At 52.5% G+C, this 268,122-nt stretch overlaps 3 protein-coding genes and 2 long non-coding RNA genes across 16 annotated transcripts in view; 3 read left to right on the forward strand and 2 right to left on the reverse strand.

Moving 5' to 3' along the window:
- The first annotated feature begins 53,564 nt into the window (after positions 1 to 53,564).
- On the forward strand, positions 53,565 to 64,596 carry LOC148003200 (uncharacterized). Its single transcript, XR_015632314.1, has 4 exons — positions 53,565 to 53,741; positions 56,228 to 56,365; positions 60,449 to 60,568; positions 63,448 to 64,596. It is a non-coding gene; the product is annotated as an uncharacterized LOC148003200 (long non-coding RNA).
- A 2,954-nt stretch (positions 64,597 to 67,550) lies between these two features.
- Positions 67,551 to 70,679, reverse strand: Socs3 (suppressor of cytokine signaling 3). Its single transcript, NM_053565.2, is given in 2 exon segments — positions 67,551 to 69,811; positions 70,373 to 70,679. A coding segment is annotated over 1 exon segment (678 nt). The 5' UTR covers positions 69,724 to 69,811; positions 70,373 to 70,679; the 3' UTR covers positions 67,551 to 69,045.
- A 17,646-nt stretch (positions 70,680 to 88,325) lies between these two features.
- Positions 88,326 to 124,093, forward strand: Pgs1 (phosphatidylglycerophosphate synthase 1). 7 transcript variants are annotated; one of them, XR_015630697.1, is made up of 10 exons: positions 88,326 to 88,476; positions 99,126 to 99,315; positions 101,893 to 101,970; positions 103,607 to 103,706; positions 104,350 to 104,539; positions 104,935 to 105,113; positions 106,601 to 107,122; positions 115,587 to 115,735; positions 117,173 to 119,819; positions 123,506 to 124,093. XR_015630697.1 is itself a non-coding variant. In XM_087572544.1 (10 exons), exons 1-9 carry the CDS (start codon positions 88,343 to 88,345, stop codon positions 119,811 to 119,813), a joined length of 1,662 nt encoding a protein of 553 aa, XP_087428670.1. In that variant the 5' UTR covers positions 88,326 to 88,342; the 3' UTR covers positions 119,814 to 119,819; positions 123,731 to 124,093.
- Dnah17 (dynein, axonemal, heavy chain 17) lies at positions 123,202 to 237,761 on the reverse strand. 2 transcript variants are annotated; one of them, NM_001447228.1, is given in 81 exon segments: positions 123,202 to 123,598; positions 124,617 to 124,842; positions 125,125 to 125,268; positions 125,529 to 125,711; positions 126,516 to 126,698; positions 127,175 to 127,354; positions 133,511 to 133,702; positions 135,895 to 136,122; positions 136,515 to 136,642; positions 138,320 to 138,468; positions 140,823 to 141,016; positions 142,576 to 142,698; positions 143,775 to 143,945; positions 144,163 to 144,303; positions 144,867 to 145,031; positions 146,305 to 146,509; positions 148,720 to 148,842; positions 149,622 to 149,857; positions 150,874 to 151,066; positions 153,193 to 153,308; positions 153,532 to 153,739; positions 155,169 to 155,386; positions 155,470 to 155,565; positions 158,001 to 158,165; positions 159,298 to 159,531; positions 160,838 to 160,999; positions 162,722 to 162,988; positions 168,508 to 168,699; positions 169,012 to 169,176; positions 169,567 to 169,728; positions 170,705 to 170,796; positions 171,178 to 171,325; positions 172,321 to 172,423; positions 174,956 to 175,121; positions 175,295 to 175,502; positions 175,664 to 175,837; positions 175,937 to 176,219; positions 180,460 to 180,608; positions 181,282 to 181,409; positions 182,522 to 182,654; positions 183,281 to 183,418; positions 183,881 to 184,108; positions 184,262 to 184,400; positions 184,785 to 184,942; positions 188,293 to 188,397; positions 189,199 to 189,355; positions 190,329 to 190,489; positions 191,088 to 191,219; positions 192,668 to 192,775; positions 193,347 to 193,472; positions 194,467 to 194,619; positions 195,114 to 195,240; positions 195,532 to 195,623; positions 195,715 to 196,062; positions 196,799 to 196,921; positions 198,595 to 198,843; positions 200,938 to 201,090; positions 203,268 to 203,354; positions 203,486 to 203,602; positions 205,281 to 205,503; positions 205,975 to 206,144; positions 206,986 to 207,240; positions 211,514 to 211,696; positions 214,851 to 214,994; positions 216,457 to 216,597; positions 218,359 to 218,462; positions 219,347 to 219,455; positions 222,292 to 222,438; positions 224,187 to 224,382; positions 225,015 to 225,280; positions 227,782 to 227,898; positions 228,219 to 228,386; positions 230,838 to 230,924; positions 231,065 to 231,217; positions 231,753 to 231,878; positions 232,094 to 232,179; positions 232,370 to 232,469; positions 232,647 to 232,839; positions 234,295 to 234,488; positions 235,883 to 236,248; positions 237,711 to 237,761. In NM_001447228.1, coding segments are annotated over 80 exon segments (13,380 nt in total). In that variant the 5' UTR covers positions 236,219 to 236,248; positions 237,711 to 237,761; the 3' UTR covers positions 123,202 to 123,350.
- Positions 237,762 to 249,482: 11,721 nt separating this feature from the next.
- LOC148003201 (uncharacterized) overlaps positions 249,483 to 268,122 on the forward strand; it is an 18,895-nt gene continuing 255 nt past the window's right edge. Inside the window, exons 1-6 of one of the 5 annotated variants that reach the window (XR_015632301.1) lie at positions 249,576 to 249,646; positions 258,991 to 259,127; positions 262,635 to 262,692; positions 264,616 to 265,083; positions 266,370 to 266,552; positions 266,983 to 268,122. The exon at positions 266,983 to 268,122 is cut by the window's right edge and continues 249 nt beyond it. This is a non-coding gene — a long non-coding RNA (uncharacterized LOC148003201). Of the gene's footprint in view, positions 249,647 to 258,990; positions 260,395 to 262,634; positions 263,117 to 264,615; positions 265,084 to 266,369; positions 266,553 to 266,982 lie in introns of those variants that run through there. The other 4 variants (XR_015632303.1, XR_015632304.1, XR_015632302.1 and 1 more) reach the window with 4 other exon arrangements.

Consider the following 268,122-nt stretch of genomic DNA (forward strand, 5'->3'; position numbering starts at 1 on the left):
CTCAGCCCCTGCTTGATGCCACTGGAAGAGAGAGGAACCCTTAGGAGATAGAAGCTGGCCTGTCTTCTGGTCACTGTGGGTGTGTCCTCAAAGGGAACCACGGGACCCCAGCTTCTTCCTCCTCTTCTCTCTCTGGCATTCTGGCCATAATGCGAAAGGTCTCTGGCTGTTGGTCAATTGGTTGTTTTTGAAATGGAGTTTTACAGAGTCCAGGCTGGCCTATAACTTGGTCGGTGGCTGAGGATAACTCTGAACTTCGGGTCCTCCTGACTCCCTGCCAAACGCCGGAGTTCCAGGTGTGTACCTGGGTTTTAATGGACGGCTGCGACTTGCAACAGATAACCCCGCACCACCCTGTGGTGTCTCACGAATGCTATGTGTCTGCACCACATTCCCAGTTCCAGAAAGGACATGGCCCAGATGGCCCAGGCTGGCCTCACCCACATCTCCCCCTCTTCAACACATCCTAACCAGCTTCAGACGAATACCCAACCAACTGCCATACATACACCTCTAGCCCCTGTTAAGAGATTCCTTTAGTTGGATGCGGTGGCACGTTCTTTAATCTCAGGCTTGGAGGGCAGAGGCAGGTGGGTCTGTATGAATTTCAGACCATCCGTAGCTACGCGGTGAGAGCCTGCCTCAAAACGGCAACAAGACTTGTTTGTGTGTGACTGCTTCTGTTGACACGCGAGCGGGCACAGACAACAGAAGGGTACTGGGTGTCTCCACGGCTGCCCAACTGTTCCTTTGAGGCAGGATTATTCCCGGAACCTGAGGCTGGTAGTGGAAGCCTACAGGTCCCAGCGATCTCCACCGCTGTCTTCCTCAGAGCTGGAATTCAGCTCTGTGCGGGATGCCCTGTTTGGTATGTGGGCTCTGACTTCCGGGCTCCCTGATTGCGTGGCAAATGCTGTGAACCGTTAAACATCTCTCTGGCATCCCACCTTGGATTTTGTGAGGCTCCTTGGCTTTTCGGTTCAGGCATTGGTGTGGTTGTTTTGAGACAGAGGCGCACCGGGCAGTCCTGGCTGGACTGGAGTTTATCATTTTCCTATCACCTGCTTTCGCACAGGGTAGTGTGAGCAGTTACTCGGCCATGTGCTCCTGCCTCCAAGTTCCACCTGTGCATAGAACCGAAAACAGCAGGACTGAAGATTCTGAGTCCAGGAACCAAAAGAAACCTTTTCCAAAGTGAGTCTTTGTCAGTCTGACATAAGCCAGAGGTGTTCAGGAAAAGAGAACCTCCACTGAGAAAAAGCCTGTGACAGATTGCATCCAAGCCTGGGGTGCACTTCCTTGATTGATGGTTGATGTGGGAGGGTCCAGCCCACTGTGACCGGTGTGACCCCTGGGCTGGTGCTTCTGGGCTATGTGCAAAAGCAGGCCGAGCAAGCCACGGGGAGCAAGCCAGTGAGGAGCACCCCTCCATGGCCTCTGCATCAGTTCCTGCCTCCAGGTTCCTGCCCTGTTTAAGTTCCTGTCAATGCTTCCTTCAGTGCTGAACCTGGAGTGTAAGATAAACCCTTCAGGCTGTGGTGTTGGAGCACAACAGAAGAAACTCTAAGCCCCCTTTCCTCTCAGTACTTGACTGTCTCAGATGTTTGTCACAGGAAGGCAAACTGATGAACTCACCTAGGGACACCTAAGCTAGACCCTGTCTTGTCTCCTAAGCTTGTGGATATTCCTAGGGACCTAGCAGGGCGGCTGTAAGAGTTCCCAAGAGGTTCAGCCTTCCTCCTTAGGCCTTAACTCACCAACCCTAAAAAGACAAGCAGACCAAACCCAGAACTCCGGGTAGAATTTGAATTTCAGACACACTGTCGTTACCATCAAACCTTATTCACTGCCCAAAGTTTCTGTGTAACTGAGCACCCTGGGTTCTCTGTTGGACTCTTCTTCCCACCCACCCTGGTTCCCAGCCTGACTCTCAGGCATGATGGTCTGGGGGTCTATCTCAGGGGTAGTGTGCTTAGCTCACATGCAGGAAGCCCTGGGTTCCATTCCCAGTATGGCTAAAGACAGACAAGACAGACAGAAGAGCCAGGCACAGTGTATGGCTCATTCCTAGCATTAGGAAGTTAAAGCAGAAAGATAGGTAGGAGGAGTTACAGGCCAGCCTAGGCTATCTAATGAGTCCAGGGTAGCCTGGGCTACAGCATAAAAACTTATCTCAACAAGAGCAGCAAGATGCTAGGCACAAGCATTAGTCCCAGAGCTTAGGAGAGGGAGGCAAGAAGGTCAGGAGATAAAAGCCAGCCTTAGATCTATAGTCAGTTTGTGGCTAGCCTGAGCTACATGATATCCTGTCCAAACAAAACAAAACAGCACTGGGGAGATGATCAGTGCTTGTCTGGCAAGCAGAAGGACCAGAGTTCGAGTCTCGGGACCCATATAAAAAGAGCCAGGCTTGGTGGGTGCATGCTTGCAATCTCAGTCGGGGAAAGGGTGGGAAGAGGCAGGAGATGGAGGCAGGAGGATTGCTGGGGTTCATTGGCCAACTTCACTGTCTTACTTGGTAAGTTTCCAAAACCAGAATAGAGAGTCCATCTAAGGGGGAAAAAATGTGGTTGTTGCCTGAGCACCAAGGTTGTGTTTTGCCCTGACACATAGGTGCATATATGTGCGTGCATACACACACACACACCTCATACACACATCACACACACACCTCACACACCACACACACACACACACCACACACCACACACACACATCACATACATTACACACCTCACACATAAATCACACATATCACACACATCACACACTTCACACACACACATCACACACCTCACACACACAACACACACACATCACACACCTCACACACACATCACACACCTCACACACACATCACACACACATCACACACACATACACACACACATGCACACACACACACACACACACACACACACACACACATGCACACACCCTAAAGCACAGAGAAAGCAGCAATGACCGAATAACTGGAGAAGGAATCATTCAGTGGAAAGTGCACGGGCTTCTTGTCATCTCTGCTCTCCTGTCACTCACAGGGCCCATCCATGCTCACCAGCCTCAGGCCCCTTTGCAGCTGTGAAGGGAACAGTCATTTGTTCTTTGGGCCCAGCAGTCACTTTCCAGCGATCTTGCTGCAACAGGTTCTTGGTATTTCACAGTTGTTATTACAGGGAAATTTACACTCTACAGAATTACGACAGCGTTCGGCTGCTAATGGAATTATTATTCTTGTTTTGTGTGTGTGTTTTAAAGCATGGAAATAAAATTTACTTCCAACAATACGGCTGCAATTTCATGTTCCTAAAACTGACCATAAATAATAAACGTAATCACGGAGTGCCTGTAAGCACATTAAACCCCCTTCTCGGAAAAAGCGGCCTCTCTTTCCATCCTGCCGGGATGGTGGCTGGCAAGCTGGACAATTGGGGTTCCTGGGATGGCTTCAAAGGGGTGAAGCAACTTCACAGGCTCCAGCAGGAGCATCTCACTTAACCCTGCAGAGCCCAGCAGCTGGGACTGGTCAGAAGAATCCCACTTGGAGAGCTCGTCCTAAGCACTGGAGAGCTCTCTTAGGTGGGGGCTCTCCTTGCTCTGGGGTGAGCCCAGTGTCCGGCCTCTGGGGATCCTGTAACAAAGCCCCTGAGCCCCATGACCTGGCAGAAAGGGGTTATGTGACAGTCCTAGAGACCGTAGGCCTGAAGCCCAGGCCTATTGAATACTCCTTCCTCCAAAGGCTCCCGGAGTCTTCCTGCTCTGCCAAAAGCTGATGGGCCCTACCGTGTCTGGCCTGTGCTCACTCACACCATGGTAATTTTTGCTTTTGTGGACTTCCTGTGCACTGCTCTGGGCCTGTCGGCTATCTCTTCTGCTTCTCTATTGAAAAACATTTATTTTTTTTATGTATATGTGCATGTGTCTGTGCGTGCATTCGTCCGTGTGTGTCTGTGTGTCAGCATATGTTCGTGTGACTGCGTATGTCTGTAAATACCACACAAGGGAGTCGCGGTTCCAGGAGCTGGTGTTTCAGGCAGACGTGAGCAGCCTGATACGTGTGCTTATGACTGAACTCCGGTCCTTTGGAAAAGTTGCAAACACTTTTATTTATTCATTCGTTTGTTTATTTATTATTTTTGTTGGTTTGTTTGTTTTAGGACAGAGATTCTCTGTGTAGCCCTCAATATCCTAGACCTCACTCTGTAGACCAGGCTAGCCACATACTAACAGAAATCCACCTGCCTCTGCTTCCCACATGCTGGGACTAACAAGCCCTTTTAAAAGAACACTTACCCTTCGGTTTAGGGCTCTCCTCTAATCCTTCAGGCCTTGTCTCAGTGGTAGCTAAAGGCCCTGGGTTCGGTCCCCAGCTCCGAAAAAAAGAAAAAAGAAAAAAAATCCTTAATCTGGGCTGGGCATGGTGGCACACACCTTTGATCCCAGCACTTGGGAGGCAGAAGCAGGAGAATCTGAGTTCAAGACCAGCCTGGTCTACAGATTGAGTTCCAAGACAGCTAGAGCTGTTATACAAATAAACGCTGTCTTGAAAGACAAACAAAACAAAGAAAAAGAGGTTCACTATCTAACTATATTAGCAAAGAGCTTTTTGCCAAATAAGATTACCTTCACTATTCAAGGTAACAAATCTTCTGGTCAGTTTCACGCATTCTAATGCTGTCATGGCCACCATCACCACCATCATCACCACCATCACCATCACCACCACCACCACCACCGCCACCATCACCACTACTATCACCACCACCACCATCACCACCATCACCACCATTACCACCACCACCATCACTACCACCACCATCACTACCATCACCATCACCACCACCACCACTATCACCACCATCACCACCATCACCACCATTACCACCACCACCATCACTACCACCACCATCACTACCACCACCATCACCATCACCACCATCACCACCACCACCACCACTATCACCACCACCACCATCACCACCACCACCATAACCACCACTATCACCACCACCACCACCACCACCATCACCACCATCACCACCATTACCACCACCACCATCACTACCACCACCATCACTACCATCACCATCACCACCATCATCACTATCACCACCACCATCACCACCATCACCACCATTACCACCACCACCATCACTACCACCACCATCATTACCAAAACCATCACCACCACCACCATCACCACCACCACCATCACCACCACTATCACCACCATCACCATCACCACCACCACCACCATTATCACCATCACCATCACCACCATCACCACCACCATCACCACCACCACCACCACCATCATCACCATCACCACCACCATCACCACCATCACCAGCACCACCACCATCACCAGCACCACCAACATTACCATCACCACCATCACCATCACAATCAGCACCACCATCACCATTCTCACCAGGGAGGAAAGATGGAGAAGCTAAAAAGCAGGAGCATGGTCAGCTCTAAGAGACACACATGGACACACATGTGTGTGCTCCCTTAGTTTGCTATGGCATATTGTGACAGGACCCTAGCAGTCTGAGATCCATGGAGATGACTCTCACCACACGGCCCCTGGCCTGCAAGGTGTTGGACTGGAAGAGCAACTTGAGAGGAGCCTCCTAAAAAAACAAGGGTACAGAAAAAGGGAGGTGGACAGAGCGGGGACCCGAGTCAGTTGGACTTGCAGAAAACAGGCTCATACAACCTGCGGCAGATGCAGGGCTGAACAGAGCACTTCTGGAAACTTCCATAGACAGAGAGCAGGCTGGTGGTTGCTGGGGCTGGGATGCGGAGGTCGGGAGTGGTAGGTAAAGGTGCTTTTCTTTCTGAGGTGACAAGGGTGTTTTACCCTGGACTACAGTGACAGTTGCCCAACTCTGTAGACGTATGAGAAGCCCTCAGACCACGCACAAGGGATTGTGAGCCGGATCCCAACAAAACCACAAACAACAGAAAGGGAAATAAGCGAGCCCTTGGGTCTGTCCTCAGTTTGGGGGGTTCAGCTGCCGCTTCCTGGCAGTGTGCAGAGTTGATGACTGGGGAGCCCTGACACAATCCCATGCCGCCTCTTCCTTGGGTGTCCGTCTGTGCTGCCTCCCATCCGAGGAGAAAAGTGACAGGGGCCAAGGGACTCCTGGGAGAGGCATGAGGCAATCTCATGGCAGCTGCTGCCAGTCATGCAAGGCAAGAGACTGAAAGGCAGGAGGTGGTGACTTAACTCCGAAGGCTGAGAAGGACCCAGAGCTGGCTTGGGTCTGTCTGCACACAGCTCTGCCATTGTCTCTTGGAAAGTCTGTCCTCTGAGTCCACAGCATCTCTTTGGGCTTTCGGCTGTGCGGGCTTGTAAAGGCCATCCTGGCTGGGCTTGCTGGCCATTCACGATCCTCACAGAGAGTCGGGGAGGGTCAGGAGACCCTTGCCTGAGCAAATAGTCTCTCAACACCCAAGAGGGGTTAGGGTATGTAGGCTAGGGGGAGACTAGGGAGGAGGGCTCTATCCAGCCGTTGGTGGGAAAGTTTTCCCTGCTGGGTAGGGATTTTCTGGTGTGACCCTTGGAGAGGGTTGTGGACAACAATCACTTCTATAATCAATCAATCAATCATCAATCAATCACCTATGCTTTGTAAGAAAGTCTGATAAAGCCAATGGTTCCCCCGGGTGAACATTAGTGGAATTGTGCCTGGGTTTGTCATTTAGGGCCTTAGGAGGAAGGAGAGGCATTGTTTATGTTTTCCCCCAAACTGCAGAATAGAATTTTAATGACATTGTGTCCCCCTCAGACTCATGTGCTGAGGTTCTAGCCTCCAGTGGGATGGTATTAAAAGACAAACCCAAAGACAGAAACGAGGTTTAGACAAGGTCCTGGGAAGGGATCAAAGCCCTCACAAGACAGCATTACTGGGGTGTAGCGCAGCTGTGGAGTGCTAGGTTAGACCCCCATACTCCGAAAGCTGCATGAGAGCGCACAGCTATAATCCCAGCACATGGAAAGTCCAGGCAAGAGGAGTACAAGACCAGCCTGGGCTACATGAGACCTTGTCTGAACACAAACAGCTGCAGTATTCAAAAGGCTGGCCCAGCTGATTCATGAGTTTGAGGCCAGCCTGGGCTACAAAGTGAGCGATTATCTCGAAACAGGAGCTGGAATATAACTCAGGGAAGGAGTGGCTACCTGACATGGATTCCGCCCCTGGAGTAGCTGCCTACTATGTGCAGGAAAATGTGGTGTAGGCTTCCAGGCCCGGCAGATTTATACATTCCCCCAAGTTCACAGACACAGCAGTCACACCAGGATGGCCACAACTTCGTGTCTGTCGGCTAGACCATTGTTCCTGTCATAGAACGACATATTACTCAGGAAAAAGAGGACGCTACAGCACATACTGTAGTGTAGGTGAAGCCCGAGGACATTGAGGACATTGCTCAGTGACGGGAGCCGGATGCAAGGATTCATTCATCCTTATGAGTCTACAGACGGCTCCCTGTCACTGAATTCACACAGGGCGGGGCTTCCGGAGCCTGGGCAGGGGGACCTGGGAAGGTAGCGTTGAACCAAGGCAGGGTTTCTGTTGAGGGGCTGACCGGTGCCCAGCGTTGATGAGACATAAACACTCACTGAAGCCTTTGAGTGTTTAGGGTTTTTTGTTTGTTTTAATTTATTTAATGTATGATATATCTTCAGGCCAGAGAGGCGTCAGATCCCCTTACAGATGGTTGTGAGCCACCATGTCGTTGCTGGGAATTGAACTCAGGACCTCTGGAAGAGCAACCACTGCTTTAACCACTGAACCATCTCTCCAGCCCCGTGTTTAGGTTATTATTATTATTATTTTTAAAAGCCATGCTGGTTAGTTTCTGTCAGCTTGACACAAACTGGATTGGACTCAACTGGGAAGAGGGAGCTTCAACTGAAGAATTACCTCCATCAGATCGGCTTGCAAGCATGTCTGAGGACATTTTGTTGATTAACAATTGATCTGGGCTGTGCCAACACTAGGTAGGTGGTGCTGGGTCGTATGAAAAGGCAAACTGAGCAAGTCAGTAAGCAGCATTCCTCTGTGGCCTGCCAGCTTCTGCCCTGGCTTCTCCGATGAAGGACTGTGCCATGGAGGTGAATGGGATGCACGGGTACACAGCTGCTATTGGAGGAGAGTGGGCTGCATGCATGCACAGTTGCTATTGGAGGAGAGTGGGCTGCATGCACAGTTGCTATCGGAGGAGATAAGTGGGCTGCATCATACACAGTTGCTGAAGGAGATGAGTGGCTGCATGGGTGCATAGCAACTAGAGGTGAGTGGGCTGCATGCATGCACAGCTGCTGGGGAGGTGACAGTAAGTGCCATCCACACTTTGCTCAGAGCTGGAGTGTCCTGAGTTTGGTTGAGGTCACCAGGGTCCGTGCCTGTTCCTTGCTTGCACCATTGATCCTGGGCCTCCTCCTTCCCAATGCTACACCCTTCTGCCTCAGGATCTCAGCTGTGTTTTATATAAACGGGGATAACCCTGACCTCATAACTCAAGCTCTAGGCCCTGGGGCCAAGCTCATTCTTCCTTAGGTGACAGTGGCTGCCACAGGGAGCCAAGGAGGCTTTTGCTCATCAGCCTCACTCACTGTCTGTGAGGATGCAGGTGCCTGGGCTCCCCTCCAGCTGAGCCCAAGCAGCAGGATGCAAAGGGCCCCTGTGAGTTCCTCCTCAAGCATTTGGGAGCTGGGTGGTGGATGGCACATGACTTTAATCCCAACAGTCAGGAGGAAGGTGCATCTCTGAGTTCAAGGCCAGCCTGGTCTATAGAGTGAGGGAGCTCCAGGACAGCCAGGGCTGCACAGGAAAAACATGTCTGAAACCTGCTCACTCGAAAACGAGGGCTGGGGAGTTCAGTTGGTAGAGTGTTTGGCGAGCATGCCCGAAGCCCTGGGTCCCACCCCTAGGACCACATAAATGTGGTAGCAATGATGGCTTAAGCCTGAGAACCTGCCATTCAGGAAGTGGAAGTCAGGGGGTCAGAAGTTCAAGGTCATTCTCAGTTATATACAGGGTGCAGGGGGACATGGGCTGCGCAGGGAGACCAGGGAGTGGGTTGCAAACAACAAAGAAAAAGGAAAACATGCCGGGGGGCCAGGTGTGGTATATGCCTGGAATCCCAGCACCCAGGAGGTCGAGGCTGCAGTGTTACTATGAGTTTGAGGCTAGCCTGGTCTACCTAGAAAGTTCCAGGCTAACTTCTGCAGAGTGAGTTCGCATGTCAATCAAGTGCCTGGGTAGAGCGGAGGAGAACAGAGGGTATATCTGTTATTTAAGTACTCGAGGATTGCATGGAGTTCCAGGCCACGCAGGGTGAAACAAGGCATTGTCTCAAAAACGCCAAAGACTTAAACTGTTACAGTATTCTCTAGAAACTGACACACCCACCCATAGCACCTGCCCCTGCACCCTCCCAGGTACCCTCTTCCCTCTGCCTGTAAGTCAAGGCTGTAGATTTCCATCCCCCTCCTCCTTTCTGTGAGCTATGGGTGGTCTGTCTGTGTTGCAGGCCTGGGACCACCCACAGACAGCCAGGGACTGGCAGCTTTTCTACTTGGAGCCTCTGCTTTTGCTGTTGCACTGGTCCAGGTCCACTGCTCGAAAGGATTGATGAGACAAAGGCAGGTCTGCAGGTGTCTCCACACACGGGGCAGAGGCTGAGATCCTTAGGACCCTGCCACCACCCAGGGGAGAAAGAACCGGATTCCAGTTGCTTCCCATTTCCTCCCCAGGGCCAGCTAGGGCCCAGGGGAGCAGTTTCACACCAGGCCACTAGAGGGAGCCCTTTGCAGCGCAGTGGCCCTCAGCAAAAGCCAGAGCTGTAGGCTGTGTGTTTCCACTTGAAAGCCTGGGTGAGGAAGGCAGCCCCAGATCTCTACTCTCTGCCTCTCTGCTGGGTGGCTTGGTTTTCTGTAGTTGGAGGTTCATCAATGCAAAAGGTAACCCCGTGAGAGCTCCAGACCATGGTGGGGATTGGGGGGAATCACCTAGGCCTTTATATGGCTGGGCTATTCTAGGTGTAGAATATGTGTCACAAGAAATAACTCAGTGGTAAATAGAGACAAGGACGCATCCATCTCACAGATAGGGAAATGGGGGCCCAGAGAATGACTTGACAGAACCAGACTTCAAACCTGGGAGTAGGGTCTTGGGTACCACAGTGTCAAGAAGCCCTGACTCTTAGGAAGGGGAGATTCCTCAGACAGTCAGGTCTAATGAGCCTGCCCTTCAGGGAAGATCTGACAGGTCTGGCTTTAGATCTCAACTCTTCCACATGAGTGCCAGGTGGCCACAGGGCCTTTGCATGTATTGTGTGTTTACATATGGCTAGAAAGTACTTAGCAACTCTTTCTGTGTGCTTTTTCTTTACTGCAGGATGAGTTTCTGGTACTGGTGACCCAAGAATGCACGAGTCCATGAGCTAAGACGCACTCCATGTCCCATTTAATGTTCTGTCAATGTCTTGAGATTCTTACCTTTTTTTTTTTTTTTAATGAGGGACTCGATGTTTGCACAGTCCACTCAGCCACACACACAGCAGTCCTGTGAGCTTCTGTCTTTGCCTCAGGCCCTGTATCATTACCCACAACTGGCTGCCTTTAGGAAGGAAGGAACACGGATCTGGAGGCCCAGTGGCCTGACATGCCTCTAGTATCCAGCCTAAGCCTCTAAGCTGCCCCCTCAGAAGGGACACACATGGCCCTCCTTTCACAGAGATGCTCATCTGGCCTCTGGGCTGGCTGCTTCCATTCGAGGTCACAGGAGTGGTGTCTTCTTCCTTAGGCTAGTCAGCCCAGGGTCTGTTTAGCAATCAGGGCCTCTCAACCAAGTCTCCCCGAAATGGGGGCTTGGGGCCTCCTACCTGGCCTTTGGATTGAACATGGACAGAAAACCACAGGACTCTGAGGAGAAGTGACCTCCAACCCCTGCCCCATCACCAGGTCTCCCTGGCAGCGGCTGATGCCACCATCAAAGGGATAGCTCAGGTGACATCTTTTATCCTCGGTCCCTACCCAGGGTGAATGACCTCTGGGGCAGGGAGTGTTCTGGGAACAGGCAGTGTCCTGGCCAGCCGGGAAACTGAAGCCAGAGCCTAGCCATGGCCCCTCGAGGTCCACTTGGGTCCATTGAAGCTTCCCTCAGATGAGGACACCGATGCCAGTGACAGGAGGCTGGAGAAAGTACGTGGACGTGAGCCTCCTGCCTACACCCTGGTTGGGCTGTGCCCCCTTATCTAACTCAGTCTGGAGAACGCATGTCCAGATGAACTTCAAAGGGTCATGATTACAGTGGCTGCCAGCTCAACTTCCCTCGCTCAGACTCCTCCCTAACCCTCACGTGCTCCTCCACCTTCACCTGGAACTTAGCCACTTCCTGATGAGGCTTCTTCCAACTTGAGCTTGGCCTGACTGACACCCTCAGAGGAACCTTTGCCCTGTGACTGGGAACCTCTACTCTTTTTTTTTACAACAATAACAAAAGCCAAGGTTTAGTCCCTGTGCTCAGTAACAGGCAAACTGAGCTCGAGGCTGCTTGATTTACAGGGCAAGTTACAGGACAGGCAGGGCTCCACAGACAAACCCTGTCTCAAAAAAAACCCAAACAAACAAACAAACAATGGCCCAAAGACTTGTTTTTACTCATGTGTGTGCCCACAGAAACCAGAAGGCATCTGATTCCCTGAAGCTGGAGTTACAGACACTTGGGAACGGCCTGATGTGGGTGCTGGGAGCTGACCCAGGTCCTCTGCAAGAGTAGGAAGCGCTCTTAACTGCTGAGCCATCCACCACCCCTGTCTAGGAATTCTCAAGTATGTAGGCATGTATGTGTGCGTGCGTACGTGCGTGCATGCATGTATGTATGTATATATGTAAGTATGTTTGTATGTGAGTGCCTTGTATTTGTGTGCAACCATGAGTGTTTGTCATGTATGTGTGCGTGTCTTGGGGGCCAAATGGAGTTGGAGTTATAGGCTGCATGTGTCCTGGGAACCTTGAGTGGCATGTAGTCCAGGCTAGCCTCTGACTCACTACATAGTTTGACCTTCTGATCCTCCTACCTCTGCCTTCAAGGTACTGAGATTGCCAGCGCATGACACCACGTCCTATTTGCATGGTGCTGGGAACCGAACCCAGGGATCCTTGCACATTGGGCGGTCTCCCGACTGAGCATGCCTCCAGCCCTGCCCTCGGCTCTGGCCAACCTACCCCACATGTGGAGAAGGCTGCTGAGTGCTTGATATAGATGAAAGCCTACACTGTTTTCTTTGTCCCATCTCCACTCACAGCCAGACATAGAGCTCACCTGCAAACCCTGTCTCTCCACTACTCCCTCTAACTCTCCTTAGGAACTGCTCTCCTCAGGCTTGAGATCCCAAACACAGGTCCTGCTTGTCCTTGTCCTTGTCCTCAAGCAATCCAGGGAGGACACACACACACACACACACACACACACACACACACACGATGGTGTTTTAAGGGAGGACTCACTGGGTTGGAGACTGGTGGACTGGTGTGTGTGTGGTGTGTGCATGTATATGTACAGTATGTGTGTGGTATATGGTATGTGTACATGTGTACTCATGTGTGATGTGTATGTGTCTGGTGTGTATGTGTATGTGATGTGTTTATGGGGTGTGTGTGTGTATGTGAGGTGCAGAGGACCAGGGGTAGTATGTATGTGCATGTATATGTGTGGTATGTATGTGTGGTATATGTGTGGTATATAGCATGTGCACACATGTGCTCATGTGTGAGTGCCTTGTATGTGTGGTGTGTTTATGTTATGTGTGTGTGTGTGTGGTGTATTTACGGTATGTGTGTGTCTGTGTGTCTATGTGTCTATGTGGTGTGAAGAATCAGGGGTCATGTGTGTATGTGTGTGTGTGTGGTATATATGAAGTATGTGGTATGTGCACACATGTGCTCATGTGTGGTGTGTGTGTGTCTGGTATGTGTTCTGTGCTCATGGTATGTGTGTGTGTCTGGGTGTATGTGTGGTGTAAAAGATCAAGGTGTGTGTGTGTGTGTGTGTGTGTGTGTGTGTGTGTGTGTAGATGGTTCGTATACTTAGACAAAGAAGGAACCTAACCACAGAAGGAGGTGGCCTCTCTGCAGGATGAGACACATTTATTGTTGTCCCTACCTCTGCCCTGTGTTGGTTGCATTCAGCTGAGGATCCCTGGACCCTGTGGTGATGCCTGGGCACATGGTAGGAATAATATGTCTGCTACCTGGTCCCTTTAGTAAGCCCAAGCTCCTGTGACTCCCACAGCTATGTCTCTGGAAATTTAATTCCTAGAATTCATACCTTCATAGAATTTGAAGATGGCTTTCTGAACACAACTGGAATTTGAAGAGGTTACAAGGGTCCCTAGAATAAGACTGGTGACTACAGAGGCTAGAGACCTGACCTGGTTCTGTTTCTCTAGGTGATGTCTGTCCCCACCCACATATGTGTGTGATATGTTTTGTATGGGTGTGTGTATGTGTGTGTGTGGTATGTATATGCAGTGTGTGGTATGTTTGTAGTATGTGATGTGTGGCATACATGTGCATGTATGAGTAGTGTATATATATGTGTGTGGTATATGCATGTGGTGTGTAGTATGTTTGTGGTATGTGATATGTGTGGGCATGCACATGTGTGTGTATGTGTGTGTGTGTTTGTGTGGTGTGTGGTATGTGCATGTGTGCATATATGTGTGTGGTGTGTGCTGTGTTTGTGGTATGTGATATGTGTGGGCATGCACATGTGTGTGTATGTGTGTGTTTGTATGATGTGTGGTATGTGCATGTGTGCATGCTCACATGTGCATGCATGTGTGTGTTCTGGGGTGGGATGGAGGTCAGAAGACACCTTGCAGGAATCATCTCTCTATCATGTGTGGTCCAGGAATCAAAGTCTGGTTGTTGGCCTTGGAGGCCAGTGTCGTAACCCACTGAGTCGTCTTACTGGGTCTCACTATGTAGGCTTGGATGACCTGGAAGTCATTAGGTAGACCAGGCTCACCTTTAACTCTCAGGGCTCAGGCTCCTCTGCCTCTGGGGTGAGAGCTGAGGTTAAAGGTGTGCCGAGGCATACCTGTCCCCTCCACACTTCCTGACTCAGGGCGTCTCACTGGACCTAGAGCTCATGAGTTGGACTGGGCTGCAGCAAGCCTACCTCCACAGACATGTCTCTCTGCCTGTACAGTGTCAGGATCACAGATGACATCATGCCTTTTATGTGGAATCTGAACTCAGGACCTCATGTTTCTGGTAAGAATTTTACTGACTGAACCACCAGAGGTTTTTTGTTTGTCTGTTTTTTGGTTTTTGGTTTTTGTATTTTTGAGATAGGGTTTCCCTGTGTACTCCTAGAACTCTGGAACTCGCTCTGTAGCCCAAGCTGGCTTTGGACTCACAGAGATCCACCTGCCTCTGCCTCTCAAGTGCTGGGGCTAAAGGCGTGAACCGCCACCACCCAGCTCATTTCTTCATTTTAAAAATAATTTTACCTGAGTGGGTGTTTTGCCTGCATGAGCACCACATGCACGCAGTACCGGCACAGGCCAGAAGAGGGCGCCAGATCCCCTGGGACGAAGTTAGAGGTGGTTGTGAGCCGCACTAGGTGGGTGCTAGGAATGGAACCTGAGTCCTCTGGAGGAGCAGCCAGTGCTCCTAACCACCGAGCCGCCTCCTCAGCCCTTTGCTCAACATAAACTTTACAGATACGGGCAATGTGGAAAGTAGAACCTTCTCCCCTAACCTCCACCCTCCAAGCTCCTGTACCCTGTGCAAGGTAACATGTGACCATTCTCCTGCCTTCCAGAGAGTTCTCCTGTGGTGAGGTACACACACACACACAGCACAGTACATACACACAGTACACACATACATGTGTGTGTACATATACATACATATATGTATACATATATACACACATACATACAAATATTCATATAAACACATACACATATATACACATATGTGCATATACACACATATACACGTACACACATACACACACATACACACATACACATGCACATATGTATACACTGTATTCGTTACTTCCTACCACTCTGACCAAAGACCCATTAGAAGCATCTTACAGAAAGAAGGATCTGCTGGCTCACGGTTTGAGAGTTCAGTCCAGCCTGGGATGGCACGGTGGCTGAAGTAGCTCTTGCCTGTGGTCTTTGAGGAACAGAGAGAAAGAAAACACTCTCGTGTCACAAGAGAATGGGAATAAGCGAGTGTTGAGAGCCCGTTTCTTGCGGCCCACAGAGGCCTCTCTGAGCCTGTGACCTTGGAGCAGAGTCTTAAGTGAGCCTGGTTCTTAATCAGCCTGGTGCAAAATGGGTTCGTGCGGGAAAAGGCACCCTCAGCTGCGGAGCGCCTCCATCGGACTGAGCATTCTCTTGATAACTAATATGGGAGGACCCAGCCCACTGAGGGCAATGCCACAGCTGGACAGGTAGTCCTGGAGCTATAATTCCTTACACAAGCAAAACAAGGAAGCCAGTACACAGCATTCCTCCATAGCCTCTGCTCCTGTTCCTGCCTCTAGCTTCCCTTCTAAGAGTTTCTGCCCTGGCTTCCCTCAGTGAAAGACTGCGAGGCCAGAAAGACAAAATAAACCCTTCCCCCACCAGTTGTTAGAATGTCTGTTATTATTTCAATAACCAAGCTGTTGTGGTAAAAATTAAAAAAAAAAAATAGGCACGACCGGTTCTGGCGCGTCACCGCTCCAAGCTGGCCCCCTGGTACTCTCGGACCTGGGCAGTTGCTCCCTAGTGTTAGTTCTGACACCATAGGGCCATAGAGAACTAACATTAATTTATCTCAGTGCCCGCTGGCACCACATCACATTAGTCTAGCTATTTTCTGGCCCCAGCGGTCTCTCCACTCCCACTGCTAATTACCCTGGCTAGCCCTGGCCAGCCAGGAACTCTGGTCCCAGCTACCCGGTAATATCAAGACTCAACAAACTGTAACCTAGCAATCAGATTTATATGTTAAATTCTCAATCCACAATACATCCATACAACAAACTTACAACCAAGTGATAAGGATGTAAACCAACCGCCCACCTAGATAAGATAAATTTGCCTACAGAAATCCATCCCGGCTACCTTGGCAATTCAAGACCACCGGGATCTGGGTCATCCTTCTCTGTCTCCATCTTTTTTTTTTAATTATTTACTTATTTATTTTATATATATGAGTGTATCTTCAGAGGGCATCAGACCCCATTACAGATGGTTGTGAGCCACCATGTGGTTGCTGGGATTTGAACTCAGGACCTCTGGAAGAGCAGTCAGTGCTCTTAACCACTGAGCCATCTCTCCAGTCCCCTCTGTCTCCATCTTGATTCTCCTTCCTTCTCCTTCTCTCCTGCTTTACAAAAACTTTGTCCCCGCCTTATTGTCTTTTACTGTCCAATCATGGTCTTGACCTAACTGGTGCCAGCCCTCACCTGCATATCCACATCAACCTACAGCAAGCAAATAGGACATAAGGGGGACAGTCAGGTTTGGTGGCACAGGATTGTCTGAGAGAGGGCAGGGCTGGCAAGTTGGTACTGATGCCAAAGGGAAGGGAGCCAGCCTCTCTGAGTCTACCAAGGGCAGGAGGGACTGACGCAGTCTCAGAACCCTGCTGGCAAGAAACTATGCAGCTATAGGCCACGGAGGGTGGTGGTGGCATGGGGTTGTGTGATGTCCATACAGAAGCTGTCTGTCCAGCACTGCTTGACTGGGGTTATGCGTAATGTGCCTGCCCTGGTTTTGTTCCTGGGCTTTGAGGATGGTTATATTCTGCCCCAGTAGCCTGACTAGCTCTGGGAAATGGAGCCTCTCCCTGGGCTAGAATGAGCTGGATGCTCAGGAAATCTCTGCTCCTTATAGAATTCTGTGACAAAACCACCCTGGGATACTGACAGTGCTGGTTCCAGGGCTGAGTGCTGGGACCCCAACTTTCCTCGGGACACAGCCCACTCTGGCGCTCTGGCTTGGCTGTGCCTCTAGGACTTTTGTAGACTTCCCATAAGGCACTTGCAAAGCAGCTCTCCAAGGAAGTGGGCCTGTCCCACCCATGTGCCCCGCAGGTGGGCTGCTTTAGACAGGATGTCCTTGGAGAAGCGGGTGGATATTTATAAGTGGTGCCCAAGATCCTTGAGTCATCCTGTGGCCACAGCTGCTGGGCACTGAGAAAAGGACAGGCCACCAAGAGGAGAGCAGGGCAGGATGACCAGAGCCGGAACATGGGAAGGAGTCCTAAACAGTGGCCAAATGAGATCCCAAAGAAAAGGGCCAGAGACGGTGGAGAGCAGCTCGGCGAGTGTAACACTTGCCTTACAAGCAGAGGATCTAAGTTCGATCCCCAGAACCAACAACAAAACCAAAACCAAATACAATGGCTATGCTGGGCTGGAGAGATAGCTCTGGGGCTAAGAGGCTTCCTGCAGTGGAAGTTCACCTGTGCCTTTAATAGTTCTGGGCCAGTCGGGTACAGAGTGAACCTTTTGTTCTTGCAAAAGCACCAACTTTTTTCTGCTTGTTTTTTTTTTTTTTTTTTTTTTTGGTTCTTTTTTTTCGGGGCTGGGGACCGAACCCAGGGCCTTGCGCTTCCTAGGTAAGCACTCTACCACTGAGCTAAATTCCCAGCCCCTTTCTGCTTGTTTTTAAGATTTAATTTATATGAGTACACTGTAGCTGTCTTCAGACACACCAGAAGAGGGCATCAGATCCCATTACAGATGGTTGTGAGCCACCATGTGGTTGCTGGGAATTGAACTCAGGACCTCTGGAAGTGCTCTTAACCACTGAGCCATCTCTCCAGCCTTATCTGTCTGTTTTTGTTGGTCTAATCACATACATCTCGTGGTTCACAAGTCGCCTGTAACTCCAGTTTCTGAGGGTCTAACTCCTCTTCTGGCCTCCCTTGGGCGTCCATATTCATGTGAGCAAGCTCCCCCCATACATACTTTAAAATAAAATAAATCTCGACAATAAAGGAACGGACATGGTGGTGCGTCCCAGTGCTTGGGAAGGTGGTGAGAAGACCTTAGGCTCCCTGACCATCCAGCCTAGCCTGTTTGGTGAGCTCCAGGCCAGTGAGAGACCCAAGGTGAAAGAAGAGAAACAAGGTCAAGCCAGGGAGGTGACTCAGCAGGTCAAGGCCTTACCTGGAAAGGATAGAGACCTAGGTTTGATCCTGGGGACCGACATGATAGAAGGAAAGTCCTCACTCCAGAGAGTTATCCTGTGACCTCCACGCTCACCATGGAGGGTGAGTGTCCCTCCTACACAAGCTGAGATAGACCAGACCATGACTGAGGAACAGGAACTGAAGTTGACCTCTGGTCTACACACACACACACCTAACGCACACAGAAGCAAGAGGTGGGCAGAAGTCCTGAATGGGCACTTTGCAAAAGACCACACAGCCAATGGCTATAAGAGTCCTCGGACAGGGCGCTGGGCTGCACGCAGGGTTCAGCAGTTAGGAGTCCCTGCTGGGAAGGGTCCCTTGCATGCCTTTCTCACAGCACTGCGTGCCTAGACACAGAAGGGTCTCTGAGGTCGCTGGTTGTCAGGCTATGGGAAAAATGGAGAGCTCTAGGTTTAGAGGGGGACCAGGAGCTCCAGGAGAAGATGGGGACAGATGAAGGGACATCTATGCAGACCCCAAATCTTTCTCTTATTCTCGACTCTTTCTTCCCAGGAGAACCCGAAGTCAGCAGCTCATGCCCTCCCCCTAACCCCACCCCCACCCCCACCCCCGACACCCGCTCTGGTTTCCTTTCTCCTCCGTGCTGGTCAGTGAGAGCCTCTCACAGTTTAGCCTAGCCGGTCTTGGGACTCACAGTGGGGCCTGAGCTGGTAGTGAACTCCGATGCTCCTGCCTCAGGCTCTGGAGAGCTGGGATTGCAAGTGTGTTACCTAACTCTGCCAAGAGAATCTTCTAACACGCCAAGAGCTCCGGCAGTTGGTTGGCCTCCAGTTTATTTCCCGGCTTCTGGTTGGGAGTGGCGCTAACCCGTGCTTCCCCCAGTCCTGGTCTGTACAGAATCTCTTGCCTACTGCCGCTGCTCCAACTACACCCACCTCCTAGGCTGGTCCTCGGGTCAGGACTCCCATGTATCTGCTGGCACCCCCTCCTCTTCCATAGCTCTCTAGCACCCACACTCCTCAGACTGTGACTCCTGAGACCTCCGCCCGGGCTCTGCTCTGTTTGCCCTCTTTTCCTGCTCATCCTGAGACTCCCAGCTCTGTCTTTCAGGGAGTGCTGGGATAAAGCCCCGTGCCCTTTATTTACTAAGGTGCTTGTGTTAAGAAGTGGTCCCTCACTTGTACATAATATATCTTATTTACCGGCCCTTGCTATTGCTCTGAGTCAGAATCTCACAGGCTAGCCTCAAGCTCCCTGTGGATAACTGTGGCCTCGACAGGCCCCCGCCTCGGCCCCCCATGCACAGAGCCTACAGGCACACATCCCCCCACATTCGTGTGATATTGGGGTTGGAACTCGGGGCTTCATACATGATAACCACACACTACATCCACACTGCTTTCCCAGCTCCCAACTTCATCTTGTTACTCCTGAAGAATTATTTTTCTTCCTCTACATTTCTGTTTATTTCTGTTTAACGTGCATTAGTGTTTTGCCTTCATGTATGACTGTGCTGTGCGAGGGTGTCAGATCTTGGAGTCACTACGTGGTTGCTGGGTGTTGAACCTGGGTCCTCTGGCAGAGCAGTCAGTGTTCTTTTTTTTTTTTTAAGTTTTTATTTATTTATTTATTTTATGTATATGAGCACACTGTAGCTGTCTTCAGACACACCAGAAGAGACATCTAATATCATTACAAATGATTGTGAGCCACCATGTGGTTGCTGGGAGTTGAACCTGGGTCCTCTGGGAGAGCAGTCAGTGCCCTTAACCGCTGAGCCATCTCTCCCTAGGATGCTGTGAACCTTTAATGTAGTTCCTCATGTTTGCAGTGACACGGCCACCAACCATAAAATTACTTTTGTTGCTACTTCCTAACTATAATTTTGCTACTGTCATGAATCATAACGTAAAATCCGGTATACAGGATATTTGATATGCAGCCCCCGCGAAAGGCCATTTGACCCCCCAAAGGGGTTGAGAAGCTCCCACAGGTTGAGAACCACAGGTTTACAGGACCATTTCTTTAGGATCTCCTTCAGAGCGGCAAATATTAGACAAAGAGGAGCAGTGAGCGCCTTTAATCCTGGCATTCAGGAGGCAGAGACAGGTGGATGTCTGTGAGCTCCAGGCCAGCCTGGTCTACATATCGAGTTCCAGGCCAAGCTGGAGTGTACCAGGTCTCAGAACACAAGAAAAGAGCAGCAAATAAAAATGTAAATGACTGAAACTGCTCTTTCCAGCGTCGGGGTCTGGAAGTGAGCAGAAAGGATGCCATGCAAGACTGAAGACCAATCAATGGTGGAAGGGAGGATTTCTTTGGTATTTGCCTCACTGTGGGGCGGTGGACCGTGAGGATAGCCTGGTCCTTGTGTTGAGCTAAGGCCAGAAGCCTAGAGACCCTGAAGGGATGATAGGAGCTTTGCCTGCTCCCAGACACCAGGCCTGTCACTACTGTAGCCTCCACCATAGATTTGTGGCCCTCAGTCACTAAGGACAAGGCCCCAAGCCCCTCCACATGTAGGCCTAACATCTCAGACCAAGACAATAGGAAAAGAGAAGTGACCACAGGCCACGTAGACTCAAGACAGATCTCCATTTTTTCAAGGTACCTAAAGGCCTGGAGGCTTAGCCAATACGCCTCTCTCCCAAGATATTCCTCCCTGCAAAAGGTATTTAATCTCAGGTCCACACTGAGAAAAGGGGGTACGGTTTTACACATCCACTTTCTGCCATGACATTAAATGCTTTAAAACCATAGATTGTCTCTCATTCGCCATGGGGAGCCATGGAGAAGGCCTTCACTGATAGAGCCACCGTCTAGTCTCCTGTAGAAGGCCTCTCTGCACTCCCAGCCAGGACCAACCACCAAGCCTACAGCCATCAAGTCAAGGACTCATCCCGGGTCCCTTCCCCAGGCCCCAACCCCACTCCAACCCACTCCACCCTGGCCTTGGGCCTGATCCAGCCTGTGGGCCCAGAGTCCATCCTCAGCTCTTCCATGACTTCGAACGGTGCCTGGATGCCCAACAGCCTGGGAACCCCACAGCCTGGGAACCCCACAGCCTGGGAACCCCACAGCTCCAGCCTCTTCATAGGCCTGGGGGCCCCCACGCCATCTCCAGCTGTCCCACACCTCAGATTGCACTTTCCCAGCCCCAGAGCAGTGTCCCGGGGCTTCCCTACACCCAACAACTGCCTGGTGACACATGGGGCAAGCACGGTTAGACTTCCTGGGTTTTGCCTCCCTGAGTGGCTATGCCCTGTGGCAGAACAGACGTGAGACCCACAACCCTACACCATATCTTTGTGACTTTCAACGAATCCTTGGTCCTTGTCACCAATCTTTCTGGTAAGAAAAACATCTGCTGAGTGACTGGTGGGATGGAGGTGAAAGCTGCCCTATGAGGGTCCTCTCCACCAGCTGCCATGTTGGCTGCTCATGATGTGGCCAGAGGTGCAAGGAGCTGGGAATCACTCCCTGCATATCAAATTCTGGTCCATAGGAGGAAACAGGACCAAGAACTCTGCACCAGGAATCCAGTGAGTGCTTGGTGGAGTTTTTGCTCTCCCAGGTGCTGTCACCCCAGTGCGCTCTGATGGCACCCACAGGAACTGGTGTCTCTGTGGTCACAGTGTGAACTGGGGGGGTCCCTCTGTGGTCATGGTGTGAACTGGTATCTCTGTGGTCAGGGTATGAACTGGGGGGGTCCTCTGTGGTCACGGTATGAACCGGGGGGTCCTCTGTGGTCATGGTGTGAACTGGTGTCTCTGTGGTCACGGTGTGAACTGGGGGTCCCTCTGTGGTCATGGTGTGAACTGGTATCTCTGTGGTCAGGGTATGAACTGGGGGGGTCCTCTGTGGTCACGGTATGAACCGGGGGGTCCTCTGTGGTCATGGTGTGAACTGGGGTCTCTGTGGTTGCGGTGTGAACTGGGATCTTTGGTGGTCGTGATGTGAACTGGGGGGTCTCCGTGGTCACAGTGTGAACTGGGGTCTCTGTGGTCACAGGGTAAAATTGGGGTCTCTGCGTGGTCACGGTGTGAACCGGACCACACGTATTATTCTCTGTTAGGGATGAGATTTAACACACAGACATACACATGCATATTGCTCTACAACCCTGTGTAGAAACAACAGGGCGACACCAGCAGCTTCCCACCCCAGCAGAGGTTAGCGCTTTCAGAGTCTCTTCTCGTCTCTGCCTTTAGGATGCTTTGTCGGGTGGACCACAGACTTTCTGACAGGGCCTCACTCCTGGTCGGCCTGGAAGGCTCCCAGGTCACCCACTCTGCCTCCCTCATACTGGGATTTATAGGTATGAGTTAACCGCCTTAGCCTCATGGGCTTGTTTAATGAGTAAGGACAAGCCAAACCCCTCCTCGCAGGCAGGAAATGAAGTAGGGCCCAGCCCCAAATCACTGCAGCCTGTGGCTCCTCTACTCCTCACATTAGCTGCTTCTGGATTTGCTCCCTACTAAGGCCATGGCTACCCCCAGCTCCAGATGCCCCTTCCCCTCCTTCCTGCAACTGACTCTGTCTGTCTCCACTACCCCGGCTCCACTTCACACCCCCACTTCCCACCGTAGCCCCGCAGATGGGTGATGTCTCTCTTGCCCCAAGACTTTTCTGGCCCCAGGGCTTCCGAGCCCATCCGTCTCGGGTCTGACCCGACCTGTTTATAGGCCCTTGTGCTGCAACTGTTGGCTTTGTCCCCTCTGGCAAGCAGAGACCCATCTTGAAACTCCTTCAGTTAGAGTGGCATGGGGGCAAGGCACACAAAGGCCATGGCTCATGGACATCTCCGTGAGGAACCCCACCTCCACCTCAGTGGGCAGGGAAGGGAGAGGAGGAGGCCTCGGGTCCAGGTCAGCCATGGAGTCAGGGTCAGGTGAGCCCAGCAGAGAGGCTTCCAGGGGAATCGGTCTTGGCGGAAGGCGGGCTGGGCCACTCAAGCCAGTGGGTTTCCAGGAAGGGATGCCATAGATACCCCTTCCCGGCATGTCCCTGAGAGGACAGGGATCTAGTTCCCTGTCCTACCCACTAGGGACGAGGGCGGTGACCTGAGGGCCTGCGGCAGCTGTGTTCGTAGTTCAGCCAGGCACTTCTGGGGGCTGGAGCCCAGGGCCAGTATCTATTGGCCAAGGCTAGGGCCGGTGGGCGAGGTCAGGCAGGGCGGGCAAGTTACTGGAAGCCAGACAGCTCCGACTGTGTCTCTGCCAAGCTACCCACTGCATTCTTCGGTCTCCTGTTTCCATGCACTTTCTGGGACAGGTCCCAGCCTGGCCTGCCCAGAGCCTGGGTGCCCATGTTTGGGTCACTCAAGCTGAGTGGGCAGGGCTGAAAAGGACAGCTAGGAAGGGATCAAGGCTCTTGGGGGTCAGGATGACCCCTGTGCTATGCTGTGCTGTGCCATTAGTGTAGTATGTATGTGCGTGCACATGTCTATACACGGGTAGGTGTTTATACACGGGCCCGGTCTAGTATGTTGGTAGCCTGTGTAGAGGAGCACAGAGGTGTGGGTACACCCTGCCTTCTCTGCGGCTAGCCTGGGGCTGCAATGTCCTCTGTGTGGCTGTGACAGGTGCCCCAAGGACCTGTCAGGGACTAAAATCAGGGTTCCTGTGTGTTGGCGTCTAGTGTCCTAACATCCATCCCCATTGGAACCACACTGCCCAGGTCAGGGACTATGGCGACATCAGGAGATAAGACCGAGCCTCGGTAACCACAGGTCGCATCCTGGGCAGTGTTTGCTTAGCAGGCACAAAGCACTGGGTTTGGTCCCCTGCGCTGCATGAGCCTGGTGACGCAGAACGCGCTTATAATCCGCCCCAGAGAGGTGGATCTGAAATTCCAGTCAACCTCAGCTACATAGACAGTTCTCAGTCCTCACTCCCCACCCCCAGAGGAAGTACAGGTACCTCCCCAGCCTGCGGTGTGGATCGAACCACCTCAGAAGCAAGTCCTGGGGTTCCGGTCGGGTCTTCTGATGAATTCATCCTAGTGGACATCAGCTGCCCACAGAACCCTACCTGATGACCCACAGAAACCTCACCGGGTAACACGTAGCGGTGCCCACTTGAAGCTGCTGAGCGGGAGGTGCTCTGAAATCAGCATGCGTCTTGACCTTGTGAGACCCTCCGAGCCTCAGTTCCCTCTGGCATCCCTGAGTGGCCGCTCTAGATCTTCCAACAGGGGGTGGAGGGGGGAGTGTGCTTCCACACCCACCTTGTTGAGGGCCCATCTCCAGCCATTTCCTCAAAGCCTTGTGTTCCCTCCTCACTGTGCGGTGCGGACCCAGCACAGCAGTCACACCGCCACCGCCAATGGCTGCAATTCTCAGTCAGCCAATCTGGAGTCGTGGGGGGGGGGGGCATGGCATATTTGGGGAGGGGCCTGCACTACACCCCCAAGGCAGCGTCTTGTGACTAGGCAGCTGGCTCTGTGCTCGGCCCACGCTCACAGAGGTGCCTCAGATGTGTCCGAGGGAGTGGATGGTGGTTCTCCCTACACAGCCCAAGACCATCTCTGTTCTCTGAAATGCTCTGGGCCCGTCTGTTTTTCTCCACCGGGCCAGCCGAGGTTGGACTTAGAACATCCCTTGATGACATACACAGAATTAGTGAGTCTACATGTGTGGGGCCACCCCCACTCTAACCCAACTCCCACAAAACACTCACTGCAACAACAGCCAAGCTCACCCAACCAAGCTCACCCAACTAAGCTCCCTGCGCCAGACTCTAATTAGCACCTTAATTCATTAAGTTATTAAGTATTGCAGGCTTCCTGTGTGCAGGTACCAATCCTGCTGCCTATACCTTCTGAGGCCCAGCCCGGGTGAGTTGCCCAAGACCGGCTCCTAGCTTTCTCTCTCAGCACTGTAAACGCCAATTAAAACTGGATTAAGCAATTAAAGGGGTTGTTCTAGCAGTCCACGTGACAAAAACACAGGATTATCCCCGAGCCTCAGGCACGGTTGGGTCCAAGTCTGCCAAGGATGAGCTGGAAATCTAAGTCTCCCCACTCCCCTGACCCCCGGCCTCTACCATGCATGCCTCTTCTGTCCGGCAGGCTTTGCACAGCGGTGACAAGATGCCCCACACGCCAACTCTAGGAATGGCCCCAGGATTGGAGCTGCTTGGGTTTTGATCCCAGACCTGGACCAACAAAAGGTGCCTGTTCTGCCAGCCTGTTCTGCTGGCCTAGTTCTGGCCATGTGCCCATTGCTGAGCTATGTGGAGAGAGAGCGGCAGAAGAGAAACTGAGGTACCGAGCAGGCAAGGGTGGCCAGTCTGGAGGGAGAGCTGGGCACAGTGGTACCAAGAGGTCTTAGAGGAAAACTCAGTCATGAGGGTGCCTCTCTTGGCCAGTTTTTTTTGATCCTGGACTTCAAAGCCTCCAGCTTGGTGTGAGATAATACGTTTGTAGTTTATCAACTTCCGTGTCACTGTCAGGCCAGGGAGGCAGCTCAGCAGGTAAAGGCACTTGCCAACAAGTCTGATGTCCCACACAAGCCTGATGTCCCCACAACCTACATGGCAGAAGGAGAGAACTGACTCCTTCGAGGTGATCATCGACCTACATGTGAGTGTATGAATCTACATGTCCTCACAGTAAATGTAAAAAAAAAAAAAAAATCTAATAAACTTCCAAGTCTCAGATATAACCGCACAGAAAGGCTCCAAGCATCCTAACAGTCAATGTTGTTGCTGGCCAGCAAGAAAGCCAACCAGCCAATGCAGTATTTGATTCCCCCAGCTTAAAGCAGCAACGCCCAAAGCATACGTGCGTGCGCTCACACACACACACACACACACACACACACACACACACACACACACAATCGCTCTTGCCATAAAACCTGGTGCTAAACAGGCATGGTCCCACCAGACTGATGAGGTCACCCATCTTCAATGTACCCAAGGGTCTCTGAAGGCTCAAAGGTTTGCTAAGGCCCACTGTGAGACCGCCAATTGTACCCTCGGAGTTCAACAGCGTGTGTCAGCTCCACACGACAAGATGGTCCCAAGTCTACTTTTCATAGAAGAGCAAAGAGAAGAGAGAAAGGGCCTGGGGAGACTCAGGAGCAAAGACCATATTGTTCTGTTGGATCGTTGGCTTTGGACTGCTTGGAATGCTGATCTGACTGCACAGCCCTGTGGCCCCAGGGCTTCTCAACCTGTTTGTGATCACACGCCCGAAGCACGGCCATCTTTCAGAAGGGCATTCTGGGAAGCACACGGGTGGTGGTTTCTCTTAACCCTTGCTATTCCCTAGTTTGGGAATTGCTTGAGAGTTCCTCGACCTTCCCTTGGTGGGAGGGGTTAGAAGTCAGACATCTCTGGTGTAAGCTCGGCCTATAGCTGGACACCGGCATGAGATACTGTACAGACAGAAGCACCCCAGGAGTGGGAAAGATATTACCAGGCAAGGCACAGGCCAAGGTTGGCGGGACTATGGACAGCAGAGGGTGGAATCCCCAATACTAACCGCCATATATATCATCCTTGATATGTTCAATTTACCTTTTTATTTTGTTACATATGCTGGTTAGATATAGGTCAAAAACTACCGTGGTCAGAAAAGGGAGAACTTCAACTGAGAAAATGCCTCCGTAAGACCTAGCTGTAGGCCATTTTCTTTTTCTTTCTTTCTTTTTCTTTTTTTTTTAAAGATTTATTTATTTACGTTATGTATGTGAGTACACTGTTGCTCTCTTCAGACTCACCAGAAGGGAGCATCAGATCCCAAAACAGATGGTTGTGAGCCACCATGTGGTTGCTGGGAATTGAACTCAGGACCTCTGGAAGAGCAGTCAGCGCTTTTAACCACTGAGCCATCTCTCTAGCCCTGGGCATTTTCTTTTTTTTTTTTCTTTCTTTTCTTCTCCCCCCCCCCCCCAGCTGGGGGCGGAACCCAGGGCCTTGCACTTGCTAGGCAAGTGCTCTACTGCTGAGCTAAATCCCCAACCCCCCTAGGCATTTTCTTTTTTTTTTTTTTCTTTTTTTCGGAGCTGGGGACCGAACCCAGGGCCTTGCGTTTGCTAGGCAAGTGCTCTACCACTGAGCTAAATCCCCAGCCCCCCCTGGGCATTTTCTTAATTAGTGACTGAGGGGGAGGGCCCAGCCTATGGTGGGCGCCTAGTTCTGGCCATGTGCCCATTGCTGAGCTTCGTGGAGAGAGAGCGGTAGAAGAGAAACTGAGGGCTGGCCAGTCCAGGGGCTGGCAGTCCTGGGTTCTACAGAAAGCAGACAAATCAAGTACATCATGGGGAGCAAACCAGTAAGCAGCACCCCTCCATGGCTTCTGCATCAGCTCCTGCCTCCAGGTTCCCACCTTGTTTGAATTTCTGGATGAATAGCAATGTGGAAAAAAACAACCCTTTCTTCCCTAAGTCTTTTTTTTTTTTTTTTTTTTTTTTGGTTCTTTTTTTCGGAGCTGGGGACCAAACCCAGGGCCTTGCGCTTCCTAGGCAAGCGCTCTACCACTGAGCTAAATCCCCAACCCCTTCCCTAAGTCTTTTTTGGTCACAGTATTTCATCACAGCAATAATAGCCCTGATAAGGCATTGCTGCTGCTATCTTGAGACGGTTTGAGGGTCCGTTTTTGTCAATTTGACACAGCCTAAAATCACCTGGGAAGCAAGGCTTGATGAGGAATGGTCTACATCGGGTTGGCCTGTGGGATTGCTTCAATTAAGTTAACTAATGAAGGGGCTGGAGAGATGGCTCAGCGGTTAAGAGCACTGACTGCTCTTCCAGAGGTCCTGAGTTCAGTTCCCAGCAACCACATGGTGGCTCACAACCATCTGTAATGGGATCTGATGCTCTCTTCTGGTGTGTCTGAAGACAGCTACAGTGTACTTATATGTAATAAATAAATAAATCTTTTTAAAACAAAAAAAAAGTTAACTAATGTGAGACAACTCAGTCCACTGGGGGCAGCACCATTCCATATGCAAGGGGTCCTGACTGGTATGAGATTCTTCAAGCTGAACAAAAGCAGGCAAGCATACATGTATCCATCTCTCTCTGCTCTCTGTGGAGGAGGGGTGACCAGCTGTCTGACTATCCTGCTGCTTTATCTTCCTCGAAGCTACACACTGTAACACACTGTCACCTGGAGCCCTGAGCTAAGATAAACCTTCCCCTGCCTAAGTTCTGTTGTCAGACCCTTTTACTGCAGTCATAGAAATGAAACCGGATCGCTTCTCGGCCTTTTGGCTAAGATCAAGTGTAGAAATGAAACCGGGACAGACAGGGACCCGTGCTATAACACAGGCTGGCCTTGAACTAATGGAAATCCTCCTGCTTCAGTCTCTGTAATGCTACAAATACAGGCATGTGTTACTATGTCTGGATGTTTTTCTTTCTCTTTCTTTCCTTTCTTTCTTTCTTTTTCTTTCTTTCTTTCTTTTTTTTTTTTTTTTACCAGTGCTGGAAATCAACACTCCCTAGCTTACTCATCCAATCTAAGAAATCTGACCAAGGTTTAGCAGGTGGCATCAAGGACAGTAGAGCAGCTGTGAGTGTAACACAGTGGATGAAAACTACTGTGGAGACAGTAAATGACGTAAGTCTTGATATTTCTCCTCTCTTTCGTGAAGGATGGGGATTACACTGGTGTCTTTTTTTTTTTTTTGTTTTTTTTGTTCTTTTTTTCGGAGCTGGGGATCGAACCCAGGGCCTTGCACTTCCTAGGCAAGCGCTCTACCACTGAGTTAAATCCCCAACCCCTACACTGGTGTCTTTATAGCCTAAGCTGCCCTGAACACACTATGTATCTGAGACTGGATTCCTGCTTCTCCTGATTACTGCCCACGTGCTGAGCTCACACATACATACACCACCAGACAGGGTCTTCTAGACTGGAGATAGTGCCCAGGGCCTCAAACACAGTGTGCACTCTACCACGGAGCAGCGCCACAAACCTTCTCTGTGTGCCCTAGGAGCCTGGAAATCAGCAAGTTGCAGAACCAATATTTTTTTTTTTTTGGTTCTTTTTTTTTTTCGGAGCTGGGGACCGAACCCAGGGCCTTGCGCTTGCTAGGCAAGCGCTCTACCACTGAGCTAAATCCCCAACCCCTGCAGAACTAATTTTTTTTTTTAAAGATTTATTTATTCATTATATATAAGTACACTGTAGCTGTCTTCAGACACACCAGAAGAGGGCATCAGATCTCATTACAGATGGTTGTGAGCCACCATGTGGTTGCTGGGATTTGAACTCAGGATCTCTGGAAGAGCAGTCAGTGCTCTTAACCACTGAGCCATCTCTCCAGCCCCCTGCAGAACTAATTTTAATGGCTGTTTTATTTCTAGGGCCCGAGCCTTGCTTAGTGGCACCTCTCTTAGGCTTCTGGCTGCTCAGAACTATGGCAGGCCCATCCAGAAGTCCCCAGACCTCCCAGTCCAGTGACTGGGGTCCTCCATAAAGGCAAAACAGGGACGTGAGGAGGCATGAACAGCCATCTTAACGAAAGGTCCTCAGTGGATGTGGTCCCCAGGGCAGGGGCAGGCAGGAAGGCAGCCCTGGCCTTACTTTGTAGAGAGAAGCCTGTGAGGAAGCCAGACCACAGGCCTGGTCAGAGAGGCGGGTCTCCCTGACTGATAGATGCCAGCCGTCCAGCAGGACCCCACGAGGCGTTTGCAGACCCTGTCTACCCCTCACCCCCAGGTGAGCCTTAGGAGGCCCAGCTTACATTCTTTTTTTTTTTGGAGCTGGGGACCGAACCCAGGGCCTTGCGCTTCCTAGGCAAGCGCTCTACCACTGAGCTAAATCCCCAACCCCCCAGCTTACATTCTTATCTTTAAACATCTCCCTCCAGCTTCTGACGCTTAACGTGCCCCCCCCCATATCTACCACTGGCCACAGCAGATCTTCAAGGAAAGGTGGGGACCTCAGAAACTGAGTACCAGGAAGGTCTGCTCTGCAGGCTGCCTTGCGGGATCTGGGCCCTTCTGGATAAATAGGGTTTCTAGCCTGGGCCACATCCTCCCAGACTGCAGAGCACCCTAGGATGCTGGTATCACCTTCCCTAGGTCTCCAGCCTTTTACTGAGAATCAGAAGAACCCCACGTTCCGTGGGCCTGAGGTCATTGGAAGGGGGGGACTTAAGGTCCATGTTTTCTCACAGAGCACTTGACATCCACAACCCCTGGGGACAGGAAGAGAAGGAAACCACCACATTTAACCTCTTTTTTAGCCGTCACAGAGGAGCAGAAAAAAAAAAAAAAAAAAACCCTGACCCAGGCCTGCTCCTTGCCCTGGTCTCTGCTGCTTATAAGAAGGTGCTGTTCTGGGGTTGGGGATTTAGCTCAGTGGTAGAGCGCTTGCCTAGGAAGCTCAAGGCCCTGGGTTCGATCCCCAGCTCCGAAAAAAAAAAAAAAAACCAAAAAAAAAAAAAAAAAAAAAAAAAAGAAGGTGCTGTTCTGAGCACTGCCTCCCTCTGTCTTCAGTCTGGTTGCTGTCCCTGCCTTCCCCTCTCCTCTCTCCTCATTTGCTGAAGATCATTATGGAGACCGGGAGGCAGCAGGCGGGCCTGTGAAACAGTGAGTCCTCCGGACTCAGCCAGCCATCCCAGAATCCTTAGGATTTGTACTGGGCAGGGGGAGGGGTGGCACAGCCAGGAGCCCCACTTCTGACTGAGCACTTCCTTGGGCATCTTTTTTCTGTTTTGTTTTGTCTTTGTAGCTTGGCTGGCCTCATAGTATCCACATCCCTCCTGCTTCAGCCTCCCAAGTGGTAGGGATTCCAGGCACGCACCAAGGAGCCAGTTCTGAGTAAATATTTACTCAAAAAACAAGAATGGGGATGTGGCCTCCGGATAGAATGTTCTAGTAAAGTGATGTTAGCTTCCAGGCATCGCTTTCTGCAAGTGAGGGAGATTCTCTCTGCTTGCCAGGGAGGGCTGCTGTCTCGTGAGATCAGGACTAGGGACACCCCGACGTGATGGTGTCTTGCAGATCGGTGGTCTTAGACCATGAGGACCCGAGCAAGCCTGCCCGGCAGGCCTGGGCCGGGGCGGGAGTCGGGGATGCTTGCATTGATCGCTGGCGAAGACGCGGCGGCGGCCCGGGCATCTGTGTGCGCCCGCACCGGGCCGAACTGTCGGGAACAGCTGCGCTGGCTCGCTAGCGCTTACTGGAAACACGCTCCCGAGCGCGCAGAGGCCCGGCGGCTGCAGCCGGGGCCGCCCTTGGCGGAGGGCAGAGCCGGGGCTGGGCACCCGGGCGCCGACTGGCCGCCCCATTGTGCAGGGCAGCGCTGGGCGCATGCCACCCCCGGGGGATCCGGCAAAGGAGCACGGGGCGGGCTGGGGAAGCCTGGATCGTGTTGTGTGCAGCTGCACAGCAGCCAGCTGCCTCCCTTCCCGGTATGCGCGTGGGCAGCCACGGGTGGGGTGGGTGGAGCCCTGCGCCCTGGGAGGGATCAGGTGGCTCTGTGGAGGAGGCACCAGGATGGGCCCCTCCAGCGTGGGATAGCCCTCTCCAGTCATAGCATCTAGACAGCTGCGGGGCTCAGGATGGAGATGTTTATTGAGCATCTACTGACTGGGAGGCGCTTGGGTGCAATGGTCCAGAGGATGGGAAGCAATTTCTCCCTTTCAGGAAAACCCTTCAGAGACACATACATTCATTCATTTGCCATAGGAGCTTTATTACTGGACTATATTTCATGTGTCCATGGAAACTTAAAGAGGGTGTATAGAATATAGGAAAAGGGCTGTGTTTCTTCCCACGTGAATTGTACACATGTCCCACCTTGGAGACTCGGGGTCGACACTACATCTTGGCTGGGCCCGCGCTACAGAATATCCATACCTCTCTGTGTGTACTGGGTCTTGGGAGTCCTGGCCCCACAGCTCTTGGCACAGGATACCAAAGGGCAGAAGGGCTTCATAGAGATGGGTTTGGAGTTCACATATTATACCAGTTACCTGGTCTTTTTTTTTTTTTTTAAGGATTTATTTATTTTATGCATGTGAGTACACTGTTGCTGTCTTCAGACACACCAGAAGAGGGCATCAGATTCCATTACAGACGGTTGTGAGCCACCATGTGGTTGCTGGGAATTGAACTCAGGAGCTCTCAAAGAGTAGTCAGTGCTCTTAACCGCTGAGCCACCACTCCAGCCCCAGTTACCTGATCTTTTACCTTATACAGTTGTTACCTGGTCTCTCTGGGCCTCCGTCTCTTCCCCTATCCCCTCCACTTCCTCTTCTCTTCAGTCTTCCCCTTCCCCTTCTCCTTCCGTCCCTCCTTCCTTCCCTCCTCCCCTCCCTCGGGTAGAAGTGGAGCCCTGACTCTTAACAGGCAGGTAGAAAAATAATCTCTTCAGTGAGTGTACCTGGAACACACATCAAAGGACCAGGCAACTTCTGCTAGTGGTCCTGCAGTCTAAGAAAGACCCACTTATTGTGACAGATGACAGGGTTCCCAGAAAGGGCAGTGGTTAGTAAAGTCTTTCCTGCCGCCAAGAGGCTTTTGGAGACAAAGTAACCCAGGAGGCTTTATCCAGAGAAATATAAAGAAACAAAAAGACCAGTCAGTCAGTCAGTCAGTCAGTCAGTCAGTCAGTCAGTCAACAAACACTAACTGACAGCCCACTCTGTGCCAAATACTCTTCCAGGCTTTAGACAGACAAGAAGCTCACTCAACAGCCTGGGAGCCCTCAAAGCCCTGTGTGTCACCTTCAGGAGTAGGCACTCAACATCTGTGGAGCACTGGGGTCACCTTCAGGCCAAGGATAAGGGGCCTCTTGGGGTGAGGGAGGCCCAGCCTAGGACAAGGCTCAGGCCCAGAGCCAGGGGGCCACCCTGAGGTGTGGTGGCCCCTGGGCAGAGAGTGACTCAGGCCCCGCCCAGCCTTCCTAACTGCCTGGGTTTGGTTTGTTTAAGAACAAATTAGTCACAGCAGGCAACTTTCCCCGAAAATAAAACGAGAGTCCCCAGGAAGCAGGGAAAAACTGAAGGCAGGCGAGTGAGTCAGCACGTGCTCCCGCAAGGGCTCCACTATCCAAATGCTAGCCCTCCTCCCTCCTGCTCCTCCTCCTCCCTCCTGCTCTTCCTGCTCTTCCTCCTCTTCCTCCTCCTCCCCAGCCTGTTCCTCTGCAGCCTCCATCTCTCTTTTTCCTCCTTCTCTTCTGTCTTCCTCCCAGCCCCCTTCCCACCAGTTGGGCTCAGTCTTCTGGAGCACTTCTTGTCCTGGTCTCCCCTTTTTCTCTGTGCAGCCCAATCCCATCTCTTCCATTAACCTTGCTTTGTTCCCAGCAGGTCCAGGTACTGCCTGGCCCTCCTCTTACGACCCCTCCACCTCTGGGACACCAGTGTCAAGAGAGTGACAGTCATTACCTGGGCCCCAACAGAAAGAGGGACCCTTAAGGACTTGGTGGTGCCACAGGCTCCCTTCCTGGGCCTCCGGTGTCCTGTGAAATCAATCTTCTCTCGACTCTTGGATTTCTGCTGCCCAGGGATGTCTTAAGGGAACTGGGGCTGGGGCCCAGTTTGGATTCAAAGAATGGGCTCTGGCCTTTTCTCTCTCCCTGCTTCTCCGCTGGCCTGTGGGAGAAGGTTTCACCCCATGGGAGGAAGCCAGCTCCCAGCTTGGAGAAGACTTCGGTCACATACCTTCACAGCCTTGTCACAGAGGGTCAGCAGCAATGGTTCCTGACTGTGGGAAAGAGTCAGGCCATTGATAAGTCACTGAGGACCTAGGACATCTTTCCTACAGTGTTCTAGAGTCTTCCTCCAGCCCCCCTTTAGCAGATGGGAGCAGTGCTCTCCCATTTCCCCTGGGACCCCACCCCTGGGGACCTTCATGTCTAAGACTACCCCCAGGAGTCAGAGCAGGAAGCTCCAGGCCTGGGTCACTGGAATGGACTGGGCCAGGGTCCCCTGCCTCTCCCGTTGCTGTTCAGCTTCTGCCTGCATTTCTCAATGAATAATTTAGCTGTTTGAGTTACAGTAAAGAGTAGTACAGCTTCCCTCCCCAAATCGTTAAGAACTGATACGTTCGGCGTCTTGATTCCTTCTGAGGAAAGTGACTTTCTTAGCAAAACTGCCTGCAGATGGGGACCCTCTCCTTGACCAATATCTGTGACTGTAATAGGCAATTGATAGGTATATATCATTTATATCATACATATATGCTCTAAATCAAAGGACTCTACCCTAAAACAGTAGCACCAGCCAGCTGGTTCTTGGGAACAGAAAAGTAATAACAGACTTGAGTGTAGGTGTGGGCGCTGCCATGGAGAGGGAAGGAGTCATGGTGACCCCAAGTCACAACTGAAAGTCCCCGAAGAGGTTGGAGAGATTGTAGGATCCTGGGGGGAAGGAACATGGGGTGTGAAATGAAGTGGATGGTATGCGTGCATTGCGTGTGCACATGTGTATGCACGTGTGTTCATGAGTGTGCACATGTGTGCACATATGTGCACGTGTATATGCATGTGTGTGCACATGTATGTGCATTTGTGTGTGCATATGTATGTGTACCTGAGTGTTCATGCCCTATATAGATGTGTAAATTCATGGGGGGGTGTATATGCATGTATGCCTGTGGAGGGGGTGTGTGCATACCTAGGCCTGCAGTGCATGAAGCTACAGGCATGTGTACATCATGCTTGTGCCTGAACTGTGCAGCTGGAACACTGGGAGCCCCACAGTGCAGAGGGACAGTCCTTTCATGTCTTCAGAGCAGGAAAAGTTGGGGTGTGGAATCTGGGTGAGGCTGGGCTTGGGCCTCCCAGTCAGGTGACTTGCAGTCAGGGAGGGGAGAGGCTCTGGGAAGTTCAGAGAGAGGGAGGGACTGAGGTGAAGGGCCAGGGTGGGGACCTGGGCTGGGAGCCTCTCTGAAGAATGAGGCAACATCCAAGGTCTGGAGTTGTGGAGCTGAGAGCCAAGGAGACTGGGAGGTGTGGCTCAGCGGGTGGGTGGAGTCTGGTGGGTGTGTGAAGGCCGGGGTGGGGCTTCCCAGCACCGCTGTGGCAGGTGCTACCCTTGTGACTGTGGTAAAGAGAGGGACAGAGCTCTAGATTGGAAACCACTGGCACTTGGCTTCCTGAAAGCTCCTTTGAATGCCTGGAGCAGACATTTCCCTGGCTGGGAGTGGGTTGGGTCTGAGTGTCCTGACTATCCTGGCCCAGTGCCACGGAACCTGTCCATCCCTGAGCAAGACAACCAGCCTGAAAAGGGGCTTCCTGATCCCTGCCCATCCCCCCAACAGGACCCACCCGGCACCTTGAACTCATACTCCAGCCTGTAGGGTGGGCCTGAGACCTCTCCCCCTGCTCCCATCACTACTCTATCCTGCCTGTGTTTTCAGGCTGAGGCAGCCGTCAGGCCCATCAGGTGCCTGTGCAGAATGCCCCGTCCCTGTGTAAGCTACCAGGCACCAGTCAGTTGCAGGATCTTTCCTTCTCCGGAAGACTTCTTCCAACCTCCATCCCAGTGGAGAATCTTCTGACTCTCTCAGTGTGTTGAGTGCCTAGGCTCCTAAGGGGTATTTACGCCTCCATCTCTGGATGGCTACCAGCATGGTCCAGCTTCCTACAGATGCTCTGCGAATCATCTCCCTCTCCTTGGGATGATGTGGCAACCAGCTATGACCCCAGCACCCTGCAAGCAGATGCGGGTCTGCTGCAGCTCCCTGGGAATCCCATCGCACCTCATGTGCCAGTGAGAGGGGAAGAAGGGTCTGGGTCTGAGGCAGCTGGGGCAGGGGCTTTGGAATTAGGACATAAGCCCTCAGGAGACCTTCCGCAGTGGTGTCTTGGCTCCTAAGGAGACAGGAAAGACTCGGGAGAGAGGAGAGCGCTCCCAGTTTCCCTGGCCAGGATGGGAAATAGCCTGGTTTCCAAGCTTGGAGCCTCCCAGGGCTCCTTGCTTCCTGGGAAATGTACTCAGGGACTTCTCTGTCTCTCCCCTTTCTTGCTGTCCTTCCCTCTGGCCCAGAGAGGCTTGTGCAGGGACACTTGGCTGGTGGCAACCCTCAACATATATTTCCTCGGTGGGAATGACGAGGCCGTCCTATGCCATCCTCCCCAACTCCTAAGATCTCTCCTCCCCCTGCTCAGTCCCATGGCAGTGGGCTTTGGGCAAGGAAGTGGCTTTTCTGCTCTTGGCCCAGGACCTTTGACTATGCTTCCTCTAGGCCAGGGGCCAGCAGGCTTTTCCTGAAAAGGGCCATGTGGTGAATATTTTAGCCTCTGGTCCTGGAGTGAGAGACAGCTCAGATCCTGAGGAACTATGCCAGTAAACTCTGGACACTGAACCTCACGCAATAGTGGTCGCGTGTTGTGAAACAGCCTTCTTTTGATTTTGCTTTTCAGCCACTTAAAAATGAAAAAAAAAACACAGACTGGGGAATGGAACTCAGCAGGTAGTGAACAAAGGCCTGTTTTTCAGTTCCTAACACTGCCATGAACCAGACAGGAGGACATCCTCAGCCACACAACGGGTTCAAAGTTGCCTGAGCTACTTAAGACCCTGCCCCCACCCCCCTCTCTTACACACACACACACACACACACACACACACACACACACACACGTGCACTAAAAAGGTAAAAATCCAGTCAGGTATGTGGAAGCACATGTCTATAGCAACAGTACTTGCCCCGGGGAGGGGTGGAGCCAACACCACTCAGCTACCCTTTCCTAAGTATTGCCTGGAGTTTGAGGCCATAGTGAGATCCAGTCTCCAAAATAAAACAACTCCAGCCACAAATTCGTTTGGCCCAAGGCTGCAGCACACGAAACACCAGTGGCTGCCGCTCCTCAGAGATGTCTCCTCCCCTGCAGGTACGCCTGAGCATAGAAGTCTGGCGTGGTGCCCTGGCTTCTTTCCCAGGAGGTAGCCTAGCACAGAGCCCAGCACACAGGGGTACGCACGCACGCACGCACTCACAGAGGAACCATCAGTTAAACTCTCTCTGTCCGCGTTATCTCCTGCTCTCCACAGCTGACTGCTGCTCCTGTCCCCGCCTAACAGTCATCCCAGCAGAGGTCCCAGAGCTGCCAAGGTTGCTCAGCCAGCAGAGACCTGAGACAGGAATCAGCCCTGGGAGCTATTGCCTTGGTGGCTGAGCAACCAGGACCACAGCTGGAATGCTAACACTTCAGGGAATGTGGCTAGGGTCACAAAAGCCTGGCCTGCCCAAATCCTCAGTTATAGTTGGTCTTTGCTGCTTTTCTTTTTCTCACCCTTTATCCCCTCTCCCCCTGTTTCGCCCTCTGCCACTAGATAGGAGAAAAATAAGGATGCGGTTGTAGGGGGAGATCCCTGCATTTCTTTCCCTTTGTTTCTTCTTGGAGGACAACTACTAACAGATTGCAAACAAACTCCCTGAATGAATGACCAACCACCGACCCTGTCTGTTGAGGCCCTAGCATTGATAAACCTTTTGTAAAGTTCCCAGAATTCGGAAAGTCACACCATTGCAGAAACTATCAACAGCTGGCAAAACCACACCTCTGCCAGTGCACGAGGCAAATCATAGCCAGCTGCTACAGACAGTCTGAAGCAGCCCCACATCCCGACAAATGAAGGCACATTGGAGTATTTCTGTGTTTTTCAAAAGAAACTAAGGGGTTGGGGATTTAGCTCAGTGGTAGAGCGCTTGCCTAGCAAGCGCAAGGCCCTGGGTTCGGTCCCCAGCTCCGAAAAAAAGAAAAAAGAAAAAAGAAAAAAAAAAAAAAGAGGGGCTGGGGATTTAGCTCAGTGGTAGAGCGCTTACCTAGGAAGCGCAAGGCCCTGGGTTCGGTCCCCAGCTCCGAAAAAAAGAACCAAAAAAAAAAAAAAAAAAGAAACTAAAATTCCAGAATTACACCTTGTCCCCTGGCTCACGGCCCCTGGGTCCTCTACATGCAACATTTTTTTAGAGCCAGGTTTAGGGCTCTGGGTTGGGGTTCCATCTTCTCATCTTCTCAGTACCCCAAGGTGCAGGGTGAGACCCAGTATGTCCCAAGCTCAATCTGTACGTCCTTCCTCCAGCCTTCTGTAGGATGAGCTTCCCTCGACATAGCCTGAGCCAGAACCAATGGCCTCCAGCAACATGTGCTCCTACTGTAGACTCTACTGTGACAGGTCACTCCTCTCTCTGCTCAGCCCTGAGCCATAGCCTTCAGTCTGCAAGCTTTACCCTCTCTGTAGGTGGACACTGAGTTTGCTACCTTCCTTCTTCCAGTTTGGGAATTGGGGCTCACTCACTCTGGGAAGGCCTCGCTAGAGCCAGATAACCATACACTAGAGCAGTTGTCTGCCTTTCTGCCCTGGGGTCTCTCCAAGGGCTTCGGTGGCTATGGGTGAATGTTACCTAGTCCTCTGAATTTGCAGGCGTTGGCCATGGCCTAGCAAGGTCCAGGGCTTCTCAGCCCCGTTCCCTTCTAGCTTATTCCCATAAAACATCCTAGTTTCAGGAATTCACAACACCTCAGCCAGAGTTCACTGAAAGTTTTCCTCTGCCCCCTTTCCCATCCCTGGGGGAGGGCAGGAGTTGAGAGACCAGGATCCTTACTGAGCTGGAGGAGAAGAAGAATTTGGACTCTGCTGTTAGGGGATGGTGAAGAAGCTGGGGCTGGCAGGGGTTTGGTCTCAGGGGTAGCCACAAGGGCAGAATCCACGTGTGGATACTGCAGTTCTAGAGGCCAGGGGTGACAGCTGACCAACTGCAGTCATAAGGGCCTCTCCTCTGTGGGTGAGAAAGTGCGGCCCAGTGACGGGATCCTGGGGCTCCAATAGGTGAAGAGGCAGGAGTCTGGTGCAGGAAGGCGGGCAGAGGGCGGGACAGGGGGTGGGGGTGGGGCAGAGCCCCTCCTCTGCACCTGGCTCTTTCCCTGAAGTTACAGCTCTGTCTCCAGATCAAAGAGCTGGGCCTCTCAGTGGGCAGGAGCAGCTTTCAATGTCAGCTATGCCCAGGGCCACTCACTGACTGTCCCCAGGAAGACTAGGGCGGGGGCGGGGGGGGGGGGAGTAGGATTTCCAGACCAGGCCCAGGGACAATATGGAACCCTTGAGAAAAAGGAAGGGAGGGGAGGAGGAGGGGGAAGAAAGAAAAGACGGAATAAAAGAGAAAGCATGAAGATGACGGACAGATAGACGGGGTCGTATGTGGGAAGATGGGAAGAGAAGATAGGATGAAGGAAAGAGGAAGGGATGGGAGGGAGAGAAGAAATGAGGAAGGCTCACACCCTTTCATCTCAGCACTTGGGCCAGGCAGTCGTACTGCACACCTTTAATCCCAGCTCTCAGGAGGCAGAGGCAGGCAGATCTCTGAGTTCGAGGCTAGCCTGGTCTACAGAGTGGGTTCCAGGACAGCCAGGGCTAGGCAGAGAAACCCTATCTTGAGGAAATAATAATTAATTAATTGATTGATTGAATTAATCCTAGCACTTGGGATATAGACAGAGGCAGCCAATTCTCTGTCAGTTTCACAACTGTCTGGTCTACCTAGTGAGTTCCAGGACAGCCAAAACTACATAATGAAAGCCTGGCTCAAATAAAAAAAAAAAAAGAAAGAAAGAAAGAAAGAAAGAAAGAAAGAAAGAAAGAGAGAGAGAAGAAAAGACAACCCCACACATGTCCGGAATAAGGAGAGAGGTGAGAGGAAGGAAATGGGTTTCAAGTAACTCTGCCTATCAGGGAGAGTATTATTTACCCACATACAAAGTATCATTTATCTCTGGGCCATCTCCCTGGCTCTGGCCCCAGTTCCCGCTGGGATTGGCAGCTCTGTGCTGGCAGGTCGGTTGCCTTGACTACACCCCTTTGTTAGGCACCAGCATCAGCAAATGTCAAAGGGTTTGGAGTGGGTCAGCCCCATCCCTTTTCCCCTTCTCCTTTTCACTCCCAGTTGCTGCTGCCTGAGCTGCAAACTTCCTCCGTCTCCATGGGGACGGAGAAGGCTGTCTCTCTTTTTCCATCCCAAACATCTGTCTCTATAAACACTTGTGCACTTGTGGCTCCCCCTCCCCCAGGACTCCAACTCTGGAAGGAAATACTTTGTTTATCTGGAGGGTGGGTTTCCTCAGCGCTCCACTGTATTTGGGAGATTGCTGCCCCTCCCCCCCTCCCAATCCCCCGTTCTGGGTGGCTGCAGTCCTGGACGAAGGAGCCTTGGGCAGGAGGCCAGAGCTGGCTGATCCTGTAACAGGCTCTCTGCCATCCAGCAGATTGTGTCTCTGCTTTCTAGCTGGGTTGCCTTATACAGGTTGCTTAACTTCTCAGAACCTCCATTTCCCCTCAGCCGAGGGAAGGGTTCGAATACTGCTTTCCCTCACCTACTGTCTGCCTCGCAGAAGAGCTGCACAGATGTGTGGTCTTGGGCACTTGCTTGTAATTTGTGCTTTGGTGAGTCTTTGGGCTAGTAGGTGCTAGCATGATCAGCCCACATGGGAGAATGCTTAAAGCATCTCCAAGGTACTTGGGGAAGGGAGTGGGACAAACTGAAGTTAGTGGGTTTGCCTGGAGTTAGGGACAGGAGTACGTTCTTTGAGGCAAGACCTTCATGCCTTATCCTTATGTCCCAAGCCATGAGAAGATGCCAGCCAACCTCGGCTTCCCTGGCAGCCTGCTCTAGACCACGGACCCAAGCGTTACTCCCCAGAGCTTTATGATACGTGCCCCCAAGCCCAGGTTAGCATCCTTTCTGAGTCCCTAGTCCCTGCTACACTTCAGGATGACATCCTTTAGAGTGTGGTCCTGGGGCAGGCAGAGCTGGGATGGGACCTGGCCCCATCAACTCCTGGCTTACAGCTCCAAAATGTGCTTCAACCTCCTGCAAAACTGGTAAAGCCTCACAGGTCTACTGTGCAGTCCACACAGGGCTTGGCAACTTGCCTGGTAAGAGACTGAGGAACAGAGACACCGGTGCTTGAGACCTTTTCTTACCTCCTACACCAGCCTAGGATACATAGGACCCTGTCTCTAAAGGGAAAGCAGTTGAGGTTGTCACTAAGTTAGAAGAGTGTTTGCCCAACATACACAAAGCCGGGGCACCGTCCTCGGTACTTCGTAAGCTGGGTGTGGGGACACACACCTGCGACATCAGTACAGGGCACATGCAGGCAGGAGGGTCGGATGTTTGAGGCTGTGCTCTGAGTTTGACACTATGTACCTGGAGATGACCTTGAACTCCTGATCCTCCTGTATCCACCTCCCAAGTGCTAGGATGGCAGATGTGGCCACCAGGCTCCCTTCTTCATCCTGAGGGAGAGAACAGCCAAGATCAGTCCTGATGGGGGTTAGTGGGTAGCCCATGGGGGCTCCAGGTCCTACAAGGAATAGGGTGTCCCTGGGATAGGGAGGCACATTGGGCCAATATCACCTCATGCTACCCCAGGCTCCAGCGTTCCAGCTCCATGCCTAGTCTTTCCCTTTGGGGGGCTGGTGACTCAGCCACAGGTTCCATGTGGCAGGAAATGGGCACAGTGACTCATGGGATGGCTCAGCACCCTCCCTTTGGAAACTGGGATATCTATGTGCAGAGGCCCCAGGCCAAAGAAGGACCTTAAGAAAGGACGCTTTGCACCCAGTAGGAGATGAGATGCTTCACTCTGGAGAGTGAGGGCCTTGGGGCGCTCTGTCTGTAGCCCCTCCTCTCTCTCTCTCTCTCTCTCTCTCTCTCTCTCTCTCTCTCTCTCTCTCATCTTGAGGTCTAGTGGAATCCAGCCTTTGCCAATAGGTTCTGCCCACAGCCCATGGTATCCCCTGGCTCCTTGTGAGTCTGTGTGTGGTGCGGGACACTCCTAAAGAATTCTGAGCTGTCTGCATAGCCAGCAAGCACTGGAAAGGTCCCTGACCTCGCTGACAGCCCCCTGTCGGGTGCCTTTGCTGAGCTGTGTTAGCACTCAGCAGCCACAGATGTCCTCTTGGCCTGTCTCCTGGGGCCTGGCCCGCCAGCCTGGTTAAGCTTCAGCCCAGGGACCTTTCCCGCTTTGCTGTGGGAACTTGCCTCCTGACTCATCACTTTGACACCAACGCCTTCAGAATGTTAGTGTACAAGGGACACTCTGGTGCTCCAGGGAGCAGAGTGCCCTTTTCTGAGTGTCCCAACCCTGCAGCTGTTCTTCTTAGGGCTGAGAATACTCTTAAAGTAAAAATACGCAACTGGACAATATGCTCGTGATCCCAGCATGAGAGGTAGGAGACGAGATGGGGTCATGCTGGGCTACATGTCAAGCTCAAGGCCAGCTTGGGCTACATGACACCTTGACACACACTCGAGCGTGCACACACGCACACACACACACACACACACACAAACGTACACACATATGCATGCACACATAGACAACAAATACCAAGGGACTGGGGTGATGGCTTGTGAGTAAAGTGCTTGCTGATCAAGCACAAGGACCTGAGTTCGAATCCCAGCACCCACGGTCCCATGTGCTTATAATCCCAGTGTTCAGGAGGAGGGGCAGGAGGATCCCTGGAGCTTGCTGGCAGGCCGATCTAGCCTGATCAGTAAACTCCAGGTTTAGTAAGAAACCCTATCTCAGAAAAACAAGGTGGAAGGACCAGAGAGATAGAGATAGCTCCGTGGTGGAGATCTGCACTCTTCTTGCAGAAGACCGAGTTCGGATCCCAGCACCATGTTTGTTAGCTCACGATTGCCTAAGCCACACCTCCGGGAAGAGTCTGAAGGCTTCCCGGGGAACGTCATATATGTGCAACCTTCCCCATACGCATAAAAATTAAACATACACACATATGCAAAACGGTAATAATAAAAGTAAGAAATACAGAGACATGGTGGCGCCTACCTGTAATATCAGTATTTAAGAGGCTGAAGCAGGAGGATTGCCGCAAGTTAGAGGCAAGCCTGTGCCATATAGTAGAAATTTGGATCAAAATGAACAAACAAAAGCTTAAGATATTCCTGCCCGGGGCTCAGAGAAATAGCTCAGTGGTTAAGAACTTGGGCTGGCTTTCCAAAGGACCTGGGTTCAATTCCCAGCACCCACATGGCTGCTCACAACAGTCTGCAACTCCAGCCCCAGAGAATCCCATACTCTCTGTGACCTCTGCAGGAACCAGGTATGTGCGTGGTTTGCAGACCTAGATGCAGGGAGAAGACCCACACACATAAATTTATTTAAAATTTATTTTAAAAGATGCTCGCACATGGGCGGGGCTGACCCAACATCTGGACACCCTTTCTTTAATCATCTAGAAACAGACTCCAGAGGTGAAGAACATGCTGGAGGCCTCTCTGGCTGGAATCTACGGTGTGCCCATGGTGTACTGGCCTTTCTCCTACAGCCTGTGTCCTCAGCGAGTCCAGAGGGTCAAACAGGAGGTGGGCCCCTCCTTTCTAGATGTTCTAGAGCTCCCTAAGTCCTAAAACATCAGAGCTGTGCAGATGTGGCTTGCAGTGGACCGGGTGCCTGGGGTGACACTTGGCCTTGTGACAATGCTACCCCCTCCTTCCCAGTTTCCTATCTTCCCTCTTCCCCTCAGGGATGCCCAGCAGATCGTGTTACCAGATCCCAACTTCCAGGTTCTGCGAGACCACTTCAGTGAGTCTCTGACCTCAGTTTCCCTTTCTGACCCTCTTGTCCTCTTCTTGGCCTTGCTCTTTGCCAGAGTTGTCATGAAGGACTGTAGGATGAGCCTCCCCTGAGGGTGCTTCTTCTCCACCTCCACACAAGCTAGGGAAAAGGTGGCTGTGCCCTGGAGCTACTTCCTGCTCGGGGCAAGCAAGGTGCTTCAAGTGTGCAGGCCTTTTAACCCCAGCATCTGCGAGGCTGAGGCAGGTGGATCTCTGTGAGGTCACCGCCAGCCCAATCTGCAGAGACCATTCTAGGACAGTCACGGCTACACTGAGAAACCCTGTCTCAAAACAATCACCACCACCACCACACACACACACACACACACACACACACACACACACACACACACACACGCGCGCGCGCGCGCGCGCGCACACACACGGAGGAACACGGCTCCATCTTGCTCATCTTGCTGTCCTTCCTGCAGACTATTGCCCGGGCTGTTTCCTCTGCGCAAGGGTGTGGATCTCAAACCCTTCCCTGCCTCTGCTTCCTTTCCTGATGCCTACCTCAGGCCACTGCAGACTGGAGACCGCCCTATGGCTCTGTTTTGATGAGAATGAGGAACACAACGGCTGTCTGGTAACCCATGGCATCCAAGCAGGGACAGACGTGCTTGGCATTACCTAACAGTTCCTCATGTTCCTTCCACACGGGTTCTGAGCCACTGGGCTATCCCACTGCTAAGTTCTATGCCACTGGGCTATCTCACAGCTAAGCTCTATACCACTGGGCTATCTCACAGCTGTACTCTACATTCAGTCTTGACTGCTTTGCCCTGCGCACCCTTGGCTGGCCTGAAACTTGCTGTGTAGACCAGGGTGTCCTTGAGCTCACAGAGATCCTCTTCCCCACCTGTCCCAGGTGGGTCCATCCAGCCCAGCCCCTAGTGGGTGCAGAGCCTTGAGATTCAGTGTCCGCTCAGTCTCCCCTGCCCTTCTTCCTTCTGAGTATGCCTGCCATGCAGAAAGAAGCTAAGGTGGGTGACACTGAAGTCACTTCCCTTGTAGAAAGATGCCATAGCCTCTACCAGGCAGACCCTCTCTGTGCGTGTTCAGAGCGTGCTCACTGAGGGTTCTCTCTGTTCTTGACTCTTCTGCCATCTGAAGCAACTTAGTCTTCTCATCCCACACGGGACCTGTCTGGGGCTCCTTGTGCCAGCCCTTAGTCTTTCTTGTTGCTTTTGTCTTCCTAGAAGCTTAATCACACCCTCCCCCTGCAGCACCCTCCCCCTGCCACACCCTCTCCCCTGCAGCATCCTCCCCCTGCAGCACCCTTCCCCTGCAGCATCCCCCCTGCTGCACCCTCCCCCTGCAGCACCCTCTGCTCTTCATTCACTTTTAGTTCATTCTTTCTCTCCTTTCCCCTTTCTTACTTTCCCTCTTTCCTTCCTTTGTTCCTTCCTCCCTTTCTTCCCTCTCCCTTCTCTTTGTTCCTTCCTCCCCCCCCTCCATTTTTGCCCCCTCCCTGACCCTCATCTCTTCCCATCACTCTGAAGCTTGCTCTCTCAGTCCCTGACTATCAGTGTTTTGTTCAGTACTTCATACAGACTCTTTCTTCTCAAAGACATTTTCTGATTGGCTGGGTTGTGGAACCCCCCCCTCCCCTGGAACTCCCGTTTTCTCGTCTCCCACTTTCCCTTTTAAGATCTATAGTTTTTGTTCTGTTCTGTGTGCACGCCTGCACGCACGCGCTCCCCCCCCCAACACACACACTTCAGGCTTCCATGGACTTTTGGGGGGGAAATTCCCTCTAAAAGTTTTTCAGCTTCCAGTCTCTCTTTCCTGAGCTGTCGCCCAGAGGGACTCGCCGCGGATGGAAGGGGACCCCTCAGTGGGATTCCTGCCATGGTTTCAGGGAACACCACAGAATGTCCGAGTCCTCTGGAAGATCTTGGGCCCAGTGGTGCTAAAGCAGAGGCCAATCAGGTATCAGCTAGGACGGTGCGATGACTAGCCTTCTGTGAGCAGACTGGATACACCTCTGTAGGGTTTTGGGTCCTGCGTCTGCTCCGCCACAGGGCTTGGCCCCTCGGGAAGGCAGGACGCGGGAAGTTAAACCACGCTTACCCTACCCTCCGCCGCCACTGCTGGGTGGGTGTTCCCGCCCTAGGACAACCCTAGGACAACGCTTCAGGAGTGGGGAAGCACAGTCTGAGGTGCAGCTGGAACTGGCTCAGGGGTCCCCGGGCCTGCAAGGAGGCTGGGGGCATCTGGTTCTCAGGCTGTTGGGCATCCAGGTGCCACTGGGAGCTTCGGAGGAGCTGAGAATGGAGTGGGGGCCTGCAGGGCTGGATCTAGCCCGGGCCCAGGGGGAAAAGAGGGGGACGCTCTGGCTATAGATAGTCCTTGGCTTGAAGTAGCACGGGCTTGGTGGCAGTCACTATTGGGGGCGCAGGGAAGCCTTCTGCGGGAGATTAGATGGTGGCTCTGTAGACAAAAGGCTTCGCTAAGGCTCTCCACAGAGGATCCCGATGAAAAGAGACAGTCCATGTTTTTTTTGTTTTTGTTTTTGTTTTTTTTTTTTTCCAGAGCTGGGGACTGAACCCAGGGCCTTGCACTTGCTAGGCAAGCGCTCTACCACTGAGCTAAATCCCCAACCCTGCAGTCCATGGTTTTAAGGCATTTATTGTCATGGTGGAAAGTGGATAAGTAAAACCATACCCCACTTCTCAGGGTGGGCCTGAGATTAAATACCTTTTGCAGGAAGTGTCTGGGAAGAAGAGTTAATTGGCTAAGCCTCCAGGCCTTTAGGTACCTCATTATAATGGAGCCTACATGACCTGTGGAGGGGCTTGGCATGTTGCCTGATGGTCACAAACCTATAGAAGGCTGCGACTAGATGGGCCCTGGGTCACTGGGGTTTCAAGCCTTTGCTCAACCGGGAACCAGGGTTGCCTTTCATGGTCCCACACACCTCTGGGAAGATTGGAGACCAAGAAGAGCCAGGAAGATGAAGGCTTTGTCACACTGGAAGAAGCCCCCTGACCGTTTGGCCTAAGAGCATTCAGATCTGGTGCTGAAGACCGTGCTCTGCAGTGAAGGAGAGGCAGAAACCTCACAGCTCACACGATAGAGAGCTTACCCACCATCAGAGAGTCCCGAGTTCCAGCCTCAGTGCAGGATAAACGGGGTGGAGGGGGCACAATTGTAATTCCTGCACTCCAGAGAGAAAAGGCAGGAGCTCAGGCTCACACAGTTACACAGCCTGTTTGAGGCCAGCCTGGGCTATAGACCATGCCTATAATACACAAAGAGGAAGGAAGGGAGAGAGGGAGGGAGGGAGGGAGGGAGGGAGGGAGGGAGAGAGGGAGGGAGGGAAGGAAACCAGCTATTGGGGCTCAGTCAATGATGCTAGCATGAGGTAGGCAGATGCAGGCCGATGTCTTCGAGGTCAAGACCAATTGGGTCTGTGTAGAGTTTCAGGCCAGTGAGGGTTACATAGAGAGAGACCATCTTTGTTCAAAACAGAACAAAGTGAGGGAAAAGCCTCTTTGAAAGACTCACACTTGCAGTCCCACATCAGGAGACTAAGTAGGACCAGGATGGCACAAGTCAGCCTCCTCTACTTAGCCAGTTCCAGGCCATCTGAGCTACAGGAGGAAACTCTTTCTCAAAAAACGAAAAAGAGGGGCTGGGGATTTAGCTCAGTGGTAGAGCGCTTACCTAGGAAGCGCAAGGCCCTGGGTTCGATCCCCAGCTCCGAAAAAAAGAACCAAAAAAAAAAAAAACGAAAAAGAGGGGCTGGGGATTTAGCTCAGTGGTAGAGCGCTTACCTAGGAAGCTCAAGGCCCTGGGTTTGGTCCCCAGCTCCGAAAAAAAGAACCAAAAAAAAAAAAAAAAAATGAAAAAGAAAAAAAAATCAAAAAGAAAAGCACCCCCCCCCAACGAACACGAAGGTCGGAGGGGTGTCTCTGGACGGTTTTCTTTTTCACTGAGGAACATAAAACTCCCGTCTTCCTGTTTCTTCATAACGGCTCAGTAATTTCCAGCCATCTGTCATTAAACAAAGTCAAAGCAAGGGGGCAAAATCACAGGACAAGAGCTGAGGGTGTGTGAAGCGGGGTACACAGTAGGTCTACTCCCAGGAGGCTGAGCTCTGTGCTTATGGGGAAACACATGGACTGGGTGTCAAGTTCATAGGGCAAGTACCCAGACTTAACAGTGGGGGAGGTCACCCCGAGTTCCACGTGAGGGGGCTCAGGGTTGGGAAATCAAGGGTGGAAATCTCTGGGAAAACCCTAATACCCCTGTCGCAACATTCTAGGAAAACGGCCTGGTTGAATGGTCTGTTGAATAAGAGTGAATCACTCTGGGGAAGGCTGTGGCGGTTGACGCTGTCATATACTGCCCATCTCCGCCCTTTGGTTCCCCAGTGATGTTCTGAGGTCCTTTGGGGGCCTCAGGAGGAGTGGGGGAAAGGTACCATCCGGAATTTCAGTGAGACACATGCAAATGGCTCTTTGGAGGAAGTTATGAGGCCAGAGAGATGTGGGCAGTCAGTGTTTATGACCCGAAAAACAGAAGTGAGACCGGGTGAGATTTCCCAGTCCCCCTTCTTCCCCCCGCCCTGGACCTCCCATTCTTTCCCTCTTGGAAATAAGACCAGAACTCTACTCATTGTACACGTCTTTGAAAAATGCCCATCTTGAAATGAAACCAGCGGTTTATGTACCAGCCCAGGGAGTGAATGGGAGCCAAGCTCCAGCCACAGAGATAGGGACCAACCAGCTTCTCATGTTGCGTTCCTTTCCTGGTCTGTTACCTGCCCCCCCCAATCCCCAGATAGGGCAGACAGACAGACAGACAGACAGACAGACAGACAGACAGACACACACACACACACACACACACACACACACACACACACACACACACTCCACACACTCTCTAGCTTTGAAGGCAGCTGGGACGCGCTGCACCTGCGCAGTTCCGCCCGCGGCAGGACCTTGCCCATCCCTGGTAACTTCCGCTGTAATTAATGGCCCATTGATTCCCCCTATCGTGGAGAGTGAGGGCTCTGACTAGTCCGTGAGAAAGCTAATTCCTTATTGATGAGGGAGCCAAAAGTCAAAGTGCATGTTGATTATTCAGAAGGAGGGTGCTGGGCCCTGTGCGTTTCCAGACACCTGTTCAGGCTCACCCAGAGACAGAGAAAGGGCCCTCCCTGGGGAGAAAGTGGTTTCCACTCTTTCTGGGCCCTCAAAACTCTCTCTCTCTCTCTCTCTCTCTCTCTCTCTCTCTCTCTCTCTCTCTCTCTCCTTCTCTTCCCCTCCCCTCCCCCTCCCCCTCCCCTCCCCTCCCCCTCCCCTCTCCCTCCCCCCCCCCCGAGATCAGATCTTTAGCCAGTTTTTTTTTAAAACCTATATACTACAACATTAAATGTTTTATTTTAAGATAGGTTTTAAGCATCCCAGGCAAACCTCAAATTCTTCGCGTAGTCTAGGCTAACCTTGAACTCTGATTCCCCTTCTGCTGCCACCGATGCCACCTCCTCCTCTGGCACAGAGTTGATATTAGCATAGTATCGTAGATCAAACCCAGGGTTTCCTGCATACCGGGTAAGTGCTCTACCAACTGAGCCACTGCCCTAAGGGTCTTCCTTTTAGCTCTTCTAGAACTTCCTTAGCTCATCTAGAACTTCCTTTTGTCCCCGGGCAGAGTAACAATGTTAGTTTAGCACACGTTCATTTTCTGATTCCCAGCACCCACATGGCACGCAGGATTGTCTGTAACTCCAGTTCCAGAGGCTCTGACGGCGCCCCCTTCTGGGCTGAGTGGGCACTGCATTCAGGTGGGCGCACATACGTACCGCAAAGACAAAAGGAGAAGGATGGAAACTTCCAGGCCAGGGGAGGGGCTCCCATGCCCTGGTTACTGCGGACTCTCTCTGAGGACCAACGGTCACTCTGCTTTTGCAATGGCCATATCATCCCTCTTGAGTTTAGGACTTTCGGCTGAAGACCAGTTGATGTGCTCACAGGACCGCCTTGGGGACTCCAGCCAGCTCTAGAGAAGAAGAGTACATGCCTAACATGTGTGAAGTCCAGTGTGCCGTCCTAGGCACCGACGGGAGGGGCACACCAGGACCGGTTGCTGATGTAGCATGACTGCCTGGAGCTGATGGATCAGAGCCTCCATTCTAACAAGAGTCAGGTGACTGAGGTTGCCGTCCAAGTGCACGGGGCAAAATACTTTGTTTGACTATGGAAAGCACTTGCCAGAGGGCAGGGGCTAGCCTCGTGAGTAGGGCTTGCCTACTAAGCACAAGGCCCTGGGCTCCATTTCTAGCTCTGCATGAAACAAGTGTGATTGCACATGCGTGTGATCCCAGTACTGGGGAGGTAGAGGCAGGAAGATCAGAAGTTACCTAGTGAGTTTAAGGTTAGCCTAGGTTAGACTGTGTCTCTTAATAAACTAAAATAGTTGAAATGGTGAATTTCATTTGTGTTGTTTGTTTAAGACAGGGTTTCTCTGCATAACAGCCCTGGCTATCCTGGAGCTGTTCTTGTAGATCAGGCTGGCCTCAAACACACAGAGATCTGCCTGAGTGGATCCACCTGAGTCCCTGTCTCCCGAGTGCTGGGACCGTGTGGGTAACTGACCTCTAATACTCTGGAATGCATTTGGCTTAGTCTTGGGTAGCCATTTTGCTTTCCAGTGATGTGGCAGATGGTATAATCTCCTCAGAACCCCCAGAGAATCCCTGGAATCCTGACTGGCCAGGGAATCCAGGATTACTTATATGGGAGCCATACATGGAAGTGGACCCTGGTCACTGAGTGTCAAACTCTACTGACACGCGGAGGGGACGACCGGTACAGTTAGGAAGAGCAAGTATTTGGCACGTACAAAGATTAGACCACAGATAGCACAGAGAGGCCCAGCATGCAGCAGACCTGGAGGACAGAACCCGGTGACCGAAGGCTCTGGACACCTGATGTTCAGTTCACGACCAGAGAATGTTCTAACTTAGGAAAGGTCCTGGGTCTAGCCAAAAAAAAAAAAAAAAAAAAAGGAGGGGGGTGTAGGCGCGGCCCTAGAGGAAGGTGGGGTGGTGGCGAGGGAGGGGAGCCCTGCCCTAGCGTGCCCTCTGTCCCCAGCACGCACCCTGCCGGGAAGCCCTGGGGTCGCAGCTACTCTGGCGGCCCTGCCCAGAATAGCTTTCCTTCCGGGCAGGGTTGCCCGGCCCGCAGTGCCAGCTCCCGAAATAGGGCCCGGCGGGTCGGGCGGCGAGGGCGGGAGGGGCTGTCCCAGCTCGCAGGCACACTAAGCCGCTGCGACCCTGGCACCCGATAGGGGCCTGGCTGCAGGGACCAAGAAGGGGCTGCAGGCAGAAGCCAGGAGCGAGGCTCGGAGTTGGCGAGATGCGAGCTAGGATGGGGGAGCAAGGGCTGGCTGGCGTCGCACGCTGGGGGTGGCGAAGGCGGGGACCCGGGTGCAGAGACCACGGAGAAGGGGATTGCAATAGAGACCCGGGATCGGGATTCCCGGCGCAGGGCCAGCCTCCAGGCGGGTGGGGCGGGCGCTGACCTCACAGCCTGCGAGGAAGCCCGTCGGGGCTGGTCTGGCTGATGGAAGGCTTGAGGAATTCGCAGCTGGCGGCCTGGTCGGGTGTGAACGCGTTCCCTTCAGCTCCCAACGTGGCGAGGCTATGAAGCAACAGCTAAGCAGTTACCATGGCCACGGACCATGGCTGGGGGACCAGCGCCCGCCTAGGCAGGCATTGGGAGATACCCTGGGTCCTGTGGGTATCCATGCATGTGCCTTGTGTTAAAGGGTTGTAATCCCAGCCTTTGGGAGGTGGAGAAACCTGGATCAGGAACCGGAATTCGAGGTCATCACTTAGTAGTGAGTTCGAGGCCAGCCAGCCACAGGAGACCTATCTCAAAATAGGGATGGGCAAAGTGGTGCATATCTTTAATCCCAGCTCTTCAGAAGCAGATGGACTTCTATATGAGTTTGAGACTCGCCAGGCCTACATAGTGAGTTCCAGGACAGCCAGACTTACACAGGGAGGCCCTCCTTGTCTAAACCAAACTGACCACAGAGCGAGCTTAGTGGGTAAACTTACTTGGAACTTAAGCCTGCCAACCTGAGTTCAACCCCTGGGAGCCACTCAACAGAGAACTGACGTCACAGTGTCATTCTCTGAACTTCCAGACGCAGGAGACAGTGCTGGCTCCCACAAGCATCCCTCACAGACACAGGCATACATAATAACAATTACAAGATTTAAAAAAACAATCCAGTCCAGGTCCTTTTAGTCCCAGCACTCTTGAGGCAAAAGCAGGACGATCTCTGTGAGTTCAAGGCCAGCCTGGTCTACATAGAGAGACCCTGTCTCAAGAAAAAAAGAAGGTCAAGTTAGCAGCACCCACGTGGTGTTTCCCAACCATCTAGGACTCCAGTTCCTGGAGATCTCATGCTCTCTTCTGAACTCCAAGGCACCAGATGCAAGCTTGGTGTGCACGCATACATGCGGGCAAACAAACAAACACAAAAAGCCTGTGTTCCTCTCCCTCCTGTAGAGATGCTGATCTCTCATGTTGGTCAGTGCAAGCCCCTTGTGACCAACCCATCAGGATCAGAGTGGGATTTGCAGAGACATCCACCTCACTCCGCACTCACGCCCCTCCCCTGCCCTCCACCAACTGCTAACCTCTTCAAACCTCCCAGCTTCTTCAACAACTAGCCAGGAATCAGTCAGATCTGCCTTCAGGGGACTGTGATGAAAATAGCTTGCTGGTGTCATATGCTCTGCACTCCCATGAATGTGACTCTCTTTTCCTGGTGCCCCACCTACTTCTCCTCCATCTCGCTCAGGGATGAATCGGCCCCACCCTTTGTCAGTGTGAGTGTGCTTGTATGCGAGTGTGTGCACGTGTGTGCATATGTGCACTCGTGGGGGGGCATGAAGACATGAACACAGACGCCTTTGACAGAACCTCCCTCCAGGTTTACCTTGAACCCCACATTTCTCCAGAGGAAAATCTAACTTGCTGTCAGGGACCCTCGGGGATCCCGGGATGAGGTCCAGGTCTGTGAAGGGCAGGTCACCTGGCTGGAGTAGGGCAGCTCGCCCTTGGAAGGTAGCTGCAGCTTCAGCTGTCCTATGCAGCCTGGGCTGCCAGGATGACACAGCCCCCTGGAAATGACTTCAAAGACCATTGTGTCCCGGGAGTGCAGGATTAATGACCCTGGGCTGAGAAGGGGCTCTGAATGTCAGCCTCCTCTGTGAGAGCCAAGACTTGGGAAAGCAGCAGTCCCTGGTAAAGCAGGGCGGGCCTGATTTACTGCAATTCCCTGGCAGCAAACCTGAGATTGGGCAGGCCTGGGGGAGAGGCCCCTTGTGAATCAAGGCCTTACATCCCTTTGCCAGGGTCCGGTATGGTGTTGCAGAGTAGAGGGAGGCGTTTCAGTGCCTGGCTGTGGGAATCTACTGGGGGCGGGGAAGGAGGAGCAGGGGCGCTTCCAACCTTAGCAGGAGGGCTTTGGAGCCATTCTCTGTGACATTGTGACACTGGCCTCACCACCTGTCACTATCATGCCTGGCCGTAGGAGTTATTATCCCCAGGATCAACGCAGGGAACAGATCTGAGATCTGGATCTCAGAGGTGTGAAGAGACAAAACGGGTAGAAGTCTAGGCTCTAACCCCCCACTCTATCTGGCCTTCTGAGTGTGGGAAACAACAAAGCCAGGAACAGCAGCGGGTGGCCCAGCTGACCGCCAGGTGCCACCTCCCACTTCAGTCACTAACACCTGCTTGCTTGGTACTCAGCTGACTTCCTGTCCCTGGAAGGGTAGAGTGGCTGTGGGTACCGTGGGGGCAGGGCGGTCCCCTTCCTGTGCTTCAGGGAGGGCATAACCCTGTATCTTTTGGGTATTGTCACTTCCTATTTTCCCAGGCCCTGGAAGCCAAACCTGGATTCCCTCAGAGAGTCTGTCCAGGCCAGGGGTTTGTCAGCATCCTGACCTACAGGTGAGGGACAGACTGAGCGGAAACAGGGCTACCGGGCGGGTGTAGGCTGGTTAGGAGAAGCTTGTGGGGAATTTCTGTCAGCTCTCCAAGGTCACATAGAGGTCCTGTGCCTCTCTGCCAAGCTCAAGGATGCAGATGTAAATGATGCTCCTGTAGGCACGTGTGCTTGTGTGTGTGTGTGTGTGTGTGTGTGCATCCATGTGTGTGTGTGCATCTATGTGTGTGTGCATCCATGTGTGTGTGCATCTGTGTGTGTGTGCATCCATGCGTGTGTGTGCATCTATGTGTGTGTGCATCCATGTGTGTGTGTGCATCTATGTGTGTGCATCCATGTGTGCATGTGTGTGAGTGTGCAGCATCTCTGTGTGAGTGTGTGAGTGAGTGTGTATGAGTGTGTGTATGTGTAAGTGTGTGTCTGTGTGCATCCATGTGTGTGTATGCATCCATGTGTGTGTGCATCTGTGTGTGTGCATGTGTGTGCGTGTGTGTGCATCTCTGTGTGTGTGCATCTGTGTGTGCATGTGTGTGAGTGTGCAGCATCTTTGTGTGAGTGTGAGTGAGTGTGTATGAGTGTGTGTATGTGTAAGTGTGTGTCTGTGTGTGTGCACACACAAGTGTGTATGTGCATTCATCTGTGTGTGCAAGTGTGTGAGTGTGCATCTGTGTGTGCACTCACAAATGTGTGTGTTCATCTGTATGTGTGTATATTCCTGTGTGTGAGTGTGCATCTGTGTGTGTGCAAGTGTTTGTGTGCATCCATGTGTGTGTTTGTGTGTGTGTGCGTATGTGTGTGTGTGTGCTTGCGCACATGTGAATGTACCTGTGGGTGCCAGAGGACCACCTTGGTGTCATTACTCAGTTGCTAGTCACTCACCCTTTATTATTTTTTTTAGAGATTCATTTATTTATTATGCATATAGGTACTTTTCCTGAATGTATGTCTCTGTATTGTGTGAATGGCTGGTACCAGGAAGGCCAGAAATGGCCACTGGATCCCTGGAAGTGGAGTTACAGATGGTTGTGAGCAGCCATGTTGGGGCTGGGATTTAAACCTGGGTCCTCTGGAAGAACAGCCAGTGTTCTAAACTACTAAGCCATCTCTCAACCTTTGCTTACTTTTATTTGTGACAGAGTCTTGCCCCAGCCCTGGGACATACAAGTCCACCACACCCGGTTTTTTTGTTTGGTGGGTTTTTTGTTTGTTTGTTTGTTTGTTTTTTGTTTTTGTTTTTGTTTTTTTTTTTTGTTGTTGTTGTTCTTTTTTTCGGAGCTGGGGACCGAACCCAGGGCCTTGTGCTTGCTAGGCAAGCGCTCTACCACTGAGCTAAATCCCCAATCCTTGGTTGTTTGTTTTTGAGACAGGTCTGATAGTAGTGTAGCCTCAGTGGGGTCCACCCACCCATATCCTCAGATTCAGCATTGAATATCTGGAGAGAGTCTCATGCCTGGCCTTTTGTAAGGGGATCCTGGGACTAGAACTCAGATTTTCGTGCTTGCAAAGAAACTATCTCTCCAACTCCAAAGTTGCTTTGTTAGAAAGAAAGAAAGAAAGAAAGAAAGAAAGAAAGAAAGAAAGAAAGAAAGAAAGAGAGAGAGAGAGGTGGGGAGGGAGGGAGGAAGGAAGGAAGAAAGAAAGAAAGAAAGAAAGAAAGAAAGAAAGAAAGAAAGAAAGAAAGAGACCTTTTTTAAAATGTGTATTGACTTCTTTTTCCTGCATGCATGTCTGCGTGAGAGTGCCAGAACCTTTGGAACTAGAGTCACTAACGGTTGTGAGCTGTGGTATTGGGATAGAACCTGGGTCCTCTGGAAGAATAGCCAGTGTTCTTAACAACAGCCATCTCTCTAGTCCCCTAAAAGATGCTTTAAAATAATAAATTTAGCCAAGAGTAGTAACACATGCTTTTAATCACTTGGGAGGCAGAGGGAGGCAGATTTCTGTGAGTTTAAGGCCTGCCTGGTCTATATAATGAGTTCCAGGACAGCCAGGAACTCGTAGAGAGACTGTGTCTCAAAAACAAACGAACAAACAAACAAACAAACAAAAAACCCCAAAAAACAAAAAAAAAAAAACCAACCAGGTTTACATTTATTTATTTTATTTTGTTTGTGTATGAGACTGCTCTGTGCACCAGGTATGACCCAGACTCAGAAGAGGGCCTTGGATCCCCTGGAAATGGAATTAGACCTTTGCATACCCAACTGTTGTGAGCCACCTTGTGGGTGCTAGGAAATGAGCCCCTGAAAGAGCAGCAATTTTTCCATCTCTCCAGCCTGCTCCCCCAATGATGCTCTCGAACCCCCTGAGCCTCCTGGGCCCCGCTCTACCCAGCCTGGCCAACTGGATTCAACGGGAGCCCCTGAGGGATAAGAGCCCCACAACACATCAGACAGGCTTTTGGAGAGGTCTGGCTGGCTCTGATGGTCACCTTGACTTTTCTCTCAGTGACATTGTCACAGAAGTGTGGCTTTGTCTGTTTCCTGTTTAGTGCTCCTGGGTTCCTCCTCCCTCCCTCTTGCCTGAAGAGCTCTGCTTTTGGAGGCTGATGTTCCTGTGAAGGGTCATCTGAGGCTGCCAAGACTGGAGCTCCTCACCAGAACAACACAGGAAGCACCCCTGTGGCGAGGTGAGGCAATGTCTGGGCAGGGCCAGCCATGCCAGGCAGGCTGCAGATGTGTGTATGCCTGCGTTCTCCCTGATGCCAGCCGAGCTACCTGCCTGCGCCATCCCTTGACATCATTTCAGCCTGTCCTGGGTACCCGAGGCTTGTCTAGAACTAGAACTAGAAAGAGTGTAACTTTCAGACATATAAAGATGTAAAAAGAAGACTTTGTCCCTCCATAGAATATACAGGCAGGAAGCAGGCTTAGAGACAATAGCTGAGGCTGGCCTTGAACTCACAATCTCCTCCTAAGTGTAGATGTTTATGGCTGTCCCCCTGTAAAGCATCTCTGTGCCTGCCTCTCTGTGTTTCTCTCCTACCTTCATAAGCATTAGATTCTCACTATATGGTCTTGAGCTCCCCTTTGGTTGTCTCCGCCTTGTTGGTTACTGGGACTGTAGGTGTATATTACTGAGCCGGACTTGAGAGAGAGAGAGAGAGAGAGAGAGAGAGAGAGAGAGAGAGAGAGAGAGAGACCGAGAGACCAGAATAGGGTTTGTTTTTATTTTTTAAAAGATTTATTTATTTATTTATTTATTTATTTATTTATTTATATGAATACACCATAGCTGTCTTCAGACACACCAGAAGAGGGCGTCAGATTCCATTACAGATGGTTGTGACCCACCATGTGGTTGCTGGGAATTGAACTCAGGATCTCTGCTCTAGAAGATCAGTCAGTGCTCTTAACCACTGAGCCATCTCTCCAGCCCTCAGAATAGGGTTTATAATCCACTAAAACTGGGATTAAAGGTGGTTCACACCAGTATGAGTACTGGAAACTGAACGTGGGTCCTCCAAAAGATCGCCAGCTTTGCTTAACTGCTGCGCTGTCTCTGTATCCCTGATAGGAAATCTTGACCAAAGATCCTACAGGACGGTTCTTCTGGGTTGGTGCTGTCCCTGTGCCTACATGGGCAGTCATGTGCAGCCTGTAGGGTCTTTACAGATAGGTTGCGTTGGGCTGACTTTGTCCTAAGCCAATGGCTAGTATCTTTCTAATCATAGAATGCAGTGCTGGAGAAATGGGTATCGTGCTTACTGCACAAGCATGAGGACCCAAGTTCAGATCCCCAGCTCTCATGTAAACGGTGAGGCATGGTGGTACACACCTGTGACCCTGGCACTGGGAGGTAGAGACAGGAGAAGCTCAGGGGTCTGTGGGCTACATATTCTAGCCAACTGGTAAACCTCAGGTTCAGTAAAAGAGCCTGTCTCAAACATATAGGATGGCTATCAGGGGCCGACAAGATGGCTCAGCAGAGAAAGGCGCTTGCCACCAAGCTTGATGACCTGAATTTGAACCCCAGAGTTTATACAGTGGAAGGGGACTCCCAAAGTCCTCTGATCCCCTCAAGAGCATCACGACAAATGTCTACTCTCCCCCATACACAAAAGGAAGAAGGTTGATGGATAGAGAAAAATGCTTGGCCTAGATCTCTGGCTGACCTCTGCCCTCACACTCACACAGACAGTCGTACATGGAAGGAACCAGTGAGACAGGAGTGGTTGGCATCCGAAAGCCAGGGTACACCAGGGCTCCCAACGGCTGCCAAAAGCTGGGCAAGACAGTCAGATGGTCCTGCCCAGCACCACACCGGGTTTTGAACTTCTGACCTTGAAAGGGAAGAAGGAGTTTCTGTTGTCTTACGTCCCCACAGCTGGTGCTAGTCTACAAGGGCAGCCCCTGGATACTGGTACTGTAACAATAGGTCACACAGGTCCAGGAAGGCAAACAAGAAGGAAATGCATCAGGCCATGATGCAGACTTGGAAGGGATCAAGAAGGATGTTCTGCTGCTTTCTTCTCTCCTTGCAGACAGGAAGCTGCCTCAGAAGAAGCAGAACTTCCTTCCAAGAGGATGGGCGTTTGAATACCATGTGGACAGGGATGCAGGGGTTGTCTGGATCTGGCTGGGCCCCTAGGAAATGCTGTTACTGGTCATAAATATCCACCGTTGTCCCATCCAAACCACAGCCAGAAAGGCAGGTTTTGCTGACAACCCCAAAGGCCTGCTGAAGGTCATGAGCCATCACGGGTGTGGGACACTTCCAGAACCCATGTGCCTTTGTGCTCTCTGGACTTACCGCCTGCCAATTTGGGTCTCCTGTGCCTATCACCAGGCCCAGGGTGGGCTGGGCCCCGTGACACAGTAAATACTCTGGTGGAAAACGCTGAAGCTATACTATCCTGGTTTGGGTCCCTCTGTGTGCTTAAGTGACCTTAGGCTGGATATCCGGTCTCTCCATCCCCCATTTACTCCACTGAAAGCATGAGCAGAAGATGAGCAGGGTGCCTCACATCTGTAATCTCAGTACTCCAGAGGCTGAGGCAGGAGGATAGTCATCAGCTCAGCGAGGCCTTCATGGTTGACATATGGAGTCCCAGGCCAGCCAGGGGTACAAATACAGACTCAGTCTCCAAAACAAAGGCAACAAGAACCGTATGGTGGTTCACACTACGATCCCAGCACTTGGCAGGTGGAGGAGGATCTTGAGTTCAAGACTAGCCTTGGCTCCCATAGTAAGTTCCTGTCCAGTGTGTGCTACGTGACTCTGGCAAAAATAAATAAATAAAAGAATAAAAATAAAACGAGGACAGATACTGGGCTTGACGACCTGTGCCTTTAACCCCAGGATACTGAAGGCAGAAGCAGGAGGACATCTGTGAGTTCTAGGCTAGCTCAGTCTACAGAGTAAGTTCCAGGAAGGCCAGGGCTATGCAGTAAGACTCTGTCTCAGAGAGAGAGGGAGGGAGGGAGGAAAGGAGGAAAGAGAGAAGAGAGAGAGAGAGAGAGAGAGAGAGAGAGAGAGAGAGAGAGAGAGAGAGAGAGAACTAGCTCATAAGGTGATTGGAGAGTTGAGTTACATGTTTCAAGTACTGAGAAAAGAGCTGGCTCCATTAGAAGCACAGTTGCAAGACTGTTTGGAGAATAAACAACACGCGCTGGATGAGCAGGGTTAGGCCAAGGAGGGCTGTGGCATGGTGACCTATCTTCTCCCTCCATCCGCCAAGAGGAGACCAGGGCCAGCGACATTCTCCCACAGGTCTCATCTGTTTCCAATGGAATCTTCCAGAGATGTAAACAGCACACCCAAGACTGAGCGGCCTGGTTCAGGTCCTTAATTCTTGCTGCCTAAACTGAGATGTGTGTGTGTGCATGCGTGTGTGCGTGCGTACATGCATGCCTGGGTGCCTACGTACATATACAAGTATGGAGGGCAGAGAACAACACCACTGCCCTTCTTCAATTCATCATCGTCATCATCATCACCACCACCACCACTACTACTATTTTCTCATTATGTAGCCCTGGCTGACCCGTAACTTGCTATGTAAAACAGGCTAGCCCCTGCCTGCCCAGTGCTGAGATTAAAGGTGTACACCAACATAGCTGACTTCCTTTTTTTTTTTTGGTTCTTTTTTTCGGAGCTGGGGACCGAACCCAGGGCCTTGCGCTTCCTAGGCAAGCGCTCTACCACTGAGCTACTACCCCAGCCCCCCCCCCTTTTTAAAATTTATTTATTTATTTATTTTTTTTGGTTCTTTTTTTTCCGGAGCTGGGGACCGAACCCAGGGCCTTGCACTTCCTAGGTAAGCGCTCTACCACTGAGCTAAATCCCCAGCCCCTTTAATTTATTTTTTGACAGTGTCTCACTGTGTAACTCTTGCTATCCTGAGACTCACCGTGTAGACCGGGCTGTCGGGGGATTCGTAGAGATCTGCCGAATCACAAGCGTTGGAATTAAAGACATGGCTTCCACCTTTTGGCGGGGGGCAGGGGAACTGTGTGTCTCACTGACTCTGGAGTTTACTGATTTGACCCAACTCTCTGGCCAATGACCCCAGGGGTCCCACTGTGTCTGCCCTCCCAGTTCTGGGATTCTATGTGAAGAGTGCTGTGCCTGCTTGGCTGTTTACACATGAGCTGGGGACGGTGACACAGTTCTTGGGCTTGCACGGTAAGCCCACTACCAACTGGGCCATCTCCCCGGAATTCCTGAGGTCCTTTTTGATCCTGGTCTGAGCCAGCTTTCTCCTCCCCAGAGCCAAGCTTGGATCCCCACCGGAGCCTCCATCTTGAATGCTGGCTGGTGTCTCAGGTTGGCTGTCCTGCACACAGAGTGTGATTCACAACCACTTTTGCCCATGGAGAGGCCCCATACAGTGAGTGCATTGTCTGCCTGTCATCTTGACACAGGATCTCAGAATGTGCTGAGCAACGGTTGTGCGTGCAGCAACGTGAACACCTCTATGCCTTGCCTGGCCTCCGGGAACTTCTGTCATTCCTGGCTACTTCCCCATCTCTCTGCCAGAGGCTTGCAACCTCTGCCTGGCATCTGGCTCTCTGAATTGGCTGCTGTCCAGGCAGCTCTCCTACCAGCCACAGAGTCTGGCCTGGTAACCCCAGGGCCTTGCTTTTTTTTTTTTTTTTCTTCACTGAGGATTGACAGCATGGGTCTCATACTGTATATAGGCATAGGGTCTCTTCCTGTGAATGGCCCCTCAGCTGAACTTCTGGCTCCTTCTCTTATGCTGGAGAGGCCTAGAAGAAGACCCAGGGGAAGGTCTCATCTGGGCCTTTGCCCCAACCCTTGCACTGTAGGGCTCTGGTTCAAGGCTGTTCAGGGTCCTTGCTGAGCTATGAGTCAAACCTTGGCCCTGCGGTGGCCACTGAGGAAACCCAGACCCCATGGCCACTCACAGCCCTCCCTGTCCCTGGGTTATGCTAACTGGGGGGCTGTCTTGCCAGACCCCTTTTCAGCAGATGCCAAGAGATTCTGAAAGCACAGTGAATGATTGGGGGTACCATACTTGGAGGCCAGCCCACCTCCTGCAGGACCAGCCAGCGCCTCTCCCCCTCCAACCATTTTCTGGGATTCTAGAACAGAGAGGAATTTAGAGGTCATTTTCCAAGCCTTAGTCTTGAGAAAGAATAACTCGGAGGGGTTTGGGGTTCCCTGGGGCTTTGGGCTGAGTCCCAGATAATGAGTGGCTAGAGCCCTTGCTGGGGGTGGGTGGGGAGTGTAGATTCTTTGCTTGTTGAAAGCAGCTGAGTCCCCCCACCCCTCTTACACCCATGAGCCCTCCTGAGAGTTCTTCGGCCTTCATCTAAGGTCCAGGAGGGCAGGGCTTGCCCCCTGAGGCTGACCAAGGCATCAGGGACATGGACCCAGCCATGGCCTGGCTTGCTGAGTGGAGCCCCCTGGGTAGTGTGAATGGAGGTGCTCCACACAGATGCAAGCTACTGCGGGGAGGGTCTGGATTCTCAGTCAATTCATGAACTTGACTGTGACGGGAGGTAGGTCCAAACCTCTACAGATGCTCATCTGAAAAAATGTGGTATTCTGAACTCACCTGGGCACGAGATATCCTATTAATATCTGTTTGTCTCTCTGTCTCCTCCCCCACCCCCTAATAATGAAGGGTGAACCCAGGGTTTCGCAAATGCTCGGCAGACGCCCTACCACTGGAGCCCTACCTCTTTGGTTTATTTGTTCTTTTGAGACAGGGTCTTGCTATGTGGCTCTGACGGGCCTGCAACATGCAATCCTCCTGCCTCAGCCTCCCAAGGGCTAGGATGTATAGCCCTGTAAATCTCACCCTTTCGGTGCCTGGCTTGTTTTTTTTGTTTGTTTGTTTTGATTTGTCTTTCTTTAAACCACTGTGCTGTGCTCTTGGCACTTAGAATGCCTGCGCTTTGGTAAGGCGTCAATGCTGCAGTTTGTACACTTGGGAGTCCTGAGAGATCTCCAGGGCTGTGGCTGTCGGGGGAAGTGACCAGAAGGACAGGTCACAGCTTTAGGAAGGGAAGGCTGGACAGGAAAGGATGCACACTCGGGTGGTCCCCAGGTGAGGAGGTCACCTTGTTGGGAGAACCTGTCTCGAGGTGCAGAATGGAGTAGGGGAGCCGGGGAGGCAAAAGCAAGCTTTCTGCTGTACTTCCAGCCCCGGAGGGTTTGGAAATTTGGTAGAGAGTGCCAAGAGGAACCAGCTCCGTGGACTCCATGGGCTGGGCTGTGTGTGTGCCATGACAGAAACAGTATTTTTAGAAGATGAACCATGATGTAGAGGCGTAGATGTGCCCGATTGGGACATACCAAGGTTCTCCAAGCTCTCCCGGGTTTCCCCTTTCCTGATCTTCTCCCTGCTCTGTGTTTTCGGGTGCCGGTTCTCTCGCCTCCCGCCCCGTGCACGTGGAAAGAGCACCTGCTGACTGCCTCAGCTCGGTGTCTGCTTCTGGGAAGCCACAGTAGGTCACTTCCTCCTGGACACCCCAAGCTGTACTCTGTAAACTTTTATTTTTAAACCCATTCCCTTTCAGGGTACTTCTCGGCTCTCATTCTGCTTCCCCTTTCAGACCATGAGCCTGAAGTCAGGAAAATGTCCTGTTGTCACAGGGAAGGAAGTATACATTTAGTTACTTTGTGTGTGTGTGTGGGGGGGGAGTGCATGGGGTCAATTTGAGGCTGCCTCTGCAGAGGCAAGCAGATCTCTGAGTTCAAGGCCACCCTGGTTCTACAGAGTGAGTTCCAAGATAGCCAGAGATACAAGAGAAACCCTCTCAAGAAACAAAACAAAAAACAAACAAAACCATGTAGGTAAGAGACCCAACTTTGTGTGAGCCTCTAGCCCCTGGATACATATACCATATACATAAACAGTAAAAACATTTTGAAATGTAACTGTCTATCAATCTACCTATCTATCTACTTATGGTTCTTGGAGAAGAGGTCTCAGTGTATAGCTTTGGCTGGCCTGGAACTCACCTTGTAGGCCTTCTTTGAACTCACAGAGATCCTCCTGCCTCTATTTCCTGAGTGCTGGGATTAAAAGGCCTACACCACCACAGCTGGCAGATGATAGATAGATAGATAGATAGATAAATAGATAGATAGATAGATATGACTTTTTTTTCCCTTTGGTTCTTTTTTTTCGGAGCTGGGGACCGAACCTAGGGCCTTGCGCTTCTTAGGCAAGCGCTCTACCACTGAGCTAAATCCCCAACCCCTAGATATGACTTTTTAAAATCTGGTTATTTCTAGGGCCAATGAAATGGCTCAGCCATTGAAAGTGTCACTGCCAAGCCTGACATTCAAGCCTGAGTTCTATCCGAACCCACACGATTGGAGGAGAAAATGGATTTCTGCAAGGTGTCCTCTGACCTCTTCAGGGGTCACCGTGATGCAAATAGCGTAAGTTGTACAGATGACTGTGCTTACTGAAGGTGCTTACAGCTGGCTGGCCCACACTGTCTGCATTCAGATCCCCGGCTTCGTTCTGGAAAAGCCTGGGGTCTCCGCTTCTTTCTCTGCAAGCTGCCTTCCAGGCTGTAACAATTGCTTAAGCCTGTGCTGCAATCCAGAGAGCTCAGGAGTGGGAAGTCCAGAGTTCTCCCTGCTTCTGGGAACAGCCCCCCATCCCCCACCCAGCTCAGCTTCCACAGGCCGTCCTCATGAGAGTGGGTCAGGCTCACCCAAGGATTTCACAAACGCCTGGCCTGTTCCCAGCATAGCACAGCTGGGAGGGCTCAGGGCTGAGGAGGATGGAACATCCTCCTCCACAACCCCTGGCTGTCCTTGGGCTCAGGGCCCTCTGGGTCTGGGGCCTGGGGTGTGCACGCGAGCGCTCTAGATGGGTCCAGACTTGCCGCAGCTGTGGTGCACTCCAGGACTTCCCTCTGCACTTCACTTCCCAGCTTGGGCTTAGTCAAGGTGCTAGGAGGAAATCCCCTTTCCAGGAAGAGCTGAAACACAGGCTTGCCTTCCCCAAAGTGAGCAGCAGGTGGGTCATCCAGGAGGGCCTGGGATTCTCGGACTGCGGATCTTGTATCTGATTCACGGAGCTGTGTGGCTGGAGTCCAGGAATCCAGCAATTTTGTCTACACACCCGGTGACCAGTCATGATTCTCTGCCTTCAGGGGGCCCGGGAGGCACTGGAAGGCTAAGCAGACTGGAAAGGGTTTCCGATAGTCTGCGGAATCTCTTCCATGATCCTGGAAGGGTTGTCCTGGAATTCAGCGCCTTAGTTTATCAGATCACGTGTTCTGACTGAAGATGGTTCTGTCCCTTTTGTCAGACTTTGGGGGTGAACCCGAAAACAAGCCAGTGGTTTTCCATGGCCAAGTTGCGGTTATGTGGCTATGTAGCGAACACTTGATTTGACAACACAAAATAGTAGTCACTATTTAATTTATGCGCCTACTAGTTTATTGTTGGCTTTCTTTCACTCAAACTTAACTCCCTGGGAAGCACTGGGGAGCCTAACTTCAGCAGGCCTCATCTTGCTGAACTCTAAATCCCCCGGACCTAGAAGATTCCCTGAAACACAGGATGTGTTGGATAGATATTTGCTGAGTGGACTATTGGGTGAATGGCAAAGGAAGGGAGCAAGGAGCTCCCTGAATGGCCCTGAGGAAGGGGGTGGGGGTGGGGTGCTCCACTAGCTTAGTGAGTGTTCTCGGCTCCTGCGGGGCCAGAAAACAACGAACCATCTTTTGCTGGGAGGGAAGTCGGAGCTTTCTGTGTAGTCTCCCGGAGGGGTCAGTGACCCTTGTGACCAATGACGGGCTCCCTCCCGCCCCCACCCAGGGAGGTGCGCCTGGCCGCCTCCCGGCTGAGTTTCCTGGCACTGGGCTGAGAATAAACAGCGCTCTGCGCCTGTAATCCCGTTGCCGTGGCGACGGCGCTCCGCGGGAGTGGGCGTGTCGGAGGCGTGTCTTTGTGGAGTGGGCGTGTTGGGAGCGGGGTCTGAAGGGACCGCCCTCCCTGCGCTCAGCGCGGACATTCTTCGCATAGCTGCTCCCGGGCTCCCGCGGTGGCCGGGAAGTGACTCTTCCTGGCAGAGGGCGGCTCGAAGCGCAGAGACCGAAACATGAGGAGGACCGGCGGGGTGCAGCACGGGGCTCTACCCACCTGAGCCTCGCTCGGTCCCCGCGCATGTTGCCCCCTACCACTACCCAGCCAGCGTTTCTGGGGGCCAAGTCCTCCAGTTCGCTGCCCTGACTACCTTGCGGTGCCCCCTCCCTGACTGACATCCTTACTCATTTTGTACGCTAGGACACTTCGTGAGGGCTTATTTTCCACCGCTAGCTCCCCGTCTGTGGCCTCTCTTCCTCCCTATCCTAAAAGCAGGCCTTGAATTTACCATTTCTGGCTCAAGTCTTCAGGAGGCCAGTCCAAAGCAGCACCAGCAGGGAAAATGAGGGCCTCTTGGGTGGATTCTAGTCCTAGAGGCAGGGTAATAGAATTCAGAGGTAGAGGGCAGCCTCCTCACTGACTGCTGCTCAAATTACACGGGCCTGCCCTACTCTCCCTGCAATCCCTTTAGGAAGCATTTTGGAGTCAGGAGCAACCGGTACCCAGGTTCCCCATTAGGAGAAGAAAAGACTGAGCCACAGATAGCCTGTGTAACAGAGATGAGAGGAAGGGGGACAAAAAGAAACACTGGCCAGAGGAAGATGGAGAGAGCTTCTCACTGTGGCCACTAGCTCACTGTGAGGTTAAGTTGCTCTATTCTTGTGAAGGTTACTGTTTTATTTTTCCCGGTGTGTGCCTGGCCCCAGGCTGTGATCTGAGCTGGAGACACAGAAGGCTGGGGTAGGCTAGGAGCTGCAGGCAGAGAAAACAAACCCTTTTCTTCCCTGTTCTGAGTCTCATCTCCCCAAACCAAATCTTGCCTTCCAGGAGGTAGGCAAGAGAGAGGACCTGTGTCTAAGACACGTGGCTAAATGGCCACTTTCTGGGTCAAGGACAGGGGCCAACTGCACGGCTAGGTTCCCTGATTCTGTGGAGGCTGCAATTGCCACAAGAGTGGCCCTCTGCAGCAAGTGGCAGGTGGATGCCATTGGGCGGACCTCGGGACAGAAAGGTTTCCAGAGACGCTTGGGACTCTGGGAGAGATGGGAACGTGCCTTAGTCTGCAGTCCTGGTTTCCAAGTTGGCAGTCCATCTAGTGTGGGTCTGGCCTGCTGTCTGGTCTCATACCTGTTCCAACCCCTTATCTCTGGATCACACCCCCCTATTCCAACCCCTCCCTCAGCCCTGAGGCCCAGGAAATGGGAAAGCCAACGGTTTGTGTATTCTTCCAGTGGCCTTTTAAACACTTGACTCTAGGAGCAGCTGTTTATCAGGGGCTGAGGGCCCAAAGGAGGCTCAGGCACCTTCAGGCACTTGAGTATCAGACAGGTAAACTGAGGCGTCTCCAGGCTGGAGATCACACTCATCTCAGAGCTCCTCAGGTCTGTACGGAGGGAAAGACAGCACTTCAACAGTTACCACTAACCCCGAGTGTATGAAGGAGACTAGGCACTTGCCTCACTAGGAGACAGCGTGAGAGATCCAGTGCCCCCAAGCACCAGCCTTTTGTTTGTTCCCACATTCCTGGTGCTGTCCTCAGCAGGTTGCTTAACTTCCCTGAACCCTCATCTGCCCCAAACTCAATAAATATTTACAGATCACCTCTCTAGGCACCAGAAATGACGAACCCAAGTCATGCTGAGTCCTGCTCACATTGAAACATAGCTGTGTCTCATGCCTGAGAGACTCAGCCTCTTTAGTGCCCAGATATAGGATGAATAGTTAAGTGTTTTCCCTGGAGGAGCCTGGCTGGTGGTACGTGACCCAGGTAGGATCTTTTAAGAAGACAAGATGTGTGGCCAGAAAGCCATTAACACTTGTCCCAGGACCCCATCTGCCTTCCTGCTCTGTATGGGGATCACCCCTCCCCCCTCATGCTGTGACGTCTGTGACGCTGAGCTGACGTCACCAGTCACCCTCAGGACCCCGAGTCTAGACTTTCTCGGAACACCTCCCTGCCAAGCAGCCCAGCCAGAGTGTACGCTAATAGCTTGGAGCCTCTAACAGCTCCTGACCACAGCACAGCCCGCTCTCTGTTAAGCCCTTTGAAGCCGGCATTTCCTTCGAAAACTTGCTTTGCATATTCTGGTCAGAGCTGAATCAGATTGGCAGGAATTGCCCATCGGTAACAACCTAGGTGGCTGTCATGGCTTGCCGGTGACATGGGAGGGCTGCAGGTGACGGTGGGGACTCATCTGATTCTATCTCAGAGCTGAGAGGCACGGCTTCTCCCCCTCCCCCCAACTGAGTGCGAGCGAAAGAGAAAGCGGTGAAAGAAGGCTCAGAGTCTTTTTTTTTTTTCATTAAAAAATAGTGCTCTTTATTATAAATTACTGAAATGTTTCTTTTCTGAGTATAAATATAAATATTATGTGCAAAGTCTGAGTTGAACTGGGATTTGGTTGAGTTTTTTCAAGCATCTTCAGACAGCCTCGAAGGCCTGAGTGGGAAGAGGGGCGGGCTGGAGGTGGATCTTTTTATAAAAGTGATTGAGGCAAATTGTAAACATTATCCAAAACAACAGAGAGAAAAAAGCCACCCCAACACACAGCTGCCCCACCCAGCCCCATACCTGACTCAGAAAACTGTTGTTTCTCCCCAACACAGGACCAGTTCCAGGTAATTCCATGGCTGCTACCTTCCTGTGAGGCCGAGGTGAGCGGCATGTGAAGGCTTCTCCATCGCTCCCCACCTCCCCCCAGGTGAGAGGGGGAGGGCTGTGCAGGGCCTGGAGGCCCTCGGAACTACTGACCAAGAGGTGCCTAGGACTGACCAATGTCTTCCCCAGCGCTAACTCAGAAGTCTCCTGAGTGACTGGGTCTCCTCCCTGCAACCACTTCCCCTGGCCTGCAGCCACCTGGGTGAATCCCTCAACTCTCTGCCTATTGGCTGTGTTTGGCTCCTTGTGTGCCAATCCCCATCCATGGGACAGAGGGCATTTAAGGCAAGTCTCCTAGCCCGACATAGGAGAAACAAAGTAGAACCCTCCATCTGCTCCAAGGAAAGCTGGGCTCCGAGATGGTTCATCTGTTGACCTGCCTCCCTTTGGCGTTGGAAAAGGTGACCAACCAGCCCTATCCATCTCCCCTTCTCAATGCTACTGCCTCTTCACAATGGGGAGGAGGCGTCTGGGGTGCCAGAGGACTTTGGGATCTGGGAGGTTTCATTAGCTGCCCCGTGGGAGAGGAGCCTGGCACCAGTATGGCTCTCTTCAGGTCACCCCTTGCCTCTCCCCAGAGCCGGGAGCCACCACTCCTCACCTAGGCTGGGCAGTAGGAGTGGCTATTTCTTTGGCCAAGCCTGAAACCCTTCACACACCCTTTTTCCTCCTCCATCTTTCCCCCAGGCCTGGCGCCTGCTGATCAAAACCAAATCAAAGCGCAAACAAGTTCCGGTGGGAAAGTTTGAAGATTCCCCTGCAGTTCTCATTAAGTTCAACACTTGGAGGTGTCCCCACCTCCCTTGGGAAGCAGGAGGGGTGTGGAGGAAGGGGAGGGGAGAGGAGAGTCCGCTTGTCAATGCTATTGTCCCACCAGGCCGGCTGGCTCCACTTGAGAGAAGCTGGAGCTGGGGGAGGGGAAGCAGGTGGCAACTCCCCCCTCCCCTCAGACGCGTTCCAGGTCCTGCCTGCCCCACTCTGCGGAGTGGAGGGCCTGAGGAAGAAGCCTATCTTCTGCTGGGCTAACTGGGAGCTACCGACCATTGGGGCTGGATTTTTGTGCTTGTGCCATGTGCCTCGGAGGAGAGGCGACCGATCCAGGCCCCCTCTGACCCTTTCTTTGCTCTTTAAAGTGGAGCATCATACTGGTCCAGGAACTCCCGAATGGGTCCAGGCAGCTGGGTCACTTTCTCATAGGAGTCCAGGTGACCGTTGACAGTCTTCCGACAAAGATGCTGGAGGGTAGCCACGTTGGAGGAGAGAGGTCGGCTCAGTACCAGCGGGATCTTCTCGCCCCCAGAATAGATGTAGTAAGCTCTCTTGGGGGTACCCCCGGGGAGTGCCTGGGCAGGTGGCTGCTCCTGAACCTCAGAGGAGGGTTCCGTCGGTGGTAAAGAGAAGGAGGGGGCCCCTGGGGGCGGCATGTAGTGGTGCACCAACTTGAGTACACAGTCAAAGCGGGGCACTGGCTGCGTGCTCCGGGGGTCACTCTGCAGCGAAAAGCTGCCCCCCTCGCACTGGATGCGTAGGTTCTTGGTCCCCGACTGGGTCTTGACGCTCAGTGTGAAGAAGTGGCGCTGGTCCGAGCTGTCGCGGATAAGAAAGGTGCCCGCGGGCTCGGCGCTGAGCAGCAGGTTCGCCTCGCCGCCGGTTACGGCACTCCAGTAGAATCCGCTCTCCTGCAGCTTGCGCACGGCGTTCACCACCAGCTGGTACTCGCTCTTGGAGCTGAAGGTCTTGAGGCGCAGGCTGGTGTCCAGGGGGCGGCTCATCCCGGCGGCGGGAAACTTGCTGTGGGTGACCATGGCGCACGGAGCCAGCGTGGATCTGCGCGGCGGTGGCTGCAGCTGCTTCGCGGCCTCCGCACAGCGGCCGCTACCGCATCCCGGGGGGCTGCAGAAAGCAAAGCGCGAGGCGCGTGAGTACCCGGAACCCTCCAGCGTGCCCGGCCCTCCAGCCACCGCCTAGCGCCTGGGGCACCCCTTTGACCCGCTGAAGACTGTGTCTCAGACCCGGCCACCTCGCTGGGCTCTCCTGGCCTCGGTCTTTGCCGACCAACCCCAGACAGTCCCTTCCCCAGCTCTCCCTAGGAGGACGCCCAGAGAAACTCGCGCGTGGAAGTTGGATCTCCAGGAGCGCGGCCAGGATAGGGAGAGATACAAGAGCCCTAGGGACGCTCAGGGCGCCGCTCAGTCCGGTGCCCTCAGTGGCGAGGACGAAAAAAAAAAAGGGGGGGTGCCAAACCCGAGATATGCGGGAGAGGGGACAGGAGAAGCCCGAGGGCCCCAGTCTGAGTATTACGGGAACCCGGGATCTTCGGTTCTCATCCGCTCTACCCCCTACCTCGTCCCCTCCCTACCGGGAATGACCCGGGAAGGGGAGGAGAAACCGGGAAAAGCTCCCGAGCTGGACCGAGGCCCCCACCCTTCCCCACACCGCGCCCCTCCTTCCTACCTAGTCCCGAAGCAAAGTCTCCGGCCTTGGGGCTGCGCCTCCTATGGTCCCCGAGACGAGGCGGCGGCCAGCAGTGGCTCGCGCTGCGCCCAGATGTTGGCAGCCGTGAAGTCTACAAAGGGGCTCCCCGTGCGTGCGCCCCCTCTGGCTTCGCTGCTTCCAGGACCGACCAGGAGCGCTCCTGGGTGGATCATGCAAAGGACCTGGGCGAGGGACCTCAGCGGAGAACTGGACCGGGCAGGGGGCGTCCGGGAGCCCGGAGAGACAGCGGTGGCAAGAGCAGGCGAGAGTAGAGTCGGAGTTAAGCCGCCGCGGAGGCCGCGCGCGCGGGTATTTACCCGGCCAGCACGCCCCGCCCCCCCGATTCCTGGAACTGCGCGGCCGGTCTTCTTGTAATGTTTAGTCACTACTCTGCACTGAAAGGCTGTGCGCGGAGGGCGAGGGAGGGGCCGCGGGCGGCCGAGGGCGGGCCTGGAGCTGGGGCCTCCAGGACCCGCCGAGACTCACCGAGAGGGAGACAAAGCGCGGCGCGAGGCTGCCCGACCGGCGGGCGCGGCGCCAGCCGTGGCCGAGCGTTCCTGGCAGCGGCCCCTCCCCCGCGCGCTCCGCCCCCAACTTCTCATTCACACTTTCCCCCCCACCCCCTCCCTTCTAAGAAGGCTGGTTTCTGGCAGAGGCGGGGGCGCCGCGATGGGAGCGCGCGGGCAGTTCTAGGAGGCCGGCCGGGAGAGGCTCCTGGCACCCCTTCCCTTTTTCTTGGACCCCGCGGGGACGCTCCCCTAGCTCCCACCCAGGCCACTCCGAGGTCCGCGTGTACAGTTCCAAGCATCCAGTGCCAGCCAAAAGGGACGTATGACCATTCAGCACCAGCTCACTGGGGACCTAGGAGGTGGCGGTGGGGGATGCGAGACATTTACCTGTGGACAGGTCCAAAAGATGAAGCTGGGAGATCCAGAAGTAGAGGAGACCATTGACTTCGAGGCAACTGCTAGGCTTCGGCTTATCCGATCATTGCCTGGTTCTTTGGTGACAGACCTGGGTGCTGATGTCCTTTTGGGGGATGGGGTGGGAGGAGCAGCTAATTACTACCTTATCACTCATCTGGGCCTCCCAACCTTCGTGGTGAACTGTGGGTCCGCCCAGGTGCTCTCGACGTGGTGGGGGAGCTTGAGGAAAGAAACCGTGACCCCATGCTCACTCCGGAGTCCACTAGAGGGCGCCCTGGAGTTTCGTAGGCGAGCAGAGCTTTGCAGTTTGCCAGGCCGCGGCTAGAGGAGAGGGAGAGGGAGAGGGAGAGGGAGAGGGAGAGGGAGAGGGAGAGGGAGAGGGAGAGGGAGAGGGATTGATTATGGTGCTCCTTATTCAAGAACAGGAGTGGGGAATCCAGAAGAGAGGAGCTTCACCTCCTAGGCCAGGGTCAAACCTGGGAATGAATGTCGACTAGGAGGACTGTCCAGAGAGCCGTTGTTAGGGGTTCAGCCCACTGCCTGACAGTCACTGAGGTGTTAGAATGGACCCTCCCTTGCCTCTATATTTTAGAGTGTCTGAACTTTCCCGATGGTGGGTTGGAGAGGGAGTATTGATAAGAGCAGGTGATTGAGGTGAAAGGTTGCTTACTCCTGGTCACGTGGGTCCCTATAAAGGCCTAGTGGCAAGTTTTGCAACAGGCATCAGGAAGCTGGAGCCACCTGGGAAGCAGCTAAGTGACACACAGCGTCTGCACTCAGTGGGCTTTCAGACCTGCCCTCTTGGATACCACAGGCTTCGTGTAACACCAGTGGGAGGGCAAACTGTTGCCCACTGACTACAGACAGTAGCTTGGATTTGGAGGGAGGGCTGCCTGCTTCCCTTTTGGGGAAAGGATAGGTGCCTCAGTATCTTGGCCCACTGTGTCCAATCTGCTCCACTGATGCTGGGGGATTAAGAGAGTCTCGGGCAGGTGCACAGCCTCTCTGGACTCAGTCTTGTTACCTGTTAAATAGGAATGGGTGCGCATCCCCACACCCACACCCCCACCCCCGCTTTATCCCCCTCCTGCAATCTCAGTATTCAGGAGGCTTAGGGGCCTTATTTAAAATATCTCCCGTTGGCCTATGAGCAGACGGATGTATCTTAGGTGAGATCCAGTCTTTGCCTTCCAGTCACTTGCAGGCTCCCGTAATGGATTCTCCCTTTCTCTGTGAACAAACCCTCCTTGATCTCATTCAGGGAGTGTCCCCAGCCGCTAGCTGCCTTGAGCGTCTGCTTCTGAGCCGAGGGCAGTGGAGGACATGGAGAACTCTTAGAAAATGGATGGCAAAGTGCTTTGTAAATTACAATGCTCTGACACGAGTCGAGTTCATTCATCCGTTCCACAAACCCTGACTCCTTGCCTGGTTCTGCCAGGCCTCCCGTGGAGGGCTGGGCTGGCTGAGCCGCCGGGCAAGACCTACAGTGAGGCTGTGAGCCATGAGAAAGGACTAGTCATGGCCGTGACCCAGTGAGACACTGTGATAGCTTCTGAGGTCAGAGGGGGAAGTAGAGAGGCTGGAGAGCTGGCTCAGCAGTTAAGATCATCTGCACTTCTGGAAGACTGGGGTTTGGTGCCAGGACCAACTGCTGTGACCCCAGTTCTAAGCTACCCTGGGTCTCCAAGGGAACCTGAACTCATGTGCAACCCCCCCCTCCCCCGCACATGTACATAAATCTTAGTCTCTGTGATGGTAGCACACACCTTTAGTTCTCCGGAAGCAGAAGCACGCAGATCTTTGTGAATTCAAGAACAACCTGGTCCACATAGAGTTCCAGGCCAGCCAGAGCAACATACGCCCGATATACATTAAATACGTGAATGAATTTGAGAGAGGAGAAGGGGAAGAAATGGTGGTGGAGCTAGCCTGGCTGGGGAGTCTCAGGTTTTCGAAGAAGTTCTGACAGGAGATGTTACTCAAGAGAGCCTTGGCTCTGCAGATCCAGCAGCTAACTCCATTCAGAGTAGAACTGGAGAGTTCAGGGCTGTTGGAAGAGGAGAGGGGAAGGCGGCGGAAGGAAGGCGGGGACAGGACCAGCAGGTATGCTTCTGCTCTCTTAGGCTGCTATGGGTGCCTGAGATAGGAGGGTAAGGTGGGTGTTGTGCATGCTTTTAGGGACCTAAGCGTCTCATTGTCTCCACTGCACAGTGGCTGTGTGATGTCACCGCCACCGATCTGTGTGTTAGCTGGCCAGAGGAGAATGCCTCCCCTGAGTTGCTGTGGGGACTAAGATGCTTGGCACAGTACCTCCCAGGCTTCAGATGTTGCCCAGTTTCTACAGTGCTTGCCTTTCATACAGGAAATCCTAGGCTCCATCCTCCTCAGTTGCCCCCTCCCATTTCCCAAGTAGGATTTCTCTGTGCGGTCCTAACTGACGTGGAACTGGCTTTGTAGACAAGGCTAGGTTGAAGCTCCAGCCTCCACCAGCCTCTGCCCCCTGTGTCCCATTAAAGGTGTGCGGCCTCCCACCGGGCTCGACTGCTTTAGATACTGAGGATTCTTTCTAAGTTCTGTAGAGAGGCCTTGAGGTAGATTGTAGGTGACCAGGCCTTTTAATAAGGGCTGCAAGCCCTGGGGAAAGCCGAGATAAGATCCAGCAGCAAAAACCCCAGGACAAAGGAAATTCCTTCCATGTAGAGGCTTTGAAGACAAACAGCTCTGAGCTCAAAGAGGGGAAGGGGTGAGTTCAGTAGCCTAGTGAAGATCCTAGATAGGGCCAAGAATCATAATTTAGGAAGCTAATCCTATCACCCCGCCCTACCTTTTGAAGGATAGAAGTTAGGACGTCAGAAGCTTAAGGAAGATGTTTAAATAGGGTATTAGGCCTGGCTGATCTCTCTACAAGATCAGCCTCCCAGATCTAACCCGCTTAGAACTCAGAATGCCTCAAGTCTCTAATCCCAGAGATCAAAAGGTAGAGAGGCAGAAGGACCAGAAGTTCAAGGTCATCCGAACCTACCTATGGAATTTGAGGCCAGCTAAGCTTGGAGAGGCTCTTTCTCATGCAAGACAAACAGCCAAAAAACACCCCCCCCCCCCAGGGGCTGGGAAGATAGCTCCGTGGTTAAGCGCACTGACTGCTCTTCCAGAGGACCTGAGTTCAATTCCCAGCACCCACATAACGGCTAGCAAATGTCTGTAGCCCCAGCTCCAGGCGATTTCGATACCAAAGGTACCAGGTGTGTATGTGTTGCATGCAAGCAAATTTCATGTAAACATGAAAAAACAAAAAACCCACAGGCCTATGTCAGGATGAAAAGCGAAATATCTCCTTTCCAGCCACCAACTTGCAGAAAGTGGTCTCCTTGAAGCACAGGCCGAGTGCCAGATCTGTACCTTCTCTGAGAAGTGCGTGGCCAGGGATGTGGCCGCTGCGCTTGGTGAAGAGTGGAAGGGGGGTCTTGTCTGAAGGACGAGGTTTTCCTGTTGGAGTAAGTTTGGTGACACAGGACAGAGTGTGTCTGCTGTGGAGTTGGGGGCATCCCTGTTAGAGACCGGGGAGAAGGCACAAATATGTCAGGGATGCATTGTGGACGCCAAGCTGAGTGTTCTCAAGTGTTCTCAACCTGGTTATTGTAAAAAGAAAAAAATAAAATAAAACAAGAGAAGAAAGGAGGTTTCTGAATGGACAGACACTACTGTGCCTCCATAGTCGGAGCCCAAAAGAGCTCGAAGAGTCTGCAAACCTTTCAGTCTCTCTAAAGATAGTGCACCAACCAGACCTGTAAACAATCAGCCTGGAAACAAAGCTAGGAAGCCCCCGGCCCAAGCACCAGAGGTTCTATGTCCTGTTACTCCCGGTGTCCTCCCGGTACCAGTGTACAAACGCTGATGTAGTTCTCTGCAGACAAGACGACCACACTGAGAGTAAGGAGGAGGCTGTGAAACCTTTGGCCAAGAGAATGAAGGGAGCCAAAGAAAAACACCAGGAAGCGATTGCCAAGAGGAAAAGGTAGGCTGTCCTCGCTGAGAGATTCTACTGCGGGAGTCTCAGTCCAGTCAAAAATAAATCACTAATGGTAACAAATGAATAGCCAGGACTTGACAAGAAAAACAAAGCCCGAGACAGGTAAATAACAAAAGCTTAACAAAAGCCCGAGACAGGTAAATAACAAAAGCCAATAACAAACGACTGGGAGTGGAGTGAGAGGTTCATCAGCTTTGCTTGTCAGTGTCCCACCTGCACCAGACTCATGTGTGGGGGCCCTGGCTGCCTTTGACACTACCTCTCCAGGTTGGTTGATTAGTACTTTCTCTTTACGATTAGGCATTGAGGCTGCCACGCTTATCAAAGTGCTCTGAGGAGCTTGGATTTGTTGTACCCTTTTTTCCTGTATATTTTGGAAACTTGGTTGTTTTAAAACTACGGGAATATATGCGTAATTACGTGTGGGTATGTGCACAGAGGCGCCTGGTCTCCTGGATCTGGGGTCCTCAGGTCACTGTGAGCGGCCATGGCTCTTAACCACACAGCCCTGGGTTTATTTCCTTTGTAAGCCTGGAGCCCGCTGCATAGGAAGTCCTCCGAGGCCAGCTTCTGCCGACTTCTGTTTTCTACCAGTGTTGGATGCACAGCCAGCTTTCTTCTCACACTATTGGTTTCTAGAGCTTCTGTGCGGGTAGCCTAGACAGTGTGGGTTCTGGGAAGCCCCAGGGATGGTTTACTGGAGATTATTACACTGCTAATCTGAGGACAAACAGCCTGGAAAAGTAGGAGGAGACTCTGGTTCATGCCGGGCTCCAGGGACTCACTTTAAGACAAGGACTTGAACTGAGAGATGACAGACCCAAGGACAGTGCTTAAACCCTGTTTGCATGCCCTCTTATCTGCTGGGTTGTCGAGGCGGAGAAAGGTCCCGCTATCTAGGTCTGGACCCTCAACTCCACCTAACCTTTTCCCGTCCAAGGGATTGGGAGGCTACCACCTTCTGCTAATCTCTGGGTGGCAGAACTTGGACGCTTTCAGAATCCCATTTCCAGGCAAAGGTGCGGGGTCATAAACATAATAAAGATAAAACTTCCCAACAGAGAGGAAGAGCCCTGTGGTTTCAGATGCCAGCCCGTGGCTGTAACATCTGCTGAGCTCATCCTCTGGGCCCAGACAGGAAAAAATGCTGGTGCCCAGGCGGGCAGGCAGGCAAGCAGGCAGCAATGGTGTGGCTTGCTGACCCCGGGTGCCATAGTTACACTGAGCACAAATGCTAAGATTGCTGTTCTTGGTGACCAGATCTTCAGCGTCTGGGTCAGGAACCTTGCCTCTGCCCATGACCTTGGGAAGGACCAAGTTCAGGGCCTCTCTGTCTTCAAAGCTATTGGAGGTTGTTTATGTGTGACTGTTGGCTATTGTTTTTCTAACTCTGTGCTAGCTTGTCACCTAAACCTGGGAAAGGGAGCTGGGAATCCAGATGTCCTGAAACTTAGGCCAGCGTGGGGCCTCTGTGGGGCCGGGACCTGAATATCCCTCTTTCTCTGTGTCAACTTAGTGTGCAGGGAGCCTTTCTCTCTTTTGCCCCCTGAAGTTACAGAGAGCCTCCCTCCAGTCTCTCTCTCTCTCTCTCTCCCCTCCTCTCCTCTCCTCTCCCCTCCCCTCCCCTCCCCTCCCCTCCCCTCCCCTCCCCTCTCCTCTCCTCTCCTCTCCTCTGCCCTCTTGGACTAGGAACAGGGTGGGAAGCAGGATGAGTCTGTCACAGATAACCTCTCTCAGTCCAGGAGGAGGACTCAGGGGTCATATATCAAGTTGACCCCGATTTCTTCTTTTCCGGTTGCTAACAATCTCGTGGGGTGGAGGAGCCTAGGACAATGGCTTGCGGCCGGGAAGCAGCATTCCCGTTGGCAGGCCTTTGTTGCAAGCAGGAGGGGCCTCAAGCTAATGAAAAGGTTTGAGGGTCGGATGTCTCTGAGGCGGCAGCTAAAGAGTCTTTTCAAGTTTGACATTCCAGGCCCGGCCAGCCTCTGGCGTTTCCCAGAAAACTCAGAGGAGGGGAAGAAAAAGAAAACACTTCCCCAACCCACCGCCCACTCGCTCAAGCCTCACGTCTCAGATTCCTGGTGCCCTCCAGGGACTGGGTTGGCCTGAGAGCTAGGACCCCTGCCCTGGGGGCCATTCCTCTGCCCACAGAGCCCAGCCCCGGGGTGTGAGTGGGGGTGGGTAATGGGTTCTGTGTGGGTGGGTGCTAGAGGAGGGGTCAGAGAGAAAGTAATGGGCCGAGAAGAGTTTCTTCCTGCATATTGAAGTTCACAAATTCTGAGTTGGGGGTAGAGGGTGGGGAAAGTCAGCTCCTAGCATTCTTCCAGCCGTCCCACCCTCCAAACAACACACCCCACTCTGTCAAGGGCTGTGGTGGGAAGCACCCACAAGGCCAAGCTGGCGCTGGGTTGGGGAACAGACAGCAGGGCAGCTGGGCAGTTCTGGGAAGCCAGGCTGCGGTGAGCCATCTGGGTTGCAATGCAAATGAGGCCTGGCCACGTGCCGAGAGCCCGAAGCCGCTGTACCCAGGGAGGAGAGCCCAGCCCAGAGGGAGCACTCCCTGAGAGGCCAGGGATGGAGAAGGGCCAGGTGAGTGCTGCTTCTCAGCTCTGTGAACCACACAGTTGGGGACCCTGGCCTCCTCATCCGAGTGCACCTGTAGCATCTGTCCCCGCTTCTGTAGGAGAATAGTAGCTATCTTCAGGAGCCCCAGTGCTCTGAGAAGGTAGTATGCAGTTGGTCTCCCACTGAACCTTAGCCAAGTTCAAAGTGAAAGGATAGACCCAGCTGCCTCCCAAGTTTCACCGTGGGCGAGTGGGTCAGGAGTGAGGGTGGGGCTCTTCATGGAGGATAGGGGTGGGGGAGTCTAATTGATCTGGAGGTAGCTTCCCCACGCCCCCTCATGTGGGTATTGATGAGGAGTGTTAGTTTATTTTTTATTTGTATGCACAGGTGTCTATTGCATTTGCATATGACAGTAAAAGAAGGGGGTTGGGGATTTAGCTCCTTGGTAGAGCACTTGCCTAGAAAGCACAAGGCCCTGGGTTCGGCCCTGGATCTCCGGAACTGGAGTTTGTGTAGTGAGGTGCCTAACTTTGGTGCTGGGAATTGAACTCAGGTCCTCTGGAAGAGCAAATATGAACTCAACCCCCGAGTAATCTTTCTAGCCTCCATGAGTATTTTTGAGTTTTAAAACAATTTTCCAGGCTGGCCTTAAACTCAGAGGTCACAGCAGACCTCTGCCTCCTGAGTGCTGTGATTAAAGGCGTGGCCACCACCACGCCTGGTTTACAGTCTTTGCTTCTTTTTTTTTTTTTTTTTTTTTTTTTGGTTCTTTTTTTTTCTGGAGCTGGGGACCGAACCCAGGGCCTTGCGCTTCCTAGGTAAGCGCTCTACCACTGAGCTAAATCCCCAGCCCCCAGTCTTTGCTTCTTGTTTATCACTTACTTTACAAAAAAATTCATTTATTCCTTAAGTGGGTATGTGGGTCAGGGATTAAGATGGGGCTGGAAATTTATCAGTCTGGGCTTAGGTTTTTTTTCCTGGCAGGACAGGATTCCTGTACAGTTGTTACCCGAACTGATTAATTTGACTTTTTTTTTTTTAAGATTTATTTATTTTATGTATGTTAGTACACCTTCGCTGTCCTCAGACACACCAGAAGAGGGCATCGGATCCCATTACAGATGGTTGTGAGCCACCATGTGGTTGCTGGGAACTGAACTCAGGACCTCTGGAAGAGCAGTCAGTGCTCTTAATTTCCAGCCCTAATTTGACTTTTCTTAGTGCCATGAAGATGTCATAAACCTGGCTTAGTGACCGAGGTCGGTCATCTATGCTACTGTGGAGGCCGAGGCAGGAGGATTGAAAGTTTAAGGGCAGTTTGAGACCCTGTCTTAAAATGGAAAGTAAAAACAAAGAACTCTCTCCCCGCTCTTGCGGGATTTCTGTCTCTCATCTCCCCCGCCCCCTCTGTGTGTGTGTCTGAGTGTGTGTGTTTGTATATGTGAGTGGTGTGTGTGAGTATATGTGTGTGAATGTGACTATGTGTTGGTGTGGGAATGAGTGTGTGTGTTTGTGTATGTGAGTGGTGTAGCGTGTGACTCGGTGTGTGACTGTGTTTGTGTGTTAGAGAACTTGCTTAGCATGTGGGAGGCTTAAGAATCTAGAGTCTAGATTCAATGCCTCGTGGAAAAAGTCCACAAAAGAGTTGCTCCCATTATGAGAAACCATCCAAAGGGGTTTCCCTGAGGAAGTGACAGAGATAGACAAGATAGGAAGCTGGGGCCTAGAGAAGTGTCCCCACTTGGGTCACACTGTGGCCCAGACTGTTGACCAAACTCCTGGGTTTTCCCTGGAGGCTGGCTCCACTGTCCTGACTGATCTTCTGCACACCTAGACCAGGGGAAGACTCAAGGACATAGGGGTCTGGCTGCTTACCAGCTCAGGGTGCCCAGAGTGCTGTCATCCAGCATCTTCCAGTCTCACATCTGCTTACACACCCTCCTGCTTCTGGGCAGCTGTCCACTTGGATGAGAAGTTTCAATTTCATAGTACCCTGGGGAGGTGAGTCAGGACCACCCTCTGCCATTCCATCGTGGGACTGCCTTTGAAAGGCACAAACTAGTGGCTGCCTGAGTTCTTCCGTCCTGTCCTTTGCTTCCCAAATGCCGGCAACACTTAGGGTTTGGTTGACAGGAACACAGGAAGTGAGACCCACCAGGGCACAGCACCACGGACTGCTTGGCTCATACGGGGTTAAAAACTAATTTTTTGAGGCAACATTTAAAATCTGGAAAGGAGCCATCGAGGAGGCTCAGCAGGTCAAGGACCTTGCTACCTAATGATTTGAACCTGGCAACCCGGTTTTGCTCCCTGAACCCAGGTAAAAGTGGAAAGAGAGAACCAGTTTCACAAAATTGTCCTCTGACCTCTCTATTGTGTTGTGGCACTCGGGTACACCACACACATACACACACACACACACACACACACATACATACACACACACACACAGAGCAAGCTGGGAGTGGTGCCACATATCTGTAATCCCGGGAGTTCAGAGTCATCCTTGACCACACAGTGAGTGTGAACCAGCCTGGACTACATACACACATAAAATAGAACTAAATAAAATCCTTAGGAAATGAAGCAACAGCAAAAATCTGGAAACCTCACGTCCATGTTCTGGGGCTTGGCTTCTGATGGCAGACTTACTCCAGCATGGCCCCTTGGTCCTTTAATGGGACACTGTGCTCTCCAGCCCTGGCCCTTCCCAACCCAACTGTCTTATCCTTGCCCTCCTTCTGGTCTGGAACTACAGGGAGCCAGACAACCAGTCAACCTGGCCCTGTGTTCCAGGCTGAAAGGCTCTCATCCCTCCTGCCTCAGCCTGGCCTGCTCTGCTTCTCTCTCAGGCCAGACAGGTGCTGAGAGGACCCACCTGCCAGCCTCTGTTTGGCTTCACCTCGTGGGCCAGGTAGTTGAAGCTGGGGAAGGCGGTGGCAGGGTGGGCTTCTGAGGGGACCCCCTCAGAGATCCCCCTGGCTACTGAGTGAGTACAAGGCCTTGGGACAGCTGGCCACAGAAGACTGTTTCCCCCTGCAATGGGTTGCCGGATCATGAGGTACTATGGTGCTGGCTGCTTGCCACACCGCAAGAGGCCAAGATTCCCCTGAAACCAATGGTTGAAGTTATCCTCACACTGACACCGAAACAAGCAGGATGCTCTGCCCCGGAGGCATTTCCAGAAATTTGGGTCTGACTTCTTGTGTTGATTAAATGCCAGAAAGCCCACGGCTGCTCTGTGGTGAAGCAGGCATTGAGCAATAGATGTTTTGTTTTGCTGATGACAAGATTTTTCATCGTTCAAAGGCTGGGATGATAAGTGGACAGCGCCTGACCAGCCAGCCTTCTCTTCTCCAACCAGGGAGGTGGCTGATTTAAACCTCCATGCTGGGAAAGAATTCTTCACGGTTGGTCGGTCGGTCAGTCGGTCGGGCTCCTCCAGGCATTTCCACAGCTCCAGAGGACATGGGTCCTGGTCCCAGAATTCTAGAAGGCCTCTAATTTCTCTATTCTGGAATGGCAGGTCAGAAGGACCCTTGAGAAGAACGTGGTTATATATGTGGGAGAGCACTTCTGCGTGTGTGCACCACCCCACCTCTGTGCACACACGTGCGGGTGTGACACAAGCCAGAAGACAATTGTGGAGTCTGTTCCCTTCAACCCTTAGAGTCCTGGCTTAGTAGCTGGGTTGATATGTTCCTTTACCTGATGATCTATCAACAGCCCCAAGAGACAGTTTATTCCGGCACCAAATATCAACAACCAAATAAATAAAGAGGATTGGGGGCCGGAGAGATGGCTCAGTGGTTAAGAGCACTGGCTGCTCTTCCAGAGGTCCTGAGTTCAATTCCCAGCAACCACATGGTGGCTCACAACCATCTGTAAAGGGATCTGATGCCCTCTTCTGGTGTGATTCAGGCTACCCTGAATATCACTTTCTGATGAAAACTTTTGGTTCATCAGTCATAGGAGCTTCCTGCTCAAGCCGGTGACTGATTTTGAGCCCCAGAGCCCACATAAAGGTGGAAAGAGAGATCTGACTCTGAGACAGTCCTCTGACCTCCACACAAGCCGCGCGACCTGTGCGTGTCGTCCCACGTACATCCAACAATGATAATTAAAATAAAATGAAGAAAAAGGTTGGTTTTTGAGACTTTCTCACCCCGGCACCTCCTGTTTGGGAAGGAGTGAGGGGACTAACAAGAAGGCAGTGGGTGGAGGCAGGGGGCTGGACAGCACTTGGTGGATGGGTCTCCATGGTGTGAGGGGCTATCCCAGGACAGATACCGGTTCTCATAGAGCCCAGGCTGTCCTCAAACTCCCCAGGCAGTCGAAGATGCCCTGAGATTTCTAATCCTCTTGAGTGTACACTCCTACTGTGGGAGGGAGTGTTTCCTTTTCTGCTGGAGGTGGGATGCATGGCTTTACGCTGCCCACTAGCACTCTATCAGGACCTATAGATTCCCCAGCCCATTTCTTTTTATTTATTTTTAAAAAGATTTATTTATTTCTCCCCCTCCCCCTTTCTCCCCCTCCCCCTTTCTCCCCCTCCCCCTTTCTCCCCCTCCCCCTTTCTCCCCCTCCCCCTTTCCTTCCCTCCCTCTTTTCTTCCCTCCCCTCCCTCCCCCCTCCTTTTCTCAGGCTGACTTCAAACTTGTGGAATCTTCCTGACAGGTATTTCTCTGTGTGCTGGGAATATAGGCGTGGGTAGCCATGCCTGGCTTTGGCAAGCTACTTTTTTGTTTTTGTTTTTCAAGACCCGGAGGGTTTCGATTAAAGGCGTGTGTCACCATGCCCAGCTTGGCAAAGCTGACAATTTCTAATGTGGACAGTAGCATACTTTTTTAAGGATTTTATTTATTTGTTTGTTTGTTTTTTAATTCATTTCTAGACAAGGTCTCACTGAGTAGCCAGACTGGCCTGGAATTTGGTATGTACGTAGACCAGGGTGGCCCTAACCTACCTTACTTAGGGTCTCAAGATCTGGTGTCACAGGTGCAACCCTGGTTTGTGTAGGGCTGGGTATTGGCTCCAAGGCCCCATGCATGCAGGGCAATGGCTGAGCTGCCTTCCCAGTGCCTTGTCCTTGACTTTGCTGGTCTGGGAGAAGTCTTTCTCAGGTTGGGAGGTAGTGGCTTTCCTCTGGCTTTGGTGTGGATGGTGGAGCAGGGAGTGAATCAGAGGAGGCATGGGCCCTTGGCTCAGGATTTCCTGGCGCTTCCTGCCTGGGAGAGCAGCCTGCTCTGGGGGCATCATCCAATGCTCCCTGACGTCAACTCTGCTTCCAGTGAATGGCTTTCCTCTTCCTTTTGGGAAGACGTGCTATCTGTCATCAAGCCTGTTACTGTCTTTCTCACCCTGGCACCTCCTGTTTGGGAAGGAATGAGAGGAATAACAAGGAGGCAGCGGGTGGAGGCAGGGGGCTGGACAGCACTTGGTGGATGGGTCTCCATGGTGTGAGGGCTATCCCAGGACAGATACCTTCATGTCTGGGCCCTTACGATGTGTATCAAGAAACCCCATGTACAGTAGTAGATTCCGCCCCAGGTCTCGAGCCTCCTAGCAGCTGTGGGTTACAGAGACCCTCCTGGGCAGCTCATCTTGGCCCTGCTGTCATCTGAGGGTGTCTCATCTTCCCTGGTTATTCTCACCAATCAACTTAGACAAGGTCTCTGGGCACAGAGAATGCACTTTCTGTCACCAGGCAAATTTAAGCAGCTAAAAATTGTGCCAGCAACAGAGGTTAGGGACACTTCCTATTGGTGCAGAAGAACCTATTCTAATTCCCAGCACTCACGGGGTGGCTCCCAACAGCCTGTAACTGCAGTTCTAGGGGACCCGAACCCTTTTCTGGCCTCTATGGACCCCAGACTTCATATATATGAAGACATACATAAAATAAATAAGTAAATAATATTTTTGAGGGCTAGAGAGATGGCTCAGCGGTTAAGAGCACTGACTGCTCTTCCAGAGGTCCTGAGTTCAGTTCCCAGCAACCTCATAGTGGCTCACAACCATCTGTTATGGGATTCAACGCCCTCTTCCGGTGTGTCTGACAGCTGCAGTGTACTCGTATAAATAAAAATAAATAAATAGTAAAAAGTATTTTTGAGGGGGGGTTTCAAGACTGAGTGTCCGAGTGTTGGGGTTAAAGGCATGCCATCAGGCCTGAGCTTCAAAAATACAATTTAAAAATTAATTCTGGGGGCTGGGGATTTAGCTCAGTGGTAGAGCGCTTACCTAGGAAGCGCAAGGCCCTGGGTTCGGTCCCCAGCTCCGAAAAAAAGAACCAAAAAAAAAAAAAATTAATTCTGGAGTACTGACTGATCATAGCTGCAGAGGAAGGAGGTGTCACTGTCTTTAGTGATGTAGCCACTAACAAGTTGCCTCCTATGCTTATGCAGGTAACGCTGCTAGAACTTAGTGGGTCACAGACAGGAAAGTCAGAAAAGTAGGAAGGGCCATGTTGGGGAGAAGGCTTTCAGTGGGAGAAGAAAGAGGGGGATACAACAAGGTGATAGGGAAGAAGAACTAAAATTCTCCATGCGCACGAAACTGTCAAAGAATAAAAAAAAAACAGATTAATTTTAAAAATAAAGGGTGGTGGCTCACACCTTTAATCCCAGCACTCTGGAGGCAGAGGCAGGCGGATCTCTGAGTTTGAGGCCAGCCTGGTCTACGGAGCGAGTTCCAGGCCAGCCAGGGCTACACAGAGAACCCCTATCTGGGAAAAACCAAAAATAAATAAACAAACAAAAAGTAAATTGGCTGGAGAGATGACTTAGCAGTTAGAAGCACATGTTGCGGGGCTGGGGATTTAGCTCAGTGGTAGAGCGCTTACCTAGGAAGCGCAAGGCCCTGGGTTCGGTCCCCAGCTCCGGAAAAAAAAGAACCAAAAAAAAAAAAAAAAAAAAAAAGAAGCACATGTTGCTCTTGCAAAGGACCAGGGCTTAGTTCCCAGTACCCACAGTGATGGCTCAAAACCATCTATAATTCCAGCGCCCGGAAATCTGATGCTCTCCTCTGATTTACACAGGCATGAGGCATGGGTGTGCTGTTCATACAAATAGGCAGCGAAACACTCTACACGTTAAAGAGATAAATCTAAAGAAGAAAGAAGGAAATAAAATGTCTCATCTCTGAAAGTCAGTATGCAAAAGTTTGGAACCTCTAAGGTATACGTCCCCTGAAAGAGTCACGGCTGCCTCCCTCTGCTTATGGCTGTGTTTCAGGGTAGCCGTGAAGCTAGAGGCTCTAGGTTTGTGGTGTTAGAAGGGGCTGGGCCATCTCCTGGGTTTACTAGGAATGGATGTATTTATCAGTTTCACTAGCCACACATTCAATGCCACTGACTGTCTAACTGCAATTTGTGTTAGAAGAGAAATTCCCACTGAGCCAGCCCTGTCTTTCAGGTACTGCCTCACACAGCAAAGAACCACAGGGGCCATGGAACTTCTCTCTCCAGGATGGTGAGGACGCTCTGTGGTCCTGGTGGTGATCCCCGCTGGGGATGAGGGTGATAGTATGGCAGGGTGGTTCAGAGTCTGTTTACTCAGCACCTCCTGTGATAGGCTAAAGGCACCAGGAGCCCATCCTGGTTACTGGAAGTTAGGAAATCTGATGAGTCACCATTTTTAATGTGGAAGAAGCTAAATCTGCCTCGTGTTTGTGAAACTGTGCACGCTTAAAAATTAAAGGCGATTTGAAGTACTCACTGCCTGTGAGTGATCTGGAAGTTCTAAACACTACTGGCCGCTTCAGGAGAGCACCCCAGGTGGGACTGATGTGTTCTCCTTGCCTTTCACAAAATGTGGTAGGTTTTATTTTTTTGGTTTTTTTTTTTTGGCATTTGTTTGTTCGTTTGTTTCTTGAGACAAAGTCTTAGTTATACAGCTCTAGCTGTCTGGAATTGTTTTTAGATCAGGCTGCCTCAAGCTCAGAGATCTGCCCACTTCTGCCTCCCGAGGGCTAGGACTAAAGGCATGTGCCACCACTGCCCTGTGACACTTATTATTATTTATTTATTTATAACTATTTGTTTTTAGGCAGAGGCTCATGCAGTGCTAGTTGGTCTTGAACTCACTTTGTTGCAACAGATGATGCTTAATGCCTTATCTTTTTGTCCCTGTCTCCCAAGTTCTAGGACCTGCCTCATTTTTCTCTTTCTTCCTTTTTTTCCTCCTTCCTTCCATTCTTCCTTCCTTCCTTCTTTCCTTTTCTTACATACTAATGCTTTTGCCTCCTGAGGGCTGGTGAGGTCTGGGATTACAACGTGGCCTACCATGCCTGCATGAAATTGTCTTTTTTTTTTCTTCTTTTCTTTTTTTCGGAGCTGGGGACCGAACCCAGGGCCTTGCGCTTGCTAGGCAAGCGCTCTACCACTGAGCTAAATCCCCAACCCTGTCTTTTTTTTTTTTTTTTTTTTTTTTTTTGGTTCTTTTTTTCCGGAGCTGGGGACCGAACCCGGGGCCTTGCACTTCCTAGGTAAGCGCTCTACACTGAGCTAAATCCCCAGCCCCCCCCCCTTTTTAAACCACTCTTTGATAATATTTTTTCATTGTTTTAAAAATTAGTATACCGTTTATTGTTATTGATGTGTGTATGCTCTGGAGGGGGCACAAGTGTGAGGGTCGGAGGACATTTTTTTCTCAGCAAGCACCTTTATCTATTGAACCATCTTGCTGGACTTTCCTTTTAATTTTTTTTCTTTTCTTTTCTTTGAAGCTGGGGACCGAACCCAGGGCCTTGTGCTTGCTAGGCAAGCGCTCTACCACTGAGCTAAATCCCCAACCCCTTAATTTTATTTAGATTTCTGCATGTTGATTTATTCTGTGGGAGCAGCAGGCTCACCGATGCTATGGAGTGCATGCGGAGGTCAGGGAACAAGTTGAGTCAGGTCTCTTTTTCTACCACATGTTGTCCCGAGGCTCAAACTCAGGTTGTCAGCCTTGGCAGTAAGCACCTTTATCTACTGAGCCGTTTCGCCTGCCCCTGGTAAATTTTGTAAGTGATGCCACTAAATATTCTTCTAGTATGTCATTTTTCATGGAGATATGGCCAACCACTGTACTGATACACCACAGTGAACCTAGTCAACCCCTTCACTGAGATTTTGGTTGTTTTGTTTGTTTGATTTTGGTTTTAAATTTTTTTTTTTTTTCGGAGCTGGGGACCGAACTCAGGGCCTTGCCCATGCTAGGCAAGCGCTCTACCACTGAGCTAAATCCCCAACCCTTGATTTTGGTTTTTTGAGACAGGGTTTCACTGTGTAGTCCTGGCTATGGAACGTGCTCCGTAGAGCAGGCTGGTCTTGTACTCACAGAGATTTGTCTGCTTAACTTTACAGTGCTGGGATTAAAGGCATGCACCAGCAACAGCAGCAGCTGCAAGGGCTGCAGCAGTGGCGGTGAAAGCTGTTTCCACACTTTTCAATAATGGGAGAAAGGCTGAGATAAATATTCTTTTGGGAATGTGTCACTAACTTTCCTGGAATAGTTTGGTGGAGGTGAAATTCAGAATGTTAGTTTAAGTGTTACAGCTTTAACTCCACATCATCTCTTGGGTAAATAGAATGATGACTGTTTTACAATGTTTCTAGCTTCTAAGTTCCGGCCTATGTGAGCCAGGGAAGGAATCAATGGCATGTAAATCTGACAGGGGCAGAGGTGGGTCAGGCCTCAGGGCGTTGAGCTGGCACCATCCTGTATTGATGCAGTTGAGTGCAGGCACAAAGCAGGCGCTGGCAATCCGACAGGTGTTGGGCGCTGAGCTGTCACTAGTATCCTTCCTCTTGGAGCCAGGCAAGTGTGTGCAGGGTTCAGGGCTCAGGAGGCAATCAATCTGACAGGTGTCAGGACTCTTGAGTTGTCGCTAGCTTCCTCTTTCCTGGAGCACGAGAGGTGAGTGCTGTGCCTATGGCGGCAGCAGTCAGTGTGACTGGTGCTAAGATGCTACTAACATCCTCCCTCCTGAACCCTCATGTGAGCGTGGGGCAGCAGCTGTGAATCTGACAGGATTCGGGGCGCTGAGCAGTTACTAGTGTTCTCCCTCCTGGACCCTCATGTGAGTGCAGAGTAGCAGCTGAAAATATGGCAGGTGTCAGGGCGCTGAGCATCCTTCCTCTTACAGCAAGGCAGGTGAGCATAGGGCGCAGAGCTGCAGCTCTCAGTCTGACAGGATTCGGGGGGAAGCGCTGTCACCAGCATTCTCCCTCCTGGACCATCAGGTGAACTTAGGACCGTAGTCCACGCCGCCCGCCCTCGAGCTCCCTGTCTGGAGTGACTCTGTGCCCTAGAAGGGACACTGAGGCAAGATCAGGCAGTACAAATCTGTGCCGTCGCTGCCGCGCCTGCGCGCTGGCTCCGTGTCCGCGCTCGCGCTGTCAATAAAGTTCTCGCGCGCCGGAAGCGGAAGCGGCGGGTCTCCATGGCGGCGCCGGCAGCGGGCCCGGTGTTCTGGAGGCGGCTGCTGGGCCTGCTGCCTGGCCGGCCCGGGCTGGCCGCGCTCCTGGGCCGCCTCTCCGACCGTCTGGGCAGGAGCCGGGAGCGCCGGCGCCGGAGGTGAGAGTGCTCGGGCGGGCTGGGCTGGGGCTTCGCCGTCTCCCCGCGTGCCGGCGGCTCAGCCGTGGGTCCCGTGGGCGTGCACGGTGCAGGAGCCACCCGGGGCAAGCTCCGGGCTGCGGCCGTGCCCCGCAGCCAAAGCCGCTGTGCTGTGGACCTGGGGGGTGAGTGTGGCTGTCGGTATTAGCGCGGTGAGTTGGCGGTAGTGAATCAGCCCTGCGGGGACCGGGTGCGGGCTGGCTTCCTCACTCACATCCTGCTGGAGACATTTCTCAATCCTGACTCAGTCAGCACTCAGGTCCATGAAAAGGAAACACTCGAAACCCTTTCGACGCGCTTTCAAAAGGCTTGTTTCTGGAAAAGTACCGAGAAGTGGGTTGTGTAAGCGGTGAAGGAGGCTTTGAAGCAGTTTGTTCGGGCAGTGGTCTTTTAAAGTAAACATCTGCGAAGAACAGGCTCAACCAAGAGGCCTTGATGCTCTTGTTAATATTTAGGGGAAAGTGGTATGTGTGAATCTCTGGTGTGCATATGTTTAGAGACATTGTTTTCTTTTTCTTCAGATACTGGGGCTCAAACCCTCATGCACACGAGGCAGGTGCTTTACCCCTGAACTCTTTCTCTTTTTAGAATAATTAGTGTGTTCCAGCCACACTTCTCAGGTGTTGGCAACGGCAGGGCTTTTGGAAGTCGGTTTTCTTTTACCACGTGAGTTGAAGTGATTGAACTCAGGTCATCAGGCTTGGCAGCAAGCCCGCTGGACCCCCTAGTTCTTTTTAGAGACATAGTGTCATGTATCTGGGACTGGCCTTAAACTCACTGACTCAGGCTGTGCCTAGCACTCCTGATTCTCCTGCCCCATCTACAATGCAGGAATCACAGGTGTGGGTTGTACTGGCCCACTCTCTTCCATGGGTGAGATCTGGTTGTCTCTAGATAGCTTGAATCACCGTGTTGGCTCTAGATGTGGGACACTGATTCACAGAATAACAGAGGGGGCTTGCCAACCAAAGCGCAGATTTGACTTAGAGGACCTTCAAAGTGACAGAATCTAGGCAGAAAGGAAGTCCTTGGATTGCCTGCTGATGTGAACAGCTCAAGTTTCCCCAGCCATTCTATTGGGTGGTAGAGTCAGGTGATGCTTATTACATCATGGTATCAGACCACTGAAAAATGTTAAGGTTTCTAAAGTTCAGCCCGAAAGAGGAGCAGTTCAGGAAGCTTGGTTGATTTCCTCTTTGTTTGTAAACCTCTTTACTCACCGTTCAGCTTTGGTGTTGATCTCTGAAGGGGGCTCAGGCAGCCTACACAAAGTGTCACCACCACTGGGTGTCAAATTCAGACTAGGCAAGCACTTTACAGGGAGCTGTACCCCTAGGCCCGACAGGGCCTCACTTCGGGTTCCTTTCGAACATCCTTTGTAGCTGATTTTGAACTTAGGATCCTTTTGTCTGTAACCTGAGTGCTGGTATTTACAGGCATGTGTCACTGTGCCCAATTTCATGGGCCACTAGGGGTCATTTCCAGGGTCTTGTCGTATGCTAGGCAGATAGATAATTCACCAGCTAAGCCTCCTCCCCACCCCCACCCTCACCCCCAGTGCTTTGTATGTAGCCCAGGTTAGCCTGGAGCTCTGGGTCCTCCTTCCTTAGTCTCCTGAGCACAGTGATTACAGGCTTACACCACCAGCCTGGAAACTTTTTCTCCTCCTCCTGTTTTTTATCCTCTCTCTCTCTCTCTCTCTCTCTCTCTCTCTTTCTTTTCTCTCTCTCTCTCTCTCTCTCTCTTTCTTTCTTTCTTTTTTTTTTTTTTTAATGAAAAGCTTTTTTGTGTGTGCATCCCAAGAACTGAACACAGTCTTCAGGCTTGGTGGCAGGCAACTTTACCTGCTGAAGTATTTCATTGTTCCCTTTAAAAAATTAAAAACAAAATTGTTTGTTTGAGACAGGTTCTCACTTTATAGCTGACTGACTTCATGTAGACCAGGCTGGCCTCAAACTTGTAGAGACCTACTGGTCTCTGCCGTGGAGTGCTGGGATAAAAGATGTGGCCATCACACTCGGCCCAAGATTTTATTTTTATTTGTAGTTAATGTGTGTCTCTGTGTGTAAGTGCGTATGAGTGCAGGTGCCCTTGGGGGTCAGACGAGGACATTGGAGTCCCCGGAGCTGAACTTAAAAGCGCTTCTAGGAATCAAACCTAAGTCCTCTGTGGGAGCTCATAACCACTGAGCCCTCTCCAGCCCATAAATGTTCTTTGAGACAGCTACAGAGCCCTAGCTGTTCTAGAACTTTTATGTAGATCGAGCTGTCTCTTTAATTTTTTTGAGGCAGGGTTGAATGTAGCCTAGCCTGGCAAAGGCTTGCTATGTTGTTAAGTGTGGCCTTAGCGCCTGGATGGGCGATTGCAGGTGTGGTGTGGCAGTGAGGGTAGTCTATGAAGACTTCTACCTGACTCAGGCTTGTTTTGAGACAGTATCTCATATTCCTAGGCTGGCTTTGAACTCCTGATCTTCCTGCTGCCACCTGGGTTCTGAGATCACCAGCATGCGCTACCACACTCAGCTCAGCTTCCTAAAAGTCTTTGCAGTATTTATGGCTCCGTATTTCTACACCAAAGGATTAAGTCTACAGTTTCGGGGTGGGGAATTGAGTGACAGACTTCCGACAGTAAGAACCAGGACTTGAGTTCTTTGCTGTGTATTCAGAAGCTCTTGCTTTACAGTTCTCAGGGTAGGGGCAGGGAGTGGTGTTTCCACCAGTGGATGACCCTGCGGGTCCTGTTTGGCTGGCAGCCTTTTCTGGTTGTCCTGGGCCTCAGTGTTTGGCGTTATTTATGTCAGCTGTGGCCACTGACTGTCAGCTGCTGGCTTTCGATTTTTCTCCATTGTTCACTGTACCTCCCAATTCCTCATTCCCCGAATGGCGTGGTTTCTTGTAATTCTCTGATCACTGATTCATTGATAATAGCTCTGTGTAGTCATGAGCTTAACTTATTTTAGACTCTGGCTTGCCAGTCTGACTCAGTCATCAGGGGCTTGGTGAATCCTTGCGGCCAGCAGGAGGAACGGTTCTTCACTGCGTGGTTTCCTCTCAGGCTTAGAGGTGCCCAGAGAGACTTAAATGAGAAAATCATTTCTTATTAGTGATCTTGTTGCTTTCTCTGAAGCAAATGTCTGACTCACCGTCATTGAGAGGAGTAGACCGTTCATTTACTCCTCGTGTGGATGGGTCATTGCTCTTCTAGGTGAGATAAAGGCACAGCCCTGCCTTTAAACTGCTCCAGTCTGTGAGCAGACAGTTCCAGGAAAGTCGGGCAGAAGGTCATAGCGACAACGAGGAGAGGCTTCTGAGATGATGGAAGGCCCCCAGTCGCAGAGCCTAGAGAGAAGTGAAGAAGGGGGAGCGAGCATTTAAGTGGGGGGTGATGTGAGCAGAAGTGGGAGGCAGTACTCCAACCATTTCTAGCGGCTGATGCAGTGTTGCTAAGTAGGAGAGGAGCTAGGAGAAAGGCAGTGTCCTGGACCAGAGACCTCGGGAAGCAAATTTTAGGTCCTTACGTGATTTCTTTTGTGAATGGTACAGGCCTGAGCTTTGGTGGTGGAGGTGCTCCTGTGACGTCAGGGGCAATGGAAGGGTCAGTCCTGCTTTGGGGGTGATGCTGAGGTAGATCAGGTGACAAGTGTTTAGCTTTTAGCACTTGACCAAACCAGGAATCAAAGCCCCAGGTTTGGGGAATGATGATGAGGGCCATCCAGGTGGAGGTACTCAGTGCTCAGAGGTCCCATGCCCTGTTTGCATGGAAGGTTTTGGAGCCAGTGATGCACAGAACGGGCTCCTTACTGGAGGAGGTGAGACGTAGTGGGAAGTGTATGAAGAGGGTCTTCTGTCCTCATCTTGAACTTGTTTGCCATACAAGGAAATATCCTCTTGTGGCCTATAGATTTTCCTTTAAAACTATATTTAACTATGTATAACAAAATCTTATTTTATGTGAGGTAGGCAGAGAGACAGAGACACTGACTGTAATTTTCCTGGCTTTGGAGAGGGAAGCAGGTAACCATAGAAGGTTCTTTCGTGGGGTTTTCATAACGGTGTGACTCTGGAAGGTTAGTGTACATTCTGAGAAGTTTCTGTTAAGGAATTGTCACACTGTAGCAGTGACTTTTCTTTGACATTTCCCATGTTGGGGCTCAGCCTTCCCAACTCATTAGAGCTCTGCCTCTGGCCTTAGTTTTTGGCACAGGGTCTCTTGTAGCGCAGGTTAGCCTCAAACTTAGAATGTAGTTGAGGATGACCTTGAACAGCAGATGCACTTGCCTTTAGGTGCTTCGTGTACCCCTGTACCCAGGTCCATGACTGTCCGTTCTCTGGTGGTACTGGGCTTGAACACAGGGCTCTTACAGTTGCTGAGCAAGCGCATTGGCACTGGGCTAGCCTGCTGTCCCCTCTTGGTTTATTATTTTCACCAGCAAGAGCAGGTGGGAGAGAGAGAATCTAGAATCAAGGAACAATTTTCTCAGAATCTCTCAGCTGACTGGCTTGTAGTTGTAGCAGGTAAGTGTGAGTGGGGCCCAGCTGGACTCGTGCTGCTAGCAGATGGAGAGCAGCCTGGGACTAAATCGCTCCTTCATATCTAATCCTCTCTTGTAAATACTGATAAATGTGTAAAGGAGGCAGTCTGGCGGGAGCCCGTGGGGGCAGGCATGGCTCAAGTCAGGCTCTTTGTTCCTGGTGTGCCTCTGCTCTCCAGTCCCCCAGTGTCATCGACTTCCTTTTAGCTTGTGGTCGTGTATAGCTGGATGTTGGCAGCTGGGCTCTGGAGCAGTGCTTGCTGGGGAGTCCAGTGGCCACAGGCTTGAGTAACAGAGAGCATCACTTCCCTTCTTGGGCTCAGACTGCAGAAGTCAGGAAGGGCCTCTGCTGCCAGGACTACAGGAAGTGCACACTTCTCAGGAAGCTATGACTGTCGATCTTCTCATCAGTTACCTTCACATGTAAATGTGTGTGAGGGTAGTGGGGGTGGAGGGTGGATGCTTCTGAAAAAGTAGTTTCTGAAAACGGGATGACCAAATACCACAGTTTCTTTTAAAGACTCTTGTGTGTGTGTTGGGGGAGTTGGGGGGGGGGTTGAGAGAACATTTGGACAGATTTGACTGGGATCCTGTCAGTCTGTGCCAGGAACTCTGTTTCCCAGAGGGAATAAACCCTGAGGCCCATGTGCTGTGCTGGACACAGCATTCCTGGCCATTGTGGGTTCTCTGGTAGGTCAGGGCAGGCAGTCTTTCAGTTTCACAGCATTCTGTCCAAAGCTGAGCAGGTTGACCTACAGTTTGTATCACCAGAGCCAAACAACTGTCACCTTGGTTATTCAGCTGAGTGGACTTGAAAAGAGATCTACACTGGGCTTGTCTCCACACCCCTCATAGAGGGTCTGAGTAAATAGTCTCTCTATAATACCTGCTGTATACACGCTGCTTACAGCACATGATCTTGGAGTGGGGGTAGGGTATATGGTCTAGGGAAGACTGCATGCAGAAAGGGGGCTTTCCTCATGTGCTTCCGGTGTGGCCTTTTTGTGGGGTGCACATATGCTACAGTACTGACCCATCCCCTGTACTCTGTCAGGAAGCTACTAAATTCATTTACTCATCCAGAGTGAGCTTTGGTGCTTGTCGGGCCTACCCCCTGGGAAGGAATCTTAGCCCTACTGTCCTGGTGTGCTTCTGGGTTTGTCCCTCTGCTGAGAATAGGGGAGCTAGGCTGGGTCTCAGCATGGCCCACCCACAGGCAAGTCGGTGTCTTTCCACAGGTGCAGGGAGCCCCAAAACACTGGTGAGATGAGTAATTCTGTTCCACACAAGGGTGTGGCTTTCTGTGGGGTGGCAGTTTGGCTATTCTGAGCCCAGTTGATGTTGGGGAGGAGTGTTGATACTGTCTTGCCTGTACACTAGGCTGACTTTGCCATCCATCCAGGGGTCCAGAGAAGAATTTACATGGTGTGCGCTGGGGTGGTCAATCCTTGGGATGGTGGGAAGAAGTCTATTTCTCTGCTTGACTCACTCCCCAGCTTTCACATTCATGGTGCTCCCTCCACAGGACTCTGCCAGTAGAGTTTCCAGTCATTCCTGAGTTCAGGGAATTTGTCTGCAACATCTACAGGAAGCCTTAAGTCTATTGGCTGAACTTTCACCCAGAGTCAGGTATCCTTTGGGTGTGGCCTGAGCAGCTAATTATGAGAAGACACTGTCCTGGTCCTCAGGCTGCAGGCTGAGGATGGCTTTGTGCTGTTGGCTTCATATATTGAGAGACCCCGGAATGGGCGCTCTTAGGCCTTGAGTGCCGGATGGGAGGACCACTGGCCTGCAGGCCTGTTCTCTGTACTCCTGGACATTCCAAGGGAAAGGCGGGGCCTTCAGAGCTGCAGGTCCTACAGACCTGCTTTTCTGTTCACACTACTTCTTTCTCCTGTAATCAGAACTGGGTGCCAGATGGTATCTAGGAAGAGATGACTTAGGGGAACTAGATGGATGTGGAAATTGTGCATGAGCAGTGCCTTGGTCCCTGAGTGTGAGGCATGACGGGCCTCTGCCTCAGGCTCTCAGGCTGTTTTCCAGTGGACACTTGGGTTTTTTTTAAACTTTTTTTTTTTTTTTTTTAATTTATATGTGAGTACACTGTAGTTGGTCTTCTAACACTCAGAAGAGAGCATCCCATTACAGATGGTTGTGAGCCACCATGTGGTTGTTGGGAATTGAACTCAGGACCTCTGGAAGAGCAGTCAGTGCCCTTAACCGCTGAGCCATCTCTCCAGCTCCGTCTTCTTTTTCTTTAAAAAAATCCTTCTCTCTCTCTCTCTCTCTGTCTCTGTCTCTGTCTCTCTCTCTCTCTCTCTCTCTCTGTGTATGTGTGTGTGTATATGTGTATGTGTATGTCTTTCTCTGTGTAAAGCCACCGACTTGCTATGGTCAGTTCTTTCCTTCTGTCATGTGAGTTCTAGGCTGTTGAACTCTGGTTGTCCAGCTTGGCAGCAAGGGCCTTTACCCAGGACACGTGGTTTCTTAGTAAAGCTCCTGGCCCAGGGGAATTACTTGTGGGTTCCTATCCTGTGGGGCTATGCTGGTGTGGGGATAAGCTTTTTTCTGGGACAGTCAGTCTCAACCTGCAGGAGTTGCATTGATGAGAAGCCAGGAGCCAGTCTCCACGGTTCTGTCCTTCTAGCAGGCCAGGCTGCTGTGTACCTTGCACCAGGACTTGAGCTCTTCCAGCCCCAATGGGTCTCCTGTGTGTGCTGTGGGGTCCTTTATGCGCACTCCCCTTTGAATGTGTGAGAGCCATTCTGGGGCTCCTCCACAGTGAATCGGGAAACCCTAATTGGCTTACAGCTCCATTTTGCTCATAAAAATAAACCTGTCAGTGCACAGATTAAACAGGAAGCCAGTACAGAGAAGCCTGCGCAACTTTTGGACCGAGGCCCTGGTGAGCTCCCTGGTAGGGGAGAGACCTGCTCAAAGTTGTCACCCCTGCAGCCACTGCCTGTCATGGTGGTTGTTTAGGTCTGCCCTGGTACCTTGTAGGATGTGAGTATGGGTGCACACTAGTCACTGGACTGGCTTCTAGAAAGTTCCGTTGCTCAGGATTCACCTTGTCCACCTTGTTTCTTCTGAGTACAGTTTTTCTGGTTTTTAAGATTCTTCAGGCTTGGCTGCCAAAAGCCTTCCAGTAGCTCCAGGCCCCACCTGCCCTTCTCTCCTCTGACCATATATATTGACATTTGTCTAATCACTTTTATCATTTCCTTTGATCTCTGTGATCCCAGGCATGTGAGGCAGATGATGCCTGCTCTGCTCTGTGTCTGTCTCCACAGTGTGTAGGTAGTCATGTGATGGCTTGAGTTAAGCTCCCAGGAACTCTGGCCCTATTGTGGATTGCTTGGTGTGAATGGTGTTTCCTCATCTTCTTCTCTGTGAGCTGGTTGGTATCCCTTTGCCCACATGGTGGCTGTGTGGGATTGGGAATGTGGCATGAAACGAGGCAGGCAGACCCCTAGTGCTCCCCCATAAGCTCTGTGAGGTGGAGGTGCGCTGCTGGACACAGACTATATCAGGAATCTTGGAACTGTACCCACTGGGGCCTCGTGTCGGCTGCAAGGTTTTCCTGTTGTCTCCTAGTTTTCCTTCCCTCTAAGCCTGGCCAGTGTGTGGGACATGGAGGCAGCACTCTGTTGTTCACACTAAGGACTTTAATTTACAAGCCAGCACCTGCTGAGGGGGCACTGTTTACACCTCAGCATAGGTGGCCTAGGCCTGTTGCCGCCTTCCCAGGACCCAGAGAGCCAGCATCTTTCGCGCCGCCGTTGACTAAAGTTTTCTTGGCAGTGAGTTGGCCATGACAGGCCAGTGGGCTTTCTGGGAAGTGCAGCTGGGGGCCATCTGGCATCCCTGCAGCCTGAAGCCCTGGGGAGAGTCATTGCTGAGGCATGGAACAGGCAGTGAAATCATCTTCCTGGAATCCTCATTGAGCCCTAGGGTGCTGAGGACACGCTGCCCAGAACCCTCTGCAGTCACACACTGAGGTCGTCCTGCTGCTGTTTGCAGCCTGGGCTTTAGGGTGGTTTGTGTGGGGTTTGGGTGTTCAGGACAACAAGGACATAGATCAGCAGGACATACTGAGGGTTTCCTGGGGTGCTGCTTTGTACAGTCAGGTTGGTGTTGGTGGGGCCCTGGAAAGGATGTGTGTCTGAAAGCCAAGGGTCCCTCCTTGTCAAGGCCAGCACCTTGTAAGAAAGGTCTCTTCCCCAGTGTGCGCTGTGTGCTTTCTCCCCAAATCTGAGTTGTAAAGAGAAACCAACACAAGACGCTTTAATTTTTTTAGGTCCTCTAACAGAAGCCCTGTCTGTGAGTCATGAGTTTCTTCTAGGTTAACCTTGTTAACCAGGAAAATTGAAAGGGTTTTAAACAAGTGTATCTTTTCTTTGTTCTTTGGTATTTTCTTCTCTTTCTGTAATGTTTGCTCCTGTCTTTTCCCCAGAGGGATCTTCATACCCTCCCTTCTCCCTAGCCTGTGTGCGTAAGTCCCCCCTGCAGCTACCTGTGTGCGTGCCTGCAGTGGGCAGAAGAGCGCTTTGGATCCCTGGAAGTGTAGGTGCAGGCGTTGTGAGCTGCCCAATGTGCTAGGAATCAAGCTCTGCTCTCTGTTGCAGCAGCAGGAGCCTCACCTGCTGGGCCACTGTAGCTCTAGCCCTCCCGAGATCTCCCCCTTCTCCCTTTTTTTTTTTTTTTTCTCTCTCTTTTTTTTTTTTTTTTTTTTTTTTTCCGGAGCTGGGGACTGAACCCAGGGCCTTGCGCTTTCTAGGTAAGCGCTCTACCACTGAGCTAAATCCCCAGCCCTCCTTCTCCCTTTTTTAATGCAACCCACTGAGTCCCTAGTGCTGCGTGCTGGAATGTTGCCTGATCTTGTTGGCTTGATCCTGTGCTGGTAACCCTAGCTGCTGTGAGTTCCCAGTGCAGCAGCCTGTCATGCCCCAAAGACAGCATTTCACAGCGTTCCTCCCACCCACCAGCTTTTAACATCCTTACTGGGCTCTTCCTGGATGTTCTTGGAGCCTTGCTGGGGTTGATGCAGATGTCCACTCAGCATTCTCTCAGCTCTCCGGTCAGTTATGAGTCTGCACTAACCCAGCCACTACAGAAAGGTTTCTCTGGACAAGACTGAGAACAAACCATGGACGTCACAGTAGATATGTAGGAGACAGTTTAACATGTCTAGGTAGGAAAAACAAAACAACTACAACAAAACCCAGTAATAGGTTCCCTTAGGGCCTATGGCTTTCCTTTGATCAGATTTACAGTACTGTGAATGCCTTCCTGTCTGTGGAATAGGCCTCATATCTGAACAGAAGGTTACCCCCAAAACCTTCATGCCACAGTTGCACTGTGGGCACATTTTGCCTGACAGGCCATTGTAGTAGCCTGCGGGGGTCACTGCTGGGTAAGACCATTGTGGAGCACCTTTCAGCTCTGTACAGCTATCTAGGAGGGAGGACGTTTTCGGGATAGTTGTAGATGGATCTCTCTATGTCCACAACCAAAGGTCTTGTGTCTTCAGTGGGAGGGTCTTGTTATGTAGCTAGGGGGACAACTAAGAATAGAGCAGTAATAGCCTGTGTTATTTGGGGGTCTCTGGGCCCTACCTGACCAGTCAGTAAGTCCTGGAGATATCCCATCAGTAAGCTGGATATTTCTGAGTGGATTTGTGTCCGAGGGACAGATTGAACCAGGCAGGAGCTTTGGTGAGCTTTCTGTGGCTGCTCTTGGTTGGGAGTTACTGGGCGCGACTTTGGTTGGGTTCGTGTATAGGTGTTGCCACTTTGGTTCTGCAGCACTGACCACTTCAAGGTGCTAGGAGGAAGAAGGGCTTAAATTATATGGAAAAAAATCTGAAACAGCCAACACTCTGTCCCCACAGAGGTGGTCAGTCCCCAGGGGTATTTGAAAATGTAACTCGGGGGTTGGGGATTTAGCTCAGTGGTAGAGCATTTGCCTAGCAAGTGCAAGGCCCTGGGTTCGGTCCCCAGCTCCGAAAAAAAAGAAAAAAAAAAAAAAAAGAAAAAAAAAAAGAAAATGTAACTCATTTGCATGTTTCCATAACCAGGTCACCATGGCTGTTACTGGCTCCCTTGCTGTCACCAACTGTTCCTCAGGTCACCTCCCCACCTTGCTGCCTATGTCCCGAGGGTGTGCACCGGTTCCAGTGGATCAGAAACCTGGTCCCAGAATTTGGAGTCTCCAGCTCTCATGTAAGGGTGCTGTCTTCCCCTGCAGAGTTCTTCGAGCTCATGAAGGTAAGTTGCTTGGGGGCATGGGGGTTTCAGGGTTCGGTGGGTCCTGACACCCTGTTGTAGACACTTCTAGTGTAACTCTGCTTAGCCTGTGGCTCTTGCTGTCACCTTCATCTGTGGTTGGGTTGAGCTCCAAGCAGAATCCTCCCTGGGTAGCTAGTGTCTCAGAGCTTGGAGGAATGAGGACCAGCTTAGACACTGAGACCTAGTCCTTTTCTGTAAAGATGACAGGGCCATGCCTGAGGACCCCTACCCCAGGTGCCAGCTCCATGGGGAGATCTGAGGTAGGATTTGAGGTGTGTCTTCATATCAGGATACTTGTACTCTGTGGCCTGGGTCTTGGCATCTGTCTGTAGTGTGTGCTTCCCTTCTCTTGAGTGGGGTCCGTTTGCAGTTCACAATACCTGGACTAGAATGAAGTCATTCAGCACTCACTAATCTTAACTGTGTGAACTTTGAATTCGTATTAGCAGTGGTTCTAGAATGGAGATTGCTGCGAAGGGTGGCCAGCAGGGTGCTAGGAAACAGTAGTAGACATAGGTGGAGAGACTCCTCTCTGTAGAAAGTGGAAAGCCTGCTGTTTCTCTTCTCTCATCCTCTGCCTGTGTTGATCCACACTTGGCTCCATTTCTGCCTGGTTCATTCTTTGTGTGTGCCCATGGGCAGGCTAAACTTGGTTCGTGCTGTGTGTGGGCCACTGCCCATGGGGCCCTTGCTCTGCTCACACCCTGCTTCTCTGACCTCTTCTTCATTGTTTGTGAGGATGCTCTCGCAATGTGCTCTCTGCTTCTGTCTTCTGTGACTTGGAGAAACAGGTTATCCCAGGTAGTGGGTGATGGCACAGACTGTTGTCACACGGTGCTCTTCTGTCAGGAGGCCAGGCCAGGCTCTGCACCTGCCCACACTGGTGAAGCTGAGGAGTCCAGGAAGCAGCAGGGGCCCAGCTCAGGGCTGAGAAGATAAGAGACAAGACACCTGAGGCCCTGTGTGTCTTCCTATGATAGACGCTTACCTCAGTGACCTCTGGCTGGTCCTGCCTTCCTTATGCAGGGGTTGACTGGGGCCCTGCACTGGGCAGCCATGTACACTTTGGTGGCTAGGACTCAACTGATGACTGGCTCTGCCTGTTGATTTCTCTTCCCCTTCATGTCTGCAGACTGTGTTTTAATAGATGGTAAAAGAAAGGAGGCAGTGGGCTGTGCTGTTGGGCTGTGCTGTTGGCTCTTCTCCTGTGCCTAGGCATTTCCCAGGGCTGTACTCGGGCATCTGTCTAGTCAAGATGCCCAACTTCTGTGTGGAATGTAGCTGGGATGATACCCTTCTTAGGTTGCAGATCTGAGCTGTGCCGCTTGGCTCCCTCTTCTAACTATGGTCTCCTGTGTCCTTTGGAATTAACTTTGGTTTTTTGGAGACTGAGTCTTATGTTGCCAGGTCTGGCCCCTTACTCAGTGTGAACTGATCTTGTCTCCCTAGAGCTGGTGTGATATGTGTGCATGACTGCTCACTGTGTGCTTGGCTGCCATCTCTGGGCTTCGGGCTGCCTAGAGCTTTGGAGATGGGGGTCCTTTATTCTCCTGGGTGGGAGCAGAGCCTAGAGATACTGGCTCTTGAGACAACTTGGGATGTATCAGTTGTCTTTGTGTGTGTGTGGGTATGTGTATGTGCATGCGTGTGCCTGTGCATCCTGCTTGATTACATACAGCTGGTCAGGTATAGGCGCAGTGTACACACTTCCCTTCCTGCCAGTCCTATAGAGGTCAGTACCTCTGGGAGGAGTCTTCATGCTCCGTTCATTGGACGTGGATGTGCATGTGTGCATCTTTGTGGGATTTGTAGGTAAGGTTGTGTGTATGCTCTCTTAGCAGCACGTAGGGTGAGTTCTTCTCAGGGTCCAAAGATGTCTTTCATCCTGGGGTTGGAGAGAGTGCTCAACTGGTAAAGTGCTTGCCTCACAATCGTGAATCTCTGAGTCCCATCCCAGCTCTGTGGGAAAAGGCTAGGCTGGGTTGTGTGTACTCTTCACCCCAGTACTGGCATGCAGGGGCCATTGGACTACTAGGGCATGCTGGCCGGCCAGCCTATTTGATGAGTTCCAGGCTATTGACACCCTATCTCAGAAATAAACAAGACATATGGTGGGACACCCCACGATAGTTATTTATTCCCGTCTGCATGTCTGCACACGTTTATGTGACCAGCACTTATACAAGCATGCATCTGCATACGTAAATACATAACACATGCATGCACGCACACGCACACACTCACATATACACATAGGTACACACACTTACACTCACACACACTCTCTCTCTCTCTCACACACACACACACACACACACACACACACCAGACCCCTTTCACCCATTAGTGCTTAAGTTTCATTTGTTGTCCAATTAAACTGTACCTTGTTTTGCAGAATGAATGTTTTGATTAGGGTTGTTGATCTGCCTTTGAGAAGTTGCTGTGTATTGTGGGCTGCTATGAGGATGTAGAGCCACTCAGCTTAGAGTGTGGTTTGCCTCCAAGTGGACTAAGAGAATGATGGATGTAACTCAGGATTGTTTCTCCTCTTTCCAGGGGCAGATAAAAATAGCCAAGAGGCGAGTTGTGATGGCATCCCTTTACTTGGGGACAGGACCTTTGGAACAGGAACTGGTAAGGCTTAGGGGCAGATGGTCCCAGCTGCAGCTGGATCCAGCTTCACAATGTTGCAGCTGACTCCACATGCCTTTCTGGCCTCTGGATGTAGGTGTGTCAGTGTGTGAAGACAGTGTAGGAGGCCCAGTTAGGTGCTAGTCAGCACCTCTCCTCCCCTTACAGGACTCCCTGGGCTGCTCTACTTGACCATAACCCAGGGACCACAGCAGGTCCACAGCCTGCTTTTTTTTTTTTTTTTTTTTTTTTAATTTTTTTCCATAGATGGGCATTTAAAAAAAATAATTTATTATATATGAGTACACTGTAGCTGTCTTCAGACACACCAGAAAGAGGGCATCAGATCTCATTACAGATGGTTGTGAGCCACCATGTGGTTGCTGGGATTTGAACTCAGGACCTCGGGAAGAGCAGTCAATGCTCTTAACCACTGAGCCATCTCTCCAGCCCCCCACAGCCTGCTTTTGTGTAGTCTCAGAAGAATGGTGCCAGGGTTGGGGATTTAGCTCAGTGGTAGAGCGCTTGCCTTGCAAGCGCAAGGCCCTGGGTTCGGTCCCCAGCTCCGAAAAAAAGAAAAGAAAAAAAAAAAAAAAAGAAAAAAAAAGAATGGCGCCTGCATTTTGTAGAGATTGGAAGAAAACTAAAGAGTTTGAGTTACATAAGGTGCATGATGTTTTACCTGTCAGTACAGCAGTAGTGGGCGTGGCCACATTCACCCTCCTGTGACGGCTGCACAACTGAGTCATCCTGACAGAGACCATCTCTGGCTCACAAAACCTAAAATATTTAATTCATGGCCTTTTCAGAAAAACATTTTCAGACTGTTCCCTAGGCAGAAGAACCCAAATGCAGTTAGAGCTGGCGGGCTACTGCTCGGTTTGCTGAGGCTGGCACTGGGGCCAGCCTTGTTCTGCCTGAGCTGACTGGCATGCCATAGCTGTCTCTTTTGGTAAGGAAGACAGGGCTGGGGGAACCAAAGCCACTTGATGTGTCCAAGGATGCTTGCTGGCTGTAGAGTGGCCCGTGGCAGGCAGGATGCACGTTGGGGCTTGTGAGTATGGCTTATCTGTCCTGCCTCTGGGCACTCTTTTTCTTGGAGGGATGGAAGGAATATGCCTGTGGTGATCGTTCTTCCTGGATTTACTGTGGAGCCTGGTGTATAGGAGCTGGGAAGGATGGAGGCACTGGTGTGTGGAGCGGGGTTAGGAGACTTGACTCGCTCCATGTCACCCTCTCTTTTCCAGTCATCTTGTCTGCTGCCAGTCAGGAAGCTTATCAGTCTCATGGGGGAGGGGTACAGTGTCCAAACCATAGGGGAAGGCCAGTGGGCAGGCTGCACCCTTCAGCAGACACTCACCTAGTACCTCCTGTAGGGGAGGAGGGCTCTGCTGTATTTGGAGAATGTTTGTGGAGATGTGACAGTCAGTGTTTTAGAGACCTGAGACCCAGGCGGTCAAGCACAGTATACCTCTGCCCTGCTGGCATCCAGGCTGGAGAGGGAGCGTGGTGGGAGCTGACAGTTTGTGTAGAGCGGTTCTCTCAAGTCTCTAGAATAGGGGATTGAGCTGACTCATTCCTTAGGTGCACACACAGCCCTTTGGTCTCACATGTTCTTTTGATTGTTTTTTCCTTGTAGGTGGATTGTCTGGAAAGTTCTCTAGAAAAGTCACTACAAGCGAAGTTTCCTTCCGACCTCAAGGTCTCCATTCTCCTGGACTTCACCAGGGGCTCAAGAGGTAGGTGCTTCGCACTTCCTCTCTCTACTGTCGCTTGAGGACAGAGCTGCCTGCTTGTCCCAGTCCTCATTCCTTTTGCCACAGCCCCTTGTCTGTCTATAGTTCAGCTCTGACCAGTGTAAGCAGAAAAAGAGCTTGCCTGAGTCTGGCTACTCGTCTGACTCCTGGCCCTGCTTCCTTTGGGCTTGCTTTATTTTAAGGCTTTATGTGGGGGTCCCTGGTGCCTCAGGCCAAGTTCCGAGGCCACCTGTTTCCTCTCAGGGAGGCCGTCTGCTTCCTCCCTGAGACTCAGGCCATAGTGTCTAAGTGACTGCTGTAGGCTCTGGACTAGATCTAAGTCAGTGTGATCAGTCTGGCTCAGTCTGATATGTCTTCTTCCAGAGCTAGGGCAAGAGGGCAGGGCACAGCAGAAGTGGCATCCAGGAGTTAGCAGGAGGAGGGCGAGCTAGCGAGACTGAGTAGCTAGCAGTCCTTCCTTCAAGTGTGAACAGCTCCTGAGAAGCAGCACCATTGATGTGGCTGGTTAGACCATGCCCCAGGTAAAGTGAGGAGGCTCCCAGGGACTTGGTCTGTCTGGCAGTCAGGACACCTGTCTTTCCTGGTAGGAATGAGTTACTGGTGTTTGCTCTGCCATCACACTCAGGTAGGAAGAACTCTCGCACTATGCTGCTCCCACTCCTGCAGAGGTTTCCAGAGCACGTGCGCGTTTCCCTCTTCCATACGCCAAACCTCCGAGGACTCCTCCGACTCCTTATCCCTGAGCGCTTCAATGAGACCATCGGCCTCCAGCACATCAAGGTGTACCTCTTTGACAACAACGTCATCTTGAGTGGGTGAGCACTCTGTCTGGTGTTCTCTAGCTGTGGGAGTCTAGCTCAAGGAGCAAGGCCAGTCTGCCCCCTAAGTCCTTGGAGCAGCTGCTGGGCTGGCTGTAGATGGCCAGTTCACCTTTTCTGCAGCTCCTCCTCTCAAAGGCTGATTGCAAGACCACCAGCCACCGTTTAGTACTGGCACTGACTGCTGTACTGAGCCTCTGCACCATTTCTCTGAATCTCTGTTCCTCCTGCTACTCTGTGTGATCCTGGCTAGTGTCCTGCACATGCTCAGTGGTAGCTCTGGTTTCATCCTGTCACGGGATTGTCATTCCTCATCCTCCTAACCCTGAGGCTTGGCTCATGAGGCCACGCAGGTCTTGGCTGCGTCTTCATCTGATTCTTCTTCTTTCTAGTGCAAACCTGAGTGACTCGTACTTCACCAACCGCCAGGACCGCTATGTGTTCTTGCAAGACTGCGCTGAGATCGCAGACTTCTTCACGGAGCTGGTGGATGCTGTGGGGGATGTGTCCTTGCAGTTGCAGGGTGATGACACAGTGGAGGTGGTGGATGGGATGGTGCACCCTTACAAAGGTAGGACCCCATGAAGTGTCTGCTGCCTTCTGGTGCTCCCTGTCCCAGTCTCAGGAGTAGGAAAGTGTGAGGCGTTAATTATTTGTTTCAGAGGCCTGGTAGATGTGTGACTTACTGGCTCTGTAACTGAGAGCCAGCCTGGGAAGGTGGGAGTTTGGGTTTGGGTCCTGCACGTTGGATGGGTGGGCTGGGAGACTCCTCTGTTCTTACAGGAAGCAGCCTGCCGAGTGACTGCCTTCCCAACTTGGCCTCTTCCCTAAATCTCCTGTCACAGCAGCCCCATTGAGGTCTGTGGGCTCCTGCCTGGACAGTGGGGTGGGGGAGCTTGGCTGTGCTGTAGGCAAACCCTTGCCCAGCGTCTCTGGGCACTCACATGCCTGTGATCCCTGTGGCTCTGGCTTCTGGCTCACAGCATTGCCGCTGGGTATGCAGCAGTCCCACAGCTTCGGGACAACTTGGGGAAAGGGTAAGGCTGGCCTTTAGGACCAAAGCTCCTCGTATCAGTGCCAGGGCCTAGGTCTGCCCCAGGGAAGTTTTAGTGGTTACCACTGTGCACTGAAGTGCCTCAATTACACAATTTGTAGAAAATTTCTTTCCCTGTGGGTATCCTTAGATTTGTCTTTTGGTCTCCAAGGTTAAAATATAAGCTATCTGAGCCTTGAAGTAAGGCTTTAGCCTGGTATACTGTGTCAGGCCAGGCGTGATTAGTGGGGAATGGCTGTATTTAGGGACAGCTGAGCGAGGCATGTCATGTGATAGACATGTAGTTGTCTTTCCCCCTTGTGTCTGTCTGCAGCATGGGCCTTGCCCACATGTTCCTGCAGAGCCTGCCTCAGGCTTCCCTGGGTGGCCATTCTGTGCTGCATGCTTTTTCTTTGTTCTTTCTGAGAACAAACTTTTTCTTAATTCATCCTCATTTTCTTTCTTTTTTCTTTTTTAAATAATTTCCTTTGAGACGGGGTCTCGAATAGCTCAGGTTGGCCTTGACCTTGTTCTCTCATATATCAGCGTTGTAATAGATGCCACCATACCTGTCCCAGACACTGTCTTTTATTCAAATAAGTTTTCTTACTGAAGTACACAGTGTGAAACCTGGAGGTCACCTTAGCCCCGCTGTGCCATCCCACAGTCCTCTCCCTGATTTTGAGTTTTTGTTATCTGAATCACCTGTGTCACACCCTACCACGGCTCCTTGCATAGGTCCTGTGGGCAGGCCCTTCCTGGCTGCTTCCTCTCTCCCTCCCTGAGCTTACTCTGTGTTCTGCCAGTGAGAACTTGTGGCATTTGCACTTAACCAATCACATGATGTGTGCCTTGAGCCAACAGTCTCATAGATGGTCTAATGTAGCCCAGGCTGACTCTGGACTCTGTATAGCTGAGGATGACCTCCTGGTCCTCCTGCCTCCACTTGCAGAGTACTGGGATAACAGGTGTGCACCACCACGCCTGCTTCTCCATGGGTTTTTTACTCCTTATGTCTTCTGCAGGTGACCGGGCTGCGTACTGCAGAGCAGCTAACAAACGGGTCATGGACGTTATTCACTCAGCCAGGACCCGACAGCAGATGCTGCATGCACAGACCTTTCACAGTGACTCCCTGCTGAGCCAGGAAGAGGCTGCAGCTGCTGGTGATCGCAGACCAGCACCGGACACCTGGATTTACCCACTGATCCAGATGAAGCCCTTTGAGATTCAGATAGATGAGATAGTCACTGAGACCCTGCTGACGGAAGCTGAGCGGGGAGCTAAGGTCTTCCTCACCACTGGCTACTTCAACCTGACACAGGCCTACATGGACCTGGTGCTAGGCACTCGAGCCGAGTATCAGATCCTTCTAGCCTCACCAGAGGTGAACGGCTTCTTTGGGGCTAAGGGTGTGGCCGGCGCCATCCCAGCTGCCTATGTGCACATTGAGCGACAGTTCTACAGTGAAGTGTGCAGCCTGGGGCAACAGGATCGGGTCCAGCTCCAGGAATACTGGCGCAGGGGCTGGACCTTTCATGCCAAAGGTATGTGGTGGCTGCCCGAGGGCCCCCATCCCATGGGGATGCTTTACATGGCTGGTTCACAGGTCTGTGATGTTTGTGTCTACCAGTGGGAGAGAGCCCTGCCGAGTTATCCTTACAGCAGCCCTTGTAGGGCTTGCTGTTTGTCCCAGGTCCTGTTTAGGGGTTTCAGTTGTGCAGAATACTTCCCTTTATGTGAACAAAGCTTTAAAAATAGAAACCATTTGGTAGATTTTTCGCTCCCTCTGGTTCTGGGGACCAAACTCATTAATTTTACCATTGATGTAAATTAAATCTTCAGTTCTTGGTAGCTGTGAGGGAACATGTTCATGTAATATCTGCTAAAGGAACCACAAGGAACTGGAAGGCTGGCTTCTGCCTCCGGCTCACACTGTCTGTTGTGCAGAGGACTTAGTGCGGATGCTGATTTGTGGAGAGCAGCCCCGTGCGCCTGTCCTTACCTCATGCTGATGTGCTCTGTCCTGCTTGCCAGCCTCTGCCTTTTCTCCCCAGCTGCATGCTCAGTGTATAGCCCCTAACGTATGCAGGGGAAGGAAGTCGTGCAGACTTTAATTTTTTCTTTCTGGTTCTGAGTTGGGCCCAGGGCCTTGCACATGCTAGGCAGGTGTCCTCCACTGAGTTGTGTTGTGCATCCAGCCAAAGTCCTGGGTAGAGATGGTAGAGTCTACCTTGGGTGTGTGTTTTTCAAGACTGGCCCAGGTGAGGCAGGCTTGCGGGTGTGCATCTCTGAGGTGTGGGCGAAACGTGTTTGAGAACCTTGAGTCTGGCACCACTTTGCCCTGTGCACCCTTGCTGAGCGTGCCCACTTCAGGGTGACTGAAGAACCCATCGTACCCCAGTATGGGTCCTATATCTGCAGAGGTGTGGACAGTATCTGGGGAGCCCTGGGTTCTTCTTTCTGGATTCCTGACCTCCGAGCACATATCTGATTGGGCTCTTGAGATTTGTGGACATGTCTGACTCCTCAAGTGGGACTTTTTTCCACTCTCTGAAGCCAGTGTTTTCAGTGGGGGGTACTTTTGTTATTGTTGTTGCTTGAGACAGGATCAGAATGTAACCCTGGCTGGTCTGCAGCTCTCCGTGTAGGCCAAGCTGTCCTGGAAATCACTGAGCTCACTTGCCTTCTCCTTCCTGAGTACTGGAGTTAAAGGCATTGCTTTCCATGCTCGGCTAGTGGAGACATATTTTAAGGAACAGTGAAGGACTTTGCAGTTCTAGAGCTGAGTCTAGTTCTCTGTGCAGTCCTAGAGCGGAATCTAGTGCTCCATGCAGTTCTAGAGCGGAATCTAGTTCTCCATGTGGAATTTGACCTGGTATTTTTATTTTACTTATTTTTTAAAAATATTCATTAGTATGTGTTGATGGAGCGTGCACATGCCATGGCGTGCTTGTAAAGATTAGCAGGCAGCTGTGGAAACGAGTTCTTTCCTGCCACTAAGTGAATTCCATCAACCAAACTGAGTTCTGCGGGCTTGGTGTCGAGCACCTTCCTACGGACTGGCTCACTGTGCTTTGTTTGTTTGCATCTGTGATCTGTGGTACTGGGTGTGTTCCAGCATGCCTTGCATGTGTGTCAGGTCTCTCTCTCTCTCCCTCCCTCCCTCCCTCCCTCCCTCCCTCCCTCCCTCCCTCCCTCCCTCCCCCTCTGAGCTCCATCCTCCAAACAGGACAGAACATCTCAGAGATGTTGGCTTCTCACCTTAAGACCATGCTTTCTGTTGGGATGCTTGTCCATAGGTCCTGCCTGTGCTAGAGTCCTCATTCTTGCGGGGCAGACAGTCTTGCTGGTGTGGGAAATGACAAATGACTGCCCCATTGTCAGTCTCATCTCAGCGTGTGGGCTGAGTGAAGCTTGTGGTCAGGGCAGGTAGAGCTGGCCATAGGGTGTGTGTGGAAAGTCTTTTCAGGTTGGCCCAGTTTCTTCTGGGAATGACAACAGAACTCCAGGGCGGGGCAGGGAGGGAAGAGCTGAGCAGCTTTGTGAAGCCAGAGCTTTGGGGAGGCTTTGTAATTCACAGGTCCTTGCTTAGCTATAGGGAGGCCAGACTTCGTGTTCCTCTAGGTACACGCTGTGGCCTCAGGCTCTACCAGCATTGCAGCTGGAGAGGCTCTGGTCTCATGTCTGGCCTCTGCTTTGGGTGTTTGTCTGAAGCTGCACTGATAAATTTGCGTGTGTGTGTGTGTGTGTGTGTGTGTGTGTGTGTGTGTGTGTGTGTGTTTTGATTCCCCAGTTACACCCAACTGGCTTTTCCAGTGTGTCTGCCCTGCCTTTTCCCGGACTCTCTGCTCTTGCCCCTATTCCTCCCTCCCTCAGCCTGTCCTAGTGTGGGTGTAGCCCTGCCATGTGTGAGTGTTGGATTAATGGGGAAGCATGGAGAGTCTCACATCTGGATCCTAGAATTTGTGTAAGAAATGGGGAGAGGCAGAGATGGTAGGGCTGAGGTGGGGCAGATGTTGAGACTCTGGCTCTGAAGTAGGGTCTTTATGGATCTGAGCTTGTAACTGCAGATGGCCTTGACCCTCTGATTCTCCGTGTTGGGGTTACAGCTCCTTTAAAGCAGCTTCTTCTGGGTAGAGTCCTTGCCCTTTCTCTTTCCTGCTCAGTGGTTGCCATCTAGGGTGGGTTACAGCCTTCTCATACAGGGCCTGTGTGAGTATGGGATGAGCAGGCAGTACACGGGGTGCTTGTGGGTTCTCTTTCCTGCAGGGCCTGTGCTGGACACAGGACTGAGGCCTGTGTATGTCTATTCTGGGTCCCTGGAAAACTGATTACATGTAGCTGATACTAAGGCTCTTTTGCCCATGCTCCTACAGATCAGGCTTGGACTGGTCTCGCTCCTCCTGCTGCAGAAGGCCTTTGGTGAAGGACAGCAATCGCCCTGGGTCTCCTTGCAGGGTTTAGGAGGCTAGGGTTTTCTCTGTGGTATTTGCTGGGAAGCTGGGTGCAGCTTTGTGACCCTAGTAGTCTGGACAAAGGTAGGGGTCAGGGCCAGCCTGAGTAGATAGTGAGGCTCTACCTTAACACAAACCGCAGGACCTGGGTCACTCGCTGCTGCCTTGCAGGGAAGCTCATTATATGGCAATTGGCTACGGAAGCAGCCTAGTGTGGAACTCGTCATAGCCGGTCTCTCAACACGCAGTGTGGAAAATGCATGCTTTGGACACTTCTTTTGCAATATGGTTTGTCTGCTTAGCTCCTCTTCCTCCTCCTCTCCCTCCTCCTCCTCTTCCTCTTCTTCCTCCTCTTATTCCTCTTCCTTTTCTTCTTCCTCCTCCTCTTCTTAAGATTTATTTATTTTATGTATATGTGTGTACACTGTAGCTGTTTTCAGACACCAGAAGAGGGCACTGGATCCCATTACAGATGTTTGTGAGCCAAGCCACCATGTGGTTCCTGGGAATTGAACTCAGGACCTCTGGAAGAGCAGTCAGTGCTCTTAACCCCTGAGCCACCTCTCCAGTCTGTCTGCTGAGTTCTTATTTGGAATTTTTTGGAAGTAGCTTCTAGAAGCAAAGTTAGTACACATAACTTTGACAGTGCCTCTGGTAGAATGGGGTGATGACATAGTGTTGACTTAGAGCAGCAGCTTGCCTGGCAGGTGTGTAAGTGATCAGCTGCCCACAGCCAGGGAGAGCTCCCTGGGAGGAGGCTCTGTGAGCAGAGTGGATGACTGGGTTTACCCCCTCCCCCGCAGTGGTGGACTGTGGTCCGTGGGTGTTATGGCAAGGTATCAGTCCAGACAATCTGTTGCTCCAGCATGCTTACCTTGGTGCCCGGGGGGCAGCTTCAGCATGCCTGAATGTGAGGCTCAAGTGTGAAGTCAGCTGTGTCTCAGCCTGCCCAGTGGTGAAGCCTGCGGCGTTAATCAGACCATCACTTTGACTTCTTGCCCTGAGCAAGACTGTCAGTCTTGTCCCTGTTCTGTCCTTGAGTGAGAGCTAGCAGCCCTGTTAGGCGGGGACCACACCTGTGCTCAGCTCTCCGTGCGCTGAGCTGCTTTGTCCACTTCCCAGGGCCATAGGCTCAGTGTCCCCACCCTCCACTTTGGGGGATCACAAAGGACTGAACATATTGACTTGATTTCTTTTGGATGTAGAGTTCTAGATTAACAAAGCCCTTTGTGTGGCCTGGGATCTTTGGATTCAGATCTTCTGGCTGTACAGGTGGAATCTGTTAATGACTGACAGGATACCATTACTTTTATTGTCTTCCCGACAGGCGGCTTGGCATCTCGCCCAGAGGTGAGCTGATAGGCAGCCTGGCAGCCCCACCCTGTTCACCTGGGCTCCCTGTGGGGTGGCTGTCCCTGGAACCAGCAGGTGGGGTAGTGAGGGCTGTGGTGGTGTGGTGGTGCATATGACCACCTCAGGTGACAGACTCCAGCCCCAAGGCCTCACAAGTTTCTAAGTTCCTCTGACCCCAGAATTAAGAACTGGCGTTCATCTGTGGGGAGACCAGAGCTGTGTTGTCTTCTCTCTCCTGGGGTCAGAGGGGTCTGAGACTCTGGAGCTCACAGAATACTGTGCGGCTGGGGGAGGCCATAGACGTTCATCTGTCTGAGAACTCCTCAGAGAAGACTCTGGCCTATGTGTGCAGAACTCCTGATTTTCTCTTTTAGGTTTATTTATTTTATCTTACGTTTGTGAGGTCCTGCCTGGATGTGTGTATGTGTGTCTGGTGCTCCCAGAAGTCAGAAGAGCACACTGCATCCCCTGGAACTAGAGTTAAGAAAGCCCAGGTCCTTTGGAAGAGCAGCCAGTGCTCTTGACCACTGAGCCATCTCCCCAGCCCAGATGCCTGCTTTGCTTTTAAACATTGAATCTACTTGTTTGGAAAGCTTCACCACTGTAATTTTATTCCGATATTAACATGGCACCCATGTGCCTTGCATAGATCATGGAAGGCATGGGGTTTGCGTCTCCTACTCTCTAGGGACTTCTGTCTCACAGGAAGCACATAGCTATCAGGGGGACCCATGCAGATCATGGCAGGCAAAAGCCTTAAGTAGAGGGATCCAGACTGGTAAGGGTCTGGGTCAGGGAGGATCTCTCTGTACAAAGACCAGAGGGAGTAAGATACACCATGCCTGTCCAGGGCACACAGGATAGTGCGTGGCTCAGTGCAGTGGGAGTGCAGTCTGTGCCAGGGCAGAGCACAGGGCAGCCAGGGCCTGTTTGAAAGCTGGAGGCTTCCCTTGTGAGGTACAAGGTTCCTAGAAAGGTACTTCGTTTGTTGTTTTGACACTGGGTCTCATTCTGTAGCTCAGACCAGCTTTGAATTCATAAGAATCCTTCCCTAGTCTTCTGAGTACGAGGGTCACAGGTATAAGCCACCACTCCTGGGAAGGTGACTTTTTTTTTTTTTTTTTTTTTGGAAGAGACCAGAGTCAGGAGACAGCAGGGGTCCTTGGCCTTGAGTCCAAACCACCACCTAGTGTTCCAGGCATGGCAGTAGCTGCAGTGGCCTCCCCACTCTCCCTGGTACTTAGGGCTACTGAGTTTGTTTTGAGTGTAAACCACCCTACCTCCAGTCCACTCCCCAGAGTGCTCTTTCCTTCCCTAAGCCACTAGTTCCTGGAATTGTGGAGATGTTGGGTGCAAAGGTCAGGCTTTTGGGTGAGGAATTGGGACTTGATGATTGGTTTACAGCCCCTGTGCTGGAAATGTGCTTCTTCCTCTGCCCTCTGAGCCTCCTGTGTATGGTATGGGGGTGCATGTAGAGGGGGCTGCTGGGCACAGCTGGAGCCCAACCAAGGAAGGGAGATGAGTCAGTCCCCAGTGTTCCAGCCAGTGCTTCAAGCACCCGACTCGGAACCTAAATGGGAAGGTTCCTAGTGTGCTGGCCTCACAGGCTTCCCGTGGACTCAGCACCAGTGACCGTAGCCCATAACATGGGCTGTACCTCTCAGCAGTGCTTCATCTCTCTCTCTGGGTTCACCCAAAGGTGTGCCATGCACAAGGCAGGGACAGAGAGGCAGAGGCAGACAGAGCTCGAGCGAGCACATTGTCTTGTGCAGTCTAGGTTGGCCTTGCGTTCTTGGTGTAGCTGAGTGAATCTGACTTTGAACATCTGTTCCAATTAGGTCTAGCCCCAGCTAGCCTGGAACTTGAATCTCAAACATGAAATACTGCTTCCTGGGTGCTGGGATTACAGGTATGAGCCAACACGCCCAGGTGCTCATGGACTGTTTTTGAGACAGGGTCTTTTATATCTCAGCTGGCCCTAGACTTGATTTTTGTAGGCTTTGGTAAGATGACTCGGAAGGCAAAGGTGCTTGCTGTGCAAGCCTGGCACCTTGAGCACTAGCCCCAGAACCACATGGAGGTGGGAAGAGAGGACCAGCTCCATCCAGCTGTTCTCTGAGCTTCATGCGTGCTCTCTGGCATGTGCATCCCAAAGTCAGGATGACTTTGATATTTCGATCCTTGCACCTCCACCCCTGAGTGCTGAACTGTACGCCGAGATGGAACCCAGGGCTCCTTCTGCATGCCAGGCCAGCACACTACCAACTAACTGAGCCACAGCCCCACACTTGTATTTTCATTTTGATGAGGGACAAGACTGTAGGGACACTAGGTAGGGCTTCCTCAGGCAACAGGGATCTCTGGGCTCTTAATCTCAGCCATGGTGTCATGCTAGCTCCATGTTTTGTGGTCAGTGCTGGGCCCATTTGTAGCTGCAGTGGGCTCCTGTCACCGGCTCTTTCTGGTATTCAGTGCTTTAGAATTTCTCTTGGCTAGAAATAGCCCCGCCCCAGCTACTTTCCCAAACACCCTTTTGTCCCCAGACCGTTGTCTTTTTCTTGCTGGTTCCTGGAATGGTGGACACACAGGACAACGGCTCCGGGTTGAGCTGGGACACAGGAAGGTCAGCCTGGGAGCTGGGCTTGGTGAAAGCAGGCACCTGAAGCGCAGCCTAGGCTTATGAGGAGGTGATGGTAGGAGCAGCGGTTACACCTTCCCGCCAGTGTCATAGTGTCTCAGGGTTTTGCTGCTTTTAGGGGAGTAGGTGCTAGGGGAAAATCTTCCTCTTCATATGTGGGGAGTGGCCTGGCCCATGGAAGATGTCTTCCTTCCTTCTTTGAGCAAGATCCGGAAAAGTGGTTGGCAAGTCGTACCTAGCAGACCCAGTCTGAGTACAGTGACAACAGCCCACAGTGGCTGTGGGAAGGAAAGACCCCTGTCTGGAAGCTTCTTTGTCCTAGTTCCATGTTGTGGGAAAGCCGAGGTGGGGACAGGGAGGCTTAAATACATGAAGAACCAGAGGCGTGCAAGAGTAGCATGGCCTGGATCCCTGGGTAGGGAGAGCAGCCCAGAGCAGAGCCGCCAGCAATGGGGTGGGGAAGGGACACCAGCCTCTAGCCTCTTGACTTACTGAGTAGTAGAGGCTGAAGAGCAGGGAGGTGACTTTGCTGAGGCCTTCTAGGGCAGGAGCGAGCAGAGCAGCAGCCCTGTCAGCTGTTGCCAAGGAGTTCTTGAAACTCTGTATGGACGTTAGGAAACCGTTCTCTGCTGTAGCAGCGTGTGTGTTATACACAGGCCCTGTGTCTGACGTTTGTGCATGTTTGTGGACTCTGAAGATCTTGTTGATGGAGGATCTGGTGGGAGGGCCACGGGGAGCTGGCTGGGCTTCCTGGATAAGATTCCTTAGGCTATAAAGGGAAGGGTGGAGGCTAGGCTAGGCCTGGGAGGATAGATGCTCAGGACTAGTTCTGTGGGGGCTTGAGATCGTAGAAGAGGGTGTAGAATGGGACCTAGTGTACTACCAGGCATACCTAGTAGTACTTAAAATTCCACTAGAACCCATGACCTTCATTACAGAAGTGTCCTCATGTGTGCTGTGACATAGCGGCCTCTGTGGTACCCCCTGGACGCATGCTTCTTTATGTGGTGCAGATGGTAACAGAGAGATGAGCAAACTCCTAGGTACCCTGATGCAGAAAAGCTGGGCAGCTGTATATAGGCAGACCTGGTGCTACCAAATGCCTCGACCACTGTGTGACAGCCACCTGTGCTGGTTATGTCGGGCAGAGCCCACTTGCCTGTTTGTTCTGGGCTCCCGGGAGGGATGGAGGCTCTGGTCTGTGAGCTACACTTTGCTAGCAGATGCTTCGGGCAGTTGAAAAAGCTGGGGCTGGTGCCTCTCTGGAGAGAAGCTAGGAAGCAGTTGGGGAAGGGAAGACCTCAAGGACAGCATTGCCAAAGTTCACTCAAAGAAGCCAGCCAAGGATGTGAGCCACAGCCAGAGTAAAGTGGCAGAGAGCAGAATGGCCCTGCAACTCATGGTCTGAGCACCTTGGCAGTAGCAGGCAGGAGGGAGCCTGGTTCAGCCAGCGACCCCAGGCTGCTCCTGTTGGCCGCTTCCCTCCTAGGTTGAGATCGTGTATAGCAAAGACCTGGCAGATGTTGAGCTCACTTCCTGTCTGCACATTTCCTTTTCCTGCAGGCCTCTGGCTGTACCTGGCAGGGAGTAGCCTGCCCTGCCTCACGCTGATTGGCTCTCCTAATTTTGGGTACAGGTCAGTTCACCGGGACCTGGAGGCCCAGATTGCCATCGTAACAGAGAGCCGAGCCCTGCAGCAGCAGCTTCACCAGGTTGGTTGAAGTGATGGGTTCCTGGGTACGTGGTCATCCTCACAGGCATCTCCTGCCTTTGTCAGCTAAGATAGTAAAGCTCGCCAGGGTAGGCTTGTATGCTGCCGGGGGCCATTCCCTCCTTCCATGCTAGAGAGACCACCATTTCCTCACTGGGGAATGGAGTCCAGTCTTTAAAAGTGAGGGTGAATCCCAGGGTTGGCTATGGCCTTGCTCTCCCTGTGGATCAGGGCACAGAAAACTCTCCTGCAGCAGAGCCGCCCCGTGCTTTGGTCTCGGAAGCTTATGCCCTTTATAGGAACCCCCTGTGTGGGTTGGACAAGATTCCCATTGGAGTCTTAGATACAGGATCCTTGTTCCCAGGCATGGCTTTTGGTTATTTTGGTTATTTTAACTGTATATTATGTGAGTATGAGATATGTGTGAATGTGATATGCATGTGCCATGACACCTGTGTGAAAGTTAGAGGTCAGCTTATTCGAGTGAGTTTTAGAGATTGAACTCTTATGTCTCAGGCTTGTGGGGCAAGCGCCTTATGTGCTGGGCCTTCCCACTGGCCTGCGCTCTGACGTTAGACTGCAGTGTCTGGGAATCGTGGCTACATAGCTCTGCTGATGAGTGGGAAGTGGCGCTATTGCTTTGTTCTTTGGATCTCCACAGTCTAGGGCCTTGTCACTGAAGGCCAGGTGCCAGTAAGGGCTCTGACTGCGTATGGGGAAGTGACAACAGCCACGCCCTGTACCCTGTGGGGTGATTGGGTGTGCTAGCAGATTGCCTTCAATGGCTGAGGAAGCTCTCTTATGGCTTCCCATAACAGGGTAACCGTTGGTCTTGGGGCCAGGCTGTGGGGAAGGGATTTGCCTGAGGCTCTGGGCCATGGGTCTCCTGGACTGCAGAGAGAGAGAGCTCTGCACAGGCGCCTCCCCAGAGAGAGCTGCTAATGATTCTGGCCCATGCAAGAATGAATTCTGGGAGATCCAGGCAACCAAGTGCCCAGGCCTGTGCCCCAGGTCCTAGTACTGACGAGACCCCACTTCCTGAGATGGGGGATAAACCCACATCCTGGATCTTGAGAAAGGCCAGGCTGGTTGTGGTCTGACTGATTTCTCAAATGACATACTTGGGATAGTTTCTTCCCAAACCTGCCTCCCAGGGCTTCTGATGGGGGAGGTGGCAGCTCTCGATGCTGCAGCTCTTCATTCTTCACGGTGTATTGATTGAGGGTCTGTGAAGTAGCGTTGTGTTTCTAGATGCTCCATTTGCTTCAGTACACTTCAGGGCCTGCAGCTGGCCTCCTGACCTTCAGTGTCTGGTTGCTGAGTGCTGTGTGCCGCCGCGCATGCCCAGCCCCTGGCCTGTGGCCCTGCACTCAGAAGGTCTGTTGGGAAGGGCCCTGTCTGTATATGGAGCCATGAAAATGGAAGATGTTTTTGTCAGACCCTGAGCCCTTTCAAGCAAGCCTAAGACCTGCAAGCTTCCTGGTCTGTCCAGCGATCATGGCTCTCTGTGACCTGAGACAGATGCACAGCACTGTGGCCTCCACCACTGACGACTCCCTCCATCCCTGCCTCAGCATCTGTGAGGACACAAGTATGTCCGGTGACTTAACTGAGATCATGGCTGGGTGTTTACTAAAGAGCAGAGCTGGAGCGGAGTCTGTGGAGACTTCTGCAAACCAGTCCGTCTCCCCCCCACCCCCCCACCCCAGACCAGAGCTGGCTTCTCCACAGAAAACAGCTCATAGAGCCTTAGGCTGATAGTTACGACATGTGGGGACTGTCATGATGGGGAAGCCTGCTGTGGGGAGGGCCACAGAGTTTGAAAGTTGGGTGTGGATGTTGACCTCAGGATGCTGCCTCTGCACCCAAGTTTGAAGAAAGTACAGGAGAGATGAGGCTGGGTCCTGGGTCTCCACCTCTGTGTGGGCAAAGCCTCAGACTCTTCTGCAAAGTCTTTGGTGATGTATTCCCTCATTTTGCTGATTGGAGGACCTGTGATGCGTCTGTCCCTTTCTGTGCGGGATGATGCTGGCCCTGCAAGGCTCTGTCAGGGCCTCCTGTGTGTCCTGATGGTCATCAAGCTGTGACCCTCAGAATGAGTGTGGGTGTGGCCCAGATGCTCAGGGAAGTTTCTTCTGGGACATTAGGGCAGAAGAGAACAGCATTTGTAGGGTAAGATTGGAAACAAGCACGTCTATCTTAGTTTGCTTTTATTGCCATCCCTCCTGTACACACACACACACACACACACACACACACACACACTCTCTCTCTCTCTCTCTCTCTCTCTCTCTCTCTCTCTCTCTCACTTACTCACTCACACTCATGCCACAACCTGGTGTGGGCAAGATAAAGGAGTCACTTCTCTCCTCCCACAGGAGTTGTTAGGCTTGGAGGCAAGTGCCTTACCAGCAGCCATCCACCTACCAGTCAGTCCGCATGTTTCTTTTAAAACTTGGGTTTAAAGGTAAAAGTTTAAAGATTGTATGCAACAGAGGAAACTGTCTTCATGGGATTCATTTGGATCATTCTGTCTTTGTTCTGGGAGCCTATGGAAAGGTCTGACTCCCAGTCTTCTTCTCCCCCATGTACCAAGTCCACGGGGTGGACCACTGTGGATGGGAAATACACAGGGCGGTTCGCTTTCTTGACTTGGAGATGCCCAGGCTTTGTCTTGTGTTCCCTGGAGAGCACGTGGAGTAGAACATCATGCAATACATGACATTATGACATTGCATCTTATATTAACAGTTGTGTTAGACATCTTAAATAACATTGTGTTGAGAAGTCTTTGAGACCCGGCTGGAGATGAGAGTCTGTGCAGCTCTTGTAGAGGACCCAGCACTCACTCCAAGAGGCTGACAAGTGCCTAAAGCATCAGCTCCAGGGAATTGGGCGCCCTCTTCTGGCCTCTGTGGGCACTGCATGTATACACTCAGAATCTATATGCAGATATATACGTAAACAGTTTATGTGAGAGGCAGGCCAGGGAGTTCAGGCCTGTAATCCCAGCAGCTCTGGAAGCTTAACACAGAAGGACTGTAAGTTCAAGGTCAGCTTAGGTAATTTAGTGAGATCCTATCTTAGAAGAAGTGGGTGAATGGAGCTATCGCGGGGTGGTGGAGCGCTCTCCTCACCTAGCATGCATGAGGCATACACCAGCTGCCAACACTGAAGAAGGGCAGCAGCATGGCTGTGAGCATGGATACGCCACCGTTGGGTCAGGGACTCGAGTGCCTGCAGGATTCGGCGTCTGGCAGTCTTGTGTTCCGTGAGACCAGCTATGCGTTGTGTGTCTGTGTCTGGTTTTTGTGGTGTCTGGTGGTCAAGTGTTCAGCTATATGTTGTGTGTCACGTGTCTGTTTTCTGTCACTTTGATACTTTCCTCTATTACGTCAGTTGTGACACTGGTTTGTCATCTGGGTTAATTTATAAGAAAATACTGGATATTTAGGTGCTTTCCAGACTTTCTCCACTGTAAATGTGGCCACACAAGTATTTGTAAAGATCTAAGTATGTGGGTGAGATTACAGTTGCTTCTTGGGATAAGCTCTGGCGACTGTCGCTGTCCTTCAGCAGTGGTGGCTGCTGCAGTGTGGTGGAAGGAGCCTGTCAGGTGTTAGACACTTTTTCTGTGTTGGGGGTGAGGCTCAGGCTCTGTACATGAGCTAATGACACTACTACCACTGATTAACACCCACCCCAGGCCCCTGTTTCTTACTATTTTAACTTTTTCTTACTTATTTCATGAGGGGTAAACATCTAAAATAGTTTCCCCACTAGCTCTAACTGTTGAGCCAAATCAGTGGTGTATAGAGGTGGAGCCTTGGCTGCAGTCCTCAGGAGGCTGTGTGGATGGCGTCTCTGACCAGTCTCGTGGGCATCTCTGTTGTGCCAGGTGTCTAGGAACCACAGGCTGGCCCACACCTGGTGCCTGACTCTTTTCTTTCTCTTCTCAGGAGCAAGAGCAGCTCTACCTGCGGTCTGGTGTGGTTTCCTCTGCGACCTTTGAGCAGCCAGGTCGGCAGGTCAAGCTGTGGGTGAAGATGGTGACCCCACTGATCAAGAACTTCTTCTGAGAACAGGCAGGTGCTGGGAGCTCAGAGCAGGCCAGGAGTGTTCTGAAGGGACCCTGAAGCCACCCTGAGGCCTTTCTGTCCACTGCTTCCTTTGACACAGCACTGTTGGGTGGTGGTGGACAGCAGTTTTAGAGCAAGTACTGAGCTTTGCTCCCCCTACCCCGCTCCACCACCCTCAGGTGCTGCTGCTGCCCAGGACTGGGCCACCTCTGCTGAGGCCAGCGGCACCTGTCTCCTCCTGTTACTCCTGCACAGGGGTTCGGGGAAGCCCTGGGGCAAGGGCCGTAGAGGGGCTTCTTTTGTTCCCTGTTCTATGCAGTGTGGTGTGGCCCTGTATGGACTGTGCTTAAAGATGGAGGAGCTGTTGTAGAGTGAGCTACGGGTGTGTGTAGTGTGTCCTCCTGCACGTGTGATGGGAGACAAAATGACAGACACCTGCCCCCTGACCCGCAGCAAGTTATGGTGATGTCAGAGAGGCAGCTTGAGGTTCCCATGATCTGTAGTATGCTCTGCCTTTCCAGGAGAGTGTGGATGGCCCGACAGGTGGAGAAGGTGGCCTCACTAGAGCTGCTTGACTGTGCAGGGCTGGCCACCACGAGCCGTGGGATCTCTGGACCCGATGCAGCCTGGAGGGGCCGAGGGCTCTGCTGTGTGCCTTTGCTTCTCCTGCTTCTGCCTTGCTTTCTCACGCCTTCATTTCTACCTTATTTACTTTGAGACAAGGTCTTGCTAGCCCTGGCCAGCCTGGTACTCACAGAGCTCCACCTGTCTCTGCCTCTCAAGTGCTAGGATTAAAGGAGTGTGCCACCAGGCCAAGCAAAACTTCATTTTTTTTAAAAAAACAAAACAAAAAACCTTATCAGCTAGGGACAAGTGGTTATATGCTTTTAGTCACAGCACTTAGAAGGCAGAGGCAGGAGGATGTCTGAATTCAAGGCCAGTGTGGTCTACAGAGGGAGTTCTAGCAAAGCCAAGGCTACACAGAGAAACCCTGTCTCGAGAAAACAAAATAACTTTTCATCATTAGTTTAGTTATTTTCGGTCATACTTAAGTGTTATACACATGTAGATGTGCTTGAGGGCCAGCCGCGTGCAAAGCAGCTGGTCCCCTCCCTCTCCAGCAGCCTCTCCGCCCTTCCGGTGACGCACGCTCATGTTCTAAACCCAAAGCTTTCCTGGGTTTCCCTCTTCAGGTGGCTCAAGCTACACCAGCATCACATTTTATACAGATTCATCCCTAACCAGAAGATGTGTGTAAACCTGGAGAAATAAGACCAGGCTGGCCTCAAACTCAGGGTAATCCTCCTGCCTCAATCCCTCAAGTGGTGGGATCTCCAGCATTTATCATGGTTCCTGGCTCATTTTAGTGTTTTTGGTTTGACATGAGATCTGAAGCTGCTGCTGCTGCTGCCTTAGGGTGGTGGGAAGGGAGTTGTGTTGAGACAGGGTCTCTATCTGCATGGCCGTGCTGTCCTAGAGCTCACTCTGTAGACCAGGCTGGCCTCAGCTCAGATCCACCTGCCTCTGCCTCCCCAGTGCTGGGGTTAAAGGTGTGGCCGCCATTTTGTTAGGTTCCAGCTTATGGTAGATGTGCCACCTCACAGTTTGTGGACCTCCTCACAGCAGGTCCCACACCCAGGTCACTCCAGTCCTCCCCAGGATCTCTGGAGCCTGGGAACTTGAGTTGCTGCCGCCAGTAAGTGCAGCCTGCTGTGCAGAGAACCACCATTGGGACCCACAGCAGCGATGGTGCCTCTGTTGAGCTCTGAAGAGCTGTGGCTGACTGGGCTTGCCACCAGTGAGTGGCTGTAGCAGGGGACACCGGAGTCGGGGACTCCATGCCATAGCCATAACAAGGTGGAGCAGCGCTCTCCTGGGCGTCAGCACACAGCACTGCGTGTGACCCTGGCACAGGGCTGGGCTCTGTCTGCAGAGGCTGACACATAGGGCACTGGGCAGAGCGACCCTCCTCGGCCCTGCTCCCCTGCTCTCTCCTTCGCTCTGCAGGTCCGCGCTCTTAATTCTCACTCCAGCACTTTGTCCAGATCCCTGTGGGTAGCAGGGCAAGTTTGGAAATGATTTTGTCAGCTCTCGATGTGTGTGTGTGTGTGTGTGTGTGTGTGTGTGTGTGTGTGTGTGTGTGTGTGTGTGTGTCAGCTCTCGATGTGTGTGTGTGTGTGTGTGTGTGTGTGTGTGAGAGAGAGAGAGAGAGAGAGAGAGAGAGAGAGAGAGAGAGAGAGAGAATGAATGGCTGCTTTATGTCAGGCTTCAGAGCAGCTCACTTTGTGTTACTACCAGGGATGAACAAGTGGCCTGGAGCCTGCCTGCTGTGCCATCTGAGGGAGCTGCAGTGACCCCTCCTGGCCAGCAGAGGCAGGTGCTCAGCAGCTAGGGGTTCCTGAAACTAACTCCCTCCTTGTACCCCAAGGGGGTTAGATTCCCTGTCCCTGGTTGGGCTCAGGACCTCTTCCCTTAGGTGACTCCCTGAGGCACCCCTTCCCAGATCAGGCAAGCTGGGGTCGGGCGGTGCCCAAGGAGGTTTGCCTTGCTTTGTGATTTTGAAGGTTTAGAAACCCAGAAAGGGATGCCCTGCTCCACAGGGAGCCCTTCCCTCCCCTGCACTCCCCTTGCTTTGCTGGCAGTTTCCCATCACCCCTAGTGTCCCCACCTGCCGCCTGCTTGTGACCTGCTTCGTTGCTGCATCAGTACTGTCTGTCTCTGAGGTTTGGCTTCTTTCTCTTTGCTGATGGTTCTGATCCAGTCAGACGACCAGCCTGTCAGTGGGGCCTCAGCCCATCATCACTTAGGGGCAGGTGCCTGCTGAAGAGGGCTGCTGAAGGGGGCTGTGTGCTGCATGTGTGCATGTGCTCGAGTGGGTGTTAGGTGGAAAAAAACCAGTTAGCTCACATAGCCACCCCACAGTTGGGCCTGGAGCATTTGCAGGACGTGTGCATGACTAGGAGGGATGGAACAGACAACACAGGCCCAGGGTGGGGGCCATACTGCAGGCAGGCAGAAAACCCTGACCTAGAGCACAGCATGTGGTGACAGCTTCTGCTGTCCTTACTCTGTCCTGTTGGTGGCTTCATTGGGGAAGGATGGCTGTCTGGCACCTGTTTGTCATGGTGGCTTTGCAGAGGTTGAGGAGGGAGGTGTGGAGATTACATCAGGTTCCCCCTCTTATTCTTGAGCTCAGTGTAGACCCCGCTGGCTGTGGTACTCTTGTGTGCTGCACCCTGACCCCACCTACTGCTTGCACCAGATGAGCTCCTGGGCTCTCAGCGTCAGATTCAGGGTTGGTTTCCCAGGATGCTTGCTCCTTAGCTGCTGGGAATCCGACCTCACTGCTGTGCGTGGCACTGGGCGCTGAGTGGATCAGACTAGCACAGTGATGCGATTGCTTTAATCTGCACACCCCGCCCCCTCCATAGCCCAGGTGCAGGGTTTGTAAGACGTCACACTCATGAGTTACAAGGTGAGGTTTCTGATTGGAACCCAGCAGGGTCGGGCACGGGCCTGGTCACGCTGCAGGCGCAGCTACACCTGCAGAAGCAGCGCCACGGCTGCCAGGATCCACTTGGCCGCCTTCTCTTTGGTCTTCAGGTTAAAAGTCCAGACATAGGTGGGTCCTCGGATACGTGTCTTGTACACGGGGCATTCATAGATGTTCTTGGTCTCCATTCGGTCCACAGGAATGGCCTTGATGAAGATGACGGGCATGACTGGGGTCAGATCCTTCAGCTTTGCTTCAGCAATGACTCCGGTCTGGGTGTCCCAGCGAGCTCCTGTGGGGACAATGGAGCTGAGGGTCTGGGTGCCCCAGGGGAGGCAGAACCCACTGTTTGGAGTGCTGACTGTGAAAAAGGGAGGCACGGTAGGGAGAGAGGCCTGGCCTCCAACCTCCCCACTCTTTTCAGAGACAGGCCAGTGACTGGGAGCCCTGAAGAGTTCAGGCCAGGTGCCAGGGCCTGAGAGTGCCAAACACAGAGGAGTGTGGACCGAGGACTCCGAAGTGACTCGCATGCCGTAACGGTTCTGAGGCTGCATCTTCTCAGAGCTTCATCTCCGCCTTCTCAATGTCAGTGGCAGAGAAAACTGACCGCAGCCTAATTCCAGCAGTGTACCCTCCTGATTCTTCATGTGTAATGTCTACTCTGTGTGTGTACATAGGGATAAGTTATATATATGCACCTATAAACACTGTCTGCTGTCTCTCATCCTAGCCAGTGGTGGTGTGTGTCCTGCGTGGCATTGGAATCACAATAAACATGGAGAATGGTTGTTGTGTACTGGCTCGAGTGATGTGGGCAGGGGGCTCATGATCCTCGGGGGGGCCGGGTGGAACTGGCTGGAGCGATCCGGAGCAAACATCCTTCTGCCCACAGAGTGGGTTCTAACAGGAGCCCTACCTACCGATCTGCCCTCCCGCTGGCCTGGCCTGGTGGGTGGCCTGGACAGTCTTCCTCCTTGAACCTTTTGCCTAGGGGAGCCTCAGTAGCTGTGCTGGCTGGCAGAGGTGGGGCCCTGGCTGAGGGTCAGCCGCCATGCCCTGAGCCCTCGACTCAGCAAAGCTCCAGCTTGAGTTAGAGGCCACATTCTCATCACATCTGATCCACACAGATGCTCCTGCCTGGGCTGGGAGGTGGTTTGTCTTTTCTGAGATGGGGTCTTCCTCTGCCAATGGGGTTCTCACAGTCCTGCACCCCTCAGTCCCCTCTAGGGCTCAGTGTGGCTCCAAGCCCACCCCTGCCTGGGACTGTACCCGCCCCGTCTCATCTCCAGCTGCGTGGACAGATGTGTCACCTTCCATGAAGAGCCCGTACACGTAGGAGCCCTCTCGAGGAGGGGCAGTCATGTCTTCCCGGGTCTTCTTGGTCACCTCCACAGACAGGCACATCTTATCCAGGGGCCACTCGTTTTTCCTGGCCATGGACTGCATGATGGCAGTGAGAAACGACTGTGGGTTGAAGAACCCAGCCAGCCACACAGTGGTGGGCAGGGCGAAGTCTGTTGTCCAGGATTCAAGCTCCTGGAAGAAAACATGAGCTTCTGAGGGAGGGGGCGGGTCTCAGCTGTGCTTGCAGCATCCACAGGGAATGGCTCCACCCTGGGCCCAGGAGCAGGTGGTGCTCTGCTCTTTGCTGTATAGAGAGGGGTAGCCCTGAGGGACTCCCCTGGGCTTTATGCACTCACTTCTCTGATGCTGTCCCTCTTGGGAGGTCATGCCTGCCTCATCTGAGGGGCTGGCTGGCGAGGACGCTGAGGCCATGGCACATAGGCTCCTGGAGGTTCCGGGGTCCCTGAGACTTACCCTGATACGTTGCAGCAGGTCAGAATACCAGGCTGCCAAACCCATCATGGAGGGGTAGGCCCGGGCCACCCAGGTCTCAGGCACAGTGTCATAGAACAGAGCGGTGGACAGGTCTTCCATGTCGGTTGTGATCGTCAGCTCACCCTAAAGGACATAGTCACATTTTGGAGCACGGATGTGATAAGCGTCGGGGAGAGCCCTCTGCTGTGTGCCTGAGGTGCCAGCATGGTGGCACTTCCTGGGACTGGGACCAGGGCCAGGCAATAGCTAGCCTCTCTGACCTGTAATCGAGGGTCACAGGACTGGAAATCGGGGAGGGAAGGGCTCACAGTCACGCGCCAACCAGTCTCCATGAGCCACACTGGAGACCTGAAGCGCCCTTGGAGGGCACTTGCGGTTTCTACCTTTAGTCCCAGGTTCAGCTCCTTCAGCGAGCGCCGCATCTCATTGGTGAGGATGTTCATCCTCTCACACTCTTGAAAGGCAACGACCACGTAGGGTGTCTTCTCGGCAGCTTTGGCCATGATCTCAGCCATGTTGAACGTCTCTGGTATCTTCTCGAGGATGTCATCCAGCACAGCCTTCACCTGGAAACCAGGTGCCAGGCAAGCCCATGACATCACCAACAGAGGCAGCATGGGGGTGGGGGCGCTGCTCAAACCTGAGTTCACAGACCTGCCTGGGTCTGGAGCGGGGAAACACAGGGTCATGAGGAGTAGTCACGTGTGTCCAGAGTTGTGAGTGCGGCGAGCCTGGTGGCCTAGTGCCTCCAGGCACAACTGCTCCAGCTTCTTGCTCTGTTGGGTGCTCTCGTGGGCATGGGACCGATTTACCCTCTGTGGGAACTGTACTGTCACCACGCCCCCCCCCCCACATTGGCACACAGTGGTCACCCACTGCCATCCAGCAGTACATCTCAGTCCGTCCTGGCACACCATGCCAGGCTGCCCAGCCTGTCCCTGAACTTGAGGTCCTCCTGCCTCATAGCTCCGGAGTGCTGGGATTACAGGTTTGTGTGTTAAGCCTGGCTCAGCAGGTTGTTTCTGGTTTCAACAAAAGTTCCAGACAGAACCAGGCAAACCAGGCAGAAGAGCCTCACAGTGCTCTGAGATGCAGATGCCTGACCGCTTGTGCCCCGGCCATCCTCTGAGCTCCTTGTCCTGGAGGAGCCACCCTGTTGCACCAAAGTTCTGTGAGTTCCCATGTCCAAGGTATTAGACCAGTGGGGCCTGGGACCACTTGTAGAGCACACCCTGATTCCAGACCTTAGTTCCCAAAGCAGAGGACAGAGCGCACCTGCCTGCCAAGCTGTCTCCAGCCGGGGCTGCACTGTGCCTCCCACCGCTCTAGGCCCCGCCCACCCCCGTTGCCAGGGACATGGACGGCCCTACCTTTTCCTCCCGTGACACCCCCGTGCCAGCTCCTGAGTCTGTCTCTTTGGGCTGCATCTCTAGGACAGTTCGGAACAGCTTCTCCGAGGTGACTGTCAGGAAACCGATCTCTGCGTTGGGGTGCAGGCCGTACAGGTAAGGACTCTCGGGGGGTAGGTTCTCATCGATGTACTCATGGTAACCCTGGGAAAGGGTGGCTTATAAGCAAACCGTTGGGGCCCGCTGTCTTCTAGGCATTTCCTCGCCGCACCTCCCACGCGGCCTGCTTGTTGTCTACCCACTTCCCCAGATAGGAAGGAGTTCCCTCTTCGTGACCAGGGCCACGCCTGCTGCTCTTCATTTTGGGTGTTTGGAGTCTTACTCTGTTACCGAAAGCCATTTTTATGGTTTCTGAGACAAGGTTTTGTGTAGTCTGGGTTGGCCTCAAATTCACTTCCTTGAGCTCTTCCTGGGCCAGCCCTCCCCAGTGCTGGGATTCTAGCTGTGGGCCACCATGACAGGTCTTATGCAGTGCTGGGAGGTGGAACCCAGGCCTCCATACAGGCTAAGCAAGGACTCAGTCACTTCTACACCCCTAGCATCTGTAGGGCGTCTGCGGTACGCCCCACTCAGGGAGAAGCCAGTCATGTGAGCCCCCAAATAGCGGCGCCCCTCCCTACCTTATAGTCCAGATTTGGGGGGATCTGAAACCCGGGGGCCAGCAGCACCTCCCCTTCTAGCATCTCCACACGGATGAACTCTATCAGGTAGGTCCTGCACAGCCGGCGGTCCCAGTCATCAGTGATGTGGCCTCCGTACATGATCTCACCAAAAAGGTAGCGGAGATCATCCCAGGGCACCTGAGAAGTGGGGAGAGTGTGAGCAATGCCCCAGCCTTATCTTTCAAAAGCCTCTGAGGCTGGATAGCTCAGCAGGACCTGCTCCCAGGCTACTTTCGGGGTCACCTGTGATGACTGCCTAGTTGCCCAGGAGCCCTTCTCTCCATGCCTGCTCCGTGTCAGACTTCTCAGACTGACCCCTCTGAGCTCAGGCTAGCCCCTCTGAAACCCTCTGCTTTGGCTGCCATCTCAGGCTGTTTTCCTCCTCCACAGAGACGTTTCCTTGGAGCTTTTCTTCTGATGCTGGGTGCCATGGGCTACCTGGTCCTTCTTGGTTTCCTGGGCTCTGTCTGCTTCAACCAACCAGGAGTCTGTGCTATGTGATTCTGCTCATGAGAGAGTTTTTGCTGACCACCCCATCTTCCTTTGGCTAAAAGTCCAGTCAGTTGTATGTCTGACATGGACCAATGGGTGTCCTGACCTTGGAACTGCCTCTTGGTGGCTTTGCTTATTCACAATTATTATATATCTATCTATCTATCTATCTATATATCACATATATAATAATTGCATATATATGATATATATCACATATATAATAATTGCATATATATGATATATATCACATATATAATTGCATATGTATGTATGTGTGTGTATGTATGTGTGTGTATATGTATGTATGTATGTATATATATATATATATATATATATATATATATATATATATATACACAGATGCGTGCGCATACACAGCCTGGCATCAGCTCTCACTGGGGCTTCCAGGACAGGCAAGTACTCACAGGCTAGCACCAGCTCTCTGGACATTCAGAGCTTCGCCCACCCCCACCCCCACCCCCACCCCCACCCCCACCCCCACCCATCTTTCCAGTCTTGAATTGACATTTCCCAACTTCAAAGTTTTTTGTTTGGTTTTGAAAAGTATTTTTAAAAATGTGTGGGTGCGTGCTGTCTGTGCACCACACATGTGCCTGGTGCCTGTGCAGGCCAGAAGAGGGCATCGGATTCTCTGGAACTGGAGTTACAGATGGTTGTGAGCCATCCTGTGGATTCTGGGATTGAACTCTGGTCCTCTGCAAGAGCAGCCGGCACCCTTGGCCTCTGCTGTCTTCTCCAGCCCTCATCAAAGCCTTCTTTTTCTGGTCTTCTCAATTTTCTGAGCAGATGGGCTCAGGGACTGGTCACCAGAGACAGGGTGGGCTCCCCCACCTGCGGAACAGTCCTGGAGCAGTCCCCAGAGGACAGGCATGAGCGCTGGGCTTGTCTACTCCACACATTGCTGCCATAGTTGCTTAGCATCAGACGGGACCTGTGTACTGAGAGAGCGCTCAGGATTCCCGAGCCTCGTGCTCTGAGGGAGGAAGGGTCAGCCAGTGCAGGCTGGACAGAACACTCTTGTCAGGACATGCCTGTCGCTGTAGGACCTGCTGTTCTTCTCAGCAGATTGGAACCTGTGTGTTCTCTTGTGGTGGAGTAAGGGTCTTCACACGATTGTGGCAAGACCGCTCCTTGTCATCTCCCCAGAGGCCCTCTGCTGGCATCTTCTGTTTGCATTCGCTTGGGAGTGCCAGAGGTGAAAGGTAGCCAGGGGCCACCTCATCACCACAGGTCCCTGCAGGCAGTGGCACCTCCCTAGTCTGCCTTCCTGCTTCAGCCGGGCTGGATGTGTTACCAGGACAATGAACCATGTGTGGTCCAGGCAGCATCTTGTCCAGCTTCCATCAAGGAGGCTCTGTGATGGCCTCTTAGGCAGTGGAAACGGGGCGGATTCTCCCATCTGCCTGGAGAATCATTTGAGTGGTCCTCAAAGGGACACCAGCAGGGATTTTGTGAGGCTGGCTGTACTAATCGGTGACCACCAATGTTGGCAATTGCTTAGTATCATGGCCTGTGCACTGAGGGAGAAGGCAGGGGCCCCTGAGCCTCAGGCCAGAATGTCCTTCGGTTGCTCACAGGGAGTGAGTGACCTTCTCTCCTCACCCTGGGTTTAGTGCCCTACTTGCATTTGCCCCCCTTCTCATGTATCCCAGGCTGACCTTGGACTCGCTGTGGACCTAGGGGTAGCCTTGCACTCCAGATGCTCCTCCTTGTGCCTCCCAAGTGCTGGGTAGCAGGCCTGCACCACCATGCCCTTTCTTGAGCTCTCTTTAAGGGGATGGTAAGCAGGATGGGACTCCCAGGACACATCTGGACCCCGCTAGCTTCTGTTTGTCCTCACGTGACCCCAGAAGCTTTGATGCGGGCTGCCAGCCCTGTTCAGTGAAGAGGCAGGCTCCAGGGCTGAGTAGCTTGCCTGAGATATCCCAGTGTGTAAGCACAGACTCACGCCCACTCCCCACTGGCTGGACAGAGCAGTGCTGGGTTCTGGCCGCCCCTGTCACACTCTCTGCAGGTCAAGGTTGCTCTCTGCCTTATATGGTGCATGGTTTGGTGCTCTTGTCCCTCGGCCTGCAAGAAGTAGTTTGCAGTCTGTCTTTTCGGGACCCACAGTCTGTTGCTGTTAAATTGGGGGGCACCAAAAGCGAAGGAGAGAAGCCTGGGGTCTTGGTGTGTGTGGCCCTCTGGCCTTTTCTGGCTGAGTTTACTTCTGAGGTGGCAGGTCCTGATAACCATGGGAGGTGGGGACTACAGCTAGATGTAGCTTACGAATGTCTAAGCTCCAGGGACTTTCAGATGTATGTGGCTGCCAGACCCAACTGGGTGACTGCCGCTCACAGAGGAGGTCCTATTCAGTGGACTATAACTAGGCTTTTTTCAAATTCTATTATTTATGTATTTATTATATATAAATACACTGTAGCTGTCTTCAGATACACCAGAAGAGGACATTTGATTCCATTCCAGATGGTTGTGAGCCACCATGTGGTTGCTGGGAATAGAACTCAGGACCTCTGGAAGAGCAGTCAGTGCTCTTAACCGCTGAGCCATTTCTCCGGCCCTCAAATCCTTTTTTTTTTTAAAGATTTATTTATTATATATGAATACACTGTAGCTGTCTTCAGACACACCAGAAGAGAGCATTGAATCTCATTATAGATGGTTGTGAGCCACCATGTGGGTGCTGGGATTTGAACTCAGGACCTCAGAAAGAGCAGTTGGTGCTCTTAACCACTGAGCCATCTCTCCAGCCCCTCGAATCCTATTTTTAATGATGGCTCGTAACACTTTAGCCTTCCTTCTAGCCCACCATCCACCAGAGGTAGGACAAAGGAAAGGATGAGGGGGAAGGGGCCCTGTTTAGAAAGGTTCTTTGGAGCAATTCTGCGATGTCTGGAAATGGGCAGTTCAGTTCACAGGTTGGCAGTGCAGATTGACCCATTCGTAAACATTTCATAGAAATACCAGCAGTCTGGTTTGGTAGAGTCTGGTTAGCAAACAGGAATCAGCAACGGTGGCACTAGCTAGCAGAGACAGCCAGGCCTCAGTATGAGTTACCCACAGGAGGGACCAGGGCCAACAGGAACACTAGGAAACGTTCTCAACTGTGCCTCTCTCAGCGGAGTGAAGATCAGCGAAGACTCCAGACCAACAAGCATTGCATGGCTAGCTCTGTAAGCAAACCAAGCTCAGCCGCCATCACTGTCTGTCCTTTTTAAACTCCCTCCAAATATCACCGCTTGTCCTCCGTGTGTCTTGCCTCAGAACATGCATCTGTCTCAGTTGACATCACTCTGTCAATCAGCCCGAGTCTGAGGAAGGGGCAAGAAACTGCAGCATGCCACCGGAAGTCTTTTGGTGTGTTTATCTCTGTGATGTCTGGAAGTGGGCATCCCATTCCCAGTGGGAAAATGGGACCCCCATTGGAGTCCAGGCCAATGCCGCTCAATTACAGAAATGTAAGGTGGACCAAATACATGCGTGTCTTTGGCGAAGAATCCTTTCACGTGCTTGCTTAAGCAAACATCCTCTCTCCTGTGTCTGCTTCAGTGAAACGTTCCTTCACGAGTCTGCCTTAGCCTTTCGCCAGTGTCCACTCCTTCACATGTCTGGCCCAGCATAATACTGTCCAACACAGCTAACTTTCCAAAGAGCCCTTAACTTTCCTCTTTAGTGAGCAGTGGAGCATTTGGACTCCACGGTCTCGTCCCGAACCCGGTCACAAGTGGCCCCGAGTTTTACCCAGCACCGCCCCTGTTGGTGGGCAGTCAAACTCCTGCACCTGCCGGCCAGAGTCGAAATCCTAGATGTTGAAATTCAGGGTCCTGTTTGTGTCAGTCAAACGCTTGACCACTGGGCCACACCCGTAGCTTTTTTAAATTTTATTTTAAAGATGAGGTTGCCCGTGCTATTTGTTCTCACACTGGAGATCCTCCTGCCTCAACCCTATGGGTGTGCAGGTGCATCAGGACTGCGGGTGCGCCCCTCCACACCCAGCTGAAATCAACACATACCTGCCATCTGCAGCCCCTGGCAGATCCAGTTATAAGAACACAAAGAAGCACCTCATCTTTTTTTTTTTTTTTTTTTTGGTTCTTTTTTTTCGGAGCTGGGGACCGAACCCAGGGCCTTGTGCTTCCTAGGTAAGCGCTCTACCACTGAGCTAAATCCCCAGCCCCTGAAGCACCTCATCTTACCCTGGGGTCTTTGCAGTCCCCCTTCCCCTGTGTGCGTGTGTGTGCGTGTGTGTGCATGTGTATGTGTGTGCGTGTGTGTATGTGTGTGTGCATGTGTGTGGATGCGTGTGGATGTGTGCGTGTGTGCGTGTGCACGTGTGTGTATGTGTGTGTGCATGTGTGCGTGTGTGCGTGTGTGCACGCGTGTGCCTGTGTATGTGTGTGCGTGTGTGTGTGCATGTGTGCGTGTGTGTGTGCGCGTGTGTGGTGGTTAATAACGGCAGCCACAGGGGTGGTGCTGGGGTAACAATGCTGAAGGACCTTGGTGGAGTCACAGACAGGTCCTGACTCTTCAGATTTCCTTTGGCTTATGGAACCCACTCAACATCCTTTAAACATAAGGTCAAGAAGTAAGAGGAAGGGAGGGGCAGGAGGGAGGGAGGGAGGGAGGGAGGGAGAGAGGCGGGTAGCCACGCTTTGCCCTGGGAGCCTCACTGGCATCCAGGTGCTCCACGCATTGGGCTAGGTCACTCCTTCCTCCAGAGCACCTTTTAACTTCCCTTTTGTGGTCCGGTTCCAGTCAAACATCCCAGGACACAGGAGTGTTAAGGGCAGCATGGGGCTGAGTTGACTTCAACTAGTTTTGGGTGCATGTATGGTGTGGCAAACTGTGTCCTCAGTGAACGATTAGAGGAAAAGCTGTTACTTATTGTCTTAAAAAGTGTGTGTGTTGGGGTTGGGGATTTAGCTCAGTGGTAGAGCGCTTGCCTAGGAAGCGCAAGGCCCTGGGTTCAGTCCCCAGCTCCGGAAAAAAGAACCAAAAAAAAAAAAAAAAAAGTGTGTGTGTGTGTGTGTGTGTGTGTGTGTGTGTGTGTGTGTGCACTTGTGTGCCTGTGTGTGCATGTGTGTATGTATATGTGTGGGTGTGTGCGCATACATGCAGGTACCTGCTGAAGCCAGATCGCTTGAGAGGGGAGGACAGACGGTGGGAGGGCTAGGTCAGAGGAGCCCTGTGTGGAGGGGAGGCAAGCCTGGTGCTCCCTGAAACTCTAGGGAGGCGGGCAAGCCCCTGCACCCACCGTCCTCTATGGAGGCGACTGTGAGCCTTCCTGTCGTGGGAACTGATCCTCTGAAAGAGCAGCAAGTGCTTTAACCATTGAGCCATCTCCCCACCCCCCTATTTACCCTCTCAGGCTATGCATAATTGGGCAGTATATGGTTCAAATAGGGTGCATCATGGGGAGGAACATGTGACCCAAACCGCCCATCGAAACGGAGACCCACCCACACGCTGCCCTTAGCAACCAGCTCCTCCCCACTTCCTAGGTGGTGTGAAGGAAAGCCCAGGGGCGCTCTAATTCTCCGAGCTCATGGCCGCAGTGTGCCTGATCTGCAGTGCATCTGCCTTCGCTTCCGAATAAACCGCCTTTGCCGCCTTCCCGCTTATGTGCAGTTTTTCCAGTTCTCTGAATGTGACGCCAAGAACTTAAAGATGCCTGGTCCAGACAGCCACTCCCAGGAATGCAAGGGAGGTGCGGCCATGGCCCATACCAAGGTGTGTGTGTGTGGGGGGGGGGGACGTTTAGCACCCTGCGTGCCTCACCTTGGGGTTGGCTTCCAGGTAATTGTAGAGCACGTTGATGGAGATGGTGAGGTCCCCATTGTTGAAGGGGTACGACCGGTTCCAGCCCTGGGCACCAAACTTGCGCCTCTCGGCGACCACGGCGTGGAAGTAGCACAAGGCGAAGAGGATGCACTTGAACTCAATCTCCTTGGTGCACATCTCCAGGGTGTCCTGTCAGGTGGGCGAGAGGAAGCCAAGAGGGATGGCTCCACACACATGCTCAGCGCTGCCCCTGCCGGCAGGGTGGCTAAAGCCATCGACTGACTCCTCCATCAAAACTAAGTCCGAGGCGTGGGGATTCAGCTCAGCGGTAGAGCGCTTGCCTAGCGAGCGCGAGGCCCTGGGTTCGGTCCCCAGCTCCGGAAAAAAAGAAAAAAAAAACAAAAACAAAAAAAACCCCAAAACTAACCCAAACCCTGCACAGCAGTCACGGGGGTACCCACCTGAAAACTCAGCGAGGGTAGCACAGGGTTATTTCCCCAGGATATATACACAGTTCCTGGTTTTCGTGTTTCCAATATGATATGCCTTTTTTTTTTTTTTTTTTTTTGGTTCTTTTTTTTTTGGAGCCGGGGACCGAACCCAGGGCCTTGCGCTTCCTAGGCAAGCGCTCTACCACTGAGCTAAATCCCCACCCCACCCCCCCTTTTTTTTAAACTCTGGGTCTTGCTACGTAAGCTCAGCTGGAACTTATAACCCTCATCTCAGATGTGTTACAGGCTGCTGAGGTTACAGGCGAGCATGCCCGTCCTCAGTATATAGTTAATTTACTGTGCACGTGTGCGGTATGGCATGCGTGCGTGCATGCCCACAGGCTCGTGCTACACATGAGCTTGTAAGTCGGAGTCTGTGCTCTGCATCCTGCATGCTTGCAACGTAGGTCCTGGGGATTGAGCCCACGTTATCGGGATTGGTGGCAAGCACCCTTACTTGTTGAGTGATCTCGCTGGCCTCCCAACATGGCTTTTAAGCCCAAATTTAGTGTATTCCTATTATTATTTTTTTTTTTTTGGTTCTTTTTTTCGGAGCTGGGGACCGAACCCAGGGCCTTGAGCTTCCTAGGCAAGCGCTCTACCACTGAGCTAAATCCCCAACCCCTGTATTCCTATTTTTTAAAAAGAAGCTGGCCGTGCTCTGGAGTGCACCTTCAGTACTAGCACCCGGGAGGCTGCAGGCTGGCCAGAGGTGAAGGCCCCCTGGCCTTGCTGATGGTGCCCTGCCCGTCTGTCACCCATAGACTTCTGCAAGAGTAGGAAGGGAAGACCACAGGCTTTAGTCATGCAGGGCCTGAAGTGTTCACGACTACCCTGTGCACCAAGGAGGCCACCCTGCCATACCGCACACCCTGCCTTCTGTGTGTGCTTCCCATGTCCCGCATTCACAACCCTCACCAGATTGTCGTCTGCTAGCCTAGGTCACCGGCTGCCATCAGGTGTCTTTTTACCTTCAGCCCTCTGTGACAGTGGTATGTGCCCTTTGAGAGCAGGCTGTGAATGGTTTGTGGTAGATTCATAGTCCACGTGTTATGTGAGTAAGGAAGTTCCGTGTTTCTCAGATGGTGCCCCGCCTGGGAAGATACGTGCGGGGAGGACACAGGATTCCAGAGCCTGGGGTGTGGGCTACAGCCTGAAGAAGTAGTGCGCGCCCGCAGATGGTTACAGTGGAGGGTGATGAAGAGAGCAAGGGGCTGGCAGGGACAGTGGCCATGGGGATGACAGGGCGGGAGGGCTGCAAAGCTGACTTGACTGAGAGGTTGGGTCAGAGGAGCCCTGTGTGGAGGGGAGGTAGAAACCCTGCCAGGCAAGCCTGGTACTCCCTGAAGCCAGGCAAGCCCCTGTACCCATCCTCTTCTATGGAGGGAACAAGAAGCCATCATGGGAGAAGGGCCTGACCACATGACTGCCTTGTTCAGGGCACTATCAGAGGACATGTGGTCATGTAGTTGGAGCTCCAGTGGGAACCCATTGTCCCTCTAGCTGCAAGGCTTGGAGGCCCCAAATCAGCTTTATGACTCCAGTGGGCGAGGTCTGGATCAGAGAGAAATGTGACCCAGGATGGGACAGGGCCTCCAGAGTCACAGGAATGACAGGCACCCCTGCCAACTGACAGGGCAGTGACAGCGACCAGAGGCCATGCTGCATCCACGACTTCAGGGCTCGGTGAGTTTGCCCAGCTTTCAGGGGCACACTCTGGCGAGACATTAGTGTGCTGGTGTGCTGCGGGTAGGAGGCCAGCATGGAGGAGCCTCTGGGACTCGGAGGGGCATCTTAGCTTGCTGGGCCTGTGCCTCCTTTGCCTGGCTGTGTGTGCGTGCGTGCGTGCGTGCCTCCATGGGGAGAGCCACCTAGTCTCACCCTCCCTACCTGAGTGAAAAGGTCCAGCGCCTTGTGCAGGTTGGCATACATGCCCGTGGGAGGCTCGTTGGTGATTTTGATGGCGTTTTCCAGGATGCCCTGGGGGATGATGTGTGTCTCCACGGAGGGAGCAGGCTCTGCGCTGATGAACACCCGGTAGTCCTCGTGGCTACCTGAGCTGTAGCGTTCCACCTTCTTGTCCAGGATACTCAGCCATCTCGCCACCAGGTGAATGTTCTGCGGCAAGGATTCCTGTGCCTCAGGCCCGGGTGGATCCCGTTGAAGAGCCCTGTCTCAGGCCCGGGTGGATCCCGTTGAAGAGCCCTGTCTCAGGCCCGGGTGGACTCCGTTGAAGAGCCCTGCCTCAAGCCCGGGTGGACCCCGCTGTGCCCACCCTGTTGACCCTAACTGGTGAGAAGTATTCCCAGTGGGTAACTCAGCCTTAGGATCAACCTTGTTTGTCCCCCTGGGCTCAGAGCAAAGACGACATGGTCCCCAGCACCCCTTTAGGAGCTATAAGAGGGTGTCTGGAGGGGCTCTGTGCTGGAGAGCCATAGAGATGGTGCCCCAGCAATGGGAGGTTCTGTCCCGTCCCCAGTGACGTGACCATGGTAGCGAAGAGCCCTCACCTGCAGAATGACCCAGTGTCCTTTCTCGGCAGCCACGTCCAGCGCATCCTCGGCCACCACCTCTTGTCCTTGCCCCAGGGACACGTTATGGAGTTTCCCATTGTCTATGGTAAATCCCAGTTTTTTCCCTGAAGAGGGGAAAAACAGGAAAAGTACTGGGTGATTCAGAACCGTGGTTCGGGCACTGCATTCCACAGCCGGGAACACTACTCGCCTCCCACCTTGTTTATTGTGGGGTGGAAGCACACATCCCGTAACATGACCATGCTTCGGCCATCTGGAAAGGTGTGGCCTGGGGACATTCAGGAAACCAGCCCTGTGGTGCAGCTGTCTCTCTAATACCACCAGCACCACCCCAGAATACCTTGTGACCTTGAACTCCCTCTCCTTCTCCTTGCCTAACAACTGCTCTCTGCTTTCTGCCCCTGTGTGGTGGCCTGTTACAGGCTCTGGTCTCATGGAAATGGGACCGCACACGCCGAGACCCTCACCACCACTGTCTTCTTACATGAGCGCTATGCTTTTGACTTTCATCCGGGAGGAAGCACGGACTCGGGGTGGAGTTAACAACCCATAGCAAACTCTGGCTATGGCGTCTTAATTGTTTTGGGTTCTTTTGTTTTTTGTCTTCAGATTTGTGATGAGTAATTTTCCTTGCCAACATGACTAGGTATAGATTCACCACGGAAAATCCCTTCTAGATAGGTCTGTGAGGGTGTTTCACAAAAGAAGGGAGTGCCCATCTCAGGGTGAGTGGTACTGTCCCTGTGGGCTGGTGTCCAAGCAAGGCTGAGTAGCTAAGAGTGCTTCTCAACCTGTGGGTCCCAACCCCTTTGGTCCTGGAGCCATCTTTCCACTGGGTTCACCCGAGACCATCATAAAACACAATGTTTCCATTTTGATTCATGACAGTAGCAACATTACAGTTACAAAGTAGCAATGAAAATAATGTTTTATGGTTGGGGGTCATCACAGAATGAGAGGCTGAATTAAAGGGTCACACGTTAGCAAGATGGAGAACCGCTGAGGGAGAAGAACTGAGCTGAAGGCATGACTTGACCAGCTGCCTCAGGTTCCCCTCATACTGTCCCCAAATAACCCCTTAAGTTTCCTTTTGTATTTTTCCCCCTCAGCTGTGATAAAAGTGACCCAGTCAGGGCTATTTCCAATTGGGAGAGAGCATGCAGGAAGGCTTCTCAATCAGGGCCTCTGTTGCTGTTTGACCAAAAGCGTCTTAGGGAGGAAAGGGTTTATTTGGCTTGCATCTCAGCACAATTCATCATGAAGGGAGGTAGGGAACTCACCAGGAACCCCGAGGCAGAGGCCGTGGAGGGGCTCTGCTTGCTGCTCACTGGCTTGTTCTGTTTGTTTTCTTACAGCACCCAGGACCGCCAGCTTAGGGTGGCACTGCCACAGTGGACTAGACCCTCCCACGTCAACCACCAACCAAGAAAATGTCACAACGGCTTGTCCAAAGGCCAGCCTGGTGGGGGCACTTCACAATTGAGGTTCTCTCTTCAAAAATGACTTTAGCCTGTGTCAACTTGACATAAAACCTAGCCAGTTCAAAGGCTTGGCGGTGGACCTACTTCTTAAGCCTTAGGGACAGACCCAGCCTTGGACTGGAAGGTGCTGTGGTAGCTCCCGGTATGGCATGCCCTCCCCTCTGGCCATCCCCATTTCCGCTGGCAGGCTTGTTTCTCTACTCCAGCACCCCTTGCTAGTTGCTGGCTTTGACCTAGCTCTCTAGGAAGTTCGGGGTTCCTCTGTGTGGTTTTGAATTGCGTTTCTGCAGTGGTGCTTACCGAGGGCCTCCACGTCTTTGAGGGGGTCGACCCCGGGGGACAGGATGAAGAAGATTGGTGTGGAGGGGCTGCTCTCTTCGTAGGACTTGGAGAACTCCACGCTCCGGCCTTCTACAAACTTACTACCCATCTTCTCTTCCACAAAATTCCTGCAGGGGGGTCAGGGGAACATGCTCTGTAGGACCATGGGAGGCTGGGCCCTGCTCCGGACCAGGGCTAGGGATACATGGGTGGCTTTGGCCCAGGCAGGTGGGCCGTGCTGGGTGGACTTCCTTTGTAGAAATCAAGGGGAGGGAAGTAGCATCTTGATTTTTAAATTTTAATTAATTAATTGATTAATTAATTAGTGTTTGAGAGAAGGTCTGGAGTAGTCTGGTAAGCTCAGGCTGACTTGGTATTTGCTAGGTGGCTATGACGCTCCTACCCTCTGCTTTCCAAGAGGGTGGGATTACAGGTTCCTGGTTGTCACCACACAGTGCTGGGGACTAAACCCAGAGCTTTGTGCATGCTAGGCAAGCGCTGCACCCATGGAGCTGAATCCCCAGGCACACAATGGTATGCTCCTCCTTCAGTCCCAGAGGCCCAGGGAGTGGCATGAAGGATGCTGCCTGGCCTTGAACCGAGAGGCCTCCAGGGTACAGTGGGACAGTGAGGGGAGGAGCAAGCTCTGTCTGGAGGGCCACCTTAGAGGGGCTTAGACTCCATCTTTATTACCCAGCCCCAGAGGTCCAGGTCCCTTGGGCGGTCCTCTCAGGGGTCCAGTGCTTAGGGTGAGCTTTGCATTTCAGTGTCCACATCTGCCTCCATCATAAGTGGCTAATGATCTGTGTCTCCCAAGCCCAGTGTTAGGTTTTTTTTTTTCTTTTTTTTTTTTTCTTTTTTTTCCGGAGCTGGGGACCGAACCCAGGGCCTTGCGATTCCTAGGTAAGCGCTCTACCACTGAGCCAAATCCCCAGCCCCCCAGTGTTAGTTTTGAGTGCAGGACCATGGCTGTGTTTCCAGGCTGTAAGCTTGCTCCTGGGCACAGCTGAGAGATGATCCAAAGGCCTTGGGGCTGGGCAGTGGGTGGCTGTACTGGCTGGTTTTGTGTGTCAACTTGACACAAGCTAGAGTTATCACAGAGGAAGGAGCCTCCCTTGAGGAAATGCCTCCCTGAGACCCAGCTGTAAGGCATTTTCTCAATTAGTGATCAAGGGGGAGGACCCAGCCCATTGTGGGTGGTGCCGTCCCTGGGCTGGTGGTCTTGGGTTCTATAAGAGAGCAAGCTGAGCAAGCCAGGGGGAGCAGGCCAGTAAGAAACATCCCTCCATGGCCTCTGCATCAGCTCCTGCTTCCTGACCTGCTTGAGTTCTAGTCCTGACTTCCTTTGGTGATGAACAGCAGTGTGGAAGTGTGAGCTGAATAAACTCTTTCCTCCCCAACTTGCTCCTTGGTCACGATGTTTGTGCAGGAATAGAAGCCCTGACTAAGACAATGGGCTTTGAAGGTCTTACTGCCCATCTGAGGTGCTTGGCACCTTTGCTTGTCCAACCCCTGCCCTGCTCACTATTTCAGGATCCTTCTCCCACTGCCCCCAGCTCAGCTGTATTAACATTTCCTAGCCTTGTCCCTTTCTGTCTGAGAAAAACAAAACAGAAAAAGTCCTCCAATTGTGAGTACATGTGCGTCAGGGCCCGTCTTTGGTCCAAGGGGGTTTCTGTGGGGACGTGAGTGTCTTTGAGGAAACCTGGCTATGTACAGGAAGGACGGAATGGGCGGGAGCCAGCCCCTCCCCTCGGAGCCTGGGCTCTAGGGTCCTCCTCTGTGCTCAGCCCCTCCCTCCTCCGCACATATGGGAGGACTCAGGTCTTAAAATTACAACTCTTCCTTTACGATTGGCACATAATTGACACTAACTTTAGGCATGGAGGGTCCCCTGTGCTTGGTGGCCTTTCTTTTTCCTCCCCCAAATGTAAGGGGCCCCCTTTTATATGGCTGGGGAGGACTATGCTTTCAATCTTAGGGCCTAATGAGGGAAACTCTGCTTCTCTGTCCTGTGTGACATTGCATCCCCTCTAATGGGCCAGTAGGGCCGGAGGTCCTGCTGATCACACCCTGAGACACTGAGTACCAACAAGAACCTGGGATCGGGGCTAGGGTGTGGCCAGCAGAGGTTCAGCCAATAGACACCAAGCATGCACAAGGCCTGGGGGTCAGTCCTTAGCACCGCTTAAAACTGGGCACATGCAACCCTAGCACCCTGGAGGCAGAGATGGGTGGAGGGGGAGCAGAAGTTCAGAGGCCTTGGCTACATAATGAGTGAGTTTACAGGGAGCCAGGGCTGCTGGAGACCATATCTACTTCATAAAAGAGGAACTTAGCTCTCCAGGTCTGGGTATACGGCCCATGGCCATGCTAGCAAATGGACCCCGCTCAGCTCTGCCCTCCCTAGACTGGGGTAGGAGAGGAACTAAGATGGTCACGTTTCTAGGATGCCCGGGGCTGGGTGCTGAGGCCTGCTCACTTGACGGCGTAGGTCATGCGGTCCGGCCTCATACAGCGCACCATGCACAGCTTCTGCAGGGCAGTCTTATTCTTCCATTCCTTGGGGAAGATCTCCTTCTCCGGCGCTTCCGACTCTACCAGCTTTTTCCACCGCTTGGCGGAGCCCTCGATGTCACTGTCCAGGTTTTTGAACTCGTCCATCTCCGACAGGGCCTAAGGCAGATGTGGGTGGCGCAGTGACCATGGGGACACCCTGAGTCAGTGGGCGCCTTCCCCAGATGGCCCTCAGTGGGCGCTGGGGAGAGGTGTCAGGAAGACTGGAGCTCTGGGGAGGGTGACAGAGTGACCTGTCACAAAGATCACCCTGTCCTTCCTGTCAACTGCAGGCCAAGCTTCTGCGGGACATGTGGCCTGGGGACTCACTTCGGCTCCTTTCCCTCCAAGGAGGGTGCTGTCAGGGATAGCTCTGGAAAAGTAGCTTTGATTTACCAGATGTAAATGTCTCACAGGTTCACTGCCGCTGTCTGCTAACCTAGGCCTCGTCCTGGAAGCTTCTAGCCTCCGTACAATCTTATCTTGGCCTCTGAGACTTACTGCTGAATAAGTCAACCCTTTCTGGCTTTTTCTGAACTCTGACTGACTGGTTCAACTCAGCTGTTCTGGTTCAAACTCCACTCCAAGCTGACTGATTCAGTCTGGCTTCTCTCTCGGCTTCTCCTGAATTGCTCTGCTTGACCTCATACTAACTTTGGTAATCTGTTCTAATTTTCTGGTTTCTTCTCAGTGTCTGGTTCATTCTGTCTTCCCTGTGTCTAGCTTGTTTTCTCTTCAACGTGCCTCTGTACAACTCTCTTGGTAAAACTGCCTCCTCCTCCTCCTCTTCCTCCTCCTCTTCCTCTTCCTTCTCTTCTTCCTCTTCCTCCTCCTCTTCCTCTTCCTTCTCTTCTTCCTCTTCCTCCTCCTCTTCCTCTTCCTTCTCCTCTTCCTCTTCCTCCTCCTCTTCCTCCTCCTCTTCTTCCTCTTCTTCCTCCTCCTCTTCCTCCTCTTCTTCCTCTTCCTCCTCCTCTTTCTCCTCTTCTTCTTCCTCTTCTTCCTCTTCTTCCTCTTCCTCCTCTTCCTCCTCCTCTCTGTCTCTGTCTCTCTGTCTCTCTGCACTGTTCCCTCAAGTAGCTTCCCTTTCCCTTCTCTTGAGAGTTGGGCATATCCTGTTCTGTCAAATCTTTCTCTGATTCGTCACTTTATCTGCCACTCAATTAAACATCACTTTCACACATGGGTGCTTCCTTCTACAAACTTTACAAACCTCACTGTTTGGGATTAAAGGTGTGTGCTAAGGCTGAGCCAGACCACAGCTAGAAATGGGTTTTTCAGTAACTGACACAATCTCAGGGTTCACAGTGTGCTCAAATATCCCGCAACGTATCTCGCCTGGGCCACTGCCTTCCTCTGGTCAGTTTGGATTGCAACTTGAAACCTGGGACCTGAGGGCTCTTGACAGTGAATCTGGGAACCTGAGGAGTGACCAGACCTGGGACAGCAGGGCAAGGCCGAGGGATGCTGGCACAGGGTAGCCTGGGACTGGCTGCAGGTTCCTGTGGATGCCACTCTCCTCTGGACCTGAGCAGGCCAGTGGAAACTGGTGATGTTCCGCCTAACACAGGTGCAGGGCTGCCTGCGAGCTGCGGCCATCCTGGCTTCCACCTGTAACGGGGTGCCAGCTGGCATCCTCAGCACTGGTTGGAAGGGGTTCAGTACTAAGTTTGAGGACCCACCTTGATCCCGCCCCAGCTCTGGTGTTGCAGGAAGTCCACAGGTGACACAACGCCTGCCTTGAAGGGGAACCGCAAGAGAAAGTCCAGTTCCACAGGATTCAGCTCCTTCTTCATGGAAAGGACCTGGGGGCAGGGGCGGGGTGGACCACAAGGGCCTTTTGGTTTTATGTTTTTAAATCAGGGCAAAACACATGTGAAACACGTCATATTTACACTAATGCACACAGCCCAGTGCCATCGGTACACTCACAAGGGTTTGCAGCTACAATTTAGTTCTAGAACATTCCTATCAACCTAAGGAAAAGCACCTATGTGCTGATGAGGTCTCAGGCTGCACCAATATGTATTCTAGGAGGCTGTGAGATGTCTCCCATAAGCGGCCTACATTGGGATCTTTGGGTGTGGGGGTTTAGGGGGCATGCGGGTGTCTGGGTGGTTGGATAAGGTGAGACCAGGCCCCACTGGCTGTCTTGGAGATCGTATAGCCTTGAACTCACAGAGCTTGGCCTGCTTCTGCCTCTTAAGTGCTGGAATTTAAGGGGTACGCCATCCTGACTGGTCTATGGGATTATGATCCTCAAGCCAGCAGTTGCTGGGAAGTAGGGACAGGTGTGCTGTGGCTCAGGGAGATGGTTTGTTCAAAGGGTGTCTACCCCATCCTGTTCTCTCATGGCAGAGGGATATCGGTACAAGATGTCGCACCTAGACCTTGGTCCTTTTCCAGTCTCCAGAACTGGGACACATAAAGCTCTATCACCTTGGGCAGTCCTTTCAAAAGTGACTGAAGCCACTGTCCATCTGTCAGTCTGTCTTTTTCCTTCTTTCCTTCCTTCCTTTCTTTCCTTCTTTCCTTCCCGGGAGGCCCTAGCTATGTTTCACAGCTAATGTTGACCTCCTGGGCTCAATGTTCCTACAGGCTCAGCCTCAGTGCCTTGTCTCTGGGCTCACGCCACATGCCCTGCTCAGACAGGCCGTGCAGCCAACCGGACTGAACTCGGACCTTCCAATATTTCAGCAGGAGCGTCCGCACACGGACGCACGTGTCCTCCCGCTGGGCTGCCTAGCAATGTTGAGCTGGTGTGTGTTCACCAGACCCTGCGAGGGGGTGTACTGTGGAGTCTGCGCCCCCGACACAAGCCTGGGGGCTGCCAGCGCGGGTGCACAGGCTGCAGTCTGGGGACAAAGGCATCGTGCGTTACCTGGAAGGTGACTTGAGCCAAGAAGATGAGCTTGTCCCGCTCGAAGAGCCCGCGTGCCGTGTACATGTACACAGAGTAGGTGATCTCGTCCGTCAGGTTTATCACGCGCTGCCTCACCTCCTCGGCGGGCGGGGTCTTCTGGATGGCTTTCTCAAACACCACGTTGAAGGCCTGGAGAACGGCCAGGGTGCGCTCGGGGATTCTGCAGCTGCGGCTGCGGTCCCCGGCAGCTTCTGGTTAATACTGACTGGGGTGCCGTGGGGGAAAGGTAGGGCGGAAAGACCCACTCCCACAGCACCACTCTCTGGTTCCTGCCATCTTGTGTGCTCCCTGACCTTGGGGTGGCCTGTCGACTTGGTCCCCTGGCCTCGTGCCCTGGGTGGCTGACCTTGAGAGAGAACTGGTAGATGGGGTTGATTTTGTTGAGGTCGTTCAGGATAAAGTAGAGCAGGGAGGCCCTTGCGGCCGCTGGGCGGTAGTTCTCTCGCGCCTCATTGATCTTTGTTTCTGTGATTTTTGCCTCTTGGACCTCAGGACAGACAAAAGGCGCTTGGAGGGAACCACCAGGGAGACGAGCCACTCAACACGAGGGCCCCACTTCTGCCCCAGCCCTTCATTCCTCCCACGTCCCCTAGAAGGCCTTTCAGACAGCAAGATGCCACTAGCTCCCTCTGTCTATTGCTGTGATAAAATGTCCCAACCTGGCGGGAGGAAGGAGTTGTTCTGGCTTACAGTTCCAGGCAACAGCCTATTATTGTGGGGAAGTCAGGGCAGGAACTTTAAGAGCATCACATCCAAAATCATAAGCAGGGAGAGGAAAAGGCTCGTGTCAACACTCGGCTAGCCTTCTTCTCACTCACATGCTCTGGGACACTCTGCCTAGGGGATGGTGCCACCCACAGTGGGGTGGGTCTTCCCGCACCAGTTAATAATCAAGAATGTCTTGCACAGACATAACTGTGGGACAACCTGGCCTACTTAATTCCTCATTATGACTTTGTTGAAAGTCACAGCAAACCGTTGCAGGTACCCGGGTGTACTCAAGCAGTGGGCTGGCTAGCCTTCTGTGTGTCCCTATGGGGACAGGCCTACCTTCTCCTCAATTTCATTGGCTGTGTGCTTGGTGGTCTCTAGGTTTTCCACCAGGGCAGTGTCTCCCAGAAAGTTCCCCGACGCGGCTGACAGCCGAGCCAGTAGGGAGTCTTCCAGTTCCTTTAGCACGATCTTGAACTCGTTCTGAGATTTGGTGAGGTTTGCCTGTGGGAGCGACAGGGCCCCCGGGGGAGCAGGGCAGCAGTCAGTTGGGCCCTGGTCTCACCTCTGCTCCCAGGTCTCTCTAGAGTGGGGGCCCAGACCCACAGCAGGAGGGACGACACCCACCATGTAGGGTGGCCATGGAGGTGCCAGCCTCCACTCCAGGCTGCCAGGCCTCTTGCTGTGGAGACCGAGAGCCATTGTATGTGGTCGAGGCAGAGCTGAGGAAGTGGCTGGCTGGTACAGTTGGCCACACTTGGTGTGTGCATGCGTGTTCGTGCTTGTGGTCATGCATGAGTGCATGTGTATGTGTGAAGCCCAGAGCATCGGGCTCAGTTGTTTGTTTGTTTTTTTTTGTTGTTGTTGTTGTTTTAAAGATTTATTTATTTATTTATTTATTTATTTATTTAATGTATATGAGTACACTGTTGCTGTCTTCAGACACACCAGAAGAGGGCATCGGAACCCATTACAGATGGTTGTGAGCCACCATGTGGTTACTGGGAATTGAACTCAGGACCTCTGGAAGAGCAGTCAGTGCTCTTAACTGCTGAGCCATCTCTCCAGCCCTCACCTTGGTTTTTTTTTTTTTTTTTTTGGTTCTTTTTTTCAGAGCTGCGGACCAAACCCAGGGCCTTGTGCTTCCTAGGTAAGCGCTTTACCACTGAGCTAAATCCCCAGCCCCCCTCACCTTGTTTTTTAAAGATGGGGTTTCTTACTGGAATCTGGGGCTTACACATTAGGCTAGACTGTCTGGCCAGCAAGTCCCAGAGGCCCTCCTGCTTCCACAATCTGTCTGCCCCAACCCTGGGATTACAAGTACACAGCAGCCTTTTCTAGGTTCTGGGGTGTGTGTGTGTGCGTGTGTGTGCACTCGTGTATGTCAAACTCAGTCCTTGGATTACACCTCAAACATATTACTGTTTGAGCTATGTCCCCAGCCCAGAACCCTGAGTTTTCTTTATGCTGCTGCAGATTGAACTGAGTTTCAACATGCTAGAAAAAGGCTCTGCTACAGAGTCCCAGCCAGGCAGGCACGGAGCCATTCTGGGGACCGGCTTTGATCTTCAGTGCCATCTGAGAGGACTGAGCCCCTGGTGGAAGTTTAATGACTGCTGGTTTAGAACTGAGTTTGGGGCAGGAGGAAGGGCTGGTGTCGTTGGCTGAGGTCCCAGGAGCTCGGAAACACATGTGGCCCACTGTGGCCACGTGAGGTCCATGGTGGCCCACGGGCCTCCCACCTGACCCATTTCCGGCGTCTGCCAGAGGCAGGTACCTTGAGCTGTTCCAGATCCGGGCGCTCTTTGGCCACCACAGCGGCCAGGAGCTGGTCCTCGAGGCCGTCTCTGGTGACCAGGAAGTTGATGAGCGTGCACTGTGCCTGCATCTCGGGTTTGTAGTGGGGGTTGAAGTACTTGGTGTGAAGGATCAGGCGGAAGCTGGGGTGGTACTCCACCTCCTTGTCGCCGATCTTAATGAACCTGGCGGGTGAGGAGCAGAGTAGGACAAACCTCAGCCACAGGGCCACCACACCCGAGGTTAGTGGCCCATCCACGCTTCCCCTATGCTCCTTGACTGACAAAGAGCTGGAGGGGGAGCACCAGGCCCCTGGAGGCCATGTCTGTCCTTTACTCTGGTGGCTGTTTTGTCTGCCCAGGGATGTTCATGTGCATGGACGGAAGCACTGTTAACTCTAGCTCCTCCCACGCTCGGTGCTGAACACCACTGTGTGCCCCCATGATGACCCTCTGCGGAGCAACCCTGCAGCTGCCCGTGGGTCACTCCTCCCCCCTCCCATTCCCCCTCTCCCCCCCACCCCCACCCCTGCAGTCTTTGAAGAGCAGCATTTATGCTGGAGGTAGGAGGGGCTGGGGGCCTTTTCAGAGTCCAGGACATCACAACGTTTACACTGAACATCACCCTCGTCCTGGGCTGCTTGTGGTTCCTATCTGCTCTAAAAGTCCATTTACTTCCTCTGTGTTATAAAAACAACGAAATGTGGTAGGTCCAGTCGATGGACGGTCCGGCCAATGGAGGGTTACTCAGGTGGGAGAAGGCACGCAGTACTGCGAGATGCTGGAGGGTGGAGGACCCCTGCCAATGTGACGCTAAGGGCAAAGTTCCAGGCACAGAACGATATGCCATCAATGTCCAGAGCGGGCAGAGCCACGGAGACAGAAACATGCTTAGCCTGTGCGGGGTTTCCTTGTGGGATGATTAAGACTTGGAACAAGACCAGGGTGGGGGTCATACGGCGAGGCAACTGTGCTGACAGCTACGGAAACGCTCACTGATAGCGTTCTGTGCGATTAACATGGGGGAGGGGCAAAAGGAGGCCCAGTGGGTAAAGGCTTTCTGCCAAGCTTGGCACCCTGGATTTGATCCCTGGGACTCACGAGGTAGGAGGAGACGGCCAACACCCGTACGCTGACCTCTGACCTACGGTCCTGGGGCACACACATGCCCACATGGACACAAGCAACATGAATAAGCGCATGCAAAAGTATTGTGGAAAGTGAGAAGGGAGGCTGCACCCTCCCGAGCTGCTGGCAGCTAATGGCTACTCAGGAACGGGGTCACATTCTTCAATAGTGTGGTCACTGCTCTGTTACCCCGTGCCCTGGTTAATGGCCCCACACCCATGCTCAAGCAAGCAACCCTAATTAAACTCAGTGGGCCATTAAAACAAAGGGGGCACAGTGGGGCTGGAGAAACAGCTCAGCAGTTAAGAGCACTTGCGCTCTTCCAGAGGACCCAGGTTCAGTTCCCAGCACCCACACCGTGGCTCAGAAGTGTCTGTAACTTTAGTTACAGTGTCGTCCTCTTCTGGCCTTCACAGGTACTAGGCACACACATGGTGCACAGACATGCATGCAGACAAAACATCCATCTGTATGTGTGTGTATGTATGTGTGTATGTGTGTGTGTGTATGTATGTGTGTATGTATGTATGTATGTGTGTATGTGTATGTATGTGTGTTATGTGTGTGTATGTATGTATGTGTGTGTATGTATGTATGTGTGTATGTGTATGTGTGTATGTATGTGTGTATGTATGTATGTATGTGTGTGTGTATGTGTGTGTATGTGTGTATGTATGGTTATGTGTATGTGTGTGTGTATGTATGTGTGTATGTATGTGTATGTGTGTATGTATGTGTATGTGTGTATGTATGGTTATGTGTATGTGTGTGTATGTGTGTATGTATGTGTGTATGTATGGTTATGTGTATGTATGTGTGTATATGTATGTGTGTGTATGTGTGTATGTATGTGTGTATGTGTATGTTTGTGTGTGTATGTGTGTATGTGTGTATATGTATGTGTATGTGAATACACACACACATTGACAGTAGAAGAACATGTTGGGAAGGAAAAGCTTCAAAGGGAGTCGGACGAGATGGAGGTAAGATGGAAAATATGAATTGTGAAGGATATTTTTAAGAAGAACTGTGAGCCTCAAGATTTTGAAATGAAGGAAGGAGAGAGGCCAGGCTCTGTGAGGGACCTACACAGTCATCCCTCATCCCTGGGGTGGAGCTGGCCTTTCTAGTCCCCTGGGGCACTTGGGTCCCTTCTGCCCTCTCAGCATTTAGTGAGGGGAGGCCCTTCCCTGCTCCCCTGAGCTGGTGCTGACCTGGGGGGGGTTCATTTTGGGTGGGGCTGGGACAGAGTAGGCGTGGCTTCTCACCTCCCCTTTTTGATGGTGTTCCGGCCTAGCAATGGATCGAGCACGGGGTCTACAGTCTCGCCAATGTTCTCGATGAGTAAGGTGTCACCTTCTGAGATGGCCTGCTCAATGATGTCCAGGTAGCTGGGCACAGAATAGAGATAGGGCATGGCTTTGGGGGCATGGGAAGCAAGGCAAGCCCTAAGAGGTGGCAGCCCTGGCCCTGAGGAAGAAGGAAGGATGTGTCCAGGAAGCCCACCCAGGAGTCAAGACCAATTTCTCCCTTCCCAGTCATCTGTGGGCTTACAGGTTGGGGGTTGGGACCTATGGCTAGGATCCTGGGTGACAGTGGGAGGCGAGGGTGGGAGGGTTCTCCGGCCTGGGAGCCAAATGTTCTCCCTGCTCTGTGTGGGCCTGTTCTAGGGTGCCAGGAAGCTGCCTGGCAGCCCCTGTCATCCCCGTGCTGATGGCTCTCATTTCTCTTGTGGGACCAGAAAGCAAATCACACATGAGGTGAGGGACCAGCCTGGAGCCCCACAGTGGGACAATGGCCAAAGGGCCTGGGTCTAGTTGCTCTTCCCTGTGGAGCTGAGAAAGGGGGCTGACTTGATTCTTTGCTGCTGGACCAGCATTTATGTTTACAGACCCACTAGTCAGCTCAGGGCTCAACCTGTGTGGGCAAGCAAGCCTGGGCTGCTTCCTAGCGCCCCCGCCCCCATACTCACATGCAGGGGTACATGGGATACATGTGTGCGCACACAGCACTGGCCAGTGCCGGCTGCACCCTGGGCCCCCAGCTACCTAATAAACACAGGAGGCCCAAGGAACGGCCATCTACCTCAATCGTGGGGCCTGAGGGATACGTATACACAGAGACCCCGATAGCCTCGCCACCTCCTAGCCCTGCCCGGCACCAGCCGCACCTCTTCTGCCCCAGACGGATGGCCTTTAGTTCACTGCCGTATTTGTTTTTGATCCACTTGATGCCTTGAAGCTGGGCATCCACAATCAGCGGCCAGCGCTCCGTGTTGCATAAGATGGTGGCATTCTCAGTGGACATGCGGTCGCTGGGCAGACCCTGGTTGTTCCAGGTGGCCACGTCTGCGTCATCGGTCAGCAGAGTCAAGGGATCCAGGCCTTCCGTGATGGGGATCGGAACCTGTGAGGGAGGGAACCTTTCTTTCCGTGTCTGTCCATCTGTCTGTCCATGTTTATCTGTTTCTCTGTGTGTCCCCGTCCAACTGTTCATCCATTCGTCCATCTGTCCATTGTCCATCCATGCCTGTCTGTCTGTCTCTGTCTTGTGTGGTGTGTGTCCCCATTCATCTGTTGATCCATTTGTCCATCTGTCCGTCTGTCCATCTGTGTGTGTGTGTGTGTGTGTGTGTGTGTGTGTGTGTGTGTGTGTGCCCTGGGGATCAGACTTAGATCTTTAGGCTTGGCAGCAAGTTGCCTTACCCACTGAGCCATCCTGCCAACCCTCTGCCTTACTCTTTTTAAAATTTGCCTTTATTTATGTGTGTAGTGCTTTGCCTGCTTGTCTGTGTGCGCAAGTCTGTGCGTCTCTTGGAGGACAGACAGAAGAGGGCATCAGATTCCCTGGAATTGGAGCTACGGGTAGGTTGTGGGCCTCCAGGTGGGTGCTGGGAACCAAACCCAGGTCCTGTGCAAGAGGACCCTTAACCGCGGAGCGGCAGCCCTTAACCGCGGAGCGGCAGCCCTTAACCGCGGAGCCGTCTCTCTGGACACACTCTGGCTTCTGCTGAAGCTGGGGCTCACTCATTCGGTGAGTCTGGATGGCCAGAAAGCCCCAGAAATCCTGCCTTCACCCTCACACCCCAGCACCTGGGGTCACAGGGTACACGCTGCCGTGCCTGGCTTTTTATTAACCCACGGGTGCTAAGGATCCAGACTCAGGTCCCCACGTCTCCGCGACCAACACTTCACAGACTGAGCCAGCTCCCTACGGGTTCACGTTGCGTCCAGGTCCTGACGTGCGTCTGGGCCACGCAAGCTGACGACCGACCGAGCTTGCGGAGGAGCCTTCAGGTGATGTCAGCCCCAGCAGATAAGGCTGCAGGAGCCCCAGCGAGGGCGCCGCGTGGGCTGCGTATCTGCCCAGCGGGGTTGCCCCTCCGTCTCCCCGAGTCCTAACCACTGCAGCGTGCCTCTTACCTTTAAGTTATTGACGTAAGGGATCCAGAATTTCTCCATCAGTTCGTTCCGGTACTTCTTGGTGAAGTAGCCCACGTAGGAGACAAAGGCAGAGATGAGCAGCACATCCCCGCACAGGGTAACGCCCTGGCTCCGGAAGTTCTCCACCGACTCGGCCCAGCGCACGTTTTCTGAAGCCAGTCCTCCCACAAGTCTGCCAAGGGAACAAGGAACAAGGGGGAGGTGCCTGGGTGAGCTAGATAGTACAGGGATGGTCTGAGAGCGGGCCGGTGGGCCGGTCTATGTGGCCCGCCAGCCCGCAGACAAACTGTCACGTGGACTTGTATGGATAGCAAGGTGACCTGAGACGTCTGGTGCCCATACCGGGTCTCCAAATGCTCGCCTGACATGGTGGCTGAGCAGTATCTCTGGAGGGAATTCATAGGAAACAAAAAAGCAGCACGTGGGGCTGGGGATTTAGCTCAGTGGTAGAGCGCTTACCTAGAAGGCGCAAGGCCCTGGGTTCGGTCCCCAGCTCCGAAAAAAAAAGAACCAAAAAAAAAAAAAAGCAGCACGTGTTGGTGACACCTGGGGATGCTGCGCCTGCCCTTGTGCCCTGGCCAGGTCACCTGTACGTACGTCCCTTCACTGCACGGATGCTCCTGTGCTCCGCTGGCACACTCAGCTGGCAGGCAGGGGCACCTGCAGGACAGTGTGGCATCATGGGACCGCTGGCTCTGTAGGAGTTCCAGCTTGTGTGTGGAACTTCCTAGGCCACCAACTGGAAGACTGGTACCCAGTCCTGAATGGTACCCCGCGGGTCTGAAAGTGGGGCCCTGGGGTTAGTACTTCGTGTAGGTGCTGTGCCCGGTGGCCTTGTTTTCAGGCAGCCCAGAGGCTGCTCTGGTTTTCTTAACTGATGCAGTCACCTCCCTCAGACGGATGGGGGTGGGGCATCTGTGCCACCAGCTAAGGTAGCCTGGGACCTTTCCAGAGTCCCCGAATCATGCCGACCACTGAGTAAATCAAGGAAGATCATTGGAAGATCCAGAAGAGTTCCTCAGTGGCTGGAAGCCCGTGACTTGCCAGGAGCATAAAGCGGGGCAGCCAAACTCCAGAACTGTGCTGTCCCACCTTGGAGGCTGTGAGCCCTATGTGCTGACTATAGGCCTGGGGGCAGCAGGCCTGTATAGGTGCATTTTTGTTATAAAATACACACTGGGGCCAGGGCTGGTGGGCACACACTTGTAACCCCAGCATTTGGGAAGAAGGCTCGGGAGGATCACTGCAAGTTCAAGGCTAGCCTCGGCTCCAGAGCAAGAACATCTCAAAGGCCGAAACAGCGGAGGTGTGGCTGTGGCTCAGTCAGTAGGAAGGTGGCCCAGCGCACACAAGGTCAGGGGTTCGATCCCCAGCACTGAGGAAATCAGGTATGGTGGTACCTGCCTGTCATACCAGCACTTGGGGAGTAGAGGCTGGGGGATCAGAAACATAGGAAGTTTGAGGCTAGCTTGGGTTTCCAGGGCTTGGAGCAACAAGGCAACTTTGTGGTGGTTCTCGGCTGATCACATGTGGGTGTGATAATGGTTTAGATACCTGGAGCTGCACACCCGTGGGCCATATTTGACTCCTGGGACCAGCACTACCCTGCAGTCCAAACCCATGACAGTGCACGATGCCGAATTTGAGCGTGCACAGACTGTAGAATGCCAGTCTGGAAGAAACACCCCACCTGTCCCGAGCACGGCAAGTTCCTTTCTTGTCGGTGACACACACATCAACACCTACTTACAGAGGACCAGGGGTTGTAGCGGGCTAGCGAAGTCCTGACTGTGTGTGTTGTTAACATGGGCACCCGTCACGGCCATGCCACTGACTAATGCCGCTCGGGAGGAGTAATGCCTTTCCAGGTGAGGCTCAGCACTGGTCATTTGTGAATAATGGCAGCGCGTGCAGAGCCCGTACACCTCAGATTTCTGTGCCTCTCCCTGCATAGCTATGGCTGGGATGGACGCTAATTCTACTGAGTTGGATTCTGGTGCTTCATCCACAAAGACCTAGACATCATTCCCGGAGGACATTGGTCCACGTGCTGCCTGAGAGCAAGGGATTCTGGACAGTTCTCTGGGCAGGCCTAGGTTCCTGGGAAGTCTGCCTTCTTCGAAGAGGGTCCCTTTATGGGGCTGGGAAACAGGAGGCGTGGCCATGGTGAGGGGCCGGCAACCTATTAATCAGTGAGATCACCCTGTTGGAGGCGTGGTCACGGCGAGCCCCCGCCCACCGTCAGCTAATAAGATTACCCTGTAAGAGGCCTGGGCCATGGAGAGGGCCCCCGCCTACCTGTTAGCCAATGAGATCACCCTGTTGGTGGCATCCGCCTCCTGCTGACACTTGATTTTCTCAGCTGTTGCTTTCTCAAACGCGGAGGTGAGGTTGTTCAGGTTGGCATTGAGTTCCTGAAAAATCAAGTTGGAGCGATTTTCCCAGCTCCTAGAAGCTCAGGGCCTCAAGGCCCTGCATTTCCCCAACCCATAATCCCCCCTGGCTTGCTCTATGGTGCCTTCCTGTTCATGTCATTTACTAATCGGTGACCTCGGGCTGTGCCAGGGTGTTTTAAGCAGAAACATCGATTGGCGGGGAGTGGCGTCTCACAGGGCCTCCTGGTTGGCGAGCACTTACAGCAATCTTGTTTTTGATCCGGGACAGTTTGTCCTGTGCTTCAGCCAGCTCTGCATTGGCCTCCTCCAGGGCTTGCCTCTTGGGCGCCACATCGCAGTAGACCTCATAGAAGCGCACGATGTTGATGCACCAGGAGCACAGGCCCGCGGCAGCTGTGGACTTGGAGCGAATGAACTCAGGGTCAAAGGTGGGGTTGCCTTGATACGGCCTGGGAGGAAAGAAAGCATAGGTGCTGAGCAGAGCCATGACAGGACACGCCCTGGTCCCCGCGACACATGGCTGGCTCTGCATCTCAGGCTATGTAATGGCAGCAGCACTGGGAGATACTATTTCTTTTCTTTTTTTTAAAGATTTATTCATGTTAATGTATGTGAGTACACTGTCGCTGTCTTCAGACACACCAGAAGAGGACATTGACTTCCATTACAGATGGTTGTGAGCCACCATGTGGTTGCTGGGAATTGAACTCAGGACCTCTGGAAGAGCAGTCAGTGTTCCTAACCACTGAGCCCTCTTCTTTCTTTTTTGGCGAGTGTATGTGTGTACTCGTGTGCATATGGGCACTTGTATACGTGTGCGTGTGTGTGTGTGTGTGTGTGTGTGTGTGTGTGTTTTGAGACAGGGTTTCTCTGTGTAACCCCTGTGGTCGTGGAACCTTTTCTGAAGACCAGGCTGGCCTCAGACTCAGATCTGCCTGCTTCTGGGATTAAAGGTGTGCACGCCATGTCCAACCTTAAAATGTTATCACGTTTTAATTGTTGAAAATGTTGTTTCATTTTATTTGTGCATACGTGCGTGTTCTTTGTGAGTGTTCCTGCAGTGCCCACGGAGGACAGACGGAGGAGGAGGGACAAGCCATGGGAGTCATTTCTCTCCTTCTACCGTAGCACGTGAGTCCTGGAGATAGAACTCAGGCGGTCAGGCACGGTGTCGGGCACCTACTGAGCCATTTCATCGGCCCCGACACTGCACTTTTCCTGTGCCCTAAATTATCCCATGGTGATCAGATAGTTTTAGTATTTGAACTGTCTCCTTCAAAAAACAGGGGTTGGAGAGACTGAAGTCACAGGGGTGTGGCCTTCTTTTCTAATCAGGGACAAGTGACGCATGACGAAGGGTCGCCAGAGGGCACAAGGCAAGAAGGCAAGGGCACCAGTCCTGGAGTGCTCACAAAAATGGGAGTGCCTTGCAAATGTCAGCAGGGTCCCCAGGATTCTGTCTCAGGTTCCACTGCTGTCCCCCAGAGAGGCCCTCACAGTGGGCGCACACGGCAGCAGCTCAGTGAGCGAGTACTTGAGGTGCGGTGAAGCCGGTGCCTGTGTCTGTGACAGCAACATGCGCCGGTCCATCCTGTGGTTGTGGTCATGTGTGTCATGTGTGTGTGTGAGGTCAGCTGCTCTTTGGGCAAGGCTGACCTCTCCCTGTTCCTGTGGCTCTAGGGTGTCCCCTGTTCAGCTGTGTATGGGAGAAGCTGTGGTTTAAATGGGCAGCTGCAGGTCTGCCTGTCCCAGCTCCCCTCCAGTGGGGGAGGCCGAGGTGGCAGGGCTCCTGGGACAGAGGCCACCCTTTTGCCTTGCTCATCCCACCGAGCAGCTGTAGGAGGGAGAAGAGCCGGCGAGCCCCGCCCTGCTGCTTACTTGAAGGCCTTTAGGCAGGCTTCCGGGATGTGCTCCTTGTCGAACCTCTTCAGCGAGTCGAGGAATGTGTCCACCTTGCCCATCATGATCTTGGCAGCCTTCCAGCTCTTGTCCTTGGGGATCTTGCCCCCAGGCGCCGTCAGGATCATGACAGCGGCTGTGACGTTGACCACGGCATCTGGTGGGGATCCGAAGGACTTCAGCTCTGTCAGGTTGTTCTACGGGGACGAGCACAGAACTGTCACCCCCGAATGCCACGTGGCCATCCCAGCCCCTTTTCTCTCCACTTCCTGTGTGTCACCTTGTTCAGGGTATCCAGGGCCTCTTGTGCGGCCAAGAGGGCTGGTTCTGCCTTGGCCAGGTCTGTTTCACAGGCTTTCTGTTTCTCAGTAACGTTCTAGAAGGGAGACAAACAAGAAAGTTCAGTGTAGGCCTGTCCAAACATCCATGACATATCCACCCATCTATCCATCCATCCATCCATTCACCCACCCTCCTACCCACCTATCCATCTACCTACACATCCACCCACCCATCCACCCTCTTACCCACCCACCCATCTATCCATCTACCCACCTACTCATCCATCCATCCATCCACCCACTTACCCATTCATCCACCCACCCACCTACCCACCTATTCATACACTCACCCATCCACCCTTTTACCACCCATCATCCACCCATCCATCTATCCATCTACCCACCTACTCATCCATCCATCCACTCACCCATCCACCCACCTACCCATCCATCCATTCATCCACCCACCCATTCATCTACCCATCATCCATCTATCCACTCACCCACCTATCCATTCATCTACCCACCCACCCATCTGAGAAGGGCAGGTAGGAGGATGGGGTGAATGAGGTGAATTCTCCTTGTAGCTACAGCCAAGCCCCACTGCTTCTGAGTTCCTCCCACTGGACACCATGTTGTCTTCGTTGGATACCCCGATCACTAGTGTCTGTGGTGTGCTCACTCATGAAGACCAGCCTCCTTTGCCTTGTCTACTTGGCCCTTGCCTCTTGCCCTCAGATGAGACTAAGCATGTGCTAAGGGACTTGGGGTGCTCGGTTGGGATTGGGTCCCTCTATCAGCTCTAGCTCCAGGGGCTGAAAGGAAAGTCCAGCCTTTCTCTCTCCCCTTTCACTTTGAGATCACATGGTATGATCCTTTCAAAACCAGATTTCAGAACAAGTCACCTGCCATTCACGTGAGTATTCATTCACTCATACATGCAAATGCTAATTCATTCATGAACAGGAGCACTCACTCGCTCACTCACCCATCCAGTCAGTCAGTCAGTCACTTACTCACCCACCCACTCAGTCAGTCAGTCAGTCAGTCAGTCAGTCAGTCAGTCAGTCAGTCAGTCACTTACTCACCCACCCAGTCAATCAGTCAGTCAGTCAGTCAGTCAGTCAGTCAGTCAGTCAGTCGGTCACTCGCTCGCTTGCTCACTCACTCATTGGGGCGGGCATTCCTTTGTTTGCTTGGTTGGAAAGGACCCTTAGCCTTCTTGCAAAGTTCAGAGGTCAGGTCAGAGTGACTGGGTGTCTTTGCACAGGAGCAGCATCTGGGTGACAGGAGAGCAGTCACTGGGCCCCAAGTGTGTTGTTGGGCTCTAGGGGAGGACAGGGGACAGTCTTTTCTCCCTGAGGATGGGGCATAGCTAAGGGGAGGGAACACAGAAAGCAAAGATCAGCAGAGGTGGTGGGGTAATCTCTAGCTTCTTCCGGAAGCACCCTGCGTGGATGGAGGGCTGGGTGGGGGATGTGGGCTGGGTAGGGGATGTGCGGGGACGTTAACCATTGCTTTGATGTCATCAGGAGATGGTCACAAGGTCTTTGTTTGGCCTGTGATCCTATGTCACCTGCTAAAGACCCTGGAAAATGTATGGCCCACCCTGAGACTCAGTTTCTCTATCTGCCTCACAGGCTTTCGGTTCTGCAGGTTAAAAGGGGACTGGGGACCCAGCTCCTGGCCACCTAAGCCTGGATCTCCTCCCTGCTCAGCTCTAGGTGGGAACTATTCAGGTCCTATCTAGCTGACTCAGAGAAGAGACTAGAGAGTGTGCCCAGAGTGTGAAGGCTTGCTTACTGAATGGGTGCCAGCTGCCATCTCCAGACAGAGGGGCAGTTAACTGTGGGGACTTAATTGATCCCCCGTTGGGATATGGGCCCAAGGACGTTACCCTGAGCCAACTGTCTCTGTGTGGAGATTTGCCCTTGTGGTGGAGGAAGGGGCGGAAGTCACAGCATAGGGCTGGTGATTAGGGGGTGTCCCCTTGACCCTCACGCACTCACAGAACCAAGCACCCCATTAACATGCAAAGGGAAGCCAGGCCTGGTGACACAGATCTGTACTCCCCACTACTTGAGAGGCTGAGGCACGGAGGGTTGCAAGTTTGAGGCCAGCGTGGGCAGCCTGGTGAGATTCTGCATCAGAACTCTAAGTCAGAAGAGGGTTGGGGATGTGACTTCATGGTTCAGCGCTTCCTGGCTAGCGTGTGTGAAGTACTAGGCTCAATCTTCAGCTCCCCCAAAACCAGAACAACACAGCAATGCTAATGGCCAATCGAGTGAGGTGTTGGGGTCAGGCTGGGCTGCAGTGGAGATACTGCAGTGGAGGGCTTTCCTCTGTGAGGACCTTGGCTGTCTTGGGCATTCTCTACGAATCCTCTTTTTAGAATCCAGCCTGCAGTAGGGGATGGCCTTCTTTCCTGGGGTGCTCCGGGTTGGGCAGTTTGTCCTGGTACAGATGTCCCAGCCTGAGTCCTGCCTGAGGGTAGCACCTGAGCCCTCAGAGGGAGGCGCACGAGACCTACCTTATTGATGACCTCCACCTTGATCTCCTCCTCGTCGGCAATGGCCTTCTCCTTGCTAACCTTCTCAGTCTCCACGCCCACCACCTGGATCAGTTTGTCTGCGTTTTCGTTCTTCTGCTTCAGCTCGGCCTCCTGAACCGCCAGCTTTGCCTTTAGGTCATCCACCTAGGGAGGGGGGAGCCGGGAGGCTGCAGAAGCCGAGGATGCTAGCATGGGCCGCTTTGCCCGTGGGTTGGTGGCAACCTCGGACTCAGGAGAACAGCCTTGGTGGCTCCAAACTCCTAGGGGTTCTTTCTGGAGTCTATTTCAATACATCAGAGGACATCTTGGAATGAGCATTTACATGAAACTGCATAGCTGAGACATATCCCTGGCGTGCTAGGAGTCAAGGTGACCAGATTAAAAGATGTCAACTGAATTTGGGTGGCAAGGGTACACCAGGGTGTGATCTGAGCACTTGGGGGTGGGTGGGTTGGCAGAAGCAGGGAGACTGCCCCAAGTTCAAAGCTATCTTGGTCTATATGGTGAGTTCCAGGCTAGCCTGGTCTACATGGAGAGCTCCAGGCTAGCCTGGTCTATATGGTGAGCTCCAGGCTAGGCAGGATCACACAGTGTGACCCCTTAATAAAAGTTGTAAGTTGAGAGATGTTGAAGGTCTTGGGGTGGGAATGGGGCAGGGTGGTTAAAGTCCTGCAGGGTGGTTGAAGAGTGGGAGAGAAGCTGGGAATGGGGTTCAAAAACTCCTAGGAGCTGGTGAGAGGCCCATCTTGGCCCAACCTAGGTAGGGAAGAGGCAGCTGGGAGTCATGGGCAGTGGGGCTGTGGCGGTGCGGTAACTGGACTCTACTGAGAGCGTGTTTAAAGCCATGCAGAGACCTTGACAATCAATGTGACGTGGAAGGGAGGTTTGTAAGTAGCAGTACACACAGGGCGCAGTCCTACACAGGGCTGGACATCTCATGAAAGGGAGCCTGTAAGTAGGCTGCACCCAGTATGAACGGCATACAGCAACAGCTGCATCTTCCTGGGTGCCTTGGCCTTGAGAAGCACATTTCCCTGGACATAGGCTCGATGCACTCACGGGGGGTGCCCATTTTGGTGGTGATGTCATCAAAGTGTGCCCACCTGTGGCTTTGACAGAACATCTCAGTCTCCCAGATGCTGGAGTCAGGCTCATTCCGCTGCGAGAGATGTCCAGCCCTGTGTACGACTGCGCCCTGTGTGTGACTGTGCCCCCGTGGAAGCCCTGCTCCTGTGAGAAGGTTCTACAGCAGCCACCCAGGCCCCGGGGCTCCTACCTGAGAGGCCGTACTCTGCAGCTTCATGAGGCCATTCTCTAGCCGCTCAATCTTGGCGACCAGCTCCATCCTCTTCTTGGCCAGCAGGTTCTGGTAGAGTTTGATCTGCTCCAGGAAGGTCTTGGGCGTGGTGTAGTTGTAGCGCCTCTCCGTCGCCAGGTACGTCTTGGACATCTCATTGACTGTGGTGTGCACGTAGGACATGAAGAGGCTGATGGAGGTCTTCACTTCAGGCTGCAAGGCAGGAGAGATGGCGTGGGCCGGGCTGGCCATCTCTGGGTCAGCGCAACACATTGTGGAGGGCCCAGGAGAAGAGGGACCACTGTGGGCCCCAGCAGACTCACTCAATCCCTGGATGCGAGCTGAACCAAGGCCTGTCCTGCCTCAAGTGTCAAGAGGTGCATGCGGGAGAGGGGCTGAGGAGATGGCTCAGTGGATAAAGTGCGTTGCACATGTGAGGGGCTGAGTTAGATCCCAGAACACATGTGAAAAAATGTCCGGTGTGGTGGTGTATGCTTGTAGTCCCAGGCCTGGGGAGCTGGAGACCTCCCTGGGGCTGGCTGTCCAGCCAGTCTCTATATAGTCAGCACCTTCCAGGGCAGGGAGAGACCTTTTCTCAAACGAAGTAGATTGTGTTCCTGAAGATGGTACCCAGGTAGTCCTCTGGTTTATACATGTATGCATGCATGCGCATGTGTGTGTGCGCGTGCTCGCACGAACACACACACACACACACACACACACACACACACACACACACACAGAGGCTTTTAAAAATGTCTCAGTGGGTAAAGTTAATTGCTACCAAGCCTGAAAACCTGAATTCAATCCCTTGGGGCCCACCCTCAAGTTTCCTCTGATCTTCATAACCTGCAGCGTGGCATGTATGTGCCACCCCCAACCCCCCCCCCCCACGCACACACACACAAAGCAAATAATTTTTTTTTTTTAAAGAGAAAGAACTAAGAAGCGATGCAGGAGAGCAACACCCCTGGAGCTGGGCGGAGTGTCAGGGTTTATTCTGGTGCCTGGGACCCAGCAGAGCCCTATCACCTGACCCACGTGTGCACACATTCCCATGCATCCGCATGCTTGTACACCCAGAAAGTGCAGAGCTGAGGTTTCGGGGATTTTTTTGTTGTTCTTATTTGAGACACTACCTCATGTAGCCCAGGCTGGCCTCAGACTTTTTGCCTAGCTGAGGCTGGGCCCTGAACTAACACCCCCCACAATCCCTCACCACCCTTCTCCATCTCACTAGAGAACATGCTGCATCGGCAGGCATCAGCAGGCATTTCCTCTGCTGGAACCCTGGGCTTGGTGACTCTGACATCTGCCGTCCTCCCTGGGGATAAGCCCTTGGGGCTTCTGCCCCCTCCCTCCCTCCCCCTAGTGGTCCAAGCACCTCTGTTTCAATCTTGGTTAATTTGCAACCATGCTCACCCATGCTACAGCCCTGGCTAGCACCCTTGGCCATTCCTGCTTAGAAGGACACCTGTGTTAGGGGCTGAAGCCCCAATCTGGGCTCGCGCTGCCTCACCTGGATGCCCTGTGTCTCCTGCAGGAAGCGTGCGCTGACAGACACCAGAGCGTCTTCTGGCCACTCATGGAACCAGTCGATGGCTGTGCAGTTGACCACGGCAGGGAACTTCCGGGCTCGCACACGCAGGACAGAGCCCACGGGGGAGAAACACAGGATCACCTGGAGGTGGGAGGAAGCAAATGCATGTGGGGGATGCTGAGGTGAGGTGAGGTCTGTTGTTTTTGGCAGACGGCTTCTTAGGAAGCACAGTGCTCTCCAGGCCTCAGTGTTATAGGGGGCACCTCTGCAGAGGGGTGCAAGGCACAGCTAAGTCCCTCAGGGTCACCTCTGCAGAGTGGCAGGAGGCACGGCTTGGTACCAGCGTTCAGATGCACAGTTCTAACTAGTGCTGTGAAATGCAGGATAGCTCCATGTCTGGCTGGGTGAGGACAGGGTGGGGAATGGGTCTCGCACCAGGCAGATGAGGCTTGACGACTGGAAGCGGGGTGGTGGCTGTGATTTCAGCTGGACATTGACTGTCTCCCTCAGGCCCAGAAGGCCAATCTCCAGACAGGGCACCAGCTTCCTGGGCCTCCCTGCTATGGAGAAATGCCCGGGGCTCTCCTGATGGATGGTGACATTGCTTCTCATAGACCCAGCCTCCCCTCGCTCACTCTGGCCCTTTCTTTCAGGGCACGGGGTCTGGCTGCATGGAAGGGGCGGCCGTGTGGATCAGCAGAATAGCTTGGCTGCCCCCTCTCTCTAGAGATGGTATGGTAGACTTGGCTGCCAAGGCCTTACAGGCAGTGGGGAGCAGGCAGTAGCCATCAGGAGCTCAAGTCCCACAAACAACTTCTGTCGACAGGACCCTTGTGAGCCAGGGAGAGGGACACAGAGGGGACAGGGGACGCTGCCTTATTGCATCAGCAGGGAACACGTGACCGCAGAATCTCAGCGTGGCAGAGGGGCTGGCTTATGGATGTGTGTATACGACGTGTGTGTGCGTGTGTGTGTGTGTGTGTGTGTGTGTGTGTGTGTGTGTGTGATGTCAAAGGACAACTTTGCAGAGCAGGTCCTTTCCTTCCACTTCACGTGGGTTCTAAGAGTTGAAACTCAGGTCATCGGGCCCATGTGACAAGTTTTTTTTTTTTTTTTTTTTACCCACCCTAGCCATCTGGCTGCCCCTGAAGGTGTGCTCTGTAATTTATAAAAATTATTATCTATGAGAGATTCTGAGACACACATACACAGAGAGAGATGGAGACAGAGAGACAGGCAGAGACGGACAGAGAGACAGGAAGAGAGACAGAGGGAATGAGTGACAGTGGCAGAAGAAAGGTTTGGTTTGGGTGCCCTGGAGCTGAGTTATGGTTGCGAGTCACCTGATATGCAGGATAGAAATGTAACTCAAGTCTTCTGGAAGAAGAGCAAGTGCATTTAACTGCTCTCTCTCTCTCTCTCTCTCTCTCTCTCCCTCTCTCTCTGTTTACACTTAATATGTGTACCTATATATAAGGCTTCTTCCAGCCTGGAGATGCCTCTGACAGCTCTATGGAAAGAACTCCAGGCTCCTTGGCTGCCCCCGACCCTCCCTTCATTGCCAATGCCCTCCCTCTCTTCTTTTTTAAATATATATATATGATTTATTTATTCTATTTATATGAGTACACTGCAGCTATCTTGAGAAACACCAGAAGAGAGAGCATCAGTTCCCATTACAGATGGTTGTGAGCCACCATGTGGTTGCTGGGAATTGAACTCAGGACCTCTGGAAGAGCAGTCAGTGCTCTTAACCGCTGAGCCGTCTCTCCAGCCCCCCGGATGATCTGGGAACCAAATGGTCCCAACTCTAGGGAGAGAGACCCAGGCTACTGGAGGAAGAGAGCTGAGCTCCAGGGCTACCTTGAGCTGCTTCCGCACTTTCTCAATGAAGAATTTCCAGCATGCCTCTCGGGTGTCGGTCATACCGAGAGACTTCACCTGTGGCCGCATGGAGGAGATGATATTTTCAAGGTCGTCGTCCCCAAACAAGCCTGGGATTTCCCCCGAGGCTAGCAAGTCGTTGATCAGCACCAGGAACTGCTCCTCAGCCACCTGGGAGTCTGTCATCAGGAATACTGAGGGCACGTTCTTCACCGCGGACTTGATGTACTGGGCAGCCAGGTCCATCTGGATCCAACAAAGACAGTGGAGTCCATACCCTCCTCTGGGGACATCCTCATACTCACTTAGCCAGGACACATGCGGGGCACCCAAGTCTACGGAAGAGGCCCGAACACGGAAGCCTCTTGGAGGGGGAACACGGCCACACTCCCGGCAGCCATCAGCCCAGTTGCCTGGTTAAGAACAGATGGGTCTGTCCTGGGCGTAAGGTCATCAATCCTCAGAAAGGAAGAAGGCAGGCTTGTGGTATGGGCACAAACCTGAGGACATCACACTTCAAACAGTCAGACACTAGAGCACTAGAGGACAGACACACACACACACACACAATCAGAGAGAGAGAGAGAGAGAGAGAGAGAGAGAGAGAGAGAGAGAGACCGACCATTTGCTTGAGGTCCCTAAAGCTGTCACATACACAGAGAAGGAAGGGGGAAGGGCAGGCAGGGTAGGTGCCAGGGCTGAGAAAGGGGAGGGGGAGTTTCAACTTCAAGGCTTTTTTTGTTGTTATATCATTGCGTTTTTAAGTGTGTGTGTGTGTGTGTGTGTGTGTGTGTGTCTGTCCTCTAGTGCTCTAGTGTCTGACTGTTTGAAGTGTGTGTGTGTGCGCGCACGCGCGCGTGCTTGCCGCAGTACATATGTGGAAGTTAGAGCTCAGCTTGTGGGAACCGCTCCTCTCTTTCTACCACGGTGGGCTCCAGGAACTAACGAATGTAGGAGAACTGGGCCATCTCTCCCGCTGTGCTGGGTTTGATGTAATGTATCATGCAGCCCAGGCTGGCCCTGAGCTGGGAAAGCTTGTATAGCTGAGGCTGAACTTAAATTCATGATTTTTTTTCCCACCTTCACCTCCCAAGTGCTGGGGTTGCAGGTGTGTGCCAAGTCTGGCTAACTTTTTAAGACCATGAGGCTTCTGGAGATAGACACACAGACACACAGACACACACGAAGACACACACACACACACAGAGGGGTCAAGGGAAGTCTCCTAACACGGAAACTCTGAAAGAGACCCCAAATGAAACAAATCCCCACTCACGTTCCAGGACCGAACCCTGGGAAGAGTGACCAGTCCCCAGAGTGGCCCAATCATGGCATTCTCCTTCTACACTCCTGGGAGGGTTTAAAGAAGTAACTGCACCTTCGCCAGTGGCCTTTCCCAGCTCTCTTTGGGGACACTAGCCCTGCCACATGGTGCCAAGCCTCAGCTGCTCTCCATGGGCCCCTTCATGCCGTCAAAACCAGCATCACCTGGGTGCCTCTTATACGTTAACCAAGTTTGGCCGCCAGCGTGAGATGCAGCTGTGGCCGGCCCACGTTGAACCACAGCTTGTGTTGCTCAGGAATCACCCCCAGAAAATTTCACCTCAGTGATGCTGGCTTAGTTACAGCCAGTTCTCCAGCCTCTGCAGACCAGTACTGATCGTCCCCACAAAGGTTTTACTTCAGAGGGGCTGGTCTCTCGTTAATCGTTAATCTGATTCTTTGCTGCCAGGTGACAGGCTGTTAGCTGTTAGCTCAAATTATCACACACAAACAGCTCTGGTAAAGTCTTTAAGGGACTCTCAGACTTCCCGCTGAAACGTTACAAGCCAGGCCTCGCCATCTCAGCATGCTTACCTTCCAGAGATGCCACAGACCAGCCAGCCCACTGATCTCTGCACACTCCGTGGCCTCTCCAGCCCAAAGTCCAAATGCCACCACGATCCTCACCAAGACACACAGGTCTGTCACAGTGATACCCCATGGCCTGGCACCAACTTCTAGGTCTAAGGTTTCTATGGCCGTAGTAAAACACCACGGACAAGAGCAACTTGGCTCAACGCCTTTAATCTCAGCACTTGGGAGGCAGAGGCAGGCAGATCTCTGTGAGTTCGAGGCCAGCCATGATCTGCATGAGAAGAACTTGTTTTTAAAAAGGTAAGAAAGGTTTTACTCTAGCTAATAGCTCTAAAAAGAAAGAGAGAAAGAAAGAATGAAAAAAAGAAAGAAAGAGAGAGAGAGAAAAGGCTAGGCCAACAGGAACTTAGGGCAGGAACTGAAGCAAATCCTTGGGTGGATGCCGCTCGCTGGATCACTCCTTGTGGTTTGCTCAGCCTCTCCTCTCTTCTCTTTCTCTCTTTCAAGATAGGGTCTCACTACATAGCCCTGGGACCCTGTAGACCAGATCGGCCTTGATCTCACAGAGATCTGCCTGCCAAGTGCTGGAACAAAAGGTGTGTACTGCCATGCCAGCCAGGCTCAGCACCAAGAGCCCCCATTGTAGGGAGGCACCGCCCCCCAGTGAGCTGGGCCCTCCTGCGTTGATCGTCAACCAAGAGCATCCGTCGAAGGCCAACCCAACTGAGCATTTTCCTCTCTCTGCCTTGTTGTGCTTAGGATGGAACCAGAGGCCCCGGGTTTGTACTCTGAGCTGTATGCAGTTTTGTTTTTGTTTTTTCATTGGGTCTCACTACAACCTGGAACCCTCTGGACTTCTGTCTCTTGCTGTAGAGAGAATTTTATCTCTGTGCACTGTGTAAAAACATTCACCTGTCCAAAAAAAAGAAAAAAGCCTACAGCCAATGGCCTAAGGCAGGAAATAGGAGGGAGGAGGGGACAGGGAGGAGGGGGGAGGAAGAGGGAAGATGGAGGAGGAAGATGGAGGAGGGAGGAGGGAGAGGAATTCTGGGAAATACTCAGGTGAGGGAGATTGACCTCAAATGCTGGCAGAGATAGACTCATGGACCTGAGAAGGTAATCCAGCCACGTGGCATTCATAGAATAAACTGGATTATTGAGATATGAGCTACTTGGGGAGCAGAGCCTAGGTTATTGGCCTAAGCATCTATTTGTATAAAAGAAGTCTCAGGTGGTGACTTCGGGGAACTTATACACGGATGGGAAAGCCTGCAGTAGCATCTCGCCTTCTAAGCACCAGGGTTACAGCAGGATCACGGTTCATGCACCACACCAGGCCTAGTTTCTTTTTAGCAAGACCCAGGCTCTGTAATTCTCGGGAAGGTCTCACAGGTGTGGCGAGCTCCTCCAGTGCATAGGGGCCTGAGTCACTGAAGTCTACCGGTTTAGAGAAACTTCAAGCAGTGGTCAAAAGCAAGTCCCACGTTCTGTATTTTTGGGCAAGCTAATTGTTTTTTGAAAATGAGAGGAAAAGCTCCGAATTTGGATAATCTGAGGCTGCCACAGGGGCAGAGCGCTCTCCATAGCCATGGCCTGGGGACCAGCCTCAGGGTAAAAGGGCCTGCTGTGACAGCCAGCTGGGGGTGGTGGGATCTGGGACACTGGTCTTATCTTTCAGAGCACCCAGCCCTGTGGTTCAGTGACAAGTGCCTGAATCCAGCATTCACCACCCCCCAAAAGCAGCAAGAACAGTCACCATTTCCAGGCGACACTCCGGAAGCAGCAGTCGATAGCAGGGCTGCCGCCCCCCCACCCCCGCACACCCCCACACCTCCCGCAGACCGTGGGTCAGCCAGCTGAGATGAGTTTCCGGCAAGTGAGGGGTCTTTGAATCTGGGTCACTGGAGAAGGCAAGGGCCCTGCCAACTGAATGCTACGGCCAGTGGGGATGGGGAGACACTGCCAGGCAGCTCCCTCGTGGGAGAAACCTCCACACCTGTATCCTTTTGAGGATTCTGTCTCCCAGGTGCCCCTGGAGAATCCACCACAATCAAGAAAGACCACAGGGCATCTCCCTCCCCCAACCCCCCCCCCCCCCAGGCCTGCCCAGAACCACTTCATCGTGACCACATAGCCAGCTACACTGACCTAAAGCCTGACCCTGTCCCCTCATCTCTGCTGACTGGTGCCCTGTCCAGTGTCTTGTCCTGCACACCTGACATGCTGGACATGCATAGAATTGGTCCTTCCTCTGGCCCACTGTTACCCCCACCATCCCCCAGTCTCCACCTGGCTCTCACCCTCTGTGGTACTTCTAGACCACACGTGGACCACACTTACGGGTCCTGTCTCCCGTGTGCCTGCCATACCTTCCCCACTAGCTAGTGTCTGTCTGCAACCCTCTCTCGTCCACGACTCTTCTTCTAAAACATGTCAGACCTGCTCCTCTCTTTGCTCACACATCTGTCTTACAACGGAGGCCAGTGATTTTCATGTGGTGCCCTAAGTGCTTCCAAGTAAACTCCTAAATCTTCTCCTCGCCTGTCTTTAGCCTCTGGTGGGTACCTGCCACTTCTAGGAGTCACCTTAAAGGACTGGTGGTACGGCACCAGGAACACCCGGGCACCCGGTCACCTCCACACCACAATGCTTAACTACTCCCCTCCTATGGCTTGGGAGTCCCCTCCCCAGCCTTTTCTCCTCTCTTAGCTTTGAGTGTGCAGACGGGGGAAGCTAGCCCTACCACGGGGGTGTGGAGTGACAGATTTCCAGACCACGGTTACGGCGCCACTGTGACTGACATCCATGAGTTAAAGGACTGGATGTCCACTATTGACTCTAAAGCAAAGCTCATCGGTAAAGTCCCCAAAGGGAAGCAGTACCAGCCGGCAGCTGGTGGAGAGGGCAGAAAACACGGGCTCTTGGGGGAAGTCTGGGGGAGGGTGTGTCCAAACAGCACTTGAATTGGACTGGTGATCCCACTGGAGACAAACACACACAGAAAGTTTGCTTCATGTGGGAGGCCCCGTCCCTTCATACTAGAATTTGAAGGCAGAGTTGACCACTCGTGCTATATGGGAAACGGAAGCTACCAGAAAGTACAGGAAATGGTCCAGAGGTCATGGTTCCCGGCCCACACTCCTGATCCTTGCAGACCTCACCAGTGTTTCCTTCCCCCTCAGATCCTCATCTGCACCCTGCATCCCAGGCAGTGAGGGCTATGTCCAAGCTCTAGGCCAGGGACTGCTGTATCTGCCGTAGGGAGCATCCTCTAGGGGGCTCCCTGGGCTGCTCTGGCATCACCCAGGCCCCACAGAGGCGGCTCCGGCACGGGCATAGACAGATATGACCGTGTAGTGCGCCCTGAATCAATTTCAGGTCTCTTCTCTTGCACTCTTGACAACTTGCTCTGGCTTAATAGTGCTTGACTGGCACGCGCTCCCTGTGAGACCCGCTTTCGGGAAGGAGAAATCAATGGCAGGGCTCAGCAGATGCCTGGGGCAGGGCAGATCCACTTCGCTAACGTGGACTCAGTCAGTTTGGGACTGAGCCGTCTGCGTTGGGATCTGGCATGAGGTGGGACGCACGCCTAGAAGTGGCTCTGAGGTTTTTTTTTTTTTTTTTTTTTTTTTTTTTTGGTTCTTTTTTTCAGAGCTGGGGACCAAATCCAGGGCCTTGCGCTTCCTACGTAAGCGCTCTAGGCTCTGAATTTTTTAACCTGGAGAGCTGGGGACAACTGCGTACACCCAGTGACCAAGGCTGGGATTTTATCACGATACACTTCCTTGTGTGTGGTCTCCACTCTGCCCTCCTCTGCTGAGGTGCAACCTGAGGAGGGCACCAATGACGTCTCTCTTTAGGAAGGGGCGTGGTGGGCCTTTGCTCTGCCTCCCTGGGAGCCCCCTCACCTTGAGGTCTGGGATCGCATAGCCTTTCTTGAGTGTGATCTGGAAGACGTCCAGGGCGCTGATGTAGGCGGCTAGGCGGGACAGGCTCTGTTTTCCACTGCCACCCACGCCCACCAACAGGGCGTTTCCCCGAGGGGACTCCAGGATACGGTTGATCCTGCAGATGTGTGCCACGGCGTCCTCGAACAGCACCTGGGGAGGTCAGAGGGGTCACAGGTGCTATCTGCTCTGGAGAGCACAGGCCCTTGCCAGGGTCATGGGGTCACCCCTGTGGAGATCCCAGGTGCTCCATCAATGTCACATGACCAGTCACTTAGGCTCAGAGCAAGTCACTTGCCTGGCCCAACCCGGTGGGGAGCCCAGGCCTTAACCTATCCCTGGCAGGTGATAATGACATGTGGCCCTGGAGAGCCTGGTTTCAAATAATGGTTTTGTTTATAGGACTACACTTAGAACTGATTGTGTGTGAAGGAAACACCAGGGCAGTTTTGGGTGCCCACTCACCAGGTTCATGACCGCGTTGACTTCGTTGTAACTGTCCAGGACGTCTTTGAGAAGCTTGTTCAGGTGCGCCACGTCCGTGACGGGGAAGTACTTGGGGTCCCCGATCCCTTGTGTAAAGTGGCAGAAGATGTTGGGTTTGGCGAAGAGGTGCTCTTCCCCGAGGTCCTGGGCCAAGACAAAATGCTTGGCCTCTGGGCCACCGAGCACAGGCCGGTGGTCACCACACCTACTAAGCTGGTCCCATAAGGCCTTGTAGGAGGCCAGGCCATGTCTCTAATGACCCGAACCGTGACCGCGTCAACCCTCACGTCTCGTGGGACATTCCCCTCCTGTAGGGTGCGCATGTGGGGCGCATAGGGGATCCCACTGGGGATGTGACAGTAGGTGACAAGGACTGAGGCAGCTGCGCCCCACTACAGGCGGCGGGGGGTGGGGCAGGAGGTCACGCCCTCTGCACGGCCAATTCTCTCTCACTGCTCCCGCCACTACATGCTGGAGTCATTACATAGGTTTCCCTCTGCGGGTGCAGCAGGGGGACCTGATAGCTTAACTCACATCGAAGAATTTCTTGGTGGATGCCATGGTGACCCTGCGCAACGTCTCCTGGTCTTTCTCATCCACCATCTTGTCCCCGTACACCCGCTCAGCCTCGTGCAGCCAGAGGCGGACGATGTCCAGCGGGGTTCTCAGAATCTCTAACGTGGAGAACAAGATACCCTGCCCCAGACACACAATGCAGCGTCAGGGGCTCTGCCTGCACCGTGAAAGGGCAAGCCAGGGCAAGGCAAGCGTTGGTGTATGGCATACGGAAGTGACTATTTCTCTGGGGGAACTATTTAAGCTACTGTGAGACTTCTGCTTGGGGCCAGAGGAGCCGCCGACTGGGGAGGTCATACAGAGCTGAGAGGGTGTGTCTGTGTCCTCAGGGGCCGTGGAGTTTCCTCCAGGGGCAGGACTAGGGGTTCATTTTCTAATGGGGAGCATTGTAGAGAAGGGGCAGGGAGGTGAGTTGTGATTGGGTGCGTTTACGGGGATGTGGTCAGTGACTGAGGCTCAGGCAGAGCAGTGAGCAGTGTGGGCCCAGCCTGGGGAGGGTTGGGTCCTGGGCTAAGCTGACCCAGGCTAGTGGGCTTATGTTTGCCTGTACCGTCTGGGCCCTGGGACCACCGTGGTATGGATTGTATGTGTGGAGCTTGCACTCTGTGGGGAGACATGACCAGTAGAAGAGAGAACGGAGATGCTGCACTGCTCTGTGGGCTGAGCGGCAGGAGGGTGGGGTGACACGGGGCGCATCGGAGGCCTTTGCAGGGATTGGACATTTGAGCTGAGGGTTGGAGTGGGAAGGGACCAGCACAGTGTTAGGTGGAGGACAGGAGCTCTGATTTTTATGTGCTGTTGGGAGGAGACACTGAGTGTGTACACTGCCAAAACCAATGGCTGGCTCAGAGTAAGTGGCCATTAAACAGGAGGGAACATAGTGGCTGTCGTCACGTTTATGATCTTCAGCCTGTCACCACCGCCGCCACTACCACCACCACCACCATCACCACCACAGTGCCATCCTTACAAGTCACCATCCCCACCTCTCCGTCACCACCCACACCCTACACTCCTCATGAGTGCTACAGAGGAGGAGAGCCCCCACCGGGCAGGGAGTTGGCCACGGCAGCACGACACAGAGTTACAGCAGTACCTGGAATATGTTGGAGAGGTCCCTGAGGTTGAAGATGTAATGAAACTTAATGGCCGTGGGAAGGAACGTTGCAGCGACTTTCTGGTGCAAGGCTGTTACGGGAGAGAGGCACATCGATTCTAACGGACTCTTACGGACTCTTAATGGTCTCAGGACGTGCAGGGCTTAAGGTTCCTAAAGCAAATGGACTGTGAAACGGTGACAATTTAACCAAGAAATCTGCACAGCTCTCTGAGGAGGGTGGGCCCTTGCTGCTGCTGCTGCTGCTGCTGTAAATCACCCCTCCTTTTTCCGACCCCCAAGCAATTGGATTTCACATCTCTCTGAGCTGCAGCATAGCACCATAAAAAAAAAAAAAAAAAAGATCGATTCCAAAGAATGGATAAAATATTTACCAGGGGGAAAATAGGAAGCCCCCACCAACCCATAACGTTTTCGCTAACTGGCTGGAGGGGGAGGCAGTCTCAGCTTACCCAGGGCTGCGGTCACCAGATGGCTGCACAGCCGCTGGATCACCGAGGGGGCTGAGCGGTATGACAGGTGCTGTGCCAGAATTGTGTTGTAGATGGTGATGAGGGCCTCATGGCCGGGGAAGCTCACCGCAAACACGCAGAAGTGACGCTGCAAACGATCACGACCTCCCATTAGGCAGCTCCAAGTTACAAGTCAGGGCCGTGGCTAACCCTCCGGGGAGGTCAGACCCCAGCACCACTGACTGATGTATTGGGGAGCATAGTCAGGATGTGTTGAAAACACCCATTCTATGTGACGAAGCCACACATTCTGTCATAGTTAGGGTTTTACCACTGTGAACAGACACCATGACCAAGGCAAATGTTATAAAGGACAGCACTTATTGGGGCTGGCTTACAGGTTCAGAGGTTCAGCCCACTATCATCAAGGCGGGAGCATGGCCACGCCTACTCCAACAGGGCCACGCCCTCTGATAGTTCCATTCCCTGGGCCGAGCATATACAAAACATATACTGTCCTGAAAAATATTCCCAGAGGCACAGTGTGGCACAGAGATCCCAGGACCCTGTGGCTTTGGTCTGGGTGTGTATCTGGGTCCCCGTGGCTTAGGTGATTGGAGACATCAGCGTGGGCATGGTTGCGGATATAAAACTGGACCCCAGATAGCCAATGATACATCTTGGAGTTCAAGTGTCTCCAGTGTCCCACAGGAAATGCTTATACTAAAGAAATATGGGTTATCTGAAAATCAGCTGCAGCTGGGCATTGGCTGGAGACCAAACCTAGCACCTCGTGCCCCCTAGATACATGTTCTACAGAGCTGCGACCCCAACCTTGGGTGTTCTGAGACAGGGCCTGCACCACAGCCCGTGCTGGCCTTGAACTCATGACCCTCCGGCTTCCGTGTCCCAAGGGCTGGGATGACAGGTGTGCACCACACCTGGCATATCTGGCAGCGTTCTGAGGTCATGAGGAGGACCATCCGGCCTCTCGCCCTCCCTGTTCCCCTTAGTTTCCCCGACAGTGAGAGGCTAGGGAGTTTTCCAGAGCATGTCAGCCCAAACTCTAACACCCCCAGCTCTGCCAGGGCCAGAGCTGCCTCAGCCCGGAGCAGCAGACGGGAGTGGTTGACCTCTGCTCACCTGTAGTCTGGGGTCAATGGTGAAGGAGCCAGAAGTAGGGTTCATGCAGGCCACGTACTGACAGTTGTGCACGTCCTTCAGTGTCAGTTTCTGCCTGTCATACCTGTGTTGGGTGGGAAAGGTGTGAGCATCCCACCGCAGGGTGGGAAAACGCCACCCCCCCTTCCCTGTAAATCACCTGATATGTGCCTAGGGAAGACAAGCTGAGAGAGACAATTGTGTGCTGTGCTGAGCGGAGCTTTGATGGGAGGCAGAAACCCCTCTGAGCACAGCTCTGGGTTCCGGTGCAGCTCTCACCGGGAGGTGGTCGGCCATGTTGGCCTGGAGAACTAGGTACCTCAATAAGCCTACCTTTGCTCAGCATCACTACAAGGATGCGGAAGCCAGGGTAGGCAAGCCTGCCTGTAAGGGCACCTGTGCCTGAGGCACGCCGAAACCGCTTCCTGCCCTATGAGGAAGGGAGGTCTCCTGCATCTCATGCTGGCTTCTAACTCCCCACGTGGCTAAGGATGATCCCAAACTTGGGATTCTCCTGCTTCCGCCTCCCGGGGGGCTGGAATTACAAGCGTGTGCCACTAGGCCTGGTCTGTTCCGTGCTGGAGACTGAACACAGGGTCTCTCGCTGGCAAGGCAAGCCTGTTACCCAGCGAGCCACATCCCCATCGTGCTCGGCCAAGTCACTGTCCTGACTGTGCCTCTCTGTGTGTTTCCCACTTGGCCCTTAGTGATGTTGGTGCTCTCCAGGTGATTGCTGAGCACGTGTGTGTGTGTGTGTGTGTGTGTGTGTGTGTGTACGCACAGGTGTGTCCGTCTGTTAACTATTACGTCGGCCTGCCCTACGCACATGTTGAACAAAGCCCCACAACTCCAACGTTAATGACGGGAGCTGCTTTGTTCCCTTTAGCTGTGCTTTGCAAAGTTTTGGCTGAGAAGCCACTCCCTGTCGCCCCCTCCCTGCCCCCTCACTACTTTGAGACTGACATCCAGTGCCTCTTCCTGACACAGCAGGGTCCCTTCGTCCCTGCCATCTTGGGCCACCTGGACCTCATCTGCAGGGAGGTTTGGCCATGCTGTGGTACATATGTGAGGGTGGCAGAGGACAGATGGCAGGAGGGCAGTTTGCTTTGCCCTTCCCCTGGGTGGTTCCCAGGGATGGAACTCTGGTTGCCAGCCTTTAGGGCAAGCTCCTGTGTCAGCCGTCCTCGCTGGCCCCTCAAGGGGTATTCTGAAAACTCAAATCCAGCCACCCCTCTCCTCCCTCCTTAGGTTTCTCCAGAGAAAGTCCGAAGGCAGGCACGGGCTGAGCTGCAGCTGGAGTTTAACCAGCGGGAGGACCTCTCGAGAGGAGACAGCACTAGGGACCATACAAACCTTCTGGAATGTTTGATGCTGTAAAGCCGGATGGAGAGCTCAATAGGGAAGGGCCTGTGTGTGGGGCCATCGATGAGTCTCCAGCGGCCTCCCTGGGGAAGCCACTGTGTGGGGGTGGCACCCCATCACCTCACTGCTGTCTCCTGTGTTCACGGTATTTTGCCCCTTCCTTTTTTTTTTTTAATCAAATGTCTTTTTAAAACGGGTTAATTTATTTTATATATATATTTCAAAGATTTATTATATTTATTTATTTTATATCTCTTCAGACACACCAGAAGAGGGCATCAGATCCCATTACAGATGGTTGTGAGCCACCATGAACTTAGGACCTCTGGAAGAGCAGTCAGTGCTCTTAACCTCTGGGCCATCTCTCCAACCCTCCCGGCTTCCTTGGGCCATGGAGTGCAGCCCTACCCCATCCCCTCCCCTCCCTGTGTTGTCACCTCTGGGGCGGTGGCTGTGGTGGCCGTCCTTTAGGGAAAGGCAGGCTGTGGGGTCAGTGTGGGACTGTGACCTCGCACAGGCAGCCTGGTCCCCTGAGCATGCTCCTGGCAGTCCTTTGATGGGGGTTGGGGGAGGGGAAGTCTCTGGGAACCCACTGACTGGCTTCTGGAGTTCTTTTGACCTCAGCTCTGGCCTGGGCTGCTTCCTAAAATGGTAAATGACCTGAATGGGCCTGGTTATTCCTATGTGTGTCACCTGGGTGTCTCAGGATCACTGGGACAGAGTCTCCTGTGTTAGGCTGAGGCAACCATGTGCACCCTTCCCTTCTTCCTCCCTTAGTCCATCCTGTGCCACATTCCCTCCTGCCGCAGGACCTTTGCACATGGCTTTTTTCAGCTCAGGCTTCTCTACTCGAGGGCAGTCCTGACAGTATCCAGCTCCCAGGTTCCCTATAGCTCTCAAAGGGGCATCTTTGACCTATCGGGGCCTCCTCTGTGATGGGCTTTTCCCCCAGAGCCCTCCGTGGGTCTCCCATAGCAGACATGCATCTCCTTGAGTGGGGATCTATCTCTGCCCCCTTATGGGGGTCTTGGCCACAGTTACTGACATATTTGTGGAGCGTGGCAATAGCACAGAACATGAATGGCCCTTCCGCGGCCATAGGCTGCCAGCCCCTGACCTGCCTCCTGCCACCTTCTCTATTCCTAGCTGTGGCTGCCCAGTACTAGCCTCTCCCACAGAGGCGTGGCCATACAACACCACGCCCTCTCGGAGGCGTAGCCCTTTGGCCCTGCTTCCAAGCTCCTCAGCCCCTCACCAGTGTCTGTGGTCCATGTGCTGGCGGATGAGGGTGTGTGGGGCCACCGTGCCGTACTTGTCCACTTCTGGCATGTTCATGTCATCGATAAAGTAGATTAGCTTCTTAGTGCCTGGCGGGCCATAGTTCCTCCCTGACTTCTTTTCCAGAGGCTTCTCCAGCACCCCTGAGAAGGACAGAATATTATCTACCACCCTGAGCTGGTGCCTATTAGGGCAGGGACTGACTGCCTCCTGTTGGGAAATGGAAGTGGAAGGCCAGAGATCAGGACCACGAGTGTGCCTGTTCCAGAGATTGGGGGTGGGGGGCAGGGGTGAGGCTGGGGCCGGGCCCTCTCACCCTGCAGCATGGCTGAGGTCGTGTAGAAGTTGAAGGGCACAGCCTGCACCAGGTAATCGTCGGTACTGAGGTTCTCCAGCTTGTCCCCCATCAGCACCGACTTGCCAGTGCCCGCATTGCCCACCAGCATCACGGGCCACGCCTTCGCCATGAGCAGGTCCATGAAGTATCGGATGCGGATGGTTTCCGTGGTGTGGACTAGAGAGGCCTGGAAGGGTGGTAGTGGGGGGCGGGGTATGGGTAGCACACAACAGAGCCAGTTCCAGCTGGTCTGCAGGCCCTAAGTCCCCAGTGTCATTGAAGGGTCCTTAACTCAGGTAGGAGGGGACACTGAGCTCTACTCCCAACCACAGCTCTGGCAGAGGTTACCTGCAGGGGGATGTCGGGATCCAGCTCAAAGTTAGGCACTTTATCTGTCCAGGGCAGGAATTTCTTTGTTTCCGGGTCAATGTAGTAGTCAAAAATGGTCCCCTGCGAGGGTAACTTGATTGTTTTAAATTCGTTGATCCACCACTTGCTGAACTCCACTCGATAATCAATGAGCTGTTAGGAGGAGGGAGGCGGGAAGGACCCAAGGCTCGTGTGAGAGGGTTGCAGGGTGACCTGGTCTGGATAGCCGGGTCCCCACGGGGTGCCTGTCACCTGGTCCTGGAACATGGCGCCTCCGAAAGCCCAGAAGCAGGCGAACACGAAGTACAGCTCGTACAGCTCCTTGGGGGAGTCGGGCGGGGCATTCTTCTCTGTGAGCAGACACTCCAGCAGGTACAGGATGGTCTGGATGACGGTGATTTCCGGCACAGGGGTGATCCTCTTGAAACCGAAGCGCAGCTTGTCCAGGCACGTGGGCAGGTACTTGTCGAAGAGGATGATCAGGTTGGCTTTCTCCGACTGCACCTTGCGCCTCTCTATCCAGCTGCTCACCACCCTGAGAGGGAGGGAGGGAGGGACGGCCGCCAGTTAGTCCGCCTCAGGGCTCTCGGCACAGACAAGTACCCGCCTCACCACATCACCGGTGGGTGGCCAGGGAAGCAGGGGTATGTGACCGAGTTTCCCATGTGGCAGTGTCGAGTCAGGGGACCGTTGGGGCTGGCTGCAGACCCTCAGAGGGGAGTCTGTGTTCTTTCTTGGGATTCGTGGCTTTTGGAGTGAACTAGGTCCACAGCAACTGGGCCCACACTGGTTTTTATTTCTTGTTCCTCTTCCCCACCCCCGACAGAGGCGTGGCCATACAACACCACGCCCTCTCGGAGGCGTAGCCACGCCTCTTGTGAGCCACCTCTTGAGAGCCACCCGTCCTTTCGCCTTTCCTCTCTCCCTTCTTCCAGCCCCCTCTTCCTTCTCTTTCTTCACCTTCCTCCAGTATCTCCTGAATCCAAAATTCAAATTATGTAGTCAAGGATGACCTTGCACTTTGGATCCTCCCACCCTCCATCTCCAGTGCTGGGATCACAGGTGCACAGTGACCACGGCTGCATTGTGGGGTGCTAGGGGTTGAACCCGGGGTTTCCCCTGTGCTAAGCAAGCGATCACCCCAGCTATATCCCGTCTCCTGGGGAGTCACTCCTGCTGCTACCCAGGAAGCATCTTCTCCCCACTGAAGCTAAAACTGAGGGCTGGGGACGAGGGGAACAGAAGAGCTCATGAGGTCATCTGTAGGGAGGAAACAGTTAGGGATAGAAGACCCTCGTGACATCATTTGGACCTCTGCATCCAGCTGCACCTGACTGGAATCCACATATGTGTAAACACAGATACATGTAGACAGAGATTTTGCTTCAGTGAGCTCAGGTTAAACTTGACACCATCATTGGAAGAGTCAAAGTCCATACATCAGATGGCCCCATGGGAACCACCCCAGACTGCATGGCACGACCTCATGCCCCAGCACTGTTGTGTGGGGTAGGGAAGCTGCTGCTGCTGGCAGCCCGGGCTTGCATAGTGGACCATAGCCAGCTGCAGCCTGAAGCAAGTCGCTCAGCAGCTCTGGGTTCCAGATTCTCATCTATAACCCGGTGGTGTTTGCGTCACCTCCACTCCCGGGGAACCACGCAGGATGCTCTAAAGCTCACAGAGGAGAGCCTGGTCCGTGGTAAATGCCAGAGGAGTGTCTGCTAAAAGCATAAATAGTGCTGGGCTCCCTTGAGGGTCAGCGAGCTGAGGGTGTGCGTCATTTCCAGGATGCCCGAGGCATAAGCAGGAAGCCCATGTTATGAAACATGAGGCAACCGTCCACAGCCAGGACCTATGGGCCTCGCCACCGGCGTAATGGAAGTTCTGTTGCTTCCTGCTCTGCTGTTGGGACACAGGATAGGAAGCTGATGCCTTGGGCTGCAACACCTGCATCCCAGTGTGGTAGAGAACACTTTACCACCCTAGGTCTCTGTGCAGGATGCAGGTGGTCTCAGGATGATGGGCTGACATGGGGATATGGACTCAGGCTGCCGCCTCACTGCCTGAGCTCAGGATTCCAGTGTTAGGATGTAACATTGCCTGGGTGATGTCATGTACAGGGCATGCTGGCTTCCACTTGCTCACAGACTCAGGTGGATATACCTGGATGCACAGGTCAGCTTTCCTGGAGCCAGGCCCTTCCTGCTTCACTTCCAGAGGCTGCTGGGGGATGTCACTACGGCTCCATTGGAGGTGGGGATGGGGCTGTGTCTGCCTCTCTCCCATCTGGAGGGAATGCTATACCTGAGTGTGCTGTACCTGCCTCTCTTCTCTCCTTCAGCAGAACTTGTCCTCTTCTGGTTCCCCTGGACACCCCAGGAGTATCCAATCCCTGCCTCTGTCCTTGTCAATCTCACCTCTCCTTCCTGTTCCCACAGCTATCTCCCATGACCCCATCTCCTGTGTCCTAGTGTGGTCTGTGACCTGATGTCTCCCATCTCGTGGTGTGCCCATGACTAGTCTTCCTTCTCCTCGGGTCTCATCTTCTACCCAGGCCTCATTTCGGTTCCCGCCCTGCCTTCTGCTCTCCCTGGAGAGCAAACTGCTGTGGAGGGCAGAACAGCAGCCTCTGTGCACCCACCCAGAATGCGGCCTCACACAGGACAGGAGCTCCTGTGGGGATAATCAAGATGTAGATCTCAAGACGTCGCTATCCTGGGTTACAGTGGACCCTGATCTAACGCCTGGCAGAAGACTGTGTGGAGACAGTCATGGGTGGTCACAAGCCACCAAGAGCTGGTAGAAGTTGGGGCCAGAAGGTAGAATCTGTCCTATGTCCTTCAAGGGCCCAGTGTGCCAACATCCTGACCTCGGGCTCCTGGCTTCGGCTCTCAGAGGACGGACTCCTGTTAGTGGCTGCCCGGCATGCAGCTCTGCCTTAAAGCAATGCCAGGAACTTAGCAAGTGCTGCTAGGCTAATGTCCCTCTCAGCAGCTCCCCCCCACCCCCCATATCTAGCTGACTCCGAGTCCTGTGCCTGAGGGGCCATCCTTCCCAGTGCCCCATAGAGGCCGGGCCGTATCCTGCTGGCTGCCCCTGGCAGACATATCATCTCCTGCTGGAGAAGGACAAGGATGAAGTCTAAACTCTCATTTCTTTCTCTACCACAGTGCTGCACACTGTGGATACCCCAGGCCTGCTTCTTGTGTCCAAGACTTTCTCACCTTGATAAACTTCCCTTCCCTTGTTGAAGCACCCACAGCTCTCCCCCTCCAGGACCTCCTCTGTCCCTGGCGCCTGACTGCAGCCCTTCTTCCATGGATCTCTCTTGAGTTATCCCTGGCACCTGTCTGCCAAGTTGGGGTCAACTTCCTTCCTCCAGCCTGCTTGTCTGTCAGGTGCCCTCCTGTCAGCTTCCTGCTCCATCCAGTTTCTCCTCGGAGTGTCTGTGTAGCTCACCACTGCCCCTTGTGTCTCTTCTGAAATTGCTTTTGGGGTATATGATTCTCTTTGTTCCCAAAACCATGGGTTTTGTGTTTTTTTGTTTTGTTTTGTTTTTTCCCCGTGTGAGTTTTGTTAGGAAAATTATCTTCTGCAACCATGACACATATTTTTCCTGGAAAATTGATTTTCACAGCATGGAATGCTTAGGGTCCAGAAAGGGTTAATTGGGCAGGTTGGGGGTGGGAGGATGGATAGGAGGATGGATGGGAGGGTGAGTGGGAAGATGTATGAGTGGGGGAATGGATGGCAGGATGGGTGAGTGGGGGAATGGATGGCAGGATGGGTGGGTGGGAGGGTGGATGGCAGGATGGATGAGTGGGAGGATGGATGGGAGGATGGAGGGGTGGGAGGATTCATGGGAAGATGGGGGATGGGAGGGTGAATGGCAGGATGGGTGGGTGGGAGGGTGGATGGCAGGATGGGTGGGTGGGTGGGTGGGTGAACAGAGGAGAGCATGTGTGGGTGGGTGGCTAGGTGGAGAGAAGGACTGATGAGTAGATGCTCGTCTCCAGCTCAGGTACTCACCCTGAGGCTGTGTTTCCTAGAACATGCCTCGGATTTCCACCCGAGCTGACTAAGGACATTGACTCCAAGCTGTCCTTCCGGTGTCCCCTGAAGTTTTACTATTCTGCCAATCCCTGGCCACAGGTCCAAGCAGGAAGAAATCAACATCAAGTCTTCTGTTCCTCAGGACTTCGAGCTGCTCTCAGGAGCACGCCCTCCCCCAGCCCCAGCCCTGCTGCCATACGCTGTTCTAAGGTGAGGCAGGAGCCACTCCCCATGCCACAAACCCTCCTTCCTGCCTGGCCCTCAGCTTTCACTCTCCACCCAGCCCAGGGCCTGCCTGTGAGTTCTGGTCCCCATCAGGGATGCTGACCCAGGCCCTGTACTTCCTGAATGTCCCCTCTGCTCTCGGGTGGCAGCTTTGACTTCAGTCCTCTGGGACAACAGCATCCACAGGCAGGCCAGGCCTCTCCTCATCCCAGCACCCTCAACTTTCAGCCGTCGTACCAAAGGCTTTCCCCAGCTGCCATGCTGTCACTGTCACGGCGAGCTTCTGTCCCACGCCCCATCCTTTTACCTCAGTGACGGGGTGGGGTAGGGGAGCCAGCACGCACAGCTCTGATACAACCCACGAAACATGAGGTAAAATGGCCCACGGTACTTATGTGAGTGGACAGGTACACCCAAGCATATACCACCATGACAGACAGTCTGCTGACCACTTTCTCTGCCATGGTTTGGGATGAGAGCGCCCAAGCCTTACTCACGGGTTCCATCCCAGATCGGCAGGGTTAATGTAGAGTATGCCGGCCCTAGAGACGGTGGCCGGGGTGGCTGTCCTTAGGTGACTGATCTCAAACACCAGCCTCATGGTGCGATTCAAGGGAATCCGCTCATTGCTGGCCAGGGTGAGGACCTAGGGAGGACGAAGCAAGCCCATTGGTCAGTGGCAGTCCCCAGAGGAGGAGCCACTGAAGGTGGCACATGTGTGGCCACCATGACTCTCTCGGCTCTCTTTGCCTCCAGCCTCCCTTCACTAGGCACCTGCCTGCGTGCATGCCCAGCCAACACAGGCATCCTTCTAAAACCACAACCCTCTCCTCTATGGATCCTTCTGTGTCTCCTATCCAGCGGAGAAGCCCTGCTTTTGAGACAGAGCCTGGCTATGCAGCCCAAGCAGGCCTTGAACTCATGATCCTCCTGCCTGCCCTCCCCAGTACTGGGAAGAATCATTTTCTTAAGCTGCGTCTAGACTGCTCTGGAGGCTGTTTCTGCCCCGCCAAGTGTTGTTTCTATGCTGCGCACGGATCAGGTGGAGAACGAGCCTCCAGCTTTACTCCGACCCGCGCAGAGGCAGAACCACAGGCAGGTTCAGGAGCGCATGGTTCTGTGTCCTCCATGGGGAGCGACTGTTGTGGCAGGTGCTGTCTACAGTCCATGACTTTCTCTGTGGGGCTTTTGACAGATTCCTGGCCACCTTGTCCCACCCCCACCATCCCCAGCACTGTGTGTACACTGCCCATGGCCTGTAGGCTCTCTCATACTATGGTGGTGTTGGAGGCTCGGCTGTGAATCCAGGAGTCGTGTACCTTGTTGTCATCCATGACTGTGTTGAGAGACTCAATCCACATGGGGTCTATGTCTCCATCCAGGACAATCCACTTGGGCCCGTCGTGTGTGATGTTGGCCAGGTCCCGCATGATGGTTGAGAACAGGCCTGGAGGGAGGCGGGCTGGTGACACCTGTGGCCCCAACTGGGAGGGGGGCTAAATAACATGCTGGACACTCTGTGGCCTTCATTCCATCATGCCAGCGTGGACCTGGCCTGCTCAGTTTCTCAGAGGTGGCAGGTCCCATCCTTAGAGGAACAACGGTGGCCTTCTAGTTCCTCCTCATACTAAGCCCTGCTCTTGCCTTCTGACCTCTCAGCCCCACCCCCTTTCCACCTTTGATTCCCCTCCCAGCCCCGCCCCTTTCCATCATTGACCTCCTTCTTCTGACCCCCTCAGCCCCGCCCCTTTTCCACCATTGCCCTCCAGTTCACTTTCTGAGGCTCTGGCCTGCCTCAGCTCTTTAAGGATCAGCAGCCTCCTGTGGTGGGTCACAGCGCAATGCTTGACACACATGCTCACTCAGTCATTTGCTCACATGCACGTGCGCACGAGCTCTCCATGTACCCAGCACGGAAAGGGGTAGGGGATAGTTTGGGGACAAAGCCGGGGACGATCAAAGCCCCATCACCCTCTGGAGCTTTGTCTTACCATGAGGGAGAGACAAGATGCCCGTGTAGAAATACATGTGCAGGAGGTGGGTGGGAAAACCACAAAGAGTAAGGAAGAGGGGTCAGGGTGCCACCTCTCACAGGGAGGGGGCCTGCGCTTCCCTTCCAACCAGGAAGTGCTCACGGGGGCAACATCTCAGCCCCCCCTTTCCCTGGCCGATTTCTCAGTTCTCTTGGTTTTCTCATGAGGCAAACCCAATGGAGCCTCAACCCCAGAAGCTGTGGACAGAGGGGCTCTCTCATCACTCCCTGGGATGCTCTGCAGGAGGCTGCCACTGCAGCAGGGCTCCATCTCTGGGAAGTCCTCTTGGGGTGAGGGGGCCTCTACTTGGGTGTCTGGGTCAGTCTCAGCCCCCTCTTCCTTCCTGCCGGGGGCACAGGTGCTCTGTGCCCCGAACGCCCCAGCACAGGCTCCATCAGCCCTTCTGCAGTGGCCAGGATGTGGCCAGAACCTGCATAGGTTATGACATGTCTCAGGGAGCCTGCTCAGGGACATGTCAGGGTCTCAGCCTCAGTGCAGGTGGCACTCCAGACTCTATGCGACCTACCATCTTTCCACTCCCTGGTCGCCGGGTTGATGATACCAAACAGCTCATCACAGGTGACAGCCTTTGGGTCCAGGTCCACTGCCACAGGCTTCCTCTTCATGTTCTGGTAGGTCTTGTTGAGGGATTTGAGGACCTGAGGATGGGGAGCATCCACTGATCCAACGGCCATAGCACCTGTAGGGGGCGCCTGATGCACACCTGCACGAGGCAGCCCTCTGTGCAGCCCCAGATGCTTTTCACTCAGAGAAACTGGCTGTAAGGACACCTGAGTGATATTTTGTGTGTGCACATGCTTCTTTTCTTTTTAAAGCACCACGCACAGTTTTTTGCCTTTTAAACAATAACTTGCTGTCATTTGTGACTTGACATTTTCTTAGTTAGACATCACCATGTAGCCAGCTGACCTAGAACTTTCTATGTAGGTCAGGTTGGCCTTGAACTCACAGAGATCCACTTGCTTCTGCCTCCTGAGCACTGGAATTAAAGGTGTGCACCACTGTACCCAGCATCTCTAACCCCTAGCCCCTGTGTTTTCAGAAATGAGTTTTGTAGAGGGTAAAGATCCCGTCCTGAGGGCATTCAGCCAGACGCACTTGACTGGCTTACTTATTACTAGCACTGGTGGTGTTGGCTGCCACCCTCCAGAGTTCACCATGGCCCCAGGCAATGCTGAGGGGGTAGGGGTGGGGACAGGAGTGTGTGAGCGTCAGGCGTCAGGGAGGCAGGTGATGGGGAAACCCATGAGTGCTGGCTACGTGCCTGGGATTTGCCGCTGCCTGCGTTCCCAATGACGAATACTGAGTGTCGGACTTGAAGCAGCTCCTCCAGCTGCACAACTTTCAGCACAAAGCTGTCTTCTGCCTGCAGCTTGAGCTCCACGATGCTCTGCTTGATGATCTGGGAGATATGGCAGGCGGGGGCGTGGTTAAGGGGTGGGGGCGTGGTTAAGAGGGTACCGGAAGGGGGCTGGAGAGATGGCTCAGCAGTTAAGAGCACTGACTGTTCTTCTAGAGGTCCCGAGTTCAATTCCCAGAAACCACATGGTAGCTCACAACCATCTGTAATGGGATCCGATGCCCTCTTCTGGTGAGTCTGAGGACAGTGACAGTGTACTCATGTACCAAAAAAAAAAAAAAAAAGAAAGAAAGAGGGTACAGAAGACGACATTTTCTGTGGCTGAGCTTCCAAGCTGTGCTGATCTCACCCAGAACTCACACTGCCCCGGGAGCCCAGACTCTAGATCCTCTGAAATCTGGGGCTGGCTGGGGAGCAGGACGCAGTTTATGGCCCCCGAATTCTTGCAGCAAGGAGCAAGTTTCTCAGGATGGATATGGAGGTATACAGGGAGTGGGGAGTTACCTTCTCAAAATTCAGGTCTCGCTTTCGGGGCACGTCCAGAGCTGGGAAGAGGTCACCGATCAGTCCCATGAACACAGGCAGGTCATCAGTCACAATCTTGGGGATGTTGAAGTCTCGCAGTGCCCTCATGAGCACCTGGTCCTCTGCCCGGGTAGGGTCTCCCCTCTTCAAGGAGCCAGCTACCACCAGCACAGACTTGATGGCCCGAAGGCCCCAGTCATAATGATCCTATGGAGAGTGGGAATGCGAATGTGAACTTGTCCTCCAACAGTGATCATCTGGCACCGCCAGGCTCAGTTTATCTCGGGGCTAGGGAGGGCAGAGGCATAAGCGTGGATCGCTGAGGCTGGGCCAAGAACCCCTGGAACTGGCAGAACACACCTGCTTTGAGAGCAGCTCTTTGCACAGGGTGTAGAGGGTGATGAACTTCCGGGCCAGGAGGCGAGCTTCCAGGAAGCCCTCAGCCACCAGCATAATCTCACAGATCAGCTCAAAGTCGGGGACCACCATAGCGCAGGGCCTGAGAGGTGAGCGGGCAGCTGTCTCTCTGGCTTTCACCTCCCTGGCTCCTCAGTGGCCACCTGCCCCTCTTCCCCTGGGACATGTGTCCCCACTGGTCAACCTTAAGATTACATGTAGCTGGGTTCCAGCCCCCCTACCCCATTGTTCTGCACACACAACCCAGTAAGCTCCAGGCCTCATGCCTGCCCTGATTCCCCTGAGACTCCTCATGTAGAACAGTGTCTCTGCTGTGGACTGCCCCCACTTGGGGAGCCCCAGGGCTTTTTGAAGGACCTGCCTACTGTCCTGTTACCCTTCACCCCCTAATCCATCTTGGGAGCTAGCCTTGGGCTCCTCCACTAACTCTTCAGTCTGGGACACTGTTGGGCACCTCCTCTGTCACCTGAATAGAGCCTTCAAGTTCTCCGGCAGTTCCGTGCGTCCCGCGTAGCCAGGGTTCATGGTGATGAAGATGCCCACAGTGGGGATGAGACTTATCATTTCTCCCAGGAAGTTAAACTTCTTTTTCTTGGCCCGAATTGCATCTTGGACACACTTTACCTAGACAGCGAGTGCGCACACACACAGACACATTAAACTGGAACCATTTGCACGTGCAAATGTGCAGACACGTGTGCGGGTATGAACACGCGTGAAATCCAGACAGCGGTGGTATCTTTTTCCATTGCTCAATACTAGCTTTTTTTTTGAGGCAGGGTCTCTCAGTGGATGCGGAGCTCACCAACTGACTGGACTATGGTCAGAGAGCCCCAGGGGTCTTTCTGTCTCCCCCTCCCATGGCACTGGAATCACACATCTGGCATCTGGCTTTGTTTGTGTTTCAAAACATGTCCTCACTGTGTAGCCCTGGCCGGCCTCGGATTCACAGAGATCCCTCTGCCCCTGCCTTCTGGGTTCTGGGATTGAAGGCCTGGCAGTGCCTGGCTCTTGCCCTTCTTTAAGGGAAAGATTCATGTGTATGTATGTAGTGTGTGCTTGGCTGCCTGAGGAGCCACAGAGACTGCTGGATCCTCTGGAGCTGTGAGCTACTTGGCATGGGTGAAAGGAAGCAAACTCTCGGGTTCTCTGGAAGAAACAGGTGCCTTCAACACTCAAACCATCTCTCCAGTCCCCATATCTGGCCTTTTATATGGGTTTTGGGAGCCATGCTCAGGCCCACTGGTTTGTGTGGCAAGCACTTTACTGACTGGATTATCAGTCTGCCCCTGAGTCCCCTGCATTAGTCACAGAATGTGGTGGCTGTGAATTAGCAGGGGCCTTCACTCTGTCATTGGGCAGGTGTCAGGCTGCCTGCCCTCCACCGCTGTGATTTTGTTGTTCCTGGTGTTTGTCATATAGCTGACCTCAGTTGGGCTTTTGAATCAGGAGTGCCCTCTGGCTGTGACCCTGGCTGAAATTCTGTCAACTCTCTGACAACCCACAGAGACCTGTTAGTAGCCGCTCTGGGGCCACCTCCTGCTTACCAGGATAGGAGGAATCTGGTCTGTGCTTGGGAATTTAGAGGAACCCACAGGAGGTAGCTGCAAACCATAAGATCACCACTAGAGGGCGCTCCAGGCTTGTGACTGAAGTCTCTCAGCCACGGGATATTTTCCACCTTTGCACAGTTTGCTTGCCTGGTCTTACTAGGTGACTCTGGGTCACGCTGGGTTTCCCTCCCAGTTTGTAGCCCCCCATGGCTCACACCTGGGCAGGTGTAGAGGGCAAGAATTTGGGAGCATCTCCTGCTGGTAGACCTTCCTAGCATTTTTTTTAAAAAAAGATTTATTTTATTCATATGAGTACACTGTAGCTGTCTTCAGACACACCAGAAGAGGGCATCAGATCCCATTACACATGGTTGTGAGCCACCATGTGGTTGCTGGGAGTTGAACTCAGGACCTCTGGAAGAGCAGTCAGTGCTCTTAACCGCTGAGCCATCTCTCCAGCCCCCTTCTTAGCATTTTTGATCCCGTTCTTTTGTGTCCACAGACATCAGGGTCATCAAACAGGCCCCGTGGGACATTCTAGGGTTTGTCTCCTGACTTTGGAGTGGGGCAGGAACAGGAATGGGTGAACGACCCTGGAAAGAGGGAGTGGAGGAGTGGCTATTGCCTTGGCAGACTCAGCTGGCCCTTCCCAGATTAGGGGGGGAGGAAGGGTGGAGGCTGCTGAGAGCTCTAGAGGTAAGATTTTCCCCAGGCTGTGGGTCCTCCTCTTACTCCTCCATCACCCTGCCCCCTGCATCCCCACTGGCTTTTCCTATTGAAGTTCCAGTAAGAGTAGAGGCTGCGGGGCTGGGGATTTAGCTCAGTGGTAGAGCGCTTACCTAGGAAGCGCAAGGCCCTGGGTTGGGTCCCCAGCTCCGGAAAAAAAGAACCAAAAAAAAAAAAAAAAAAAAAAGAGTAGAGGCTGCTTCTGCTACAATGTACCAATTTAGCACTTGGCGGACAGGTGGTTAACAGACAGCAGAGTGAGAGCTGGTTACCTCCACCTTTCTTAGATTCTCTTTGGTGGTCACGTCTATGCCAGGGACAACTAAAGGACCATAGCCTTAGAACAAGACTGGAATCCCACCCCACCTCCACACGCACACACTAGTGCTTAGGTGTGCATACCCAGCACCCCTTCCTGTGTAGCCTTGAAGCTCTTGTGAACACTCCCCTGACCTGCACAGCCCTACCTCACCTAGGACAAGAGCACTGTTCCTCGTCTTCCGGGGGCAGGAGCGGTGCACTATCTTCCTTTCCCCATTTCCCATCATTCCTTTTTTTTCTGTCTAGGTCCGAGGCAAGCGGCTAGGCTTGCTTTGTTGAGACCTCTGACCTAGGGCCCCCACAAGTGGGATCTCAAACTGATCTGAGATGGGAGGCCACCCCAGAGGACCTCTGAGCCCAGTGTTTATCCAGGATTGCTGGGCCTCCTGTTTGAAATCCAGGGCCCTGCGGGTGAGTTTAAAAGTTCGGGGTGTTGGCATAGCCCCCGCACTGCACCCCCTTTGCCTTGGGACTCCCCACTGCTGTTCTGTGCCCTGCTGGGGAATTACCTGGATCTACAGCCATGCTTTCCCATCTGCTCTGGTCTTGCTAGTCTATACTGTGTTCTTCAAAGCCCAGAGTCCTCTGCCAAAGAGCTTCCCTCTCTTCCCTCAAGTTCAACTGTCTGCCCCGAGGCGCCTCCCCACAGAGCTCCAGCTTGCTAAAAGGTTTCTCCCTACATGGGTGTGTAGTGAACCCAAGGGATCCATAGAAACACTGTAACTGAATTCTGTAGGCACACAGGCTGAGTCCCAGCCAGTCCCAGGCAGCCAACTGTCCACACTGTGTTCAGATAAGGCAGCTGTGATCAATCCAGCTGTCGGTGTTCTGCACTTCCTTTCCTCAAGACTATAAATACAGCCTGTGGGGGTGATGGGGGTGGGGTGGTGAATTCTGAACCATTGTGATCTAGTCTGCTGCCCAGCAGTACAATCTCAAAGTCAACTAAGGGTTATTAAATATTCACTCATTCTGTCTCTGTCTCTGTCTCTGTCTCTCTTTGTCTCTCTCTGTCTCTCTCTGTACAAAGTCTTAATCTATAGTCCCGATGACCTAGAGTTTGTTCTAAAAGCCGGTCCAGCCTTGAACTTGTGGCAATCCTCCTGGGTTTGCATCACAAAGTAGCAGGGGTTATACCTTGGGGTTTCCCAAGGTAACTTTCTGTGTTAGCACCCCCAGGCAGAATCAATCAATTACGCCCCCCCTGTATCTGACTCTTACTGCCCACTCTGTGCGTAACAGGAGCCTGGGCAGGGGCATCTGAGGCATCGCTATGTCACCCCCTGCCCAGTGCCTGGTTGAGATACAAGGAGAACTGGGCAAAGCTCCCAGCCCCCTGCCCCCAGACCCAGAGACCGAGCAGAAGGGTCCTACCTGTACAGCAATCACAGACAAGACCTCCACTGAGATCCGGTTAAACTCATCAAAGCAACCCCAGGCTCCTGTCTGTGCCAGACCCTTGTAGATGTTTCCACAGGACTACAAAGGGAAAGGCGGATCAGAGAGAGGGAGTGGCCCCCAAAGGCCTGCAAGGAGCAGGTGCCTGGAGACAGCACCCAAGGGCTGACCCCACAGAGTGCCAGTGCTTCTGTAAGTGAAGATCTGGCAGAAGCAGGCTAAGAAATCCCCCAATCCCACCCCACCCACACCTTCTCATTTTATGCACATGAAGGAGGGGATCCTCCCAGGTGGGCTGGGGCTGCAAGGTCCTGGAGGACTTTTCCCTGTGAATGTGCCATTCTATCCCCTGCAGGGTCAGCAACAGACCCATGGAGCCCACACAGGGACCAAGGACTTCACTTTTCTCAGGGCCCATGACAGGGGCATGCTGGTATGACCTTTGGTTTTGGGCACTGCCCTCAGCCTCGGGATGGAACTGCTAGGCTGTGGGGCTCATCCAACAAGAGGGAGTCCCCTACAGACTGAGGGCATCCCCACTCCTCCCTCTTATGCTGGGACTGTTACTGCTGGAGTACCTCCCTTCCTGTTTAGTCCTCTGAGCAGACGTGACCCTGCAGCTGATGGACTTGTCCTCATCCCCTTCTGAGTTAGTTTACCTGTCCACTACTTTCACCCTAACCCTACACTGAACAAGTGCTACTCACTCCTCTCTGGGTCTCTAATCCTCGGGGACAATCTTGGAACTGCTGAGACCTCTACCTCCACAAGGGGGTGCTAACAAGGTACTCTGGATGCCTAGTCGCTGCCCTGTAGGGCTCTGTTTGTAGGGTGCACACGCTCTTGGGTCCCAGACGGGGACTCGTAGCCCTGGCCACATACCTTGTAGTCCATCTGCTCAGAGCAGTTGAAGACGTACACCATGGTGCCTAGGGCTCTGCCCAGGTCCTTGGTTGTCTCCGTCTTGCCCGTGCCAGCAGGGCCTGCAGGGGCTCCGCCCATGATCAGGTGGAGGGACTGTGTGAGTGTGATGTAGCACCTGCCAAAGACCTTGATTCACCTGGGGCACTGTGACCCTGTGACCCACAACCCACTGTGCTTTGCTCCGGTCACTGTGGGTTGGTTGTACTTGCTCAGGCCCGGAGGGACCAAAGTCAGAGCGAGCACAGGAACACTGCATTCGACTGAAGGACAGGATGCATGGGTGCAATCGTGGCCCTCCTGGGGGCTTGGGGGGCGGTCACTGGGAAAATCACTAGATGCACGCTGAGGGTGTCTTGGGCAATTTCTGGGCTGAATGTTTTTATTGTCCTGTAATGTATTTAATCCTCATACACTCATGGGGGTTCTTGTAGCTCTCTCTGCTCTGCAGACCTCAGGGAGGTGAAGTCACTCCTTGGGGACACAGCTAGTGTCAGACCAAGAGCTCAGCCTAAAGCAGGGCTCTACCTGGCGACTGGGCTGGATCTGAGAATAGGGCGGTTTGGTCTTGCTGTCTGTTCTAAAGGGGGGGGGGGGCCCAAGATCTGGAATCTGTACGTAGACCTGCGCAACCCTGCTCCCAAGTTATTTCTGATTGGTAAATAACGGTGCCAATAGCCGGGCAGAAGAGACATAGATGGGGTTTAGGTTTTCCAGACTTGGGGTCGGACTGGATTACAAGAAGAGGGTGGAGGAGGAAGAGAAGCCACCATGAAGGTTAGGTGAGGTCTGGCCAACTGGAGTTAAGAGCAGCCCAGACGAAACGTAGTAAGTAATAACTGGGGTTATCAATTGGAAAGTAGATTCTAACAGCATGGAGGGAAGGTGTCTGCGCAGCTCTTGTGCTGTTTAAGGCTCGTTGTAAATGTAAAGGGTGTGCGTGTGCCTTTTATGGTCAAAAGTGGGGTAGAAACCCTGGGCTGGGATTAAAAACCTCTCCTCACCGAACGTGGACTCCTCAAGCCTCAGAGCTGAGGTGGGGATAGGCGTGTGGGTAGAGGGCTGGGCACTGGGCTGTAGGTGGTCCTCACCTGTCTGTGAGGGGGGTGATGACCAGCCGAGGCGTGTTGCCCAGGTACTCATAGGAGTATTGGATCTGGGCGTCACAGATATTGGCGAAGCAATGTTTCTTTTCCTCGTCCCAGCGGTGTCGAAGCTGTGACTGCCAGGTGAAGGCCTGGGAGCTCTCCACCTGCAGTGGGAACCCAAAGAAAGGTCTTGGCTCCAGGCCCTCCTCTCAATCTGAAGCACAACTGTTTTAATGACCCTGGCCGCAGCCTGCTATAGATAGGAGCTTCCAGGGTTGGGAGTTGGCCCAGGCAGTAAAGAACTTGCTGAGTTCAATCCTCAGAACCCGTGTAACAGAGTCAGCCAGTGTGACAGCAGGTGCTTGCAATCCCAGGGCTGGAGAGGTGAGGTCAGGGGGGCCCTGGGCCTGAGTTCCAGGCCAATGTGGGAGCCCGTCTCCAAAAAGGAAGGTGGATGGCACCTGAGGAGCCACATCTAAGGTCATTCTTGGGCCACCACATATATGCACACATATATGCACATGCACATGCACACACATGAACACACACAAAAGAATGACATTCCACTCATCTGACCCCCATGGATTGTGTGTGTGGTGGAGGAGAGGGGGACGGCCACTCCCTCAGTCACAACCCTGGGAAGAGGAGGTCATAAACGCCAGAGTTTTTGAGTGTGGGGCCAGCCCCAAACCCAGTTCCCAGCCCCTCCCAGCACCCCAGGGACTCCTGCCTCCCCAGTGCCTGGGACAGGGGTGCTCCTGCCTTAGCGGTGATCATCTTGGCCACCACGTCTCGGGCATGCACATCGATGGTGCAGATGGTCATAATCTTCATCCTGTCACCAGCGCTGAGGTTCCCGATGAGCAGAGTAATGAGCGCATTCAGCTGGCTGATCTGCAGAGAGAGGCGGCTGTGCTGGGACCCTGCCTGGCAGCACCACCCCCTGGTGGCCACTGGGCCGGTTGCCCAGGCTGTTGGGGCCCATAGAGAATGACCTGTGTGTGTGTGTGTGTGTGTGTGTGTGTGTGTGTGTATGTGTGTGTGTGTTTTACCACAATGAAAAAAAAAACTCCCCCCAAAACAGAAAAGTTCCTCTCCAGATGGGGATACTATGGAGCCCCTTAGAGGAAAGAGCCTGTACGTTCAGTAAAAATAGTTGCCTGGTAACAAGTTAAACATGCTGGAAGGTTCTGAAGCTACAGGAGAAAATGCTGACCGCGGCCCCGAGAGATGGCACAGTCGGTGGATGCTGACTGTGGCCTTGAGTGACCTGTGGAGCCTATCTTTGTAAGTACCCAAGTAAGGGAGGCATCCTGCTTGTAATCCCAACACCCAAGAGGCAGACATAGGAAGATCCCGGTGGCTCACTGGGCCAGCCTGGCCGAACCTGGGGCTCACTGAAGCCAGCCTGGTCTAATGGGAAAGCTTCAGATCCTGATCCCAAACTAAAGGTTCCTGAGAAACCATCCAGGGTTCATGCTCATGGGCACACATGCACACACTCACACACTTATCTTCTAAGATCTATCCAAGAATCTTGAAGGTGAAAAAATACTGCCAAGCCGGCTCAGCAGATAAAGGTGCCTGCTACCGAGCCGGACAACTCCAGTTCCAGTCATGGAAGCAAAGAGTTGACCCCTCCACAAGTCATCTTCTGATCTCCTCATGCAAACTGAGATGCACGTGTACACACACACACACACACACACACACACACACACAGAGAGAGAGAGAGAGAGAGAGAGAGAGAGAGAGAGAGAGGAGAGAGAGACAGACAGGAGAGAGGGAGGGAGAGGGGGAGAGAGAGAGAGAGAAAGAGAGAAGTGTAAAGAGAAAAAGAAAACAGTGTTGGTATCTGGTTTCTGAGGACACACTGTAGGAAGAGTTCTGTATTGCTGAGGTGAATACAGAGCTCCACCTTGGAGGAGGGGCCTGTGCTGACTACTTCTAAGGCAGTTTGACTCAAGCTATAGTCATTTCAAAGAGAAGGTCTCAACTGAGAAAATGCACCAGATTAGCCTGTGGTTCATTCCCTTAATTAGGCTAGGTCTGCTGTAGGTGGGGCCGCCCCTGGCCTGAGGGTCCTGGGCTAGCGGAGCAAGCCTTGAGGAGCAAGCTTGTAAGCAGTGACCCTCCATGGCCTCTGCTTCAGTTTCTGCCTCCAGGTTCCCGCCCTGACTTCCTGGATGATAGACTACAAGTTGTGAGCTGCAGCCTGTAATAAACCCTTTCCTCCCCAAGTTGCTTTAGGTCATGGATTTTATCACAGCGATAGGAACCTTAATCAAGACAGGGGGATTCTGGCTACTGCCTGGCGGTTTGGGGGCCCAGAGTCCCCAAACCTGCTTTTTGTTGTAGTCTTTGATGGCGTTTTCATATCCTTCCTCCAGCCTTGCGAACGCCAGGCCCACCTCAGTCGTCCACCAGATCTGCGTGCATGTCAGCGCCACCTGGAAACCACCCAGGAGAAACTGTTCTTTATGGATAATAAGACGAGGTCATAGCCAGGTGGGGCGGCGCACACCTTCAATCCCAGCACTGGGGAGGCAGAGGCAGGTGGATCTCTGAGTGTGAGGCCAGCCTGGTCTACAGAGTGAGTTCTGGGAAAGCCAGGGCTACACAGAGAAACCCTGTCTTGAACCCCCACTTCCACCCCCAACTCCCTGCATAAAAGAAAAGAAAACGATGAGGCCATGAGGCTGGACAGACGGCTTAGTGGTTAAGAGCACTGGCTGCTCTTCCAGAGGACTTGGGTTTGATTTCCTACACCCATGTGGATGCTCACAACCATCTTTTAACTCCAGTTCCTGGGGATATGGCGCCCTCTTGTGGCCACTGTGGGGCACTGCACATGTGGCACACAACATACACACAGGCAAAAACACCCATCCACATAAAATAAAGAGAATTAAAAAAAAAAAAAAAGGAGCTTATGTTAAGCTGTTAAACCCATTCCCATCAGACAAGAGGGTAACCCAGGGCCTGGAGCCATGCTGCAGTGGGTCCCCATCCGTTCCAGACCTGGGCCGGGTAGTCAAAGATCCATTGCTCCCTGGGCTTCTCCTCGTAAGTCACCACAGCTTCTGGGATTTCGTGGCGCAACGTGGCACACATTCGGTCCAGCACTCGATTCAGCCACACTTCCACCTGGGGAAAGACCTCACACTGACCTCACAGCTGTAGCTCATCCCAGTGACTGTTACACCTGAGACGGATGGAGCCACCCTGCCTGTCCTGGCCTCCGTACAGTGCAGTCCTTTCCCAGCAAAGCAGTTGGCCACCTGGGTCCTCCACCTGGGTCCTCCACCTGGGTCCGCCACCTGGGTCGGCCACCTGGGTCCGCCACCTGTGCTGAGCTTCACCCACGCCCCTCTCTAAACAGACCACCATCGCTGACCTATGGCTACCCTTGTAGCTTCCTCCCTGTGACCGAACACATCCCGGGTCCAGAAGCAGTTTTGGGTACATAGGCAGCGAGGCAGAAGGTACTCTGATTCAACTTTTCAAGAAAACCCCTTTGTAGCCATCTTATGGGTTTTCGTGATGGGCATGCACACGTTCAAAATCAGGGATTAACAACCAAACTCCCCCTCCACCTGGACCCACAAGCGAATTGTCGGTGCTCAGCCAGAATTCTGAGCCTCTTATTTTAGTGCCTGCTGCCCTTGTTGTGTGTCTGTCTACTCTATTCCTTTGCTTTGCTTCTAAATAATTCCCCCCCCCACACCCCCGCCTGCTGGTTTTATCACTTGTGTGAGAGCTTCAACTCTTTGAACAAGACGCCAAGGACTTGGAAGCTCCGTCTAGGCAGCAGACTGCCAGTAACATGTCTGTCAGGGGCGAAGATGCTAATGTTTCCCATAGAGCAGTGAAAAAATGACCCACCTGTGCTGGCGAGATGCCTCAGTGGGTAAGGGCACTTGTGGCATGACTCTAGTGACCTAGGTTTGATACCTGGAATCCCCATAAGATGGGAGGAGAGAACCATGTCCGCAAAATTGTCCTCTTGACCTCCACTTGCATATGACTTCCCCCGACCCCAACACAAATAACTACATTTATGCATCGGATAAAAAGAGGTTCCCAAGAATTTCCTTGAGAGGTGGATGACCAGATGACAGCCCCTCCCCGCAAGGCTCACCTGCCCCGAGAGGTCACACTCCTTATCGAAGTCCATGTATTCGTCTTCCTTGCTGTACATCCCCAGCCCGACCTTGATCGGGTTTCCGCTAGCATCAAGGCGGAACTTGAGCTTACACAGACTGTCGAAGAGTTTGGACAGGTGGCGGCTCACCTGGGGGAGGTGCCCTAGCGTTACTGGTGGCTCTGGGCTCCTTTGGATGCTTTTAACCCTCCTCTCTCCTATCCTTTCTCTTTTGCCTTTGGAATATTTGTCTCATGTCTTTGACTGATGCTAACGGACGAAGCCACAGGCTTGGGTGAGAATCAGCCTTGGGGAGGATACAGTTGCCAGGGCCTTTGTTGAGGCTTCCAGTGCGTGTATCCCCCCTCGCCCCCTGTGTCTTTCTTTCTGAGAAGCTATGGGGAAACGTCTTCCTAGATCCCAGGGTCTGTGTCAGGGCAAAGGCCATGAGGACCACACGGAGGCCTGCTCAGTGTGTCTTTCAGATGTCCACGGAGCCTCCCAACTTCTGACCCATTACAAAGAAGGAAAACAAGCAGGGTGGAGTCGACTGACTGACCCGTAGCCAAGGAATACACTGTGGGCTTGTCCTCCAGCTGAGGGCTCCTGGGCGCAGGGGTTTATACCGCCACCGCCCTGCCTACCTCCACGGGATCGTTTCCGTTGGAGAGAATGTCCAGCAGGTCAGCGGAGGAGACGAAGTAGAACCGTGGGAACGCCAGCCTCTTGGTCTCCAGATATTCAGCCAACGCCTTTTCACACACAGCCAAGCTAAGGGGAAGGAGGGGAAGGGGACTGGTGGGTCCTTCTCTGTAGGGCTCTTGGCCAGTCCATGCTCTAAGCTTACTGAGGGCATCTAGTTTTTCTCCACAGACCCAATTGGTCTCCAGATGTCCCCATCCTCCACCAACCACCTCCGATCACACAGGGATGTGTGTGGGTGTGTCCTAATCCACCTCAGGGATGGAATATTATTAGCCTGTAACCTGTGACTTTGCACAGCAGGTGGCGCATGACCTGCCCTGTCAACGCCTCAGCTGGACCGATGGGGTGAGGACCCACCTCTTCTTCAGCCTCTCTAGTTTGTCGTAGAGGCCCGGCTTGTTGGTGGCTTCCACCACGTTTGGTGTTTTCACAGCATCCTCCATCAGGGCCTGGCAGTGGGGGAGAAGGGAGGGCAGAAGTATTGGAGCCCATGTCCTCCACCGCAGCCATTTCCAGGAAACGCCCATTGTCCGAGCTCACCTTGAATTCCTGGTCGATGGAGTCGAAGCGCCTGGAGTCCTCTGGTAGCTGAGCTCTGATGTCTTCGGAGCCAATGAAGATGCTCTCCAGGTGGCTCCAGGTCCTTTGGACCTCAAACCAGATGGAGATGACGGAGTCCGCTGTGGACAACTTCTGCTGCCAGCTGGTCACCTCCTTCAGGAAGTGGGACAGGTACTTGGACATCATCAGGTTCTGCAGCTGCACCTGGTTGTCCTCCAGGGTCTCCACCAGCAGTTCGTCGGACTTGAGCAACATGGTGCCTGTCCGTGGGTGTAACTCGTGCTCAAATTCCATGGTGCTCCAGGTGCTATCCAGAGTTTTCAGAACCTTTCAGGGGGATGGACAGAGAGGGTGCCCTGAGTGTAAGATGTTCACCCACTGGCTCAAGTGTCTGTGCACTTGGCCGCTACCTCATGCTGCCGTTTGGGAAGGTTTAGGAGCCGGAGGAAGTGGATCACTTGAGGTTGTATGAAGAACCGCCCACTTCCGGTTCACTGTGGATTCAATGTGACCAGCAGTTTCCCACTCCTGCTGACAAGCTTTCCCCTGTGGGGAACTGCACCCCCTCATCAAGCCAGAACAACCCCTTCCGTCGGCCTTCAGTTGCTCCCTCAGGTAGTTTGTTGTAGCAGTGAGAAAGGTGATTCCATTCACAAGCGTAGAGCATTGCCCACTGCTCTGGAGCCAACAGGCAACAAGCAGCCTAGAGGTCCACCCACGGGTGGATAGGCAGACAGATGGGTCTCAGGGGGAACACAGGGAGTCCCTGTGCCACACTGTAGACTCAGGTGTCAGACTCTGCAAAGGGTGCCACATTACTGTGTGCTGGGGAGAGGATAGCTGGGATCAGGACAATTTGAAGATACTGAGGTCTGCAGGTTTTGGATGATTTTTCTGTCCTGAGTTGGCAAAAGCAGGCTGCTAGACACAAGCTCCCCCCCACCCCCAAACAAATCAGCATGTCAGAGGCTGTCTGAGGTCAGCTCCTCACAGCCACAGATTCTGTCAGCCAGTCCCAGGATCCTCTGGTGGAGAAGAACCACTTTACTGCAATGGTTCCTACCTTCTCCATCCCAGACTCCTTTACGGCCTTGTCTACAATGTTGCGGACCTCATCCTCATACTTGTGGAGGTTCAGCTGGAGCAAATCTGCCAGTGTGGTTTCTTCGGACATTTCAAACTTTACCTAGGGAGAAACCAGACATGGTGTTTCACAGGCGTCCAGGCGAACAGCAGCGGCAGGAAATGGGCCTCTGAGCGCAGCCTTGGCTACTGGGCCAAGCTTTGATCTGTGACTAGGTGGCTCCATGATCCAGGACCATCCCTTTTCAAATCCTCACCTTTTTCTTTATAAAACTGTAAGCACAGGACCCTCTGGAGTCGGGTAAAAAGCATACACCAGAACACAAGTTCACTGAGAGTGCTGGTTCTCAATCTTCCTAATGCTGCAACCCTTTAGGGCAGTTCATCATGCCAGAATCGATGCCTAGGGAGATTTCCTATCCTTGGAAATTTTGGGGGTGCTAGGAATTGAGTTGGGACACTAAAGGGAGGTCAGAGGAGCAAGCTCACCGACTCCTGCCTTCCTATGCCATATGGATGGTCAATTATAGTCAGAACTGGCTATAACATGCGGGGCCTGGTGTGAAAAGAATACCCAGGGCCTTTGAAGGTGAATGAGTGCCAAGATCACCGCAGCCAATACCAACCTGCCAGACCAGGCGTGTCCATTAGAGCAATAGCCGCTTAATTGCTACAAAGTAACCAACCATGTTTGGACAGGATTTGAGGCCTACCCTACAAGGGGAAACTTAAGCCTGTTATCTTAGTCCATGGCTGGGGAGGTCATAGGCCATGGGGGAACAAACTACTCGTTTTGGTAAATGGACCCGGTGTCATGCTGCCTTCTAAATATTTACGAGTATACCAGGCGGTGAGTGCTGCTCTCTGTCTGCCAGGGAAGCTTCTGCGGGCAGTGGGCAGTGGTTAGTGGGGCGACCCATAACTGGCCAGTGGACTGACAAGGATTGGCGGTCCGATGCTCAGTCTAAGTGGGACACCTGTACCATCCCCTCCAAAGCTCCACGAGCATGGAGAGGGTGGGTGTGGAAAGAACGCAGTGGGTAGAGGATGGGAAGGATGCTGGAGAGAGTCTTCTGGATGTGGTGTGGCTGCCGCACCTCCGAACTCAACGGTCCCAGGGATTACGCATGAGGCTTGCACAAGATCAAGCCAGTGAAATGTCTGGCTCAGTGGGGGAGGCGGGTCACAAGGCCACACAGGGATTGATGGCTGCCGGTGGAAGGAGAGTCATTTTCTTCACTGGTGCGGTCTTCAGTGGTAAGTTACTTTCGCTCAAGTTAAATGATAACCCCAACTCGTGGTCACGGATGTACCCTGTGTGCCCCTGGCTAAACTCAGTGAGCCCCTGGCTAAACTCAGTGAGCCACAATAAAGCAAAAAACAAACAAATAGGGGTTGGGGATTTAGCTCAGTGGTAGAGCACTTGCCTAGCAAGCGCAAGGCCCTGGGTTCGGTCCCCAGCTCCGGAAAAAAAAAAAAAGAAAAACAAAACAAAACAAAACAAACAAACAAACAAACAAAAAAAGACATGAAAGTAAAGGAGGGCTTAGGAAGAAGAAAGGGTCTGGTGAGAGTAGGAGGGAAAAATGATTTTACACTGTATACCTGAAAGAATTTAGAGACAGATAACAGCTGAGCTGAAGGCAAGCACAGGCTCTCTGACCTCTGAGCCCCGTGTTACACTCACGCATCGACAACCTACCTAGGCAGCTCAGGCTAGCCCAACTCAGGGCTGGCTGGTTGCCAGCAGCCTTCCCTCCCTCTACCCCCACCTACCTGAGTGGCCTGCATGAGTTGTTGCCAGTGGCGTTCGCGGATGGCGGGGTTCTGCAGCTCGCTCACAGCGCGCAGGGATGTGATCATGTTTTTCACGGTGTTGTCCAGTCCCACAAAAGCATCCCAGGCTTTCATCTCCTTGTCCAAAGACCTCACGTCCTTGGCAAACTTTTTACAGTCAATATCCATCTGCTCCACATTGATGTCCTTCCACTTGGTGGTCTTCCAGTCATCGATGCTGGTGTTGACCTGTAGAGAGCACGAGAGACAGAGAGAGACAGAGAGCCCTGTCACCCCCCATCCTATCTCAGCAGGAGGCTATACTTGCTGTTGGAGGCTGTGGGGACACAAGATACAATGTACTTTTTATGGGGACACAAGATACAATGTACTTTTTATGGGGACACAAGATACAATGTACTTTTTATGGGGACACAAGATACAATGTACTTTTTTTTTCTTTTTTTTGGAGGTGGGGACCGAACCCAGGGCCTTGCGCTTGCTAGGCAAGCGCTCTACCACTGAGCTAAATCCCCAACCCCACAATGTACTTATTTTTAAACTCAAAGTGTTACATTAAGACAAACTCCATTAAAAATAAAAGCTGCCGGGCAGAGATTCAAATTCCTCTAGGATCAGCACTTCTTGAACTCACACTGGCAATCTCCTTATCAACAGCACCACCCTGAATCCGCCCTGGAAGAACAGGGGGCGGAGCTTCAATCTCTCAGAGGGAAGCCAGGACCCCCTTGCACTAAGAGGAAAGCTCCACCCGACCTGACCTTGCTAGGTGTGCTCGCCTGATGGATTTGACATCTTCAATACTTTGCCTGGCTGAAATAATTTGGACTGTGTGCTTGTTGGGTCTTTTGAGACCCTAGACCCATTTCTTACAGGGAGATGTGCCCTGTGGTGGGACATTTCGAACTGAAATCCAATGTTGGAAAAAGGAGAGAACCAAAAGCTGTGCCATAAAAGCCTCGGTTTAAAAGAAGAACAGCTAAGGTGTTTGCTGGTAAAAGCCTGTGCTGCAGGCCTTACTAGTGGTTGGCAAGATTTGGCTTGCTGTCCTTTTGGGAATGACCCTGTAACTCGCCTCAGCCAGGACATGTGTGTGAGCCAGGCCTGGCTTCCAGGCAGGAGCCCGGATTGCCAACACTTGGCTCATTGTGTCCTTTGCCCACCTTGTCAATCACGCTGATACACAGCCTGGACTAGTGGACTTACCTGTGACGGGCAGCTATCTGGAGCAAGAGCAGACAGACACATTTTGTTGTTGTTGTTCAAAAACATCTCTGAGACCTGAGGCCTTCGCCTGCACAGGACTCAATGACTCAATGGCCCTGCCTCCCTGGCAGGTCTGAGACTCTGCATCTGACAGCCGATTGGCTGGCTGTTTCTGCCTTTTCCTGAGCCTACCCTGCGTGCTTGCGCACATGGTACCTCCTGGGCCAGGCTCCCCTTAGTGGTTTCTGTTAAAGGAGATGTGGCCCTCATCTGCTGCCAAAGTTTGCAAGAAATTTAGAGCCCCAGGTCTCCAGACTGTGGTGTTTTGCTCTAACGGAGTCCCAGGTGGCTTTGGCTGGCTTGGAACCCGAGTTGCCACCCAGGCTGTCCTTGCCTTGAACTTCCTACTGTTTGTCCCTGCCTCCCCGGAGCTGGGATTGTGGGGTGCAGCACTGAACCTGGCACATACATTCCTTACTATCTCCCAGACATGAGATGGCACTCAGGAACTCACAGCCCTCAAGGACCACAGGAGATCTGGCCTTTCAACAATCTGTCATGGGCTGTGTGTGTGTGTGTGTGGGAGCCATACTCCTTAATGGCTCTGATAAGTTGCCTTTGTTAGAGTAAGCCACCTCCTCCCACCCCACCCCCCAAATTAAAAAAAGTATGGCAGTAGGAGGGAGCTTACTGAGAATGTTGGAGGGAGTCTTGGGGAGGTAATAGGAGGAAAATGAGGGTACAAATAAATTCTAAAAGAGGAGAGATGTGAGAGAGAATGACAGGTACAGGAGACAGGGGAGAGAGGCCTGACAGGAGGGAGGCGGAGCATGAGGGAGGCGGGACAGGCAGGAGGCGGGGCAGGCGGGAGACAGCAGGTGGAGGGAGGTGATAGTGTAGAGCCACTGCTGCATTCTTTTTTTTTTTTTTTTTTTTGGTTCTTTTTTTTTCGGAGCTGGGGACCGAACCCAGGGCCTTGCGCTTCCTAGGTAAGCGCTCTACCGCTGAGCTAAATCCCCAGCCCCTACTGCGGCATTCTTATAGCCAGAGGTCCTCCCTGTGCAGAGCCACGTGCAGAGTCCCCAGCCCTGTCCCACGAGGCCTGGCCTGCCTCACCATGACGATCATGTCCCAGAGCTCCTTCAGCAGGCGGACCTCCTTGTGGCAAGCCTTCAGCTGCTTGTAGTCTGGCACTGTGACCTCGAACAGGCTGCCAGACTTGCACAGCGCCTCCATCACACCCTCCATGGCCGAGATGCTCTTTTGTTGCTGGGAGGGGAGGGGAGAGGACATCAATGGCTGCCCCAGCCTGGGTGTCCCCACCCTGCCCCCATTCCTGCCTTCTTGGTCTCTTTTCTCCACTATGCCCCAGTAAATCTTCTCTGTCCTCTAGCTGCGTCTCCTCCCACGCCCACCCCCAGTGTATACAGTCCACCTGATCCCTGCTTGACCAAGAGACCAGTGCTCCAGCCAAGATGGCAGCTGCCCTCTGTGATCCCCCTCTTTCTGGAGAGGAGGCTCATTAGATGAAGACTTGAATTTGTGTGGTTGGCTTGGGCACAGCTATGACAAGAATCCCATTACCTCAGACCCAGGGGCATGGCAAGGCCTTTCTCCAGGTCAGGCTTGGGGAGATGGTAATGTTTTTCCTGGTCCATGTAGGATGTTGACAGTGTGTGCGGAAAATACCAACCACAGTCCCCTCCTTTCTTCTCTCCTCTCTGCTCTCTCCTCCCCTCTACTCTCTCTTGTCTCCTCTCCCTCCTCCCCTCCTCTCTCCTCCTCCCTCCTCCCCTCTAGTCTCCTCCTTTCCCTCCTTCCCACTCCTTTCTCCCTCCTCCACTCCTCCCTCCTCCCCTCTAGTCTCCTCCTTTCCCTCCTCCCCACTCCTTCCTCCCTTCTCTACTCCTCCCTCCTCCCCTCTACTCTCCTCCCTTGTCTTCTCTCCCTCCTCCCTCCTTCCTCCTCCCCTCCTCCTTTGTCTTCTCTCCCTCCTCCCTTCTCCCTTTCTTCCTCTTCCCTCCTCCCCTCCCTTTTCTTCCTCCTTCCCTCCTCCCTCCTCCTCTCTTCTTCCTCCCTCCTCCCCTCCAGTCTCCTCCCTTGTCTCCTCTCCTTCCCCTTCCCTCCTCCCTTCTTCCCTCCTCCCCTCCTCCTGGATGTTTACAGCCTAGACTGCTCACCTACAGAGACCCTCTGTGGAGATGAGCTTAAATTCATCTCCTCATTTGGCTGTATACAATGAACCTGCCTCCTCGATGCAGACTCTACAATAAATGTATTGAGTTTCTGGGCTGTCGCGTCCTCACCAGAGTGCACAGTGCACCTGACCCCAGCTTTTCTATCTACACCTCCGTTTTTCATCCCCTGAAGCCCCAGTTAGGTCGCTCCCTGGGCTGTGTAGGTCACGGCACATCTAGGCTGGCTTTTACTCATTAGTTTGTTTTTGAGGTTGGGTCTCATGTAGCCCAGGATAGCCTAAACTTTCTACGAAGCTGAAGCTATCCTTGAAGACCTGACCCCCTTGTTTGTCTCTCCCAGGAGTCGAGATGCCCAGTGCGTACCACCACAGCCTGCTGGGGTTGCAAACCTCACTCCCTCTGGGTTCATCTCCCAACACCCATTGCTTCCAAACCATAGTTCTATCTTACTAGAAATGAGAAAAGCAGCATGGTGCTGCTTTAAGGAAAGAAAAAAGTAGCATGGAGATTGTGGCTCAGGGAGAGTGACGCGAAATGGCCATGAAGAAAAGGGAGAACCTTGATTTTAGGAGTTCAGGGCAGAGAGAGACAATGTGAGGTGACTTGAAGGAGCTTGTGGTGCTCACGTCTGCCCAGTGAACCGAGGTCCCAGGGGCCGGCCCCTGGGGTGGGTACAAAAGGCCTGCTGAACTCAGAGCTGACCCAGGCTCTGAGAACCTCTATGTCTGCCCTAGGAGGATCTACGCTGGCTTGGCAAGACACCAGACCATGCCCCGGGGAGAGGGCATCCTACACTTGGGTAGTGAGAACGGAGTGTGTGTGTGTGTGTGTGTGTGTGTGTGTGTGTGTGTGTGTGTGTGTCTAAAACCTGGAGGCTGGAGGAGGGGGACAAGAGGTGACAGGAAACTGCTTCACAGAAACCACGAAACCACCCTGAGGGGAAAGGGCAGCCCCTGAGGCTTGCCGGATGCTCATGTGGCCATGGGTAGTTGTTGCCCTGAGATTGCTTTCTAAGCTGTGTGGCAGAATGGAGGCTGAGTGGCTGGGAGGGAGGATGCCCGAGTCTGCCTGTCCACGTGTGTACATCCACGCACATGCACACAGACGAGTCCCATGCCCACACGGTGCCTGGCCTTGCAGTCAGTCCCATTAAGCCATGTTTCCACTTGCGAGAGTAAAGGCTTAAAAGACCAGCATGCTGAGGGGTTCCTAGAGCTGCCACAGGGACCCCACCACGGTGGTAAGTACCTTATTCAGGGACTTGTAGGGGTCGGGGTCGCTGAAGGTGAAGGGGGCATCACGTCTGAACTTCTCTCTGAACTCGTGCTGCTTGAGCTGTGAGAGAGCAGGGGATAGAGGGTGGGGGAGGGAGGTCACACCATGGCTGGCTCTGAGCATCCCAGCGGGCTGCGCCCACACCCATGCTCCCAGCCCTGGCCTCCACTCCCCAGCCTAGCCCAGGCTACCTCAAACTGCTGACACTTGCGCCTCAGGATGTTAACCTCGTTGGCCTGGAGTGGCGCCACATTCTGCTTCACCTGAATGGCCAGTTTCTTGGTGTTGGTCCACTGCTCTGGAAGCTCCTGTGGGAGGCGAAGGCCAGGGGAGGGGGGGGTGTCTGCCTCCATTTTGCCATTGGGGTTATTTAAGTATTTAACGTGTTGAGTGTTTGCATGCACACAGTGCCCAGAGAGGTCAGAGGAGGATGCTGGGCCTCTGGAACAGGAGTTACAGGCAGCTGTGAGCTGCCACCTGAGTGCTGAAAACTGAAAACAAGTCCTCTGCAAAAGTAGCGAGGCCGTTTCCTGAGCCCCCATCTCTCCCGTTCTAGAACGCTCTGCTGAGACACCGACCGAAGGCCCAGGAGAGACTTTTAAAGTAATACGAATTGCTCATGCTGTCCCCAGCCAGCCCCACAATGGCAGAGCCAGCAGCTCAGTGAGCTCTGCCAACCAGACCTTCCTCTACCTTTCGCAGTGTTCATCAGCCTGAACCCATCCGTAGTGTGTGTGTGCTGTGCATGTGTGACCACGCAGATGTGCATGCGTATGCATGCGTGTGCACGCGTGTATGGATGTACAGGTGCACATGAGTGCCTTAGTGTGCGTTTATGCATGTGCGAGCATGCGTGCACCTCTGTAGGTGCCTTTATGCACGTGTGTGAGTGTGAACACCTGTATGCACATTACATTTGCGCACGTGTGCCTCCACACCGGTGTATAAGTTTTAAGCCTTTTATCATGGGCAGAGGTCCGGGTAATTTCCACCCTCAGGAAATATTTAAAGAAAACAACTTTACCACCCAGGCCACTGAACCTCCCTGATCAGGAGAAGACAGATGCTCCTCTATGACCTACTGTTATGCGGCACCCTCATATCCCAGCTCTACCCCTGCATGGCCTGGGAACCCCTAAGGACTGGTCACAGGCTTCCGAGCCCTTTGGCTTCAACTGGATCTTGAACAGGGTGGTTGGGGCAGGCACAGGCCTGTTGCTTGGGGTTCAGACCTGAGAGACTCTGGGGTAGGCCCCCTTATAGCATAGGGCCACCCTGCTAACTGCATGGCAGGGCCATGGGTCCATGGCTCCTTGTCCCTTGTTGCTCCTGAGCCATGGGTCTGGGCCTAGCTAGAGTTGGTGCATACAAACAGGGGAGCGGACCTCATGCAGCTGGGAAATAGGACTGATGGTTGGAAGGAGGGGGAGAGAGAGGGGGAGGAGAGGGGGAGAGGGATACTGGGAAGGAGGTAAAGAGAGAGGGAGAGAAGGAGGGAGGGAGGGAAGCTGAGGGGCTTGGGAAAACAAGCAGTCAGGCACAGCTGGGGCTGGGGGTGGCTCCTTGGAGGCCCTCCAGAGGGCCTTCCCCCATCCTGCTCAGCCTACAGCTCAGCCAGCATAGACTTCTATCATGTTGACAATGGCTGTCATGTGAGCAGTGGATGGTCGGGCATAGGCAGCCTCCCGTGGCCCCCTGCAGTCACTCATCTCCAGGGCCTCTCACTGTTCCAGTCACCATCACCTTTCACATTCATCTGAGGTGTGTGACCTCCACATTCAGAGTGAGAGGTGAGCCGTGGAGATGGCCTTAACCCCACGAATCCATCAGAAGGCTCTTGCCAGCCTCGGGGACCACCTTGGCCCTTGCTCGTTCTGCAGGACCGACCTCGACACGCCCAGCCTCCCCCCCCCGGGGGGGGGATCCAGAGTCTCCTGGGTGTCTAGCCTGCAGTGACCTGCCTGGCACAGCCCTGTTGGGACCCACCTGCAGCTTCAAGTAGGTCTCCTCCGGCATCTCCTCCCCGTAGGACTTGAGCAGTTCGATGGTTTGCTTCAGGGGTTCGAACATGCTGTCGGTGGCCACCTGCCTCTCCTTGACCTTCATTAGGTGCCCCATAACCTCCACCAGTCCGTCATAGTCTCCCTCCTTGAGTGGCTTCTTTAGGCCAGTCCGGGTGACACCCATGAAGCTTTCCAGATCGGCAAGGCTGCAGGATGAGGGGACTTGGTGAGGCTCCTCCTCAGGAACCTCAAGGTCGTCCTCGAAAGGACGCTTGACTGCCATGCAGGGCATCACTGGGAGAGGGGCAGCCACTGCCCGCGTAGAGTCCCCTCAGCCTAGATGTCGCCAGGATCCTGTTGGCATAGACCAGGTTGATCCTCGAGCGCTATCTTGGAAGTCACAGCCCAGGACAGCCAGCCCCACCGGGTGGGCTCAGCTAGAGAGCATGCTCACATTGCTGTAGATGAGATGAGCCTCATGCTACAACCAAGGCTCCAGGCTTTGTTGCAGAGCCTGACAGGTGCTTCACCCTCCTGCCTGCCCTGCTTGGGCCACGACGCCCAACCACGTGTGTGAAGGCCAAAGGCTACGAGTACGAATCCCCTGGCGTTTCTCCCAGGCTGCCCAGGTCCCCAGGGAGACCCTAGTGTCGTCACAGCAGCAGGGACAGCCTTACCTGTTGATCACATGGTCGCTCAGATATCGTTTGAACAGGAGACTCCAGCGCTTGATGGTGTTGAGCAAGGCCTGCTTGAAGGGGCGGCAGTCGCACTGCAGCCAGCCGTGGAAAACCTTGGTGTTCTCGCACCTGGACACCTCCTCGTACAGCTTCTCATAGGAGTCAATCTACCCAACACAGCCATGGGCTCCATCAGCCATGGCTGGCTGTCCCCCCACGAGCCGGCGCTGCTTTCTGTCTGACTGTGAAGGGCAGACAGGTGGCCCAGGGCGCAGCTCAAGAGAGGCCCGAGACTCCGATACCTGTTTGCCCTTGTCCCAACACCCCAGAGCTCCTACCATCCCCACCTCTAGAAAGGGACAGGTGGACAGAAGAGGACGGGATCGGATGACTACGGCAAGGCTTCTGGAGCAGAAGGGGATTCCCAAATGTGGCCCTTAACTCATGGGAGCACTTGCAGACTTTGGGCCATCCCATCTTCCTTCTCAGTGGTGTGGGGGAGGAGAGGGCTCCTCCTCATTGTGCCCAAGACCAGTCTGGAGATCTGGAGAGACTGGATTGCTTCAGTTTCTAGATTCCCAATGCCCTGACACTCGAGCTCTTGCTTACCCTGGAGGCTGATTCTTAGACCGCAGACCCTGTCACCTGGAGCGGACCTGAGTGTGGGGCTCCCAACACCTCTTATCTGGCTCTTGGGGACTCTTATGCTCAGGATGGGACACCAGCCAGCTCAGCAAAGTGCCCTCGCCTGAGCTAACCAAAGCCATTCACACTACAAGTCTGGTAGATCCTGCTGAGGGCTCTTCTCTCCCTGGCTGCCTCCTGGGACACTGGTGCTCCCCCCTTGTGGTGTGGTGCGGTAAGGCATGTTATCCCCCCGCCCTGGCCTCACCAGGAGCAAATATAAAACCGACATGACAATCAGGCCACCTGACTTTGAGGCCTGGGGGGGTCGCCCAACCAGAGGACGAAGGAGATGACAGGGGAGGACGACAGGACCGTACACACCTGCTGCTGGAACTGAGCCAGGGTGGGTTGTGTCTTGGGGATGGTGTCGTCAATCTTGGTGTCCAGCTCCTCGGGGGTGGGCGCGTGCCCGAAGATGAGGAAGTTCTTCATAAACTCTTGAAGGTCATCCACCCAGAGGTAGGAGTACCTCTCGAAGGAGTCCTGGTACTCCTCGGCCACCTTCATGGCCCCGATGACCAGGCTGGACAATTCTTCCCGCATCTCGATGAGGTCTGTGATATCCTCCAGGTCTGACTGTAGGGGTGGGAGTGGGGACAAAGGTTGGGTCATTTGTCTTCAGGAGAGACAGACTTGCCCCTGGTCTGTTGGATCCCAAGGTGGCTTGGGTGACAGCTCATCCATTGTGCATCCCCGTGGACCTTGGCTGTGTACCATGTGCTCGGATTGACAACGGGGGACAGAGAGCGGGCTCAGAGCAGGCTCACGCCGACTGCTGGGGGTGGGAGGAGACGGGGGTGGACATTTGTAAAATAACAAACCCAGAAAACTACCCTCTAGCTAGATCTCAGTAAATGGTGCCTGGTCGATTATGAGGCCTTTAAGTTCCTCGGTAGATTCTGTTCAGGTCTGCAGTTCAAACTCACTTCCGGGCCTAGCCCTGCTTCTGGCTGGTAACGCTACAGGAAGCGGTTTTCTGTATCCAGGCCATTTCTACATGTTTACTCGTTTCTTGCATGTTTGTTTTGATCTCGATGCCTTCTGCCCTTCATTAGCTCTTGTTGTACACATTTAATCTTCTAATGAGAGTTAGGGGGAGGGGAGCAACCACAGAACCGAGGCATTGGCTTGACGGAAGAGCTTGATGAGCACAGATCTGGGACGGGTCAGTCGGTCAGGGAGGGGCTGGCTCTGGCTGAGCCCTTGGCTATCCTGTTGAGCTCGTGGCTCTCTACGAGGGGCAGACTCTCTCAGGATGGTAAGGGTTTTTGTTTTTTGTTTTGCTTTATTCGGGTTTTAAAAAAGATTGTACTTTCTATTTATGTGTGGGTTCAGGTGTGGCTGTGTCTCTCTGTCCCGCCACAGAACCCAAACTCAGGACGGGCTCACAGGAAGACTGGGATTTCACTCAGAGCCCCTGTATGATTGTGAGCAGTGTGTCTTGGTTCTATGGTTGACGTGCCCCCTGCTCCTCATGCCAAGCCTCAGACGTCTCTGCACACCACATCCCTGGGGTACAGAGCAAATGGGAGGTTGTTCGGAAGTGGCTCTGCCCAGGTTTGCACCATTCTGTAAAGAATGAAATCCACCTCTAGGAGGAGACCTGCCCTTGTTAATGGCTAATCCAATGGTTGTGGTGGTGGTGGTGGTGGTGGTGTGTGTGTGTGTGTGTGTGTGTGATGGTTAGGGACCTGGCTGGGAAGGTAGATCAGGTACCTTTCCCTCCTAGAATTCCTGCCCCTCTTGTGTAGTCTCCATGAGCTGAGCCACCATGAGACTGGGCTGGGTCTGCCCACCTATCAGGCTCAGAGAGGAGAAATTGTTTCTTTTGCTTCTTTTTCTCTCAGAGGGAGATTGGAGCTTAAGTATGCCTAAACCCCTTACCTTGGGGGTCCTCTTTCTAAAGAGCACCCCCACACTAGCTGCAGTCTGGTGCTGCCCCCACACCCAGACACCTCATCTCAAGTTTCGTGGCTGGTTTTCTCTCCTCCGTTCTCCCGGCAGCTGCACAAGTCCCCGGTTGCCTGGTTGCCTTCCCCGAGGTTTTTCTTTCTGACCCCAGTCAGTTGTCCTCCAGAGTCTGTCTGAGTCTGTTCTTTGCCCCTGAACTTCTGTTTTTGTTGTCCTTAAATTCCTTTATCAGTGAGACAATTAAGAACCCTGCGGGGGGTGGGGGTGGGGGAGGACGTGCTGGGGCTCCCCAAGGTTTCGGGCAACACTCTTTTCCTGCCTTTTCTCATTGGCAGTGAAGAGGAACCACATCTTATACCCAAAGTAGGAGCAGTCTCAAGGTGGCCATGTGGGCTGCAGGCTGTGTATACCAGGTCTGCTCCTCTTAGGGCACTGAGAGGACAGGGAGGAAGGCCCGCAACTACTCTAGGCATAGAAGGTGAGATGACCAGGCACCTGTAGTTGGTTGGTCCGGACCCTTCTAAAGTGAGCTGTGGGGGGTGGAAGCACGGGGGACGTGGTCCTGGCATGCTGGCCTGAAGCCTTCTGTCTGTTTCAAGCTAACACCGGCACTTCCGGTCTTGAGATGTGGTCAGTTCCAGGAGGTGACTGGTGTCAGATTTTTCTCTTTCACTTCCATGGCAGAGTCAGAGTGGGCTGAGCAGAGGGACTTGCTGTCTGGCCTGGCTGGGATGGACCAGCCTGGGGCTTCCCGGGAGCTCTCCTGCAAGGTTGCCCAATTCCCTAGGTTCCTGTGGTTTTAGACAGGTGTCCTGGCTAACGCTGTTTCTTCTGCTCTGATGATGTCACATCCAGTGTCCCAAGGGTGCAGCTTTCAGATTCTCAGCTGCTATGCTGGAGCCTTTGGGAAGTAGCCATGGCCCAGCTGTCTGACTCTGAGCACGAGCTACCGTGTCAGACTCAGGCTGTCCTGGCTGCAGCCTTTGGACAGATCTCAACAATGGTCCCTTCAGGTCTGCAATGTCCTGCTTGGGTGCCCTTGGGCTTGGGACACAGGACAGCTTTATCCATATCTGTTATCAGCCTGTTTTTATGAGACTAGAGGGGGTGTGGGAGGGATCATGTACTTTGGGTCACTTGCTTGTCTAGTGTCTGTGTCACTGGTGGCAAACTCAGTTCTGAACTCTGGGACAGACTACTGTGTGTTCCAGGCATGCTGGCTGTGGCTCAGAAATAGTAGGCCATTTTATCTGCCTGTTTGGTTTGGAACGCCATCCCACAATGGGGGTGGGTCTCCTGGCAGTGCTTCTCAGAAGCTTGACTTCCCGGGGGAGTGAGCGTTTTCCTCCTGTGTCCTCACTGCAGAGACATGCTCATACACACACAGAAGCATGCGTGTGCACACAGACATGTGCACACACACAACACCTCATTTCAGCTACTTGTTGGTACCGAGAACCCACCCCTCTGGACAGTGCCAGTGAGGTGGAAACCTAGGAAAGGAAACATCTCCATGCTGGGTAGCTATTCTCCAGGATGAAAGATCCCTTCTCCAAGGAGACTGCCACGGGATTCAGAAAGTAGAGGAAACTCACAAGGGCCAGGAAACTCCTGACACGGGATCCACAAGGCTGGACCCCTGTTCATGTGAGCGGTAACTGCTGTCAAGAAGACACTCTGGTGGGCTGCCTGCAATTCCTGCAGGTTGTTCCAGGGATGCAGCTTTTGTGAGGTGTCACCCATACTTGGGAGGCTTTCCAGTGACATGGCTGCCTCCAAGCAACCCACGACCCTGACAGTAACCTTAGCAAACTCATTGGTTCACTAAGCTAGATTTGGGTGGGGTAGGCTCTCTAGGTTACTGCTTGTACTCTGAGGTGAACACATTTGATCATCTCCCCAGGAAAAGTCACAGTGTCCCCTTCATGCATCTGCCCTCACATGCATTCTCTCTAGTATGGCTGCCACTAGTAGGCACTCATACCCACAGAAAGGCTGGCTTCTGTCTAAGCCTCTGAGATCACATTAGAAACAGTGGCCCAGCCTCTCACAGGTTGGCTTCCTGGTCTGGCTTATCAGATGTGACTGGGGACTGATGCTAACAGACAGCTCTAGTCTGGGATGAATACCAAAACTCTCTCCAATTTGTATTTTACTGTACAAACAAATGCTCTAGTAGCATGCCTGCTCTCCAAGTTCGGACTCTTGTGCCCAGAATCTGATCAGGCTTGGGAATCAACATGCCCAGGATCAGGCATGTGGGGAAGGTAGCAGACAGCATTTTTAAGAGTTAATCTCTGTTGTTGGCTTTAGAGTCACCTCTGGGTGTGGCTATGAAAACGTCTAGTGGGGCTGTGGGGCTGAACTCTGGTGGAAAGACTCACCCCAAATGCAGGCAGTACCATTCCCAGACTGGGCATCAGGGAGAAAGCCCGTTGAGTCCCAGGATTCACTGTTCTCTGCTTCCTGACTGAAGACACACTGTGACTAGCCACCTCACGCTCCTATTACTAACTCATTCCCACTGGAGTCAACCATACTCTCAAGCTATGATCTGCAACAAAATAGTTTGCTTTTCTCTCTTTACAGTTGCTTTTCTTGGGTGCTCTGTCTCAGTAGTAAGAAAAAAAGAACTAATCTGGGACACTTGTCAAGACTGCCCCAGTACATGAGGAAGAAGGAGAGCCAGGCAAGCCCCAGAAAAGAGGACATTTGGAAGGGCAGATTGGGGAGGGGGAGAGAAAGAGAGAGAGAGAGAGAGAGAGAGAGAGAGAGAGAGAGAGAGAGAGAGGGCCTTTGGGCCTGGGAACCCAAGAGAATAGCAACCACAGACTATCACCTTCTGAACTGTCATCATCACTCTCTGTAGAGCTAGGCCAACATTTGGCTGGCGCCCAAACAGGGAAATGCCAAAAGCCAGTAAGAGATCAAGACTGACCTTGTAGTTTATTCTGCCCTTGGCCAGGCGAGGGATGAGCCTGGCCACATTGTAGAGGTCATTGATCAAGCCCTCGATCAGTGACAGGAAGCTGTCCTCGTCACCCATCTCCAGAGTTGGATTGAAGGTCAGCCCATCTTCATCCAGCTCCATACGTATCTCAAACAGGGGAGCGATATTCTCCTGAAACGAGTTCCCAGGGGCTTAGTACCTTGGCTGGTACTAAATGACACCCAGGTTGCCCACTCCAGGTTCCGACTAATGTGTAGCTATCTCCTGCTGGTGCAAACCAGCAGTTCAGACCACTTCAGCCAGATGCACAACCATGGGCTCAAGGCCAGCCAAGAGTTGGCTGGGGAAGAGCAGGGGTTGGAGCAGGTAGATCACCAAGCTCAATGCTGCCAATCACCATAGAGTCACTTCACATAAAACCAGGGCTATCGTTTCAGAGGGTGAGACAATGGCAGCCCTCACTACTTGCTTGGCAAGCCCTTATATGCCCACATATAAGGGCTTATAGCCACTCCATGTCTTAATGCCTCTGGTGAGGCTGCAAAGCTATAGTATAGCAACCCCATTTGTCAGGAGATGCTATCAAGGTTTACTCTGGGGGCTCTTCTCACTAAACCAGTGCCTCTCTGGTTATGTGCTATGGCCTGCAATTGGCTAGACTGTCCTTTCTTTGACCACCTTGGACTCAACTCAGGCCCCCTCGTAGCTGTGACTGACAGACTCTGAGCACCCCAAGTTCTCTATGATGAGGAGAGCTGTTTATTGGTATTGTAAAGTCCTACGGGGTATATAGATGGTTAGTCATCACGAAGGATGGTCAGGCTTTTCTGAACACTAACCCAGAGGCTGCCTCCTGCCATGGGGCCACTGGGAACTCTCTGGAAGTGTTAAGGAAGGACCTTTGTGGTGTTGATGGCCACTCCACTTCTCTGCTGCTGTCACCTTTACTGTAGACATTTAGCAATAGTGTGGGGTTGCCTTGTGAGCCTATGGTTGGGACCAATGCCTGCCTGCACCAGCAGAATTTTAGGTCTGCAAATTTGTCATGGCTGTGGTTGATGCGAATTGCCCAATGAGCCCATGTGATGGGCAGACTTCTGGTCATGGGGGTGGACTCTAAATGGACTTGAGCCTGCAAGTTTGTACTTTTTTGCATTTTCTTTTTCCTCCAGGAAATGCTGCTTCAGAAGGGCCCCTCGTTGACCTTAGGCCGTGAGCTGCATAGACTTTGGTTGTCTGTAACTTACCCAGACTCAGGTATTCTGCTACAGCAGCCGGAAACATACTAAAGGCAATTACAGACCAGCAATGGAGATGTGTACCAGGTTCATACATGACCCATCTGCCTTCTATGGTTGCAGGAGGCCCTCCTGAGGCTACCACTCTGTCCTTCGCTGGCTGGGTGGGTCTTTGCCTTTTCTTACTGGCAGCATTTGGGAACTGATGTGTTACAGCATGGAACTGAACTGTCCCCCAGTGTAGTAGTGTTTGGAGATGATGGGACCTGGAGAACTCTGACTTCTTTAGTGGACCTAAATCTGTTGATAGATTTGTAGTTTGAGGGGAAAGGGTTTCCTTATGAAGGAGAGCTTCTCCTTATTATCTAGCTGCCAAGGTGAGCCGCCTCGCTCTATTACCCGCTCCCTGCTATTCTCACCACAGCCTGGGAACAACAGACTGAAATCTTTATTCTTTGAAGTTGCTTTTGAAGTTCTCAGGTGTTTTGTCATAGCAAGGAATTCTGACTGGTAGACATTGTAACTAGGCACTAGTGGTGACTAGTATACAATGTAACAAGGCACTGGTGCAGACTAGTATACATTGTAACAAGGCACTGGTGTGTGGGGACCCTGAAAGGCAGCCTGGTTGCTGGTTGAGCTAAGGCTAGAAACCCTGGTGACCCTGAAGGGATGGTAGGCAATTTGCCTGACTCCCAGGAAACCAGGCCCCTATCACTAACCACAGCCCTCCATAGATTTGTGGCCATCAGTCACGTAAAGACAACACCCCAAGCCCCTCCACGGGTAGAGGATGTGATCACAGGTCATGTAGGCTCAAGATAGATCTCCATTATGAGGTACCTAAAGTCCTGGAGGCTTAGCCAATAATCCTTCCTTCTCAGACACTCCTCCCTACAAAAGATATTTAATCTCAGGCCTACCCTGAGAAGTGGGGTACGGTTTTACTCATCCACCTTCTCCCATGACAGTAAATGTCTTAAAACCATGGACTGCCTCTTTTCATCGGGATCCATTGTGGGGAGCCAAAGAGAAGGCCTTTGCCTACAGTGTCCCCATCTAATCTCCCATAGAAGGCCTCCCTGTGCTCCCAGCAATGGCCACCACCAAGCCAAACCAAGCTCACCACCATCAAGCCAAAGACTACCCAGGCAAGACCAGCCGGAGCTTCCTTCTTTCCCCCTCAGCCCCAGGCTAGTTCCAGCTCATGGACCCCCACTCCATTCTCAGGTCATCCATGGCTTCCAGCTCCACCTGAATGCCCAAGGGCCTGAGATCCTGAGTGCCCTGGCCTCCTTGGAGGCCTGGAGGGACCTCTGAGCCAGCTCCAGCTGTGTTCTGCACCTTAGACTATGCTTCCCCACCCCTGGAGGGGTATCCTGCAGCTTCCATACAGCCCAATACTGGCCTAACAGTGTAGGGTAAGCATGATCAAACTTCCTGCATCCTGCCTCCCCAAGCGGCCATGCCCTGTGGTGGAGTAGACATGGGACCCACACAACCCTACACTGGTACTGACTGGTAGACATTGTAACAAGGCACTGGTGCTGACTGGTAGACATTGTAACAAGGCACTGGTGCTGACTGGTAGACATTGCAACAAGGTATGGGTAGGGAGGACATCCTCCCCTTGGAGAACACAACTCAGCGGAACTCACCACCACACCTTGTATACAGAGAGGTGAAGCTTAGCTACTAACATTGTTGGGAAGAGCCCCCTCGGCCATTGCCACAAGAGGGGTCACAGGTGCCTAGTATAGCTTGGCAGCATGGCGGGAGCATTTTCTCAGATCTGCTTAGATACTCTACAGTGCATTGGGGCTATGGCAGATCTTGGGTGACTGGCTGTCCTGAGGGTCTGGGATTGGCTGCTCTCTGGCATAGCAGGACCTTTAGTTTTAAAACCAGGGCAAGCTGGCTACCACAAACAGACTTTAATTAAGTCTGTTAATCCATAAAACAGCCCGTACTTTCATCAGGCAAACCTGAAGTGTAGATTCCAACACAGATCTTGCTTTTACACACACACACACACACACACACACACACACACACACACACACACACACACACACACAGTAACTTACATCCATAGTCATGTTGTCCATTAAGTAATTTAGAGATTTGCGGATGAAGCGGTCAAACTCATCTAAGACCATGGCGTCAATATAGTTGACATAATCCTTCCAGGGCTGGCTGGTTGTATCTGCTTTGAACAGTTCTGCATTTTCCTGCACACAGATGCACACCATTGGCTGTGACTTCATTGGCCCGCCACTTAGCTCTCTGTTCAACCTATCCCATGCTAGGCTGCATCACCCCTGCCTTGGTCTTCTTGGTCTACAGACCCTCAAAGCAGATGCTTTAAGCCCCTTGAATATGTTGGGCTCCTTCCCATAGAAGGCTTCATGCACTAGACTTCCTGCCATTCCTGGAAGACGAGCCTTCTCATCTTTTAGCTCTCAACTCAGGTGTCACCTCCTCGTAAGGCTGTCCTTGAACACCCACTATTGGTCTTGGGTGGAGATTTCTATCCCTGCTCCCACCCACATTTTCTTTAGTAGCCTGCTGTTTATGCCATGATGGTACAAGTGACAGCCCTCAGTTATCTTGTTTTCGGTCTGTACCTTCCCTTGATGACCATGTTTGTGACAAAGAGCTTAGATTATCCTTTCTGCAATTGGACTCTGACACAGAACAGTACCTGGGACAGAAGTGGTAAAGGGCTCAATGCCCTTCCCTGAGGATGAACAGATGGACAGGGGTGTTGACGAATGGGTCAACAAATTGGTGAATGGATGAGTGGGTGGATGGATGGATGCATGGATTGATGGATGGATGGATAACTGGGTGGATGGATGGATAGATGTATCATGAGTGGATATTGGGGATAAATAAAGAGGTAGATGAAGGTATGGATGGATGGAGAAGTATCTAAAGGTTGGGAGAAGGACAAATGGATGAATCTGTAAGACACCGAGTGCTCTAGGTGAACATGAAGATCAATGTAACTCAGCCTGTATTCTCAGGCAAAGGAGATAGGTGTCAGAATTCCAAGGTAACTTTAGTGTGGGGCAGAAAGAAATGGTTCAAATGGCTGTCACAGCAGTGGACAGACATGGTAACGAAGCTGGGCACTCAGGCAACACAGCATCACTAAAGCTGGCACAGGCAAGTCTGCTCTCCTTGACTCTGCCCATCCCCCCACCCCCGTCATCAGCTTTGCTCCCTGCACTAACTTCTATCAAAGACACCTCACTTTCTAGACACTTAAGCAGGTGCATATCCCATCTGTTCACAGACATGTGCTGGCTGTCATATGCCACATGCACACATGTAGGCTTCTCAGGTCTCATGTGTCCATGTCTACACTCACAAGTGGGGAACCCATGAAGGGTACATGTAAGCCCACAGCGGCCTGTCCCTGTTGGCTTAGGATGAAGATGTCACCAGTGTGTATGGACTTTAATGCAGTCATTGGTGGTGCTCTGGCCACCTTGGTATAGAGCACAGGCACGTAACAACAGGAATTGGGCTTTGAAGCGGTTCTTGGGTCAGTTTGTCTCGCATGAAATCTAACAGACTCTGTGGCTATCAGAACATTTCTCATTAGCCATCAAAATGTTTGGCTACTCCTCTTTTCCTCCATAAAAAGCAAGCAGCTTCCAAAAGACCCCCCAGGGGTTTCCTTACCGTAACCATGGCTTGGATTCTCACACCAGCGTCCTTGACAGCAGCGTAGCGCTTGTTCAGGTTGGCCACCCTGCCGTCCAGGTCCAGCAGGGCTTCCTTCTTGTTGTCCTTCCTTTCAAACAGGGGGTTGGCCGACCACTCCTGGAGGGAAACCACAAAACCAGCCCTTTCAGAGATGGCGCACTTTGTTTGGCCCCTCCTCTGTGCTCTCTTGTGCGTGAGCCTCCCTGTGTCTTGCCAGGCTCTCCCCGTGAAACCTGTGAACTGTGAGCACCTGTGTATAACTCCTTGAGGGGAGTCCTTGGGGCATGAGTATGTCATTCATATGAAAACTGAATTCAAAACAGAAAACTGTGACAAGTGGTGGCTTTGTTTTTCCTCTCAAGTTTTTTAATTTTTTGGTTTTTTTCTATTTTTTTAAAAAAAGATTTATCTTATTTATGTGAGTACACTGTTGCTGTCTTCAGACACACCAGAAGAGGGCATTGGATTCCACAACAGATGGTTGTGAGTTACCATGCGGTTGCTGGGAATTGAACTCAGGACCTCTGGAAGAGCAGTCGGTGTTCTTAACCACTGAGCCATCTCTCCAGCCCACATTTTGTTTCTTTTTTTTTTGTTGTTCTTTTTTTTTTCGGAGCTGGGGACTGAACCCAGGGCCTTGCGCTTCCTAGGCAAGCGCTCTACCACTGAGCTAAATCCCCAACCCCCAAATTTTGTTTCTTAATGTATAGGTATGTGTGTGCACCTACTTGTCTATATGTGCGCCACATGTGTGTAGTGCCCACGGAACAGAAGAATGTGTTGGGTTCCCCCGGGACTGGAATAAGAAGGCACCCAGTGTGCGTGCTGGAGACAGAACCCAGATCCTCTGCTGATGTAGCATTTGCTCTTATTGGCCAAGCCATCTCTGTAGCCCCCCCTCTCCACCCCCGTGTAGCTCCCCCCCCACTGTTGCTGTTTGATTTTCTGAAGCAGGGCCTTCCAGGATACACCCGGGTAGGTCTCAACCTCAGGGTCCCCTACTTCAGCTTCCTGAGTATGGCAGGATTAATGCACTTAGCCCATAGCTACCTCCCCCCTCCATGTGTGGGCATCTGCACGATCACCTTAAGCATACAGCAAAGTTAGATGACTGAGTTTTTTTTAAAAACACTTTCTAGTCTGGGGAGGATAAGATGCTTGCTGTGCAAGCACAAGTCGCCCTCAACCTAGATCCCCGGCACCCACGTAAAAGCCCGGTGCTCTGGTGTTTGTCTCCAAGCCCAGCAAGGGGGTGGGGGCAGGAGAAGCTGCATCCTGGGACTCATTGGCGGTCAGTCCAGTCAACTGGTGAGACTCAGGTTCAGGGGACCCTGTCTCACAAGGTAAGATGGAAAGCCACTGAGGAACACACCTGGTATTAACCTCTGTTCTCCACACGAGCACACATGGATATACACTTGCATGCACCACACACACACACAGTGTGTGCACCCACACATGAGTTCTTTTTGAACTCATAGTCACAAGTGTTTTGCAAATCAAGGCTACTGATACTGAAACCTAGGATTGGGGCTAGAGAAGTGTCCCTCGGCTCTCTGGAAATTTGAGTCTGTCACCCTCAGAGGTGCCTCTTCTCTGGTCATCTGTGCTCTGTCTGCCCATTTCTTGTCCCAACTTATTCCTTTCCTCAAGCCTGGCACAGTTGGGGCCCCGCCCAGTCTGCTGACTGACTGCAACTGACTGGAGTGGAGCGGGTTCTGCTGAGTGACAAATGTCATTGCTCTGGGAGCACGGGGACATCACAGTTCAGAGCATTGGGTGGAGGGGTTCTCTGGCCATCATCACACCGGAGCACCTGCTGGCGGCCTCTGCGGGGTCCCTAGCGCATTGGCGCCTTGCCCTCGGCAACTCACTCACCTGCATGGCCTGCGTGATTCCTTCTATGTTTTGCTTGGTTTTCTGGATCCGGTTCTGCAGATTGTGCAGTATCTCCCGCATCTCCTGGATGTACTCCATCACATCTGCGATGTGAAGGTAAGAAATCTGACCCCAGGGACCCAGCAAGACACATACTTTTCTTAGGTGGCCTCAGTGCTCCACATGGTGTGGGTGGCTCCTGCAAAGTGCTCTACTCTATCTATCTACCTGAAGCACAAGTCGCCGTTGTGACTTCTCTGGAGTGAAGTGATGGTACTTGTTTATAACCTGCCACTCTGGTGGTATGTCTGAGATTAAGCCCCTTCCCAACTATAAATTAATAAGGAGGAGGCAGGGCACCTGCAGGAAGCTGGCAGGGCCTTGGGTGGCTGGAAAAGAGCTGTGCTCTGTGAGGGAGGGTGGGGGAAGGAATGTAGCCTCTGTCTGCAGGGACCCATGTGTCATAGATGAGGTGACATTTGGTCCCAACTTCCAGCAGAGACAGTGGAGCATGGTGGGGCTGAAAGGGTAGCTAAAGGCACAGCAAAAGTCTCAGGGGGGAAAAAGTAGCAGTGTGTGGCTCATCAAGACTCAGAGGACCCCCAGGGTGGGAGAAAATGAGGGCTATTGCCTTGTTTGCTGGTGGGATGGAGAGGAGAAAGGAGACCTGCCATTTCCTGACCTTCCTCTCCCCCTGCATCTGCCTTGAGCAGCAGAGACCATATGTCTTCTCTACTGACTTGCTATGTGCACATGGTAGACATGAGGAGGGGCAGGCCTCTAGGGGCCCTGTCAGGAAATGGCTGAACCCTTGGCAGCTCCCTGGGGACCTTTGTCCAGGTCTGTGAGTGACATGGGCAAGGTTTATGGTCTGGGCAAGAAGTTGGATGACAGCAGTTCACTAAACTCTCTGAAGCCTAAAGGCAAAACTAGCTACACCAGCAGTGCTGCATAGGTTAAACCCTCAAAACAAAGGTGCTCTAGGTACTTTCGCCATTCCAGAACAACGTCGTCTCAGCGCTCATCAATTTGACATCAATTTCTTCCAGTTCTGACTTGATCAGTGGAAACTCCACCTCCATCACGGTAGTCTTTATCTGCAAGAGGAAAGCCATGCAGTTAAGGGTTTGGTTCCCAAATCTTGATTTTCAAATGGCTTAGAACTTAACAGAGTTGAGGACCATTTACAGACACCACTAAACTCAGCTATGATCAATATTGTTTATCTGGGAGTTGTTTCTGAATTGCTGGTTCCTGGTGCTGCAGACGTGGCTTGGTGTCTAAGAATGTGCATTCCTCTTCTGGAAGGACCTGAGTCCAATTCCCATCACCCACATCAGGTGGCTCATTCCCAGGACTTCTGCTGCAGAGAATCTAATGCCCTTGGCCTTCAAGGATACCCACAAAAAATGTGGCAGACACGCATGATTGAAAATAAAATCCCCCACAAAAATAAACTGTATTCCAGGTGATTCTGATTTCTCAAATGACTCGTAACCCGAAGGATTGCAGTGTATGCTTGGTTCCTCGAGGAAAGGATGGCCGCTGTGGAAACAGATGAGTAAGGAATGCATCTGGCTGCAAAACCTCTGGTGGGTCAGGAATCTGAAGTGCAGCGATGTCACGGGGGAGGAGCCATGTCTGGGGAGAAGTGTTTAAGTCAATTTACCATAGCATAGAGCCTGCAGCTTCTGCCTGACTCTGCCTTGTGTCACCCCCTGAAAGTAGCTGATCCTTGAGAAAGTGAACCCACAAAACCAGACGATCAGAAGCAACCAAGGGAGCCATGAGTCAGGGCTTGTCTATGACACACAGGACAGTGAGGAGCCACTTCCTGTGTGGTAGCACTATAGGTGTATATCTCACACCTCCCTGTGTGCGCCATACCACAGGTGTGCATCCCACACCTCCCCGCGTGCATCACAGGTGTGCATCTCACACCTCCCTTTGTGCACTATAGGTGTGCATCACACCTGGCACTGTTTTTTGCTTTTGAGATGCCTAAGCCTAACTCGGCAGTCTTCCCGATTCAGCTTTCTAAAGGCTTGGATTGCAGCTGTGTGTCTCTGTTCTCCACTAAACTCTGTAGACTGTGTCTCAGGCACAGCTCAGCCTCCGTTGGGTCTTTACTGGTTGGAGTGTGTGGGTGAGCGTGTGATACTTCTAGCCGGGCTCCCCTCTTTACTTTTGGCTTTTGCATCACCCATGAGGGAGGTCCCAAACTGAGGTTCTCCCAGGCTGTTGCGTCCTTCCTTCCCTGACATCTGCCTGCACCCCACCCCAAGCCTTCCCTTCAGCTGTATCTAGGGTGGCACTGACATGCTGAGTGTGGCCAGTGTGGGGGCGAGAGTGTCTTTGGTGCCACATGGGCAGTCTGTCTGCCTTGCCACTTTTCACAGGTTTTTTGCTCTTTCATGCTGTCTCCGGCAGGACTTAGCAAGGGGCAGAATCGGGTGGTCCCAGTGGGGCCCTCCCAATGTGGATGGGTCTCATCAGTGGAATAGAAGTTGAAATGGGAGGAATTTACTCCCTTTTCCCAGCTCACTGCCTGGGGCATCTGGTCTTCTCTCCTGGCATTGCTTTTGAATTTACACTGCCAGATCCCTCCGGTTCTCAGGGTTTGGGCTGTCTAAATTACAGCACATTGCCTTCCTGGATCATCAGCTTGCAAGAGGTGCACTGTGGGCCTTCCTTTCTCCATAACTGTGCAACTCAATTCCTTGTAATTAGTGTTCTTGTAGGTCACCCTCTCTTCCTGACTTCCCCAGAGAGCCTTGACTGACACCTGAGCCATTAGCTGAGGACAACAGTGGCCTTTAGAAGTTGTAGAGGTGCAGTAAATGAATCCTATCCCACAGCATCCCTGCCCCTCAGCCAGCACCTTGACCTTTGTAGTGAACAGACTATGCACTTCTGACCTCGAGAACTGGAAGGCATAGGTCTGTGGTGTCCTGGGCTGATTGGAGTATGGCGCTGGGTCATGGGTGGTGGCGGTGGTGAGCCTATCAGCGCCTGGCCTGGCCCACTGTCTATGTCTGGGGGATGTTGGTACCTGGGATTGTTTGTTCCAGACATAAAATACCTGAGAGAACCAACTTGAGAGCTTTAGCTCAAGACTTCCAAAGTCTCATTCTGACATTGATGTGTGTGTGTGTGTGTGTGTGTGTGTGTGTGTGTGTGTGTGTGTGTGTGTATTTGGGGCCTGTGGTGAGGCAGATGTTGTGTGGGTAGGAATGTGAAGCAGAGGTCACTTTGTGGTGATCAGAGAACCAAAGAGGGAGGGGGTGGGGCCCAGTACTGTCTTCTGTGTCACCAGTATCCTAACTCCCTTCCATAAGGTTCCCCTCCTGATGGTGTCACACCATCTAATGGCACCCTAGACAGCCAAACTCTTACACCGCCTTTCCCCGCCTATGGGTCGAAACTGAGAGTGGGGCAGCCACATGAGTTGCCCGCAATGCCCCATGCCTACGGTTGACTTAGAGGCTGTTTCTGCTGCCAGGGGCAGATTGTCCTCGGGGCTGCTCAATGCCTGGGACTCTATTCAGTATGTGATGGCCGTGTCAGGCCCCCAGGTCAGAGGGGCCGAGAGAGTCGAGGGATTCTTGGGGTGAGGGTGGTTGTCTCTTCCCCAGCACCAGCTGGGCGACTTGCCCTTCCCATCTGGATTCCAGAAGGTACCCCTCCCTGACTTTCACAGAGTAATGGAAGTGATGTGAAGTGATGTCAGTATTATACCACAGCTTGGGGGAAATCTCCCAAGCCTTTACACAGAATCGTGCAGCGCTATCCAGAGCCTTGCAAACATGGTGCTTCCAGTGGCGGCGCTTTGAGCTATTACCAGCTCCCAGCCTCCAAAGCATGGTTGGTCAAGGGCAGCTTGAGGTACGTTTGGAGACGCAAGTGTCCCTGCCCAAGCCAGCACCAGCTCACCTCGTTGTACCAGCCAACGATGAGCTCTAGGTTGCCCACGAACTTCCGGAAGATTTCATTCTCCGAGAAGAGCTTCTCCGCACTGCTTGGAATCTCTTTCTGCTGCTGGAAGTTCAAATACTTCACTTCTCTCAGGACTGCCACCAACTAAAGGGCCAGGAAAGAGCAGGGAACCCATCAGGAGGTGACCTCAACCATGGGCCCCCGCTGCCCCTGGCTTCTCACAGCCAAGGAGCTTCAGGGCAGGTGGGTGGGACACAGGCTTCTGGTGGCTTCACCCTATGAGAGGGATCTGAGCCAGGGAAAGCGTGACATCATCATCATGGGCCAATGAGGTCATCTTTTTCTTATCTCTGCCCTGGGCCCTTGAGAGGTTTTCTTAGGACCCCCCCCCTTGTTCTTCTTTCTCTCTTCCTGGCAGCCTCCCATTGGCTTCACCCTACAAGATGGATCCAAGCCAGGGAAAGCATGACATCATCATCATGGGCCGATGAAGTCATCCTTCTCTTATCTCTGCCCCGGACCCTTGAGAGGTTTCCTTAGGATCTTCCCCTCTCTCCTCTTCACTCTTCCTTCACACTTTGTCCGACCCAGGGGATTGACGTGGCAGCCACCACTGCTGTCCCCAAAGCTATTCTCATCAAGGCCTCGGTGCACACCTGCAGGGGTTGGCCCTGTTCCTCCAGCCCCCTGGTGACTCCCTCATCTTCCCTCCTCATTCTTTTGCCTGGGGCACCTGACATCACCTCTTTGCCTGTACCAGATGGTTGTCATCTCTCTCTATCCTCTCTACCCTCTGCCCTTTAACCAGGAGGGCAGGACGGAGACTGGACTGGCCTCAGCAGGGTGTGCCAGGCACACACACAGCAATGACCAGCCTGTATGTTCCCAAGGGAGGAATGGATTCTGAGAAAAGGAAAGGTTTTAAGAAGCCATCCTGAGGACCCTTCCCTGCCTTCCTGGCATCACTGTCCCCGTCCAGATGGGACAGGATCACTCAAGGCAGAGCACTCACTTGGCATCCATCGTACGTATACATCCAAACTATCTGGGTTTATCCCTGGAATGTTCTAATCTGGCTACCTGGCCCTTCCCTCTGGGCCATGCAGAGACTTTAATCTACAACTTATGTTTTCTCTTGGGATCATGGGAAATGCAGTCAGATTTCCAAGAAAGGCAGCAGAAACCTACAACCCCAGAGACTCAGAAATCTGAGGCAGTGGGGAGTCACAAGAGGATGAACTGAAAGCCAAGGACTCCGTGTCTCAAAATAAAGTAAAAGGTCTGGGTATGTAGCTCAGTGGTAGAGTGTGTGCCTAGTATGTGTGAGGACCTGGGTTTGGTCAGATCGAATCAATAAAAATACTGTCTTAAAGTCCATCCCTTTCCCCGTCGGGATCATAGACCAAAGGGCCTCTTGGGCAGCTGACAAGGATTCCAGCTATACTCCAGCCTTGAAGATGTTTCAAGCATGCTACCATCTCACCTATACCTTAACCACTTAAAAATACTCAACAAACCTGTAGGTGCCTATAACACGCATGTATACACACACACACACTCGTACACACATATGTGCACATACATGCACACACATGCACAAATACACACACATGCGAGGACACACACACTCGAATACACACATGCACATGTGTGCACAAACACATGTGCACACACATGCACTCATACATGTGAGCACACACACAAGCTTAGTATGCACACACGCACGCACGCACACACACACGCACACACATGTACACAGAGCAACCTCCGTAAATGCTCAGTGTTGGTGGTAGAGTCGTAGAGTCAGCCCGCACCGTGGTGAGCCAGGGCTTTCCCCCTCCATCTAAGCCCACACCCCCCCGTCCCCACCCCCATCCCAACCCGGGACACACCGCTTTGCTAAAGTTGACTTGGATGAGGCTGGAGAAGGGGTCGCGCTGGATGAGTGGCTGCCCCAGGTTGAAGTGGCAGTCCTGGTCCACGCCCTCCACCCACTGCTGGTATTTCTTCTCCCGGTAGCCTTTCAGCAACCCTATCATCTCGTCGTACTTGTCGTAGACCAGCTTAGCCTCCACACTGGACATGACCCTGGGTCAGAGTGTTGGGGGGGGGAGCAATGGGGTGTCAGGCTTCACCCTGACATCACCTTCTAGGTTTTTTTTAATGCTACCACCGGCTACTGCCGGCCCTCAGGGTGCTCGGCTACCTTTCCTTCCAGGATGCCAGAGCGAGTATGCTATCATGTGACAGCTGGGCCACATGTGGAAAATATGGTATCTGAGTTCTTAGCCTGCAGTACAGCCTGTGAGCTGAGGCAAAGGCTCCAGGAGGACACACTGCATTGACCCCAACTAACCATAGCCCTGTTTGGAACTCACAGCTTCCTTTCCAACTTGGGGCCATCTGACTAGAATACAGTAAAGCCAGCATGACCCCTGGCTCCCACAGACTGCCTACTTTCCCAGCAGCATCCTCTATCTGCACACCCGAGGTGTCCCTGAGTTTGCTGCGGAGTGCCCTCCCCCTCCACAGAGGAAACCCTGCCCAGTGACTCCTTTACTCTAGTGAGCATGGTGGATAGCCTCTTTGCTCCCAATCAGACGGACTTGGACTATATCCATGAGGCTAGGAGAAGGGAGACACATGTGGAACCAGCTCCTTCCCTGCAGCCAAGGATGCATGGGGTACCTGGGCCCTTCCCAGCCTGGCCTGGGACTCACGGATGGTCGATGTGCTTCAAGTACTTCATGGACACCTCCAGCCTCTCCTGCAGCTCCAGGCTCCACTTGAGCTGCCCAGCCACAGGGGGCATGTTTTTGTGGATGGGTGGTATCTGGCCGTCTTCGGAGGCCGCCATCTGGGCATCGTACATGAGCTTGGCGTTGTCCAGCTCAGTGTTGAACATCTCCAGCATGACCGAGTACCTGGGTACCACCTCCACAAGAATCAGGGGTCGTTCCAGGAGGCCCCCGCACATGTACAGGAGCTGTGGGAACACGGAGAGGAGACGTGCTGTAGCCAGGGTCCCTGCGGCTTCTAGCCCTATCCCCGGCACTGGCCCCAGCGTGGGGTGATTTGGGGGTAATGAGTGTGGACAAACTTCAGGACTGAGGAGACTTGAGTCTTGTTGAAACGGAAACTCTGCTGGAGTCTTTCTCTGTGTGGCTTGTGTGATCTCATGCTGCCTTATGTGCAGGCACCAACTCAAAAACGGGCAGAGAGAGCTAAGTCAGAATTTATTCCAGACCATAGAAAAGAGGGGCTGTGAGCAGTTCCTGACTCAGCCGTGGGCAAATGGCCCCAGGCTACATCCAGGTCTGGGGGGCCTCTGACAACCAGAGGGGAATGGCTGTGCTCATAATGCCCTCAGGGTGTGAAGGTGGCTAACTGGGCAAGGTACTTGGCAAACGTGCATGCGAGTGTGTGCACCGTGCACGCACATGCACACACACACACACACACACACGCACACATATGTGCATGCTCGTTCCTATATCTGTACACACACACACACGTACACACACACACACACACACACACACACACACACAAAAGAAATGAGGGGCTGTTCACAGAAAGGAGCTGGCATGAGGTGGCCTAATGTCTGAATCTGTCAGGCGTCTGGAGTTCACAGGAAACACCTAGAGCTCCCTCGCTCTCCTAACATCATCCTCTCTAAGGTGTTCACAGGCCTAGGCGGGTCTTAGGCTGGCCTAGGGCTTTGCTTTGGAAAACATGACCTTTACTACAAATGACCGTTCACGATCACAACATGGGGCTGGAGAGATGGCTTAGCAGTTAAGAGCATTGACTGCTCTTCCAGAGGTCCTGAGTTCACTTCCCAGCAACCACCTGGTGGCTCACAACCATCTATAATGGGATCTGATGCCCTCTTCTGGTGTGTCTGAGGACAGCGACAATGTACTTATATATAATAAACATATAAATTTTTTTTTAAAAGTCTACAACATGACCTTGAGGAAGGGAAGGGAAATTTCAGTCTGCCTGAAAGCAGAGAGGAGTGGTATGTTTCTGCAGGGGACGCACACAGAGGGGCGGCAGGCACCAACCCTGCTTCCTTTAAGAGACTGACATGTGACAGTTGGGAAGTAAGTTTAGGACCCTCTCTTTTTTTTTTTTTTTTCGGAGCTGGGGACTGAACCCAGGGCCTTGCGCTTGCTAGGCAAGCGCTCTATCGCTGAGCTAAATCCCCAACCTAGGACCCTCTCTTATCCCTTATCTCTGCTCTTCTCCAGTTTCTCTCCCTTTCTTTTCTTACAGACTTTTTTTTTTCTTCTTCTGGATCTAACTTTTATCTTCTGCAAGGAGGAGGTCACATGAGCAATACTCTGAAACTTTTCAGGTACCATGTGATGTGTTGATGACAGGGAGACCTAGCATCTGGATAGTTTTGCTTGTCACAGAGGGATGGCTGGAGGACACTCCCAAGGGTCAGCCTGCCCTAAGTTTCTCTAACTTAGCAGGTCCTGTCATAAGGTGAGGATTTGGAAAGTGACTAAGGGAGACTTTTGGAAAGCCGTGAGGGAGAAGACCTGGGATAGGCTAATGTTATCACTCTGGGCTCCACTGCTCAATGGCCCACTTGCCTCTCACGGGAAAAGAGCTCAAGATACATGGGCACTCCTCATGAAGGTGGGTGGCTCAGCTCCCTCCAGTGCATCCCTTGAGCGCTCCTGAGTGGAGCCCGAGAGCCTGGACGTGTGTGTGGTGGTTTCTTCACGCCTTGGTCAGTGGACCAGATACTCCTCTGGTTTGATTTCTGAGTCTACCCTGAGGTGCATGTGACCATTAACCTTGGTTATCAACCTGACAGTGAACTCCTGCTGAGGTGTGTGTGTGAGGGAATGTTGTGGATAGAGATGCCTGAAGAGTTAGCGAGGCTCACAGCAAGATGTTTCATCCAGACCCTTCCAGGGACCTGGCCTGGAAGTCATGTCTGGCCACTGGCCACACCTGTTCCCTGACTGTGGCTGCCACTTGCTTGGGCTGACTTGGGAGCGGAACCTGTGGCAGTGGGGAATGGGGAAGATAGAGTATCTCCCCTTGCCCTGCAACACCAGATGAAGCTCCCTTCCTGCTTTAACAAAACTCTTAAATGGTGGTTGAGGAGACTGGACATTAATTTGCATATGATTTGCATACACTGCGACTTCACCTCAAGTCCCAAGCTAAGCAATCCCAGATGTCATCCATCACTGCAGCTGCATCCGGAGGGCTCCCAATGTCCCTACATTTCCACTATAGAAACAGAGGTTGCACCCCGGCTCTGCTGGAGAGAGAGCTTGGGGATCCGGTGCCTGGATCCTTCCTGAGCCTCTAGTGGAGGTCAGGAAACCCAGCTCTGACAATGGAAGGGTGTCCATTGCCCCGGGGTGCCCTCTGACTGCCTTCACTAGGGGTTGTTCCCTACTGACCTGATATATGGTCAGGGAGCTGGCTCTGCAGTGACGGACGGTGCCCGCCTACCTTTGCGGACGACTCAATGCAATTGCAGTCGTCAAAGGCTTGGCAGAAGATGGTGGCCAGCCTCCTGTCCAGGTCTTGGATCTTAGTCTCAAAGTCATTGTAGTCATCGTCAAAGCTCTGACGGGAGAGGAGGTAGAGAAGGTAGCTACAGTAAACCATCACCAGACTGGGAGGCCTCGGGGGTTAAGCCAAGTGGAGACGGGGCTGGCTGCACAGCTCAGCGGTGGATTGTGGATCTGGGGTTGGGATCCCCGACACTGCCATCTCCCCATCCCTGAACCCAGATCCTGTCCACGCATCAGCATGGGGACTGGAGCTTATACACTTTCAGTGACAACCTATTAAAGTTCTTAAGTCCCAGGGGATGACCGGCCACTCACCCCGCGCCCACTGTCACCCCACTCCCTGGGCCGGTGTCCGTCCCTGCCCAGACTTACCGAGTCTCCGGGGTCCAGAGGGTCATATTTGCACTCAGCAAAGACCTTCACCAGTTCGAAGACCTCGTCGTAGATCTGGGTCACCAGGTTCCCCAGGATGTTGCCCCGCACGCCTCCCAGCTCAATCTTCTCCAGCTTCAGGAACTCAATGGCCGTTTTGTAAAGGTCCTAGCACGGGGAGGGGAGGGGCAAGAATCATCAGCTTAGCCCATTCATGTCCAGGGATGAAGTCAAGGGTCCGGAGAGAGCCCTCGAGCGGCACACTCGGGGATGCCACTGCGGGGTGCACACGAGGCATGTGAGGGCCATGAGTGGCTGTGTTCTTCGGTGCCCATGTGCTACACAGCCACCTCTAGAACAAGGAGCAAAAGGATGAGGGGAGGGGCGGCTCCTTAAGGAATCACATCCACAGTGGGAGCTTGGAGGGTGGAGGGTGGAGGGTGAAGGAGGCAGAGAGAACGAAGCCAGGCCCCACGCTGGCCAAAGAGCCCCTCTAGATGCTCTGACCTCCACCCCCTCAGGTTTGGAAGGTGCTAGAGAGGTCCCAGGGTCTCTCATGTTCTGGCTGAGACTCAGGTCCTCTGTCCCTTGGAGAGCAGTCCATACTGAGAGAATCCCGTTCCATGGTGGACACTGGCACCTGGTTTTGGGGAACATCCACGAGGAACTCTACTGCCTAGCCCTGCCCGTCTGTTGGTCCATGGTAATCTTTGGCTCGGATGAAGCCAAGACTCAAAGCTTTTAAGATGTTACCACACCTGGGTCCTCAAAGTCACCATCCCACACCAGAAGTGGGGCTCAGCCCCAGCCCCATCTGAGTGGGAGGTGCTCTGTGTGGTGCTCCTTCCCCGACACACACACTCCAAAGTTATGGGCTTGACTCTCATCCCCTCAACTGATACTGGCATGTGTGATATCCCTGTTCCCCCAACGGGGTCCCCAACCGTGAGGACAATGAGCACGATGTATTACTTCTTCCTCCCTCCTCCTGTCACCCTCTCGAGTCAGGGTCTCGGCTCAAGCTGGCCTCAAACTCACTAAATGGTTGATGTTCTATCTGTTGACCACTATGTGTTAATCGATGAGTCCACCTTGAACTCCTTGTCCCCCTGCCTCTGCTTCCCACATGCTGGGGAGTGTGCCACTCTGCTCAGTGTTGCTGGAGAGGTGAGACTCGGGGCTCTGCACCTGCGAGAGGTAAGCACCCCATCGGCTGAGTCTCAGCCCCTGCTTGTCCTCGTTTTAATGTGTTGAGGGCCTCCCATGTGAAGTTAAAAACCAGTCACCTCGTGCAAAAGATTCTAAGCCATAAAAGGAAGATGGGGGTTGGGCGAGGAGAGGGCTCGGCTGCTGGATGTGCCTGACGCACAAACCTGAGGACTTGAGTTCAAACCCCCAGCAGCTACATACAAATCTGGGCATGTGTGTAAGGGCACACGAGAGATGATGGCTCGGGGGTTAGGAATGCTTATTGGCCTTTACAATAGACCTGGGTTTGGTTTCCAGCACCCACATAGCAGCTCAGAGCCATCATTAATGCCTGTTCTGGGGGATCTGATGTCCTCTTATGGCTTCGTGAGCACCTGGCGTATATGGTGCATACACATACATGCAGGCAAAATGCTCTTAGGCATAAAAACATCTGGTGAGGTCTCACATGTTTGAAACCCAAACACTGTGAGGCTAGAGATGGAGGCTGGCTCGACCTCCCTGGCCGTCAACCTTCCTCCAAGTTGGGAGAGATCCTGCCTTAAGTGGATAAGGCAGATCATGGTAGATAGAGCAGGTCATCGATGTCTTCTTCTGGTCTGTACCCTGGCACAGGAGTGCTCACACACATGTGCTCACCATGCACACATGAACATTACACCAAGGACCGCTTGTCTTGCCCAGCTGGAGCCCTCCACCGCCCCTCCACCATCTTGATGTCTTCTTGGATTTTCACCTGACATGGGATGCGTGTGCACACACACACACACAACACACACACAACACCCACAACACACACACAAGATGCTCCCACACTCAACACTCACACCCACACCCACCCACACACACACACGCACACAATGCTCATACATACACATGATGCTCACACAATGCTCACACACACAATGCTCACACACATGATGCTCATACACACAATGCTCAGCTCACACACACACAATGCTTACACAATCATACACACAATGCTCACACAATGCTCACACACATGATGCTCATACACACAACACTCACACACACGATGGTCACACACACAATGCCCACACATGTCCAAAGTCTCCCGTTGTGCTGACTTTGGGCACTAACTCTGCCTTTGGGTGCTGGCTTGCCGACAATGGTCACTGTATTGTCTGGTGACAAGACTGGAGTTGAGGGAGAAGCAGCTGCCAGGTTTAATCACAGAGGGAGCCTCAAGGGCAGAATTTATCATGTACTTAGGGTTTTGTTTTTTTTTTTTTAACTAGGAGACGATTGTGGATTTTTTTTTCTCCCAGTGATTAGGTCCCATGTATGCTGGCAGTCGATACCACTGAGCCCAGAAGCCCCGGGAGCCTCTTCCCCGGGAGCCTCTTCTGAAGGACTTGGAAGCGAAAAGGAACGGGATTCAAATTTTACCTCAATGGTCTGCACGCGGTGGAAGAAGGCATTCATGCGGGAGAAGGCGAGGGATGAAGGGAATTCCCACGGCACGGGCGGCCTGTCCTTTTAGAAGGGAGTGGATGAGAGGAGGATGAGGCAGAGGAGGCCATACTTGCTTATGCTAGTCCACCTGCCCACATGTCAGGGGTGGCCCTGACACGGCCCAGCTTGCCGAGACCGAGGCTCCACGGGTCTGCGGGTACCTTAAAGAAGAGCTTCATGTTTGCGCAGCAGAAGTCGTAGGCGTGGAAGAGCTCCTTGAGGACGCCCACCGACTGGGAGATGCCGCCAAGGACCTCCTCTATCTCACCCTGCAAGCCCTTCAGCACCTCCTCTGGGCTCAGGTAGGTTCTAGTCTAGACAGAGGAAAAGACAGGCATCCTAAGACATCCACAACCAGCCTCCAGGCAGGATCCCAGCACAGTGTCCTCCCGAGGTTCCTCTCCTGTCCAGGCTACCGTGGATTAGGGGTCACCAGACATGGGAGACATGCGGTGTTTCTCTTGGTCCTATGGGTAGGCTACCAGCATGATTTTAACATGCTTTGGAGGCTTGGGGTAAGGTCCTTCAGCATGTGCTGGTGACTGTGCCCACAGTACTTTTGAGAAGAGGAAAAGAAGGGAAAGGAAAGTGTGGGTTGAGGGTGGTAGAAGGCAGCTGGATACAGTGCCCCATAGAGTACCTGGCTGAGTGCTGGGGTTTTGGGGTTCTCAGGGCAACTGTCCTCCTCCCCTTCCTTACTCCTTGCTCCTGGCTAGCAAGGCACCCTGGGAAAAGACTTTGCCAGCCACTCCAGGCTTGGCTCCAGGTTAAGGCCTGAGAAGGCCCAGACATAAGGGGAGTGGAGGAGTGGAGAATGGGGTAGAAGACCAGGCTGGGGCTATGCGTCACCATCTCGATGATCTGGTTGCTGAACTCCCGAAGGATGACGATGACCCTGGAGGGTGTGTTGTAGTGCTCGGAGGTGGCCCAGATGAAACAGATCGTGCTTAGCACCTTGACGATGAAACTGGGGAGCTGGGGTAGACGGCCCAGATTGCTGAAGGGGGCTGGCCTCCATTACAGTGTCCCCCACTCACCTCTTCCCATAGCTAGCCCTGGGCCTCCAGAAAAGGATTCCGGGGGTGGGGGTGGGGGTGGGGGCGTCTGTGCTGAAAGGAAACCAAGGGCTCTACAATCCCTTGTGCCTGCCTCTCCCACCCCAGCCAGTTGGCTTTCCCTTCTCCACACACCACTGTGAAGTCTGCCTGCTCCATCTCCTCCAACAGGATACGCAGAGGCTTCAGATACAGGACAATGTCATTGGCTTCCTTTAGCCCTGGCATAAAGGGACAAGGGTCGGTGCTGAAGGGGGGGCTCACTGAGAAATGGGGGGGGGGCTGTAGGGCTTTCAGGGTCATCCCAGGAAGGGGCTGAGGGACTGCTCATGGGTGACATAACTCCCTGGGGTAAGTGACAGGCAGTCCACACAGCCCTCCCCACAGCTTCGTGGATGGTGTCTGGCTCACCTTGGGTGACATTCATGTAGACGTTCTGTAGGGCTGGCCAGTAGCAGCTTTTGGCCTTTTCCAGGATCTCAACTATCTTGTTCACCTTGGGCCTGTTTAGCTGAGGGCCAAAGAACCACAACCCTCAGTCTAACCCTCAGGCGAGGGAGCCCGACCTGGGGCTGCCAGGGCTGAGGAATGTATCTCGGGGCCCCATCCACGGGAGGGCAACACTGGGCTGACCAGTGCCGGAGTGGGCCAGCGAGGATTCAACTGCGGGGTAGAGTGGGGGCCCTACCTGCTCGTGGATGCACTGCAGGTTCATGAGCCGGGCGTCCCAGAACTCAAATTCCACACGGGGCAGAGGATGCAGGCCATCCAGCAGGGCCTGAGCCGAATCCTTGCTCAGCACATCCCGGATTTGATGGGACCAATCTATGATGATGGTCTCGATGGAGTGTAGGAGCGAATTGTCCAGGGAGGAGGGGATCCTGTTGAGGGTGAGGTCAGGATGAGGCTCCTGTGGCCACACACACACACACACACACACACACACACACACACCACACATAACACACCACACACCACATAACACACCACACACCACACACACACACACACACACACCACACATAACACACACACACACCACACATAACACACACACACACCACACATAACACACCACACACCACACACACACACACCACACATAACACACACACAGACACACACACACACACCACACATAACACACACCACACACCACACACACACACACACCACACATAACACGCACACACACACCACACACCACACACACACACACCACACACCACACACCACACACACACACCACACACACACACACACACACACACACACACACACACATGGATTCCCTAGCCACTCAGGAAATCCACCTACCCCCTGCCCCACACCAGCAGCCTACAAGTGACAAACTCTGAGCCACCTCAGCCACTGCTGCTGCCACTGATGCCACCACCATCACCACCATCACCACCACCATCACCACCACTACCACAACCATCACTACCACCATCACCACCACCACCACCATCACCACCTCCACCACCACCATCATCACTGCCAGCATCACCACCACCACCACAACCATCACTACCACCACCACCATCACCACTACCACCACCATCACCACCACCACCACAACCATCACCACCACCATCACCACCACCACCACCATCACCACCTCCACCACCACCATCATCACTGCCAGCATCACCACCACCACAACCATCACTACCACCACCACCACCATCACCACCACCACCATCATCACCACCACCACCATCACCACCACCACCACCACAACCATCACTACCACCACCACCACCATCACCACCACCACCATCACCACCACCACCACCATCACCACCACCACCATCACCACCACCATCACCACCATCATTACCACCACCACCATCACCACCTCCACCACCACCACCATTGCCATCACCGCCACCATCACCACCTCTACCACCACCCCACGACCACCACTGCCACCATTACCACCCACACCACAGGACAATGTTGGGTGCTAATTCATGGACACAGCTCTGGATGCCACAGGCCTCTCTACCTTGACTCGCACCTTCCTGTCTAACATCCCTCCCTCATGCCCCTTAACGAGGCATCTCAGAGCCAGCCTGTGGGATTACCGTTTGAGCCATGCGATAATTACACACATGTGTAAATGGAGAGGAAGACGTGGGCGGTCCCCAAACCCCCGGCATAGATACTGCTAGGTGTTTGGATTCCCAGGATCTACTCCCCTGTGTTGTGTCCTCTGCTGTGGATTTGGTGCCCCCTCGGGTGCCAGCTGACACATGAGCACCTCGTGAATGTCGGGCATAGAATCCGTCTGCATTTAGCTTGGCTCCCTCCCACCTCCGTCTGCCACCCACCTCTCCATGGACTCCAGCGTGCCGTCCAGGCTCCCCAGGTGCTCGGGGATAGGCAGCAGGGTTTTCCCCTTGATCTTGCCTCCCATCACGAACATCTCGTTCTTCAGCCTGTGGACCTGCTTGACAATGTCTTCCGACACCACCCGGGGCCAGCCATCCATGTTCTCATTCTGGTTTAGCAGAGAGTAGAGGACCTGAAAGGAGACAGGGCGGTGACTCTGCCGGGCTCTGCTCTTCTGAGGAGCTGAGTCCCCTTTACCATGAGAAAGAATGGAGGTGAGGCAGCTGGAGTTCCTGGAGCCGTGATGGCCAGCTATCGCCAGCTCCCCACACCTCACAAGCACAGCACAGGAGCCACACTCCTTGCAGGAAGTTTAAGGGCTAAGGTAGGCTCGGTTATGTCACTGTATAGTTCCACCACCTGTACCTTTGTGTGTGTGTGTGTGTGTGTGTGTGTGTGTGTGTGTGTGTGTGATGCACACATGAACCTACATAGAGGTCACAGGTCAATGTGTCTTCTACCTTGTGTTTTGGAGCAAAGCCTGTCACCGGATCTGAAACATTCATCAACTGGACCAGACGGCCAGCATGTCAACAGGCTCCTCGTGTCTCTACCTCCAAAGGGCTGTCGTTACAAGATGCCATAGGCACACCTAGATTTTCATGTTCGTGTCGGAGCTGGGAACCCATGCTCTTCTGTTTGTGCAGCAAGCCCTGTGTCCGCTGAGCCGTCTCTCCTCAGGCCGACATGGCCTTCAAAGAGGCAATGAGGTCATTTAGGCCAGGAGGCTGAGCCCTATTCAGTAGGGCTTGGGGCCTTGTATGAAGAGATCAGGACACAAAAATCCATCCTGGGAGGGAACTGGGAGAGGTGGCCATCTAAGCTCAGGACAGAGGTGTATCAGGAGAGGGCCAGCTGACCCCTGGGCCTTGGGCTTCCAGCTTCAAGAGCATCTGGGACTAGAGATGCAGCTGAATTGGCTGTGGCCTGCCAGGCTTCCCACTCTCTTCTTCCAGGCCCTTCATATTCCTCTTTGAATAAGCACGGGCAGAGTCCCGGTCCTTGTTCTATGGTGACTGGGAGGTTTATGTAACCTAGCCTGCTAGTGTGGCCCACCAGAGGCTATTCTCGACCTGTTGCACTGCCGAGGGTGAGTATGAGGTATGGTAGCAGCATATATAGAGGAGTAGAAAAGATCGTGCCATTGGCCCTTCCTAGCTCAAAGTCTCAGAGATTGGGGAACTGTCAACCGGTCCTTGGATGGCCCACACCTGGGGCTACATAGAGCAAGGCGGCAGAGACTGCTGCCAGAGGAGAGAGGGCAACTTTAATGCTGGGAAGGGGACGATGCTGTTAGACTCCCGCCGCACCACCCCGAGTGGGTCTGCCAGTATTTCCAACCAGCTCTTAGGCGAGGCCCCTGGGAGATGCATCCCTTTGGAACAGCAAAGCCTTGGGCTCTTCAGAGTCCTTCTCAAGCTTCCGCTCTCCAGTTCCCGCCCCACTCCCGCCCGGCCCCGCCCCACTCCCGCCAGGCCCCGCCCCACTCCCGCCCAGCCCCGCCCCCGCCAGCCTAGGCACACACACCTCCTCCACTACTGCAATCAACTGGTCTACGGGGGTGGGACTGATGTCCCCGTAGATGAGACGGGTCTTGTAGTTGTCCTTGGTGATGTTCTCCGGCTTCGTCCTGATGAAGTAAACTCCTTTGGTCTTGAGGGACTCTGGGAAACCCAGGCACGGAATTATTATACCAGCAGGGTTGAGTGTCATCACCAGGACAGGGTTTTCAGTTTTGTCGAAGAATTCCGTGAACAGGGCCATGTTCTCCTCGGCTCCGACCAGTTTGCTCCATTTGTCTGGCTTGAACTTGAGGAGAGCAGAAGACACTGTCTCCAGGTAATCAATTCTGGGGTCTGGCATTCTTGTCACCTTTTCTTACACCGCGGTCCTCTGTGGAGTGAACAGGCAAGTTCCAGCTGGTTTCTGGGCTCTCAGAACCACACGGACTCTCCAACCTAACCACACCGGTGTAAGGGGTTCATGGGCCTTTCTGTCTTTATCAGTGGTTGGGCTGCTGACAAGGGAGGGGTGCCTTTTCCTATCCTGGTGCAGGGTCATCAGGTTAACCGGGTACCCCGGTGTAATTATGACCATAAAATTGAGTACGCTGGGAAAGATAAGAAATGGACACAGGGAGGTTGGGGATTTAGCTCAGTGGTAGAGTGCTTGCCTAGCAACCGCAAGGCCCTGGGTTCGGTCCCCAGCTCCGAAAAAAAAAAAAAAAAGAAAAAGAAAAAAGAAAAAAAAAAGAAATGGACACAGGGAAAAGAGAAGAGGAAATGACTGTATCTGTGTGGGGGTGGGGCAGGGAAAGGGGGATGGGAATGGGGGATGGGGCGATGGGAGCAGCTGAGAAGAAACCAAGGATAACCTGGGATCGAGCCCTGGCATCTGCACAGACACAAAACCTGGGCTCCTCTGGGCCCTGTGGGTGGTTTTCAGCCTGTTCCAGAACTGGCCACTGCCGATGTCAGTTTTTATAGGCCACCTTGGAAGCACTCAGATCCTAATCTTTGGCTCGGATTAAAGCCAAGGCTCAAAGCTTTTAAGATGTTACCACACCCGGGTCCTCAAAGTCACCATCCCACACCAGAACTGGGGCTCAGCCCCATCCCCATCTGAAGGTGCTCTGTGTGGTGTTCAGGGACCCAAGGCTTCCCTAGAGCCTAGGGCTTCTCTGTGGCAGGTTACAAGATCCCTATACAAAGAGAGGAAAGGCGGGGAGGGGGAGGGGGAGGGGGAGGGGGAGGGGGAGGGGGAGGGGGAGGGGGAGAGAGAAACTCAGAGCGGTTCCTGAGCCAAACCTGTCTAGTCTGGGCCCATCTCTGGATTAGGGGAGATAATGTGGCACCTCCATCATGAGGGAGGAGCCATGCAGTGATGTCTGTTGGGTGCTACTGCTGAGCTAACCCTTCCCAGACCCAGGTCATTACTAAGTGTAGGCACTGGAATGAGAGTGTTTAAAGGGGGGCCTCCTCCAAGTCTTACTAAGTCTATGGTACTACTGAGGTCGAAGGAAACACCCTCTGGTTTACAGTGGCACCATTTCCTGGTGTGCGGCCAGGAGATGGCAGTTTACAAAACTGTCCCATGAAGTGCTTCTCGGGTCCACCAGCCCCTCAGACTGTCAGGCTTGGGGCTGGGCTGGCTCAAGGGCAGCTACGGGGAGGATACCTGGAAGCGCCAGTGAGGAAGGGGTGGGGCTGTGGAAGCCAGCTCCAAGCACAGATCAGGGACAGTGCTTGGGAAGTCAGGAGTCCATTGTGGGCCAGAACCTGGGCTCCTTCCTACCCTGTGTGCTAAGACCCCTCAGCTCTTCCCCAATACCCTAAGCTGGTTCACAGTGGCTCACCGGACCAGTGTGTGCTTCTGTCAAGAGTGAGTGAGCCCTTTCCCAGTGACCAAAGGAAATGGCTCTGCTCCTCCAGAGGCTCCAACTGCCATAGAACCTTCGGAGTGTCCACAAGATACCTGGAACTTCTAGAACGTTCTCCCAGCTACTTAGGTAGAGGGTCAGGTGACTGGTGCTGCCCACTGTTCAGCGACGGGGAAGTCTGGGCTCTGAGGCTGCAGACAGCAGAAGGTACTCACCTTCTCAGGACACAGAGTCCTCCACAGAGTTTTACTCTTGAATGACGACTACCTGGGGCTTACATCTACTTTCTTAAAACCTTCTACTCTTCCAGACCGAACCATTTTACATACATACTTTATATTTAATATCAATTTTCAAGAATTCCATGCAATGCATTTTGAACACATTCACTGCCTACTTCTCTTAATTTTTCCTAGAGCCACTCTTCCTCCCTTCCGATTTCATGTTCTTTGTACAAAGTCCAGGCTGTGGTGCCCATATCCCAGGAGGCAGGGCTGTCCGCTGGAACATGATGTGGTTGACCTACCATAGCCATATTCTTAAACGATGTGGACTCTCCTTCCTCTAGAGGGATAATCTGTTTTAGGAGCTCATAGCCCTCACTTGGAATTGGTGTGGTTTTCATACATGTTTGCTTCTCTGAACCAATCAGAAGATTCTGAACATACTGGGCACTTTGCCTCAGGATTCTCACCTGTCCGTGACTTCCTCTCCCCAACCCTACCCCTGTTCTTTCTGTTTTCTGCTACTGTAACGAAATGCCACCGGCCGGCCTTCCCATCCCTCTCCCAGTTCTTTCTGTTTTCTGCTACTGTAACAAAATGCCGCAGGCTGGCCAAATGGTAACCAACAGAGGTTTGGGTCAGTAAAATGTCTCAGCAGGCAAAAACATCTGCCCCATAAGCTGCACCTCCTGAGTTTGAGAGCCCTTGACCCACATAAAGATGGGAGAAGGGATTCCATGAGGCAGACTGCTGAGCCCACTTGCTGTGATACATAAGCCACCCCCCTATATCATGTATACACATAGTAACAGTGATATTCTTAATTCTTATAATGTAGAGAGGTGTATTTCATCTCACCAATGTGGAGGCTGGACTCTCAGCCTGACATCTGAATCAGCCCGGGACCTTCTTACTGCTCCGTAACACTGTGATACTGGGGACCCATTCCAACACATGAAATTGAGACCAATCCCAACACATTAAATTTTATTTAATTAAAATTTTAATTTTCATCAAATTAAAATTTCAGCTGCCCGTGCCACATTCAATTTCTGTTTACTTCCTGCACCCCTGAGCCTCCTCTTCTATCAGTCAATTTCTCCCTCTTGTGGCATCTTCTGGAAGATGCTTCACTGTCAGAGTGAAGGCAGGACCAGGTTCATTTCCTGAAGGCCATTCCCTGCGCTCAGAGTCCCCCCAAATCAGGAGCAAGACCAGGGTTCTGGCTGTCACCACAGGTCTGCCGCACAAGATCTGCCAGCCATGAGCCAAGCAAGGAAAGGAAACCAGAGGATTCAAATCAGAAAGGATTCCTCAGCCCACTCTCCCCAGAAGAACAGCTATAGAAAATCTCAAGAAACTGAGCAAACTAAGCTGGGTGGAGGTTGGCAAGCCACTGGGAGAGGGGATTACTTCAGACTTTAGGTGTTTGCTGGTTTGTGCAGGCTGGCCACCAGTTCCTGTGCCCAACTGATCCTAAAGTGTTGGAGCTGAGGGCATGTGCCGACACAGCCAGCTAGATTCAAGATTGGTGTCTAAAAGTCCATTGTTTCTATATGCTAGCAATGGACACCATGATGGGGAATTCAGAAAACAGTTCTTATCTGGTGGGGTGGTTTGAATATTCTTGGTCCAGGGAGTGGCACTATTAGGAGCTATGGCCTTGTTGGAGTAGGTGTGGCTTTGTTGGAGGAAGGGTGTCACTGTGGGGGTGAACTTTAAGACCATTCCTCCTAGCTGCCTGGGAGACAGTCTCTCCTGGCTAAGTCAGATCAAGATGCAGAACTCCCAGCTCCTCCTACAGCACTGTGCCTGAACGCTGCCATTGCTTCCTGCCATGATGTTAATGGACCGAACCTCTGAACCTGTGAGCCAGCCTCAATTAAACGTTGCCCCTTATAAGAGTTGCCTTGGTCTTCACAGCAATGGAAACCGTTTAACTAAGATATCAGACTTCCTCACTGTCCCTGGGAAGAGGGACAAGTGACCTTGGGGGAGTGTGACAGTTTGATGACTTAGCCCAGAAGATACCCATCATGCCACTCTGGTCCTACTGCCTACTGTTTACAAGGTCACCACTAGCTGCATGGGAGGCTGGGAGATGTAGTTTCCTTGAGCCATGGCTACTTATATGGCTACCACTGCTGCATGGGAAATGTAGTTTCCTTGAGCCAAGGTAGTTACCCGGCCACAACTGCTGCATGGGAAACTGGGAGATGTAGTTTCGAGCTGGCCTCCATGTGACCACTTGGACTTGTTGAGTTCCTAAGGAGATAGACAAAGGGGATCCCCTGAATGAGATGCCAGTTTCTCTCACACTGGTCCAGATCTCTCCTTAGAGCTCAAGGCTACTGTGAAAGCTTCTAAACTCACTTTGTCCGGTGTTGCGCCCACCTCGTCCGGCAAGGAAGACGCAACACGGTTGGATTCTTCTCAACAGCCTTTACTGCAGGACACCTTCATTGTTGATACAGGCAGGCGGCGGCAGCCAGCCCTAAGTGTTACAGCTCCAAGTGTTACAGCTTCAAATGTTACCGCACCGAGCAGCAAAGCCACTCGGCTTATATACACAACAGTATGCTAATCTTCTTTCAGGGATTGGTGGGGCACGAGTCACCCCACTGCCATCCCAGCTACTTGTCCTCCAGAGATTGGTGCGGCATGAACTTCCATTTAGCATAGTACCGCCCCAGCCAGACTGACGGCAGGTACAAAACCCCACGCATGCCCAGTACTGTTGTTAGGAGGGCACCAGATTCACCTCATTATCATACAGCTGCCACGCCGCTCCCTACATCTCCCCCTTTTTTGTTTAATAAAATGACTGGTCTAGATCTGGGTGTCACGTCAATCTTGTCATTGCTTCTGTCTTAGGTCGTTCCTGAGTATGACTCGGCCTTACCCGTCGTTGGGTCACCCTATCGCCACCGGGCCCCGTGTCTTAGGTTGGTCCGAGCTCGAGGAAAGTTGCCCGTCCCTGGATACAATGACCCCACATGACTGTGACAAAAATGATCTAGGGCGAACTCTTAGTCTTTCAAAGAGGCCAGCCATATATTGGGAGAAGCACCATTGTCAATGGTGGTCATAGCCTGGTAAACAATCGCTTTGTGTCTGGCATGTTCTCTTTTTAAACGGCCAATAAGCCAGAGACATATTCCGCATCCCAGGAGGACAATAGCTCCCCAGGCAAACATGCCTGCCCACTCCTTAAAAAAGGAGAAAGCATTGGTAATCCATGAGGTAAAGTCTTCAATTGTGATGGGGTCCAGCCTAGTGCTGTTAAGGACAGCAATCTGTATTAGTAATTGTCTTGATAGTTGCTCTGCTTTCATGGACCAGTTTCCTTTCAGATAATTCAAGATTTCTTTGTTCTGTTGAGAATGCTGAGAAAAGTTAGCTTGCAAAGGAGTAATGCATAAACCTCTTAGGGAGGAAACACAAGACAGCTGTGTCATATGATACAGTGTTTCAATTTTGTTCTTGAACTAAATCTATCCTTTGATTGACTAATAAAAGGCCAGATGCCAAATGAGTATTAAATTCTTCTTGTATCTCTAGCGCCACTGTAGTTCTTTCTACAATCTGATTGACAGTTTCAGCCGTCTGTATTTGATTGGTCATAGCGATTGTAGCTGTGGTAGCTGCGGCAGCAGACCGCACGATGGCTGAAATTATGGCTGCCGTAATTCCAAAATCTCTTTTGGTTCTCAGCAAATTAAGAATAGGAAAACTATCTGGGTTTGCCTCCACTGGGATTGGCACAAAGGAGGGAATCTTGACCATCACTGTGGTGTCATTGTTGCCATCCCAGCATTCAGCTAAATAGCAGACTACATCAGAGCTATTACAATTTAAAACACCATTGCTGACATTAGTGCTTATCAGAAAGAAAAAAGGTGATCTAACACATACTGAAGTACTAGTGTCAGTATTATGTTCCAAGAGGTTATTATATTGAATATTGGTCAACCTGGTATCATTTTTTCTGGTAGCCGAAACATTATACAGCGTGAAGTTCTCACCCATCAACCTAGCAAAGGGGGTCAGGGATATATATGCCCCTTGCTCATTGGACAGCACCCACTGAAACCAAGGCCAGAGATTATGCTTGCCAGTCTTATTCTCTCTCCCCCCAATCATACTGTACATGGCCAAGAGGAGGGGAAAATTCAAATTCCGGTAGGAATTGTTTTGTTCTATGGAATGGACTCTGACATGGGGTAAAATTAGGTGGAAACTCTTGATGCGGGGGGGGGGGGGGCAAGGGGCAAGCGGGTAAGACTCTACGACGGGTAGAGCTATTCTGTGCATAGTTACCTTGCCCTGGGCATGATGGAACACTACAATTATGCATCACAATTAGTGTTGTAATGTTCAGATCAGCAGAACTATCGACTGACATGTCCTCGCTGGGTGAAGAGACTCCCTGGGCAATTTGACTCAAAGCAGCCAGGATGATCCCGGTGTTCATTGTGCTGTCACTTATAGGATTCAACCAATTAGCTAATGTGGCTCTACGTAGCCAAATATAGGGCAGGGAAGAGTCTTTAATGGTAAAACATAAGGTTTGCAACAGAGAAACGTTAGTGGCGGCATACCGTTGGGGCATTTCTCCAGTTGGCACTATACAGGGAACATCACGCAAACAGGAGGTAGAGAAAAAGGTTGGCAAAATAGTAGAATTGCTATGAACTGGCATGGGTACTGGCCAGGATCTGGCAATAGCCCACAGGGTGATCGAATTAACCTGTATTACCATTCCCAGTAGTAATAGTAGGGTTTGTAGTTTCATCTTCAGGAAGAGCAGAAGGCAATTTTCGAGTCAAGCGCTCAGGTACCCAAATTGGATTTTCTTGATTCTGTGGAAAAACACAAACAGCTCCCCTAGATCTCGAGATCACAGGATCTGGGGCACACCATTTATCAGTTAAGACATCCTTCCACTTTACTTCTGCATTAGTTATAGGTGTAGTAGCAGCATGGCGATCCGCGGCAGAGCGGCCATGCACATCCAAAATTAAGAAATTTAGAGTAAAAAGAGCTAAAGAAAGTTGTTCTTTTGGTGTTCGGCTGTTGGCAATTCCCTCTTTTTGTTTTTTTTATCAGCTCTTTTAAGGTACGATGTACTCTTTCTACAATTCCTTGACCTTGGGGATTGTATGGCAATCCTGTAGTATGTTTGACCTGCACTGTCTGGCAAAATGCCTGAAAGGACTTTGCAGTGTAGGCAGGCCCGTTGTCTGTCTTGAGACTATCAGGCTTTCTCCAGGCTGACCATGCCTCTAAGCAATGGCTAATGGCATTACGAGCTTTTTCACCAGTCATCAGAGTAGCATGTATAATACCAGAACATGTATCAACAGAAACATGAGCATATTTTAAATTTCCAAATTGAGATATGTGTGTGACATCCATCTGTCAAAGTTTTAGCGGGATCAGACCACGAGGGTTAATCCCCACATGAGGAGGGTGGTGAAATTGAACACAATTTTGGCAACATAACACCACATCACGAGCTGCAGCTCTAGAGATTTTAAATTTTTGTTGAAGAGTAAAGGCAGGTACATGAAACCTTTGATGAAATTCTCTAGCGAGATCAACCGGAGCAGCATGAAAAATAAACTCTCTACGAGTACTAGCATCCACCAGGGCGTTATTACTAGTCATGGGACCAGGCAAATTAGTATGAGCTCGAATATGTTGTATGAAAAATTTATTTTTTCTGGCCCAAATCAAAATTTGTAATTCTAAAAGAAGTTGACATACAGTACTAGTCGACCGAATCCGTACGGGCCACCACTTTGTCGTGCCCACCTCGTCCGGCAAGGAAGACGCAACACGGTTGGATTCTTCTCAACAGCCTTTACTGCAGGACACCTTCATTGTTGATACAGGCAGGCGGCGGCAGCCAGCCCTAAGTGTTACAGCTCCAAGTGTTACAGCTTCAAATGTTACCGCACCGAGCAGCAAAGCCACTCGGCTTATATACACAACAGTATGCTAATCTTCTTTCAGGGATTGGTGGGGCACGAGTCACCCCACTGCCATCCCAGCTACTTGTCCTCCAGAGATTGGTGCGGCATGAACTTCCATTTAACATAGTACCACCCCAGCCAGACTGACGGCAGGTACAAAACCCCACGCATGCCCAGTACTGTTGTTAGGAGGGCACCAGATTCACCTCATTATCATACAGCTGCCGCGCCGCTCCCTACAGTCCGGGACCTACTTTGGTCTGCTCAACATCCCACACATCCCTGGCTCAATGCTGAGCCTCCAGCATTATCCAGTTCTGCCTGTAGCTCTCTTCAAGCCCCTCTCCTGGGCCCAGGGAAGGCCTCGCTCAGTTCCTTCCATCTAGTTTCATCTTGTAGGAGCCCACTCCACCAGCATCTTTAAAATATCTGTCACAGCAATAGCCCTTAAGAACCATCACCAGCTTCCTGCTTTTAGGAGGAAGCTGCCTGCCCCCATCCTCAGGACCACAGCTGAATCTCACCAGGCCTCTGCAGCTCCCACCCCTAGCCCCACCCACAACCTCCCAACCAAGATTATCAGCTTCCTGGTTTCTCACATGACAGCTCTGTAATTAGTTAGCTTTGCGATCAGCCTCAGTTGCCAGCCTCCTGAATTCCTGGTGATAGATAGGCACAGTCACTCCAGGGTCTGGCACCAAGCCTGGACCAGAGCAGTCCCCAAAAGGACAAGGCTCTGAGACATCCTGCTGTAAAGACAGCTGCCAAACCTCACCCAACCCAGCATCCCCCAAACTCACTAGGCCTCCAGGCAATCCTTCCTTGCAGCCCTGTCTCTAACTCACGGAGCAGCTGGGGAGCCATAGACCAGACTTCCAGTCAGACCAACTTCCGCACAAATCCTTCTTCCCTGGGGACTCCAGGTTCCAAAGCCAGATGGGGCTGCAGAAATGGCTCGGTGGGCTAAATGCTTATGTTTAGGCACAAGGACCTGAGTTCGATCCCTGACTCTCAGGGAAAGAGTCAGACATGGTGACAAATACTTATCATTCCAATGTAGTGGAGGTAGAGACAAGAGGGGAACTGGCTCTCCCTGGCCAGTCCATCTTGCTGAATCAACAAGCCCCAGGTTCAATGAGACCTCCTACCTCAAAAGACAGGTAGAGAGCTGTGCTTTGCTGTCTACATGCAGGTGAGGGCGGGCACAAGATAAGGCCAGAGCCTGCGATTGGGCAGTGGAAAAAGAAGGCGGGCTCAGAGTTTTAGAGACTGGACAGATAGGGGACACCAAGGGAGAAAGGAGAGAAGATGGAGGAAGAGAAGGACGAGCCCCATCCACGTGGCTTTAAGCAGCCACCAGTAGCTATGTTGATCATAGAAGGGATGGACTAATACAGGACAATCTGTCCAATCTCGGTGGGCAGCTCATACCAATATCAGTTGGCTCTGGGTTCATTGTGTGGGCGTTTTGTGTGTCGAGAATTTACTGATATAAATTTGACTGATAAATTCCGAGCCTCTAGAGTTCTGATTTTACTGAGTTGCAGGGATTTGTGACAGCTAACTACAGGGGGCGGATGGCTGGGAATGTAAGGTTCCAAAGCAAACTGCGAATTGGGCTGCTGCTGCTTGGAGTTAGCCATGGAGGCAGCGAGACCACCAGGGCCGGGGAGTGGCCAGCATTAGTGTGGATCGTTTTTAATATTGCACGCAACAGAGAGCCATCGAAGACGATACCTCAAGATAACTTCTGACCTCCCTGGGCACACGCACACGAGACAGCTTCGTATCCTCTACCCCTCTGGAAAACTGTTCTCCTTCACAGAGCTGGCAATGTCCCCTCCTACTCAAAACTGTTCTCCTTCACAAAGCTGGCAATGTCCCCTCCTCCTCAGTCCCACCACAGTCTGAGCAACCGATGAGCTTACTGAACTTACCTTGGGGCACAGGCAAGACAGGAGCTTGGGCAACCCCAAAGCAACCATACTGGAAAATCTTCACTCAGAGTGGACAATGGCTTCTACACAGCAGCACAGACAGCTGCCTGGTCGTCCCCCAATTGTTCCTTCCCTGATCCTGAGCCCAGGGGCAATTGGACAGAATTCCCTACGGCCGTCTGGCAAGAGCAGGTGGATACGCAGGTAAGGGTCCTCTGACCCACCCACTCCCTCTTTCTGTGAGGGAGTGTCAGTCCACACGCCTGGCTGTGACGATCCTTTCCAAGATGACTTTTACACTGGCAACAGTGTGGAGCCTTGTTACACTGTGTCTCTGGTCTGCCCAGAGAGTGGCACTATTAGGTGTGACCCTGTTGGAGTAGGCGTGTCACTGTGGGTGTGGGCTTTAAGACCCTCATCCTAGCTTCCTGAAAGCCAGTCTTTCACTAGCAGCCTTCAGATGAAGACGTAGAACTCTCAGCTCCTCCTGCACCATGCCTGCCTGGATGCTGCCATGATCTTGATGATGATAATGGACTGAACCTCTGAACCTGTAAGCCAGCCCCAATTAAATGCTGTCCTTAGAAGAGTTGCTTGGGTCATGGTGTCTGTTCACAGCAGTGAAACCCTAAGACATGTCATACATATCCATACACAAAGGAAGAATGAAAGAGGGTCAAAGGATGATCTGCTCCGGGGACACAACGGGGCCTTTGATCCATAGCACCAGGGCTCTGACTCATGCCTGAGAGCGAGTGGGGGCCACTGGCCTTCATACATCCATGCTGTCTGCATCACGCCGGGCTGCGGAAGAGGCCAGAGCGGCGTGTACGAAGCTACACCCTTTCTCGCCCAACTGGAAATGGACAGGCGAAGCCATGGTATTTTTGTGCCAGGGCCACCGGCTGAGGAATCTGTCCTCCCCCTTTTGTGTGGGGTGGAAGCCTGCGGGGGCTGAAAAGCTCTGCTTGTGGCCTGACACCCTCTCCCCTCCCAAAGGGAATTAGGGAGGCGGCGTCACAAAAGACTTACCCACCATTAACTCAGATTGCAGAGTCTTGCTCTGTGGTGCAGTGGAGGCTCCCCTGCATCTGTGCTGGCCTGGTGACAATGTCCCCACGCTGAGGACAGGAAGTGCAGAGTTGTCATCCTGCCTGCACTTTCTGCCCCCATATTAAGCAGAAAGGCGGAGCCACGTTCAAAGCAGCCAGGCAGCTAGGGTGTCACTTGTTCATGGGCAGGACAGAGTGACCTGAGGCACACCTCCAGCCTGGCAGGTGCTCGGGGACTGCGGCCTGCTGTATGGTTGAGAGCTGTAGGAACCTAGGCACAGGCCACCCCCTGGAGTGGAAACTTCTGGTTTGCTTGGGAAGTCGTTCATGACAAATGATGTTTTGCTGGGGCACACAGGTGAAAGGACAGCTTGCCAAAACAGAGCCATGATAAAATGTTTTCCTGAAGCAAACACAGGTGAAAGGATGTTTGGATAGAGCAGACACATGAAAGGACCGGTGATGAAGGAGTATAAATGTTACCCCACAGACAGTGGGAGACGAGCCCTGAGGGTCGGTTTGGTTTGCTTCCACTCGCTGTTCTTCACAGGATTGAGTTACAGCTGCTGGTTCATGTGCGGCGTCCGCCTGCCCAGAGGACTGGTCTGCAGCTGCTGGGTCATATTTGGTATTTGCTATGGGACTGAACTGCCAAGAAAGATGGAGCTCACCCCCCTAAAGAATTCTCTTCTATTACCTCTGGTGAGTGGTGGGCTAGAGGAGAGAGGTTGAGTGTTTTAGTAAAAGTAAGGTTGCAAAAAAAAAAGTATGCCCACACCCGCCTCCTGCCTGCCTCTGCCTCTGGTCTTGCTAGGTTGGGGAGGGCTCAAGTCAGCTCTGAGCTTCAGGGATCAGAAATCGAGCCCCTGTGGCTTGTGAGCAGGGCCTCAGGCTGTCAGGCCCTCTCTCCACTCCATTTGCTAAATTGACCGTGACTCGAATGAACAAAATGAGTCAGGAAAAACAGATTTGAATGAGGTCTGAAGAAGAGAATTCCCTCCTGTGGTTTGACTCAGGCCTGTCTGTCTCCAGAGGGACTCCCCGGACGTTCAGGCCGTGTGATGGGGTTGATGTTAGCTGGGACCCTGGTTCTCCTGGGGGAGGGGGAAATTCTCCATGTTTAGGCAGAAAACAATTGAGGAACTCAGGCCGTGGTGTGTGTACATGACACGTACACGTGAGGACACAGGCACACACACACACACACACACACACACACACACACACACACACACAGGCAAAACACCCATACATGTAAAATAAAATTAAGAGTGTCTGGGAAGAAATGAGAGGCCATTGAGAGAACCAGGGACAGGACAGACAGAACACAGAAGAAAGAAGACAAAGGGGGTTGGGGATTTAGCTCAGTGGTAGAGCGCTTGCCTAGCAAGCGCAAGGCCCTGGGTTCGGTCCCCAGCTCCAAAAAAAAGAACCAAAAAAAAAAAAAAAGAAGACAAAGAGGGGGTGGGAGACAAGGGACAGATGGGGCAAGATGGACGTTAGTGACAGGAAGGAGGGTGGCATGTAACCAGGCCAGTGGTTTCATCATCCAAGGCATCCATGCTGGGATCTAGACCAGGGGCATACCAAAGTGGACCTAGCCTCCAGGTTCTCCCAGCATCTCTCAGTCCATACCTTAATCCAGACATTTCGGTGTTCTCTCTCTCTCTCTCTCTCTCTCTCTCTCTCTTTCTCTCTCTCTCCCTCCCTCCCTCCCTCCCTCCCTCACTCCCCTCATCCCTCTGCCCCTTTCTATCTCCCCAGCTGCACAGCAACTCTCCTAACCTCCTATGAGATCAGTGAATCGGTCCCAGAACTGCACAGAACAAACCTGCCTCTATATAATTTATATTGGCTCATTTTTGTCCATGGGGAAAACCTATCACATGCCAGAGCCAGGCCTGAGTGAGGGGAGGAGAGTAGGGAGACGCTTATGAAAGATGAGGTTATGATTTAGACCTGGGGACCTTCCACGGCTGACTGAGAGACACTGGTAAGAAAGCCCCAGAGCGAGACCCAGAGGATGCGGCTAATAGGTCAGACAGGCAGAGGAAGGCTGCAGGTACAGGTGGGGAAGCTTCAGATCAGGGCCAGCCTCGGGGGGCCGTGATGGAGCTGTCTCTTTCTCCATCTATTTCCAAGCAAGGCAAAGTGTGGACAGTCATGAACTTAGTCCTGCATGCAGATAGCAGGCGGGCCTCCCTGGCAGGGCAGCAGAAATGACTGTCAGCAAGAATTTGCTGGATTTGCAAGGTAGATGATTAATTCTGCAGCTGTCTTCATTCCTCAGTTTCTTCAGTATACTCCAGAGGGGGGCGGTGTTGGGGGTCGGGGGGGCGCACATGTGAGGTCCTGGGCTGGGGGCTTTAGAAACTTGTTTCCAAAACTTCTATGATTATGAAAAGCAAGAATGTGCGAACCATGAAGACTACCTACTCTTCACTCCATAAACGACCTTGCAGGCTGGTCCTGCCTATTGTTCCCCTGACACAGGAAGCACCTGAGACAGAGACACCCCTTCCACCTTCAGGAAAGACCTCCTGCCTCACAGGGCCCAGAGGTGCCCGCCCTTCCCCCACCCTGCCTTGTGCCCCCCCCCCCAACAAAAGTCTGCAAATGCAAAACAGGATGTAGATCCAGTTCCCTCTCCAGACCAAGAAGATGAGGCCAGAACAGAACTGCAGGTCTAAGATTGCAAAGGGAAACCATAATCTTCACAAGGTCAGTATCCATGTGGGTTTGAGTCCCCAGTGGGACTCTCAGAACAAGGAATAATTGTGCAGAACCACAGTGCTATATGTTTGTCATCCCAGCACAGGAGAGCCTGAAGCACGAAGGTCAGGAATTCAAGGGCAACCTGGTATAGTTAATAAGTCAGAGGCCAGAGTGACCTACACAGCGAGACCTTGTCTCAGACATAAAAGAATTAAGTAAGAGTATAAAGATTTGGGAGCACAAATGAGGGAATTGACTTTACGGCCTTGCAAAGCTCTGTGTCAAAATCAGTCACATTTTAATGCATGTGATATTTGAAGAAAAATCAAAGTTGCTGTTGGCATTATACTATCCACGTTTTTTTTTTTTTTTAATTTCAAGGCAGGGTCTTCTTGTCTAGCCCCAGCAGGCTAGGAACCCTGTAGACTAGGCTAGACTTCAGCCAACCATGATCTTCCTGCTTCAGCCTCACGAGTACTGTGAGAGGTGTGAGCTGTGCCTTCCAGGTACAGTATCCAAGTTTTACATGGAAAGGGGGTTAACTTCTCTGATGGACCATACTAGAACCTGGAAGGGAGAATCCGGAGTCCTTAATTCTGACCCTCCGCCACCCCCAATGTTAACATAAGCCTGTCAAGTCCTGCCCCTGCTGGAGAGAGTAACATCTGAGCAGGGAAGCAAAGCCACTGTCCCTTCACACTGCAGGTACAGGCAAAGGGACCTCGCTCAGAAAACGCAGGGCAAGAAAGGATGCGGTTGCAGCTACACAGAGCATTGAGAGCTTGCAAAATTTTAGGACCTGAAAGGTTCTAATGCCATCGTTGAGATGACCAGCATTGGCTGAGCTCTGTCCTAATCTAGGGACAGTCCTTGGTTCTGCCTGGAGACCCCGCTGAAGGTGGATGGTAGAGTCAGGCTAAGGAGACTGAATGGCCTCCTTCCCTCTACTGTTCCCAGCTGTCTGAGCTTTGTGGTTACAGGTGGCAGTGAAGGGACTCCCGAGGACTGCTCTGTTCCATTGAGAAGTCAGAGTGGGTCTCATCTATGGTCTCTCAGGAAACGACCTCATATGGCCTGTCTCTCTCTCTCTCTCTCTCTCTCTCTCTCTCTCTCTCATACACACACACACACACACACACACACACACACACACACACATTCATACACACCTGGGTGGGTGCGCGTGCATATACGCACATATATGCACACAGATACATATGCATGCACACACATGCACACAGATACATGAACACACACGCATGCACACACACACAATATATGAAGAGGATTTATTAGAATGACTTACAGGCTGCAGTCCACCTAATCCAACAATAACTGTCTACCAAAGGCAGGCCCAAGAATCCAGTAGTTGTTCAGTCCACAAGGCTGGATATCCCTGCTGGTCTTCAGTATACACTGGAATCCCCAAAGAGCAGGCCCTAATGCCAGTAAAGGAATAGACTTGCCAGAGAGAGCAAGAGCAAGCAGGCAGAGAGAGAGAGTAAGCTTCCTTCTTCCACGTCCTTGATATAGGCTGTCAGAAGGTGTGGCCCAGATTAAAAGGGGGATCTTCCTACCTCAAAAAATCTGGATTAAAAGTGGGTCTTCGCACTTCAAATGATTTTAATTAAGAAAAAAATATCCCTCAAGGATGAGCCAAGCCTCTTGGGTTTTAGTAACTTCCAGATGTTGTCCAGTTGACAACCGAGAATAGTAATCATGTGGTTAAGAGCACTGACTCCTCTTCCTGAGGTTCTGAGTTCAAATCCCAGCAACCACACGGTGGCTCACGACCATCTGTAATGGGATCAGATGCCCTCTTCTGGTGTGTCTGAGGACAGCGACGGTGTACTCATGTAAATAAGTGAATTAAAAACAATAGTGATCATGCCAGTGTGCAGTGATATGGATTGGCAGCTGCCGAGAGTGTGGAGAATGTCTGGGGAAGGCTCTCCCCCAGTAGGAGAGTATGTAACGAAACAGAGTATCCAGGTGGAAACAGAGTATCCAGGCCGTCCTCCCTCCATTCCACACACTGCTCAGTAACCTTGAAGGGCCTCGCACAGGGAAGGCAGCCCTGTGATCCTGCTTATGCTCTGTTCTCCTTACAGGTCAGCCCGGTTACCAGCTGAGGCTGCCGACCTGCTGTTGTTGCTGGAGAACTGCTAATTGCAGTAAGATTAATGACCCCCCAGCTTGGCCGCACCATTAGGTTTACGGGACTCTGGGGCCTCCTCCTCTGCCCTTGCCCGGTTAACACAGAACCTTCCTCCCCACTAGCTGAGCTTCATGGGTGGCAGAGAGCTGTTTTTTTTTCTAATAAATTCTTTTGTCTCTGACTCCTGTTCTTCCTCCCCCTCTGCCTTCTAAGATCCCTTCTGGGCAGGAGTCAAGCGCTCCCCTGTTCCTCCAGGCTCATTGTCCTGGGTAGTTCTTTGTTTATTGATGAGAACATTCTGTTAAAATCAAAGTCATAGGTTGATAAAGCAGTTGTGCCTCTGCCTTTCACAAGGCTTTCCCTCTTTAGTCCTTAAAAGGTAGGCTGAAGGGGTTGGGGATTTAGCTCAGCGCTAGAGCGCTTGCCTAGCAAGCCCAAGGCCCTGGGTTTGGTCCTCAGCTGGGGGGGTTGGAGGGGGAGGTAGGCTGATCAGAGCGGCTTTTGGTCACGGTGTTTTTATCACAGCATTAGAAACCCTAACAAGGCAGAGGTAGTGTTTGTTTTGGTGTACCACTCTCAGGTCACCATAGCAGCACTGGAAATGAGGGAAGGGGTTCAAGGCAGGAGCCTGGAGGGACTGAAGTAGAGGCTGAGGAGGAACCTTGCTTCGTGGCTTGCCCAACCTGCTGCCTTCTTTTAGAACCCAGGACCATCAACCCAGGCGGGTACCATCTATGGCAGGCTGGGCCCTGCCACACCAATCGTTCATCAAGAAAATGCTCAACAGATTTCCCTGCAAGCCATTTTTATGGATACATTTCTCCATTGGGAGAACTTGTCCCAGAGATGTTGTGGGGGTGTCCACCAGTGAAAACCACTCAGACGTGGGTGTAAGCTGATAGAACACTGGTTCTCGACCTGTGGGTCTTGACCCCCTTCCACAGAAGTCACATATCCAATACCCTGCATCCCCGATATTCACATTAAGATTTATAACACCCCCATTTATGGTCGGGGGTCACCACAACATGAGGAACTGTGTTAAAGGGTTCAGCTTTAGGAAGGCTGAGAATCACTGCAATAGGATGTTTTTATTTATTAGCTAGCCAGGGACTGCACTGGGTGTTCTGCGATCCCAGTGTAGCCCTCAGCCCTTTCTCAGGGCAAATTTTAAAGCACAAACCCACATCCTGCGTGACGCACAGTGAACAAGAACAGTTAGCTAGAAGTGGAAGCACAGGAGCTAAAAAGCAAGGTCAGGGGGCTGGGGATTTATCTCAGTGGTAGAGCGCTTACCTAGGAAGCGCAAGGCCCTGGGTTCGGTCCCCAGCTCCGAAAAAAAGAACCAAAAAAAAAAAAAAAAAAGCAAGGTCAGTACATTGAGACTTTCCCAGAGCCGCAGACGTTGATGGATCAGGTCTTCGGCAGGCAGTGCCGTCTGCTGCTGTTGTTCGGCCTGAATGGGGTTTCCATCATGGACTCAGTTGTGCTGAGGTCTGGGGGGGCCCTGTTACAAGATGACTCTAGCTTGTGTCAAATTGATTTAAAACTAACAAGAACAATTGGTAATCTTCCAGTGACCTTCCAGGGAGGCATCTAAATACTCCCCCACCCCTTTAAGGGAGCTCTCAGAGAGGGTCAGTCTCCAATGTGGGTCACACAGCAAGCGGCCAAGCCGACTGTAGAAGCCGATTTCTCTGATTCTGACCCAGTTCTCCCAGGACCCTGCTGAGGTATTGTGGTAGCCAATCTTCGAGGTCAACCTCACTGGACTTTGACTCATTCTGGAAACACAGCTCTGGCTGTCTCCTAGCGTGTTTCCGGGGAGGTTCAACTATCGCTGCTCAGCCTTTTGGGTAAGATCAGACACGGAGGGGTTCATTGAGAAGGGAAGAGCCGCTGACTGGGCAGTACCATCCCCTGCGCTGGGGGCTTGCACTGCATAAATCGAGCTGATCACCAGCATTCATCTCTCTCTGTGTCCTGCCCACGGCTGCAGTGTGACCAGTTGCTTCATGCTCCTGCCTTATGTCCTCCCCAACAAGGTGGACCGTGCTCTCCAACTGTGAGGCAGATAAAACACCCTTCCTTCCTTAACCAACCCAGGGTGTTAGCTGTACACATGCCCCCAAGTGAGGCCGGAAGCTGGCAAGGTGGCTATCTCAAGGCAGGCTTGTCAGGGCGACTGCCCAGTGTGACAGTCACCGGTCATGTCTCAGAGTGTATTTCTTAGGGCCGAGGACAGCATGGCGCACAGTGCTTGCTCTCACTCATTCACCATGCTCTCACTTTGTTAGCCCCGGCACCCCACCCACTGGGCTAACTGTACTCGACTACTGTCATCCCAGCACTTGGGAGGTAGAGGGAAGGGGATCAGAAGGGAAGAGTCATCCTCAACCATACGGTGAGTTTGAAGCCAGCCTCAGCTACGTGAGGCATGGTCTCAGAAGTATAACAGACCAGTAAGGTGGTTCAATGGGTATAGTCACTTGCTGCTAAGCCTGATGACCTGAATTTGATCTCTTGGGACCCACGGGATGGAAGGAGAAAATGGGCTATTGTAAGTTGTTCTTATATACATATACCCATGCACATACATGTATACCTGTGCACACACATGTATACCTGTGCACACACATGTATACCTGCGCACAAATGTTTACCAGTACACACACATGTATATCTGTGCACACACATGTATACCGTGCACACAAATGTTTACCAGTACACACACATGTATACCTATGCACACACACGTTTTCCAGTGCACACACACGTTTTCCAGTGCACACACATGTGTACCTGTGCACACATAAAAACACAGTATAATGAAGCAACAGAGAGCCAAGTTTTCCTTCTGGTGTCCAGTAAAGACAACAGCACCTCACCCTCTGAGTTTTATGCTGCCATGATTTTCTGGACCGGTGACACATGACTGGGCGTGTGGCTATGCCTGACTCGCTGCAACGCCCTTCCTCTTCCGGCAGCACACGCCACAAGAAAGTGGTCCTGTGACACTGAGTTAGTTCCCTTTCCTGTTTTCACAGGAGCATAGCTTAGTACATCCTGAGGGATGCACACACCGATGTATCACACGCCACAGGCTCTGGTCCCTTTCATCATCACCTCAGCTTTGCTCTGGGCACATCTGCCCTGCCATGGCCATGTGCGTTTGTCATGTCAGCTCACCAAATTTCGGCTCCCCGGCAAGTTCCAAAGGCTCTCACAGGAGGCAAACATCAGATTGAAAGCTAGCATACACAGCAGAGCGCAGAGTGCCAGAGGAGGAGTGGAGGAAGACAGCTGGAGGGCAGCCTTCAGAACATGGGTGGGCTGAGCACAGCAGGAAAGAGAAGAAAGGCAGGAGGACTGGGAGGGCAGCGACGTGAGAAGCCTCTGGACTGACAGCAGGCATGGTGATTTGGGTGTTACTGAGATAGCCCGGCTCCCACAGTGCTTGTGGGTGTCCATGGTGATCAGGGAATAAACGGAACCTGAGGAGGAACACAGCAGGGAGGGGTGGCACCGTGAAGCCTTGGCACCTCAAGGACTTGGAATTGCCTCATGTCTAAGAAGCAGAATAGAGGGGTTGGGGATTTAGCTCAGTGGTAGAGCGCTTGCCTAGGAAGCGCAAGGCCCTGGGTTCGGTCCCCAGCTCCAAAAAAAAGAACCAAAAAAAAAAAAAAAAAAAAAAAAAGAAGAAGCAGAATAGACTCAGACTTCCCAGTGGGAAACAAGGAACAGGAAGTCCGCAATAGAAGTTAAGAAGCAGGCACCTTGACCAAAGCCTTGCAGTGCCTTCCAACAGGAGGTGGGCATCTGGGTCCCTGGCCTTATGATTTGCTGTGGACAACAGGTTGCAGAGGAAGTGATGCTGGACTCAGGGTCTAGCCTCAGACTCTCCTCCTCAGTGCTCGGTCCCATCCCGCTCCACCTTTATCCAGACAGTACTCTCCGTCTCATGCTGAGAGGCTGGAGATGGTGAGGTGGCAGGCATGCCTGGTATGTGTGACTGGCATGATCTATGCTACAGGCCTGGGAGCCCTCAGATTCTCCCAAGGACAGCATGTATACAAGGTTAGTGATTCCAGCCAGGCTTGGGGTCACCTGCAATCCCAGTACTCGAAAGGTAGAAACATGAGAATCAGGAGTGTCTAGCCTAAGCTGCATAGTGAGTTCAGGGATATCCTGGGCAACATGACACCCTATCTTAAAAAAAAAAAAAAAAAAAAAGCTAGGCAGTGGCGCACACCTTTAATCCCAGTACTAGGGAGGCAGAGGCAGGGGAATCTTTTGAGTCTGAGGCCAACCTGATCTACAGAGTGAGTTCCAGGACAGCCAGGGCTACATGGTGAGACCCTCTATGGGGAGAGGGGAGGGATACCGCTGTATGATTTGGAAACAATAATGGGCAAGTGAAGTGGTTTCTTTGAAAAACACAGAAATGTTATAGGATTATGTTTTCATTTTAATCCTAGGTGTGGGATATGGGGCTGCTTCAGATTGTCCACAGGAGCTGACTGTGATTCACCTCGTGCTCTAGCAGGGGTGTGCATTTGCCAGCTACAGACAGTTTCAGCGAGTGTGTGACATTTGGAATGCTGGGGACTTTGAGAGAGTTTATAAATGCCAGGGCCCTGACAGGAGAGGTGGGGCTGCTGTTGTTGTTGCTTGGCTGCCATTGGTTGTTTGTCAAACAGTCATGTGCAAAGAAAGAAGAACTTAGATAACTGTTGGAGAAGGTCAAACTTACCACAAGGAACTCAACGCCCCAAATCAACAGGAAGTAGTCTAAGGAAATCCTCTTTTTTTTTTCCTCCTATCTAGTGTTAGGGGGTTGAAAGGGTGGGAAAAGGGGTAAAGAATAAAGAAGCCACAAAGTAGTTAAAAGTCTGACTACAGGCAAGTCCACCTGCAGGCAAGACTCCCCACTGAGACTCCCCCTCACACCACACACACACACACACACACACACACACACACACACACACACACTTGCATCACAAAGGCAGAGATGGCTTTGATTTAGCAACAGTATCGAACAAACTTCACAGTTTCACAATGTATCTGGCCAAATGTTCTTAGGCCTATCTGGCTTTTTCCTGCTTGTCAAAGAAAGAGGTAAATTTAGGATTTACGTCATGGGTGACCTGGTAGCCACTGAGAGAGTCTGTTTCTAAATCTAAACCATGCTTGGCAAGTCAAGTACCTTCCTCATAGACTTCCAGCCCAGTGTAAGACAGGAGACGCTCGTCATGGCTATCACGAGGAACTTAAGGATGGACAGATGAAGAGTTCTGGAGTGTGAGAGTCTGATAACACGGGGCCAGTGCAGGGTGGAGGCAGGAGGATAACAAGATCAAGGATATGGATAGCATCGTGAGGGAGCACATTTGAAAATAAACATATATGACAACAGGGAGACTATGAGTGTGGAGGGTCCTTGCTCACTCTGTTACCTCTGTGAGAACTGAGCATCCCCTGAGGGATACCGTTATCCCCTCTGAGGGTAGGACCCTGGTGACCCAAGGACCTCTGATTTATGTGTGGGTGGGGTCTCGGGGTATACCTACTACAGTGTGTACACGTGTGGAGGTCAGAGGATAATCTTTGGGAGCTGTAACTTTCCTTCTACCACGTGGGTCCCAGAGTTCAAACTCAGGTCGTCGTGCATAGTGGCAAGCATCTTCACCTGTTGAGCCATCTCGAAGGTCTGAGATCTTGTCACTTAAAGGGTCCACCAACACAATACAACAGCAGCACACTGGGGACCTAGCACCTGACACACAAACCCCAGGGCCACATTCTGATCACACCCAAGTGCAGCAAACCCCTACGGTCAGAAATCTTCCCTAACTGGTCCTCACCGATCCCCTCTCTTTGGTGGCATGTTGGAAGGTACAGGGACTAGGCAAGAAATATGAGCTATATAGAAGCGGTCTGGGGGAGTCTCAGCCAAGTGGACGCACATGGAGAGGCTTTTGTGAACCACGTGAGCTGCCCGGATAACAGTTTCGGTATGACAGGGTGGTAGATCCAATGTTCTCTGCCTTGTTTCATGCATGTTCCTGATTTCTCACTGAGGACGAAGCTGATGTCCCCTTCTCCCCTCCTAGGTGTGGGGAATGTAGAGGGCTGTGTGTGGACTTCTCTCTTTCTTGCCCTGTTGGGCATCTGACTCATTATAACAAGCCTTAGCTCTGAGTTCCCCTGGCAGGTCTCTTAGTGTGAGGCTGACCGCCGGGACTCTAAAACTACATGCTCTGAGAGGAATCCACATAGACATCTGAAAGATGACAAGACCTGGCTAACACAGCAGCAAGGACCAGAAGAACAACAGGGGACAAATATTCTGCTGAGGGGACCCTGAGATGCTCTCAGAGGGGACACCCAATCCTAGGCCTCAGACTATCCACACAGTCCTGAAGGTCGAGAAGTCCAAGACCGAGGTACTGGCAGACAGTGGCTGGTGAGGGTTCCTCCTGGAGCCTTGCATGGCAGAAGGAGAAAGGGGCAGAAAGGGCAGACATCTTGTCCTTAGTGTGGGAGAGATGGGAGCACCGGATATAACAAGATGTCCTGGGCTGGAGAGATGGCTCAGAGGTTAAGAGCACTGTCTGCTCTTCCAGAGGTCCTGAGTTCAAACCCCAGCAACCACATGGTGGCTCACAACCATCTATAATCAGGTCTGGTGCCCTCTTCTGGCCTACAGGTGCATTACATGCGGGCAGAAAGCTGTATGATGTATACATAATAAATAAATAAATGTTAAAAAAAAAAAAGAAAAAAGAACGAGATGTCCTCTTCAACTTCCTTCCTAATGGCTCTCTTGATGTCTCCCACCGTGGGGTCAGAGTCTGAAGCCTAATCACCCCTCCCAGAGAACAGCTCCTTACACCACCATCTTGGGACTGAGTTGCAACACATGGGCCTGGAAGTAACAACAACAAATGAACACCTACTAGGCTTCTGAGGGGACTCGCGGGGTCTGAGTTCTCAGGGGTGCAGAGACCCAAAACGCTGTCAGTTCTTGCTACCTCCTTGTGGACTTTGGTGGACCAGTGTGAGGCAGGAATGGTTGTAAACTGAGTAAGGGATGGGCCATCCCAGCCGGGCGCATCCCTCCTTCATGCCCCGTGAGTCTCCGTGGCAACAGCGATTACAGCAAACATGCCTCACTTCCTCTGCACAGGACTCCTGATGCCACGGAAGGTGCAACTGTGGGAGCCATTTGAGCAGGCATCGCAGGCAGCACGGCGCTCTCCCTACTTGACGGGCGATGAGGATGGGAGCGCTCCCGGGGGATGTGCACATCCAGCAGGAATTAAGGTACTGTGTAACCTTGGCAGTGCACCAGAGAGGCAGCAAAACCTGGCGTTGCCACGCTGCAGTCAGCCCGTGACTCTGCGTCAGATGCTTATACCTCATTTGTTAGTTTAAAACACGCCTGGGGACACCCGGAGGAGAGCCAGCTGCCATCCTTCAACTCCAAAGAGAAGCTTCAGACACCAAAAACAGCTACAGGCTGTGTGGTGGAATGTTCCAGGCACAGCTGAATAAATTACCAAAGTCCTGGCCTAGCCAGGTAGCTCCTGGTAAGATACTATTTCTGCCAGCTGTGGCTAGACCAGGCCTCTGATGGGGACTGGAGCTTGATGAAGACTCTGGCAAAGAGACGGCCACCTTGGACCTAACGCTGCTGAGACACCATCAGCCACCCGGTTCTCCTGGGCAGAAGGTGACATGAGCTGTGGTCTTAATGGAGCCCCTAGGGTCATGTCAAGACCCTTTCCCTGGCTTCACCTCACAGGCTATCGTTGACATACAACCACGTTGGGGCAGGTCCTACTCTTGTCTGCCCTCTGCTACCTGCTACTCTCCACTTGCTGCTTGTGCAGCATTCACCAGTGGGGGCATCTGGCCAGCTAGCCACCACATATGCAACCCTTTCCCAGAGCGGAACACGAGTCACCCGCAGCTCCTTTAAGTAGTGGGGAATTCTGGGGTCCTACTGCAGACAGCTTGACGTAATAGTTTTACAATGAGTGCTAAGAACTGGGGGCTCCTGCTCTGGGACTGGAGATGTGGGTAGAGTACTTGCCTAGCCTCGGATTCAGTCCTCAGCACTATATAATACTGGGAGTGGCGGCTGCCACTTGGGAGGTAGAGGCAGAATGATTTGAAACTTAAGATCACCCTCAGCTACAGAGTGAGCTCAAGGCCAGCCTGGGTTACCTGAAAAATCTGTCTCAAAAACAAACCGGGAAAAATAAAACAAAACCAAGAAGCGATTCCAAGGAGTCGAAGGTCTAGCCAGGCATGGACAATGTGTTTTAAAGCACCTTTGTATCTGACTATCTGGAGCCCACCTCTGCCCCAGACACTAAACAGTACCTGCCCAGAGGAAGCAACCCTCCAAACGGCCCCAGGACAAACCCATGGAGTGAGAAGAAGAACCCATCCGTCCGGTGCTCCATCTGCCTCCAGAGAGACAGAGGCCAAACAAGAGGGCACAGCAGGATGTGAAGAGGATGCTGTACTCCCCGGAAGGGCAGGGGTTAATAATTAATTAATCAATCAATTTTTAACAAACAAGGTATATCTCCCTTATAGCTTCTATTCCTCTTCCTGATAGCCACCCATGGACAACTAGATTATCACAGACTCTCTCTAGGAACCAAAGAGGGAACAGACAGACAGATGGACGGATGGAGAGGGATACACACACACACACACACACACACACACACACACACTTTGGAAGCCCAGGACCTCCAACGGAAGAAAACAACTGAACAAAAGAAACAAGTTACACAGAGGGTCCGAGCTGGGAGCTCAGCTACAGAGTAAAGATCACCAGTAGAATTCAGGTTTAACCCAAGTTGCCCAAGTATGCTCCTGCATGAGGAACTGCCCTAAGGTGGCAGGCACCCCTGCAGAAAGTCTAGCTAGGACTGTGTGTTCCTAGGCCAAGCAGCAAGTCTCAGGCAATCCACCACTGGCTCTGACCAGTATAGACGGTCAGCTGTTCACAGGCAAGTGTGAGTTGGAGTCAGTACGACCTGTTCGTTCCTGTCCCAAGACATCTTCCTACCCTTGACAGATCGGGGTTCTTGGACCCTGTCTATAATAGATTTGCAAATAAGAGCCAAGTAGATTTCCAGCTTTGATGCCATTTTGTGGTCACCCAGCAGGTCCTTGGGCTCCAAACAGCCACCAGATAGTCTCCCTGTGCCCACAGACCCTGAGATCGGACAGCAGCATCCCCCTTAACACAGCTATGTCAGGGTCTCAGTGAGTAGGGGGTGACACAGAGGATTCCCTCTACCTGCCCAAGGGAGTGAGCAACAATTCATTAAGTTCCGCTCAGAGAGAGGCCCCAGAAGGCAGCCACAAGACTGTCTTCTAGGGCACAGTGGGCTGGGAGGGCTCCTTGATCTAGGAAGAGAGGCAATGAGTCCCCAGATCTCTGTTGGCACCCAACACTGAGAGACCAGTAAAGGAGGATGCGCCATACTTTCCAGTGTGCCACAACCTGATACCACCAGAGTGACCGCGACACCCCCCTCCCCCAAACTACATCCCTTCACCATAGCCCTAACAGCCAGTCCAAGGGTGTGGCCGCTTAGGAGAGGACAGACAACCACCAGAGCAGCTAAGCTGGGCCAGTTGGAGGTTATGGGCCTAGTACTTGAACAGGGGCTGATGTTTATCTGAGGGCAACAAAGTTAAACATTTGGTTATCAGCGGGGGAAGAACTGCCTGACAGACTTGTTTACAGGTGAAGTTAAATTTGGTTTTCTTGTTGCTAAGCGGGAGAGAGGCACTGTCAAAGGAGCGGAGGGAGCCTTAAAATAGAACTTCACTTTTGCACACAGCTGACTGGGGAAGGTGGATTCACACCCACCTCAGTTAAAGAGATGTAGCCAAACCTGTGCTAGAGCAGAGCCTTAACAGACTCTGCCCCAGGGAAGCCAGGGTGGCAGTCAAGGAGGTAGCAACCATGGACCTGCCCTCCTGACCCCAAGGACAGCATGGGGCACATTTGAAACAAACAGAATTCAGTTGTTTGAAAGATCAAGGGGGCTGAAGAGATGGCTCATAAGTTAAGAACACACACTGTCTCTTACAGAGGACCGAAGTTTGGTTTCTAGAACCCCCATTGGGCAGCTCACAAAAATCTGGTGCCCTCTTCAGGCCTCTGTGGGCACTGCACTTACATAGTGCACTCTCTCTCTCTCTCTCTCTGTCTCTCTCTCTCTCTCTCACACACACACACACACACACACACACACACAATTAAAAATAATAAAGCTTAAAAGATTAGCAAGCTGGACAGAGTGGTGCATGTCTGTAAACTGGAGGCAGGGGGATCCTGATTTTTAGGCCAGCCTGGGGTAAGACCTAGTCTCAAAACAAACAAAAACAAACAAACAAAAATCAACAAATGGTTAAAATATAAGTCAAGATAAAATAAAAAATACTAATTAGGATTGAGAATGTAGATGCAGATTAAAGAGTTCAGATCTGTGTAACCTTTCCTCTGTCATAGCCGTTTATTCCACAGGATCTCCAAATGGGTTTTCCCAGCCCTATGCTCCAGAGCCCTCCAGGTGATCCAGAGATGCAGAACTCCAAGATCTTGGACTCTTGTCCGCCCTGACATTGAGAACTGTCAGACCACAGGACACAGATAGCCATAAGGACACAGACAAAGACAATGGGTCTCAGGAAGGCAGGGAATATGAAGCAAGTCACCATCCTAGAAGAAATCACAAGGGGTACCCCCACCTGCTGCTTAGTTTAACTGTCTCCCCCTCCTCTCCACACCCACAGGCTGAAGTGCTAACAGGCAGCCATATCTACGACCAGCATCAACGCCGTGGTGGTTAAGGTGAGGTCATGTTGGAATTGGTGGGCCCAGATCCAACCTGACTGGCATCTTTTTTTTTTTTTTTTTTGGTTCTTTTTTTCGGAGCTGGGGACCGAACCCAGGGCCTTGCGCTTCCTAGGTAAGCGCTCTACCACTGAGCTAAATCCCCAGCCCCCTGACTGGCATCTTTACACAAAGGGAGAATGTGGTCATACCCAGAACACCACAGGAATATGCAGAGCTTAGGCAACAGAAGCGACACCCACATCAGAAGTCAGGAGAGGCCTGGGGTAGACCCAGAGGATCCACCCAGCAGAGGCCACACTCTGACTTGGGGCCCCCAGAATTCCAGGTCACCGTTCTGACAAACCTCCTGGCACAGGCAATGCCCACGTCTTTAGGATGGCACACAGGACCTGAGCAGGGCACTCTTCTAGGCCAAGCGGTGAGTCTGGTACATGACAAAGCCTGCCCAAGAGCAGGAAAGAAAGTAAGGGCCTGGAGCTCTGAGGAGACTCAAGACCCCAGATTCCTCACAGCTCAGGGCAGAACTCATCTGCTCCAAAACCAATGCTTCTTTTGGAGTGCAGGGTTAGGTCAATAACAGATCTTTCAACAGCCTGGCTCCAGAGGGCAATGAATTCTATTCTTCTATATTTTTTAACTCTTGGTATTTGTGTTTGCTTGACTACATTTTAGGGTGAATTCCATACAGTACTTGACATCACCAGATTTGATTCATAGACCACTAGGAACTGGCTGGCACTACCGTTAGCTCATGCTTTGCCCCCACAAAGCTCCCAGTCGCCGAAAATTAAACAGTGATTATGTACAGGCCTGACGCGCATCTGAGGGTGACGTGGGCAGAGGTATGCCAAACGTGCCTTGGATTGCAGTCTGTTGAGGACACCATGAATGGTCCTCTGGTCCAGGTCACACCAGGTCCATTTAATCTATCTAAAGGGGAGAGACACACGTAGAGCCTCAAGGACAATTACCTCGAGGTTCTACCACAGCTGCTACAGACTGGTGCTGGCTGAGAGCAAGCAGGTTAGGACCCCTCCAACCCCAGACATGCAGGAGAGGGAAGGGCTGCGAGGGGGAACAGAAAGCTGTTCATTTCCTGCCACATGAAGTTCTCCTCAGTTCTCTCGCTTCCATGAACTTTATTTAACAGATGCTCTCTGTGTGGGGTGGGTGGTATGCATGCTGTGTGCAAGTGTGGGTGCACATGTGCCATGGTGCTTGTGTCAAGGTCAGAGGGCAGCAGCAGCCTTCAATCTCCTTTGAGACAGCATGCTTTCTTACTTGTGCTGTGCTCTAGGCTAGCTGACTCGCGAGCTTCCGTGTGTTCTGTCTGCACCTCTTGCAGATGTGCTCTACAGTGTCTGGCCTTATGGGTTCTGGGGAACTGAACTCAGGTCCTCCTGCCTTTGATGCAAGCACTTTACCCACGGAGCCATCTCCTCAGTCCCACCTCTGTGTACTCCAGCCAGCTTGATTTTGGAGCCATGCTGCCCATCACAGCCAAGCGCGCCTGTCCATGCTCGATGCAAGAAGTGCAACCCAGCAAACACAAAGCAAGATTTCAACAAAAAGCCTGGGGAAAGCTGGCTATTTTCAATTCCTTGTATCTGGACAATGTGCCCCCTCAAACATCTCTCTTTTCTCTCCTTCAAGATGCATCTGCATGGGGTTGGAGAGATGGTTCAGCGGTTAAGAGCACTGACTGCTCTTCCAGAGGTCCTGAGTTCAAATCCCAGCAACCACATGGTGGCTCACAACCATCTGTAATGGGATCTGATGCCCTCTTTTGGTGTCTGAAGACAATGACAGTGTACTCATATAAATAAAATTTAAACAAATCTTAAAAAAAAAAAGATGCAGGGGAATGATACTTCATACTGACCTGGAACTCAGTCTGTCTCTGTGATGTATTTCCAGTGGGAACTGATCTGTGATGTTCCTGTTTCGGGACCCAGCAGACCTGGCTTCCTTTCTTCGGCATCCCAGGGCCTGTGGCTGCTACCTGAGAGCCCGTCCGGCTGTGGTGGTCCCCCTTCCAAGCTGTTCCGAGCTTTCTTGATTTGGATCCTGGTATGTCTCAATCTACTGACTTTCTACGCAGGCTGGGTGTGCACATGGAGTGCGTTTGTCTCAGCCTACCTCTCAGGTTGCTATGGTCTAAGATAGTGTCTCTACAAAATGTGTTAGAACTTAACCCCTAGAGAGACAGTGTGAAGAGAGGTGAGCAGGTCGGGAGGGGGACTCTTTCACACGAGGTGAAGATAGTGCAGAGGAGCTGCTGATCTTCCACCACAGCAGCAAAACGGCATCTGCGACGTGGGGATTCAGCTCTCAGCAACTCCAGTGCTGGCCGGCCTTGATCTTGGAGCCCCAGACTCCAGAATTGTGAGTAATACATTCCTGTCATTTATAGATCATCCAGACTCTGGTTTTTATGTTACAGTAACGGGAATGGACTAAGAGATACATTTTAGCAAGTAGTTCCACCAGTGCAGTGAGAACGAGGCACACTGTAGTCTAGGAGTCCCCAACTACTGCTGATGTAGCTGGTGTTTTGCTACTTTGTTGGTTCTTTTTCCCCACCCTTTATCACCCCCCAGACTCCCCACCTCCATTTTACCGCCTATCATTAGATAAGACAGAAAGAAGGATAGAGGAGAGAGAGGTACAGAAATCCCTGAATCTAATTTCTTTCCTTTTGTTATTTCTTTGAGCACAGCTACTAATAAACCACAGCAAACCTCCCTGAATGACCAACAACCACCGGCCCCACCTATTGGGGCTCTAGCATTTATTTTTTTATTTTTTAAAGACACACACACACACACACACACACACACACACACACACACACTGTAGCTGTCTTCAGACACATCAGAAGGGGGCATCAGATCCCATTGCAGATGGTTGTGAGCCACCATATGGTTGCTGGGAATTGAACTCAGGATCTCTGGAAGAGTGGTCAGAGCTCTTAACCCCTGAGCCATCTCTCCAGCCTGGCTCTAGCATTTATATACCCTCTGAAAACTTCCCAGAATTCCAAACAGCACACAATCTCAGAAACTATCTGCCTGTGGCAAAACCACGCCTCTACTAGAGCACAAGGCAAATCACAGTCAGATGCTGCAGACAGTCTGAAACAGCCCCACATCCCCATACCTGGGATTAAAGTGAAAACACATTCTTATAGTATTGCCAGTATTGTAAGCTCATTGTAGATGGTGGGGGATGAGCCCACAGTGAAAACTACAAGCTGTAGTGTGCTACAGTAAAGATGGGTTTTAGAGGCAAAAGCAAAGTCAGGGTTACAGTGCTGAGGCCAGGAACAGGATATGAGACTGACAGACTGACAGAGAGGAGGACGTACAGGGCTCCAAACCAGTGTCGGCTGGTTGGCAGGGCCCTGAAGCCCTGAAACAACATGTGTAAGGCACTGTTGCTCTGCCATACATCCTTGCTACTAATGTAGCCAATTATAGCAGACAAAGGGAAGAAGGTTTCTGAGAAGCCGAACACCAGGGTTAAACAAGGGCCACAGCATCCCAGAGGCACCCCTGTGCTCTCAGAGGAATGTTTGAGAAACGCTGCTGTAGCAGGAAGCCACATGCGTCATTAGTTTGGAATAATTTGTTGCTAAAGTAAGGCGTGTAACCACAAACTATCCCACTTAGGTCTGCATAATTTAGCCAGCAAAACAAAAACACTGATCTCAGCAGGCGTCTCTCAGCTCAGCACAGAACTCCAGGGGATGCTTTCTCAGTAGTCTCCTCTTCCTAAGGCTGAAACACGATGCCAGGGTGACCTGGTACAGGAACCTTCACCTCGGTCGGATGTTCAGTCTCCTCATCTCTCGGGTGAGCAGGGAGCACTGAGCTGCCCTGACCATTTTGTCCAGTTCTAAATCCCCTTGGGTTTCTCAGACAATTCTTGTAATACAAGGCATATTTTTTCAACAGGCCTATTTACGTACTGCACTAGTTGGAGAGACTTAGGGTCCCCTTCCTTGTCCTCAGCTTCCGGGCTTGTAAAAAACAGTTCTCAAGTTCCATCGCTCAGTATTTCTCATGGAATGAGTTTCATTTCGAATGGGTCTCAGCACCAATTATGCAGTCTTGTGTAAGGAGTTCTAACTTCCCCCAGGAAGTGGCAGAGAGCAGCTTTTCCTACTCATGGCTGTGTCATCCTGGCTTCCAGGCAGCTGCTGGGGACTCGTCATGTCACTTGAAGTTAATGCCCACAGTAGGTAGCAGAAGCAGGATTAAATATGTGTGTCTCCCTGTGAAGGTGTGGTGGCTGTCCTCTTTGCTGAAAGCACCAGGCACCAGGCTAGCCGAGACCCTGCCCCAGCGCTCACTAATGTCCAAAAGTGGTCCAGATCTTCTGAAACCCACCTTGAAGAAGCCGCTGCTGACTCCGTTGTCATAAGTATATGCTTTTATATTTTCATTCAGAAGCTTCTCAGCTTTATGTTTGGAGACTGTCACACTCTATCTTGAAATATTCTGGATTGACGACACTGTTTCCCATGCTGTTTGTTGAAAAGGCTTTGCTGTCCCCCCGAACTGCCTCAGTGACTTTATTGGGCACCAAGAGATGAGATTTCATCATTAGCTTTCTGCGGGGTCTGCTTTTGTTTGCTAATCTGTCAGTTGTGTGGTTCTTCCCAGCTCTGTACGTGCCTCACTATTTTTTAATGTGGTGGGCAGTGTGGACATCACGAGAGGCTCCAGTCGAGGCTGTCTTCCTGCAGAGAGTCAAGGTATAATCTCATTGGATTCCCTCAATTCTTTATTTGGGAGCTCTCCTTTGCCCTTGAAAATGGTCTTGGGGAAAAGTTCTCCGCAGGCATATTTCTGGGGCCATGCCTGGTGTAAGACCTCTCCACTGGACCTGGCCAGACAGACAGTGGACAGCCGAGCAGCCTGCCTCCTCTGGAATAGCTAGGCCTCTAACAGCACACTTTTCCTCGGCCCAGATACTTCTGCAGGTCCCTGCATAGCGCATAGCTCAGACCTCAAACAAAGACCTACAGCAAGGATGCTTACAGACTTCCAGACCTTTTCTCTACAACCCAGATTGAAATTGTCAGCCAACGTGATAGGACGAGACACTGGGTGTTCCCACCCCAGCCTGTCTTGAACACCCCTGTCTTAGGCCTCACCGTTCAAAACAGTGGCACAAAAATGCCTCCGTGCCGATCACCTCAGGGGCTTCCTCCTCTCAGAACCACAGCTGTTGCCTTGTCTAGCACCTGGGACCATTTATCTCAGCCCTCTACCCCACGTCCCGGAAGTCAAGCCAGTACCCATTATTCTTTTGTGGTTGGAAGAGACAGGATGCCTGTGGCTTGTCTGGGCTCCGCCTGCAAGCTCTCTGACTGGCTCTCAAATAACCTCCTCTCACCCTAAATCAAGAAAGGATCTG

This window comes from Rattus norvegicus, chromosome 10 (genome assembly GCF_021556685.1).
Source record: "Rattus norvegicus strain SHRSP/BbbUtx chromosome 10, alternate assembly SHRSP_T2T, whole genome shotgun sequence".
Classification (NCBI taxonomy): domain Eukaryota; kingdom Metazoa; phylum Chordata; class Mammalia; order Rodentia; family Muridae; genus Rattus; species Rattus norvegicus.

Bases quoted from the DNA above. Each gene is read 5' to 3' on its own strand.
- Pgs1 (XM_087572544.1), top strand. From the start codon at position 88,343: ATGGCGGCGCCGGCAGCGGGCCCGGTGTTCTGGAGGCGGCTGCTGGGC. The intron at 99,316-101,892 runs GTAAGTTGCTTG...TCCTCTTTCCAG, and splicing joins AGTTCTTCGAGCTCATGAAG to GGGCAGATAAAAATAGCCAA. The intron at 104,540-104,934 runs GTGAGCACTCTG...TCTTCTTTCTAG, and splicing joins AACAACGTCATCTTGAGTGG to TGCAAACCTGAGTGACTCGT.
- Dnah17 (XM_087570969.1), bottom strand. From the start codon at position 236,218: ATGCCAGACCCCAGAATTGATTACCTGGAGACAGTGTCTTCTGCTCTC. The intron at 203,355-203,485 runs GTAGCCTGGGCT...GCTCTCTCACAG, and splicing joins GCAAGTGTCAGCAGTTTGAG to CTCAAGCAGCACGAGTTCAG. The intron at 127,355-133,510 runs GTGAGGCACGCA...CCCACTTCTCAG, and splicing joins ACCTGGAAGCCAACCCCAAG to GTGCCCTGGGATGATCTCCG.